The sequence below is a fragment of the Pinus tabuliformis genome, chromosome 1_1 (assembly GCF_031772625.1).
Source record: "Pinus tabuliformis cultivar Carrire ecotype Pingquan chromosome 1_1, CPIR1, whole genome shotgun sequence".
Classification (NCBI taxonomy): Eukaryota; Viridiplantae; Streptophyta; class Pinopsida; order Pinales; family Pinaceae; genus Pinus; species Pinus tabuliformis.
This window is the reverse complement of record NC_142297.1, coordinates 587018785-587307142: the sequence shown is the minus strand read 5'-3', so window position 1 is coordinate 587307142 and position 288358 is coordinate 587018785. Positions and strand designations below refer to the sequence as shown.

General features: G+C 39.0%; 1 protein-coding gene and 1 long non-coding RNA gene across 2 annotated transcripts; one reads left to right on the top strand and one right to left on the bottom strand.

The window, feature by feature from the left end:
• The first annotated feature begins 116506 nt into the window (after positions 1 to 116506).
• LOC149214617 (uncharacterized) lies at positions 116507 to 243889 on the top strand. Its single transcript, XR_016250404.1, has 3 exons — positions 116507 to 116775; positions 117154 to 117245; positions 243737 to 243889. It is a non-coding gene; the product is annotated as an uncharacterized LOC149214617 (long non-coding RNA).
• Positions 243890 to 279656: 35767 nt separating this feature from the next.
• Positions 279657 to 283604, bottom strand: LOC149214616 (uncharacterized). Its single transcript, XM_089389448.1, has 2 exons — positions 283119 to 283604; positions 279657 to 282947 (listed from the first exon to the last, which is right to left on the bottom strand). The coding sequence occupies exons 1-2, from the start codon at positions 283602 to 283604 to the stop codon at positions 279657 to 279659; spliced, it is 3777 nt and encodes a 1258-aa protein (XP_089245574.1).
• Positions 283605 to 288358: the final 4754 nt, after the last annotated feature.

The window sequence follows — 288358 nt, the reverse complement described above, 5'->3', positions numbered from 1 at the left end:
TATCCAGAAAAACCCCAAATCTAGTAAAACCCAACCCAATAAGATCTCATTAGCATTGGCCAAAACCCAATTCGGTCAAGTGAGCCTTCAACACTCACCTCCAGGCCTACATTAAAATGAAGTATTCCCAGCGTTTTATAGGATCCATTACATGCAATACTACGATCCATAATACAATGGGTACACTATACCATGTACCCAAAACTACTACTATTTAACTAGGTCAACCTTGACTCAAACCCCTAGTCAATTTTACCTAATAATTTCTCCCTTAAATTTGACTTGGGTTAAATCCATCCAACCTGCTAAGTGAGACAATCCCACTCACTCTAGCTCTTAACCCCTTCGAATTTTTTACCCGGGATTTGTTAACCCGACATCCCCCTATTACCTAGGTCTAACCCATAATTTACCAGTAATTACCTTACCACGTCTTACAACAGTGTTCCCATTTACATGCAAATTAAAAATTTCACTCCATTATAATAATTTATATTTTTGTTTAACCTTGTTGTTTTATTTGTACATATGACATCGATGTCCATATAAAAAGAACCCATCTACCGAATTACATGGGTCACCAACCGTTGTAATCTCTAGTTATCTAGGCGTTCTTTTCAGGTACATGGTTCACCAAGTAATTAATCCACGTGCACATATCCTCCTCATCCACTGAATCTCTCATGACCCTCTGCAACTTTGCTTCACAATCTATGGCTTTTGATCCAAATCTGCAAGAAAAACTTAATTATCTCTCTATCTACTAGGCCAATACAAATCCTTGGCAAAAAAAACCTCTTTCTGAAGTCAACTTAGCTCTGATACCAGTTGTTAAGAAATATATGGCAGAGAGATAAATTATTACTAAGATTACCGACATTTACATAGAGGAATAATAAAATAACCAGCAACAATACACATAAATATTATACACATAATATTTATCTAGGAAAACCCCAAATCCAGGGAAAAACCCAACCCAATGAGATCTCATTATCATTGGCCAAAACTCTAGCCAATCTGGCCAAATGAGCCTTCAACACTCACCTCCATCACATAGGCTCCATTACATGAAATACCATGGTCCATAATACCATGGGTACACTATACCATGTGATCAAAACCACTACTATTTAACCAGGTCAACCTTGACTCAAACCTTGAGTCAATTTTACCTAACACTTGCACTAGTTTTGATACCAATTGTGGAAACTAGACTAAACTAAGAAGGTGGGGTAAATCAATATAGTAAATTCATAGAAATAAATTACTTTTCATTACAATGGTTAACTGAACTATTAAATGAGAAACTTAACACACTGTGAACAACATATTTAATATGTGACCAACAAGTAATATGTAAACCAAAACATTACAGAAATACATAACAACAACACCTATGGACACCATATATAAGTGGAAAATCATAAAGGTTTAAAACCACAATTTATTAATGTTGTGATGAAAAGGCAAGATCCTACTCCCTTATTACATATGATTTTCTATAGGCTCCAACCTACAGAAGGCTACTACGTTAATTTCTTCTGCAAGCTACAACATGCACAAAAGCTCCAAATCCCATAAGTTTTTTTTGCATGTTATAATCCATAGGAGGCTCCTACCTCAACATGCTATAACCTGTTCTTTATCAAGACACAACTTGAAAGGAGACTACAATCCCCTTTCAAGAAACCCCTTTAACAAAATCCTATAGAGACGTTCTTGGGCTAAGATTGTGAGAGGAAAGAAAATTAGAGGTGATTATGAAAGATTGTTATTTCAGAAAATTAGGGGTAATAATTTTATTTTATTTTTTTTGGTGGGAATTTTTTTTTATAAATGATAAAATAAATAAATTTATTTAGAAAATAATTTTATAGCTATGAAATTTATTAAAAACAAAGATCGATTCTTATTTAATATTTTTGTGTGAATTAATTTTTTAATATAAAATTTCCTCAAATTGAGTATGAAAACTTTAAAGAACAAATATTTTAATCTATTTTAATTGACATTATTTTTTGTTACAGTTTGGCAAAGAGATAAGTTTCATATTAAAAAGGGGCATGTACTTGATGTCTAATTATTTTGACTAATACTAGCTAGGGTTTTTTTAGAGTTTTTTGTATAATAGACATTGTTAAGTCTCATATAAGTCCAATGTTAACCCTAAAACCCTTTATTAAACCCTATATATTGAGTGATTACATTTCTATTATCATATTGTTATGGAGACTAGAAACTCTCATGGTACTATTTTATTATAATTGTATCCTTTGTCTCCTATATACATATACCAAGGAGACATAATCTTAGAATCATCAAATATTGTCTTGTAAGTTGTATTCATTGTAAACGGAGGTCTCTCCCTTAAAAGAAAATTATAATTATGAGTTTCTCATCATTTTTATGGTGCAAAGTTCATAACAAATATCCTATATCCATTTTATATATGGATTTCATTGTAAATGGAGGTCTCTCCCTTAAAAAAAGATTATAATTATGAGTTTCTCATCATTTTTATGGTGCAAGGTTCATAACAAATATCCTATATCGATTTTATATATAGAAATAGATGATCGTTGAATTATACTAACTTTTAGAGAAATGATAATAAACCTTAAAGCTAGAGACAAAAACACCATCATTAGCTTGCACACGTTGCTTAGAAAGATGATGATGATGGTGCATCTATAACGCTATGACATTATTGTTTGGGTGAAGTTCTACCATGCAAACAAACTATGAGGTGTTACTATGCAAACAAACTATATTCAAACCAAGCCCTTGTGTATGAGGGAGGACGTTTGACCTTTCCTTTCATAAATAATGAGATTTCTCAGATTTCTCACATGTTTAATGGACCAAATTAGTTCAAATAAATACTAATAAGATATTTTGAATTCACCTTCCCTTTGTTTATAAAAATTTAATGACATCTAAAATTACTTAAATGTTAAACACATTTAAAATTAAACAAAATGTGTAATAAAAAAAAAAAACATTATTTCACCATACACACAATATTAAATTAGGAAAAAAAAAAAAAACATTATTTCACTATACACACAATATTAAATTAGGATGAAATTCTACTCACGCTTATAATTTTATAGAAATTCTTATGAACTTTATGATATAAATATATATATATATATATATATATATATATATATTTAATTATAAAATTGATTTATTTTAAACCATTTAACTTTTTACCACAATTATTATTTTTTTATAATTTCACTTCTAATTAATATCCCACATCTATATATAGATATAATTTTATTAATAAAATCTAATAGAAAATTACATCTATTTTGTAATTTGCTAAGGATTTGTTTTTAAGGTGAATGAATCATGTGTGAATTTTTATATCTTATGGCAAATACCATATGTAGGGTTTATGTTACAAGTTTAACGAATATTTTGATTCTACTCTAGAAAAGGGATTTGTTTTAAAGGTGAATAAAACATGTGTGAATTTTTACATCTCATGGGGAACACCATATGTAGGGTTTATGTTACAGGTTTTAATGGATATTTTGATTCTATTCTACAGAATTGACTACTAGTGAGGAGGAAGGCTCTCTCTCCTCCACTGTCCATTGCCTATGTCCTAGGTATCGCAAAGTATGCCGAGATTAGCAAACTAGACAGAGGAGCTTGCCATGCGACTAGAGGAATTTTCGATACATGTCTGGTTAGTTGTCCTCTTCTAGTCTTAATGGGAGCCTGAGGCTTGAAGAGGTTCAATCTAGAGTGTCATATGTGCTTCCAAGTGCACCTAGACTAATCAAGCGTATAGGCATGATGGTTTCTTGCAATATGTTTGTCAAAATTTGTGGAAGGGATTCTTATTGCGGAGTATGGATAAAGTGCAACGTTTTTGGAATATTGCTTCTGTCAGTCATTAACAAATTACTTCTTAGACCATTTATGGATGGATTGTTGTGTAAATATTTTGATTATGGGAAGGAGAAAGTGTTTTTCGAATCTTCAAATAAACGAGTCAATTTGGGGTTTGGTTAGGGTTGCAATATGTTTGATGAAAACCTCCAACTAGAGAGTCTGCCAAGGGGTGTGAGGGTCGAGGATCTCCAAACATTCTCCATCTTTGTTAGATCCATGACTGGATATTATATGTGTTTTAAGATAAAAGCAAAGCATTTGATAGCTTATGTTGTCGCCTACATTCAACAATGTACATGCATACTTGTGGGAGCATTTAAACTCCTCTTCAAAGGGAGGATGATGAAGTTGGAAATTGATTTAAAAGCCTTTGGTATTAAACAAGACGTGACTATCTCCCTTGTTGCAAGTTTGCGAGAAGGTTCCATGTCCTTCAAAGAAGCCCTAAAGCTAGACCCAAATCCTCGTATTGCAATGGAACTTTCTACCTGACTTTTGTGGTGGAACATTTGTTGAATATCCCAAAATTAGAGGTGAACGAGAGCATTAGTAAGAAAAAAATCAGCAAATTTTTAAAGTCAGATCATTATATGTTGTTTTAATGGCTTTTGGCCTTCATCATCCTCCCTCAGAGAATGAGTTTACCATAATTGGACTCATAACATAAATCTACTCTTTTCTCGAAGGGTTACTTCGTTGTTTACTTTAAAGATTTGGAGGATCGGAAGAAGGTCTTTGATTTGGCGCCTTGGTTTCAGGGTCAGGTAGGTCTTTCAATTCAACCATGGTTCCTAAATTTTAATCCTATGACTATGAAGTCTATGCATGTTCCAATTTGGGTTAGGCTCCCAAACTTGCCTCTTCAATGGATCATGCTAGAGATCCTAGAGGACATTGGTGACTCTATTGGTAGCTATATCTAAGTGGATAATGATGGATTCGCAAAGGGTTTTGTAAGTTATGTCCATATATGTGTGGAAGTGTACCTTAGCGAGGGTTTACCAAACAAAATTTTCCTAAAGTGGGAGGGAAAGGAGTATATCCATCCATTGGATTACAAAAATATTGCCTTCAGATGCAGAATTTGCCAAAATCCTAGCCACCTCCAGAACGCATGCCCCTCCTCTAAAGGGGTTTTCTGTAATAAGGTACCATAGTGAAGCTACAATGGCTAGAGAGATTTGAAGGTAGCAGTAGAGTCTAAAATTCCTGCAGGTCAAAAGATGAACAACTCTCAGAGTCAATAACAAGCTCCCAACCCCTTAGCCTCTGAGGACAATCGGTAGTCCCTAGCTACATTGACGCAACCCTCAATAGTGAATGTTCCCCAGCAAAGGATAGCGAGAAAACATTTTCCATAATTGTTCCAACTATCGGTGGGAAAAAGCGTAATCATGAATCTGGTCACTCTGATAGCAAAAAAGACATTTTGGGTTCAATTGAACTAGATGCAATAGTGCTCTCTCAACAATTTGAAAAAGTACCATCAAAGACATTTTGGGTTCAATTGAACCAGATGCAATAGTGCTCTCTCTACAATTTGAAAAAGCACCATCAATCTTCGTTGTGCTGGATGGCTCAAGTGGGTAGATTAATATTCATAAAAGGAAAAGTAAAATATAAAAACCTATAATTTTTAAATCCAAATCTATAAAAGATGTAATTTGAAATAACGGATATCACAATATAATCTGATTCTCTAAAATTAATAAATTTAAATTTACAAAATAAAAATAATATCTATTAATAAAAATTAAAAATAAAAACTATTTTAATAATACTCAATATTGAACCAATCCACTTTTATTTATATATATATATATATATATATAACGATTCTAACTTTCATGCTAGATATGAAATATAACGATTCTAACTTTCCTGCTAGACACCTGAAACCTAAATGGCCTTTCTAAGTTCCAGGGACAAGAAGCTCATGCGATAATTGTGGTGAATCCATAGCCATTAAAAAAACCCACATCCAAATCATAAAGGTTCCACCTTAGCTAATGGTCGTCCGTAACTATTGCACGCACAGTCAAATGTTGTGTCCGCAGACGCCACCTGCAAAGTTTTAAAGTCAAGCACAAGGCTACACAGTCCATCATCCGGAACAACATTCTTGTGGTATTGACAGAGCCAGCATCTTTCAATAGTCTGAAACCCCAGCCCCAATTTTTTTTCCATTGCTTACATCTGCAAATTACCTTCCCTAAACAATTTATTTTCTACTTTTCTTAGTATATTGATTTAGAATTCCAACTTTAGGAAAATTAATTATACACCATTTAATTTATATATATATATATATATTTTTTTTTGTTTTATGGTCTCAGTAATAACATAAGAGACTATAGATTTTCTAAGTTAGTTTTAAATTTCGGCAAAAACCACCTAAGGCTCAAACGAGATTGGTATAAAGACACCAGGGTCTGATTAAACCATTGGGAGAACTACTAGAATGTTGCATTGCAAAACATATGTGGTGTGAGAAAGATTTAGTAGTTAAAAGAAAATTAAAATATTATAAGGAGGTCATCAACCCCACCCTAGAATATCAAAAGTATCTCTTTGTTTTAACTAGCGCAAAGAAGAAAATTAATATAGCCAAGATTAGAACGCACTCTTATGAGCTCCATATTAATATAGCCAAGATTAGAACGAACTTTTATGAGCTCCATAGTGAAACGGGTCGTTGGGCAGTTCCTAAAACCCCATGGATGGAAAGGAGCTGCCATCTTTATGAGAATATGAACATATGAACATCGAGGATGAAAATCACTTCCTCTTAGAGCCCGGCACGTACAACCACATTAGATCAGTTTCATAATCTTTGTTGCAACACTGACCTTCCTAGCCTTTTAAGATGTCAAAATTATAGTGAACTCGGGAGGTTTCTCTCCAAGCATTTTGAACATAAGAATAAAATCTTCAATCAAACTAAATAGTTTGTTTCTTTAGGTGATAGAGTAAAGTTGGGTCTCAGTGGACGTTAACCATCATCATCATTATCATCATATAAAGAAAAACAAAAATATAAATAATGGTTTATGAATAAATTATTTATTTTATTTTACTTCTAGATGTATGACATGTTGAGAGATTAAATTTGAAATGTAATTTTTTTAAGCAAAAAAAGATTTAATTTTAATACGTGATAAATTCAAAATTAAAATACATATAAATAAGTTTAATTATTAATTATTATTATTATTTATAATTTTACTAAATCAAAATGTTTTAATTAAGGATTATAATTATTAATTTATTTTATTTTACTTTTATTTTTATATTATTGGACTAAATCAAAATATTTGAAACATCTCATATTAAAATAATATATTTTCAAACCATTATAATATATAATTATATATATTTTTTACAAAATTATTTTTTACGTATAGAAGAAATAAAAACCGCAAAACCCTATATATATATATAGGGTTTCATGACACTTTTTTCAATGTGACAGATACTTATCTTCGCATTTTAATTAAAATGTCTTTGAACTTCTAAGGATAATAATGACTTTAATTGCATAGGAAGTGATCTTTATATTTTTTGTTTATTTAATTAATATTTTTTTAATTGTCAAAAAAAAGGTTTATATGAATAGTGTTATGATTAAGTCGACAAAACCATTTTGTTTAAAATTATTTAATTATTTTAATTTTATAAAATATTTATTTTTGTTATATTTTATATTTTTATAAGTAAATACTAAATTTCAATTAACATTATAAAATATTTTAAAATACAAAACTGATTTTTTTTTTCCATTTAAAAATATAACCTTTTATAACATGCAAAAACATACACCTACTATAATGAAATTGTAACAACATTATATTAAATATAATAATATCATTACAACCAAACATCTCATAGAATATTAAAAAAAACTCCGAATACACGAATATTAATAATAGAAATATTAATTTTTTTTAATAAATTCTCTCCAAAATCGAATACACGAATATTAATAATAGAAATATTAATTTTTTTTTAATAAATTCTCTCCAAAATCAATTTTTTTTTATTAAATTCTCTCCAAAATCGAATACACGAATATTAATAATAAAAATATTAATTTTTTTTTAATAAATTCTCTCCAAAATCAATTGAACTTTTATAATTTTCTTCTTTCTCATTGTTCGGTAATTTTCCAATACCTCTCTTTTTTCCATCGAATATTAATTCCTTATTTAACTATCTAACCTCCTAACAAAATCCTATACAAACGTTCTAGGGTTAAGATTGTGAGATGAAGGAAAAATAGAGGTTATCAAGGGTTTTTTTAATTGAAAATTATTGGGAAAAAATAAAAATTCTTCCATGGTTTTTTAATTGAAAATCAATGGAAAATCAAATAAAAAAATTTATTTAGAATATATTTTAGAGTTATAAAATTCGTTAAATATTAATATTTTTTGCATATAAATTTATTTTTAAACATTAAAATCTGAAGTGAAATTGAAAATTTTCAAAAAAATGTTATTGAGTTTTGAATGTTACATTTGATAAGTAAAGAAAGAGATGTAATATAATTAAGTATGAAAAGTTTAAATAACAAATATTTTAATCTATTAAGATTGAAGTCAATTTTTTCTCTACATATTGGTAAGGAGAAGAGTTTTAAGTCAAAATATTATTTTCGTCAATACTAACTATGATTTATAATATGTTTTATATAATAGATATTTCATGTTGATTTTATGTTCAAATCTTCAGTGTAGAGTTGTTGAGGTGAAATACTACCATGCAAACAGATTATGTTCAAATCCTCAGTGTGGAAACCTTGTGCGAGGTAGTTGTTGGGGTGAAATACTACCATGAAAACATATTATGTTCAACTCTTCAGTGTAAAGTTATTGAGGTGAAATACTACCATGCAAACAGATTATGTTCAAATCCTCAGTGTGGAAACCTTGTGTGCATGAGGAAAGTTGTTTAACCTCAACCAAATTAATTCAATAGATGCTTATAAGATACTTTAAGATTCATTTAATATTATAACAACTTTCCCTATAATTTTTAGAATCTAATGACATGGAATCGCTTTTAAAGATTTGAACACATTTAAAATTAAACAGGATATTTGAAACTAACATTTCACTATATACATAATTTTGAATCATAATGAAAATTTTTGAGTCATATATATAATTTATTTATTTATTTTAAATAATTTAAGTTTTCATAATAATTATATATTTTTTATAATTTCACTTTTAATCAATAGAACATTTATTTTTATTTTTCTGAGTAAATAAATCAACCTCTCTCATAGTACAAGGGTCGGCCCAATTTATTCACTTAAGAGTTTAGGTTCAAAACCAATAAACAAAAATTCATAGTCATAAAAGTCATTACAACAATAGTTATCAAAGCATTATAGCTCATCATATCACTAACAATAATTTGAACTTGGGTGAGAAAGATAATAACCATCCTACTCACCCAAAATAACCTAAATTGATAATAACACCTCTCTCTCTCTCTCTCTCTCTCTCTCTCTCTCTCTATATATATATATATATAAACTAACAATAATTTGAACTTACTTGAGAAAGATAATAACCATCTCACCCACCCAAAATAACCTCAATTGATAATATCACTTCTAGCTTGCTATACATATAAAACAAAAATTTGAATTTGGGTGAGAAAAATAATAACCATCCCTCTCACCCAAAATAACCTCAATTGATAATAACACCTCTAACTATATTTTAAATTAAAATTTCATTAAAAAATTAAACATAAACCCATGTGTAAAAGTTTCAGTTTTAATAATATATCCTACTATTGAACATATCCAATTTACATTCAATTCTACATATAAACAAATGCTACATAGTAGCTAGTCTTTTTGCCTGGATTAAATATAGCTAAATTAAAGTAAAAATAAGAAGTAAGTTAAGTTTGTTCAAGTTTAAAGAGCAATCTGTTAAGACAATATTTATTGTTTAATAAATTTATATATAATTTACAATAAATATATAGTTGGTGAATTAATTTGGTTGAATAAGTTTATGATTTACAAAAAGATTAAATTATTATTTTAATTATTTGATGCACTCCATCAACGATACTCTTATCAAAAATAATATTGTAAATCATTCGTCTTGCATTATACTCTTATCAAAAATAATATTGTAAATCATTCGTCTTGCATTACACTGACCTTGATATAAAATTGATTATATATTTTTAGTGAAATTCTAATTTGCATGAATATTACTCATTTAATTTTAAATAAATATATATGAAATGGAACTAGTAGTTTTAAATAAAATAAAAAATAAATAAATTATAATGAAATTAAAAATATATATATAAATACAAAATTAGAATATCAAAAATATTAAAAAAAACATTTCTAAAAATAATTAATATTACTAAAAATAGTTTTAATGAAAAAAATTATTTACTTCATCATTATAAATATTTTAAAATATTATATATAAATTAACCCCAAGAAAAAAATCACAATCAATGTTCAAGATAACTATATTACGTATAATTTCAAAATTATATTTTATGTTTATATATTTTTATTGTTATTATTATAATACATTAATAATTAAATAAATTCAAAGCCAACAACTCGATGCCTGCCTTAAACTATTTGTTAAATTGATTTCATAGGAATTGTTTAAAGGGAGGTAGGCATGAGAATTGATTATTGTACGTATTCAAAGTAAACAGGTTAGATATATATGAGATGGTAATATTGGGCAACATGGTGTTATGAACTCCTATGACCTTATGGAGGGTGTGTCAATCCACATATGAACTTGTGACTTTTTAGTGTTGCAAGTCAATTGAGATATGAACCTATGACTTTTTATTGTTGCATAGGGGACAATAAGAGGGTGTGTCAAATGAGATATATGTTAATAAAAATGAACATTTAAATAAATTTAAATAAAATAATTAACAAAAAAAAAATATATATATATATATTAAAATTATATCTTGATTCATTGAAAAATATTTGATAATTTGATTAAATTAATATACAATGAACCTCATACCAATTGCCTCATACTTATTTAGTGACAAAAATGATAAATAATAAATATTATAATAATTTCCATACCATTATACTATTAAATATAATAATTCTAACTTTTATATTAAATTATTCTTTTATATATTTGTATACTCACCATTTAATACAATCATACTAACTTAATCATTCTAATCCAACTTACACTCAATTCCACATATAAATAAATAATAAATGTTATCAATTTCCATACTATTATATTTAAGGTATACTAATAATTTTAATTTTCAAGTTAGATATTTAAAATGATCCTTTTATATATTTATATATTTGCTATTTAATACAATTAGCATAGATTCATTTTAAATACGAATCTAACATGAGTCAATAGGGGTCCAATTTCTTCACGTGCAAATTTTTTTATGAGTAAACACTATTTAAATATTTTGTATAGTTATTTAATCTTTTAATTTTTAAATTTTTTAAATTTTTATTTTGAGAGACATGACCAAATTTTCATTTCAATTTTAATAATGAACTAATAAAATTACACATCAAACTAAACTGTAAAATAAATCTCTGAACTCAATAATACTACTTTAATCATTCCAACTTTCATATTAAATACCTAAAAAAACTTTCTAACTTCTAAATCAATAAAAAAACAACAAACCCATGAGATAATTGTGAAGTCCCTAACCATTAAAAAAAACCACACATCCCATAAAAGTTCCAGATTTTCTAACTCCGATCATCATAAAATCCAAATAGTCCTCATAAGTATTGCATGCACTTTTCTAGCTCCGATCATCATAAAATCCAAATAGTCCTCATAATTATTGCATGCACACTCAAATGTTGTGTCCGTAGTGGCCACTACCAAATTTTAAAGTCAAGCACGAAGATGCACAAACAATTTGTTTCCATTTTCCTGGTATATTGATCCAGAATTCCAGAGAGCAACGGGTCTCCAGATCCCCGCAGCTGATAGCAGTTAAGTAAAACTAAGCAAAAATTATTTTGAAGTTCAAAAATATTGGAGAATCTCACTATTCCATAAATTATAAAATAGAAATATTTTTTATAAAAAATAAAAATTAATTTCTTTTAAACAATTATAGAGATTTGAACTTTGTTTCTACATGACCCGGTTACTATCTATCTATTCTTTTCTTTGTTCAATTGTTTGACAACATGAAACTATGAAACCAAAAGCTCTGCCCTCCCTCTCCGTTGGATAGATAAAAGGGCAGAGGAGGGTTCTCTACCTGGCCTTAATCCTTTTCAGAACTGGGCCTCACAATCATTAGCCAATATGCCTTTCTCACATTTATGCCATTCCCGATTCATGGTTTGAAATTCTGGTATCCCAAGAGTAGAGGAACTACACCAACCCATCCCGAACTTGGTGGTTAAACTCCACTGCAGTGACGATACTGTAGGGGAAGCCGGGAAAATAGTCACTTACCAATATTAAACATTTAAGATTTTCCATAAAATCTTCTCACCAATGTCTCTTAACCACAATGACCTAATAACTCTCATCGCTCCTGGGAAACCATCACCTTCCCCAATTATGGCAGAGCGTGAAGTCACTTGCAGCTTGTTTAGCCAGCCTTCGCATCAGAAAATCCGATATTGCACTCCTCCTCTTGCCAAATTCAATCCATTTCCCCATAATCTGCATGGCTATCTTGTCCATTGGAGCCATCCTCTTTTTTCAGCACAACCATTGGAGCCATCCTTACGACCACCAATCCCCTAAATACCGCTGAGGTAGTGAACCAAACCAGAGACTCAGCAACCGTGTTGGCCTTGGCGGTCAAATTGGCGGCCACCAAATTGCCCATTATGCTCATCTCATCTTCTTCATCTGAATTAGTCCCATAATGGCCAAAAATACCTTACTCTACACAAGCGCCTGACTTCGAATCCTGCTGATGCCCTCAAACCATTTTAAAAAACAAAAAATTTTAATTTATATAAATATATTTGCATTTATGCTTTAAAGGTAATATTACATTTGAGTAATTTTTTGACCGATTGAAATTTTATTTTTAATTTTTTTAAAAAATTGGTTTTTTGGAAAATACTGGAATTTTATATTAAAATTTATCACATAAAATTGATCTGATATAAACTAAAAGCACTTTGATTTAAAGTTGAATTAGAAGTTAGACTTAGTTTTTTTACATATATATAGTTATTTTTATTTAATCTAAGTTTTACAGTTTTTTTAATCTATCTTTAATTTTTGTCAATGTGCTTTCTTAAACACTAGGCAGATCGAAGGATTAAAAAAAAAAAAACATAAGTAATTGATCTGATATAAACTAAAAGCACTTTGATTTAAAGTTGAATTAGAAGTTAGACTTAGTTTTTTTACATATATATAGTTATTTTTATTTAATCTAAGTTTTACAGTTTTTTTAATCTATCTTTAATTTTTGTCAATGTGCTTTCTTAAACACTAGGCAGATCGAAGGATTAAAAAAAAAAAAAACATAAGTAATTGATTGTCAAAAAATTATTATAAAAAAAATTATATAACTAATGGTTTGTCAATAAATTATTATAATAATCTATATATATTTAATTTTGGATTTATCATATATACGAGCATTAAAAAAACATAAGTAATGGTTTGTCAACAAATTATTATATTGCGACGATCTGCGATAATACTGCGGTGATTTCTTAAATTGGGTTTTTACTGTGGCGATCTGCGGTAATACTGCGGTGATCTGCGGTTGTGGCTCCTTTTTCCTTTACTGTGGCTATGGCTCCTACTCAAAACAGGTCTTCTCACGCTGTCTATCATCAAGTCTCTTTTCTTACTGCGGCGATCTGCGGTAATACTGTGGCGATCTGCGGCTGCGGCTCCTTTTTCCTTTACTGCGGCTGCAGCTCCTGCTCAAAACGGGTCTGCTCACGTTGTCTCAGCACTGCTCTCAGCTCTCACGCTGTCTCGGCACTGCTCTGGGCTTTAATTCCCATTCATTTCAAGCGATGATGATCTCGGCACTGCTCTGCTCTTGCTCGCGTGAATGAATCTGCTCACGTTGTCTCAGCACTGGAATGAATCCTTTCTGTTTTTTCCCTTATCTGTCAGAGAGCAGGTTTGATGTCTTGTATTTCTTCTGGTAAAACCCACTCATTTGATACGATATCCGTGAGCATACTTTTCTTCGCGTGCTTAAAGCCATCGACTAGATCGATGCTTTGTACTGGTCACAGCTAGCATGCTTTTCTGCCCACGTGCTTTGCCTTAAGCGGTAGAGTGCCAACCACGGCAATACCCTATTATATACTATATAATACTGTGGCGATCAAGAGTCTCTTTTGCGGCCAGTCTTACTGCAACCCTTCTATTTCATCTGTGGCCAGTGTGACTGCAGACCTTCTGTTTCATATGCGGCCAGCTTATTACTGCGATGATCTAGGGTTCTTTTTTCTTTCTTCTGTGGCCTTCTGGCAGGACCTACGGAGAGTGCATTGCATATTCCAGATTTGCAGATCTGAGACATAGATTTGAACGACGTGTGTGGCTCCCTTTTGTAAAAAAATTCAGAAACATTTTTATACTCAGTAGGAGAGCATTCTCCAGATGGCTCTCAGCTTCGCGAAAATAGTTGTTGGCTCAGATCCGTCCTCCTCTAGGATGCAAGCTCCTACCCATATCGTCAGTGAAGCCCCAGCTCCCACTGTCCAGGTGGACCAGGGCTCACTCGATGAGGCTTTGAAGTTCTCTGAAAGTGCCATAATCTGCCGATCCAATGGTTTTTGGCCGCGACTGACAGTGCTCCGCAGTTGGATCTTGGAGGTATGGAAACCTGTCATTTCTGATGCAATTAATATCTACCCCTGTGCTAGGGTTTGCTTTATAGTAGATTTTGAAAACCCTGAAAGCAGACAATGTATTCTAAATTCTAGCCCTTGGTTTTGGGAAAACTTAGGCCTATTCATGAAGACATAGAACCCATCATTTGATCCCTCAACAATAGTCATAACCTCAGCACCAGTGTGGGTGAGATTGCTAAACCTACCCTTACATCTCTGGAATTTCTCCTCACTCAAAGCCATTGGAAATGAAATTGGGAAATTTCACTGCAGGTGCCCAAAAACAGAGGAATATGTCAGAACCACCTATGCACGCATCTGTGTAGAAATGGACTTCAGCGCCAGATTCCTAGTTGAAATACACCTAACAAGTAAAGACTGTGTGGAACCAAAAACTCGATTATGAAAGTGTCATCTTCAGATGTAGATCCTACTTTGAGATAGACCATCTAGCCAAAAATTGCCCAAAATCCTCCCAGAAAAATTCTGCTAGAAAAAATCAACACAGATCTACATGGTGGAAAGGAGCACAAAAAAAACACTACATTGTCATCAAAGAAGAATACTCTCGAGAAAACTTTGAATCACAAGAATTCGGGCAAGAAAGAAACAACTCTCAAGACAAGCAGGGGGAAAGCCCCACCCAACAAAAATCTTCATTTAATAGCAAAGCAGATCTCCTAGACCAAACTCCTTCTCTGACTATCTTCAAAAGGACGAACACAATAGATTGCGAAGCTAAGACACCAATGTCCCAAGAACCAGAAGAGATGAAGGAGATGCAAGATAAAAGAAGTTGGAAGACCATAGAGAAAAAAAAGAAAGCTGCAACACCAATCTCGCCAAGAAAGATGAGGAGCTAGACAATTAAAAACTAAGAAAATTATAGGTCTGATAGACCAATTTGGTCTCAGTGGACATTAACCACCATCATCATCATAAAAAAAGACATAAGTAATTGTTTGTAACAAATTATTATAATAATCTACATCTATTTTAATTTTGGATCTCTCAAAGTAGAAAAAGATCAAATATAGGATAAAGGAGAAATAAATCTAATCTTAATTATTAATTATATTATAATTATAATTATTAAATTTGTTTTGATATTTTATAGTTGTAATGTCCCCAGAAAAAACTGTAAATACTTTTTATTTACCACAGTAAGAACAAACTCGATAATTATTGTTATTATTTGTTTGAATTGAATAATATTATTAATTATTGAAGATAGGAAATGATTCGAGTATTAGCGGATTTTGTAACTTCTTTCCATACTTCTCATGGAAAGAAGTTGGAACAGGCAGTGGCCGGAAAAACCCTAACTACCTCCCCTAACAATGTAATGCTCCAAAGAAAAGGGAGTGAGGGGAGGAAAAATCGTGTTGAAATGTCAGGTGGTAAGGGGGGAAAGTTGCTAAGTTTGGTGATGACCAAATAGCATAAGCATTGTGTGCGACAAAACTTGCAAAAGACAGAGGTCTTGCAAGCAAGCTTGGGGGGAGATTTGATCCTAAAGGACGAATCTCACGGTTGGGTGGGTGAAGGGCAACAGATAACGAAGGTGATCTTTATCCCTGGTGTTTTTCTTTATTGGAAAAAGTCAAGTAAGTAGCACCCTCCTGGAACTAATCTGCTAAGCGAACTCGTTTATGTGTTTATATTTGTATATGGAAAGATAGAGGTGAAGATCTTAACTTCGAATGGATAGTTGGAAATGATAACAATAGTGTTACTCTGTTATTGACAAAACATTAAACGTAGGTTCTTTACTGTACAGAACTAGAGTTATTACTCGTTTCTTGAAAGTATTAAGTGGTAAGGTTATTAACTGAACGATACTGGTTAAAATTATGATCTGGAAAATACCAACTGTGGAATTATTATCTTAATTGTGCTGGCTATTATTGCTAAACCAATGATTTATAGTGGAAATACTGTCTGCGTTGTGTTGGTTGAATTGTGTAAATATTAGGAACTGAAAAAAAAAAAAAAAAAAAAAAAAAAAGCGAGAAGAACAATGCTAAGCCAAATAATTGATATAACATTTAACAGAGAATTTATGTGCATCTATACAAGTCAAACTAAGCTAGCAAAAATAAGAGGAAGATCTTTTAGACAAGACTAAAATCACCATAGAAACCTTTCCGTAACTCTAAGCCAAGATAAAACCCCATTGTGTTAAACACTAACAAGGTTAATTCCTGAGTTAGTTGGTTTAAGCATTACACAATACAAACGGGAGAAAGAAAGGAACATATACTTTATCCGTAGATGTAAACCCCGCCTTACAACTAACTTAGAGCCGCATAGTTTAAAAGGCCTAAAGTGTTAAATAAGTGAAACCCCGCAATGATATACGCACAATCCTTTAACCACATATAAATACCAGAGCTACCGAAGCAAAGACATGCCGATAGTTTTCTAACCAGGAAAAGACGAGCATAAGCATTCATACAATAATCAAAAACCTAAAATTATGTTCCAAACAAATAGTAAAGAACCATATTCATAATCCAAGACAACCATTAATGAACCATAAACTTATTCCAAGATAAACAGAAGCGAACCACATTCAAGTTCCAAGCTAACAATGATGAAAAAGAGTACCAGAAAAGCTTATATGGCCTCGGCCCAATTTAGTGTAACAATACAATTTTAATAATATCAATCCAGAGGGCTGAGAAACCCTCACAGAACCAAAAACAAGAAGAAATTACCCCAGTGCAGCCTGAGGCTTAGGTCCGCAGGGAGCTCTTGGCTAGCTATGCAAAAATGAAAGTACACTACTCTAGAACAACAAAAGGCTAATGCCTATAGAGAGATTTAACATGTAAATTAACAATAGAGCTTCTTTAGTTTCAAAACTGGAGGCAAAACATTTAGCAAAACTCCTGTGAATTGAGTTATGGAACACTAGGCGGACCCAAATTTCCCATACATCCGGGCTAGCACCAAGGCCGCTGGAAGCTTACCCGGGAACCCTCGCGTGAAGGAGACAGCCAGGGAAATCATGAGCTCCTCCTGTCAATTGCTGGAAGCCCTCAAACCCACATCCATCATCCCTGAAAACAAATTGCGTGACAAACTATTCGAGAACAGAGTTCAGATAGTGAAGAACAGTCAAAACACTATGGAAAAATCAACCCAAACAAATACTTACATGAATAAATACTGAGAAATATACATTCAACAGAGGGAAAACCCATAGCTCCACACCTAAAGACCATCACCCGAAACAAAACTATAGATCTGCAGGCCAAGCTAGCCAGCGTGAGGAGCAGGAAAGCAGCAACAGGTGCCAAGGAGCGAAGGAGCAGAATGAAGCGTATCTCTAGCAAATGAGGTTGAGTAACCCTTCGGAAGAAGCCCAACCATCGGATCGAAAACCCGAATCCTCAACTATTGATGTGTTGAGAGACCCAAGGTGTATAGCTGCAGAAGGACCGTCTACCCATGCCACGTTAACATGACAAAGCATGAGCAAATTCCAACAACAAGTGTAAAGACCAAGAGTATTACGTAGCTGGAGTGTGCACTTGGGTGAGACTGTAATGGATTTAACGCAGAATAAATGTAGTTGACATTGATCAGGGAAAAAGGACTCCATATCGCACAGACTCATGATGTGGTCCTTTACCATTACCTATAACCGCTAACATGAGGATAGATATTCCGAGAGTCTTATCAATGTTTCAATATGACACATGCCTTTCAAATCTTATGTAATTATTACTATGGTGAAAACAGATAATACCATGTTGAAAGATTTAATTATTTTATTTTTATGAGTTTCAATGTGTATGTTTAGAGTTATGACAAGTGGTATCAAAGCCAAGGTTATCAAAACAGAGGCCTCTGGCAAATATTTTAAGCGAGAACAATCAGTGATCTTGTTCCTTTTGTTTTCGACCTATTGTTTGTAGGTTTTAACCCTGTACAGAAATTACCAGCATACGAATTCTTAAACAAAGAAAATAAACAATGCGAGAGCATAACACATAAAACACATATCACAAAGATTTTCCCCTGGATCCCAAAACCGGGACTACCAGGTTGATTTTTCATTATATTCCTTTCAATGTTACAATACATATTTATACATGCCGAAGCATACAATACCATGGACCGAAAAACCATCACGTCCAAAACCATGGACCGAAAAACCATCGCGTCCAAAACCATGGACCGAAAACCATAGGTAAGTTCGCCCAACCTAATATAGGGTCCAAAAAAAATTTTCCCAGGGCGCTGCCCCGGACCCCGTAGAGGGGGGCTACCCGCCCCCCTCAAACCCCCCAGATAGGGGGGGCTGTGACCCCCCTGCTGCGCAGTCAGCGCGACGAAGGGGGGGCTCCACCCCCCCTCTAACCCCCCAGTTCACTACGTAGGTTAGTCGTGGAAAGAATATAACACAACCCAACAATCTCCCACTTGTTGTTTTCTTTCCATAGGGGGCCACAGGAGAGCTTAGTCACTTTTCCAGCCCTGAGATGCCCATTGCTTCTCTACACCAAGAGAACTTCTCAGAGCTCACAGATTTTGTCAATGCATCTGCAGTGTTCTTCAAAGTGTCCACCTTTACCAGCAACACCTTTTTGTCTTCTATCATATCCCTCACAAAGTGATGCTGAACATCAATGTGCTTTGTCTTTGAATGATAAGCAGGGTTCTTTGCCAAGAAAATTGCACTTTGGCTATCACAGTCTATTCTTATAGCTCCCTGTGCTAACCCCATACTTGAACACAATCTCTGCAACCAAACTGCTTCCTTGCTTGCATGAGTGGTTGCCATGTATTTTGCCTCTGTAGTTGATAGTTCCACTACAGATTGTTTCTTACTCATCCAACTAACTGCACCTCCGAATAGGTTAAACACATACCCACTTGTAGATCTTCTCTGATCTAGATCTCTAGCCCAGTCTGCATCAACAAAGCCATGAATATCCAACACTCTATCCAATCCTGGTCTTCCTTGGTAGCACAAACCATAATCACTAGTGCCACGCAAATACCTGAAAACCCGCTTCACTGCTGTCCAGTGCTCCTCCCAAGGTTTTGACATAAACCTGCTCAATACTCCCACTGCATGTGCAATGTCTGGTCTAGTACAGACCATTGCATACATCAGGCTACCAACTGCACTTGCATATGGAACATGGGACATATCCTCTTCCTCTTCTTGTGTCTTGGGACACTGTTCAACAAATAACCTCACACCTACAGGAATAGGAACCTTCACCCGTTTACTATCCTACATATTAAACCTCTGCAATATTGTCTCGACATACTTCCTCTGGTTTAACCAGAGCTTCCTCTTTGCCCGTTCTCTTTTAATTTCCATGCCCAAAATATAGTTTGCAGCACCAAGATATTTCATGTCGAATTTGGAGGACAATTGGGTCTTCAAATCTTGGATAATTTCTTTGTCATTTCCAACTAGCAACATATCATCCATATACAAGACCAAATAAATAACACAGTCACCAATTAATTTAAAATACACACAATGATCTGTTTTTCTTCTGGTGAAGCCAAGTCCCCGTATAAATGTATCAAATTTCTGATACCACATCCTTGGTGACTATTTTAACCCATACAGAGACTTCTTTAACTTGCATACCAGTTCTTTCTTACCCTTCACCACAAAGCCTTCAGGTTGCTTCATGTAGGTTTCCTCTTCCAAATCCCCATGAAGAAATGTTGTCTTCACATCCATCTGTTCTACCTCAAAATCTAAAGCAGCAGCAACAGATAAAAGTAATCTAATAGAAGTTACCTTGGCAACAGGAGAAAAAATATCACCAAAATCAATTCCCGGCACCTTGGAATAACCTTTTGCTACCAACCGAGCTTTGTATTTCTCCACCTTTCCTTCTGCATTTGTCTTCTTCTTGAACACCCATTTGCTGCCAATGGGTTTCCTTCCAACCGACAACTCCACCAGATCCCAAGCCTCATTTTTGTGCAAAGATGCCATTTCATCAACCATGGCCTCTTTCCAGAGTTTTCCATCCTCTGAATCCACTGCTTCCTTCACAGTTCTGGGATCATCATCAGTGACAGACAAAGCAAAATTTGAACAGAAAGCAGATGGACTATACCTTTCTGGCTGCCTTCTTTCTTGAACTGATCTTCTCACAGCCAGAGTTTGTGGCTCTTCATCTTCTGATTCCTCCTCTGCTACAAAGTCTTATTCTTCCTCCTTTAGTTCAAACTCTATCTTCACAGGTTCCTTTGGTTGGATTTCATGTTTAATAACATCTTTCACCTCTCTGAACACCACATCTCGACTGTACACAACCTTCCGTGTGACTGGGTTCCAAAGCTTATAACCCTTTAAACCATCTTTATACCCAATAAAGATGCACTTTTCAATTTTACTATCCAACTTGGTTCGTTTCTCCTTTGGAACATGTACATATGCATCACATCCAAAGACCCTCAGATGTGAAAGAGAGGGTTTCTTACCAGTCCATACTTCTTGTGGAGTCTTATCCTCCAACATTGATGAAGGTGACCTGTTGACCAGGTAACATGCAGTATCCACCGCCTCTGCCCAGAATTCATGTCCTAACCCGGCACCACTGAGCATGATTCTTGCCCTTTCCGTCAACATCTTGTTCATTCTTTCTGCGACTCCATTTTGCTGAGGTGTATATGGAGTAGTGTTATGTCGTGCTATACCACACTTCTTACAAAATTCTTCAAATTCCTTGCTACAAAACTCTCCACCATTATCTGTCCTCAGCACCTTTATCTTCTTCTCTGTCTGATTTTCCACCAAAGCCTTAAATTCTTTAAACCTGTCAAAGACTTCAGATTTCTTCTTAAGGAAATATATCCATGTATTCCTTGAGAAGTCATCTATAAATGATACATAGTACACAGACTTACCCAGTGATGGAACCTTCACAGGTCCAAACACATCACTGTGCACAAGCTCTAATATATGTTTCGTCCTCTTACCACTAGAGGGGAAACTCACCCGATTCTGCTTCCCATATACACAATTTTCACAGAAATCAAAATCCAGAGAGCTATTATTCATACCTTCTACCATACCTTTACCATGAAGTATTCGAAGGCCCTTCTCTCCAATATGTCCAAGCCTTTGATGCCATAACATGGTCTTCTCTCCAGAGACCACTAGATTTTCTACTCCATTTTCAGGAACCATAGAACTATTGCACCCATCAACAACAGTGCTACCTTGTAGCTTGTACAAAGTTCCAATCTGAACTCCCTGCATCAATATCAGTGCTCCTCGAACCATCTTGCAGGTATCTTTCTCGAACATTGTCTTTACACCTGCATCATCCAACTTGCTTACAAAAATCAGATTTCTGGCCAATGCAGGAATATGCAAAACACCCAGAAGTGTTCTAACCCTTCCACCTTGCAACTTCAACTTTAATTTTCCGCGACGAATGATTCTAGCCTTCCTATCATCTCCTAAGAAGACATCACCACCATCGTATTTCTCATACTCGCAGAACCACTCTCTATGGGGAGTGAAGTGAAAGGATGCACCTGAGTCAATCAACCATGCCTCATGATCTACATGTGTACTTGAAGAAGCCAAGTACACATCCCCACCTTCATCTAAGGTGGTTTTCGCCTCTGCAGAAGGAGCATCATTAGATCACTTTCCTTTATCAGGAACTTTAGATTTACAATCCCTTCTGAAGTGCCCTTCCTTTCCGCATTTCCAACACACCACCTTTGTAGGTTTTCCTGGAGATTCAGATCTCCTTCTAGATTTAGATCTCCCACTCATTGACTTATTTTTGTTTCTATTCAGGGACTGTCCTCGTACAGACAAGGAATCACCATTCTGGCTCTCCATATTTTTCTGTCTCATCTCCTCCGTCAGCAAGGCTGAGACTATTTCATCAAACTGCAAAGCAGTTGCATTGCTACCTATTGCAATAACCATACTATCCCATGAATCTGGTAGAGAACACAACAAACTGATGCACTTATCTTCATCTGAAATTTTAATCTCAACAGATGATAACTGACTTACCACAGTATTAAACACATTCAGATGCTCTGTCACAGAGTCTCCATCTTTCATCCTCAGGTTATACAGCTTTTTCCACAGGAACAGTTTATTCACCAGAGACTTAGATTGGTACAAAGTCCCTAACTTGTCCCACAAAGCCTTCGCCGTAGCTTCCCCTGATACATTCAGCAATACTGAATCTGAGACGCACAATCGTATTGTGCTCTTTGCCTTCCGATCCAACTTCTTCCATTCTTCATCGGTCACTCCTGTTGGTTTAGTACCCGGATCTACCGAGATCCACTGATCTTTATCCACCAACAGATCCTCCATCTTGAGTTTCCACAACTCAAAACGCTGACCATTGAACTTCTCAATCTCTATCTTTCCACTGCTCGCCATCTTCTTTCACCACCAGAATCGATCTCGCAGATCTCCCACTGAACAGGGTCTACCATAGGCTCGAGCAAAAAACCCCTCAGCAACAAAGGCGTCCCCTTGAAGCCAAAACAGCTCCGATACCAAATGTAGGTTTTAACCTTGTACAGAAATTACGTGCATACGAATTCTTAAACAAATAAAATAAACAATGCGAGAGCATAACACATAAAACACATATGCACAGAGATTTTCCCCTGGATCCCAAAACTGGGACTACCAGCTTGATTTTTCATTATATTCCTTTCAATGTTACAATACATATTTATACATGCCGAAGCATCCAATACCATGGACCGAAAAACCATCGCGTCCAAAAACATGGATCGAAAACCATAGGTAGGTTCGCCCAACCTAATATAGGGTCCAAAAAAAATTTCCCAGGGCGCTACCCCGGACCCTGTAGAGGGGGGCTACTCGCCCCCCTCAAACCCCTCGGTTCACTACGTAGGTTAGTCGTGGAAAGAATATAACACAACCCAACATTGTTTCCCACTAACTTGTTAAATTCAGGTATTCAGGACAACAACAGATTATGAGGAGGACAAACAGTGTTCCACCTAGGAATGTGGCTGACCTAGGACCTGCAACATTTCCTGAAATATGGGTGCAGTTAGGGGAGAAGGCTCACAACACCAATCTTACAATATTGGAAACGGTTTAGGAATTGATGAATGAGATGGCTCACCTACGGGAGGACAATGCAAGATTAACAATGGAACAGGAAAAAATTATGAAAATCCTGTCAAACAAGTAGAATCAGCGCCAGCCGATCCCCAGTCCTGAACAAAAACGAATGTCTGATGAACAGGGTTACCACATGGAACATGAAGGGACAGAAGGAGGGAAAGAGAATCGAGAGGAGAAGTCGGATAATGCCTTTGAGCATCCAACATCAAAAAGGCAGCAAGTGGAATTACAAGGGGAATTTCGAAAGATTAAACCGCCACTCTTCAATGGAGAGCTGGAGGAGGTAGCTGAAGCCTGCTTATTAACATGAATAAATATTTCCAACTGTATGAATATGATCACAACCTAAAAGCTCGGCTGGCTATCTTTCGACCGTAATGGAAGGCCACTTTATGGTCGGAGGAGGTCAAGATTGTACGAGGGGTAAGTGAACAAAATATAACTTGGGAAAAGTTCCAAAAATATTTCAAGGAAAGATATTTGACTAAATGATTCTACGACGAGAAAGCAAAAGAATTTCACGACCTGTGGTTGGGACAACAAACAATGGATGAGTTTATCACCCGATTTACCTCTTTACTCCGATATGTACCTTACATACGAGAGGAAAAGGCTAAGGTATATCGGTTTATCAACAGTTTACCCTTGGCAATGAGAGAAGGAATTGAGTTTGATAATCCAAAAACGATGGATGAGGTTATACGAAAGGCCAGGATATGCTATCAACAAAGCAAGCAGAAGGGAGAAATTTTGGGAAAGAAGTGGGATGACAAGAAAGGTAATAAGATTTCTGCGGGTAATAAGGGAAATCATGGCAGTGTTAGCAAAGGATTTCCCAAAGGGAAAAACAACAGAAATCTGCATAAAAACCAGCTCAGATTTAAGCCACCCTCTGAAACCAGATTCAGTGAGAAATCTGGTAAAATTGACAACGAAGGAGCGAGGCCTCCAATACAATTCTCGGGATGTGGAGGCCCACATTACGTGAAAAACTATCCTCATCGAAAGGGAACTGAACAAGTTTCACAGATCCACGAAACATCTACGGTAGGTGACGTGGCTTGGAGTATACCTAAAATTAATGCGCTCTCGAAGACCATCAAGCAGAATACCAGCCGACTATGGTGGAGTTTGAAGGTAAGATTTTTGATCATATTGTATCTGTTTTAATTGATCCTGGAGCTACACTAAGCTATGTTAGTCCTAAGGTTGTGGAACAATGTAAATTACAGACTGTCAAGTTTAAAAACCCTTGGCTAGTACAGCTGGAAGCAGGGGCAAAAAGACGTGTGTCGACCAAGGTCAATAATTTCCTTTTGAAAATAGCTGGTCAGCCTTTGATGGAAGATCTAAATATACTTCCCCATGGATCGTATGACTTGCTGATAGGCATGGACTGGTTAGAAAAATGTTTGTTCATTATAAACTATAAAACAAAAACTATCTGCTACAAGAATGAACTAGGAGAAAAGTAGGAGATGCAAGGTATTCTAAGGCCAGTATAGATTCGGCCAATAACCGCCTCCCAACTGGCGAAGTGTATCAGAAAAAATGTCAGGTCTATGCTATTCAGGTTGGTTATACCAACTCAAAATACAAGACTACGACCTTGGAAAGTATTCCAGTGGTTCAAGAATTTGCAGATGTGTTCCCTGAGGAGATACTAGGACTGCCACCCAAGAGAGACATAGACTTCACTATTGAGTTGGTGCCAGGAGCAGCGCTGGTGTCCCGCTCTCCTTATCGTATGAGCATACCAGAATTGACAGGATTAAAAATGCAATTACGTGAGCTGTTGGATAAAAATTACATCCGCTCCAGTGTGTCGCCCTGGGGAGCCCCCGTGCTATTCCTCAAAAAGAAGGATGGAACCCTTCGTATGTGCATGGACTACTGTCAGCTGAATAAATTGACAATAAAAAATAAGTACCCTTTACCCCATATTGATGAACGTTTTGACCAAGTAAAAGGGGCAACCGTATTTTCAAAAATTGATTTACAATCGGGATACCATCAGATCAGGATCAAAGAAGAGGATATAGCCAAAAATGCCTTTAGGACTCGCTATGGACATTACGAGTTCGTGGTATTACCCTTTGGGTTAACCAACGCCCCCGCAACCTTTATGTGTTTAATGAACAACATATTTCATTAGTACTTAGACAAATTTGTGTTAATTTTTATTGATAATATACTAATATATTCCTGGAATATTGAGGAACACCTCAAGTTGGTCTTGCAAACTCACCAGGAACATCAATTGTACGCCAAATATAGCAAGTGCAATTTCTTTAAGGAACAAATTCAATACTTAGGACATATTATTACTAAAGATGGAATTGTTGTGGATCCCGAGAAGATAAGGACCATAATAAAATGGCCAGTGCCGAAGGACGTAGTCGATATAAGATCCTTCATGGGATTAGCTAGCTACTATAGACGATTTGTGGAAGGATTTTCGAGAATGGCCTATCCTATCACCTCCCTGTAAAAGAAGGGGAAACCCTTTAAATGGACCACAAAATGCCAAAAAAGTTTTGAGCAGCTCAAGCATCTGCTCACCACAACACCTATATTAATTATAGCAGATCCAGGCAAGGACTATGTGGTGTGCACAGATGCAAGTAAGGAAGGGGTAGGAGGAATATTAATGCAAGAAGGTAAAGTAATCGCCTATGAGTCTAGGAAACTAAAGAATACGAGCAGAAATATTTCGCTTACAACTTGGAGTTGGCAACTGTCATTCACGCTTTAAAGATGTGGCATCACTATCTAATCGGTAAAAAGTTTCTGTTGATGATGGACTATCACAGCATGACTAGTTACTTCAATCAGCCTACCTTAAACGCTAGGCAGGCTCAGTGCGTAGATTTTCTGAGTGGATTTGATTTCAAGATTAAGCATCTAAAGGAAAAACAGAACTGGGTGGCGGACGCATTGAGTCAAAAGGTACATTGCCTCTACAAAATTTCTTGCAGTGAGGGGCGGACTACTTTCAATGAAATGAATAAAAAAGCAGTAGAACAAGATCAGAATTATCAGCAAATAGGACAGCAAATTCAAGATCGAACCAGTTACAATTATTGGCAAGGATATGCGATGGATGCTACCAGTATGCTGAGTTATAAAAAGAGACTATATGTACCCAACCAAAGTAACATTAAAAGTTTGAGTTTAGATGAATTCCATAAAAGTCCCTATGCAGGACACTCGGGGTACCAAATGTTGATCACTGCACTCCGGAAGGAGTACTTCTAGCCTGGCATGAAAAAGGATGTAGCAGAATATTTAACACGATGCCTGGAATGCCAACAAATCAAAACAAAGCATCAACACCCCATTGGGTTATTACATCCACTACCAATTCCGGAGTGGAAGTGGGAGACCATTTCTATGGATTTTGTAACAGGTTTATCCAAATCCAAAAGAAATAACGATTCTATCATGGTGGTGGTAGACAAATTAAGCAAATCAGCCCAATTTATACCAATACAGTCCACTTTCAGAGCAGTGCAGATTGCCAATATTTTTATGCAAAACATTTTCAGGTTGCATGGGTTACCAAAAACTATAATTTCTAATCGGGATGTAAAGTTTACATCAGCTTTCTAGAGAACTCTGTTTGAGGGGTTAGGGACTCAATTAAATTTTAGTACCGCCTATCACCCTCAAACAGACAGACAAATAGAACAGGTGAATCAGGTTGTAAAATATATGCTAAGATCTTATGTAATGCAGCAACCATCTAAATGGGAATACTATCTGCACTTGGTCGAATTTGCGTACAACAACAGCTATCATACCTCTTTGCAGATGAGCCCGTTTGAAGTGTTGTACGGACGAAAATGTTGCACACCCTCCAGTTGGGTAGGATCGGAAAATAAGCTAACGTTGGGACCTGAAATGTTAAGAGAGATGGAAGAACTGGTCAAGAAGGTACGAACCAACTTAAAGGCATCCCAAGATAGGCAAAAAAAATTTCGTTGATCGAAAGATAAACTTTAGAGAATACCAAGTAGGAGATCATGTGTATGTGAGGATTAGAGCAAAAAGGAGTACGTTACAATGAAGTGAGTGCACCAAGCTGGCACCCCGGTTTTGTGGACCATTTAAAATCTTAGCGAGAGTTGGGTCGGTGACATACTAGCTTGCCCTACCAAGTCATATTTGGGTCCACAATGTATTCCATGTGTCAGTTTTAAAAAGATACATTTATGATCCTAAGTACATAGTCAGTTGGCATGACATACAGGTAAGAAAGTATCTTAGGTAGGGAAATTAATTTCGATGAAAAAGGAAAAACTAACTTAAGTATTGTGTGTTTCAGGTGGAGACAGAAGGAGAATTCTTGGTCAAGCTGCTGAATATACTCGATCGGAGAGAAGTAATGTTGCAGAAACAAGCCATCACCCTGGTTAAAGTTCAATGGCAACACTTTGGGTCGGATGAGGCCACCTGGGAGGATGAACAACTCATGAAAGAAGCTTATCCAAGGTTGTTTATGGCCAGAAAACATTGGGACGATGTTTGATTTCAAGGGGGGAAATGTAATGTCCCCGGAAAAAACTGTAAATACTTTTTATTTACCACAGTAAGAACAAACTGGATAATTATTGTTATTATTTGTTTGAGTTGAATAATATTATTAACTATTGAAGATAGGAAATGATTTGAGTATTATCAGATTTTATAACTTCTCATGGAAAGAAGTTGGAACAGGCAGTTGCCAAAAAAACCCTAACTACCTCCCCTAACTATGTAATGCTCCAAAGAAAAGGGAGTGAGGGGAGAAAAAATCGTGCTGAAATGTCAGGCAGTAAGGGGGAGAAGTTGCTAACTCTGGTGATGACCAAATAGCATAAGCACCGTGTGCGACAAAACTTGCAGAAGACAGAGGTCTTGCAAGCAAGCTTGGGGGGAGATTTGGTCTTGAAGGATGAATCTCATGGTTGGGTGGATGAAAGGCAACAGATAACGAAGGTGATCTCTACCACTGGTGTTTTTCTTTCTTGGAAAAATTCAGGTAAGTAGCACCCTCCTAGAACTAATCTGTTGAGCAAACTTGTTTATGTGTTTATATTTGTATATGGAAAGATAGAGTTGAAGCACTTAACTTCGAACGGATAGTTGGAAATGATAACAATAGTGTTACTCTGTTATAGACAAAACATGAAACGTGGGTTCTTTACCGTACAGAACTAGAGTTATTACTCGTTTCTTGAAAGTATTTAGTGGTAAGGTTATTAAACGAGCAGTGCTGGTTAAAATTATGATTTGGAAATACCAACTGTGGAATTATTATCTTAATTGTGTTGGCTATTTTATTGCTAAAAGAATTATTTATAGTGGAATCATTGTCTGCGTTGTGCTGGTTGAATTGTGTAAAAATTATGAAGTAGAAAACAAACAAAAAAGCGTGAAGAACAATCCTAATCCAAAGAACTGATATAACATTTAACAGAGAATTTATGTGCATCTATACAAGTCGAACTGGGCTAGCAAAAATAAGAGGAAAAACTTTTAGACAAGACTAAAATCACCGTAGAAACCTTTCTGTAACTCTAACTCGAGATAAAACCCCATAGTGTTAAACACTGACAGGGTTAATTCCTGAGTTAGTTGGTTTAAGCATTACACAATACAAACGGAAGAAGGAAAGGAACATATACTCTGTATGTAGATGTAAACCTAACCTTATAACTAACTCAGAGCTGCATAGTTGAAAAGGCCTAAAACGTTAAATAAGTGAAACCCCGCAATGATATACGCACAGTCCTTTAACCACATATAAATACCAGAGATAGCGAAGCAAAGAGGTGCTGATAGTTTTCTAACCAAGAAAAGACGAGCATAATCATTCATACAGTAATCAAAAACCTAAAATTATATTCTAGACAAATAATAAAGAATCATATTCATAATCCAAGACAACCAGTAATGAACCATAAAATTATTCTAAGATAAACAGAAGCGAACCACATTCAAGTTCCAAGCTAACAGTAACAAAAAAGAGTACCAGAAAAGATTACATGGCCTCGGCCCAATTTAGTGTAATAATACAATATTAATAATATCAGTCCAGAGGGCTGAGAAACCCTTGCAAAACCAAAAACAATAGGAAATTACCCCGGTGTGGCCTGAGGCTTAGGTCCGCAAGGAGCCCTTGGCTTGCTGTGCAAAAACGAAAATACACTACTCTAGAACAACAGAAGGCTAATGGCTGTAGAGAGATTTAACATGTAAATTAACAATAGAGCTTCTTTAGTTTCAGAACTGGAGGCAAAACATTTAGCAAAACTCCTGTGAACTGAGTTATGCAACGCTAGGCGAACCCAAATTTCCCATACATCCAGACTAAATGCCAACAACAAGTGTAAAGACCAAGAGTATTACATAGCTGGAGTGTGCACTTGGGTGAGACCGTAATGGATTTAACGCAAAATAAATGTAGTTGACAGCGATCAAGGAAAAAGGACTCCCTATCGCACGGACTCATGATGTGGTCATTTACCATTACCTATAACCGCTAACATGAGGATAGATATTCCGAGAGTCTTATCAATGTTTCAATATGACACATGCCTTTCAAATCTTATGTAATTATTACTATGGTGAAAACATATATTACCATGTTGAAAGATTTAATTTTTTTATTTTTATGAGTTTCAATGTTGATGTTTAGAATTATGACAATAATTATATTTACTTTGTTTTTATGTAATTTCAAGTAAAAATGTTTTAATTAATAATTATAATTAATAATTTTATTTTATTTTTATATTATTTAACTAAAACAAAATGGTTATAGAAAAGATAGGACAACATCTCTTTAATATTAAGTTGGAGAAAACCTTTATACATGATGAAAATTAATATATTTTCAAACAATTATGTCATACAATTACATAATTTCTAAAAATAAAAATAAAAAATTGCATTAAAAAAATATAAAAATATAAAAACTATTAAAAATATAAAATATAAAACATTAAAAAAAAAAAAAAAAATTTACGGGATTTTTGCAACGATACTTTAAACTTCTAAGATAATAATGAATTTGATGGCCTATAAAAGCAATTTTTATAATTGTTGGTTTATTAAAAGTAATATTTCTATTTTCTTAATTATGAAAGGATGATTATTGTTATGATTAAGTAGACAAGAAAACATTTTATTTAAAATTATTTAATTATCTTTATTTTATAAAATATTTCTTATTTTTATATATATTTTTATAGGTAAATATTCAAAATCAATTAACAATGCAAAATAATTAAAAAATTTAATAGGAGAAAAACCTATAATATTGATTTTTTTTTCATTTAAATATTTAACTTTTTATAACATGCAAAAATATATACATATTATAATGAAGTTGAAACAATATTATATTGAAGATGATAATATCATTAATATTAAACATCTTAAAGTATTTGAATTCAAGCTTTTGTGATTTGTATTATGAATGTTGAGAAATTTTTCCGTAAAAATCACATAAATAAACTTTTTATTGTCTATTAATTAATGATAACTCTTTAGCCAAAACTAATTTAATTAATAAACAATTTTTTTATTAAAAAAATTGTTTATTAATTAATGATAACTCTTTAGTAAAACTAGTTGTTATATTCTAACAACTAGAAAACATATTTCTTCATCTATTTAATCTAATGCCGTGATTTGGTTCTTCATCTTGTCCTAAAGATGGACCACAGTACATAGATGGTTCGTTTATTTGATTTTTAGGAAAGATCTTTCAACATCTTAAAGTATGTTAACAAAAAAAAATCTCTATTTACATAAATATTGATGACCCAAACATTAAATTTTCTTTTCATAATTTATCTTCAAAATAAATTGATTTTTTATAATTTTCTTCTTTCTCATTGTTCTTAATTTTCATGCTCACACTCTCTTTTATATCCAATATCAATTCCTTTTTAACTATCTTTCAGTTCCTTGTTTAACTTTCTTTCAATTCCATAAATAATACAATATCAATGTGATTTGTATGATCATCATCTTTTTGATTTTCTATATTTTTTCTTTCAGATGAAAAAAAACACTTGTTTATATAATGTACTAGTACATATTCCAAAATGTAAACCATAAAACATGTCATCTATATGCCTTTATACATAGTGGATTCGTACCATTTGAATCTACAAATACTATATACCCTAGTAAATTTCAAAAAACATCCAAAATAATATTTTATCACAACAAATATGCATCATCATGAAAGTTCTGCCAACATTTAGAAAGCCAGAAAAAGCTAGATACTAAGGCAGTTTAATGTCACCTTCCTCTTTGATTTGATTATCTTCCATATATATGTAAGACATGTTACTTGAAGCATCTGATAGTCCCTTCTTCAATAGAGCATTCACAACAGTATTGGCTTCCCTAAAAATGTGTTGGAAGGTGATTTGATGGAATGCCTGTCTGACATCGTTGATATGAGAAATCTAGCCACTTAAAAAAGGAGGCATGAATGAGATGTTGGCTACAATCACATCAATAAGTGATTTTGAATCTCCATATATATGTATGTTAGCAATGACCATTCTTCTTGAGAACCAAAGTAACCCCCAAAGAGCCAATACATATGTCTGCATATTCATGCCAGCACCTGTATACCATGAAATTTTATAATGTAATATGTGATCCATCCTTAGCTATGCTCCGCAACTGCAATGTCCTTGTTGTGTCGGTCCATCAAAGTAGCCTACAAGAAAAATAATCCAAGGAGGAGTGTTTTGGATTAAAAGATACTTAACTCTCAGTGTGCCAACTCCAAGTGTGTCCAGCCATGTACCAACCTTGTAAATAACTCAATCTCGTAATTCTAAAAAATAATACCATTCAAGGCCTTCCATATTTCCCAAAAGATGAAAAGTGGCGTGGCTTGTAGTCAACCACCTCGTTCCATCCACCAAATGAGGTGTTTTTCCATGGAGTTGAAGAGTCCGAACGGTATATTTCATTGTAACATAGTGAACCTCTAGACCTGCAAATAAATGGGGCATTCCAAAAGGAGGTGTGTGTTTGTCTCCAGTGAATATTTACACAGTGCACATCTACCAGGATCGTGCATGCCTCTTTTTCGAAATTCCGCCATGTCAAAGCTTTATTGTGCCAAACCAACCAAGTGTACAGAATAATTTTGAAGGGAACATTATACTTCCAAGTTTTAAAAAACCAGCAAGTTTGTGTGAAAGAGTGTATGGAAGTCACGATGAACCTAATTTTTCAATTTCTATATATGCACTCTCTCTTTCTTTTCCTATTTACTCTCTCCTTTATATCCAATATCTAAAGTAATTCTTTATTTTAATTTTTTTTTTTAATTTCATTCATATAATGAAATATAACTTTTCTATGATACTTTCCAAATAATGTAATAGAAAATTTCTGCATAAGACTTTCTAAACAAGTTGACGCAATAACCAAATTTTAAATGTCATTCTTGATATAAGGGATTAAAATAAGCTCAAAAATCAAAATTCTAAAAATCTCCTAAAATCAGTACCAAATCATAGATCTCGTCATTCTGATTCTAACGATGCTTGAATCGCCTCAATCTGACACCTTATGTGAAAGTTATCGCATTATGAAGTTTTTGACAAACAGATAAAAAGTCAAGTTGCAGGGTTGACTGGGCTATTGACTGAGCAAGATGTACAAGTGACGTGGTGCTAATGTCAGCAGGTGGCTATGTAGATACAGTGTGTAGCACAAGCCAATACCATGATGCCACATGGCAACGCCATATAGGTTGAGGTGTCAAATTTTTATTGGTTGGTTTTGTTGATGTGGACCAATGATGAGGCATCATGTGGCCCAATGGGAGGGCACCACCTGGCTCTTGATTTACGTGCCAAAAATTTGTTTGGTCGCTTGACCAACCCAGCAAGGTTTGACCCCATGACCTTTGTTTAATTTACTATCGGTCCTATTTTTATGCAATTCCATTAAAACTTAATTGTATGGGGTTGTCGGTCATATTATCGTTACAGCGATTTGGGGGATGGGAAGGGCATGTGGCCCCAACCCCTGATCACATGGTCGACGCATAACCAATGGCAAAGGCAGAGTGGGGCAGGGCGGTTAATCCCTTGCCTCGGGTTCATTATAGTCCACACAACCACAATGAAGGCGGAGTTAGCGGGGGCGACCGGTTAGCCAAGCCTCCAGTCCCATCCAGCCACGTGACCAAGGACGGAGGCAAAGGTGGAGATGAACATATGTCCATAATGTGACCGAGAACAAGGTTGAAAATTTACTGCTTAAGGGTCATTAGCGCATTTGAAGAGGTGGCAATTTACACCTTTTTCGGCAGGATTTCCTCCATTCCTATGTCAATTTTTCACTCGATGGTCTTCCAAAAGGCGCGATTCATTGCTTAGTTAGCCATTTTTTCCATTTTGTAGGATAGATAGTAGTGAAATGTTCCAGAGTGCCTAACTTGGTCAATTTTCAGTCTTTTTGGGCCCAAGAAGAGCCTACACAAGGGTTTTTGGGTGTTCTAAACTCAATGAAAGTATTATTTTTGTGATTTGAGCATCATATATTAGAAAATTTGCAAAGCTAAGTCTTTTTGTGTTGTAGACAGTGACTGTTTTAAGGTCATTTCGAGACCTTTTTGGGCATGAGCGAACCTAAACAAGGATTTTCAAGTCTTCTGAACACAACTGTAGCATCCGTTTCTTCATTAGAGCAACCATTTTCAGTCTATTCTCAGTATGATTATGGGAAAATACCATTTGAAATACTTCATTATAAAGCAGTTGAATTTGTGTTTTTTTTATCTCAGATTGAGTGCAAGGACCTGTTTCCACATCCAGTGAGAGAGTTTTTGGGTGTTCTGAACTCAATGAAAGTATTATTTTTGTGATTTGAGCACTATATATTAGACAATTTGCAGAGCCAAGTCTTCTAGAGTTGTACACAATGATTGTTTTAAGGTCATTTGGAGACCTTTTTAGGCATGGAGAGAGCCTAAACAAGGGTTTTCAAGCCTTCCAGACACAACTGCAGCATTTGTTTCTTCATTAGAGCATCAATTTTAAGTCTATTCTCAGTATGATTGTGGGAAAAGACCATTTGAACACTTCATTATAAAGTAGTTGAATTTGTGCTTTTTGATCTCAAAATTAGTACAGGGACATGTTGCCACATTTAGTGAGAGTGTCCTTTTTCTTTTGACACAATCATTTTCTATGTTATTGAGTCAACTTGAGAGAGATTTATTTGCAAGAGAATGTTTTTTTGTAGGAGAAACAAGTGTCGCTCTAGAAGGAGGTTTACTCTATGAGATAAAGATTTTTAATGTACTCTTTTTGTTGTTGAGATCAATAAAGTGGCCTAGCCATTGGAGCAGGGCTCGGAGATGTAGCCCGAGAAAGGTGAACTTTGTTATCACCTGGTTGTCCTCTTCTTGATTTTTACCATTTTGGATTGCATATGCTTTTGTTTCATCGTTAAGTTTGTTTGAAAAAAATCATTCGTGGTTAAACAAGTTATGAACTAAGTTAAGTTTTGAAGACCCAAATTTATCAAAACTTGCAAAGTGTCAGAGGACGATCCATTTTTAGATTATTGGTATCAAAGCAGGTTCTGACCAGATTTCATTCATGGGCGAAAGTTTGCAACATGCAAGACTTCTATAACTAGAAGAAATTAATTCTTCTCTCCAAGTGGAGAACATGGAATTAAGAAGATTTCTCGAAGCAATAGAGGATGAAAAGAAGAAGTTGTGCCTGATGTTGTAGAATGTCATTGAAGAGAAAACTGGGGAATGTTCAACTAACGAAGCTTCCCCCAAGACTCGACAAGTTTTTGGTCATCGAATGACTAAATTTTATACCCTTTGTCAAATGAAGAACACTTCTTATATATTAAATCACAAGATTGGTTTTCTTGAATCTTCATCTACCACTTCATCTACAAAAAAGAAGAAGGAGGAGATGGCTAAACTTTAGGAAGAGGACCAAGAGTCACAAGAAGATGGCTATACTAATTACCTTACCTTATTGTGCCAAGCAAGTTGCCTTGTAACTAAAAATTTACATATATCATTTCTTAAGGGACTCCAATTCCCTTGACGAATCCAACTATAACTAGACACCAATTATATAAATGTCAAATACCTATCCATGAATACAGCACATATCCACATAATGTCAAAATAAATCAAGGTTAAGAAGACTTCATGTGTTCATGCAAAGCGCTCGTTCATTTGGAATTAAGATTTCCAAAAATAGCCAAAGGAATTCTCACCCAATTCCTTTCTTTTACCTTTTACATTTTACTTTTGTACAATTGAGCCTTACTATGTAATGTCACATCACCCATCTATTAGTTATATAAACAAATCAATTGTTAACTTGTCACACGAGTACCAAACATGTTTCCCTACAACTATTCACACATGTAAGTCACACGTTCCTAAGATCAAGGCATTATATTTATTAATTTTAAATCAACCTTTACCAAAACTAACAACCATTTCATAACCAACAGTCAGCTCACAGTCGTTAATCACAATACTACAACTAGCACCCACTTACACTCATTGAGTACATATCAATCATCTCAGCATATATTGTGTTAGTACAACCATATTAAAACAAAATCATTCCTTCATGCGATATTGCAGAAACATACTCATATCATGCAATTAATCAAACATTCAGACAACAGATAGATGACATAATAAACACCAAACACTCAGACACCTGATAAACGACATGATCAAACATTCAAGCATTAAGTAGACGACATAAGCATACTCATATCTTAATGTACCTCAGGGGGGCTATCTTGTCTGCACAATCAATCTAGATTGGCACTATATAACTTCACAACATATCGATTCAAACATAAATAAGGTCATGATATCCATAATAGTAACTAGCTACATGTTCACATCATAAACTAATAACAATTGTCATTCATGAATAACAATCACGTATGCACAACCAGTCTAGATAAGTATGACATAATATCACAATATATTAACTCATACATGAATGTCACAACCATAATCATCTGCATATGTCAATCTAAATTAACACAAAACATAATAATATCAAAACCTCAGCTGCAATGACTATATTTTATATTTATATTTATTTTATTCAATTTTTATTTTTATGAAACTTTGTCAAGTGAAAATGTTTTAATTATTAATTATATTAAATTTTATTTTATTTTTATATTATTCAATTGAGTCAAAATGTTTATAAAACAAAATAAGACAACATTTCTTTTATATTAGATTGGGGAGAGCCTTTATAAACCATGAAAATTAATATATTTTCAAGCAATTATATCATACAATTATGTAATTTTCAACAAAAATATTTTTTGTTTCATGGAAAAAATAAAAAACTATTAAAAATATAAAATACAAAAACATTAAGAAAGCACAATTTCATGGGACTTTTTGCACCCTAAGATACTTACCTTAGCATTTTAAATTTGAAGGTTTTTAAACCTCTAAGATAATAATGAATTTGATGGCCTATGAAGCAATTTTTATCATTTTTGGTTTATTATAAGTAATTATTTATTTATTTTTTAATTATGAAAGGATGATTAGTGTTATGATTAAGTACACAAAAACGTTTTATTTAAAATTATTTAGTTATCTTAATTTTATAAAATAATTATTTTTTATATATTATTTTTTATTTAAAATTATTTAATTATCTTAATTTTATAAAATAAATTTTATTTATATATTATTCTTTTTATAGGTAAATATTCAAAATCAATTAACAATGTAAAATAATTTTAAAAAATTAAAAAAGAAAACCTATAATATTGATTTTTTTCATTTAAATATTAACTTTTTATAACATGCAAAAACATATACATATTATAATGAAGTTGAAACAACATTATATTGAAGATGATAATATCATTAATATCAAACATCTTAAAGTATTTGAATTTAGACTTTTGTGATTCGTATTATTTGAATTTAGACTTTTGTGATTCATATTATGAATGTGGAATAATATAACAACTAGTTTTGACTAAAGAGTTATCATTAATTCATAAATAATTTTTTTATTAATAAAAAAATTGTTTATTAATTAAGCTAATTTTGACTAAAGAGTTCTCAATAATTAAGAAACAAATTTTTTTATTAATAAAAAAATTGTTTATTAATTAATGATAACTCTTTAGTCAAAACTAGTTGTTATATTCTAATGGCTAGAAAATATGTCTCTTCATTTATTTAATCTAATTCCATGATCTGGTTCTTCGTCATCATGTCGTGAAGATGAACCACACTAGATTGTTCAAAATGCCTAGACCAAAAGTTTATTAATGTGATTTTTACCAAAAGATATTTCAACATCTTAAAGTATAGCAACAAAAAAAAAAACTCTATTTACATGAATATTGATGTAACAAATATTAAATTTTGTTTTCATAATTTATCTTCAAATAAATTGATTTTTTATAATTTTCTTCTTTCTCATTGTTCTTACTTTCCCGCTTACACTCTCTTTTATATCCAATGTCAAATCCTTTTTTAACTATCTTTCAATTCCTTGTTTAACTTTCTTTCAATTCCATAAATAATACAACATCAATGTGATTTTTATGATCATTTTCTTTTACATTTTCTATATTTTATTTTAGATGAAAAAACTGGTTTATATAATGTACCAGTACATATTCCAAATTGTAAACCATAAAACATGTCATCTATATGCCTTTGTACATAATGGATTCATACCATTTGGATCTACAAAGACTGTATGCCCCAGCAAAGTTCAAAGAACATCCAAAATAATATTTTATCACAACAAATATGCATAATCATGAAAGTTCGGCTAATGCTGAAAAAGCCAAAAAAACCTATATAATAAGGCAATTTAATGTGACCTTCTTCTCTGATTTGGTTATCTTCCATATATATGTAAAACATGTTACCTGAAGCATCTGATAATCCCTTCTTCGATAAAGCATCCACAATAGTATTGACTTCCCTAAAAATGTGTTGAAAGGTGATATGACAGAAGGTTTGTCTGAAATCGTTGATATGAGCAATCCAACCACTTAGATAAGGAGGCGTGAATGAGGTGTTGGCTATAATCCCATCAATAAGTGATTTTGAATCTCCATATATATATATATATATATATATATATATATATATATATGTTATCAATGGTCATTCTTCTAGAGAACCAAAGTAGCCCCCAAAGAGCCAATACCTTTGCCCACATATTCGTGCAAGCACCAGCATACCATGAAATTTTATAATGTAATATGCAATCCATCCTTAGCCATGCTCCGCAACCACAACATCCTCATTGTGTTGATCCATCAAAGTAACCTACAAGAAAAATAATCAGAGGAGGAGAGTTTCAGATTGAAAGATCCTTAACTCTTAGCGTGTCAGCTCCAAGTGTGTCCAACCATGTACCAACCTTGTAAATAATTTTGAAGATTTCAGTGTCATAATTCTAAAAAATAAGACCATTCACGACCTTCCATATTTCCCAAAATATGAAAAGTGACGTGGCTTGTAGCTAGCCACCCCATTCCATCCACAAAATGAGGCATTGTTCTATGGATTCGAAGAGTCTGAATGGTATATTTCGTTGTAGCATAGTGAATCTCCAAACTTGCAAAGAAATGGAGCATTCCAAAAGGAGGTGTGTGTTTGTCTTCAATGAAGATCTACATAGTACACAGCTAATAGGACCATGCATGCCTCTTTTTCGAAGGTTCTCAAAGTTTTATTATGCCAAACCAATCAAGTGTACAGGATAATTTTGAAGGGAACATTATACTTTGAAGTTTTAAAAAACCAACAAGTATGTGTGGAAGAGTGTATGGAAGTCACGATGAACCTAATTTTTCATTTTCTATATATGCACTCACTCTTTCTTTTCCTATTTTACTCTCTCCTTTATATCCAATATCCAATGTAATTCCTTATTTTAAAATTGTTTTTAAATTTTATAGATAATGCAATATAACTTTTCTATGATACTTTTCAAATAAGGTAACAAAAAATTTCCTCGTAAGACTTTCTAAATAGGCTGATGCACTAACCGCATTTCTATCCTCATTATTGATCCAATGTATCAAAATATGCTAAAAAATCAAAATACTCGGAATCACCTGAAACTAGTAACAAATTGTAGATATTGTCGTTTTGATTCCAGCGATGCTTGAATCGCCTCAATCTGACACTGTATGTGAAAGTTATTGCATTATAGATTTTTTGGCAAACAAATAAAAAGTCAACATGCATGGTTGACTGGGCTACTGACTGGGTAGGCTGTGCAAGTGACATGGTGCTAACGTCGGCAGGTGACTGTGTAGATATAGTGTGCATTATAGGCCAATCCTGTGATTCCACTTGGCAATGCCGTACAGGTTGAGGTGTCAGGTTTTTATTGGTTGGTTGTGTTGACGTGGGCCAATGATGAGGCGCCATGTAGCCCAATGGGATGGAACCACATGGCTCTCGATTTGCGTGCCAAAAAATTATTTGGTCAGTTGACTGACCCAGCAAGGTTTGACTTCATGACCTTTGTGTAATTAACTATCAATCTTGTTATGTAATGCCATTGAAACTTATCTGTATGGGGTGTCGGTCATATTTAACATTGGCCATTAGAGTGATTTGGGGGAGGGGAAGAGCACGTGCCCCCAACCCCTAATCACATGGCAGATGCATAACAAATGATGAAGGCAGAGTAGGGCGGGGAAGTTAAACCCTAGCCTCAGGGTTCATTATAGTGCAGCGAAGGCAAAGCCTAACCGCCCACCCCTAGTCCCATGCAGCCACGTGGCCAAGGACGAAGGCAAAGGCAGAGACGACCATATGGCCATAATGTGATCGAGAATAGGGCTGAAAATTCAACGCTTAAGGGTCATTAACGCATTTAAAGATGCGACAATTTGAACCTTTTTCATTAGGATTTCCTCCATCCCTACGTCAATTTGTTGCTCAATGGTCTGCTAAAAGGTGCGATTCATTGCTCAATTAGCTAGTTTTTCCAGTTTGCGGGACAGATAAAAGTGAAATGTTCCAAGGTGCCTAACAATTATTTTTTCAGTTTTTTTGAGCCCAAGAAGAGCCTACACAAGGGTTTTTGGGTGTTATGAACTCAATGGAAGTATTGTTGTTTTGATTTTAGTAATGTATATTAGACAATTTGTCTTTTTGTGTTGCATACAAATATTGTTTTAAGGTCATTTGGAGACTTTTTTGGTCATGGAAAGAGCCTAAACAAGGGTTTTCAAGCCTTCTGGATGCAGCTACAACATCTGTTACTTCATTAGAGCAGCCATTTTTAGTCTATTCTTAGTATGATTGTGGGAAAAGGCCATTTCAACACTTCATTATAAAGAAGTTGAATTTGTGTTTTTTGATCTCAGAATGAGTACAAAGACATGTTGCCACATTCAGTGAGAGAGTCCTTTTTCTTTTGACACCATCATTTTCTTTCTTGTTGAGTCAACTTGTGAGTGAGATTTCTATGAAGGAGAACATTTTTTGTAGTAGAAACAAGTGTCACTCTAAAAAAAGGTTTACTCTATGAGTTAAAGATTTGTAATGTACTATTTTTGTTGTTGATACCAATAAAGCGGCCTAGCAATTGGAGCACGGCCCGGAGACATAGCCCAAGGGGTGAACTTCGTTATCACATGGTTATTCTCTTCTTCATTTTTACAATGTTGGATTGCATATGCTTTTGTTTCATCTTTAAGTTCGTTTGAAAATAACCATTCGTGGTTGAACAAGTTATGAAATAAGCTAACTTTTGAAGACCCAAATTTATCAAAACTTGTAATGTCAGAGGATGATCCATTTTCAGATCATATGTATCAGAGAAGGTTCTGACCAGATATCACATGCATGGCGAAATTTTACAGCATACAAAACTCCTATAACTGGAAGAAATGAATTCTTCTCTCCAAGTGGAGAACATGGATTTAAGAAGATTGCTCGAAGCAACAGAGGATGAAAATAAGAAGTTGCACCTAATGTTGTAGAATGACATTGAAGAGAAAATTGGGGAATGTTCATCTAACGAAGCTTCCCCCAAGACTCAAAGTTTTTGGTCATGGGATGACTAATGTTTGTACATGGGATGACCTTAGAATAGTCCCTCAAGGCGGAGGTGTAACAACATGAAATAAAATTTAGAAAACAACTGAAATCAACCAATTCTGCTATCATGCACTGTTATTCTTAAAATAAAAATAAAAAAGTATAAAGAGCGTAAAATTATAATTACTCCACAGATCTTGACTTCACATACAACCTATTACCTTGATAAGAGATCTCGTTCTACCCTTATTAATCATACGAGTTACTATTAACAGCATTGCTTATGAATTGCAAGGAAAAAGAAGTGGTGTTCATCAATAAGCTAATTGTAAAGATGCGGAAAGGAAATAATGTCCTTAAACATGAAATAAACAATCTTAACTGCAGAAGAATTATGGCTGCATATATAATGCCTACCTATAGAAGAAAATGGGTGGTTTGGAAACTCTGCTCCGTGACCTGGAGTATCAAGAAAACCCATTAAAAATTCATGTGACCAAGGCGGTCCTCAATCCATGGCAGATGAAAAACATTATGGAAAATAACAGTGTTACCTTCCATGAGAAAGGACAGACCTTGCCAGCCGAGAGACGACAAGAAGGAAAACTCCAAATCAAAACCCTTTCCACAAGTCTGCAAAATCCTGGACAAAATATCCAGCACTGTAAGCAACGACTTAACCATAAAGAATAGGAAAATTGTGGCAATACTGTAACTAAAAGTAAGAAGATAAATAATCTAGCTTATCATTTCCACCTTGAAGAAAAAGGCGAGTGGGTTCGGCCTAGTTTCTCTCCAAAATGGTCGCTAGATGCCATGGTTTGCAACGATCCAAACCCTGAGGTCTCAAACATTATTGTCGGAGGTGGTGACACCAAAACCAAAAGGTACAAATGATGTCGAGATGCGAGGGGTTGAGCCAGGTTAGTTTTTCGTTCACCTGTCCTGCTAACTCCTAGCCGTTCGATCAGATGATCAGTTGTGCTCTATCGAAGGGAACGCAGATCCCAAGCTTTGGTTGTCAAGTGGACGGAGCTGGTGTGGCTTCCAGATGCCTCTATGGTGGCATACTTATCCAATACAGTAAATGAGTAAGGGTGTAATCAACTAACATCCTAATTGTAACGACCTATGATTCTAGGCGCGCGGGAGGACGTGTGTGCACACAGTTGAAGTCTGAACGGGCAGCGGTTACACGACGTGCGAACTCCGACGTGAAGTGCGACGGTGGAAAGTGCGAGCTCTCCAAACATGCGATGACACTTATGCACATTTGTGAGGAGGAGACTTGTTTATATGGCGTGGAGAAGGCATGGAGGCCGACTTGGTGACTTAGGGGCTTTTGCGATAGAGCAAGGGCATGGGTGAGGTCGGCTGGGCAAGCAATGACCTCCCCTCCAACGCATATATATTTGTGTTGCATAGGCTCATTTGGACAGCAATCAACCAATGCTTGAACATCTTCACTAAACAGAGTTGAGCGCAGATCTAAGTGCGCAGATTCAAGGAGGAAAGGCACAGTTCACATGCACCCATTCTTGGGCTAGTCGCACGGAAGAAGAGCGTTGAACTTGGTATTGGGTGAAGGTGCGGGCAGGTGCGCCCGGCAGTTGGGTGAGGCGTGCACGGTGGATGTGTGGTGCCCGGTTTGTGCGAAGGCTTGGCGTGGGTGTCTTGGCGACTCGGGTGAGCACCCACCCATCGTGCAAGTATGCACAAAGGTGAACAAAGGTTGGAACCGAATGTCGTAGAGTTGGGCAGGCAGTACTACGTGTTGTTCATACGATTTGGGCGTTTGCCAAGAATTGGCAAGCGGGACTGCGTACGAGCAGGTATACACGGTTTGGGCGTTTGCGACCAAACGAAGAGCGAACCAGCGAAGACGTGCAATGAGGTGAACGACGGGTTGGAGAGTCGTGTGGCGACCGTGCGGAGGTGCCAAAGTTGGAAATTTGGCTAAGTATAATTTGGGGTTTCCCAAGGACTTAGTCTGTACTTTGTAAAAGTGGAAAAATTATACATATTGATATTCGGGCAGACTCATATTGCAGGGAGTTGCCCCTCCCTTTATACTGTTGTGCATTTCTCTTGTTAATGCTGTTGATAATGAATGTGTATGGGTATTCATTGGTATAAAGGAACACATAATAATACTTGGTAACAAAAATAAAACTAAGTATGGAATGTTAAGGCGTAGTCCACGAACATAAGTACTAGTGAAAAGAAAGTGTTCGGTGGTGCCGCACCTCGCTAAGAGCGGTTGAAAGACTACCGTCAGCTTGGGGGCATGACAGTTGGTATCAGAGCTGGCTGATGACCGGATTGACGATGAAGTGCTGATCCCATTGCACTATCGTGACAGTTGGTATCAGAGCTCGGTTGGAGCTGGTAAGCAAGGTTGCTCGTGACGAAGTGACAGTGGAAGAAGGTACTTGCAAGTGAAGGAAGCTGGTTTCACACACAAGTGGAACAAGGGCCAGTTCATGATTGCAGGGAGCTTGGTGAAGCTGGTGAATAGTAAAACAGGTTTAGCAGAGGTGAAGCTCAGTGCTTGGACCAAGTTGAACAACAAGGCATGGCAGGTTTGGAAGAATGTGAAGGGAAGCTCTTGCTTACCTTATAAAGGTTGAAGCGGATGAAAGAAGAGAACCCCCGGATTCGAAAGGAACTTGAAGTCTTGGAAAGGAATGTTGAAGATGAACTTCTTCAACTTGGTTGGACAATGGAGCAAGATGAATTTGTAGATTGTGCTATCAAGGAAGAGGAAGCCATGATAGTTGAGGATGTTGCAGACATGACCATGATGGAGGATGAACTTGAGATTGATCAAGTTGGACCAGGATCGTGCAGTTTGCAGACATGGATGGATGAGGATACTCATATGGAGGAACCTCATGATGATAATGATGTAGGTACCGTTGATACTTGTGTTTCACTTGAGCATTTGGTAGATGGACCGTATGCAGGGAAGGGAAAAGTCAGTTTGTCGATGCTAGGGAGCATCTTACCATGGATGTCTATGATGAGACCTTGTATGGAGAAGCAAGGATTATTGACTGTTGCAGGACTTGTCGGGGTTGTTTGTGACCTTGTGGTAGAAGGTGCAAGGGCCCATGACAAGGGAGGAACATGATGATCGTTGTGGAGGATTGGGTCATGCTTTAGCCACTTTGGCTAAGTGCCCGGCATGACTCATGGACAGATTGAAGGGCACACATTTGATGATACTTGGGTGGACTTCTCATGGCCGAGACCAAGAGATAGTCTTGGTGGAACCTTCAGTGGGGGAGCTATGATGGAAGGGACTCATGATGATGATGATATGGTTGGGTGACCGAGTTCACTAGACCGAAGATTGCAGACTTGGATGAGGATGACCGATTGTTGTGATGGGTCTACTTGGTTGGACTACATGGGCAACTTAGTCATGGACATCAGGTTGGAAACATGAAGCATGGCAGTCTTATGCAGGGACATGATGCAGGAGCACTTGTAGAGGTGTCACTTATGGGCATCCAATGAGGAGTGCCGAGGCAGGGATGTTGTGCAGGTAGATTTGTTGATGTGACATGGAGATGTTTTATGAGTCGATGGAGAGGTTGTGCACTTATGTACAACAAGGCCATGGACTTGGATGGAGTTGTGAGCAGACTATGGAGCATTCCTACTACATGGGGAGCTGAGGCATCTTGCAGAGACCTTTGGGCCGAGACTTGTATGCTTGCTGAGGTGTTGGTTGGGGATGGTTTATGGAGCTCATGATGACATGAGATTGTTGTGACTTCTAGGGAGACTTCATATATGGTGGACTTGGAGGATTTGATGCATTGAGGAGTTGAGGTCAAGGACTTTGATGCAGGTGCATACTTTCAAGTACATGCATGGGTGTGGCTTGGAAGAGTGACTTGATGTGGAGGATCAATATGAGACACTTTGGAGTGATGGAGTTGCGATGATGATGGTGCTTTGGTGACTACACTTGGGCATGGGTTGAGCTGAGACTCAACTACTTTTGACACATGGGAGCTGATTGATCTATGATCATGGGCAGCACATGGATAGATGAGACAGGTGTATACTTGTTTCTATGGCAGACTTGAGGGATGGCACATTGCAGATATGATGGAGGTTGCTTCATGGACCTGGATGTGGCATACCGAGAGTTGGAAATTGATGAGATGATCTCTTCATATGGAGGAGATACACATATGGATGATGTTGGAATAGATGTGGCTGATTTCATGCAGCACATTGGTACCAAACATCATGGACAACATGTTGTAGATGAGATGAGGGCTACTTCATGGACCTGAGCATGGCTTACACTTGTATGGAGATGGATTCTTGATCGAGTTGAGGATGGGATGGGATGTTCTGATAAACGACTGATGGTGGCATGAGAATGTGCATTCTCATGGTTTGAGTGTGATAGTTGGACTGATCACCCGACTAGTTCATTGGGGGAGCTCAATGTGCAGAGATGTGTTAGCATTTGTTGGAGTATCATGGCAGCAGTGCACATGAGGACAACACATGATGAGGTCGACACGAGATGTTGCAGTGGGCATATAGCTTGGATGGAAGGACCAGCCTTCCTTGATGGGGAGCAGCATGTGGAGATTGTGATAGGGTGATCGATGATCATGGATTGAGATGATTTCCAATGTATGACATACCGATAAGGTGTATACCTTGGTATGGCGATCTTGGTGATAGATGGTTGCTGGGACGAGACATGGTGGAGACGGTGGTTCTACATATGTTGCAGGGATGTTTGCAGTATGTGGAGGAGTTGACACCATGGACATTGTTGATCTTGGTGGGTGGCTACCAGGATGGTATGTTGTCGAGGACGACAACGACTTCAGGTGGAGGAGGATGTAACGACCTGCGGTTCTAGGCGCGCGGGCGGACGTGCGTGCACGCGGTTGAAGTCTGAACGGGCAGCGGTTACACGATGTGCGAACTCCAACTTGAAGTGCGACGGTGGAAAGTGCGAGCTCTCCAAACATGCAATGACACTTATGTGCCTTTGTGAGGAGGAGACTTGTTTATATGGCGTGGAGAAGGCATGGAGGTCGACTTTGTGACTTAGGGGCTTTTGCGATAGAGCAAGGGTGTGGGTGAGGTCGGCTGGGCAAGCCATGACCTCCCCTCCAACGCATATATATTTGTGTTGCGTTGGCTCATTTGGACAACAATCAACCAACGCTTGAACATCTTCGCTAAAGGGAGTTGAGCGCAGATCTAAGTGCGCAGATTCAAGGAGGAAAGGCACAGTTCACATGCGCCCATTCTTGGGCTAGTCGCACGGAAGAAGAGCGTTGAACTTGGTATTGGGTGAAGGTGCGGCCAGGTGCGCCCGACAGTTGGGTGAGGCGTGCATGGTGGATGTGTGGCGCCCGGTTTGTGTGAAGGCTTGGCATGGGTGTCTTGGCGACTCGGGTGAGCGCCCGCCCATCGTGCAAGTGTGCATGAAGGTGAACGAAGGTTGGAACCAAATGTCGTAGAGTTGGGCAGGTGGTACTACGTGCTGTTCATACGATTTGGGCGTTTGCCAAGAGTTGGCAAGTAGGACTGCGTACGAGCAGGTGTACACGGTTTGGGCGTTTGCGACCAAACGAAGAGCGAACCGGCGACCGTGCGGAGGTGCTGACGAGTTGGGCAACCGAGTTTGCCGAGGTTGGAAATTTGGCTAAGTATAATTTGGGGTTTCCCAAGGACTTAGTCTGTACTTTGTAAAAGTGGAAAAATTATATATATTGATATTCGGGCAGACTCATATTGCAGGGAGTTGCCCCTCCCTTTATATTGCTGTGCATTTCTCTTGTTAATGCTATTGATAATGAATGTGTATGGGTATTCATTGGTATAAAGGAACACATAATAATACTTGGTAACAAAAATAAAACTAAGTATGGAATGTTAAGGCGTAGTCCACGAACATAAGTATTGGTGAAAAGAAAGTGTTCGGTGGTGCCGCACCTCGCTAAAAGCGGTTGAAAGACTACCGCCGGCTTGGGGGCGTGACACTAATGGTCGAAATACTAAGTTTTTCATTGTATAGTTGTATTAATAACCTAGATTTGTAATATGGAAATGTTGTAAGTTATGTACTCAGGAAAGAATATAAAATGAAATACCATGGTAATTTTATCATATACTAATTCTATTACTTATCGCTTGATGTGTATATATCTATATATATATATATATATCTCATGTGGTAAAAGCTCTATTAGTTCTATGGGTACATTATATATATATATAAAAAGATAATAACCATCCCTCCCACCCAAAATAACTTCAATTAATATTAACACCTCTAGCCATATATGTGTGTGTGAGATTTTTAAATTTTAAACTCACAAAAAAATTAAACATAAACCCACGTGTAAAAGTTCTACTTCAAATAATATATCCCTCTATTGAACAAATCCAACTTACATTCAATTCTACCTATAAACAAGTGCTACATAGTAGCTAATCCTTGCCGCCTAATTTAAATGTAGCTAAATCAAAGTAAAAATAAGAAGTAATATAGCTAAATTAAAGTAAAAATAAGAAGTAAGTTGAGTTTGTTCGAGGTTAAAGAGAAATTTGTTATAGACAATATGTATTTTTTAATAAATATATATTTGGTGAATTAATTTGATTGAATAAGTTTATGATTTACAAAGAGATTAAATTATTTTTTTAATTATTTTATAAAATTCACAATTTTTTTTGCATTCCATCAAATATACTATTGTATGCTGCAATAAGAAACACATATTTTTATGCGCTCCATCAACAATATTCTTGTAAAAAATGATGTTGTAAATCATTGTTCTTGCATTAAACTGACCTTAGTATAGGATTGATTATATATTTTTCGTAAAATTCTAATTTACATGAATGTTACTCATTTAATTTTAAATAAGTATATATGAGATGGAATTAGTAACTTTAAATAAAATAAAAAATAAATTATGATGAAATAAAAATTAAAAAAAAAAAAAGTTTATATATTAAAAATATATATATAAATACAAAATTATTTATAAAAAAAAAATTCTAAAACACAGTTATCTACTTCATCATTACGAATATTTAAAATATTTAATTCATATATATATAAATAAATAAAAATCACAATAAATTTTCAAAATAACTATATTACATATAATTTCAAAATTATATTTTATATTTATATATTTTTATCGTTATTATTATAATACATTAATAATTAAATAAATTCAAAGCCAACAACTCGGTGCTTCCCTTCACGTCAACATATAAACTATTTTTTAAATTGATCCGATAGGAATTGTTTAAATGGAGGTAGGTATGAGAATTGATTATTGTACGTATTAAAAGTAAACAAGTTAGATATATATGAGAGGATTCGTCTAAAAAGGCGGAGGTGGAAGAATTGTTTGGATGGTCAAAAGTGGCTGGAATTTAGGTTAAAAAAATTCAAAAAATCTGATAGAGCCAATGTTTGAATCATGGTTTTTATGGTGGAAATGGATTCATTACCATCAAAAACATTTAAGACACCTAAAATTATGGAATTTGACAACTTTTACTTGGATTTACAAAAATCCTTGCGAGATTTTTTCAAAATGTAACTAGAATTTTCATAACTTTAGACTATGACTATAATCGTTAGACTACAGCTATATGAGATGGTAGTATTGGGCGACATGGTAATAGCATAATCGTTAGACTACGACTATATTAGATGGTAGTATTGGGCGACATGGTGATATGAACTCCTATGACTCTGTAATACTGCAAAGGGTGTGTCAAAGGGTGTCGGTGTGTTAGAGGGTGTGTCAATCAAGATATGAACGTATGAGCTCTTATTGCTTCACACGATGTGTCAAATGAGGCATTTACCAATAAAACGAACAAACAATTGTATGATAAAAAATTCAAATAAAATAGTTAGAAAAAAATAAAAATTTAATTGGTTAAAGTTATACTTTGATTCATTGAAAAATATTTGATAATTTAACTAAATTAATATACAATGAACCTCATACCAATTGCCTAATACTTACCTAACAAAAAAATAAAAAATAATAAATATTATAACAACTTCCATACCATTATACTATTATATATAATGATTCTAACTTTCATACTAAATTATCCTTTTATATATTTGTATACTCACCATTTAATACAATCATACTAACTTAATCATTCTAATCCAACTATTGAACAAATCCAACTTACTAGTGAAAAATATATATTTTCTATTTTACTAGTTAGACAATGACCCAAATTCATTTTTTTCAAAATAATATATATATATATATATATAATACTTTACTAGCTATACAATGATACAATTTCATACATATCAAAGAATTAAAACAAAAAAGACATAAATAATTGTTTGCCAACAAATTATTATAAAAAAGGACAAATAATTATTTTTTAGCAAATTATTATAATAATATACATCTATTTTAATTTTGGATTTATTAAGGGTGGAAAAATATCAAATTTGAGATGCATGAAAAATACATCTAAGTTTAATTATTAATTATAATTAATTATATTATAATTATAATTATTAAATTTATTAAATTTTATTTTATTTTTATCTCAAAATGTTTATAGAATAAGATATGACAACATTTCTTTCATATTAGATTAGAGAGGGCCTTTATACAAAATGAAAATTAATATATATTCAAACAATTATACCATATAATTTACATAATTTTCTATAATTAAAAAATAAAACAACATCTCTTTCATATTACATTAAAGAAAGCATTTATACATAATGAAAATTAATATATTTGCAAACCATTATACCATATAATTTATATAATTTTCTACAAAATTATTTTTTGCATGGAAAAAATAAAAAACTATTAAAAATATATAAAATAAAAAAACATTAAAAAGGCACAATTTCATGGGACTTTTTGCAACATGAGATACTTATCTTAGCATTTTAAATTTGAAGGTCTTTAATAATAATGAGTTTGATGGCCAACAAGAATTTTTATCATTTTTGGTTTATTATAAGTAATTTTTTAGTTTTCTTTAATTGTGAGAAGATGATCAGTGTTATGGTTAAGTAGAAAAAATATATATATTTTAGTAGAAAAAATATATATATTTTATTTAAAAGTATTAATTATTTTAATTTTATAAAATAATTTGTATTTAGATATTTTTTATAAGTAAATATTCAAAATCAATTAACAATGTAAAATAATTAAAATTTTTAAAAAAGAAAAACTTATAGTATTGATTTTTTTTCATTTAAATATTTAATTTTTTATAACATGTAAAAATATATACATATTATAATGAAGTTGAAACAATATTATATTGAAGATGATAATATCATTAATATCAAACATTTTAAAATATCTGAATTCAGGTTTTTATGATCTATATATTATGAATGTTGAGAGATCTTTTTGTAAAAATTACATAAATAAATTTTTAGTCTACGTGTTTGGAACCATCTAGTATGGTTCATCTTTAGGATAAGATGAAGAGCCAGATCATGACATTATATTAAATAGATGAAAAGAGATGTTTTCTAGTCATTAGAATATAACAACTAGTTTTACTAATATTGTGGTCTTGAAAGCTGACAAAGGTGGAGCGATTGTCATAATGAACACTGATGATTATAATGAGAAAATGTTGGATCACCTGACCAATAGTGGTTGTTACATTAAATTAAAAAAGAATCCCATAAGAAAGATCTCTAGGATTGTAAATAACTTGATAAAATCTAGCAAAGAACACAACAATAAAACCTAATTGAAACCAATCCCTACACACCCAGGATTTATGGAGCCCCTAAAATTCACAAAGAAGGCATCCCCATAAGACCCATTGTCAACACCATTGGAGGTCCTACTTACCATCTCGCGAAATATTTGGCTAAAAAACTCAAACCCATGGCAGGGAACACCAGTTCCTTTGTCAAAGATTCCAATCACTTCATTAATGAGATCAAACAAATAAAGCTAGACCAGCACGACATATTAGTTAGCTTTGATGTAAAATCTCTATATACTAACATTCCCATAGATGAAGCCATGGAAGTCATCCATAAAATCATTGATCCTGACACAGCTAAATTGGTATAAATCTGTCTGAAATCTATCTTTTTCAGTTTTAAAGATGACATATATGAACATACTTGTGGTGTAGCTATGGGATCACCTTTATCTCCCATCATCGTCAATTTGTTCATAGAAGACTTTGAAGCCAAAGCCATTGAATCCTCCCCATTAAAAACTAAACTTTGGAAAAGATTTGTCGATGACACTTACATTATTTGGCCTCATGGAAAAGAAAATTTAGATAATTTCCTGAAGCATCTCAACAATCAATCACATTCTATCAAGTTTATAATGGAAGTGGAAGAGAATGGAAGCCTTCCCTTTCTTGACATCCTTATCAAGAGAAACCAAGATGGCTCCATATCTCACCAGGTCTATCGTAAGAAGGCCCACATGGAACATTACCTTCATGTCAGCTCTCACCATCATCTTGCTCAAAAACTTGGGGTTCTCAGAACGCTAGCAACCAGGGTTGTTCGCATTTCAGATGATGATCATTTTGAACAAGAGAAGGAACATCTCATGAGTATTTTCAAAAATAATGGATATAGACAACATCAAGGGATCAAAGCTTTCAAGAAGGCGGAGAATCCTAAAAACAAACAACCAAGGGATGATTATGCGGGTAAAGTCCACCTCCCCTACATATTGGGCACCACTAATAAAATTACGAACATTCTAAAGAAAAATAATATAAAAACCACCTTCAAGCCTATGAACACCATTAGTCGCTGCCTAAAATCGGTAAAAGATCTGATTGATCCTAAATGCCATAAAGGGGTTTATTTGGTTCCTTGCTCTTGTGGCAAAACCTACATTGGTAAGACAGGTCAATCAATCTTAACTAGGATTCAAGAGCATGCCATTGACATTAAATATAACCGGTCCAAGACCTCAGCTTTGGCTGAGCACTCCCGCAAAACCAATCATCATATTTATATTAAGAACTCCTATGTGGTGGCCAAGATTGATCATTGTCACCATAGAAAATTTAGAGAAGCTATCAAAATAGGAAAACATCCTAATAACCTTAACCACGATGAAGGTTGGAAAATTAGTGATAATTGGATTCCACTCTAACCTGTGATTCCAGCTTCTCCTAACTGCTACCTGCCCTCTTATCGATGAATTTGACCTTTCTAGGTTTTCCTCATAATTCACCATCCCTAAAAATTATTAAAAATATTTTTAATAAACAAAATCATTAATATTATTATAATATTAAAAAAATCAAAAATTAAAATTAATTCAATTTAATTTTAAAATTGGAGCTATAACTTTAATTCAATTTAAATGTCAATTCTAAAATTGATAATATTTAATAATGAAATAATTTAAAGTTTATAAACATTAATACTTTATAAACTTTAGAAAATTTTCAAATTAAAATTAATTTAATTTAATTTTAAATTGCAACTAAAAACTGTAATCCAATTTAACCTCATTTCCAAAATTAATAATTAAATAATATTATTTAATAATGAATTAAATAAAGTGTATATAACATTAATAATTTGAGAAGGAAAGAGGAAAAAATCAAACATTAAATTTAGTTTCCATCTCATAATTGAATTAATTTATTTAGAAATAGATTAGTTCAATTTATAATGATTAATAAACATTAGGTATTCTTATCATTCATTAAATTAATAGATTCAAACATCCTACTAAATATAAGTGACATTAAATAAAATTAGTAACAATTAATTTATGAATTAACTATCAATAATTTTTAATTATTAACAATCCTATAAAAGAAGAAAAGACTAGATACAAATTAAAACTATAACTATATCCATTAATAAAAATTAAAACTAAAACTAAATCTGAATTAAGTACCATTTGTCAATTCATTGTCCTTAAAAAAATTGGTCGGTTGCCATTCATTTCCATCTAAACCTTCACCTTTATTTATTTACACTATTGAGTCCTGACTTCTTCACTCATGGATCTATCCTCATGATGAACCACGGAGGATGGTTCGAAACTTCGATTCCAAAAATTTGTATGTGATGACTCCAGAAGAAGACAACACCGCACATAATATAGATCGCAAAAGCCTCAAATCAATAGTTATCATTAATTAAGAAATAATTTTTTTATAAATAAAAATGTGTTTATTAGTTAAGATAGTTTTGATTAAAGAGTTATCATTAATTAATAAACAATTTGGTTATCATTAATTAATAAACAACTTTTTTATTAAAAAAATTTGTTTATTAATTAATGATAACTCTTTACTGGATGAATAATTTTATACCCAAGGAGGTCTGGAGGAGCTCTGCAACTTGTGTGAGGTTTGACACTAGCGACAGAGTTTTGCAGTAGGGTTCCATGGCAGGACGCGCAGGGGGGAGCGCCGCTCCCTCCTACAGTCAAGCAATCATAGAGGGAGGCAAGGAAACAGGAGGAAAGCATTTCAAAAAACCGTTGGAAAAGACTTTAGAAGCAAGAGGCAAGGAGACAGTTGGAAGAAATGAATTCCAGGATCAGGAAGGGAATCAACAGAACACAAGTAAAGAAAAGGAGAAGGGAGGTAGCAGCAGGAAAACGACTCCTACGAAAACTACGGGAGTCTGCAAACCAAAATCGAGCATCATTCCCCGGGTCATATTGAGTGATCCAACGATTCAAGCACACAGGGACCATATGAAACAACATGAAATCATTTGCAAGTTCATGGGGTTATGGCCAACGGAGAGGGCATTACTTATCTGGATTAGGAGCCATTGGAAGCCAAAGGGATAAATACATTTACATCTGGGTTCCAAGGGCTTTTTCACGGTGGTGTTCGCAAGCTTAGAGGACAAAGACAAAGTGTTTGAAGGGGGGCCTTACTTCTATGTTGCGGCAGGACTCTATATGCGGCCATGGATAATGAATTTTGTTTCGGAACATGAAACATTTACATCCGTACCGGTTTGGATTAGACTATACTCATTACCTCTGGATTACTGGCAACCAGAATCTTTGAAAACCATAGGCAACAAACGGGGGCATTGTTTGAAGATATCAGAGGCAACACTAAAAGGTAAATATACCTCCTTTGCCCGAATATGTGTGGAAATGGATCTATCTAGAGCTCTTCCAGAAGCAATAATTTTAGAGGTATATGATGAAGAATGGGTGCAAACGGTGGACTATGAGCACATACCATTCAGATGCCGCAAATGTCATGAACATGGCCATCTGTTCAAAGACTGCGCAACAAACAATATGGAAGGCAATGGGAAAACCTCTTTGGATAGAGATCACGAGGGTTTCACCAAGGTTGGGGGCAAACGGTCACACAAAAAGAATAGTGAAGACAGACAAAAAAGAAACAACAGTTTCAAAATCCTAGAGGAAGTAGAGGAGGGCGTGGAGACAGTCCAGGACAGGGAGAACGCATTTAAGGAGCAGGATACGGAAGCTGAAATGGAGGACATCCTAGTAAACAAAAAACAAGAGGAGAAGCTACAAAGCTGCATGGAGATCAGAAAGGACCATGAGATGACTCCAAGTGAGGCAGGAATGGAGGACCGTGAACTACAGGAGATTCTAGAGAGGGAAAATCTAGATCTAGAACTATTTCTGGAACAAGGAAAGAATAAAGGAGTGGACTCCTTGCCAAAAGAAGATTATGATCCAGTTCAACAACTCTTCCTATGGAGGGCACAATCGAAGGGAACTGGTGTCAAAAGAAACCATGAAAGCTAAGAGCAAAGTGGGGTCAAATTGATGGAGAACTCAGGAAGGAAAAGACAAAATGAACTGCTAAATGAATGTGGAAAACTACTGATTAACTCAGGTAAGATGAAAGATCTTACCAGCTATTCCTTTACTAACCTTTCTTAATGAAGCTTACAACCTGGAATATTAGAGGTATAGGTAGTAGAAGGAAACAAAGGAATCTAAGTAACAGAATAAAAGAATAAAAACCAGACATGGTCTTTATTCAGGAAACCAAATGTTCAATGGAGAAAATAAGAGAATTCATAGTAAATGGTTAATCAAGTATGAGTATTTAGAGGTTAAGGCAAATAACTCAGCAGGTGGGATTATTACGCTGTGGGATCCACAAAAATTTCCAATCCTGGATGCTGAGGCATCCAGGAACTATCTATCTTTGGTGTGTAGTCATGTAGGTAATAAGGAGACATACATGATAACAAATGTTTATGGCCCTCAAAAGCAAGCAGATAAATTCAAGCTTCTTACCTCCCCAGAAGGTCTAAGAGCACGACATCCCAATTTTCCTTTGATAGTTGCAGGTAATTTCAATATGATAAGATCTCTTTCAGAGAAAAAAAATGAGGCACTAGACAGCTAGGCAGAGACTTTGAGGCCTTCGAAGATTTCATCATGAACATGGGACTAGTGGACACCAAGACAATAAATGGAACCTTCACTTGGAACAACAAAAGGGGAGGGGCTTCTCAAGTGGCTTCAAAACTTGATAGATTTATCGTCTCTGAGGATCTCCTCCTCACAAGACCAGCCATTACAGCATTTATTCTACCCTTTGGAGGTTCTGATCATTGGCTAGTTCATCTAGAAGCTACCTTTATGGGCACTCCAAGAAACAGGCCATTCAGATTCGAAAATGCCTGGCTCACACACCCCAAATTCACCAATAACATCGACAAATGGTGGAAAGAGGATCTGAATATTCAGGGTACTAAAATGTACGTGCTCCAGCAAAGACTGAAATATATTAAATCCAAACTTAAAGCTTGGAACAAAAAGGAATTTGGTGATATAATCAAGGCTAGAATTGATACTGAGCAAAAACTCTAGGAAATCAATCAAATTAATATCACAGAGGGCTCCAACGAAGAGAGGAAAAAACTAACTAACTCTTTGCAGGAAGAATGGGAGGATCGATGCTTACAAAGAAGGAGAAAGAAACACTAAGTTCTTCCACAAATCCATTATGGCTCACAGGGCACATAATAGAATCACAAATTTTAAGGATTCTCAGGGTATTGAGCTTGTCTCTCACAAGGACATGGAATCGAATATAATACAACACTTCTTTAATATTGCAAAGGAGCCAATGGAGGATAGATCTAGGTTCATTAATCAGTCCACCCAGTATATTCCCAAGTTGGTCATGTTGGGTTGTGTTATATTCTTTCCACGACTAGCCCACGTAGTTAATCGGGGGGTTAGAGGGGGGGTGGAGCTCCCCTTCGTTGCGCCGATTGTGTAGCAAGGGGGGGTCACAGGGGGTTTCAAGTGTACCTGTAACCCCACTTTATGGGTTCTGGAGCAGTGCCTTGGAAAATTTTGGTTTTGGACCATATGTTAGGTTGGGTGGACCCACCTATGGTTTTTTGCATGATTTTCACACATTTTTCTTGGGCGCGATGGTTTTCGGTCCATGGTATTGGATGCTTCGGCATGTATAAATATGTATTGTAACATTGAAAGGAACATAATGAAAAATCAAGCTGGTAGCCCCGGTTTTGGGATCCAGGGGAAAATCTCTGTGTATATGTGTTTTATGTGTTATGCTCTTGCATTGTTTATTTTATGTGTTTTAGAATTCGTATGCAAGTAATTTCTGTATGGGGTTAAAGCTACATTTGGTATCAGAGCAGTTTTGGCTTCAAGGGGACGCCTTTGTTGCTGAGGGGTTTTGCTCGGGCCTGTGGTAGACCCTGTTCAGTGGGAGATATGCGAGATCGATTATGGTGGTGAAAGAAGATGGCGAGTAGGGGAAAGATAGAGATCGAGAAATTTAATGGTCAGAGTTTTGAGTTGTGGAAACTCAAGATGGAAGATTTGTTGGTGGATAAAGATCAAAGGATCACGGTAGATCTAGATACTAAACCAACGAGAGTGTCCAATGAAGAATGGAAGAAGTTTGATCGGAAGGCAAAGAGCACAATACGATTATGTGTCTCAGATTTAGTATTGTTGAATGTATCAGGGGAAGCTACGACAAAGGCTTTGTGGGACAAGTTAGGGACTTTGTACCAATCTAAGTCTCTCATGAATAAATTGTTCCTGCAGAAAAAGTTGTATAACCTGAGGATGAAAGATGGAGACTCGGTGATAGAGCATCTGAATGCATTTAATATTATGGTAAGTCAATTAGCATCTGTTGATATTAAAATTTCAGATGAAGATAAGTGTATTAGTTTGTTGTGTTCTCTACCAGATTCGTGGGATAGTCTGGTTATTGCAATAGGTAGCAATGCAACTGCCTTACAGTTTGATGAAATAGTCTCAGCCTTGCTGACGGAGGACATGAGACGAAAAAATATGGAGAGCCAGAATGGTGATGCCTTGTCTGTATGAGGACGGTCCGTCATCAAGTGGGAGATCTAAATCTAGAGGGAGATCTAAATCTCCAGGAAAACCTGTAAAGGTGGTGTGCTGGAAATGCGGAAAGGAAGGGCGCTACAAAAGGGACTGTAAATCTAAAGCTCCTGACAAAGGAAAGGTATCTGATGATGCTCCTTCTGCAGAGGCAAAAACCACCTCAGATGAAGGTGGAGATGTGTACTTGGCTTCTTCAAGTACACATGTAGATCATGAGGCATGGTTGATTAACTCAAGTGCATCCTTTCACTTCACTCCCCATTGAGAGTGGTTCTGCGACTATGAGAAATACGATGGTGGTGATGTCTTCTTAGGGGATGATAGGAAGGCTAGAATCGTTGGTCGCGGAAAAGTAAAGTTGAAGTTGCAAGGTGGAAGGGTTAGAACACTTCCGAGTGTTCTACATATTCCTTCATTAACCAGAAATCTGATTTATGTAAGCAAGTTGGATGATGCAGGTGTAAAAATAGTGTTCGAGAAGGATACCTGCAAGATGGTTCGGGGAGCACTGATATTGATGCGGGGAGTTCGGATTGGAACTCTGTACAAGTTGCAAGATATCACTATTGTTGATGGGTGCAATAGTTTTGTGGTTCCTGAAAGTGGAGCAGAAAATCTAATGGTCTCTGGAGAAAAGACCATGCTGTGGCATCAAAGGCTTGGACATATTGGAGAGAAGGGCCTTTGAATACTTCATGGTAAAGGTATGGTAGAAGGTATGAGTAACAACTCTCTGGATTTTGATTTCTGTGAAAACTGTGTATATGGGAAGCAGAATCGGGTGAGTTTCTGCTCTGGTAGTAAGAGGGTGAAATAGATATTAGAGCTTGTGCACAGTGATGTGTTTGGACTTGTGAAGGTTCAATCACTGGGTAAGTCTGTGTACTATGTATCATTTATAGATGACTTCTCAAGGAATACATGGATATATTTCCTTAAGAAGAAATCTGAAGTCTTTGACAGGTTTAAAGAATGTAAGGCTCTCGTGGAAAATCAGACAGAGAAGAAGATAAAGGTGTTGAGGACAGATAATGGTGGAGAGTTTTGCAGCACAGAATTTGAAGAATTCTATAAGAAGTGTGGTATAGCACAGCAGAAGACTGCTCCATATACACCTTAGCAAAATGGAGTTGCAGAAAGAATGAACAAGACATTGATGGAAAGGGTAAGAGGCATGCTTAGTGGTGTCGGGTTAGGATATGAATTCTAGGCAGAGGCAGTGTAGACAACATGTTACCTGGTCAACAGATCACCTTCATTAGCGTTGGAGGATAAGACTCCACAAGAGGTATGGACTGGTAAGAAACCCTCTCTTTCACATATGAGGGTATTTCGATGTGATGCATATGTACATGTTCCAAAGGAGAAACGAACCAAGTTGGATAATAAATATGAAAAGTGCATCTTTATTGGGTATAAGGATGGTAGTAAGGGTTATAAGCTTTGGAACCCAGTAACAAGTAAGGTTGTGTACAACCGAGATGTGGTGTTTAAAGAGGTGAAAGATCTTATTACACATGAAGTTCGACCAAAGGAACCTAAGAAGATAGAGTTTGAGCTAAAGGAGGAAGAATCTGACTCTACAGTAGAGGAGGACTCAGAAGATGAAGAGCCACAAACTCCGGGTATGAGAAGATCAGTTCGAGAAAGAAGGCCACCAGAAAGGTATAGTCCATCTTCTTTCTGTTCCAATTTTGCATTATCTATTACTGATGATGATCCCAGAACTGTGAAGGAAGCAGTAGATTCAGAGGATGGAAAACTTTGGAAAGAGTCCATGGTTGATGAAATGGCATCTTTGCACAAAAATGAGGCTTGGGATCTGGTGGAGTTTCCGGCTGGAAGGAAACCCATTGGCAACAAATGGGTGTTCAAAAAGAAGACAAATGTAGAAGGAAAAGTGGAGAAATACAAAGCTCGGTTGGTAGCAAAGGGTTATTCCCAGGTGCCAGGAATTGATTTTGGTGATATTTTTTCTCCTGTTGCCAAGGTAATTTCTATTAGATTACTTTTATCTGTTGTTGCTGCTTTTGATTTTCAGGTAGAACAGATGGATGTGAAGACAAAATTTATTCACGAGGATCTGGAAGAGGAGATCTACATGAAGCAACCTAAAGGCTTTGCGGTGAAGGGTAAGAAAGAACTGGTATGCAAGTTAAATAAGTCTCTGTATGAGTTAAAATAGTCAACAAGGATGCGGTATCAGAAATTTGATACATTTATACGGGTACTTGGCTTCACCAGAAGCAAAGCAGATCATTGTGTGTATTTTAAATTAATTGGTGACTGTGTTATTTATCTGGTCTTGTATGTGGATGATATGTTGCTGGTTGGAAATGACAAAGAAATTATCCAGGATTTGAAGACCCAATTGTCCTCCAAATTTTACATGAAAGATCTTGGTGCTGCAAACTATATTTTGGGCATGGAAATTAAAAGAGATCGGGCAAAGAGGAAGCTCTGGTTAAACTAGAGGAAGTATGTCAAGACAATATTGTAGAGGTTTAATATGCAGGATAGTAAACCGGTGAAGGTTCCTATTCATGTAGGTGTGAGGTTATCTACTGAACAGTGTCCCAAGACACAAGAAGAGGAAGAGGACATGTCCCGTGTTCCATATGCAAGTGCAGTCGGTGCCCTGATGTATGCAATGGTCTGTACTAGACCATACATTGCACATGAAGTGGGAGTATTGAGCAGGGTTATGTCAAAACCAGGGAAGGAGCACTAGACAGCAGTAAAGCGGGTTTTCAGGTATTTGCGTGCCACTAGTGATTATGGTTTTTGCTACCAAGGAAGATGATTGGACAAAATGTTGGATATTCATGGCTTTGTTGATGCAAACTGGGCTGGAGATTTGGATCAGAGAAGATCTACAAGTGGGTATGCGTTTAACCTATTTGGAGGTGCAGTTAGTTGGATGAGTAAGAAATAATCTGTAGTGGCACTATCAACTATAGAGGCAGAATACATGGCAGCCACTCATGCAAGCAAGGAAGCAGTTTGGTTGCAGAGATTGTGTTCAAGTATGGTGTTAGTACAGGGAGCTATAACGATAGACTATGATAGCCAAAATGCAATTTTCTTGGCAAAGAACCCCGCATATCATTCAAAGACAAAGCACATTGATGTTCAATATCACTTTGTGAGGGATATGATAGAAGACAAAAAGGTGTTGCTGGTAAAGGTGGACACTTTGAAGAATACTATAGATGCATTAAAAAAATCTGTGAGCTCTGAGAAGTTCTCTTGGTGTAGAGAGACAATGGGCGTTTCAAGGCTGGAAAAATGACTAAGCTCTCTTGTGGCCCCCTGCGGAAAAAAAAACAACAAGTGGGATAATGTTGGGTTGTGTTATATTATTTCCATGACTACCCCACGTAGTTAACCGTGGGGTTAGAAGGGGGGCGGAGCCCCCCTTCGTTGCACCGATTGTGTAGCAGTGGGGGTCACAGGGGGTTTCAGGCATACCCGTAACCCCACTTTACAGCGCCCCAGAAAATTTTGGTTTTGGACCCTATGTTAGGTTGGGAAGACCCACCTATGGTTTTGTGCATTATTTTCACACATGTTTTTTGGACGCGATGGTTTTCGGTTCATGGTTTTGGATGCGATCGTTTTCGGTCCATGGTATTGGATGCTTCAACATGTATAAATATGTATTGTAACATTGAAAGGAACATAATGAAAAATCAAGCTGGTAGTCATGGTTTTGGGATCCAAGGGAAAATCTTTGTGTATATGTGTTTTATGTGTTATGCTCTCACATTGTTTATTTTCTGTGTTTTAGAATTCGTATGCTGGTAATTTCTATATGGGGTTAAAACCTACTGGTCACTAGAGAGGATAACCACAATCTCAACAGGCCAGTCTTGGAAGAGGAGGTCAGTGAGGTGATGAAGGAAATGCAAAGTGGAAAAGCACCAGGCCCAGATGGATTCAATGTTGATTTCTTCAAAGCCTATTGGGATATAGTCAAATAGGACATCCTTGAGGTTGTGGAAGATTCAAGAAAATACAAAAAGGTTCTGAAAGCACTGAATGCTTTCTTCATATCTTTAATCCCAAAAGATGAAAATGCTACGACTCCGGATGGATTTAGACCCATAGCCTTATGTAATGTGGTGTATAAAATCATCTCCAAAGTGATAGCCAATAGACTCAAGCCCCTGCTACCTTCCCTCATCTCGGAAGAGCAAACAGGTTGTGTGGAAGGAAGACAAATTCTCAACAACATCATCGAAGCACATGAGGTGGTACACTCTCTAAAAAGTAACAAGCAAGAAGGTATGATCATTCAGTTGGACCTTGCGAAAGCCTATGAAAAACTCAACTGGTCTTATATTAGAGCTATTCTAAAATCCTATGGCTTTGACCAAAACTGGATAAGATGGGTTATGGCACTAGTCACCACGACTAGTTTTTCCATTCTGCTCAATGGAGCACCTTCAAATACCTTCACACCTTCCAGAGGGCTCAGACAAGGTGATCCGCTCTCACCTTTCCTCTTTGTCCTCATGATGGAAGGGCTAGGCCGGACAATCAAAATGAAAAATATTGAAGGTCAAATTCAGGGGATCAAGCTCACCCAGGATGGAGAGGCTAACACTCATCAACAATTTGTGGATGATACTATGCTGCAGGGCATACCCACAGTTAGGGAAGCAAGGGAAATCAAAGATATATTAAACGACTTTGCTATGGCAGCAGGTACAGAGGTAAGTCAAAACAAGTCCAAAGTTTTTTTCTTTAACACTAATATTGCTATACAGAGAAACATTACCAGGATTCTTGGTTTTCAAAGGGAACGGTTGCCTTCCAAATATCTTGGCATTCCTCTTACTAATAAACCTCTAAGAAAGAAAATATGGGAACCAATTTTAAATAAAATTTGGGACAAAATTAGAAAATGGACTTGCAGATCTTTAAACTTAACAGGGAAATTGGGGCTCACACAGGCGATCTTGCAGGCTATCCCCATTTTCATGTTTGCAACTATCCCTGGTCCTCAAGGTATTAAGTAGCAGATAAGGAGCATTCAAAGGGACTTTATGCGGGGTAGAGGGGAAGAGAAGAAAAAGTGGGCTTTAGTTGCCTGGGACAAGCTCTGCAAGCCCAAAATCCATTGTGGCTTGGGGCTGCATGATCCGGAGACTCTCAGTAAAGTTTCAGGAGCTAAGCTTTGGTGGAAATGGATCAAGGAGCTGAATGCCCCCTGGGCCAAGCTTTGGAAACAAAAGTACACCAAGCACTGGCAAGAAAAGGATCATTTTAGAATGTCAGGACAAATTAGGGGCTCACACATTTGGAACCTTGCTTGGGAAAACAAAAACATTGTTTAGCAACACTGTTTTTGGGAAATCTGAGTAGGGGATTGTGCTCGATTTTGGGAGGATAGCTGGCAACAGGAACCCATCCTGAACAGGACTGACCTGATAGCTCTCAAGAGAGGCATAGATAGCAAAGGTCTATTGTTGGTTAAAGATTTCTGGGACCAAGGAAGGAATAATGAAAAATGGAGGAAATGGAAGGATCTAAGTTACAGTGTTGAGAGTCCTTTGAAGGCCATGGCTGATGCTCTTACCATGGACTTAGAGCATAAATGGATTTTGGTTTCCTCCTCACCTGACCAATTAAGATTGGGGAAGAATAATGAAGGTAAATTTAACCTCAAAGAGGCAAAACAGGCAATCACAGGATTTAACTTTGTAAATATTGATAAATTTTGGAAGGAGCTTTGGCAAACTCCTCACTGGATGAAAATAAAGTTATTCATCTGGCTTGTGCATCAAAGAAAGATCCTAACTTGGGAAAACCTCCTAAAGAAAGGCTTCATTGGCCCTTCCAAATGTCACCTCTATGGCTCACATGAGGAAACAATTGAACACCTTCTCAACCTCTGCCATTTTTCTGCTACAGTGTAGAACTGGGTAGCCTCAAGCTTCAGACAAATAGACAGGGACAGTCTAAGCATATCCAACACTTTGAAAAACTGGAGGAAGAACGTCTCAGAGAATGAGATCATCAACAAAGTGTGGGTGCTAGTACCAAGCTTTGTCATTTGGAATGTTTGGAAAGAATGCAATAGGTGGATCTTCAAAAATAAAGCTAGCGAGCCTCAGCACATAATCAATCAAATTCTAAAATAGCTTAAAGAAACAGTTAAAATCCTTTTGAGGTCCATGCCCACGGATCCTCCTCTGCCTCACGAGGAGATTATTATTCTTAATTTGAGTCTACAATCCATCAATCCTCAAGGAATAAGGAAGGAAGTGAGAACAATAAACACAGGGGCCAGTAGATGGCAACCCCCTCCATAGGGCTTCTTCAAAGTAAACATTGATGGAGCTTCTAAGGGCAATCCGGGGGAAGTTGGCTTTGGGGGTGCCATAAGAGATCCTCAGGGGCATACAAAATACATCTTCCATGGTCACTTGGAAAAGGGTACCAATAATTTGGCTGAACTTCTAGCATTAGATCAATGCTTGGAGATTCTACTGGAGGAAAATTTATAGAATGTTATCATTAAAGCAGATTCGGAATTGATTATTAGAGCAGCCAAGAAGATTCACAATGGAACTTTGCCAGATAAAGTGTCGAAGCACTGGAAGCTACGGTAGGTTTTTCACCATATCCACTTTCACTTGTAGACCCTTAAAACAATCATCTTTGTTCATGTTATAAGGAAGGCAAATATGCTTGCGGATTAGTTGGCCAACGAAGGAGTGGCCAATAAGGACAGGGATTCTCAGAATGCATGGGAGTTGTTACATGCCAGGAAACTGCGAGAGGATTGTTCCATCGTGGCAACCAAAGATTGGGAATTGTGGATGAACAGAACTAATCGAAGGGATTCAGGAGACAGAAGTGAGGAGGACATCACCTAACTAGTCTATGATTTTGGGATCTGGCTGCTCTCCACAACTTTGTTCACTTTTGGATGAATGATGGAGGTCACGAGTCGGGCAATGACACAGAACGGGTTGCCTGTGTGCAGTTGGTTCAATAGGTTCTTGTTGGAAACTTTGAGCGGAAGGATCAAATAGGTCTGTGAGATTGGTCGTATGTTCTTCTCTTAGCGAAAGAGCGTTCTGGTTTTGCCGCGAAACCACAGACTCAAAACCACAAATGGTATATCGCGCGGGACTTGAATGGTATCTGGTATTTTGGAAGTTGCATGCGATTCCACTCTGTGGGTAACACGTGGCAATGGGAGGTGAGAGAAAACTTCCCTCATCGCATGGTTAACCTCCACACTTCTCGCCCGCGCGATATCCACATTGTTCGTTGGATCAAGGCTATGGATTCAATGGTGGGGATTGGTTCGAGCTTGTTTCCTAATGGCTCCGGACCTGAAGATTTTTAGTGGCCCCTTTCTTTTGTTGTGGTCAAATCCGTTTGCTGGGGGAATGGGACCCTTTATGGACTCAAAACCATAAATGGTATATTGTGTGGGTCTTTAGTGGTTTCTGGTTTTTAGCTAGTTACCTCTAATTCCACTCGGTGTGTAACACGTGGCATCGTGAGGTGAGAGAAAACCGCCCTCCTCACGCAGTTAACCCCCGCACTTCTTGCACGCGCGATATCTACACTGGTCGTTGGATTGAGGTTGTGGAATCAACGGCGTAGATTGATTCATGCTCATTGCCTGAGAACTCCGAACTTGATTTTGCTTAGGGGTCCTTTTCTTTTGTTGCCACAAGGTCCGTCTATTGGGCGCAGTGTGGCCCACTCTGGGTCCCGTTGTGGACCACTAGTGTGATGTACGTAAGGCTTCTGTGGGCCTCGGGCCCTGGTTTTCTTGATGTCCCTGCTGTCTCAACACTCTATAAAATATGTAATTTGGTTTGATTAATAGAAGGTTCGTCTCTTACTTATCAAAAAAAGAAATAATGATAACTCTTTACTCAAAACTAGTTGTTATATTGTAAGGGCTAGAAAACATCTCTCTTCATCTATTTAATCTAATGCCATGATTTGGTTCTTCATAAGCTTATCCTGAAGATGAAACACGCTAGATGGTGCATCGACTAAAAGTTTATTTATTTGATTTTTACCGAAAGATCTTTCAACATCTTAAAGTATATTAACAAAAAAAACTCTATTTACATGAATATTGATGACACAAATATTAAATTTTCTTTTCATAATTTATCTTCAAAATAAATTGATTTTTTATAATTTTCTTCTTTCTCATTGTTCTTACTTTTCGTGCTCACACTCTCTTTTATATCCAATGTCAATTCCTTTTTTAACTATCTTTCAATTCCTTGTTTAACTTTCTTTTAATTCCATAAATAATAAAATATCAATGTAACTTTTATGATCATCATCTTTTTCATTATATATATATATATATCTATATATCTATATATATATATATATATATATATATATATATATATATATTTTTTTTTTTTTTTTTTTTTTTTTTTTTCAAATGCAAAAACACTTGTTTATATAATTTACTAGTACATATTCCAAAATGTAAACCATAAAACATGCCATCTAGATGCCTTTGTACAGAGTGGATTCATACCATTTTGATCTACAAAGACCGTATACCCAGCAAAGTTCAAAAAACATCCAAAATAATATTTTATCACAATAAATATGAATCGTCATGAAAGTTCTGCAAACACTGAGAAAGCCAAAAAAAGCTAGATACTAAGGCAGTTTAATGTGATCTTCTCTGATTTGATTACCTTCCATATATATCTAAAACATGTTACATGAATCATCTGATAGTCCCTTCTTCGATATAGCATCTGCAACAGTATAGGCTTCCCTAAAAATGTGTTGGAAGGTGATCTGATGGAAGGTCTGTCTGAGATCGTTGATATGAGAAAACAAGCCACTTAGATAAGGAGGGGTGAATGAGGTGTTGGCTATAATCCCATCAATAAGTGATTTTGAATTTCCATATATATGTATGTTATTAATGGCCATTCTTTCGGAGAACCAAAGTAGCCCCCAAAGATCTAATACCTCTGCCTACATATTCGTGCTAGCACCTGCATACCATGAAATTTTATAATGTAATATGTGATCCATCCTTAGCCATGCTCCGCAACCACAACGCCCTCATTGTGTTGCTCCATCAAAGTAACCTATTGGAAAAATAATGAGAGGAGAGTTTCAGATTGAAATATCCTTAACTCTTAGTGTGTCCAGCCATGTGCCAACCTTCTAAATAATTTTGAAGATGTCAATCTCATAATTCTAAAAAATAAGACCATTCCTGGCCTTCCATATTTCCTAGAAGATTAAAAATGGTGTGGCTTGTAACAGATCACCCCGTTCCATCCACAAAATGAGGCATGGTTCTATGAAGTTGAAGAGTCTTAATGGTATACTCCATTGTAGCATAGTGAATCTCCAAACCTACAAAGAAATGGGGCATTCCAAAATGAGGTGTGTGTTTCTCTCCAATGAAGATTTACATAGTGCACATTTACCATGACCATGCATGCCTCTTTTTCGAAGGTTCTCCCATGTCAAAGTTTTATTCTGCCAAATGAACCAAGTGTACAAAATAATTTTGAAGAGAAGATTATTCTTCCAAGTTTTAAAAAACCAGTAGGTATGTGTGAAAGAGTGTATGGAAGTCACGATGAACCTAATTTTTCATTTTCTATATATGTACTCTCTTTATTTTCCTATTTACTCTCTCCTTTATATCCAATATCCAAAGTAATTATTTATTTTAAAACTAATTTTAAATTTTATAGATAATGAAATATAACTTTTCTATGATACTTTCCAAATAATGAGACAGAAAATTTCTTCAGAAGACTTTCTAAACAGGTTGATGCACTAACCAAATTTCAATCTTCATTCTTAATCCAAGGGATAAAAATATGCTCAAAAATTAACAATGATCAGAATCACCTGAAACCAATACCAAATTGTAGATCTCATCATTCTGATTCCAACGATGCTTGAATTTCCTCAATCTGACATCGTATGTGAAAGTTATCATATTATGAAGTTTTTGGCAAACAAATAAAAAGTCAACTTGCAGGGTTGACAGGGCTACTGACTGGGTAGGTTGTACAAGTTACGTGGTGCTAACATCAGTAGGTGACCGTGTAGATACAGTGTGTAGTACAGGCCAATCTCGTGATGCCACGTGGCAATGACTTACAGGTTGAGGTGTCAGGATTTTATTAGTTGGTTGTGTTGATGAGGTGTCATGTGGCCCAATGGGAAGGAACCACATGGCTCTCAATTTGCATGCCAAAAATTTGTTTGGTCATTTGAGTGACCCATCAGGTTTCAAACCCACAGCCTTCATGTAATTAACTATTAGTCCTATCATTATGCAATGCCATTGAGACCTAACTGTATTGGGTGTCGGCCATATTTAACATTGACCGTTAGAGTGATTTGGTGGAGAGGAAGGGCACGTGGACCTAGCCCCTAATCACATGGTGGATGCATAACCAATGGCGAAGGCAGAGTAGGGCGGGGCAGTTAAGCCCTAGCCCCGAGTTTCATTATAGCCCACATGACCATAGCGAAGGTGGAGCTAGCGGGGACAAGTGGTTAGCTCAGCCCCCAGTCCCATGCAACCACGTGACCAAGGACGAAGGCAAAGGCGGAGACCACCATATGGCCATAATGTGACCGAGAACAGGGTTTAAAATTTAATGCTTAAGGGTCATTAGCGTATTTAAAGAGGCAACAATTTGAACCTTTTTCGGTAGGATTTCCTCCATTCTTGCGTTAATTTGTCACTCGAAAATCTGCCAAAAGGCGCGATTCGTTGCTCAATTAGCTAGTTTTTCCATTTTGTAAACCAATAACAGTCAAATGTTCCAAGGTGCCTAATTGAGGCAAAGAGGAAGCTCAAGAAGAGCCTACACAAAGGTTTTTGGGTGTTTTGAACTCAATGGGGGTATTATTTTTGTGATTTCAGCACTATATATTAGACAATTTGCATAGCCAAGTCTTTTTGTGTTGTAGACAGAGACTATTTTAAGGTCATTTGGAGACCTCTTTGGGCATGGAGAGAGCCTAAACAGGGGTTTTCAAGCCTTCTGGATGCAGCTACAACATTTGTTTCTTCATTAGAGCAGCCATTTTCATTCTATTCTCAGTGTGATTGTGGGAAAAGACCATTTCAACACTTCATTATAAAGCAGTTGAATTGGTGCTTTTTGATCTCAGAATGAGTACAAGGAAATGTTGCCACATTCAGTGAGAGAGTCCTTTTTCTTTTGACACCATCATTTTTTTTTAGTCATCTTGTGAGTGAGAGTTCTCTGAAGGAGAACATTTTTTTGTAGGAAAAACAAGTGTCATTCTAGAAGGAGGTTTACTCTATGAGTTAAATATTTGTATTGTACTCTTTTTGTTGTTGATATCAATAAAGTGTCCTAGCCATTGGAGCAGGGCCTGGAGATGTAGCCTAGGAGGGGTGAACTTCGTTATCACGTGGTTGTTCTCTTCTTCATTTCTACTATGTTGGATTGCATATGCTTTTGTTTCATATTTAAGTTCGATTGAAAATAACCATTCGCAGTTGAACAAGTTATGAACTGAGTTAACTTTTGAAGACCCAAATTTATCAAAACTTCCAATGTCAAAGGACAATCCATTTTCATATCATTGGTATCAGAGCAGGTTCTGACCAAATTACATGCATGAGAGAAAGTTTGCATCATGCAAGACTCCTATAACTGGAAGAAATTAATTCTTCTCTCCAAGTGGAGAACATGGAATTAAGAAGATTTCTCCAAGCAACAAAGGATGAAAAGAAAAAGTTGCACCTATTGTTGCAGAATTTCATTGAAGAGAAAATCGAGAAATGTTCATCTAACGAATATTCCCCCAAGACTCAACAAGTTTGTGGCCATGGGATGACTAATTTATACCCTTTGTCAAATGAAGAACATTGCTTATATATTAAATCAACACAGTGGTTTTCTTGAATCTTCATTTACCACTTCATCTACAAAAGAGAAGGAGGAGGAGATGGCTAAACTTCAGGAAGAGGACCAAGAGTCACAAGCTAGAAAATGAGGTAAAAGATACTTCTTGTTCAATTCACTCTCTTAACAACGATAATTCTTCTTTTGGATTATTTGAGAAACATACCAAGGCTAGGGTACTGGTATGAAATTGTTGACCAAAATGGGGTACAATGTTAAGGATCTTGGAATTACTAGTCACAAAATCATTAATCCTATTGAGGTGAGACCACAACCTTGGCATGAAGGTTTGGGCTATGTGCAGGAAGAAGTTGGAGAATGCTCCAAAATATAAAGTAAATGAATTCTTGAAGTGTGAAATTCGTGAAGAATGAACTCTTGGAGTTTGAAGGAGTATCACATCATGATGATGACGTTGATGGAAAAACATCTCCAAATAGATATGGCACTTCAAAGGAATAACTAAGTCAATTTCTCCTCGTCAATTAAGTTCTCCTCACCAGACTCATAATCCAAAGGACAAGCATAAGAGGTATAAATGTCCTGATTATTCAAAGAACTTCTATGACTATGAACAACATGATGAATTGAATAAAATGTCGTGAAATGTGTTTCCTTGTACTTTTTGTCATGCACCTAATCATTGTGTAGCTAAGTGCCAAAAAAGGAAATCATTAGTGAAGAAAATGAATATTTCGATTGGAAGTGAGACTAGGAAGGAAAATCCTCTTCCAAGTTCAAAGATATTTTTGCCAAGAAATGCTCACAAAAACTTTTTTACTCATTGCAACATAAGTGGGCATTTGATCGAGAAATGTTGGAAGTTGCATCCACATATTCATCCAAAGAAGGAAAAATAGGGCATGGAATCACCTGAGAAAGATAAGGTAGAAGAATGTGCGAGGCACACCATAACCATCCCCGAAGCAACTCCAGAGGAAAGCGAAATGTAGAAAGAAAACCCCCTAGCCTGGTTGGGTAAGAAATGGTTGGACCATTTTTCTAATTAAATGCTACATTTATTTTGTATTCCACATGTTGCATGTCCTCATAGCTGGGTATTTTTTAAAAGTGACATTGTGAATAAATCACTTATATGCAACAATGTTTTATTTGGCATTTTATGTTATTCTAACTTGTTGATGAGTCAATTTGTATGGGAATTTGAGCGTCGAAATTATTAATATTGTAAAAATATATATCTCATTTGGGGATATTGTGGTAAGGATCCTAAACTTTGGGATGAGTAGTTGCATCACTAATCAGCTGCTCAAAATTCAAAGTTGTCAGATTGGTGTAGAACCTAGACGACATCAAAGTGCTCATCATCCTGAATCCGGCACAACTCGTTTTGCATAAAATGAACTCTGTATGACTCTAGAAATGAGTTCTGTTTACTTTCCCAAACAGACGAATTTTCAAAAAAATGGACAAACCAGTCAGCAGTTTGTATTGCTGATGTGGCACTAACTGGGCAGGGTATGTGGACATTGACTTGGTCAACGGGCTCCTCAGCAAAATCACCAGGTGACAAGTGACATTCATCTATTGGTTCAAATTATGCAGTTTTTATTGGTTGGTGGTATGGCCAGCCACGAGCTAACACATGGCCTAACTAGAGGCTGCCACATGGCAGCCCGGGAGGCCACTAAAAAATTGTGTATAGTCCGAGCGGAGGCAGCAGGGGTCGAACCCGTGACCTCCCAACTCTAATCCAAATCTGATACTATTGCACCATAACCATTGTTTCTTAACCATATATGACTTCAGGTTTTATTTAAAGAGTGATGGCATGCTCTTTGGGGGAGAGGGTCAGCCCGTGTGGGGCCAACCTGCAGTTACATAATTGCTCATGTGACCATTGCAGCGGAGGTGTGGGGGACCAATCGGTAGGGGTGGGACGTTAGCCTTACCCAGGGCACGTGGCCCCCCACGTGGCCTCATTTTTCATACCTTAAGCATTAGCAGACATTTTAACTGTCTGACAATTTCACCCAGTTTTCGGCAAAATTGTCGCCCCGTTAGCATGCTTTGCAGACGAAATTGTAGGATGATGCCGGACTTTTGGGCATTCTAGAGCCATTGGAACATGTTTCAAAGAATTTTGAGCATTGTAAACTGATGTATTCACATTTTTTTATCATAATAGAGAGGGTCAAGCAATTGGAAGCTGGACTAAGGAGACATAGCCTAGGAGGGGTGAACTCTTTCATAATATGTTGTTGCTATACCTTTTATGGTGATGTTTATGTATGTCATTTGTTCTTGTTCAGTCATTTGTTTATGTTAATTTGCACATAAAAAATACATAAAGACACTAAAAAACCAATGTTTTAACTTGCATACAATCTCACAAATCCTCAAGCATATTTAATATAATCTGAAAAGAAATTTTAGCATAGAAAAACTAATCTTCTTAATCAGATCAAGTTTGGAATTAGATCTCTTGGTTTTATTTGTGCAAGAAGGATTTAACTATTTGCAATTTTATGTCATGCTTACAACGTTAAAACTCAAAAGAGGAGAAGGGAAGCTGGTTGAAAGCCCTAAAGTTGGGTCAAGGGGAAGGAGGGAAAGGTTTCCACAATCTCCACCATCAGTTCTTCCTCAAGTTGCATTTGAGACTTTAGTGAGCATGTCTCATGAAGGAGAGCCTACAAACATGACAGAAGATGAGAAGGTCTTCAATAAGGCTCTCTTTGATATGACAGAGATGGTGAAGGTCCTCTATGAAGAGAGGAATACCAGGCTGTAGGATGAAAGCTCCAAACCTCCCAAAGGAGAAGGTTCTTCAAGGGGAGGAGGTGAAGGAAATGGAGGTAAACCTCCACCCTCTCCACCATCTTCTTCATCTTCTTCTTCATAGGAATATTCACCCTCTTCCACTAACACAACCCTTACTCATACTCATCAACATACCTCACAAGGACCTGGTAAACCACCCTTATTAAAACTTGATTTTAAATTTGAGTTTCCCGTGTATAATGGTGAAGTGAATACAGAGAAGCTTGATAATTGTATTCGTCAGTTGGAGATCTATTGCAAAATTCAAAACCTTCAAGAGGATGACATAAAGATTCAATTAGATTCCTTGAGGATGGAGGGTGCAACATTAGTATGGTGGGAATCAAAGACACGAGAGGAGATAAAAAAACATGGTAAGATCTCAATTTCTTGGTCTGATTTTATTGATGCAATTAAAAGAAAATTCTACCCTCTAGCTTATATACAGAAAGCCATCATGAATTGGCATAGCTTTAGACAACTTAAAGGTAAAATGTGGAATATTACACCCAAGAATTCAAAAAAAGGTCTTTAATGTTAGGTGTAGATTTGCAATCACAAGACACATTGCTAAAGTACATAGGGGGTTTACATAGTTACCTTGGGCATACTATCTTAATGTTTAATCCCAATAATCTAGATGATGTGTGTGTACAAGCCACTCATCCTGAGGCAAGAGGGAAAAACACTCCAGAAGAGGGTAGTAAAAATCCATTTAAGGGTAAAGAAAAAGAAAAGTGTTTCAGGGGAAAGAAAAATGCATCCATTAAAAAGGAAGGAGAGAAAACAATATGTAAACATTGTTCCAAAGAGGGTCACGATGAAGCTAATTGTTGGAAGCTTCATCCGGAGATGAGGCCTAAGAAATTCAACAATAAAGGAAAGGAAAAGATAGTTGTTATCATTCAAGAGGATTTGGGATCCAATTCAGGTGATGAAACTAAAATTACAACCATGGGTATAAAAGGAAAATAATTCATTGCTAGCACTAGTATATCAAATTGTCACACTAGTACTCCAAATGAAGAAACAAGGATTGAATTATTTCATGTGAGGGTAATCTCAAAACATAAAAAAATCGACACACTTTTTGATAGTGGTTTGAAGCAAAATTGATATTTGATGACTTAGTCAAGAAACTTAATATTGAAACCATTTTACATCCAAAGCCATATCCATTGGGTTGGATATGTAAGGACACAAACTTACAGGTGACAAGAAAATGTATTCTTCGGTTTGCAATCACAACAAACTTCATTGATGAAGTTGAATTATATTTTATACCACCTTATATATCAGGAATTGTTTTGGGTAGTCCTTACCTCTATGATAGAAAAGAAATCTTCTATCGTCATGAAAACAAGTACCACTTGTTCAAGGATGGTGTGGAGTATATTGTGAGAACTCATCACAAGAAGCTAAATATTTCATTAGTTAATGCAGGGCAAATGAAAATAATAGTTAATTCAAGCAAGAATTTAGTGCTTCTTATGATCAAACCTAATGTTGATGTTGATTATGTTAGAATATTATATATTACATAGCAATGGAACACATAAAATATATTGCATAAATATAAACACAGAAAATGCATAAAATAAGAGAGACACAAATATACGTGGTTCACCCAATTTGGGCTACATCCACGGAGAAAAAGCCAGATCTTCCTTTTATATTATCCAGCAAACTAAAGAGATACAACCTACAGCAGAGCCACTGTAATTCCCTCTTTTCTCTCATACAATCTCCTCTCTCTTTCTCACTCAGAATACAGATCTAAACAGACACAATACAATTCCCTCATATATAGCAAGGGGTTGCCTTCTAGGGAAAAAAAACCCTAAATTAAACATAACATCTACCATCAGATCTCCGCCTAATGAACGGCCCAGATTGACTATGAAATTACAAAATTTTACAAGGAAATTTTACATCTATTTTTAGCTTCGGTGGCACTGCCCCCGATCCCCCGCCAGGGGGAGCTCCAAATAATCATCATCGCCCCACCAGCAGAAAACATTTTACGAGTGGTGTTGTCGCCACATTAGGAACTGGGGTCCAATCCAGTGATACCTCTGAATAAAGAAGATAATCAGGCTCCACACCCAACAGATTATGAAGAATTCGATGGTTGTAATTCAAAATTGAAAATTGGTTAGGTTGATGTTGTTAACCATGATGATGAGGTGTTTCAGAAAGCAAAGGGATTTCCTTTCAAGAGGAGAATCCAACATGAAATGCCATCGCAGCAAAAGTGTCTTCTTCCTAACATTGACATGCACCGAATGTCAGGAAGGGAACGTGCAGAAATAATAAAGCAAATCCATGGGTTGCTGAACAAAAGGATCATCCAACCATCTCCTTCACCATGTGGAGCACCTATTGTTTTGGTGTCCAAGAATAATGGAGAGAATTTCATTAAATGGGATTCAAGAAGTGGTTATCATCAAAGTAGAGTTGTTGAAGGAGACATGGGGAAGTCGACATTCAAAACCAAGCAAGGAATGTTTGATTGGCTTGTTATGTTTTTTGGTATTTTCCATGCTCCTACTACTTTCAGGCATGTGATGAATGATGTAATGAAGCCATTTCTAGACATGATAGTCTACTTGGATGACATTTTCATTTTTAGAAAATTTCATTATGAAAATGTCATTTGTGAGAAAAAAATACTTGATGTCATACGTCACGAACATTTGTTATTGAAGATGTCAAAGTATATGTTGGATAAAACTTCTTTGATGTACTTGGGCCATAACACTGGAGAAGGTGTTGTATCATCTTGGTAAGAAAGATGTTGCTACTGATAGTAACATGGAAAAATCCAAAGAGTTCATTGAACGACTCCAAATGGTACATCAAACAGTGTAAGATCAGCTTGAAAAGAGAAAAGGCAAGTACAAAGAAAGGCACGACAAGCATCATTTAGATCACAATTTCCAAGTCAATGATGAATGGATAAATATTCCAAAGGTGAGGGAATTGTACCCTCACCTATTGGACAACTGAAAGTGATCTTTTGGGGTCTAAAAGGCTTCCATTGGGGAGGAATGATTAGGTGCTAAAAAAAATAGCTCAAAATTAGAAGTTGTCAAATTGGTGGGGAACCTGTATTACCGCACAGTGTTTATCATCTTTAATCGGTCACAAGTCATTTCACACAAAATGGACTCCGTATGACTCCAGAAACCAGTTCTATGCACTTTCCCAAACAGGTGAATTTTCAAAAAAATGGACAGCCCAATTAGTAATTTGTAGCGCTAACTAGGTAGGTTATGTGTACATTGACTTGGTCAACGGGCCCCTCGGTGAATCACCAGGTATTGGTTGAAATTATGCAGTTTTGATTGGTTGGTGGGATGGACAACCACAAGTTGACACGTGGCCTAGTCAAAGGCCGCCACATGGTAGCCCGAGAGGCCACAAAAAACTTGTGTATAGTCTGGGTGGAGGTAGTAGGGGTCAAACCCGCAACCTCCCAACTCTAATCCAAATTCGATACCATTGCACCATAACCGTTGTCACTTAACCATATATGACTTCGGGTTTTATTTAAAGAGTGTTGGCTTGTACTTCGTGTGAGAGGGTCAACCTGTGTGGGACCAGCCTGTGGTTACATAAATGCTCATGTGACCACCACAGTGGAGGAGTGGGGGCCCGACCGACAGGTGCAGGTCACTGGCCTCAGCCCCAGGCACGTGGCCCCCCACATGGCCTCAATTTTTGGACCTTAAGTATTAGTGGGCATTTTAACTGTCCAACAATTTTGCCCAGTTTTCAGTGAAATTTTTGCTCTGTTAGCACGCTTTGCAGGTGAACTTCTAGGATGATGCCAAATTTTGGGGAATTTGTGGTGCGATTAGCAAAATATTGGAAATGGCCATAACTTCTTCAGTTTTTGACCAGATCATGAGAAGAAAGAGGCTAGACAAGCATTTTTGGGCATTCTAAAGTCATTAGAATAGGTTTCAGAGCATTCTAAGCATTTTAAAATGGTGTATTCATTTTTTTGAGCATAATAGAGGGGGTCAAGCATTGGAAGTTGGACCAAGGAGACGTAGCCCAGGACAGGTGAACTCCTTCATCATGTGTTGTTATGATAATGTTTATGGTGATGTTTATGTCTATCATTTGTTGTTGTTCAATCATTTGTTTATGTTAATTTGCACATTAAAATTACATAAGGACACTTAAAACCCCATTTTTTAACTTGTAAACAATCTCACAAATCCTCAAGCATATTTAATATAATCTGTAAAGGAATTTTAACACAACAAAACTAATCTTCTCAATCAGATCAATTACATTCAGCATGCTACAATTGTTCGAACTATTCATCCACGCAATTATTTCCATTTGAATCTTCTTTGGATTATCTTTGCTAAATATTTTGCAGTAGATTGTAACACCCTCCTCCCACATTTACACAAGTTAACCAATCTGATGGGATAAACATGTGATGAGAGGCTACTATGATGTGATTCAACTCCCTATGTATGGTTAAGGAAGTGGAACTGAAGGAAACAAACCAAACTGACCTTCCACACATGCTACAGAACCTTCAAGAGCCAACCAATCCTTCTAGGTGACCATCCCCTGAGAAAACTTGACAATTTGCTTATATGGACCCTCAATCACTTCCATGACAAGCCATGCATGTGATTGATACCTTCCAGTCGCTCCCACAACAAGGTGTACCGATGACTGTAGACTGGAAACTCGGTACCTACTAGCAAAACCCACTGTAGCTACTAATCTTGATGACCTCTTGCGCTTTCTTTCTTTTCCTTTTCCTTCTTGCTCCAAATCCCAAATATGTCACACTCCTCCAAGAGCGATCTAAGAAAACTATGTGTCCAAGATTATGAGAGAATGATAGAATAAGAGAATAAGTGAGATCTCCAAAACTAAACTGACAAAAATGTTACACTGACAAAAGGTACCAACTAATCCTCAAAAGCATTTTTATTAATAAGGCCTATAATTTCTTAAGTTTTATAATATTTTCCTTCATTTTCCTCCTCACAAGCAACCTATGATCTTTCACCTTCCTTTTCTTCTATTTTCCATAATTTCTTAAATAAAAGCCAATAAATTCCTCTTTGTATTTCCCATGCCTTTTCCATTGCCTTTTCCAATTTCCTTACCCATAATAATCGAAATGAACACCCACTACGATGTTTTTCCCACCATTCATCTTGGAATACGTGTCTCATGACATTGATCTTATATCTTTTTTACATGGATTTTTAACCATGGTTGTTACAAAACCCTCCCCCTTGGGGGAACATTGTCCTCGGTGTTCAATGGCAACTACAACAAGCAAGACTGTTGAAAAGAAAAACATAATGCCCATGGAGCTTTATAACATAACCCGTTGAAGTATTTACAATGACCACTATTGAAAAACATGACAAACATACCATTTACTGGAGCTTTATAACACAACCCATTACAGTATTTACAATAACAATCACATTTACACATGCACATTTTCTTCAACCAACAAATAATCATACTGTCTATGGAGCTTTATAAACTAGCTCGATACAATATTTATAATAATATACACATATGCACATTTTCTCAACCAACAAATCAAAGGATATGATGCTTGTATCAACAACAAGGGAATCCAGAGGCTCACACCTCCACCCTCAAATTAATATTAGGATTCACCTCCTTCCCAGGAAGTCCAGAATCCACTGCCAACTTCAAACCCACATCCGTTGTCTAGCGCTACAATCATGCGCTATTTGTTTCCTTAGTGAATAGTTACCAGCTCATTGTTCCAGGGAACATTGCCGATGTGCATCTGATTCCATATGGTAATGCTAATGACCAAAACAAATCCATCCCTGACATTCCCTTCCTTACTACACAGTCCCTCGGTAAATCTGGTCACCCCCCTTCTGTGTAGTCACAAACCTTCCAAGTTCCGTGGGCATCCCCTTCACTGCTACATAGTCCCTCGGATGACCCCTCCCTTGGTAAGGTTTCCTCACATTGGAATGTCTAAAAACCAAGGCATATCCCTGCCTCAAAACCATCATACCAGTCATAGCATGCTCATGGAAATCAATGGACACTATTGAGTACCAGTGTCCCATAATGGCCTTGCTCCTGAAGTGTTTTACTAGCATATTGTTGTTTGTTCCAATTCCTTTCATTGCTGCTAATTCTTGTAGTCAGTTTCAATCACCCAATCGAGAATTTTCATGCTCTCCCATACCAAGCACATCACTTCCATTAGATTAAAAACAAATTGAAATAAACATAAATCATACCTCATCAGTTGCCCGTCAATAAGGAAAACTTGAAAATTTGTTTACTTCCTATCACAACAAGTCAAACTAACATCTTTGACCAAATCATCATGTATAAACATATCACATCCTGTTAGCTCAAAACACAACCATCATAAATTTAAATCATAGATCACACTTAACCATCATAAATCACACATAATCATCACGAGTCAAAATCTCAGATCACATGCATAATAAAACTGAGAGAAAATACTAATACTTATCCTTTAATCAATCCTTAGCTTCTCCATTTATCTTTTTTTCCTTTCCATGCACACTGGATTGGTTGCCACACCCAACAAACACCTAGTGTCTTCTCTTCAGCCACATACAAATACACATAGTGTGCATCACACACATACAACCACACACAACGTAAAACACCATACAATACATGCACCTACACCTGAAATAAAACACATACACCTACACTTGACATACAACACAACACATACACCTACATCCAGTGTATGCCACAACATATACACCTACACCCGAATTACAACACAACACAATACATACAACTACATCTGGTGTACAACACAATCCATACACCTACACCCAGTGTACAACACAACCCATACACCTACACCCGATGTACAACACAATACATATACGTACATTGAGTATAACACAACGAATACACATGTCATGATACCATGACTACGCAATGCACATACACAATACCACATGTACACAAAACAACATGTACAACATGCACACGATGCCACATGTGCACAACACAACATGTATGACATGCACACAATACCACATGTACACAGTACCACTTGTACAAAGCACCACCCAAACAATGTGTACACAACACCACATGTACACAAGACCACCTGCACAATGTGTACACAACACCACATGCATGACATGTACACAACACCACTTGCACATAGCACACCATGTAAAACATGTACATGACACCACAAGCACACATCACCACATGTACAATCATACACACAACACAAAATGTACATAGCACCATATGTACAACATGCACACCACACCATATGTACACAACATCGCATATGCAACATGCACAAAGCACCATATGTGCACAACATTGCATATCCAACATGTGCACAACATCATATGTACAGAACACAACATATCCCACATGCGCACAACACCATCTCTACACAAAACTTCATAACCAACATGTACACAACACCATCTATACAGAGCATTGCATAAACAACATGTACACAACACCATTTGTACATAGCACTACATAAAAAAACATGTACACAACACCATATATACACAACACCGCATGCACACAACATCACAGACACAACATGTACAAGATATATACAACAATAGTACGACACATCCAAAGACCACACACTGACTTTACCAAGCAACCTCGCTTCTAGTGTCTTTCCACTATTCACACATGTTACAACATGTCATCGATCACCCTGCCTCCATTCCGCTGATGTATCCCTCAACATTACCTGTCCATAAAATAAACATAGACATAGTATAATCTCATAATATCAATTCACATCCACACGATACTAACCTCATAATTCTATTAGGGCTTCTCTTCCCACTTGATTCCTCATAAGACCAAGAACCTCTTCATTCCATCCACCTGCATAAGTAATCATTCCTCCACAAGAATGATCCTTGACATCCTTGTCAGACAATGACATACATACATACATATATATAATTATTATCATAAAGAAATCATGATGTTGTTTAGACAATGACACACACACACACACACACACACACATATGTAAGCATATATAGACATCACCATAATCATAATCACAACATAATTGCAAGATATCGTAAGGTTTAGATTAAGAGAACTTCCTTTATCCATTCACAACATTGAGGACAACATTTCCCAACATAGCCAAGGCATCTAATGCCTCAAATCCATTTACTCTACCTTTCCTATTACCTTTCTCACGATTTCTCCACCATCATCCATTTGTCCCAATGGACCCAACCATCACAACCAGTTGTCATACTCTTGCCTTCAGTTTCCCTTTACTCATGCACTTAGATTCATCTGGGTCTTACATTACTTGTTGGGTTTTATCCAACTATTCTCGAACTCCATTAAATTTCTCTTTCCCAACCGATCCCCAAAACCCTCAAAACACAAAGAGGAAATAACAGAAGAAAACAAGAAGAAAACCATGAAAAACAAACAACAATATGACACCACAAACAAAGTGGCATGATCATGCACTAGATGAAATCAAGACCACAAATCAAGCGCAACAAATCACAAAATATTGAAAGAAAAAGACTAGCAACAAATATTACAACTCAATCCCCATGGGTTCCTAATGCCTCCAAGAGAAAGCTAACCCGAGACTTCTTCAAGATTTCATGGCAATCTCTTTCCATGCAATCCCCTGCATCATACTTCCATAAACACATAAATGTCAGCGCATAAATAAATATACAATATATTGATTACCTTACCTTGTTGTGCCAAGCACGTTGCACACGTATATATATCATCTCTCAAGACTCCAATTCGCTTGACGGATCCAGCTAGAACTAGACACCAATAGTTATACATGTCCATGAGTATATCACATATCCACATAATGTCATAAGAAATCAAGGTTAAGAAGAATTCCTCTATTCATGCAAAGCACTTGTTCATTTGGAATTACACTTTCCAAACATATCCAAAGGAATTCTCACCCAATTCCTTTATTTTACCTTTTACCTTGCTACAATTGAGTCTTACAATGTACTGTCACACCACCCATTTATTAGTTATATAAACAAATCAATCGTTACTTTGTCACGCTAGTACCAAACATGTTTCCCTGCAACTGTTCACACATGTAAGTCACACATTCCAAAGATCAAGACATTATATTTAGTAATTTTAAATCAACCTTTACCAAGACTAATAGCCATGTCATAACCAACAATCAACTCGAAATCATTAATCACAATGCTACAACTAGCACCCACTTACACTCAAGTACATATCAACTATCGCAACACATATTGTGTTAGTACAACCATCTTAAAACAAAATCATTCATTCATGTAATATTATAGGCACATACTCATATCATGCAATTAATCAAACATTCAAACAACAGATAGACGACGTAATAAACACCAAACACGTAGACACTAGATAGACGACATAATGAAACATTCAAGCATTAAGTAGATGACAAAATAAAACTCATACCTTAATGTACCTTAGGGGGATATATTGTATGCATAATCAATCTAGATTGGCACTATATAACTTCAGAACATATCAATTCAAACATAAATAAGGTCATGATATCCATAAAAATAACTAGCTACATGTTCACATCATAAACACATAAACAATTATCATTCATGCATAACAATCACATATGCACAGTCAGTCTAGATTAGTATGACATAATATCACAATATATTAACTCATACTTGAATGTCATAACCATAATCATCTAAAGAGGTCAATAGCACAAAACATAATAACATCAAGACCTCAGCTACAGTGACCATAATCATCGGGCATATGACCATAATGCATACAACAACAAGTTACTATCCTTCGTGAATAACAGACACATGTACATATGATCACACTAATTAACTAACATATATCATACATGTAAGTGCAATAGCCAAATACTGATATAGATGTACATAACCCTAATCCTTATAACAACCATTAACCAACATACTTGCATGCTAAACATACAAACCTATATGGCGATCTTCTCTCACCTCAAAGTCTAGTGTCGCAATCTCAGTCTAATAGTCTACATCTCCTGCTCTATCTCGGCCAACATATCAACATCATAACATACTAGGAGCATCATGATGACATAACTACATACAATTACCTCATGGACAACAACCTTAACCATCATAATGCATGCCTAACCATATATAGACACTAACATTCATAACAAATGCATATATAACCGACATGCATTCATGAGAAACGCATCTCAACACCAACATCATCAACTCCTAAATGAAAACACAATTGTAACAATGACCACCACCATGCATACACAATAAGCACATAGACCCCAAAAATAAGTACACCTATGCAACTAATATGTATGCATGACAACACATTCATTGAGGGAGAATGGAAACCAGACATCACCGTAGGAGAACGTAACCATGCTCTGATACCACTCTATAACACCCTCCTCCCACATTTACACAAGTTAACCAGTTTGATGGGGTAAACATGTGATGAGAGGCTACTATGATGTGATTCAACTCCCCATGTATAGTTAAGGAAGTGGAACCGACGGAAACAAACCAAAATAACCTTCCACACATGTTACAGAACCTTCAGGAGCCAACCAACCCTTCCAGGTGACCAACCCCTGAGACAACTTGACAATTTGTTGATATGTACCCTCAGTCACTCCCATGACAAGCCATTCATGCGACTAAGGCCTTCAAGTCACTCCCACAACAAGGCATGCCAAATGTTGTGAACTTTTCTTAGCAAGTTTGAGCCAGCGACATCATATTCTAAGCCACTTTTTTAGGGCTAGGTCTCCGGCCACTACCTAGAAATTCATAAACCTTCAAAAATTATTAATAACATTCAAATAATGGTACTAATATAAACATTGGTACAAGTACTTGATTTGACCCCTGCTAGCCATGACATGAATTTCGTCAAACATGTCACAAATGTGAAATCTACAAGTCATAACAACATATCTGAGCATAGGGGCATCATATTTGTCTGAGAATCGTTAAGAAGCATTCATTCCTTATGAAAATAGTTTCAATATCATCGATTAGGTCATATATTCATTGTTCGTTCATTTTCTAATCAAAACATGACAAGAGGCATACATAGAGTCTGTCATAAAACATACTCATAACTAGCGTATAACCAATAGAAATAAAAAAGGATATAACAACCATAAAAACCACATATGAACAAGTATATTTACCCATAAAATACAAGAGGAAAGGAGCTCTTATTAACATGTACAAAATACAACTGGGTCTGGGACTTCCACGTACCTCTTGACCATAAATTAGGATGAACCAATTATCACTTTCATCCAATCACCCTTGCGCCATATTCTAAGAATGAATGTGAGATCCCATGGAACAAATCAAACAAAACCAAACCAGGGCTTCCAGAGGCCAAACCTCCTGAACCCTCAACTAGTGATTCCACCTCATGGTCGGACATCACTAACCATCACCATATTGGTCTCCACCCAAGCTATCTAGGGCTCTAGAGCGTTTGTTCCAACCAGGTCTTCCAATACTAGTAATTCCACCCATAACTACCATCGGGCTTATAGAGTGTTTGTCCAACCAGGGCTTCAAAGACTAGTAAATCAACCCACCAAGGGCTTCCAGAGTGTTTATCCAACCAAGGCTTCCAGGACTAGTAACTCAACCTAAGTTGTTACAAGGCTTCTAGAGCGTTTTTCCAACCAAGGCTTCCAAGAACTAATAACTCAACCTGTAGCCAGAGGAACACAAGAAAGAACCAGAAAATAAAAGTAACCAACAACACCATGGTTATCTAGGAAATGGCAAGGCTAGGTAAAAAACCATTGTCAATCCAGGAAATCCTCCATTCCAATGACAGATCATAACCGAGAAACCATATGCATATGCCATGCATGCGAAAACTAGCAAGGAAATCATACATGCAACTCGGTACCTGCAAGTAAAACCTTGTAGATGTTGATCTTGATGTCCTCTTGCACTTTCTTGCTTTTCCTTTACCTTCTTACTCCAAATCCCAAGTATGTCACACTCCCTACAAGAGTGCTCCAAGGAAACTCTAAGTGTCCAAGAGTATAATATAATGAGAGAATAAGAGAGAGCTCCAAAACTAAACTAACAAAAAGGTTACACTAACAAAAGGTCCCAACTAATCCTCAGAAGCCTTTTTATTAATGAGGCCTCTAATTTCTTCAATTTTCCAATATTTTCTTTCATTTTCCTCCTCACATGCAACTTGTGAACTTCACCTTCATTTTCTCCTATTTTCCATTATTTCATAAATAAAAGCCAATAAATGCCTCTTTTCCTTTCCCATGCCTTTGTCATTTCCTTTGTCAATTTCCTTAGCCATAATAAACTGAAATGAACACCCACTACAATGTTTTTCCCATGATTCATCTTGGAATACATGTCCCATGACCTTGGTCTTATATTTTTTACATGGATTTTTAACCAGGGTTGTTACATAACCCTCCCCCTTGGGGGAACACCATCCTTGATGTTCAATAACACGTACAACCATTAAGACGGATGAAAAGAAAAACATACTTCCCATGGAGCTTTATAACACAGCTCGTTGCAATATTTAGAATGATCACAGCTAAAAACATGACAAACATATCCATTACTAGAGCTTTATAACACATTTCATAACATTATTTACAATAACAACCACATATACACATTCACATTTGCTTCAACTAGAAAATAACCATATTGTCTATGGAGCATTATAAACTAGATCGATACAGTGTTTACAATAATATACACATATGCACATTTTTTCAACCAACAAATAAAAGGATGTGATGTTTGTATCAGAAACAAGGGAATCCATAGGCTCACACCTGCACTCTCAAAGTAGTACCACGATTCACCTCCTTCTCAGGAAGCCCAGAATCCACTATTGAAGTCAAACTTGGATCCAATGTCCAACGCTACAATCGTGCGCTACTTGTTTCCTCAATGAAAATTTACTGACTCATTGTTCCAGGGCACACTCCCAATGTGCATCTGATTCCATCTGGCAATGCTAATGACCAAAACAAATCCAACCCCAACCTTCCCTTTTCTGGTACACAATACCTTGGACAATCCAGTCACCCCCTTCCATGTAGTCACACACCTTCAAAGTTTCGCGACCATCCCCTTCTCTGCTACATAGTCCCTCGAGAGACCTCTCCCTTGGAGAGGTTTCCTCACATTGGAAGGTCTAAAAACCAAGGCATATCCCTGCCTCAAAACCATCATATCGGTCATAGCATGCTCATAGAAATCGATGGAAACTATTGGGTACCAATGTCCCACAATGGCCCTTCTCCTGAAGTGTTTTACCAACATACTATTGCTTGTTCCAATTCCTTTCTTTGCTGCTAATTCTTGTAGTCTGTTTCAACCACCCAACCAGTCATTTTCATGCTCTACTATACCAATCACATAACTTCCATTATATTATAAACAAATTGAAATAAACTCAAATCATACCTCATCGGTTGCCCGTTAATAAGGTACACTTGCAATTCTGTTTACTTCATGTCACAACAAGTTAAAATAGCATCTTTGAGCAAATCATTATGTATAAACATATCACATCTAGTTAGCTCAAAACACAACTATCATAAATCGAAATCATAGATCCCATGTAACCATCATTAATTAGATTCATAGATCACACATAATCATCATGAGTTATAATATGAGATCAAATGCATAATAAAACTAAGATAAAATATTGATACTTATCCTTTAATCAATCCTTAGCTTCTCCCTTTGTCCTTTACAATTTTCGTATGCACACACGCATTTGTTGCCACACCCGACAAACACCTAGTGCCTTCTCTTTAGCCATATACAAATACACAGAGTGTTCACCACACACATACAACCACACACAACATACAACACCATAAAATTCATGCACCTACACCCGACATAAAACACATACACCTACACCCAGTGTACAACACAATACATATATGTACACAAAGTACAACATAACGAATACACATGTCACAATACCACGGTTATGCAATGCACATACATAGTACCAAACATACACTAAATAACAATTAACAACATGCACACAATACCATATCTGCAAAACACAACATGTACGACATGCACAGAATACCACATGTACAACATGTACACAGTACCACTTGTACACAACACCACCTACACAATGTGTACACAACACCACATGCATGACATGTACACAACACCACATGAATAACATGTACACAACACTACTTGCACACAACACCCCATGTACAACATGTACACGACACCACATTCACACAAAACCATATGTTCAATTATACATACAACACCAAATGTACATAGCACCATATGTAAAACATGCACACCAAACCATATGTACAAAACACCGCATATGAAACATGCACAAGGCACCATATGTACACGGAAACACATATCCAACATGCACACAACACCGCATATCCCACATGCACACAACACCATCTATACACAACACTACATAAAAAACATCTACATAACACCATCTATAATGGCAGTCCAGAATGAATTCCAAGTGGGTGTAGCTAAAAATAGTAAGCCCACACTTTCATCCTTCTGCTCGCAATAGGTTTCCCAGCAATCCTTGACGTGGGGCGCTGCTTTGAGAAGAGCGAAAAATAATCTTTTCCCGACTTGAAAAATCATGAATAAAAAAGTACCCTTCTAGCATATTTAACCATTTCTCTATGGTATCTGCATCTATTCGACTCTCGAAGATGGGGATTTCAAAATTAACTTGTACCTCAAAGGGTGTGGTGTTTCCATCATCGCGTTCCTTTGCCGCCCAAGGGCTTCTTCGAGCAAGATTTTGATAGGATCTCCTGCCCCTTCATCTTTCTTTTCATCCACCATGGGAAGCCGTCGGGATTTGTGAGGCTGGTCTTGCAAATGTTCGACCAATTCAAGACCTAGGTCCTTATATCCCGACCTTGTTGGGGATATGTAAAGAAAAACAGAGAAAAAGAAAACCGCTCTAATACTACTGATCCAGATTTAAACAGGAATGTGACAAATTACAAAGATAACCATAAATACAGAGATGGAACGGAAATAGTACTTCATTTCATTACTGTAAGATACTGAAATATGCTTACAAACAGAAATGGAAATAAACGAGCTAGGGTGATGGTAGCTTATCTCTGAGAAGAGATGTGGTGGCTACATGCCTATGAACTATCTTACAATGAGGCTCGAAGGCCTATTTATTATTGAGAAGCAATGGAAAACCCTAAACATCCAAAAACCTAACCCTAGAAGATGAAACGCCAAACTGTGGGCCCCGTTTGGGTAAATTGGTACATCAACTTCCCGCGGTCGTAACTTTGGCATACAATCTTCGTTTGACGCGCACAATATCTCATTAGAAATATCTATCTGAGAACTACAACTTTGGGAAGAACAACATCGGTCCATGGACCCATGTTGCTCCCAGTTTTCCCAAAAAACGTCGTTTAGGGCCAAAAAACGGCTCCATAAGTTCAGGACCTGAAAAGCTGCTTAAAATAGTAAACTATGCTACAATTAAGGAAACTGAAAAGTTGAAAGAAATAATGGTGGGGGTCCAAGTGGACTTTGTGGGTGGCCACAAATATCCACCTGGACCTATTTCATGAGTAAATGTGTTTGTCATTATGTGGCTCTAATGATTGTTTCATCATTAATATATCTATAGATATTTGTTGGTTATAAGCATGTTTTATGACAATCTTGATGTATGCCTCTCATCATGTTTTGGTTAGTAGATGAAATTTTAATGAATGAATGACCTAATAGATAATAATAAAAATAGCTAATGGGAGGAGACATCGATCCTCCTTGATGATTCTCAGATAAGTATGTTTGACGAAATCCTTGTCATGGCTAGTAGGGGTCAGGTCAAGTCCTTGTTCAATTGTTTGCATTAGTAGGCTTATTTCATTGTTATTTATAAATTCTAGAAGTTTCGTGAAGTTCTGGGCAGAGAACTGAGTCCTAGCACTTAAAAAGTGGCTTAGAATTTAGGGTCATTGGCACAAAACTACTTGAAAAAGGTTGTAGTTGCATGGATGCCTTGTTGTGGGAGTAATTAGAGGGTCTTAGTCACTTGGATTGCTTGTCAAGGAGCGATTACGGGTCTATTTCAGAAAAACGTCAAGTTGTCTCAGGGGTTGGGTGCCTGGAAGGGTTGGTTGTCTCCTAAAGGTTTTGTAGCTCCTGAGGAAGGTTATATTGTTCTTGTCTTGTCAGTTTGAGTTCCTTAACTGTGCATGGAGAGTTGTATCATATCATAATAACTCTTCATCATATGTTTACCTCGGTTGGCTCGTTAGCTTGGGTAAATGTGGGAGGAGGGTGTTACACTTTGGCTACATCACCCTCCATTGGAAGAGGAATATTTTCACACACTACAATCCCATCCGTCTATTGGAAACAAAAAGTGAAATCTCTGATAGATCAATTAGTAATTCCAGCGAGATAGCTAGTAGTACTTAGCAAATGCCAAAGGTGGCACCGACATTGAAGGGTATTGTAACAATAAATGGATCTTGATTCTTTTGATTACTTTCATTTTTGAATTCCTAATGGCTTTAGAATTCCCTTGTATCTCTTCCTCTCCTCTTAGGGTTGTTGAGTTGTGGTCTTTTTAGTCTTGTTTTGGTTTGTGTATTTGGAGCTCCATGTTATGTTTGTATGAGTCGGTTCTGGTCTAGTTTATGTTGTTCAGTTTATATTTGTCTACTTGTATATATCATTTGTTTGGTGTGCATGTGTGCTAGGAGAGGTGGAGTTATGAATTCTTGTAGATACTCAGTTTGGTATGCATGTGCACTCTAAGAGGTTGTGTGCATGTGTGCACTTCAATTTTCAAATTAGTAGAGGAGCGCAAGGACTCAAATGCATTTAAATGAGGTACATGCTTTCTGTGTCAAGTTTTGATTTTAAGGGCATGTTTATGTTGTTCCTCGAAATTTGGATCCGTATGCACATTATATGGTTTAAGCCCCTAAGAATGATAAATATAGCATTATCCTTTATTTAGTGAATCTTAATCTGAACATTACTCATATCCATTCATGCAATTGTATATCCCACCTAAAGTAGCAATAAAGTAAGCCCATAAATATTGACACATTTGAGCCTCTATAGTAGAGTGTCTCTATCTTGCCGTAGATGAGAGTGTTCCTTCGAAGTCTAATGGTTTTCCATTTTTTGATGGTTTAGATTATGATCTTCATGGTCATGGGAAAACATTTCTCTTAACCTTGCATTTGATTCGACTAACATGGGGAAATACCATGTGGTACATCTTGAAACCAAGAGGATGGATCCATTGGCCTTTTCTCATTTATTTCGCTAACCTACTCTTATTAACAGTATTTATGCCATTAATATATTGGACTTAGACTCATGGCATGATACCACTCCTTTTTATCTAAATTATCATTCTTTCAGGGCTTCCATGTTAATATCCTCTATTTTATGGCCTTTGCGCATTTCATATATTCTATGGGCTTTTTATGCCAATGGGTATCTAAGCATTAATGTTTCATAAAGATACTCACATGAATAAATATCCTTTTGTTTATTATTGAGGACAAGGTATTATTTATTTCGGAGAAGTACAGATACCCCACGAGCCTTATTTTTTTGTTTAGTTCAACTTTCTTTTCTTTTTTTCTATGTAAAGCAATGTCTAATCCTTCTTTTTTCTGTTTAATTTGGATTTTCTTTCTTTTCATTATATGTAAATCAAAGTTATTTATGGTGAACCTAACTTGAATGATGTTGTTTATTCATGGTAGCTCTTACTTGCTTGAAGTGATTTTAGCAAACAATAGCTCCTGATTATGGTTTCGTTAACGGGACTGCGACTAGTGTTGTTTATTCACTATACTTTGACGAAAGAAATAACTAGAGCTTTGGTCGTGGGACAAATATTTAATCAACAAGATGTAGAGGAAGACACATGAGTAAACCTATGCTCCTAAATCAAACCTCATCAATCACCTACTACTCTTTCAATTCGAAATTATTCCTAGTCTAGTATAAACATAGCAAACTAGGTTGTTTATACCTCGCCTTCACTTTTTATAAGACTTGGTTTTCCATAGGGTTAAATAAAGATAAAGGAGCATCGATGATTCATCACAGGTGCATAGTAGTTATTGGCACGAGCATATGTTGCTCCTTCCCTACTTTTACCATGCTTATGGTACCTATACCCTGTAGCCAACTAATTACAGATTCTTTATGGGGCAACAAATGACCTTTTGAGCTTTGGCATGGGGTTGGTCGATGATGTAGTGTGGCTCCATGCATAACGGACTAAAAGGTTACATTTCAAGGTTGTTCGTCTTGTAGCCAGTTATGCTTTCCCCTTTGAGTTACCTTAATTTAACTGGAAATACTTATCAAATGCCAAATGTGGCATTGGCATTGAAGGGTATTGGAAGGTCAAGGGATTTTGCTTGTTTGATTACTTTCATTTTGTATTCCCAATGGAATTGGAATTCCCTTCCTCTCCTTTCATCATAGTATGCAATTTAATATACAAGTAATAGTAAAACTATTATTAAATATAATGAAAGAAAGAATGACTTTTAGAATATATTGCATTCTCACTTATGTAATTTTATGGCTATACTTACCTCTAAATGAATAACTTATTTTAAATTATATTACATTAAATAAATCTATAATAATAAATTACATTAAAATATTATTGTGAATTCATTACATTTTTTTCCTAAAAAAACCATAATTTTATTCATTCAAAATAAAATTACATTCAACATATACACTATCAAGTGCATATTCGTGAGGATATACCCATATAGGCTATAACATCAGAAGAAAAACATATCTGTCTTTTCCAATAAGTGCTAAGTACATGTCTGATTTTTTACATAAATTATTTGAGGTAAATAGCTCCCAAAAAAAACCATAAAAGAAACAGCCTTGGGATATTTTGAATATCCAAAACAACCTATCATTCTTACAAAAAAATTATGTAGTAGAGTTCCAAAAAATTAGAAACAGGTTTTAAACAAAAATTTCAGGAACATCCTCATCCATAAAGTGACGATGATAAAACTAAAAGTGTTCCTCCATTATCAACTCAATGATGTGCCAGGGCCCCCAAACCATGTCCAAACATTCTCTAGATAGATATCTGCCACAACATTCCACTCCCTAAAGATGTGGTTGCAAATGAAATAGGAAAAAGAGTTTTTGATCCTCAAAATATCATTTAAAATAGGAATAAGATGTAAGTTTTGACACAAATGTTGTTCTTTGACCCATTTGATGACTAACAAAGAATCCTTAAAGACTTGAATCTAGTCACGGCCCTTATCTTTTGCAAAAACCAGCAATTCTTTGAGTGTCAAGAGATCTGCATAATTGTTGGTTCCCCTACGAAAACCCATCTTGGCATGAAAGAAGTGGGTTAGGGAAGAAAAAGGACAAAACCCCCTCCACTTTTAAGAGTGTCCCCTTGGGATGCCCCATCGAAATATGCCCAAGGAAAAGATTGATCGGGATTCTCAACAACTTAAAGAGGTTGTTTTTAAATTTGTGGTCATGGGAAAATAGAGAGTATTGATAAAACTTCTACAACAACTTTTTTCCAAAGGAGGGAGGACATCTTTAAAGATGCATTTGTTACAGATCAACCAAATACCCCAATAAAAAATCAAAGGTAAAGCTTTAATGAAATAGTATCAGGATTTTGAAACCAATACCTCCAACACTCTTCCAGATTTGCGCCTTCCCAAGAACAAGCAGTCCCCAAAGAATTTTTATAGATATTCCATACATGTACCGTATATGCACATTCCATAAAAGAAGTTGAATGTTTTCCTCATTATATCTACATAAATAACACCAAACATGTCCAATCTTAAATCCCTTTTGCATTGTGTCCTATATGGGTACCTTGTTACGCATAATACACCACATAAACATTCTTGCCTTTAAAGGAAATTTTATTTTCCATATGCTTTTCCAAGACCAAGCAGGTTCATGTTGTTGGATCTCTAAGCTAAGATGAAGGTAACCAAGCTTTTGCATGCAAGTTCCAAAGAGAGAATGTAAGAATACTAATTCATCATCAACTTTAGTTATATGAACATGAGATAGCCAAAGTGTTATCAAGAATCTTTTCCATTCTACTTTCTATTCACCTTCCAGCCCCAAGGCCCTTATTGACATCTAGCCCTACTGCCATAAAGTTGTAGTGTGGGGGTGGGAAATTTGGTTGAGCCTAGAGAAACCTATATACCGGAGCAAGTTAACGTGTGACTGAGATAGTCTGAATGAATCTTTGTAGCGAGTCCAAGGGTCTACACCAATTCAAACTTTCTGCCCATCTCCCACTTTCCAAGCCAAAATTGAGTTAATGAGCTCAGAACAATTTAAAACAACACTCCACACTATAGAAATATTCAGTCAAGGTTTCACCTTAAGGCATATCCATTCCTCTAGAGTAAAAGGGGCTATGTATTTTTGAATGACCACTTGAGTCCATAAATTGTCTGAGGAGATTAAACGCCAATCGCAGTTGTGTAACAACCCCAGGTCAAAAGTTCATGTAATAAAGTTAATAAAGGCAAAATAAGACCAAGGTCATGGGACACATATTCCAAGTTGAATGTTGGTCAAAACATCCTAGTGGGTGTTCATTTGGTTTATTATGGCTAAGGAAATTGGCAAAGGCAATGGCAAAGGCTTTGAAAAGGCAAAGAGGCATTAATTGGCAATTTATTTATGAAAATAATGGAAAATAGGATAAAAGGAAGGTGAAAGGTCACATGTTGCATGTGAGGAGGAAATTGAAGGAAAATAGAGGAAAGTGAAGAAAATAAAGGCCTCAATAATAAAAAGGCTTATGAGGATCAATTCACAACTTTTGTCAATTTAAGCTTTTGTCAGTTCATTTTTGGAGCCCTCTCTTTCTCTCTCATCCTCTTGCACACTTATAGCATTCTTGGAGCACTCTAGTATTGGAGAAAGGAAGGCAAAGGAAGGAAAATAAAGCAAAGGGAAGCAAGGAAAAGTTGGATCAAGTGGCTACAACGAGATTGCTTGCAGGTATTAAGTTGCATGTATTATTTCCTTCCTAGTTTTAGCATGCATGTTACATGCATGTGTGTATTTAGTTTTCTTGTTGTCATTGGCATGGGTTTTTCTAGGTGTGAAAATCAGGTTTCAAATTTGCCTCGTCATTTCCAGATAGCCATGGTGTGATGGGGTTCTTTCATGTGGTTGAGCTTTGGATTGTTGGATGGTTTTGGAACTGGGTGAGGTGGTCTCAGGAAAATTCCTAATGGCCTAGGAATCCCTTGACCAGGAATGGCGGGATTGTGGTAAAGCCCGAGGGTGGAGACGAGCAAAATTCCTCAAGGTATTGGTGAAGAAACCTGAAGACATCCAAGCTTGTTTAGGGCCTAGTAATCCCTTGACTAGTTTTGGTGGGATTGCAGTAAAGCCTGGTAGTGTATGTTTTCCTTGTTTGGGCCTAGGAATCCCTTGACCAGTAATGGTAGGATTGTGGTAAAGCCTGGTTGTATAGGTGAGGGTTTCAGGCCTAGGAGTTCCTTGATTGGTTTTGGCGGGATTGTAGTAAAGCCCGAGGAAGCCCTGGTTGTTTTGTTGTGAGTCCCACATTCGTGTTTGGCATATGGTAAGGGGGTGATTGCGTGAAAGAAATATTTGGTTTAACCCATTCTATGGTTGGGTAATACATAGAAGTCCTTGACTTCGTTGTCTTTTGCATATGTTAATAAAAGCTCTTTTCCTCTTGTATTTCATGAGTAAATGTACTAGTTATTATGTGGCTTTAGTGGTTGTTATATCATTGTTATTATTCTGGTTATATGTTGGTTATAAGCATGGTTTCACGGCAGAGTCTAGTTATGGCTCTTATCATGTTTTGATTGGTAAATGAATGGTTATAAAATGCGTGACCTAATAGATGTTATTGAAACTATTATGAGAGGGCATCAAACCTTCTTGATGATTATCATATAAGTATGAGACCTCTATGTTTAGATATGCATTTATAACCTATGGATTATATGTTCACAATGTGTTTTATAAAATGTTTGTCATGGTTAGGCTTGGTTAGGTCAAGTTATTAACTAAGTTTTGCGTTAATGGCCTTGTCCTTGTGTCATTCATCATTGTAGAAAGTTCTATAAAGTTTTGGGTAAAGGTTTGGATCCTCGCCCTAAAAAATTGGCTCAGATTTTGGGGTTGCATGCTCAAAACTAGGAAATCTAGACTGCAGTCATTGGGAGACAAGGTTATCCATGCAACTAGAGGGTTATAGTCACTGACTTGCCTTGTTATGAAGTGACTGGGAGTCTAGATCACTAAAATGGCAAGTTAACTCGGGTTTATGGCATATGGAGTGGTTTTTTGGCTCCTGGGGGTCCTGTAGCTCTTAAGGAAGGTCAATAAAGTTTCAGATTGTCGATTCCACTTCCTTAAGTGTACTTAAGGAGTTGAGTCATGTCATAGTAGCCCTCAACTCATGTTTACTCTAGCAACCTAGAGAAAGTGGGTAAATATGGGAGGGGTGGTTACAAGCTTGCTGCCAAAGCTGATGAGAAAGAGAAAATAATTTTCAGTCCCTAACCACTTAGAAACTTTGGCCAAGAAATACACTTCCATTTGACCCACAAAACCTCAAAATGATCCTTTTGGCTAGCCCACAAAAAATAGAAACAAATTCTTCTTGATTTTTCTAAGGTACCCTTAGAAATCCATGCTAGAGACATCCAATATACTAGAATTGTCTGCATCACAGATTTCAGAAGGAATAAATGCTCTACCCTAGAAAGCCATGTGAAGATCCAAATTTTAAGCCTTTTGTCTAGTTTCACAAATATCTAGATCCAATCTACATTTGTGTAATCATTGGGCTTCAAATGTAAACTCAAGAATTTTAGGCCTTGTTTAAACCCTCTCATTTCAAAAGGGAATGATCTTCTAAGATGCATAGTCTCCTCATACCCTAAATTTTGGTTGGAAATGGTACATTTTTTGTCATTGATTTTCATGCCACTTGCTTTAAATTCCCAAAAATTGCTAAAACTTCAAACAAATTGTCAGCATCCAGAAGAGACCCATCATGAAAGATGAATATATCATCAACAAAAAGTAAGTGAGTTTTTGCAATACCTTGAAAGATGCTTACTCCAAGGAACTCACCTCGATCTTTGGCAACAAATAGTAATTGACTAAGGCCTTCTACAACGAGAAGAAATAATAGTGGAGATAAGGGACAACCATGTCTCACTCCCCTCCGGGCATGAAAAAATGGTGATGTTGAACTATTGATCAACACTACGAAAGAAGCAGATTGAGTGCATGCCATGATCCAATTGAAAAAAGTGGGCAGAATCCCAATCTCAGTGATAATAAGTCTAAGATAAAACCAGTTGACCATGTCAAATTCTTTATAAAGGTAAATTTTAAGAACTTCCGCTTTCAATTTGTGAATTTTTATACTGTGAAATTATTTTTGAGCTATCCTAATAGCTTCATGTATCTACCTCCCTTCCAAAAAACCAAATTGTTCCTTTGAGATAGACCTTGGAAGGAATGGCTTGATTCTTCAGGCAATAACTTTTGCTACAACCTTATAAATGTTGTTACGCAAAGAAATGGGTTGAAAATATTCAAAATATGGAGGATTATCTGCCTTAGGGATAAGTGTAATAAAAGTGGAGTTGAAGGTGACCAAAATTCTTCCATTTTCTTTGGACTCATTTACCACTCGGAGAATATCATCCCCTATCAACTCAAATAGAGCTGTAAAAACTTCGACCACCCACCCATCTGGACCGAGACTTTTTTCCTTTTGAAAAGTGGTAAGAACCTCTTTTAGTTCATCCAAAGAGACCTCAACTAATAAAGAATCTTGATCCTCCTCATTTACATATCCAAGGAATAACTTAACTACTTGCAACATTTCCATTATTGGATTTTCATCAACCTCCCTAAACAAGCTTTGAAAATGTGTCTTCCCCATATATGAAAATCCTTCAAATGAGGAGATCTCTCTACCTTCTTGATCCTTCATGCTTGAAATGGAATTTTCCAATTTTCACCCTTTGGCATAGGCATGAAAAAAATTTGTGTTTTCATCCTTGCATTCCAACCATATTGCTCTACTTTTAAGTCACTAAGTTTATTTCCTAGACTCCAATATCCCTCCTCCTTTTCTTAAGAGAGAAAAAATATTCCTTTGAATCATTTGTGTTAAAACCCTCCTCCCCCTCCTTAGATAGAACTCAGAGTTCATGTTCCACTTTCAGAATATATTCTGCCTCTTTCTCCCTCTTATGATGAGCCCAAACCTTAAGGTGTTCTTTCATGTTCCTTAAATTCTATTCAAATTGAGAAGCCATAGAAAGACCGGCTGAAGGATCAAAGGATTCCTAGTGTTCTTTTACTAGAGAGAAAAAATCCTCTTCCTTCAGCTAGGATGAGTTCAATTGAAAAGACTTATGGGCTTCTTGACTCTTCCTTTTATGTCCATAAGTATAGCTAAGTGATATGATTCACCTCTGTCTCTAATCCATTGATGAACTAGATTGAGCCTATCCACCAGAGAGTTTTCCATATGGAACCAATCTAGTCTTTTGGCCACTCGTTTTAATCTAATCCAACGATTTCTCTAAGTAGGTTTGATCTTTGTAGGTTCAATATCAAGCGACTTCTTTGCAGTCAAGCTATAAATAGAATAGCTAGAAAAGTGGTCAGGCATAACCCTAGGTCCCCACGACTCTAACTCTCCCAAAGAAAAATTTAAATCCCCCCCAATAATCAAAGAATCTCTGAAGATGAAGGGATTTGCAAAGAAAGAGTCCCATAATAGCTTATGATCAAATTTTGTGCATACACATTTACTACAAAGAAAGAAATATCTAGCTGAGAGGAAAATAACTTCAGCCCTGGATCAAGCGAATACTCCAGCAATTAAGAGATTTTAATTGATGTGAATGCCACCCAATAACCAAGCCACCTGAACGCCGATGAGCATTTAGGACTTGAATAAATATTTTAGTAGATAGACAACATCTATATATTCACCCAACATTTCTTGCAATATTATAATTTATGGATTGTAATTGAGATGTGGTCTCTCAATGACAAGTTTTTTAGAGGAACTTGTCAATTCTTTGTACTTAAAAGAAAGAAATTTCACTAGAAAACTCTTCCCTAGGTAGCCACTACTCTAAGCACCCCATTAAGAGATTGTTGTCTCCCAACTACCAGTCAAACTAAGCCTTATCTTTGCCCTTAGAGAGGTGATATTTTCAGCCTCTACCATTTTGAACCTCGTAATTTAAATCAACCTTCCTAGGATCCCCCAAAAATCCCCTTGGTTGAGTTAAGATTTGTTTGTTGTGGAGATTATGAAGGATAAGACTTTAAGATAAATTCTCATAGAGGGCTCTAGAAACTAAGACTAAAGGAGAAGAGGGACTGCCAACTTGCACAGGAAATACACAGGAAACTGGAGGCAAAGTAAGGGATGTGATCAAAGAATAAGATTCTAGTGACAGGCCACATGAACAAGAAAGTGAAACCCAATCTTTTCCAAGTTTAGAAAAAGAATCGACAAGAGAAGAAATAGGGGGGACAAGAGAAAGACATACCAAGGAAAGAGAACACAATATTTCCTAGAGCATCTACTTGAAGTGGGTTATTCTCTTCATTCCCACGCACAATTCCCTTTACGTGCTTATATGGACCTTGATGAGAGCCTATCGCTCTAGTAAGATGGTCCTTAGGAAGATGGGGAGGAGCGGATTTTAGCTAAGAAAACTGAGGAACAAAAGGATGTTGAGTAGCTAAAGATTGATTATGAGAGGGGTCTTTTAAGGCATTCTTCTTCTTAAGAGGAAAATTGCAAAATTTTGTAGTATGCCCATATTTGCGACACCTTCGACAACAAAAAGTAACCCTATCATATTCCAATGGTTGAAGACTAATTTTTCCTTCTTCCATATCAACATATTCAGATAACCCTTCCCTTAATTCAATATTTACCAACACCTTATCTATTGATTTGTCTTTTGTCTGTGTTGACATTGCTGGACCCGCCAACATGTCAAGGGGATCTCCCTAGTAAGAAGTCCCAATTAGACCTCAGATCGTTTGGTGTATGAGTTCCAGCAGTGGGTCGTAAGGTAATGCCTTGACCATGATGTCGCACAGAGGCAAGGAAGATAACTCTATCAGTAGCAAGGGCATGACCGCTGCAGTGAGTAAAGGAAGGTGAACAAGAGGTTCTAACACATGGGGGGTGAGATGAGTGCGCCCCTTGGCAACCTATAGTAGTACTCGGCTGAGAATGGAACACACAAGCGAAGATGTATCACAAGATGGAAAGAAAATCAGTTGGAAATCTAAAGTGATGGTTAAACCAAAAGCACATTTGCAACAATATTCATATAATCGCACATGAAGTAGTTCATACACAACTACATAAGTTAAACAACATACATTGCTAAGCAATCAGAATAGACAAACTATAATAACAACATATGCATGAAAATGTGTTGGCTCTTATTATATAAAGAAGTGTAAGTCCCAATCATATAATACATCCATGTAAACTTGCTAGACCTAACATTAGAACGTTATAGCGACATTCGCTTGCTCCTCCAAAGAGATGAACTAGCTCCGTGCAGTGGAGAAGCAAGGCGTGTTACAATATTGTCCAAGCTTTCTCTAAGATAGTCTTATCAAAAGCTTGGTTGACCAAAAGCCTATACAATGAGTTATGAGGGACTATTTATAGCAAGGGTGGGGTGACCCATGGCATTCCCCTTTGTGACAGTTCATCTACCCTCATGACTCTTCATCTACTCTATGACCGTTACATCCAACTATTGACAGTTGACTTACACTTGACATGACATTACATTACAATGCATATGTACTCATGTTTGACAACATGGCTTGAGCCAGCCATGCGAGACATCACTAACACTTGGTCTGTTGTGATGAGACCAACTCTTTGGCATGCTTGCGATGGTGCAGGTGGTGAGCTGATGCCAAGCTTGGTCATCCATTATGGTGTGCATGCACCTCATGGTGACATCTTGCTGAAGCAAACTCTTGCCTCCGTTGCAACTGGTGCATTGGTTCGACGCCTTGATCCAACTCATTTGATAACATGCGCATGGTCTTCTTGGATGTGGCTAAACTAGAAACACACTGATGCGTAGTATTTGTGCTGATCTTCAAGTGTGTATTGGTGGTCATGCACATCAACTTGCCAAAGTACATGTTCAACTCCAGTTGGACTTGTTTATTGTCTTTTCCTTGGTGAGTGTACTGAAAGGGTTGGATTGCATGCATGCGCACAATGACATGCATGATGTTGAATCCCTTGCATGCGATCAACAACACTAATCACCATGTCTGCTCTAGGTCAGTTGTTGGGATGGATCTTTAACTTGTATGGGTGTAGTTTCATCCGTGATTGCATGTTGCGCTCACTATTGTTCGTGTTCCTGCTGCAACTCATTCGTCTATCTATACAGCTTCATGTTCTTCATTGAGTTGCTACTTCATCACATGCAACTCCTTCTTTGTTCCATTCTCTGTCTTCGAGCAATCTTCATGTCGTGTCGTCACCTCATATCCTGAGTCTGCAAAGTTGCTTTCATCATTAGTGGATCTGCTTGAGCTTGCAACTTTGTCCTACCTCTGTGTTGTCAACAACCTTCCTCTTACATTTGTTGCATTCATTGCATTCGGTATGTTGCCTTCAGCTGCTGTTCATGATGTTATTTGTTGTGATGTTGTTGTTGTCATATATTGATGTACTTGTCTTTGAACAACTTGAAATTTTTGTGACTAGGCAAGCTCATAGACATTTGATTGACTACATCTCCAGGTGTGCTCTGAACAATGTCTTCGACTATGCTCTATTGGAAACCATTATACCTCCACTGTTGAGAGGCAGATGAACACCTACAATACCTAGAGACATGGCAGCACTCATGGCAAGTAATTTGTCAGTCGAAAACCAAAATGAACTTGAGAACTGACTTGCAACATACCTGTATGACTGATCATGAAGGTTGTGAAATTTCAGTCGGAAGGTCAAGGGACTGACTGCCAAGACTACACAAGGCACAGTTTAGGCTGTTGGGAGACTGGCTGACTGCTGGAACTGTGCAATGCACAGTCCATTCTCGTTGTTAATTGCTGGAATTGCACAATGTGTAAGCTCAGCTGGCAATGGCTACAGGCTCAATGACTGCATTGCACAATTTTCTGGGCCAACAGTCATTGTCCCTCAGAAATGCACAAAAAAGTCTTAGAGGATAGTGCCTGGGAAGAAATGCATATTTCTAGAGAGGAAGGTAGAGCCTTCCCTCTCGGGATTGTGTAATGTTGTCTAGTGAGGGAGAGTCTAGGCCAAGGTTGGCCAGACTCGTCAACGAGCAATTGAAAGTGAATGTGATTGTGAATGCATGGTGATACTAAGTGTAAGCATAAGTGAATGATCATGCATGCAAACGACGAATGACAGATTCATAAAATGGAACAACATGCATTTGGGTGAGGCAAATCGTTGAATCGACAATTGTTTGTGCAAAACAGTTTCATGCATGCGACAGAAGTGAGATAGCAACGAAAACTGAAACAGTGCTAGGACAAGCTAGTATACATGTAAATGACAACAAGCGCTCACTGAAATGAGGAAAAAAATACTCACACAAGCGAAAACATAAAAAGCGATAGAAATTCAACAGAAAGCATGGGAAGCAGGCTTACCCCAAAACAATTGAGTTGAATGTGTTGACTACTCCTAGATGTGATGTGGGATGTCAAATATGCGAGGTTGATGTGAGGAATGAGCTCTGCAATGCCCAGTTGATGAGTTGTGATAACATCAAGGTTGTGGCGTGCATGCCACAAATCTAGGGAAGGCAACACTTGGTGGGAGGTTTCTAAAATGATCCTTGCATGTAACCTCCAACTGCTAAACACAGACCCCTAAAACAATGGATTCCTTTGCATGGTTCCTTGGGAGAAGAATCCCATGCTTGCAAATATGTTTTGATCTATCCCAGAGGGAGCCGTTCAACTCAGCTACACATGCAAGAGGGTATTCGACTGCTTGAAGGAAATGCACATTTCTGGTTGGGAGCTAGGCTGATTGCCTAGGAGATTTGACAATTTTTGGGTAGAGCAGTTGACTGTTGCCCAGATTTGCGCAAATTCTAGGCTGAGCAGTCCTGCTGGGAAAAATTGTACAATTTTCACTGTGAGTGTTGACTGTCAAAATTGTACAATTATGGAGCCCAGCAAGCTGCCAGTCAGGATTGCGCAATTTCTGGAGGGAAGGCGAGTTGCCCTCTAGAATTGCACAATTTCTTGGGATAGCTGCTCAGCCTGCAACTGGACTAAGTCCGGGTGATCAACCTATGAGGGGAATGCATCGAGCTATGATCGATAGGTTGCTTTTGTGCAAGCAAAACACTGAAGCTTGTGAACTTGATGAAGCAAGGCAAGCTGCTATGAAAATTTGGAAGGGAGGCTCCAAAACAAAGTTAAGGCAACATTTTGGAGGGTGGTTGTAGTGGGTACAACACTTGGCGACACACTGGTAGAACTTTAGCTCTCTGAATGGACCTTGTTCATGAAAATCAAGTCTAACACCTCCGGAAGTATTGTTCAGTTCTCAACTCCTCTTGGTTTCCATACTAGCTTGATTGTAAGATGTAGCATTTGCCAAGGTCTTGGTCGATTAACACACATTCTAAGCCAAGGCTACTAAGTTGTTTCGATTGGGGTTGAGGGGTATATTGGTGTACAAGCAGTATAATCATCAGAGTCTTAGTTTCATCTCTAATGTTGCTCTGCTGCGAATAGGCCTGTACAATACCTTGACAGAGTCACATAGGAGCACCAGCATGGCTCCGCTGCTAGCGAGCCTGGTCAGTACCTCGGCGGAGTTACTTGCATTACCTCTCTGCGCAGGAAGCCTTTCTCTTCTTTCGCCTTACTCATTTTTTGTTGGGTGTGGAGCCTGATTATCTTCTATATTCAAAAGTACCGCCACATTGGACTCCAGTTCAAAATGGGGGCGACAACGCCGCCCGTAAAATATTCGCTGCAAGGGGGGTCCAGGGGGGGCGACAGCGACTTTTGGGAGCCCCCCATTGGCCGGGGGTCCAGGGGGCAGTGCCCCCGAAGCTAAAAGCAGCTGTAAAATTGCCTTGTAAAAGTATAGTAATTTCTAGTCAATCTTGGACGTTCATTAGGCGGATGATCTGACGGTAGAAGTTTAGAACTTATGTTTAGTTTAGGGTTTTTTGCCCTAGAAGACAACCCCTCTCTTTGTATGAGGGCATTCTATTTGAGGCTGTGAAAATAGATGTGTATTCTGTGAGCGAGAAACAGAGAGGTGAGACTGTGAGAGAAAAAAGAGGATATTACAGCGGATTTGTTGTAGGTTGTGTCTCTTCATTTTGCTGGATAATAGAAAGGAAGGACTGGTTGTTTGGGGTGGACGTAGCCCAAACTGGGTGAACCACGTATATTTGTGTCTCTCTTGTTGTGTGTGTTTTCTATGTTTATATTTCTGCAATATTTTATGTGTTCCATTGCTCCGTAATATATAATATTCTAACATTTTTCATTTGAGTTTTTCACTTTTCATTTTTTCATTTTTTCAACCATGCATAACACTTATTCATTTTATAGGCAGAAGAGGGATCCCAACTTATTGGGAGCAGAAGTGGTTGTTCCAGCAGAGGAGTAGTTTATTATATCTCTAATGTGCCTATTAAGGTTTTCCCCCTCACCTTACTCTACTTGACTGAGTTAACAAGGGTTAACCCAAAAACATCCGACTATAGTAGGTGACACTAATTAGTGCGCAAGCATTGCGTTTTCACCAAGGTTCACATCGAACAATACGTCTTTTCCATCGACGTATCATGGAATAAAAGTAACAAGTTATTCATACAGAGGCAGGATGACAGATAACCAAGTACTGATAGTTGCACAAGGCCTCTTGTACATTACCCAACTTGTTTCAAGAGCCATACATGGTTTCATGCAAACTATCCTACAAAACTAAACAAGTGAACTAACAAACAACGAAGTAAAGCAAGTAAGAAATCAAGAAAGCAGACAAACAAACAAACAAAGCAAGTAAGCAAACACACATGCAAGCAAACAACTCAAAATCAAACACTACTCCTACTCATAGGCTAACAGTGCATGGGTCATCTCACGTGAAGTGATACTTCCAATGCAGCCACCGGCGCATTGGTTGACCCATGTTGGTGAAGGCATGGTTTGCGAACAAGATAGTTGTGAGAACCAGCAAGCAAGAAAGATGTAACAGTGAAGACAAACACACTCTGAGCTTACAAGTGACCACAGAACAAAGATGAGTGAACATGCATGACATGCATTTTGTGGTGTTACCATGATGTTGTGCTACACTGCATGCATATGTTGAGTGTATGCATTCTCTTGACTATGACATACAAGCAAACATGAGAAAGGAAGACCACTTGTGTTGTGCATGTGTGCTTGCTGTGTAAGATTCCTCCAACACATGAGCGATGGGATCTTGTAGTTCGAGTGGAGGAAGTGAAATCTGGGTGTTTGTTTGATCTTCAATGCAAAGCAGAGTGTGATGAAGAGCCTTGAGTGTTTCAACAATTTCCTTATCAGAAGTGAAACCAACCTCAGGACAGAACCTTAGGACAATAAGGCCCTGACATAACCATCAGCTTGGGCTGAAGTGCCTTGAAAATCTGTGGGGTTTTGACTTTGTTAACAGATAGATCATTGTAGACCAATGTCTTGGATAGATTAATAACGGTTGAATCTGTAGAAATTTCACCATAGATTAAATTGATTATGCAATGTACTAAAGCAAAATACTTAATCTACTTCTACAATCAAACTTGCAGAAGCTTAATCGATTTTGAGCAAGATCAAATAGAACACATATAACTGAGAAGAAGATTCAATCACACATGAAACACATAAAAGTACTATGGGGAAAGCCTCAACTAAAAACCCAGCTATCTGTATTATCATACAAGTGGAAATATCTCAGGATTACACAAAGCTTTAGCTCTCAAGCTATCCAGCTCTCAGTACAATCCCTCACTGCTGCTCATAGACAGAATAGACAACATATATGCCTTCCTTTAGTCCTCCAAGCCTCCTATTTCCTTGCGCAGTTTCTCCTGGGTCCTCTAGCTGCAACTTGTGTGATTCTCACCTCACACACAACATTGACCTCTGAAATAACTGTGCAATCCTGAAGGAGTGAATTCCTTCTACATGGATGAGTTTCCTTTATAGGAAAATTCCTCCAACTGATAGTACATTGTCCCTTCCTTTAATCTCAACTGAGTCTTTCCCTGAAATGACATGCATGAGTTATTTATGAGAGAATATTCAGTTATCTAGAGAACACTAGTTGCATGCATGCATGCATTAACTGTCTGAACTCACAATTAGTTCCTCCAACTGTTTGGAACTAATTTAACTGGAGTTAACTTAGTTAACTGAGCTAACTAATTACAACTCATCCTTATCTCCTTAATTAAGGGATAACTTCCTCAATCAAAGGGATAATTGTTGCATGTCTTCACAAAGACTTTGTGTTTGATTTTCTCCAACTAATTAACTTAAGATTAATTAACAAATTATTTTTCAAACAACTACTGAGACCAAATTCGAATTTTAATTCTCAATTTTAATTCAGGGACTAATTAAAATTGGAATCTATCCCGAAATGTTATTTATAACAATGCTATTTAGCATTTCTATTTTTGCTATTTCCAACAAAGTTGGAGTATATCCTGAAATGCTATTTATAGCAATGCTATTTTTAGCATTTCTTGTTGCTATTTTCAACAGTCCCTCTCAACAAGAAAGACATTCTACTCAAACCTGATCCTGAACCTTTGGAATGTTCTGCATGCAACACTTCTCTCAAGTGTTGTTGCTCCAACAACTCCAGAAACACAAAAAATATCCAACCTGAATCAGAATGATGCCTCTGTCATCAAAGTCTCCGACTGTTATTGCCTTTGTCAACTGAAAACTCTGCGCTTCTACTGACTTTGCCTAGTCAATCCTTCTTTGCGCTCTTCAGTATCTGAGTGCTCTAGCCTCTGTCACTTTGATCTCTGACTGCATCAATCACACTGATTCCTCTGGCTGCATCCGTGCTGCTGCTGGTCCTATCTCCCAGCACTGCATCCGCACTACATCTCCTCTCATCATGTTGCATCGTGCTGCCCATTGCTACACTGCAACTCAGTTACTGAGAAGTAAGTAACTGATCTCCCAACTGACCTCCCTGTTGGGCTAGAAACACCCTTTGATGTTGAAGCTCCCTCTACCACTCCATTTGCATCTATCTCTACCCACTTAGCTAGTCCTGCTACTCCTCGTCGGGGCTCTCGTAGCAAGGTCTAATCAAAGAGGTTGGGTACCTCAAGGATCTTGCCCCTATTTCAGCCTTCTTGGGACTATCATTTCACATCGCCCCACCTCACACTTGGATTGTATGGCTGCATGTGATCCCTCTACCCACTTGGCTTGAAAATTCCCCCTACTAGAGGTCTCTGCATGAGTGGATGTCTCCACTCGGTCTCCTCTCAACATCTCCAATTGTGGCTCCTCCACAATTTTCTGAGACTTCTTCTCAGACCACATGTTGAGAGGTAATTTACTCTCCCTCTCAACCACCAAGTCTCTAACCTTTACCTTGCTCCTCAAGGCTTTGCATGCATCTTGAACCTCAAGAGCATACAGGTTCTGGCTAGCACACCAATCTATTTCATCTTTCCTGCTGTCACGAAATTTTCTGGAAAAAGATTTAATTTTAAATCAGCGATATCTACTTCATCCGAACTCTGATTCAACCAATTTTTTTTTTTGAATTTGGGTCTTTTTCCGCAAGGAATCCAGATCTACTTTTTGTTTTTGAAAATTTGCACAAAAATTTCATATCTTCTCTGAAAACTTGCGGCCCAATTTTTTTTATTTTATTTTTTTACTTCAAATTTTCTTCTTCATATATTATTCTCCACTTTGATCACCTTTTCTCTGATACCATGTAGAAATTTCACCGCAGATTAAACTGATTATGCAATGTACTAAAGCAAAATACTTAATCTACTTCTACAATCAAACTTGCGGAAGCTTAATTGATTTTGAGCAAGATCAAATAGAACACATGTAACAAAGAAGAAGAAATCATACACATGAAACACAGAAGAATACTCTGGGGAAAGCCTTAGCTAAAAATGGAAATTTCAACAAATTATTGTGGGAAATACATATTCTCAGGAAATTTCCCACTATAGATCAACAGATTATGTAATATACTAAAGCGAAATACAAGATTACTTCTACAACAAACTTGCAGAAGCTTAATCGATTTTATGCAAGATCAAATAGAACACATATAACTGAGAACGAGAAAGCAATCACACATGAACACAGAATAATACTCTGGGGAAAGCCTCAACTAAAAACCTCGATCTCTATAATATCATACAAGTGGAAATATGTTTGAATTACACAAAGCTTTAGCTCACAAGCTATCCAGCTCTCAATATAATCCTACAATGTTGCTCATAGACTGAATAGACACAACATATGCCATCCTCATCCTCCAGTCCTCCAAGCCTCCTATTTCCTTGCACAGTATCTCTTGGGGTCCAATGCTTCCACCTGTGTGAATTGGCCTCATCACACATTCATCAAACTCAAAAGTAACTATGCAATCTCCAAGGAATGAATTCCTTCTGCATGCAAGAGATATCGTCGATGGAATATTCCTGCAACTGATAGTACACTGTCCCATCATCTGAACTCAACTAGGTCACTGACTGAACTGACATGCATGAGTTATTTATGAGAGAATATTCAGTTATCTGAAGTGTAGCAGTTACATGCATGCATGCATTAACTAACTGAACTCACAATCAGTTCCACGAATTGTTGGAACTAATCTAACTGGACTTAACTCAGATAATTGAGCTAACTAATTACAACTCAAAGTACAACTCATCCTGATCTCCTTAATCAAGGGTTAACTTCCTCAACCAATGGAGAAATTGTTGCATGTCTTCACATAGACTTCATGTTTGATTTTCTACAACTAATTAAGTTAAGATGAATTAATTAATTATTTTAAGCTGCTAAGATCAAATTCGAATTTTAATTCTCAATTTTAGTTCAGGGACTAACTAAAATTGGAATCTATCCCGAAATGCTATTTATAAGAGTGCTATTTTTAGCACTTTTATTTTTAGCATTTCTTGTTGCTATTTTCAACACTCCCTCTCAACAAGAAAGGGATTATCAGTCACCCCAATCCTGTCTCTGTGGAACTCGAACTTGCATTTTGACAATGCCTTAGTCAAAATATCTTCATCCTATTCCTTGGTCAAAACATACAACAATGACATGATCCTCTTCACCACATAGTCTCGAAGATGATGGTACCGGATATCGATGTGCTTGGACCTATCATGAAAAACTAGATTCTCAGAGAGTTTGATACAATTCTGATTATTGCAGTAGATCACAGTTGGATCCATCCTTTGACCAAACAATCCCACTATAATCTTCCGCATCGAAATGGCCTTGCATGCTGCCTGACTGGCAACCATGTATTATGCCTTTGCTGAGCTAAGTGCAACTGACCTCTGTTTCTTGCTGTACCAAGAAACTGCAGCTGAACCAAGGTTGAAGATTCCTTCATAAGTGCTCTTCCAATCTGATGGACTTCCTGCCCAATCTGCATCTGTGAAGCCTTGAAGCTTCACTCCCTCTGTACCACAATCCATACTGAGATGTACCTCAGAGGTATCTCAGGACATGCTTCGCTGCCTTCCAAAATAGCTTGGTAGGCTGAACCATAGCTTGACTCTGCTGGTTCACCGCAAAGCATAAATCTGGTCATGTGTTCACTAGATACATCAATGAACCCACGAGCTTTGATACTATGTAGAATTTCCCACTATAGATCAACATATTATGCAATATACTAAAGAAAAATACAAGATCTAATTCTACAACAAACTTGCAGAAGCTTAATCGATTTTGAGCAAGGGAAATCATCCATGCAGAAGGAATTCACTCCTTTAGGATTGGAAAGTTATTTTAGAGGTCAATGTTGTGTGTGAGGTGAGAATCACACAGGTTGCAGCTGGAGGACCTAGGAGAAACTGCGCAAGGAAATAGGAGGCTTGGAGGAGTGAAGGAAGGCATATTTGTTGTCTATTCTATCTATGAGTAGCAGTGAGGGATTGAAAAAGTACTGAGAGCTTGATAGCTTGAGAGCTAAAGCTTTGTGTAATCCTGAGATATTTCCACTTGTATGATAATACAGATAGCAGGGTTTTTAGTTGAGGTTTTCCCCAGAGTATTTTTCTGTGTTTCATGTGTGATTGACTCTTCTTCTCTATTATATGTGTTCTATTTGATCTTTCTCAAAATCGATTAAGCTTCTGCAAGTTTGATTGTAGAAGTAGATTAAGTATTTTGCTTTAGTACATTGCATAATCAGTTTAATCTACGGTGAAATTTCTACAAAATCAACATCGTGATTGGATGAGGAAGTGAATAGATCATGACAAGCAAGATCAGAAAATTCAGGATGTTCGCCGACATCCCCACGATTTGATGAATCAGGTAGAGGGGTAGATGAGAAGCAAAGATGTTCACCCTCTGAGATTTCAAGAAATATAAATGACAGATTGGATGGATTTTCCGAGGAATATGTGTCCTCTCCACACTGTAATGACATAATGACATCTGACGTGTCCTGTGAATGATCGGAAGTAGAAACATTCAGAAATGGGTTTTCACATGGCAAATCAGCAGTGACAGACTCACAGGGGATGTCAAGATGAAGTAAATGAGGCGCGGCTGAAAAGGAGTCACCCTTCACCGCAAGTTCTTCTTTAGATTCCTGCACACACTCATCATGAATGATGGCGCAGGTTGGCTGCATAACACCAACTTCGTTGACAACTTGATCCTCATTCACAACAGGTGAGAAGTCTAGAATGGGAGAACACAAGACAATATAATCCGGAGGATCAACAAAATGTGAGGACAAAGGTCGAGGGAACGAGTCCACGTGACAACCAACATGCTTGCAAGCCAAATCTGTGCAAATCTCAAGAGCGGGTGGGGTAGGAGAGTGTGACAGTTAAACATAGGCTTGTGCATGATCTCCTACATCACTCCACAGTGGTGGAGCTGTTTGATGAGGTGAAGGCAGTTAGTCACTTGTGACAATGACTGTGCCTGCCTGTGATTATGCAGCTCCATCACCGAAGTGTGCTCAGCAGGGTTCGAATATGTAAAGAAGATACTCAAATCTTCCATCAAGAAATTCCCAATCAATATCGTCTTCGGGGAATCGGTATGCAAAATTAGAAAAGCATGTGTGAAATTGCTCAACGGATTCATCGGGTGCTTTTCGTAATTCCATAATTTCTTTGTTGAGTGCTTTATAGTTAAAGTGATTGAAAGCACAGTCTATCTTTGCAACCAGACGAGCAAGAGAATGAATAGATTTTTCGGGCAGTGTGGCACACTAGTGCATTGGGTGCCCTCGAAGCGTGTAGATGAACAACGTGTAGCTGATGTATTCTTCAAAGAATCCATGTCTTTCGCATGAGCCTACAACGCCGACCGCGTGCCTTATCAAGGATACGTAGCCTCAACCATCAAATGTTTTATGAGACAAGTTATCTGAAAGCTTTTTCGAGATGATGGAATCGTTTCCATAAGACATACATTGCGGAAGAGTAGCTCAGTAGTGAGACATGATAGATGTGTAGAGATTCAAAGCAGATGTGAGGACCCAACTTGTCATATGACCCTCCTTCTAGCGCCAAAATGTTGACGGTACTAGACCTATTGACGGTGCTAGACCCGCCAACATGTCAAGGGGGTCTCCCCAATAAGAAGTCCCAATTAGACCTCAAACTGGTGTAAGAGTCCCAACAGTGGGTCGTAAGGTAATGCCTTGACTGCGATGTCGCACAGAGGCGAGTAAGATAACTCTGTCAGTAGCAAGGGTGTGACCGCTGCATTGAGTCAAGGAAGGTGAATGAGAGGTTCTAACACATGGGGGGTGAGATGAGTGCGCCCCTTGGAAAACCGTAGCAGTACTCAGCTAGGAAGGGAACACACGAGCGAATATGCATCACAAGTTGGAAAGTAGATTAGTCAGCAATCCAAAGTGATGGTTAAACCAACAGACCATCTGCAACAAGATTCATATAATCGCATATGAAGCAGTTCATACACAACTACATAAGTTAAACAACATACATTGCTGAGCAACCAGAACAGTCCAACTACAATAACAACATATGAATGAAAATGTGTTGGCTCTTATTATATAAAGAAGTGTAAGTCCCAATCATGCAATACATCCACGTAAACCTGCTAGCCCCAATAGTGGAACGTTACAATCACATACGCCTGCTCCTCCAAAGAGATGAACTAGCTCCGTGTAGTGGAGAAGCCAAGGTGCATTACAATACTGTCCAAGCTTTCTCCAAGATAGTCTTATCAAAAGCTTGGCTCACCAAAAGCCTATACAATGAGTTATGAGGGACAATTTATAGGAAAGGGTGGGGTGACCCTTGACATTCCCCTTTGTGACAGTTCATCTACCCTCATGACTCTTCATCTACTCTATGACCATTACATCCAACTATTGACACTTGACTTATACTTGACATGACGATACATTACAATGCACATGTACTCATGTTTGACAACATGGCTTGACATGCAAGACATCACTGACACTTGGTCCATTGTGATGAGACCAACTTTTTGGCATGCTTGTGATGGTGAAGGTGGTGAGCTAATGCCAAGCTTGGTCGTCTGCAATGGTGTGCATGCACCTCATGGTGACATCTTGTTGAAGCGAACTCTTGCCTCCGTTGCAACTAGTGCATTGCTTCGGCTCCTTCATCCAACTTGTCTGATAACATGTGCATGGTCTTCTTGTGTGCGACTAAACCAACAACACATTGATGCATAGTGTACATGCTGATCTTCAAGTGTTTCTACTAGTGGTCATGTGCATCAACTTGTCGAAGTACATGTTCAACTCCAGTTGGAATTGCTTCTTGTCTTCGCCTTGGTGAGTGTGCTGAAAGGGTTGGATCACATGCGTGCACACAATGACATGCATGCTGCTGAATCCCTTGCATGTGATCAACAACATTGCTCACCATGTCTGCTCCGAGCCAACTACTGGGATGGATCTTTAACTTATACGGGTGCAATTTCGTCCATGAGTGCATGTTGCGCCTACTGTTGTTCTTGTTCTTGCTGCAACTCATTCGTCTGTTTGTGCAGCTTCCTGTTCTTCATTGGGTTGTTGCTTCAACACATGCAACTCCTTCTTTGTTCCATTCTCTGTCTTTGTGTGATCTTCATGTCGCGCTGTCACCTCATATCCTGAGTCTCCAAAGTTGCTTTCATCATTAGTGGACCTGCTTGAGCTTGCAACTTTATTCTACCTCTGTGTTGTCAACAACCTTCCTCTTGCATTCATTGCATTCATTGTATTCGTTGCATTTGGTATGCTGCCTTCTGCTGCTATTCATGATGTTGCTTGCTATGATGTTGCTGCTGTCATATCTTGATGTCCTTTTCTACGAACAACTTGATATCTTCGTGAGTAGGCAAGCTCATAGACATTTGATTGACTACATCTCCAAGTGTGCTCTGAACGGTGTCTTCGACTCTGCTCTCTTGGAAACCATTGTACCTGCACTGTTGAGAGGAAGATGAACACTTACAATACTTGGAGACATGGCAACACTCATGGCAAGCAATCTGTTAGTCAAAAACCAAAATGAACTTGAGAACTAACTTGCAACATACCTGTGTGATTGATCATGAAGGTTGCGTAATTTTGGCCGGGAGGTTGGGAGACTGACTGCCAAGACTGTGCAAGGCACAGTCTGGGCTGCTGGGAGACTGGCTGACTGCTGGAACTATGTAATGCACAGTCCAGTCTGGCTACTGGCTGCTGAAATTGCGTAATTCACAATCTACGCTGGCAATGGCTGCAGGCTCAATGACTACATTGCACAATTTTCTGGGCCAGCAGTCACTATCCCTCAGAAATGCGCAAAATAATCCTAGAGAACATTGCCTGGGCAGAAATGTGCATTTTTGGAGAGGGAGGCAAAGCCTTCCCTCTCAGGATTGGGCAATGTTGTCTAGTGAGGCAGAGTCCGGGCCAAGGTTGGCCGGAATCGCCGACGGGCAACTGAAAGTGAATGTGAGTGTGAATGCATGATGATACCGAGTGTAAGCATAAGTGAATGATCATGCATGCAAACGACGAATGGCAAATTCAGAAAACGGAACAACATGCATGTGGGTGAGGTGAATTGCCAAATCAACGATGTTCGTGCAAAACAATTTCATGCATGCAACAATAGTGAGACAACAACGAAAATTGAAACTATGCTAGGACAACCTAGTATACAAGTAAATGACAACAAGCGCTCACTAAAATCAAGCAAACAATACTCACTCAAGCGAAAACACAAAAATCGATAGAAATGCAACATAAGGCTTACCCCAAAACAGCTGCGCTGAATGTGCTGATTGCTCCTAGATGTGATGTGGGATGTCAGAGTTGCAAGGTTGATGTGAGGAATGAGCTCTGCAATGTCTGGTTGATGAGTTTTGATAACATCAAGGTTGTGACGTGCATGCCACAAATCTAGGGAAGGCGACACTTGGTGGGAGGTTTATGAAATGATCCTTGCATGTAACCTCCAACTGCTAAACATAGACCCTTGAAACAAGGGATGCCTTTGCATGCTGCTTTCAGAGAAGCGTCCCATGCATGCATGTTTGTTTTGCTCTGTCCCGGAGGGAACTGGTCAACTCAGCTGCACATGCAAGACGCTGTTTGACTGCTTGAAGGAAATGGGAGCTAGGCTAACTGCCCAAGAGATTTGTACAATTTCTGGGAAGAGCAGCTGGCTGTTGCCCAGATTTACGCAAATTCTGGGCTGAGCAGTTCCGCTGGGGAAAATTGCGCAATTTTTACTATGAGTGTTGACTGTGAGAATTGCACAATTCTGGAGCCCAGTAGGCTGCCAGTCAAGATTGCACAATTTCTGGAGGGAAGGTTGGTTTCCCTCCAAAATTGTGCAATTTCTTGGGGGAGTTGCTTAGCCTGTAGCTGGACTAAGTCCGAGTGATCAAACTATGAGGGGAATGCATCGAGGTGTGATTGATAGGCTGCCTTTGTGTGAGCAAAACACTGAAGCTTGAGAATTGACGAAGCAAGGAAAGCTGCTGTGAAAATTTGGAAGGGAGGCTCCAAAACAAAGTTAAGGAAAAATTTTGGAGGGTGGTTGTAGCCGCTATAACAATTTGCAAATAAGAAAAATCTGCATCCAAATATGAGCCCAGATTGTTGCCCACATCCTGGAAAATCTCTGGCTTCCACGAGTTTGGGGGAAAACAAAGTAGATGAACCCATATAGGGACCACATCTCGCTGTTCCTAATTCACATCGAAAAGAGGGGACCAAAACATAAAAATAACTTGTGTGAAGTTTAGATAGCTTCCTCATGGGAGTGAAAATCATTTTGGATCCAACCCTTTGAAAGAAGGAAAATGTTAAGTGAATTTGAAACTAGGGGACTTACTTCCATAGCCATCGAGTCCTCAAATGTCTTTATGTTGAATTTCCTACCTCGTGTCCTTCTAACGAGAGTCCTGTATGCCATTGTCGCTACCTGGTGCATCCTCACATCCACCCCTAAACCCAACTTTAACTTTGCATAGGGTTCTTTCCTTTTTATAACCCTATCCTTCTTTTTTCATGCCCCCCAATTTGGATCCCCAGTCTGTGGGGTGTTTGAATCCTCAACAATTGGTTCTTCTTGTCCTTGGCCTCCGACTCTTGAACCTCCAACTTCTTGTGCTTTGATACTAGTAGCATTTTGGGAGAGGGTTAGGAAAGGGACTTAAAACCTATTGAAAACCACTAGACTCCACCTGACTAGAACCAATTTGATAAGGCACAAAATGTGAGGGTAGAAAAAGTTCTCCAATAAACCTGAAGACCCAACTCTAGTTAAGTCGTTATTCAGGAAAGGAACATTTACCTTGGGTAAATCAAGCTGACTCGACCCTAGAGAAGTTTTCAAGTCAATAGAAAGCGGTGAAGTAATAGGGGAAAACCCCCAAAGACTATCTGGAAAATCTCCATCACTTACCTAACAAGGTGGAGGACCAAAAACGACTTCCAAAGGTTGTGATAAAGGGGAAACTAACTCGACTGACTGCAAACCCATGGACCATGCCTCCACTGTGGCAACGTCTTTAGAAGATACAAAGTGCCAATACAATCCCCCATGAGTTTGATCCCTACCAGCCTTAGAATCTATGAGTGCAAGAATATTGCCGAAAATATGGCTGCCTTCAATGATACTGTATCATAGTCAACCTCTTCTTCCTCATCCATGATAAGTCCTTTATGAACACTATTAGATCAATCGCTGGTAGACCCACATCGCCTAACTGCTTCAAGGAAAAAAATGTACTGTTTGAAGAAAATCTTTGCTTCAAACCCTAGCCATCACTCCATTGTGAATTCATTACACACAATAACATATCATTATATTCATTAATACATTATACAAAATGCTATTATCAATTCATTACATACTAAAACAACTACAATCCTCACATCCATTATATGCACTTGTTATCACACACTTGCCTTAAAAGTGACTTTTAGCCATTATAAATCCTACCAATGTCTATATTTCTCTATCAAAACAATGATACCATAAACTCAAAATATTAATATTACTTAGAAAATTAGATTGAAATATTAATCTTTGCTTAAAAGATCAAATTAAAATATTCATCTTTACTTAAAAGATCAGATTAAAATACTCATCTTTACTTAAAAGATCAGATTAAAAGAGTACTATTTTCTTAAAAATTAGATTAATTTTTACTTTGAAAATTAGATTACAATATTATTTCTTAAATTTGATTAATCTTTACTTTAAAGATGAGATTATAATATTAATCCTTACTTAACAGATTTATTAATGATTACTGAAACGTATGGAATTAAATTTGAATTTTCTAACAGTGTAATCTGGCACATTTGTGACAAGTGGCGCTTTTGTTTTCCAGTTATAAAATGCAAGGGATGTTGCAGAGACACGCGCGGGAATAGAACCTCGGTCAGAACAGATGTTTAACTAGGCAAATCAGATACTCAGAATCACGGTTTCCCCATCACAACTTGCAGCTCCAGATGTATTTATAACCGCATTGTTGTTATAAATGGTACCCATCATGTATGTTATGTTGAAGTTTTCCACTTGTTTGGAATTGCAGTACGAGGATGATTTGGGGATGGCAGAGCTTAACACAATTAAGAGTATGCTAAGACGATTTGGGGTGGCAGAGCTTAACACAATTAAGAGTATGCTAAGACGATTTGGGGTGGCAGAGCTTAACACAGTTAAGAGTATTCAGAAGTTCAACTATTAGATTCTAGCAGAGAATGCTACCAGAGAAGCTCTCTCTTTCTCTACTCTGTCATTGTGATGTGTTTGTGGAGCGCGCTCTGTGATGTATTTGTGTTTGTTAATGTGATGTGTTTGTGTAGCGCAGTGTGTCAATGTGATGTGTTTGTGAATGTGATTGTGATGTTCATGTCTGTGAGTCTGAGAGAGAGAGCAGACTGTGGCAGAGGAGAATATGGAGTGACTGTTGATGGTTAAATGATGCCTCTTCACAGAGTGAGTGTGAAACACCAAAAGGAGTCATGTCTTCCATTATTTTTTAATTCATCCCCTTTTTGTAATATTTTTTGATGGTTTAAATTTTTATAAACAGGAAGGAACTGACAACTCTACCGCCCCGGGAGCTATCATCCAATGAATTTCAGGGCTGCAGCAGCAAGGACTTTCCATACGTTCGGCAGCAAGGTATATACATACTGATTTCCTTTTTGGTCTTCTACTATAAGGAAGTTAGATTGAATGAAAAACAAACTTCTTTGTATTTAGAGTTTTATAGGAAATTCGACTTCAATTTAGATATTTAAGACCTAAATTCTGAAATATTCTGTTTACTCTAATTTCAAAATCTTTTCAGTCCACTTCCATAACTACATTCCATCTAGAAATAGAGACCCAACTTGTACATAGAACAGATGACCAGATGACCTAGTTGTTTGTTTTCCAGCCACAGGATAGTGTTCAGATGACCCAACGGTTTGTTTTCCGGGCCTGGGTTAGTGGTTTGCCTGTGAGAAGTGCCCTATTGAATTTGTCCAGCAAAGTGAGTTTGGCGGTAAGACATCCAATCTCAATATCTCTGCTGCGGTAAAAGATCCAGACAGTGTAGCCCGGTCCGGTTCTGATAACACTGCTTTATTCCCATCATATATGTGGGAATTGTTGCCCATCATCTTCCCAAGAGACCCTGCACTCTTTTTCATTATTGCATTCTAGGTTTGTATCGTATTTTCCATGCCAATTCTTTAAAAATTCATTACATATATTGCATTCTAGGTTTGTATCGTATTTTCCATGCCAATTCCTTGAAAATTCATTACATATATTGCATTCTAGGTTTGTATCGTATTTTCCATGCCAATTCTTTGAGAATTCATTACATATATATTGCTTTCTAGGTTTGTATCGTATTTGCCATGCCAATTCTTTGAAAATTCATTACATATCTGTTCACAGTGATTAAACCTACTCTACAGTGTAGAGTCATGAACGCTAAGAAGCTTTTCACATTCTAGCTTGTTTTTAGCATCAACAGAATTTGGCATGATATCTATAAAGCCTTGAAACTCTTCATCCCTTTTTAGATCTGGAACATGTCCTTCCCATTCGTCCTTGGATACCTGTTCTCAACTTTCATCATAGTGCAGTTCTTCATCATCAAATTTTGGTGGCCCATCAAAGTACATTATATAAGATCTTCTAGAGCATAAATCCAGATCAAGGTGGAAATCAGGGTTGTTGTATTTTTTTGGTACCTTCTTTGTGTTTGTAATACAAGTGTGTCCCTCAACCGGGGAAGCAATGTTATCTCCATGTTGTAAATAAAATCCAATGAGGAAGACAACATTTGTTTGCCTTTTCAGTTATTGGTTTCGTGCATAGTAGTTTATATTTGCATTATTTTATTAAACAAAACGAGCAGCAAAACTGTCATCAAAATGATGCCCTTCCATCGCAAAAGCAATGGTATTCTTGTCATCATGAACAATAACAATTTTGTCTCTTTCACCTTTGTGATCATCATTGTCACAGGTAGGGCTCCCCTCAAAACTCACAACATATGATTTTGGATTCAACTGCATAAAGGTTTTTCATTCTTCAACTTATTTATCCATATTTTAGTCCCCTTCCTAAATAGTGCTTCATCAATGATACTGCCCTCTTCAAATTTTGGTCACAAATCCTATTTGGAAATACATCTTCACTCCTTAAAGGACTGGTATGAAAACTGTCAAATCTATCCCTTTGCTTTGAAATTTTACCTTCAACAGTATTTCCATTTTCCTTCTTAACAAACACTTGATCAAGATTATGATCCAACTTGACTTCTAGATCATTATCTTCAAGGGAAAGGTCAGGACTTCCCATTAATGCTTCGTTTTTATTATAACAAGATTTTTGAGGCAAATGAGGAGGTTGCTCTTGTTGCAGGTCTGTGGTACTTTCTTCTTCATCAATACCCTTCTTATCTTCAACAAGACCAAGAAGGCCATCCTCTTGTAGGGTTTCCAATAAGGACTGATAGGTGTCTTCTAAAAATTTACGATGTAGGTCTTAATCCACATGTACGATAATCGAGGGGAAAAGGCCTTCAAAGTTGAAACACATCATCCATACAAAAAGGGTTTTCCACTCATAGCATCCAACCTCCAAAGCTCCTTCAATGAATGGTGGCTTTTTTCAATGGTGACAATATGGAATCCAAGTCAGTGCTGAGTTCCGAAAATCCACATCCTTTGCAATCATGCCAATAGAACTGCAAATTTTCCCTTTCACAATGGATACGAGGGCTCCAAATGGTTGCTTATGCTTTTCAAATGATAATGTCACCCCACATGCAACAAGAAAACTCAGCAATGACAATATGTCCCTTGCAAATTAAGTGAACTATCTCAACAAGGGTCAGCTTTAGTCCTCAATATAGGTTAACTCCATGCTTTCCAACACCCCTATCTAGTGCAAGGCCAACTACAAGTCGATTTTAGCACCTTTAACACAAGTCAGGCCACCATCCATTCTTATTTAAATATGAGTTTTTGTAAGGTCAACTTAGTATTTGGATTAGACATCTAAGGTCAACGTAGAAGTGCTAGGTCCGGCCTTCCTGAGTTATCACTTTCTGATTGCAGTCCTATTTTATTGATGATACATAAACACACCCAGTCATATGGACAGATGTGTTTGGGTGTTCTTAGAGTTCTACCCGTAGTACTATCTTTTCGGTTCCACACCTTTCCTACAAAAGTTATTTCTCAGCTTATATGACTGCCCTTGAGAATTATTTCTCTCTTTAACAAAAATGCATAAAGAAGCCAAACCAACAAATCTTGGCAGTGTTTCACATGCAGGCTGAATATTAGTTTTGTGACTAGTTCCTCACATGGATTTTGTCACACACACAACATTTTACATGACATCGTCTAGGCTTTACAAAAGCATAATACTGACAGCCATGTCTCAACTGTAGGAGCAACCCCATCACATATCATCCCTCATACCTCATTAGCATCAATTCAACTCCAATAGAACAAACATGAAATTCATTATACATGTCAATGTAGGGCTAAGGATGCCATATGTAGTGACTGCAACTTGGATAAATCTCTAAACCTCCTTTACATCTCTTTATTCAGTTTGTAATCTGTAATTTATCATTGGTGACTCAGACCACAATGATTATTCACCTAATTGTATTCTATGTTTCTCCATCTCTGAGAGTTGGTCAAAGATGGCCATTCTCTTGATTCTAGGGTTACACTTTTAGTTGTCATTCCTTTCGCAATAGAGCCCATTAGATCCAAGTGTTGAACTGGGGAGCTCTGGTACCACTTGTAACATACCCCCTTGATATGTACCATGTAACATACCTGGGAGCTCTGATACCACTTGTAACATACATCCTTGAGGTGTAACATGCCTCCTTGAAATTTTTTTGTTTTTTCGTTCTAATTTTTTTGGTATATATATATATATATATATATTTTATTTTTATTTTCTTAGTGCATTAAATGGCTTAATTCCCTCTGTCGGTTAGGTGCCTTTCTATAGTTTGGGTGCTCATCTGGTATCACCATTCCTTGAGGGACTAGGTATGTTACCCATTTTAGGTCTGTGGAGACGAAGCTAATGGGTCAATTTCATGGTATTGATAGACCATGTTGATAAGGGAAGATTGTTTTGATATGAGAAGGTTCTAGTCATTATACCTGCATTTCGTTTTATAAGATCTCATCGAGACTGCCCCCATTTTGTGGTGATGGCTCTATTTTCTAAGAGCATAATCCTTTTTGTGGCAGCTTGGCTTTAGAAACTCAGTTAGGGCGGTAGTGGAGTTAGTTAGTTTGTAAGTTTCTAACATCCACATTGTGTCTTGACTAATGATCAACCCACTTCCTTTATCTAAAGAGAGTATGCTTCAGATTTTACTTTAAATAAATTACTGATATAAGCTCTGGATTGATGTAGACATCATTAGTCAACTGCCTTACCTCGTTCTTAGAAACTACATACACAATATTAGTGCACCAGATTTTGGATTTCACAAGATTTTTGTGGTCTTTACATTGTTGAATGTAATATCCAATTGTCTCCTTTGGGCTCCAATGCACCCTGTGCAAATTCCTCCCGTCATAATTAATTTGCTAGGCTAATTTTACCTTTAACTGTATCCAAAATCTAGAATCTCATGCACCCAAGGGATTGCAGACAACTCACACATATATCAGTTTCATTTCAAGATGTAGTTACAACCTTCATAATTGGACTAGGACTGTAACAAGGTCTGAAATTCATATAACCAAACAAGAGTCGTAGGCAGTCCATATGTACTTCAGATTCACTGATTACGATTGTGTAAATATAATGCATCCCACAGATAGGAAAATATAAACATTTAAATGTAATTGAGGGCATAGATAAGTAGAACTTAACTGGAGGCTAGGATTGGTGGTGCAATACATGTTAAATTATTTGATTTCTACCCAACTAAGCCTCTCGTATGTCCATTCTAGACATACAATGAACATAATACTACTATTAAGCTTAATGTGTTCAGATTAGCATTACAAGGACCCATGAGCATTAATCATAACTCGTAACGATCAATTCCTCATGTACACATTGTTTCACGGGAAGTGTTTCTTGATCCATTCCCCACGAAAATTAGCCATAATGATCAATTTCTCGCTCATTGCAACAAGGGAATTGTCTAGAATATAAAGGTATTGAATGTGACTCATCTCTCATGAGCATTGGTCATGATATCACTCAGAAATTCCCCTGGCTATGGAAGGAAATAACTAAGGTAACCTTAAACCTCCTTTAGGTTGAAGTTGGCCCTTCAACCCGGAGAGGGATCTCTCCGTAAAATTCAACTACCCTATGGTCACTGTAGTAGAAGGTTTTGTGCAATTGAGTTTAGGTGGCCAGATTTAGATCTATGGATAAATTGGTTGGATGATCTTCAAAACCACTGGGCATGGAGTCCAGCTGTTAAACAAATGAGATCATAGCTCCAATGAGCAGGTTGTACAAACCATGAAAGTTACAAGTCCTTTGATTGTTTGGGAGATTTGGAAGAAAGGAGGACTGAAAGAAAACAAAGTTTATAGATGACCAGAAGAACAAATATTAATGATTGATAATTTAAGAGAGGAGCATCAGTGAAATCCAATCTCATAAACTAACTTCTCATTAAATACCGTGAATACATTTAAGATTGCTCAAATATATTTGGACTACAGGTGTTTCTCAAATAAAAGCCAATATTCATAAACTGTTTATATGGTGCTTTACACAACAATTTTACAAAATAATAGTCCTCACATAATTAGAGAAACAAAGATATTTTAAATATCTTTCGAATTCATGTATGCAAAAGATAAACTTAAAAATATCCTGTATGTTCTAAAATAACTATAGGAAAATATGCTCACATTCAGGCGAAAGAAATATCTCTCAATTGCCTCCCATGAAGGTCCCAAAACTGTAGTTTTAGCTTTTCTGCTAACATAATAGGTCGCTCTGCAAAATCCATCAAAACTGCTTCTTCGTTGTTCTTTTTCAACTTTGGTAGAAAATCTTTAGCCTTCAAATCTGAAAATTTGTTTATTAATGCTAATCCTTTGCCTTTTAAATCTGGAGTGGCTGTAGTTGTTTGTTGAAATTTGGTACCGGAGGACAGGTGGTTCCCTAAGGTTTTGATCTTTGGCCTAGGGAAAAGTGTCCAAAAGAATTTAATTTTTCTCCTAAAGTGACTTTATAATTTTTATAAAGTTAAATCTAATTTAAAAGTGACTTTAAGTGATAAAGTTACTAAAGTCTAATTTTAAAGTGACTTTAATAAAGTCAATGTAAAATTAGAAAGGAAAAGTGACTTTGGAAATAAATGACTAAGTGGGTTTTTATTAAAGTGGGGTGAATTAAAAAATAAAAAGTGAGATTTAAATGAGCATTTAATCTCAGCCGTAGATCTCAATCTATTTCAGCCATTGGATTTAGGGATCACCCAAAAGTCACTTGGGGTTTAATCACTTGGGGTTAGATTAAAGGAAGAAAAGGAGGAAAAGGTCATTCATTCTTTCATGAGCAGATTGGGAGAAGGAGAGCAAGAGAGCAAGAGAGATTTCTGAGCAGGGAGGAGAAGGAGACAGCAGCTTGGCACACATTCTAAGGCAGCAGTTGAGCAGATTTGTACAGCTGATTCAGCACACAATGAAAGGCATATTTTGGCACGATTTTCGAGGAGTGGTTTGCACAAAAATCGAGGAGCAGTTTGCTGGTTTTTCTGCATGCAAAATGAGGGCTGTACAACACATTTAGTGTAGTCCGTACAACGCATTTAATGCTGGCCGTACAACATCATTTAATGCTGAAAGTGGGCACAAAAATCGAGGAGGCCGTACAACATTTATTGCTGTCCTGTTAGCTGTAATTTCCAATTTGCTGTGAGGCACGAAAAAGAGATAAGTTGTAAATTTGCTTGCTGATTTTTTTGCTGAATATTTCTCACTGTAAAAAGGCAATTTTCAGAAATAAAAAAGAGCGCTCAAACTGGTTTTCCCCAAGAGTTGTAGGGGGTTTTTCCAGGGTCACATTGACCAAAAATCACTGTGTTCAAATGTGTTAAATGACTGTTTGTACCTGTTGATTTTTTTATTTCTGCATTTTCCAGAATTTGTGTTTTCAGCAAAATGTATTTTTCCAGTTTGTTGAATGTATGGATATGGGAAAGGGTATTTAACTATATGGGAGAAATAAGGTGAAACTGAAAACTGGGGTGGGAAATGAGAAATTTCTACATGGTATCAGAGCTTGAGTGCTGAAGTGCAGTTTGGGACAGCAAGGAGGAAAATTACAGCTTGCTGATTTTTCACTCGGAAAATTCCAGCAAGCTGATTTTTCACAAACATCAGTTTTATCTTTACTACAACAGTGCTATTTTTTCAGTTTTAGGACAGCAGGATGTCATTGGGATTGAGGGTGGAGGATAGGTTGGATGGGCATACAAACTACAACGTTTGGAAGGAGAGAATGCAGAGTATCTTTGAGGAGGCAGAAGTCTGGGATATCATGGTGCATACCACACAGAAACCCTGTTGTTGTGCCTACTGATGCTACTCAGTTGGCTGAGTATAATAAAAAGAACAAGGGTAAGAGGCTGATTCTAGACGGAGTCAAAGACCATTGCATTCCTCATGTGAGAGGTAAGAGAAATGCCCATGAGATGTGGACAACATTGTCCAATCTCTACCAGAGTACCAATGAGAACCGGAAAATGGTCCTGAAGGAGAAGCTGAAGAACATTAAGATGGGTAATGATAGTGCAGCTGGATATCTCACAAAGATTACTAATGTGAGAGATGAGTTGGCAGCAGTTGGAGAGGACATTCCACCCACTGAGTTGGTGCGGATTGCAGTGAATGGCCTCCCTCGTTCATGGGTGAACTTTGCTGATGGGGTTTGTGCACGTGAGACCCTTCCCACATGGGAGAGGTTTTGGGATGATTGCATTCAGATAGAGATCATGAAAGGTTAGCTTGGGGTAGCCAAGCCAGTTGAACAGGATGAGGATGTAGCACTGTCAGCAGGAGACAAGAAAGGCAAAGGGAAGAAGCAAGCTTCCACAAGCAATGGTGGGGGCAAAGGTAAAGGTAAAGGTAAACAGGGTAACACATAGAAGGACTATTTCAAGGTGAAGTGTTAGAATTGTCAAAAGATGGGACACTATGTAGTTGTGTGTCCGGAGAAGAAGAAAAAGAAGGGAAAGAACCAGAGCGTGGCAGCTTCAGCAGAGGTTGAGGACTTTGCAGTTCGTTTTGACTGGGAGTTTGGGTTCACCGCGTATGAGTCCTCTAGTGCAAGATCCCCTGCCACACAGGTTCAAAGGGAGCATGCTTTTCCCTCGATTAGCTGAGCATCTTCAAGTATCTGGTATGTGGACAGTGGGGCTTCACGTCACATGACAAGAGTCCGGGAGTACTTCTCAGAGCTTTCAGAGAGTGGCACTGATATAGAGGTAGTACTCGGTGATAATAGAGTTGTTAGAGCAGTTGGTGTGGGGACTCTGACATTTCAGAGGGAGTCCAAACCTCCCTTGAAGGTGTCAGATGTTCTTTATGTGCTAGGGATGAGGAAGAACCTCATATCCGTCTCAGCTTTGGAGGACAGAGGATATGAGATACTGTTTAGGGGAGGACAAGTGTTGATGTATCCCAGGGGCACTCCAGCTGATTCAACTAGAGTGATAGGTGTACAACATGCAAAGGTGTACAAGTTTTCATTCTAGTCCCTTGTGGCATTGAGCAGTAGTACCGACAGCAGAGCTAGCAGTTCTGAGCTGTGTGAGATTTGGCACCGCAGGATGGGACATATGTATCATGGAGCCTTGAGGACCTTGCGGGAGATCACTACTGGTGTGCCAGATTTTAGTACGGATCACTTTGATACTTGCAGAGGATGTGCGATGGGCAAGTTTGCCAAATCCCCTTTTCCCAACAGTGACAACAGAGCGACTGGGATACTTGATTTGATTCATTCTGATGTGAGCGGTCGGATGTCTCATGTTTCCTTGAGTGGATATGAGTACTATGTTTTATTCATTGATGATCACTCCAAGAGGACCTGGATTTATTTCTTCAAGACCAAGAGTGAGGTCTTCAAGCGGTTTCAGGAGTTTAGAGCTCTTGTGGAGACACAGACAGGTCGGAAGATCAAGTCCCTGAGGTCGGACAATGGAGGAGAGTACACCCTTGGAGAGTTTGTTGACTATTGTGCGGAGGCAGGCATTAGGAGGGAGTTCACTGTTCCTTACAACCCCCTGCAGAACGGGGTTGCAGAGAGGAAGAACAGATGTATCGTCGGGGCTGCCAAAGCCATGTTACATGATCAGGGGTTGCCATTGTTCTTGTGGGCAGAGGCCTGCAACACAGCTGTTTACTTGCAGAATAGGAGTCCGCATCGTGCCTTGGGGCACATGACTCCAGAGGAGGCTTTCTCTGGGAAGAAGCCTGATATTGGTCACCTTCGTATCTTTGGATGCATTACATACTCCTACATACCCAAGGAGAAGAGGACCAAACTAGAGCCCACCGCAGAGAAGGGTATCTTTGTGGGCTACAGTGAGACCTCAAAGGCCTTTTGGATTTACATTCCTGCACAGAGGAGAGTTGTTGTTAGGCGGGATGTGAAGTTCGAGGAGGACAGGGCCTTTAGGAGGTCAAAGGAGTTAGAGTATCTGGATCGGCCAGACTCTCAGCAGCAGTTGAGTCAGTCGCAGGATCCAGTGGGCAGGGATCAGGAGGATCAGGAGGTACATCTATGAGGATGTCAGGTCCGTCAGTGAGCAGTGGCTCACCGAGCCAGAGGGGTGGTGCTCCGGGGAGCATGCAGAGCAGTTCACTAGGGAGTCCACTGATGGACAGTTCACACGGTACCTCAGCGTCTACAGGTTCAGGTGCAGGCAGGAGGACAACAGACAGACAGTCAAGAGTTCAGGCCCCTGATGATGATGATGAGGAGGAGTTTCGTTCTCTAGTGGGAGAAGTGCGCTCAGGGAAGAGGAAGCCCAAGTGGCTTCAGGACACCTTGAGAGATGCCACATCTGTTGCTGAGCTGAAGAGGCCGGTCAGAGAGAGTAGACCACCTGAGAGGTTTTGTAGCTATATGGCAATGGTTACTAGCATCCTTGACTCTGAGCCTTCTAGCTATGAGGAGGCAGTGAGCCAGCAGGTCTGGAGAGAGGCCATGCAGGAGGAGTATTCTTCTATCATGAAGAATGATGTTTGGGAGGTGGTGCCGAGGCCTGAGGGCAAATCTGTGGTTACTTCCAAATGGCTTTACAAGGTAAAGCATGTTGCAGATGGCAGCATTGAGAAATTCAAAGCGAGGTTTGTGGCTAGAGGGTTCTCCCAGGTAGAGGGAGTTGATTATGAGGAGACCTTCGCTCCCGTGGCTCGATATACTTCGATGCGCTCCATTATATCGATAGCAGCAGAGATGGGTTGGAAGATCCACCAGATGCATGTGAAGACTGCATTTCTCAATGGCTTCATACAGGAGGAGGTGTACATTGAGCATCCACAGGGCTTTGAGGTGCATGGGAAGGAGTCCCATGTGTGCAAACTGAAGAAGGCCCTTTATGGCCTGAAGCAAGCTCCCAGAGCTTGGTACTCTAGGATAGATACATACTTGTAGTGGATGGGTTTCACAAAGAATGAGGCAGATCCGAACCTTTACTATATTGTGATAGGTGAGGAGCCTCTCATTTTGGTGCTGTATGTGGATGACTTGATCATTACAGGTGCAGAGAGACTCATAGAGCACTGCAAGAGAGATCTTGTGGCGGAGTTTGAGATGAAGGACATCGGCTTGATGCATTACTTTTTGGGTTTGGAGGTGTGGTAGGAGGAGGGGAATTTCTTCCTGGGGCAGGGGAAGTATATTGTGGACATCTTTGGCAGATTCCACATGGAGGATTGTAGACCCATGTCGACACCGATGATTACCAACTGGAAGAAGCTTCATGCTTTGGATTCCGAGTTGGTGGGTCCCACATTGTACAGGCAGCTGATTGGTTCCTTGATGTATTTGGTCAACACTAGACCAGATATTTGTTTTGCAGTCAACACGATGAGTCAGTTTATGTGTGACCCTAGGAAGGTTCACTGGGTGGCTGCAAAACACATTTTGCGGTACTTGCAGGGGACAGTGGATTATGGTCTGGTCGGCAGGGGGATGGAGTGAGGTTGGCAGGTTATATTGATTCTGATTGGGCAGGTTGTGCTTCTGATAGGAAGAGCACTTCAGGATGCTGTTTTGGGTTGGGTTCAGCAGTAGTGTCATGGTTCAGCCGGAAGCAGCAGTCAGTAGCATTGAGTTCAGCGGAAGCAGAGTATATGGCAGCCAGTCTAGCTAGTTGTGAGGCCATCTGGCTTCGCAAGATGTTGTTTGGCTTATTTGGTCAGCCGTTGAGACCTTCAGTGATTTACTGTGATAATCAGAGTTGCATTAAATTCACGGAGAATCCAGTATTTCATGACAGGTCAAAGCATATCGGGATCAAATATCATTTCATCAGAGACTGTTCAGAAGGGCGCTGTGAAGCTTGAGTATATTCCCACTGATGAGCAGGTTGCAGATATTCTTACCAAAGCCTTGCCACGGGGCAAGCATGTCTACTTCAGAGACAAGATGGGTGTGGTGAGGAACACCTTCTTCGGTAAGAGGGAGTGTTGAAATTTGGTACCGGAGGACAGGTGGTTCCCTAAGGTTTTGATCTTTGGCCTAGGGAAAAGTGTCCAAAAGAATTTAATTTTTCTTCTAAAGTGACTTTATAATTTTTATAAAGTGAAATCTAATTTAAAAGTGACTTTAAGTGATAAAGTTACTAAAGTCTAATTTTAAAGTGACTTTAATAAAGTCAATGTAAAACTAGAAAGGAAAAGTGACTTTGGAAATAATTGAGTAAGTGGGTCTTTATTAAAGTGGGGTGAATTAAAAAATAAAAAGTGAGATTTAAATGAGCATATAATCTCAGCCTTAGATCTCAATCTATTTCAGCCATTGGATTTAGGGATCACCCAAAAGTCACTTGGATCACCCAAAGTCACTTGGGGTTAGATTAAAGGAGGAAAAGGTCATTCATTCTTTCATGAGCAGATTGAGAGAAGGAGAGCAAGAGAGTAAGAGAGATTTCTGAGCAGGGAGGAGAAGAAGACAGCAGCTTGGCACACATTCCAAGGTAGCAGTTGAGTAGATTTGTACAACTGATTCAACACACAGTGAAAGACAGATTTTGGCACGCTTTTCGAGGAGTGGTTTGCACAAAAATCGAGTAGTTTGCTGGTTTTTCTGCACGCAAAATGAGGGTCGTACAATGCATTTATTCTAGTTCGTACAACACATTTAATGCTGGCAGTACAACAACATTTAATGCTGAAAGTGGGCACGAAAATCGAGGAGGCCATACAACATTTATTGCTGTCCTGTTTGCTGTAATTTCCAATTTGCTGTGAGGCACAGAAAAAGAGATAAGTTGTAAATTTGCTTGCTGATTTTTTTGCTGAATATTTCTCACTGTAAAAAGACAATTTTCAGAAATAAAGAAGAGCTCTCAAACTGGTTTTCCCCAAGAGTTGTAGGGGGTTTTTCCAGGGTCACGTTGACCAAAAATCACTGTGTTCAAATGTGTTAAATGACTGTTTGTACCTGTTGATTTTTTTATTTTTGCATTTTCTAGCATTCTGTAAAATTTTCAAAATTTGTGTTTTCAGCAAAATTTATTTTTCCAGCTTGTTGAATGTATGGATATGGGAAAGGGCATTTAACTATATGGGAGAAATAAGGTGAAACTGAAAATCGGGGTGGGAAATGAGAAATTTCTACATTGTTTTCGTACAAGCTTGTTGACTGTCCATTCCAAACTGCCATTCCTCTTTTCCTACGATTCAATAGTTGCCGACTCATACGCCTTCAATTCTCTATATTGCCTTATCGGGAAAGTCTCTGCTTTATTGTTTCACCAATATTCCTCAGCCCTTTATTCTTTGCTCCTAGCAGCTGCCGACCCATTCATCTCTTAACACTTCCATGTTATACTATCAGAGCTTTTATGCCCTGTAATATAGTGGTTTAACACTATTGATGCTTTTCTCCGCAGTTTAACACTCGACTCTTTTTATATCCCAACTTTGCATATTGCACTTTTTAAATGTGGTCACATTCTTTGAGTCACTGATTATCGATATACGATATGCCTTGGACCTCGCCGATTGGCATAGTCCTCCGTTGTTGCGATTGCTGATGTGCAAGACCTGCCGACATGCTATTGCGATATCTCTCGGACCTCTGATCACCGATCACCAATGTGCCTCGGACTACCGATCGCCGATCGCTGATATGCTCCTTGTGTCCTTTCAAAGACTTCAAACCCTTAAACTTTAACAAGCCATTTTTTTTCTAGAAATCCATTTTTGGACTTCCACATATCATTCGAAAACTTGTTCAGGGCACTTTCCAATGGAGAGGGTCTGATGTAGGCTTTGAGTCCTTCTGATGCTTGGAAAATGACTGCAAACTTCTCTACTTATTTACTCAGATTTCCAAAAAATGTTGACAAACCTGATATCAAGAAATTTTCCCTGTTTATCAATTTGAAAAACTCACACTATAACAGTCAGCATTTTCCAAAGAAGATTTTAAAATGCGAAAAGTTTATTGTGATAACAGGTCATAATGACCAACTACTTATGTGCTCATGGCATGAGGTGAGAGGTGAAGAAGTGGCATTGTATATAGTGAAATAAAATCACATGGTATCAATTGTCACCTACGAGACTTATACCTAGTAACCAGGATTTCACAGGAGACCAACTACTTATGTGCTCATTGCATGAGGTGAAAGGTGAAGAAGTGGCATTTTATATCGTGAAATAAAATCACATGGTATCAATTGTCACCTATGAGACTTATACCTAGTAACCAGGATTTCACAGTAGGGTCACGCTACCCTTTCAAGGCTTCTTAGATCAAGTCACACTTAACCATGCAGTTTTTTTCCATAGTTAAGCATACTTGGTATTCTGTCCCAATCCCACTTGCAAAAATGGTAGCAAGTGTTGTGCATCAGGAACTATTCATTCAAAGCTCCCTCTTTATTTAAGTTAATATTTGTTTATTGCTCAACATTGATAGGTGGCAATAACAACAATATCCTTTAGGTATTGGCAAGTGTATTCAATTTGAAAGTGAAGTTGGAATTCCATCAATTAGTTCTACATTGAATGTTATTGTGTACATGCTAAGAGTGGTGGAAAGTTGGTCCAGATCTAAGATAGAAGGGTTGGTTCTTAAAGGTCTTACACAATCTATGTAACAACAATTCAACCCCCATATTACATCATACCCAACCAGCCTTAAACATTGTGTCTTGTCCAAGGTTAAAGTAACTATAATGCCCAAGTCATGCGATGTCAACATATGGTGTATTATACTATTAGTTTGCAACAGTATTCCGTGACAAACAACTGGCCCCAATTATTGTAGAGGGACAACATCTGTTAGAATTTTGGGCCCTCATACCTAGAACAAGGCCATCCAATTTGATAATGACAGGAATTGTGCAATGTCTTTCTTATCCTTGTAAGAAGGTTAGGTATAGTTACCATCCACCCCTACTCGGAACTAGCTTCTTTATTCATATGTAGACCCACAAATGTAGTTGCACAAGGGAGGCTTGGTAATGCAAGGAACCTCCAGAAACAAATTTTAAATTTATGTGAAGTTGCAGACATATCATATGAAAACATAGCTAATACATGGAAATACCAGGAACTGGACTATAATAGACCACAATTGTTACTAATTAGTATATATCAATTTGTGCATAAAGCAAGCAATGTCAATTTAGATGGCTCGGAAGCAATAAGTTATGTCTGAAGCAACTAGGGAAGCTTCACCTTGACATTGTGAGGTCTTTCAAAGTGCTAGACACTTGGAGATCCAGTCTTAAGGAGGCCTGTCTGTTGTTTGTTAAGGCATGTACGCCATCCAACATTTATAACATACCACATCCGGTTTGATCAGACATTTCTGATTAACAGGAGTGCCTATACAACAATGTAATCTTGTGTCCTGGAACAATTAGGTATATTAGGAACAACATAAGAGCACTTGGGGCAACCTAATTAATAAAAACACTCAGCAAGGTGTGATTTGGATTGGGCATTGGGATCAGGTTCATGATTTTCCTCCCAACCATTGACAAACTGTTAATAACGCAGTTGCCACCCCCTAGCATGTGAAACTTGTCCCCATGTCCAAACCTCAAGGGGTTTCAGAGGTCTAATTCGACCTCCCCCTTCTGGAAAAAGGTACTCTTGTTATGAAACCAGCTCACAAAAAGATAGAAAAGATAGATCAACGCCTTAAAATTCAGCCTCTTTGAAGGGGCAACCTCCTTTACATTACACAAATGAATGATTCTTTGATGATTCAAATGACAAAACCTCCTTTCTATATATAGGAGTCTAAGGAGTCACAATATAACCCAGCCGATCTAACAATAATAATATAAAGGCACAAAAATAATAATAGAGGGATTCTATGGGGCACAGTAATAACAATATGGGGACAGTAGGGGCACCACAATATTAATAAGGGATACAACTACAATAGTAATGGGGCAATCACTAGTATTATAGGGATCTAACATGCCCCTCTCCTTTAAAGAAGTGTTGTCCTCAACGATTGAGTAGTTCTGGATGCTTCAGTATAAAATTCTCATCCTCCCATGTGGAATCTTCAGCGGATAAGTTCTTCCACTTGATGAGATACTCCGAAATTGATTGATTTCGTAGCTGTTGAGTTCTTGTTTCTATGATTGCTTCCGATTCCAATATAAATTTTCCTTCCTCGTCAAGTTCTAGCAATGTTGTTTGAACTGGGAGCTTGTCGCCTATAACCTTCTTTAAACATGAAACATGGAAAACTGGGTGCACTCGAGAAGCTGCAGGAAGCTCCAATTTGTATGCCATAGTACCAATCTTTTGCAACACCTTGTACAGACCATAATACTTTGGTGATAATTTATTATCCTTCTTAGCTTGCTTGAGGGACATTTGTTTATATGGTTGTAGCCGTAGGAATACCCAATCACCTACATCAAAACTTCTTTCACTGTGATGTTGATCTGCCTGTTGTTTCATTCTATTCTGTGCCAACATGAGGTTATCCTTTAAGAGTTGAAAGACTTGTTGTTGATGCTCGATGTGATGTTCCACTGCTTGAACTTTAGAATTTTCTCTTAAATATGATGTGATGGATGGTGGCTGATATCCATAAAGTGCCATAAATGGGGTCATTTTTGTTGCTGTATGGAAGGAAGTGTTATACCACCATTCAGCCAGAGGCAACCATTTGACCCATTGTGTCTGTTTATCAGATACAAAGCAACGAAGATATCCTTCCAAACATTTGTTTACTATCTTAGTTTGCCCATCAGATTGAGGATGATAAGATGAGCTATGAGCTAATTGAGTATCGAGACAAGAAAATAGTTCTGTCCAAAAATTTCCAGTGAAAATGGGATCTTTGTCATTTACAATAATCTTTGGGTTTCCATGTAGCTTTTGAATTGTTTCCATAAATGCAGTAGAAACTGTACTGGATTTAAATGGATGTGATAATGCACAAAAGTGTGCATACTTGGTAAGTCTGTCAACTACCACCATGATGACACTCTTTCCCTCAGACTTGGGTAAACCTGTGATAAAATCCATTGAAACCTCCTCCCAACGTTGGCTTGGAATGGATAAAGGTTGTAATAGACCCGAGGTCTTAATTGTTTCAACTTTTTTTTGTTGGCAAACCAAACATTCCACCACAAACTTTTGAATATCCGATTTAAGGCCATCCCAAAAAAATTCCTTCTTAACCCTGTGGTAAGTTTTTAAAAATCCTGAGTGCCCTCCTAAGGGAGAAGTGTGCAATTCCATAAGAATCTTTTGTTTGAGTTGGGAATTCTTACAGAGGTATAAGTGATCTTTGTACTATAACGAATCACTTTGCCAGCGAAATGTATCAGATATACTGGAATCTTGTTGTAACTTTCGAATAAGTGCCCACACTTCTTCATCATTCTTCCATTCCTCCCTTGCTTCGTTTATCCAATCTGGTTGGATAACAGAAATGGCACACAACAATGCTTCCACATCCTCATCCTTTCTTGAGAGTGCATTTGCCACCACATTTTGCTTCCCTTTTTTGTAGATGATTTCAAAGTCATAACCCAACATCTTTGTGACCCACTTTTGTTGCTTTTCAGAGGATAATCTTTTCTAAAAAGTATTTAAGGCTATCATGATCCGTTTTTACCTTGAAGTGTCTTCCCATTAGGTAGGGTTGCCATTTCTTAAGTGCATGTAGTATTGCCAACATTTCCTTCTCATAAATAGCTTTTTGTAAAAACTTTCCCTTGATTGGACGACTTCCAAAAGCAATGGGTCTTTCATCTTGCATTAATACAACACCAATTCCATTTCCTGAAGCATCACATTCCACAATAAAGGTTTTTGTGAAGTCCGGTGTAGCTAAGACCAGTGCTTGGCACATTGCCTCTTTAAGCTGTTCGAAGGCCTTTGTTGCTTCTGGAGTCCATGAAAATGCATATTTCTTCAATAATGTTGTTAGAGGTGCTGCTATTCTCCCATAATTCTTAACAAACTTGCGATAATACACTGTCAACCCGAGAAATCCTCGCAGATACTTTATGGATGTGGGGATTTTCCATTCCTTAATGGCTTTAATTTTGCTAGGGTCTACCTTAACTCCTTCATGAGATACAATATGACTCAGAGATTCCACCTCTTGTACTCCAAAGAAACATTTGGATTCTTTTGCATATAATTGTTTCTCTTCCAATAGTTGTAGCACCCTGTCAACATGTTCAACATGATCCTTCCAAGACTTGCTGTAGATTAGTATATCATCAAAAAATACTAACACAAATTTTCTAAGAAAGGGTTTGAAAATAGAATTCATCAAACCTTGAAATGTAGAAGGTGCATTGGTAAGGCCAAAAGGCATGGCCAAAAATTCATAATGACCCTCATGAGTTCTAAATGCTGTTTTCAGAATGTCTTCAGTCTTCATTTTGATTTGATGATATCCTGAATGAAGATCCAACTTGGTGAAGTAAATTGATACATGCAATTCATCCAGTATTTCATCAATGACAGGAATGGGAAACTTATCTTTAATAGTGAGCTTGTTGAGCTCCCTATAATCCAGATACATGCGCCATGATCCATCCTTCTTGTGCACCAATACTACTGGAGCAGAGAAAGAACTTTGACTAGGTTGAATTGTACCAGCCTCTAGCATTTCTGCAACCATACGTTCAATTTCACTCTTTTGGGCATAGGGATATCTGTACGGCCTGATGTTTGGAGGAACACTTCTTGGAATCAGATGAATAGCATGATCATGATCACGAATAGGTGGGAGACCTTTGGGAGTCTCAAATACTTTGGAGTGATTGTCCAAGACTTTTTGGAGATCTGGAGAAATAGATGATTTCAATGTGGAAACATCTAGCGAACATAATTGTGCAATTACACTTCTTTGTTCATTTTTTAGAAGCTTTGTCATACTGTTAGAGTTGATTATCTTTCCCGGTTTCCCTGCAATACCCCTTAATTCAACTTTCTTTTATTCCGCGTAAAATTTCATGAAAAGTTATTGAAAATTAAAAGCTATTGTACCCAAGGATTGTAGCCATTGGACTCCTAGTACAACATCAGCACCTCCCATTAGAATGGAAAGCATTGGGCTAGTCAATACATATTCTCCCATGGATAGCTTGATATTATGGCACTTTCCAGAGCAATTTATTGTTCCTCCATTTGCAACCATCACTTGACACTCTGGTGCTGGATATAGGAAGCAATTCAATTTTTTTGCTATCTTACAATGAATAAAATTGTGGGTACTTCCTGAATCAATCAACACTATTACCTTTTTCTTCTTGATTTGTCCTTCTATCTTGATGGTTTGAGGAGTGATAATTCCAGCCAATGCATTACAAGATATGGTCGGATTCATTTCTTCTTTATCTAGGCTTTGTTCCTGGAGTATATCCTCTTCTTTTGACCTTTCTTTCTCCTTTTTTTCTTCCTCTTCACAATTTATGTAGAATAATTTCTTCTCAGCACACTTATGACCTTTAGTGTATTTTCTATCACAACTGTAACAAAGCCCTTTTGCTCTTTTTTCTTCCAATTGTTGTGGTGTCAACCTTATAGGTTGTGGAAGATTAGGGGCTACAACACTTCCGTCTTCATAGTTGTGAGTGGTTGCTATCTTACAATGAATAAAATTGTGGGTACTTCCTGAATCAATCAACACTATTACCTTTTTCTTCTTGATTTGTCCTTCTATCTTGATGGTTTGAGGAGTGATAATTCCAGCCAATGCATTACAAGATATGGTCGGATTCATTTCTTCTTTATCTAGGCTTTGTTCCTGGAGTATATCCTCTTCTTTTGACCTTTCTTTCTCCTTTTTTTCTTCCTCTTCACAATTTATGTAGAATAATTTCTTCTCAGCACACTTATGACCTTTAGTGTATTTTCTATCACAACTGTAACAAAGCCCTTTTGCTCTTTTTTCTTCCAATTGTTGTGGTGTCAACCTTATAGGTTGTGGAAGATTAGGGGCTACAACACTTCCGTCTTCATAGTTGTGAGTGGTATGCTTCCTGGTTGCCATAATTTTGCTTTCCATTTTTCTTGTTAACCTGAATGCTTTCTCTAATGAATCAGGTTCCCAAAGGCGAACATCATGTTGGATATTATCCTTTAAAGTCCCTATGAACACATCAATCCTATGTTCCTCTGGAATATTTTTTACCCTTATGTTCAATTTTTGAACTCCTCAATGTGCTCCATTATTGAACCCTTTTGTTTGAGACTTATCAATTGGCTAAAAAAAGTGTTGCTTTTTGTGTCCTCATAATGTGCTGTCAATTCTTTTGTAAAAATTGCCCAAGTGATAATTTGTTTACAAGAGCAAAACCATTGATACCATACAAACTGATTTGGTTCCAAATATAAAGTTGCAATACGTACCTTTTGTGTGTTTTGCACATTTTGAGAACGAAAAATTGCTTCATTTGTAATATCCATGTTGCGGGATCCTTGCCATCAAATTTCCTCATATCAATTTTTGGAATATGGTGGGTCTTTGATCCAACATTAGAGTCTATGAAATCATGATTAACATTTTTTTTGTTCACATCATGAGTTCCGTTTACTACCCTTTTACCATTAGTAAGTATTTCTTGTAGAAAATTTGTCAAATCTGTCTTCAAATTTGCCATGCCTGTCTTCAAATATGTCTTCAAATCTATCTTCAAATAGTCCATCTTAGCTTCCACGCCATTCATCTTAGCTTCCACGCCCTTTATCTTAGATTCCACGCCATTTATCTTAGCTTCTGTTGGCTTTTGTGAGAGTGACATTTGTTGCACTTGGTCTTGTAATTTTGATATATCATGTAGCATTTCTTCCTCTTCTTCATGAGTCATGCTAGAGCTTTCAGGTTGCTTACTAGGTGCTTGTATTTTCTTTCCTCGGGGCATCAGTTACTGATAATAATGCTTTACTATGCCCTTTGAATTCCTTCAAAATAATTTTTCAAACCAAGCTTAAGCAAAAATCTAAAAAAATCTACACACCTTTTTTCACTTTGTAGGAACTCTATATTGCCTCTCATGTATCTCTGTAATTTTTGATCATCCAGTTCTGAAATTGTGACCTGCAGTAGCCTTATGTGACCTCTTTCCAATGCCAAGAGTTATGCCAAATCTCCCACAATGACCTGATTATAGACTAGTTCAGTAGAGTGAATTTGTACGACGTGCTACATGTCTCTGTTTCGACCTTTGGCTCTGAAAAATATATACAAGAAACTACAGTTCGTCCTCTTTCTGTATCTTCTTACGAAATTTCAATCCGATGCTCAGAGAGAAAGTTATGACGATTTTCCCCAAGTCAACTGTTTGGAATGTAATTCAGGAGTCTGCAAAAAGACCAACTTCCTCAGATCATATCTCCGCAAATATAGCGCAAAAAGCTCTGAAATTCAGACCCGAGGTTCAGTGCGATTTCATCTCAAATGGTTTGTTTTTTTTTTTTGTTTTTGTTTTTTTTAATTTTTCGCTTTTGAAACGTCGCAGAAAAAAGTTATAGCGAAAATACCACGATGACCTATTTGGAGTAGCGAAACCCTAGAATCCAAAGCTCTGATACCAAATGTTATGAAACCAACTCACAAAAAGATAGAAAAGATAGATCAACGCCTTAGAATTCAGCCTCTTCGAGGGGGCAACCTTCTTTACATTACACAATGATTATTTGATGATTCAAATGGCAAAACCTCCTTTCTATATAAAGGAGTCTAAGGAGTCACAATATAACCCAGTTGACCTAACAATAATAATATGAAGGCACAAAAATAACAATAGAGGGATTCTATGGGGCATAGTAATAACAATATGGGGACAATAGGGGCACCAAAATATTAATAAGGGATACAACTACAATAGTAATGGGGCAATCACTAGTATTATAGGGATCTAACAACTCTATTGTAGGCTGGTTGAGGGACTCCATAGGTAAACACCTCCACCCACCAACCAATGAGGGGTTCCAGAGGTGAGAATCTCCGGCCTCACTCAATTTAGGGACTCCAAAAGTAATTCACCTCCACCCAACAGCTAGTGAGGGGATCCAAAGGTGAGAACTTACACCCTCACCCAGTTTTGGGATTCCAGAGGCTTACCTCCACCCCGTATTTGCAGCTTCAGTAGCTCCACCCTGTGCTTAGTTCTTAAACAGCTCCACCCAACTGTAGTTTGAGTACCCATTGAGGAGACTAGTCTAGAGTAGCCAAAGGTTCGCAATCTCCACCCACTAGTCATTAAGGGATTTTAAAGGCAAAAGCCTCCACTCACTTCTGCAACAATGACCAACAATTACTTTCTAATTCCCTTTAAGTAATGCTCTTACAATTATGCATCTACACCTATTGTGATTAGAGACCAAATATTCCATGAGGTTTAAGTCTCATCCCTGGTTTGAAGTCTCTTGCAACTTTCACAATCGTTTTCAGAATACTATTAAAGTCTTAGGCATTCTATATGTTTGTAATAAGTCCAGATATTACACAAGTTTAGAAGTACACGGAGCATCATATAAATTAGGGCATAGGCATTCCTAATGGTTTTAATAAATCCAGGTATTAAGAAGTTCAATTGTTTTAGCTCAACCAACTATCAATTCAATGAAATTCTTATCTCGTTAGCAATAGGAACTAAACATTCCACAAGAATCGTGCAAAACAACAAGCTAAGAGAAACGAGTCATACCCTTTTTAGTATCACAACATTTCAATAAGAGGTTAGAGGAATAGCATGATGAAGCTAGGCGACCACTATCTAGGAATCGAGAGCATACAATGGTTGCAGTAAGGATGGAGTGGCATCTAGAGTATAAACCATGGCCGCAACTATTCGGCGGAATGGTGAGATGGTTGCACAATTAAGTAGCCTGTGCATTTAACCTTTTGTTGCAAATTGCACATTCCATCGCATGCCTTCTGTTGTAGCACAATTTACCTTTTGCTGCGAACCCCTTCCCCTTCTCTATTGCCTTCTACCTCGCTCACTGCCCACCTTTGCTTTTGGTTATTCATGTCTCCTCCTCCTGATTCCCTCCTTTTCTACTATTCAACTCCTACTCCTGTTGGTTAGGGCCCAACCCTGCTGGACCAGCTAGAGGTTTCCCCCTGCCCCCGCTTAGCCTTGTCACTGTTGATGGGTTTGCAGGCCAGTAAATTTTATGCCATTTGGCCTCCCTCCCTTTCCTTGGTTTCCATTTTCCCTTTTCTCCAGGCTCATTCTCGGCTCGGCAATATGTGAAGGAAAATCTCCTCCACCAGTTGCTAAAAATCCTGTAATATCTACCAGTGGTTGGAGAATCCTTAATTGCACAGTGGACCTCATGCCTTCGAGCGTATCAAAGTTTATTCGGTCTTGCTTGTTGAATTATGGTTGGAGAATCCTTAATTGCACAGTGGACCTCATGCCTTCGAGCGTATCAAAGTTTATTCGGTCTCGCTTATTGAATTATATGCACTATATCCTGTTGGTATTCAATCATATGTGCTATATCCAGTCCTAATAATAATATTAGGCTTATGACCTTAATGTGCACCTCATACAAAGAATTGTTTATTCATAAATAGTGTCAGGCTTATAACCTTAATGTGCACCTCATACAAAGAGTTGTTTATTCATAAATAGTGTCATACTCTACTGTTGTTCCTTTTCCCTAATTGGTGTCTTGAATTGGGTTAGTTTAGTTGTTAAGAATATTTTTCAGGGTCATGTATACCAAGATAACTAATAAGGTGTTCACAATAGCCATACAAATGTAACCTTCCACGTATATATCTGGAAAATAAAGGTATTTATAATATCCATACAAATACAAGGTGACCAAGACCTCATTCACACTATACATGCATGTACCAAAAATCAGGATCATTAGCACAATGTCTACCTATTTGGCAAGATAATTGGGGTCTTTACAACCCCTCCCCCTTAGGGGAACACCGTCCTCGGTGTTCTATGACCATAAACAAAATATGATAAAAACAAACCTCACCATTAGATTCATCTTGTCGAGATGATTCTGGTAATATAAAAATTCGCCTCAAGCAGGTTCCATAACCATATGATATGGCATTACACTTAGTTAAAATGCACTCATTATTGGGCTTGTCAAGAAGGCAACGTTTAAATTGGTCTTCAAGACACAAGGTGAGATGATCATGCATGGTTATTGTGACCTGCGTAGACTGTAAAAGACTGGACCATAACAGGCATATTTGAATTGGAAGGGAATGCTTAGAGCTTCTTGACATCACCATATACTGTTAGATGGAAACTTGCAATGTATCTCCAATTGGGCAAGCGTCACACATTTTCTATGTTTGGTCATTTGACTCCAGTTGTCTGTAGGTATAGACAAATATGTCTAGTATCTGTCCAGTTTGCCCTGCGAGCTATGAATCCATGAAAGTATACCTTTGCATATGTTCTACTGATGGATGGAGACACTCAATTACACCATCTGATGTCAGTCCCTTTGATTGAACTTTATGTATTAATTTGACTGTTGGATATCAAGCCTGCCTATTGAAAAGGCAGTAGCTCGTAGCAACTTTTGATTAATGTTATGAGTGGTTCATGACAGTCATACCCGGCTCAGGATCTATTATGCGCATATCCTATGGTAATATTAAAGCACAACAGCACCTACATCACCCTTGAGGAAAGGGAAGCTTCTAAAGCATTGACCATTTTAAAATCAGGTTAATTGAGCTGTCATATTAATCTGTCCTAATCAACGAGAAAACAATATTGGTACAGATTGATATTAACTTCACAGCCTTGCACTTACCATCATATATTTGCGGGCTTAAGAAAGTTGGGGAAACTATGCTAGGGTTGGTACTTCGCCATCTTAAAGTGAAGGAAGAAGTACCTGAGCAGCAGTGGTGATTCTTCCTAATTCCACTTGGCATTTTACCTAGTGGAGAACTTGCACTCACTGTGAGAGATCCAGTGGCTATACTTCCAACCTGTTGTTTCCTGCAAATCTGAGTCAAAGCCTCTAACCGTTCTGGGTGCTCGTACCTACACTCTCACACTCCAAAAACTGGTGCAACGTGGAGTATTACCGTGAGATCTTCATGGTCCAAACTGTCTCTGTTTCATAAGGGTTCTTTGATCTTGGAGTCTAGGACTGCTTCCTCCTCTAATGTCTAACCTTTTGAGGGTTACTTGACATTCTCCAGCGTCACCTCACCAGTTTCTATCCACCCAAACCATAATCCATGTAACGTCCATAGGGACATATTTGGAGATCATTTGTAGGTCTCTAAGGTAGACCCTACTTCTGTTGTTGAGGTGTACTAGACCCTTTTGGTCTTTGATGTCGAAGTCACATTCCAGATTTGAGAGAAGATGGCTGAACCTCAGAAGCCAGTGTGGTCATCTAATTACTCCAATGATTTTACCTTTATGTTTGGACGGTTATTTGAGTTTCCAGAGAGCTGCAATGGGGTAGCACTCTTCACATTAACTCAACTTTGTGGTCTTCTGGTAAGAAGGTTTATTACCTTTATGGATGAACTCTACAACCACTATTGTTGCCTCATATGTATTGCAGCTTCATCTATTAATGATCTATTTCTGGGAGCAGATGAAGGAACACTATAACTTGGAGAACTTTTAGTTTTCAAAGGAGACATCCCACATTTAGAGGCTTTCTTCAACATGAAGAAGCATGGCAGCCAGCACATATTTCAAGAGCCTTTTTTGTTGGAGATATTTAAGGATGTCAGAGGGTCACTAGTCCAACACGAGGACTCCCAATTTTCATTGATTTAATCCTTCCTCAAATTTTGGATTTTTAAATTGCCAGGCATATTTTATTATTATTAATTGGAGGAGAAAGTGCATCAAAATCTACTTTTGGCTGTTTCTGGGAAAATTAGTTGAGGAGATTGAGGAGTGATATATTTTATTGTTTTACCTTGGTGCAAATTGTGGATCTGGAAGTCAACGTGAAGAAGCATAGTAGTTAGCACAAGCTCAGACAGAAAGCTTGCTCAAATAACAATTAATGCCACCATAATGTACATGTTGTCTTTCAAGAAGCTATGAATATTGAGTATTTACCAGTGTTCCACGGGGACTCGCCCCCCCCCCTAGGGGTCTAGTTTCCTCGCTCCCCCGCGCTCCGGGGACTTGGGGACTAGAAGGGGACGTTTCCCCACGCTCCCAAAAATGAGGAAACTCAGGGGGACGTGCCAGGGGGGCGTTTCCCTTCCCTGAGGGGGCGTTTCCTTGCTGTACAAGATGTTTGTACTGGAACTGAGATTTTACTGGGATATCCCATGACTGCTGTGTATAACACAGTCCCTTCGTCCGAGATTTTCATCTTCTAATCACTGTTATATTATGCTGTCCAACATGCTTAAATTGCTACAGAAGAACCACCGAGATCAGATGTCAAGACTGTTATAGACAGCCTTGGATTTACCACGCTGTCATCTACAGCTACGTGCCATTAATGTGGGACCTTGTACCTGAGTTTATAACTTTGACTGCGGCTGCCACACCTGTCATTTTTCAGCGTGAACAGTTCTTCTTTTGGCTGTAAGTTACATGTCTCTTAGACTGCGTAGAAGTTTCCCTGATCTGCGTGTAATTTCCCTTCATGACTGTGTTTTAAATTTCTTTCCTTACTGTGGCTATATGACAATGGATCTGCGTGGCTGCCATCTATGCCTGCGGCTGTATCATGTCAATGGATCTATTGCGTGGCTCATCCTCATCAGCAGCGTGGATATCCTCATGACTGTGTATGACTGCGTGGTGTATTATATGAATGCCCAGCATATATATTCAATGTATATATTTCCAGCGTATATGCCATGTATGGACTCCATATTGCATTAACGTGGTTCCATATTCATATGACATGAACAGCATTTGACATGTGAATAGCGTCTAATATATGAACATCGTTTGTATACATATCACACCATGAACAGCCTCATGAACATCGTTTAATATATGAACAGCGTTTGATATATGAACAGCGTCTAATACATATCTCACCATGAACAGCCATGAACAGTTTAATGCATATCTCACCATGAACAGGCCTACGCTATGCTTTGCAGCTTTTCAATTCAAACCAAATTGGCAAATTGTCATAGTGGACTCAATTAATAAATTATATTTTATATTTATAAATTTTTAAGACCCTGACCCACGTTTCCTAAAAAATGGTAGGGAGCTTTTGCATAGGCCGCTCCCGCGCCCCCTCGCTCCCTCGCCCCCTCGTCCCGGAACCTTGGTGGAACACTGGTATTTACAGAAGATGCCACATGATTTTGTGTCCATGAAACAATATGAACATTCAGTTTAGATTAACTTAATTCAAACAACTCTTTAAGGTGAAGTCATTGCAGAGTGTAATGACATTGGAAATTTTTGTGTTTCCTTAATGAGTCTATTTTAAACACGTACTAGGTTCTCAAGATTCATGGAGATAAGGGACTTTACCCTTATTTCTGACTCAACCTACAACTGCTATTTGCATATGCAATATTTTGATAACGCATTGGACCTATTTCTCCATAGCTTGTCAAAACTGGAATAAGATGTATCTTGGTATTGGCATTGCATGCTACCAACCAGGGAAAATTGTAATGATCAAGCTGCACTATCCAAAGGCAATGGTATGGATCCTTTGAAATACAAGGTTGTGGCTTCTTATACACTGGTTGGTTTAGCCACCAAGAGGACATGTGAAGTCTGTATTGCATTCCAGCGTGCATTGAAGACTTATGCCAGCTAGTCCTTAAAGGATTTACAATTCCTCTGCACCAAAGGGTTGATATATGTCTCCCTCTCATTTCCTGCCATCCTGAGTTATCACTTTCTGATTGCAGTCCTATTTTATTGATGATACATAAACACACCCAGTCATATGGACAGATGTGTTTGGGTGTTCCTAGAGTTCTACCCGTAGTACTATCTTTCCTTTCGGTTCCACACCTTTTCTACAGAAGTTATTTCTCAGCTTATATCACTGCCGTTGAGAAATATTTCTCTCATTAACAGAAACGCATAAAGAATCCAAACCAACAAATCTTGGCAGTGTTTCACATGCAGGGCTGAATGTTAGTTTTGTGACTAGTTCCTCACATGGATTTTGTCACACACATAATTTTACATGACATCATCTAGGCATTACAAAAGCATAATACTGATGGCCATGTCTCAACTGTAGGAGCAATCCCGTCACATATCATACCTCATACCTCATTAGCACCAATTCAACTGCAATAGAACAAACATGAAATTCATTATACATGTCAATGTAGGGCTAAGGATGTCATACGTAGTGACTGCAACTTGGATACATCCCTGAACTTCCTTTACATATCTTTATTCAGTTTGTAATTTGTAATTTATTGTTGGTGACTCAGACCACGATGGTTATTCACCTAATTGTATTCCATGTTTCTCCATCTCTGAGAGTTGTTCAAAGATGGTAATTCTCTTAATTCTAGGGTTACACCTTTAGTTGTCATTTCTTTTGCAATAGAGCCCATTAGGTCCAAGTTTTGAACTTGGGAGCTATGATACCACTTGTAACATACCCCCTTGAGGTGTAACATGCCTCCTTGGAAAATTTTCATTTTTCGTTCTAATTTTTTTGGTGTATATATATATATATTGTTTTTGTTCTTTCTCTCATTCTGAGTGTATTAAATGGCTTAATTCCCTCCTTCAGGTAGGTTCCCTTCTATACCTGGGGTGCTCATCTGGTACCACCATTCCTTGAGGGATTAGGTACGTTACCAATTCTAGGTCTGTGGAGACCGAGCTAATGGGTCAATTCCATGGTACTGACAGACCATGTTGATAAGAGGAGATTGTTTTGATATGAGAAGGTTCTAGTCATTATACTTGCAATTCATTTTATAAGATCTCATCGAGACTACCCCCATTCTGTGGTGATGGCTCTATTTGCTAAGAGCAGAATCCTTCTTGTGGTAGCCTGGCTTTAGAAGATCGATTAGGATGGTAGTGGGGTTAGTTTGTTCGTAAGTTTCTAACAACCATATTGTGGCTTGACTAATGATCAACCCACTTCCTTTATCTGAAGATTGTACGCTTCAGATTTTACTTTAAATACATTACTGATATAAGCTCCGGATAGATGCAGACATCATTAGTCAATTGCCTTACCTCGTTCTTAGGAACTGCATACACAATATTAGTGCACCAGATTCTGGACTTCACGAGATATCTGTGGTCTTTAGACTGTTGAATGTAATAGCCAATCGTCTCCTTTGGGCTCCAGTGCACCACGTGAAAATTCCTCCCGTCATAATTAATTTGCTGGGCTAATTCTACCTTTAACCGTATCCAAAATCTAGAATCTCCAAAATCTAGAATCTCATGCACCCAAGGCCTTGCAGACAACTCACACATAGCCTTCATTATTGTACTAGGACTGTAACGAGGTCTGAAATTCATATAACCAAACAAGTGTTGCAGGCAGTCCATATGTACTTCAGATTCACTCATTATTGTTATGTAAACATAATGCATCCCACGGATAGTCAAAAATAAACATTTAAATGTAACTGAGGGCATAGAGAAGTAGAACTTAACTGGAGGCCAGGATCGGTGGTTCAATACATGTTACATTATTTGATTTCTACCCAACTAAGCCTCTCATATGTCCATTCCAGACATACAATGCACAATATTCAGATACCACTATTAAGCTTAATGTGTTCAGATTAGGGTTACAAGGACCCATGAGTATTAATCATGACTCGTAATGACCAATTCCTCATGTACTCGTTGTATCACGGAAAGTGTCTCTTGATCCATTCCCCACAAAAATTAGCCATAATAATCAATTTCTCGCTCATTGCAACAAGGAAATTGTCTAGAATATAAAGCTATTGAATGTGACTCCTCTCTCATGAGCATTGGTCATAATGACCAACTGCTTATGTGCTCATTGCATGAGGCGAGAGGTGAAGAAGTGGCATTGCATACAGTGAAATAAAATCACATGGTATCAACTGTCACCTATGAGACTTATACCTAGTAACCCTTTTAAGGTTCTTGGCTCAAGGCACACTTAACCATGCAGGTTTTTATTTTTTTATTTTGTTTTAATCCATGTTCAAGCCTACTTGGTATTCTGTCCCAATCCCACTTGCAAAAATGGTAGCAAGTGTTGTGCATTAGGAATTATTCGTTTAGAGTTCACTACTCTTTATTTAAGTTAATATTTGTTTATTGTTCAGCATCGGTAGGTGTCAATATCAACAGTATACAGTTGGTACTGGCAAGTGTATTCAGTTTGAAAGTGAAGTTGGATTTCCATCAATATTCTACATTGAATGGTATTGTGTAAATGCTAATAGTGGTGGAAAGCTAGTCCTTATCTAAGATAGAAGGGTTGGTTCTTAAAGGTCTTACACAATCTATGTAACAACAATTCAGCCCCCATATGCAATCATACCCAACCAGCCTTAAACACCGTGTCCTGTCCAAGGTTAAAGTAACTATAAAGCCCAAGTCATGCAATGTCAACGTATGGAGTATTATACTCTTAGATTGCAGCAGTATTCCATGACAAACAACTAGCCCCAAATATTATAGAGGGACAACATCTGTTAGAATTTTGGGCCATCATACCTAGGACAGGGCCATGCAATTTGATAATTACGGGAATTGTGCAATGTCTCTCTTATCCTTGTAAGAAGGTTAGGTATAGTTACCATCCACCCCCTACTCAGAACTAGCTTCTTTATTCATATGTAGACCCACAAATGACAGTTGCACAAGGGGGGCTTGGTAATGCAAGGAATCTCCAGGAACAAATTTATGCTAAGTCGCAGACATATCATATGACAACATAGCTAATATAGGGAGATGCCAGGAACTGGGCTATAACAGACCACAGTTATTAATATATATCAATTTGTGCATAAAACAAGCGATGTCACTTTAGATGGCTTGGACACAATAAGTTATGTTTGAAGCAACTAGGGAAGCTTCACCCTCACATTGTTAGGTCTTTCAAAGTGCTAGATACGTGGAGATCCAGTCTTAAGGAGTCTGCATGTTATTTGTTAAGGCATGTATGCCCTCCAACATTTATAACATACCACATTTGGTTTGAAGCAACTAGGGAAGCTTCACCCTGACATTGTGAGGTCTTTCAAAGTGCTAGACACCTGGAGATCCAGTCTTAAGGAGGTCTGCATGTTATTTTTTAAGGTATGTATGCCCCCCAAAATTTATAACATACCACATCTGGTTTGATCAGACATTCTTGATTAACATGAGTGTCTATACAACAATGTAATCTTGTGTCCTGGAACAATTAGGTATATTAGGAATACATAGGAGCACTTGGGGCAACCCAAAAAATAAAAACACTTAGCAAGGTGTGACTTGGACTGGGCATTGGGATCAGATTCATGATTTTCCTCCCAACCATTGGCAGGCTGCTAATAATGCATCTACCACCCCCTAGCATGTGAAACTTGCCCCCATGTCTAGACCTCTAGGGGTTTCATAGGTCTAATTCGACCTCCCCCCTTATGGCAAAATGTACTCTATTGCAGGCTGGTCCAGGGACTCCACAAGCAACCACCTCCACTCACCAACCAGTGAGGGGTTCCAGAGGTGAAAATCTCCACCCTCACTTAGATTCAACTTCAAGGAATCTCGAAGTAATACACCTCCACCCAACAGCTAGTGAGGGGCTCCAGAGGTGAGAAACTCCATCCTCAGTTTTGGGATTCCAGAGGCTTACCTCCACCCTGTGTTTGCTACTTCAGTAGCTCCACCCAATGTAGGGAATCCATAGTCTACTGCAGTTTGAGTACCCATCGAGGAGACTAGTCCAGTGTAGCTAGAGGTCTGCAATCTCCACCCACTAGTCATTAAGGGATTTCAAAGGAAAAATCCTCCACCCACTTCTGCAACAATGACTAACAACTGCTTTCTAATGCCCTTCAAGAAATGCTCTTCCAATGATGCATCTATACCTATTGCAATCGAAGACCAAGTATTCCATGAGGTTTAAGTCTCATCTCTGGTTTGAAGTCTCTTGCAACTTTCACAATCGTTTCCATAATACTGTTAAAGTCTCAGGCATTCTATGTGTTTGTAATAAGTCCATATATTACACAAGTTCAAAAGTACACAAAGCATTGTATAAATTAGGGAATAGGCATTTCTGATGGTTTTAATAAATCCAGGTATTAAGTTCAGTTGTTTTAGCTCGACCAGCTATCAATTCAATGAACCCTTTACTTGTTAGTAGCATGAACTGAACATTCCACAAGAATTGCGCAAAAGAAGCAGCTAAGAGAAATGAGTCACACCCTTTTCAGTATGACAACATTTCAATAAGAAGACAGAGGAATAACACGATGAAGCTAGGCGACCACAATCTAGGAATCGAGAGCATACCGTGGTTGCAGTAAGGATGGAGTGACATCTAGAGTACAAACCCTGGTTGCAACTATTGGGCAGAAGGGTGAGATGACTGCACAATTAATTAGCTTGTGCGTTTAACCTTTTGTTGTAAACTGCACATTCCATCGCATGCCTTTTGTTGTAGCATGTTTTACCTTATGTTGTGAACCCCTTCCCCTCCTTCTCTACTGCCTTTTACCTCTTTTTCATTGCCCACCTTTGCTTCTGGTTATTCGTTCCTCCTCCTCCTGATTCCCTCCTTTTCTACTATTCAACTCCTACTCCCGGTAGTTAGGACCCAGCCTTGTTGGACCAGGCAGAGGTTTCCCCTTGCCCCCGCTTAGCCCTGTCACTATTGACGAGTTTGCAGGCCAGTAAATTTTCTGCCATTTGGCCTCCCTCCCTTTCCTTGCTTGCCATTTTCCCTTTTCTCCAGGCTCATTCTCAGCTCGGCAATATGTGAAGGAAAATCTCCTCCTCCAGTTGCTAACAATCCTGTAATATTTGTCGGTGATTGGAGAATCATCTTTAACTGCATAGTGAACCTCATGCTTGCGAGCGTATCAAAATTTATTTAGTCTCGCTTGTTGAATTATATGCACTATATCTGGTTGGTGTTGAACCATATGTGCTATATCCAATCCTAATAATAAAATTAGGCTTATAACCTTAATGTGCAACTCATACAAAGAATCGTTTATTTATAAATGGTGTCACACTCTGTTAAAATTGGCAACCAGGGCAAAACTTCATGTGGGTCCTCTTATTCATGGCTGATAATATTTTTATTAGATTCCTCTCATCGAGAGGTGTAGGATTGATATAAAGATCATCCGATTCCGATAAGTATTCATGGAGATATGAATTTATTTTGATTATGGAATTATTATAATGTTCCACGGGGACGCGTCTCCGAGGGTGGGGTGCGCGCACCCCTCGCACCCCACGCACCCGGGATGGGGAGACTCTCGGGGGTGCGTTTCCCCACGTCCCCCTTTTGGGGAGACTCGGGGAGACGCAAGGGGGTGCGTTTCCCCAGGGTGGGAGACTCGACTCCCCGAAAGGGGTACTTCTGGGCGTCTCCCCCGAAAATGGGGTTCTTCTGGGCGTCCCCCTGAAAATGGGGTTCTTCTAGGCGTACCCCCTTCATTTTTGTCTAATTACCCTTCATATAAAAAAAATAAATAAATAAAAATGAAAATTAATTTATTAAAAAAATTAAAAATAAAAATAAACTAAACTAACAATTACAAATAAAAAATTACATGAAAAGTTAGGTTTAACTCTACTTTTCATTCTGCTGCCATTCCTTATTCTCTTACCTTTGTTAAAAGTTAAAACAACTGAACACATTTTTTTCTTTCATAGATGATGAGGATGGACCAGATGAGTCGCAACATGGTTTGGCTGGAGTTCCATTGGTTACTCAAGAGAGTGACTCTGACTCAGATAATGACATTCCCATTGATGTTCTTGATGACTTCATGCAGCAGATGGATGTAGAGGACCAATCATTGAGATTGAGTCCTTGAAGTTGATTTTATTTTCAGTGTTCATTTTCCATTTTTACTTTTCAGTTTTACTTTTAAGTTTTAACATTTGAGTTGTGACACGAGATATTGATGACCGACTCTTCACTCTTAACTATTTTTGAGTTTGAAACTTTGAGTTATATAAATTGAAAATTTTAATTTAGTGTTCAATTTAGAATCTAGAAGACTAGAATGATGAATGATGAATTCAGAATTTTCAATTTTCAATTTAATTTTTAAATCAATGATTCAATGTAAATTATAGAATGATGATTGATGAATGATATGGATCAATGTACATTGTATTTGAATATTTCATATTGAATTTTATTATTGAATCTTATGGTATTGAATCTTGATGAATTAGCATTTAGAGCATTATAATGAGTATGTCATATGAATGATGTATGTATCAAAATGAATGATGAGGACGGACCAAGATTCAATTACAATATGTTATTATTTGATTCAATTATGAATTTAAATTTTATGTATGGATCAAATTTGAAATTTCAATGTATTGGTATTACTATTACTAATTAGTCTATTTAATATGCTTTCATTATTGAACAATGAATATGAACATGAAAATTTCAAAATTATATACATATATAATATATATATAATTAAAAATTATATTATATATACCTCGACGTTCCCCCGTCTCCCCTAAATTTCCCTAAAATTTGAGGGTACTCCCACACGTCCCCTTTGTGCGTCTCCCCGCACCCGCGTCTCCCCGTCCCGGAGACTTGGTGGAACATTGAATTATTATCAAGCCGACCTACAACTCATGTAGGCTCAGAAGCCCAACAGTCGCATCTATTCACCCACCAACGTTGTGTATAAATATAAGAGGACTTTTCCTCATTTGGACTCACTCATCTCATCACATCTCTCTCTCTCTACTGCGCAGATATGAGTCTCTTCTCTACTGCGCTGAAATGGGTCTCTCTCTCTCACACGTTTGAAGCCGGAAACTACTGAAACTGAAGCTGCAACTGCAGAAGTAAAGATTGACTTGCGTGGCCTAGAAGATCTCCTCTTTGGAACTGCACTGTAGGTTCATCTGAACGTCCTCTGAAAGCTGCAACTTTTGGTGGTGGAATGAAGTCAATCCTATGAACGGTTTGTAAGATATCGACTGCCCTAGTTTGAAGCCGGAAACTGCTGAAACTGAAGCTGCAACTGCAGAAGTAAAGATTGACCTGCATGGCCTAGAAGATCTCCTCATCTGAACTGCGCTGTAGGTTCATCTGAACCTCCTCGGAAAGCCGCAACTTTTGGTGGTGGAATGAAGTCAATCCGACGGTCGGTTTGTGAGATATGGTCTGCCCTAGTTTGATAATGAAGCCGCTAATGCTGATGCTGCTGATCTAGGGTTTGCTACTGCTGATATGAATCAGATTTATTGTACTATTTTTCTTCGCTGAATTATTGAAGATAAAAGAAGATTTGATCAAAGGTTTTCCCCACACATTGTGGGGTTTGTCCCTGGCTAACCGCCACATCTTGTGTCTCTTGTCTTGGCTTGTTTTCTGTCGATCGTTTAATGTTCTATGTGCACTTTACTTTATGTATATGTGATTGCTAATATGTGGAATATAATAAGAAAAAGAAGTAAATTGTCATAAGCATAGAACATACCATAACTTAACATGGTATCAGAGCTGAGGTGAAGACAAAGCTCGAGCAAGAGCAAGAGCAATCATCAAAGAGAAGATTGGCAAGGCTATCATAAAAGAACTATGGGGTCCTCAACACTCTTTCTTGCTGAAGACAAGCTCTTGAGAAAGCTGACTATCACAGATGGAAGATGTCTATCGATCTAACCCTTGAGAATCAAGGAGTGTTGGATCATGTGAGAGGCAATATTGTTGAGCCTCCATCAAATGCATCCGCTGCTGCCTGGAACAAATGGAAAAATGGAGAAGTCAAAACAATAGAAAGGACTCACACCGAGACGATGATCAAAATCCCTTTGATGGCAAATCAAAGGAATGACAAATTCAACAGCAAAGATAAGAGGAGAGCTAGGGATCGAGGGAGAGGACAACCATTCAAGAAGGCTAGAAATTCCAGATGTATTAAATGCACTTGACCTAAAAAATAACCTAGTGTCCGTCTCGGCAACGGAAGACAAAGGCTACAAGGTAACCTTCAGCGATGGCAAGGTACGTATATGGAAAAATAATGTTAAAGATGCCTTTACTCTTGGGTTTGGTGTTGATTCATTATATCAGGTCAATGGAAGTCTGCTAGGTGTCATGTCTTATGACACATCTCTTCAGTCCGAACTTTGGCATTAAGAGGTTTGCCCCCCTTCATTATAAAGCTATACTCGGTGTAAGACAAATGGTGACAGGGATGCCCGAATTCTAAGTAGAGAAAGAAGGTGTATGTCCAGGATGTGCCGAAGGAAAGCTCAAAGGGGACCATTCCCCTCAAGCCAAAGCAAGACCTCCGATATATTACAATTGGTTCACTCAGGTATACCTGAGGTTGGCATTAAGAGGGAGACTACTACACCACATGCTCCTAAGCAGAATGGTGTGGTGGGAAGGAAGAATTGCACGATTATGGAAGCTATCTGGGCCATGCTACATGATCAAAGACTTCCGAAGTTTCTAAGGGCTGAAGCTGCAAACACTGCCGTATATGTACAAAATCGATGCTCTCATCAAGCATTGGGTTCCAAGACTCCTGAAGAAAAATTCACCGGTAAGAGATCTGATGTTTCTCATTTTAAAATTTTTGGAAGCCCTGTATACTTTCATGTGCCGAAAGAGAAAAGAAATAAATTGGGAGCATCTGGAAAGAAGGGAATTTTCGTGGGCTATGGTGAAAATACTAAAGGCTATAGAATCTATGTAGCCGGTCAAAGGGAAGTCGTAATTACTCATGATGTCACCTTTGACGAAGATATGGCTCTCAGCAAGGTGAACAATCTGCCGACTTTGAGGAGCTCTCCAGAAGCCAATAGCAGGGAACCGAAAGAAAAGGATGATGAATCAATGCCTGATGTAGAAGAACCCATGGATCCGATTGATCCTCATCCACATGAGCCTTCCTCTTCTAGGAAGAGGCCTTCATGGCTTAGGGGGATACTTGATGATGCTGAAGGACATGCTGCACCCTGAGGAACCTTCCATCAAAGTAAGAAACTTAATAGGTATCAGGGATACCTGACCATCATGAGCACGATCATACAAAATGAACCTTCATCATTCTCAGATGTCGTCAAGCATTAACTATGGAAGGGTGCTATGACCATAGAATATGAGTCTATTATGGAGAATGATGTCTGGGAAGTAGTTCCCAGACCTTGGACAAGACAATTGTTACTTCAAAATGGCTTTACAAGATAAAGCATGCAGCAGATGGAAGTACGGAAAAGTATAAGGCTCGTGTTGTTTCTTGTGGTTTCTCCCAGAAGGAAGGTATAGACTATGATGAGATATTTGCACTTGTTGCCAGATATACGACCATCCGCTCCATCATAGTCCTTGTGGCTTCACAAGAATGGAACCTACATCAGATGGATGTCAAGATCGCGTTCTTGCATGGTTCTATCAAAGAAGAGGTCTATGTGGAGCAACCTGAAGGATTTGAGATTTATGATTGAAAATCTCATGTATGCAGGTTGAAGAAGGCTCTCTATGTGCTGAAGCAAGCACCCCGAGCATGGTATGAGAGGATCGATAGCTACTTGATGAAGCTGGGATTCACTAGGAGTGAAGCTGATCCTAACCTTTACTTTAAGGTTGAAGATGACAAGCCTCTCATACTGGTGTTGTATGTGGATGACCTCTTTCTAACAGGTGCAAACCCTCTCATTCACAAATGTAAGAGGGAGATGGCTTCTGAATTTGAAATGAAGGACCTAGGATTTGAAGTGTGGCAGAAGCCAAGGGAAATTTTCCTATCTCAGGGAAAATATGTGGTAAATATATTGGAAAGATTCGGTATGATGGACTGCAAGCCTGTGACTACCTTGAGGATCTTAACTTCTAGAAGTTATATGGTAGTGATGTCGGACCCGACTTGGGAAATGCCTTTGAGTTTCAAAAACTCATTCGCATTGATGTTCTTGGTGAACTTCCGTCCGAACATATGTTTTGCAGTTAGCATTGTGAGCTCATATTTGGTTGAGCCTCATTGGATTGATGCCAGGAATCTTCTGAGATGTCTTCAGGACACAATCTCTCATGGATTAAGATACACTGCCGGAGATGTGAGAATACTTGGATATACTGATGTTGATTGGGCAAGCAGTGTGGTGGACCGTAAGAGCACTTCCAGGTACTGTTTCACCTTGGGATCTGCTTCGATATCCTGGATGAGCAGGAAGCAGAAGTCGGTGGCTTTGAGCACCACCGAAGCAGGATATATTGTTGCTAGCATAACCTCGTGTGAGGCAGTCTGGTTGCGAAAGCTCTTCAGTGAGCTGTTTGGATTTACATTGGATACCACTGTGATTCTCTGTAACAACCAGAGGTGGGATTCGATTATTGAGGAATCCCGTATTCGTTAATTGCTCCAACAGATAAACATCATCTGGGATATGGTAAGTTGATGAGCAAGGAGGCTCCATCGCATTAAGATGATGTACAGGTTGATACACCTTGTCAAAACCCCGAGGAAAGATCTAATCTGTGATTTTCCCAAACGACTTGGAGTCGGTAAGAAACCCTTGTACAAGGGTCCTGCATGTTGCATACATTGAGCTCTGGGAGCTCTGAGGGCTTGCGGTTATTACTGGAGCAACATACGACCACAGGGTGACTCACCCTCCCCTGGTGGTGCACACTGGAACAAGATGATTCGCTCTCTTGTGGAACAGGATGATTCGCTCTCCTGTGTAGCAGGATGATTAGTTCTCCTATGAGGCCTGGATTGATGTGTTCTCCATGGCGATTGTAGCAGGATTGATGTGTTCTCCTGTGAGGCCTGGATTGATGTGTTCTCCATGGCGGCCTGGATTGATGTGTTCTCCATGGCGGCCTGGATTGATGTGTTCTCCATGGCGATTGTAGCAGGATTGATGTGTTCTCCTGTGAGGACAGGATTGATTAGTTCTCCTGTCGAGGCATCCTACCCATGCAGTCTGGGACTCATGGGAAGTACCTCTCATCTGATCAATGAGTAGGGAAATGAAGTTAGGGACCATAGTAGTACCGATGGACGCATCGTTGTATCTACCGTACTCCCTACTCTAGGATGACCTCCATTGATCTGGGATCAATGATACTGGTCCGGGACCAGTGGTAGGAGTTGTACCATACTATGACGCTGACTTCGGGTCGGTTGAGACTGGTCTGGGACCAGTGGTACATACTCTGAGACTGACTTTGAGTCAGTGGAGGATGATATTGGTCTGGGACCATTGGAGTTGTACTCACTATGACGCTGACTTTGGGTTGGTTGAGACTGGTCTGGGACCAGTGGTACATACTTTGAGACTGACTTTTGAGTTAGTATGATACATCCTCGATCATTTCTTCTTCTTCATAATTCGGACAAAAGCAGAGCAGAACAGAACAATGCAAGAGCAGAGCATAACAAAGCAAATCAGTACAGATCAGTGCAGGGTAGAACAAGACAAAGAAGGATAGGCAGAATTGAGTAGAGCAGGGCAAGGGTCAGACTATATAGGGCAGTGCATTTGATGGATGAATAGTAACGACCAATAGATAGAGTGCAGATGAAGTTCTCCATGGTTGAGAGGGAGTGTTAAAATTGGCAACCAGGGCAAAACTTCATGTGGGTCATCTTATTCATGGCTGATAATATTTTTATTAGATTTCTCTCATCGAGAGGTGTAGGATTGATATAAAGATCATCCGATTCCGATAAGTATTCCTGAAGATATGAATTTATTTTGATTATGGAATTATTATCAAGCCGACCTACAACTCATGTAGGCTCAGAAGCCCAACAGTCGCATCTATTCACCCACCAATGTTGTGTATAAATATAAGAGGACTTTTCCTCATTTGGACTCACTCATCTCATCACATCTCTCTCTCTCTACTGCGCAGATATGAGTCTCTTCTCTATAAGTATGGGGGATTTACGCAGTGCATTATATTAGATATCATTTTTGGGATTCAACTGCGTTAAGTAAGTCATTCAAACGTATGACCATTTCCATGAGAGGTAGTCGTAACTGACTAATTTCTCATGATTTTTGAATAGTTCACTTAGCACTCATTGCATCGGGTGATGCTCACAGGGGTGAAGAAGTGGGATTGAAACTAGTGAAATGTGGAGAACGAATCACATAGCATCAATCATCACTTCCGGGGCTTGCACCCGGTAACCAGGACTTCCCAGGAGGTCACCCATCCCAGAACTCCTCTGGCTCAAGCGCGCTTAACTGTGGAGTTTTTCCCACAATCAAGCCCACTTAGCTTGCTACCCCATTTGCAAAATGGGTCTCTTCTCTACTGCGCTGAAATGGGTCTCTCTCTCTCACACGTTTGAAGCCGGAAACTGTTGAAACTGAAGCTGCAACTGTAGAAGTAAAGATTGACTTGCGTGGCCTAGAAGATCTCCTCTTTGGAACTGCACTGTAGGTTCATCTGAACCTCCTCAGAAAGCTGCAACTTTTGGTGGTGGAATGAAGTCAATCCTATGAACGGTTTGTAAGATATCGACTGCCCTAGTTTGAAGCCGGAAACTGCTGAAACTGAAGCTGCAACTGCAGAAGTAAAGATTGACCTGCGTGGCCTAGAAGATCTCCTCATCTGAACTGCGCTGTAGGTTCATCTGAACCTCCTCGGAAAGCCGCAACTTTTGGTGGTGGAATGAAGTCAATCCGACGGTCGGTTTGTGAGATATGGTCTGCCCTAGTTTGATAATGAAGCCGCTAATGCTGATGCTGCTGATCTAGGGTTTGCTACTGCTGATATGAATCAGATTTATTGTATTATTTCTCTCTGCTAAATTATTGAAGATAAAATAAGATTTGATCAAAGGGTTTCCCCACACATTGTGGGGTTTGTCCCTGGCTAGCCGCCACATCTTGTGTCTCTTGTCTTGGCTTGTTTTCTGTCGATCGTTTAATGTTCTATCTGCACTTTACTTTATGTATATGTGATTGCTAATATGTGGAATATAATAAGAAAAAGAAGTAAATTGTCATAAGCATAGAACATACCATAACTTAATAAAATTAGGCTTATAACCTTAATGTGCAACTCATACAAAGAATCGTTTATTGATAAATGGTGTCACACTCTGCCATTGTTCCTTTCGTTAATTGGTGTCTTGAATTGGGTTAGTTTAGTTCTAAGTTGCAGGAAACGTTGTAGAAGGGTCCGTTTCTGGTTGGAAACGAAACATAAACGAGGAAACTCATACTGTACGGCTTGAAAATGCATTTCTGGCTATACTAGTCCATTTCTCGAGGAGGAAACATGGCCACTACGACCGGAAATGAGTTTTAAGGCCATATGGAGTTTCCTCTTCTAACTTGACTTTTTCTTGTATTTTTGTTTTATTTTTTCGCTTCTAATTTTTTATTGGGCGACTAAAATATCTTTTGGATGCTTCTAGATGCCTCTCAAGTTATAAAAAAGAGGATTTTTTTGAGTGGGGCAGCCTAATGTTCAAGCGGATGGCCCTAGTGTTGATATGCAATTCATGGTAACTTTAAATTCTTAAAGTAAAAGTTGCATTCTCCTTTTATTTTTCATTTTCATCCTTTTACTTAAATTTTTAACATTACCTTGAAATGACTCCGGATGTTTGAGAGTGGTTTTGCCCTCATTGGATTTCATATGGAGAAAGTAGAATTTTAGATCTCACTCAAAATCCAGCAGACTTATCTGTTTTTCAGGATTTCAGGATTAGGGGGATTGCAATGTTTCCATTGGATTTTGTCATGTACTAGGGTATGGAACTTGTATTTAATCAAGAGAACCAAGCCCTCTATGCAGGGGAGACTCCCAATAATCAAGAGCACGTAGGGTACTAGGGTATGGAACTTGTATTTAATCAAGAGCACTAAGGTCGTTCGACTATGTAGGAGGAAACTCCCAATCAAGCATGAGACAAGAAATTAGAAATTTATCGTGGCTGATTTTGGATATTGTTATTTTCATTATGTGATCATTCACGAGTAAATGTGATGTAAATTTAGAGACTTATAGTTTATGCATTGAAAATTGACAATTTAATCATAATGTAATAAATTAGAATGTGTCATATATCCTTTATGATTGCACACATTTCTTAAATGTCCTAATATATATATATATATTGTGTTTCCCTATTTCCAAAATTTGGGGGGGTCACGTTTCGTATCTGTGCCCATTTTGGAAACTCGTACCCGTTTCCCTGTTTCGTGCAACTTAGGTTTAGTTGTTAAGAATATTTTTCAGCGTCATGTATACCATGACAACTAATAAGGTGTTCATAATAACCATACGAATGTAACCTTCCACGTGTATACTACGATAATAAAGGTATTTATAATATCTATACAAATACAAAGTGACCAAGACCTCATTGGGTACCCGTTTCCCCATTTCGTGCAACTTAGGTTTAGTTGTTAAGAATATTTTTCAGGGTCATGTATACCATGACAACTAATAAGGTGTTCACAATAACCGTACAAATGTAACTTTCCACGTGTATACTAGGGTAATAAAGGTATTTATAATATCCATACAAATACAAGGTGACCAAGACCTCATTCACACTATATACATGCATGTACCAAAACCGAGATCATTAGCACAATGTCTACCTACTTGGGAAGACAATCGAGGTCATTACATGTGTGTTGAGGTGCAAAAATGAGGATCTATGTTATATTTATAGTGGTTGACGTGGGGTGAAAATACATGTTTGTTCATCACAGGGCCGACTTGAAGAGGGGTACACTTGATAACCGGGGTCATTACATGTGTGTTGAGGTACTGTAAAGACTGTGATATTAGCTTTCAACAAGATTGACAGATTCCTTTTGTAAAATTCTTATCAAGTTAATTCTATCAAATTAATTGCATTTGCGTACCTGATTCTCCCATCTGGTGTTGGTCCACGTTGCTCCTAGTTTCTGATTCCTTTACCAAACCAACCGATTCCTCCCTGCCAATCTGGGATCAACCTCTGCGGTTCCCAGATCCAGAGAACTTCGAAATGGAAGTCCACTGGCCCCCGTGCCCAAAACTCCAAGAACAGCTCAAAATTTCCTGGTTCTCAGTTTAAAATCGAGCCCTTGGCTCATCCCTCAAATAGTTTGATTTTCTATCACCCTTCTCTCTATTTCCCCCCCCTTGAAATCCTCCTTCCTCCCTTTAAATAGTAGAGGTCCCTTCATCTCTACGTATCTGTTCACCGCCTTTATGAAAGAATATTATTTTTGTTAAGCGGTGGTTGCTTTGTCATGCTTCTTGCCTTTAATTGAATCAGATCCTCTTACAACATCGAATGGTATCACCTTTGATTATGACGGTTGGTATTTTAATGTATTAAATAGTGTATGGCCATAATGATTTTAAATGTTATTTTATGTTTATAACATATCAGGTTTAATAATAAGGTTTATGGGTTTAATATACATTTTGGGTTATATATGAGCTGGTAAACCTATGAATAAACTCAACAATATTTCTTACTAAATGTATATTCCTTCTATTTACGAGAATTAGGTATTTAATTAACACTTTTGATAATTAATTCATTTATCTTATATTTAGACATTCTCCATGAATAGTCGATACATATATACTAATGCAATGTATATGATGCATACATATGTAGCTATCATATGCATGCCTCACATGCATGCTAATATTACTATGCTATTCGTGATTTGAGATGGGTTGTTACGGGCACCAAAATGAGGACATATGTTATATTTATAGTGGTTGACGTGGGGTGAAAATACATGTTTATTCATCACAGAGTCGACTTGAAGAGGGGCACACTTGGACCAACTTGAAAATGAGGCACTTATAGGTGAACAAAAATTCTAAATTTTGAGGTGAAGAAGAATGCCATCAAGGGTGATCCAATGGAGGGATGATCCATTAAAGGAGGGGCTTTAGGATGTGGAATTAGCCCCTAGTTGCACTCTTTAACACCTTGTGAGAGGCCTCACAACGCAAGAGTCAGACTAGGACACAACAATGAGGTGGATGCCACTGTGACTTTAGCACTTCATCTCTTGCTCTTTTGTGGAATTTCACCACATGAGAGGCTTCCCAGTATAGATCAGTGAAGGGTATTCTAGGTTGATATGATCATATAGATCAGCGAAGGGTATTCTAGGTTGATATGATCATATATATCAACGAAGGGTATTCTAGGTTGATACGATCATAGGAGGCTTATCAACATACTTCTCACTTGGAACAAGGCACACTTCCTTATAATAAGGAACAATGTACCTATGAAGAAGCCTAGGAGGTCTTGTAGCGTAGGGTTTCATGATGTAGCTAAAAAATGGTACATTTAAGGACACATGATCAACCAATGGAGTGTCAAACCTTCAAATCGCCCTAAGTTGAAGCCTTTGTGTAGGATTTGGGTTTTATAAGGCCTTAAATAACTTAGGGTTGATGATGTAAGTCATATATTTACCATGCAATATGTTGGATTTTGAGTTTGTTAGGTATAACAAGGTAGGAAAGTGCTAAATCAACTCCAACATTTCAATACTTCAAACCCTAGTTGAATTCGTCTTAAACCCTAGCCCTAGAGGCTTGCATTCAAGGTCCAAAAATTGAGAAAAAGAGGGAAAAGATAAGATTTTAGAGTTTTTGATCATCAACAGGGTTGCAAGTGCCTTATCCCTACTTGTGCGATGGAGTCTTAGGGACTTTAACCATGATATCAAATTTTTGAAGGGAGTAAGGGAGAAAACCCTAGTTTTCACTTCCTAACCCTAGCTATCATTTTATGATGGGAGAAATTCACTAGAAAAAGGCTCTCTAGTAGGGTTTCGAGGGAGCTCAATGATACAAGATTAAGCTTGCAATAATTACCAAGAATTTCTTGTAAACATATACATTTAGAGAAGGAAAATAGAAACCCCAGCAATATTCCATTACATGCATAACCATAAAATATATTCAAGAAAAATACTCACAAGATATCCAAAGAATACTATTTATTTTTTGTAAATTGAAAATGTTTTAATTATGGCAAAAAGTTCCGTTGTGGTTTACAGCTTCTCAAAATTTGGCTAGCCTCCTACTGGATTTATTGGCTGGCAGTTGAGTTGCCAGGATTTTTAGAGTAGCCAAAAAAGACTAAGAAAGCCAAAACAAGCGAGTACCAAGGAACCAGAAAACCATCAAAATATTCACACAACGTCTAACCATTAGGAATCAAAAGAAGTGACCAGCGCAAGGTTTGTCGGACTAGAACCTGGGGGTGGTAGCTTCAGAAATTTACATTGAATGTGCCTCTCCATGTGTTCCAAGTGGGTGTCTAGACGGGTTAGACGAGCCTCCAATCGTGCCAAGTTGTCGTGCATCCTCCACTGGTTCCCTTGTAAATCATTGAGGAAGGAACATCTTGTTGTGATCATCTTATTTTTCCTTGACGACATCCCCCAACAATGTTTTAACTTGCCAATGTAGGGTAACTGAATGGATATATTGTTGATTTGTGTAGCTTGGGAGGTACTCCAAGTCCCAGGGTTCATGGTTTGGAGGAAAAAGCGCCACAAGGGCAGCTTGTGGGCTTGAAACCCAAGTATGGGGTTTTGGCACCCATCATGTTTTGGGGCAAAACCATGATGGGTTCACGACATGTGACAGATGAGGATGATAGTGCTCAGAAAGTCGATTCCAATGCATTGAAAATTGTCGGAATTCGAGTTGTTGTTAGAGAGATATGGATTTTTGAAGTTGACATAGTTAATATCGGATTTTCAAATAGGTCGACTTGAAGAAAATTCCAAGTAGATGTGTCTCTTCATGTGATTCGTTGGAGGCCTTAAAGGCTATATATTGAGGACGGATTGGAGTCATTATATCATCCAAGATTGGGCAATATACCTTTGAAATTATAGGAAGTCTAAGCCGTAGCAAGGAGAGCCTAAGGACAACATGGAAGAGGGCAAAAAGAACAACTTATTTATGTGATTGGGCCGTAGTAGCTATAGGGACAACGTGGCACATTTGAAGGGCCCTTTGGCATATGTTAAAGGCTGGAAGCTGGGCATATTAAGCCGCAACACTAAGGGTAAAGAACAATGAAGTTGGTCACTGTGTTAGGGCACAAACAAGCCGTAGTGGAGGCCGAAGTGCAGAAAAGAACACTGTTGCAGACAAGGATTGCGGATGGTTTAGGGTGGTCTATAGGTCGTTTCAAGGAGGAGAAAAAGGCTGTGTGGTAGGCTGCAGACCATACCACAACAACAAATTGCGTGGAATCCTTCTAAGGGCTGGTCTTAAGCCCTTTCTCACAACATGAAGGAGGAGAGTCTCCCCAGCCTAGACCACATTTATTTGGAGGTTGCTTGCTGATTTGCGTAAAGGGTTGAGGGCTGGAAAGTTTGCACTAACTAGTGCAACATGGTGTAGTAGCAACATTTGTGAGGTGTATTGGGTCACAGTTTGGTGACCAGAATTGGATCAGACTTGTTATATCATGTTGGATCCAATTTTATGACATTGTGAGGTGAGGAAAAGTCATATTAGATGCAGATCTGGCAGTGATGAGATTGGGTGCCATAGGACTGTTGGAGGGCCGCGTGTTGGCTACCCAAAGTAGCCCTAGACGAGCTTTTTTGAAGGATGAAGAGAAACTGAAGGTTGGGTGAAGGACTGTGCCAAAGTGCAACACTTTGATGGACTAAAGTTGTTGCTAGCGTGGCAGATTGGAGCTCGGGAATTAGGCCTACCTAGAGAGCAGTTGATGAGTCCTTGTTCATTGTAGCAGACATGACTTGTAGCAGTGATAAAAGGCAACCCTCTTGGAGTCTCAATGTGTAGATGCCTTGATGGACTAAGGCACTACTGGTGAGTAGTATGGGAGCAAAGGACCGAAAAGACAAGATATGACATAGAAGTTGCCCAACGAAGTTTGTCATTGTATCTTGTAAACCATAGACTGTTGTATTACTCAATTTGTTTAATATAACGAAGATTGGGATTGTACATATTGTACAATTTTGTTTAAAACTGTGTATATTATGCATATGTGATTTACTGCTTTATATTTCTGTTGTGCAAAGTAGTTTATGGTTGAGATTCTTGGTTTGGTAGCGTCAGTGATTTTAAGACTCTAACCTAGACCCAAGGTCATGGAAATTCAACATATATTGGATTCTCCTCCCCTTGGTGTTTTCTAGATTAGGGAGCTATTGAGAGACTTCTTCGATAAGATCATAATTTGAAAAATACTGGCGCTCCTGGTGCACATTCCTCTCCAACTTTCTAATGTAAAATTGAGTGCTCAGTGAGGTTATGTTCCTATATGCAGTCGCGACCTCCTGGGCTTGAATCTAAATTCATGACTTTTGGGCTGAATGTGGCTGAATTTCCCATATTCCCCCCCTCCCTTGGTGACTATGGCCTCGTTGCCTAGACATTTTGAGCCATGTAGTTGACCCAACTTGATAATTATCTGGGAGGTCCTCGCGCTACTACCCTAGACTGTCCCACCACTTGAGCTCCATAGGAGCTACCAAAGGATTGTTGGAAAATTGATTAGGGCCACATTTAATTCATTTTTCCATACATGACATTTACTTGTGATGTTAAGTTCTTCTTCTTCTTTAATATGCTTATGTTCTTATCATCAAATAAATGCCAAAACAAGATCACAACCACACAATGAACACAAGATATAGGCTCCAAGCTAGGGCAAAACCTCTCCAAGGGGAAAACCCAAAAAGGACTTCTGTTCTTATAGGATCAACTTCAAAGGAGACTTCCAAGACCAAACCCTAGACCAAGGCTGCCACCAAGAACCAAGCCAACCAACCAATCTTCCAAGACAAGATCTCCAAGCAAATTAGGGCTCTTCTAGGCTTTCGTCCTCCCCAAGATATCCTGTAGCACTTGCTGCAATTTCAGACCTGAGGTAACCCTAGACTTCTTAGGGTACTCGCATGTGTGAGCAGCAGATAACAAGATTTCAGACCTTCACATTCCTTCTAGGGATTCCTTCTCCTTTTCTAGCCTTCTCTCTTGTCTTTTAGGACCCTCGCATTCCTTCTCCATTACAGATCGAACCCAAGAAGATACTTGATTGATGTGTGTCAATAGGTCAAATGTCTCCTTTATATAGCCTTTCCTATGGCTTGAATAGCCCTCACAAGGATGACTTGGTTCTTAGGAGCCTTCTAGACATTTGCATATAAAAATAGTTTTTCTTTCTTTGATACAAGTGCCTAAAATAGTCTTTTACAATATAATAATGACTCGTTGACTCATGTAAAACCTAGGGTACCTAATGAACAATAACTTGAGCATGGAACCCATGCTCCAAAATATTTTTCTTTCATTCTTTACATCATTTTCTTTCTCTAAATAAGATCTACATCAATACATGAGTCAAATGACAATTATGCAAAATAAAACTAGTTACACTCTTCAACACTCCCTCTTAATTAGGGAGGCATTCATAATTGTCCAATCAGTACAAGGACAATACTCCCTTTGAAAAGTTCTCATAAGAAGAGTTAGATTGATAAGCCAATGGTAAGCATCAACATTATGATCAACCAACACTGTCTTTGAGGCCCAACTAGACAAACTCTACTTCATTCTAGAGCATTATGTTGGGAGGCTTTACGTGTGATATTGCACTACGTCTACAAGGCACACACCCCATCCAGATGTTCAAAAAGTATGTCCTTTTAAGACTATTCTTATCTTGGATTATTGGCCCCGAATCCTCAAAGAATATCGGTCCTCTTCACCCACTCTTATCTTGGAAACATGTACGTCCTCAAAGAGTGTTGATCCCTTTCCTTTCTTGGATGTTCAATCCTCAAAGAAACCACATATGCTTATCCAATCCTCTGCCATTCGTTTGTTGAAGTTTCTAATTTTCCTTAGTTAGAAACCCTTCATGCACTTTTTATGATTTATTCGTACCTACTTGTTATTTTTCTTTAACAAGTTATTTACAAAGTAAATATTGAAAATAAACACCAGTGCATGCTCAACATATTACATATCAGAAACTAAAAGAAACAAGAACAAACACACCACATGACACCATTATTTTTGGACCAATTTCCCCGGAAAAACCCAATGCAGGAAAACCGGTGCAACTATCTGAGGGTTTTCTTATTAAGCAATATCAGAGTACAATCTGGGTGCTGAAACTGGCCTACCCAACAGAGAATTTCCTTAGCAGATATACCTCATACTTTAAGAGAAATCTCCTGGTTGAAACCTCGGAAAATCCTTCCGATATTTCCTTAGCACAAAATTGCTCTGCAACCCCAATGTCTGCCCAATTTGGACTGCGTCAGCCTCTCCTAGCCCAGTGCTGGCCCCGTGCCAGCCTTCCTTGGCCTGCATCAGCCCCAGGAGGCCCTGCGTCAGCTATGCTGGCCCCTCTAGTGCTCTGCGCAACACTTGGCTGCCTTTGCGTGGCTTTGCGTGAGCCCTTGCTGGCTTTGCGTCACTGTCCTTTGCTGCTGCGCTGCTCTCCCGACACACTCTATGCCTTCTGTATTTCTTTGTACTCAATGCCCCTCAACTGCTTTCCCGATCATTGATTCTACCTCTCTTAGCAAACCCGGCTCTAGAGAATATAACGACTGGTCACTCTGGTCACTGGTGCACTCTCCAAGTGACCCTCAAGCCTCCTCTTATACTTTTCCCGTTGAAATCTCAATGATCGAGATTAAGTTCGTAATGAACGGCTAAGATTAGATCTGGCTTGATCCATGTCTTTTGGACCATTCTAACACAAATTCATATTAATACACATTAATATTTTATTTTCCCTTAGTCTAAAAATATTAATTATTTTAATATCTCCTGATCTGTTTAGAATCTGCCCAAACCCATTCTGGGTATTGGAGATCTCATGTGCCCCTACCTCTCCACCAAATTTCGTGGCTAGAGCACATCCAATGCTACCCCAAATCAACATCTCTCTCCAAGGCCTTCACTTAGACTTACGATTGATAGTCTTGGTCAAGTGCTTGACACATGAAGTAGAATGCACATGTGATGTCCAACATCACTCCCTCTCAACCAAAGAGGATATCCCTATTCTCCTTTTAACTTGAGAATAGATCCTTGCTCCTATTCAAGGAGACTCCTTTACCCCCCTCAAATCTAGAGGTGATTCCTGACTTCCTTTCTAATTGGGAAGTCATATCCACAAGCTTTCTAGCTTGTCTTCATAAGAGTATCAATTGCCAGTTCTTCATAGTTGCCTGGCTCCCTCTTTTCTCTGCATCTCATCGTATTGAGCTTGCTTCCTTTCGAGGTATCATGGAGCCATCTTCTTCAATCTTGTGACAGGTTCTAGGTCATTAATCTTGCACATCACTTTCAACTTGTCAATTTCAATGAAGGCATTATATTGAGCTTTTCCAAGTTTCCAACAGATCATAGCTTCATCAAGAAAGTGTTCTCCTTTGACCTTCAGGTTATCTTCTCGCACTGCTACCTTTCAATCCCAAGATGAGCACATCTTGACTTTACAGTTGCCAGGTACCGGATATTGATTTTTCTTCAACATTCTTCATACATTCCATACAGTTGAACTTGCCTCAACTGTCATCTTGCAACATTCTTCCAGGTAGCAAAACAATATGTTAACCAGATAATTGACAATAAATATTAACATTAGGCTTACCTCATTGCGACAACTTTCTCATCATCAACATCTTCAAGGTCCATTCCATATGGTTCTTCCTTCATGCATCAAAGTGTCCAAGGATCTAACTTGATTACCATGTCACTTTTCTCTTCTAGAGATTATACTAGATGTTGATCACTAATATATATGCATATATTCTACTGAGGAAGTCTTTAATATTCTTATCATTTAGAGTAAGTCAAATTCATCTTCTTATGCATCATATAACCAAATGAAAGATTCACTATGCATAGCTTAACTTTTCTTCTAGGATTATATGAATCCTACCCAAAATTACTTCAAACATGCATTCTTAATCTTTCACACAATCATCTAGCTAAATGTATTCAACAATGAGCCTGCAACTTGACCAACTGCATTCCTTCATCCCTTTTAGAGTATTGTTTCCGTGCAATATGAAATATATAGTAATCTTGTCATAATGCTTCTTTCATGAGCCTTCCAAGATGACGATTCTTACAGGATCATGATGATCCACCTTAGCAAAATGACTTCCTCTAACATAATGTTAGACAATGTATGGTTGAACACTTATGTAGAATGGTCCTCAAGCTTTTCATTCTTGAAAGAGTAGATGATTTCAAGCAATTCAAACAAGTAGACTTTAACTATGATACTATCACATGCTTCTATCTATGATGCCATACTAAATCAAGATTCTTGTAAAAAATACAATGATACGTGCTTACTCAATCCACCTTAGCGAAATTACTTCCTCTAACATAATTTTAGACAGTGTATGGTTGAACACTTATGCATAATGGTCCTCAATCTTTTCATTCTTGAAAGAGTAGATGATTTCAAGCAATTCAAACAAGTAGACTTTAACTATGCTACTATCACATGCTTCTATCTATGATGCCATACTAAATCAAGATTCTTCTATAAAATACAATGATACATGCTTACTCTAATGACCTTGTTAGCATTAGGGTCCTTATAGTTCCCTCCTTTCATCATGCTTATTATTAACAAGTCCAAGGACTCCTTCCATCATGCTCATTATTAACAAGTCCAAGGACTGCATTGCCTTCTCATTTTAAAATCTCCACTCAAAGCATGCCGTGCACTCATTATATCAGCTATTAAAACTTTTCACACTCTGATATTCATCATAAAAGGGGCATGTTAAATCCTTATTCATTTAATTACTCTATTGTCTATTAGGATTAGATCTACATCTTCCTAATTGAGATTGGCTTAGGATTCCTTTTATTTTACTTGCATTTAGATTAAACACTGTATTCTTAGAAGTCCTCTTACGTAGGGGCAAACTTTAGGTGAGGCTTAGTTGAGCCCGCAATTCAATGTGAGGATTTCTTTCTTGCAGTGCACTGCAAGAGAGTTAATCTGATTTCTCTCTTCTTGTTGAGCCTCAATTTGAGACATCATAAGTCAACGAGGAGAGGGGGGGTAAGTGAACAAAATAGAACTAGTCAAAGCGATCATTTAAACAGATAAGAGTCTGATTTGTGACTCTTACTAGATGGCCTTCCCATATGTTGATGAGGTCATTTTAGGTCATCAACATTTGCAACCAAGAAAAATATACAAATACAAGAGCATGAAGTCAATTTTGTCAATCTAGGGTTTCCATGGTTTTCTTAGAGGGTGAATTCCAAGGATTCTAAGTACAAACCCTAAACTATTTGATTTTTCCTTTGGAAATATCAGCCCTAGGGTTTGGAAGTCAAACTCTAGATATCATCCAATTCCACCCTCGCTAGGGTTTTCCATGTCCCAGATTTTTTTAGAAACCCTAGATAACAAAAAAACTAGGGCTTCTACGAGGGAACAAACCAAATTAGGGTTAGGATTTGTTACTAGGGTTTTCTATGCAAGTTTCCTCTAGGGTTTACAATCCCTAGATACCAAAAGTGTTCAACAAGATGAGGTCTACAAACCCTAGATGCAACCAAACCCTAATGCGTACCTTATATAGACCCTTAAGCAAGAACAATGTAAATGCATATTTATTGCCTTGAGATCACACATACCTTCTTGCAGCCTTACCTCATCCTTTCCTGTCAACGATTTGTCTTCGGTTTATTTGAAGGGGACTACTTCCTAAGGATTCGATCTCATAGTTGAAGTTGTTTTTCCTTTAGAATTACTTCAAGAGAGGTTTTCAAAGATGTCAAGACAGGATGCTCTTCTCTAACCTCCTGCTTCTCTCGACTTTTGGTAATGGCATGTTGTAGATGTTGCTACAGATCCTCAAATTGGATGCCTACCATAGTTCCTTGCTTTAAAGTTTAAACGAAATGTTGAATGACATTCATCAATCCTTTCTTTCTTCAATGCCCTTGTTGATGGAATCAAGCTCACACTATCATAGTGCAACATCGACCCTCTGGTTAGGGCTTATTACAGTCCAGGTCAGCCCTTATTATAGGTTCCAAATAGGCCTCATATAGCTGCACTTATTACAGTCCACGTCAACGCTTATTATAGGTTCCAAATGGGCCTCCTATAGCTGCAACTTTCCTTCCTTAGCCTCCCGCTCCATATGCTGCTGCACCATGCAAAGACAGTCCCAAAATTCATCCAGACTTGTCTTTCAATTCTTAGTCGTTCCATAAATTAGCTCGACCCTCAAAAGATACTCCAATCAGTTCTTTGTGCTCCCCCAATTCGCTGGCTTATTTGCTCAAACTAGTCCTAACCAAACCTACGATTATCCTTTCTTTAGGTAGCCAACCCTTGTTTGATATAGTGTGTGAATGTAGCCTAAAGGGGACTCCTTTGAGGCTTTCTAGGCCCTCCTAGGCAGAGAGCCATTCACCTGTAACCCTTACAAGAATTTTTGGCCCTACCAATAGAGAAACTCATCATGAATTATGCCTCAGACAAATCTCTCTTCCACATTGGTTTCTTCTGTTCTAATTCTGCTTAGACATTTATGAGAAACTGTCCCAAAAAGACTACTCTTCTCTCCTTTTCTAGACCTCTAGGAGCTGCAGTTGCCTTAGAGGAGTTTTAATGATTTCTTGCACTTCAGATTAGGCCTCCTTGTAGCCCTATTAGGCCTTCAAGGAGATTACAGAAATTTCGATCTTATGCACAAAACTTCGATCTGATTTGAGAGGTCTGTACTATCACTAGTATGCATAGAAAGTTGCCTTTCTTGGATTAGCTTCACTTCTAATCAGTTCGGTCTTTGGGATTATGCAAACAGTTTGTTTTCTTTTGGCTTTTGGAGCAATGTAAGACTTCTTCCATTGGTCTTTTAGCTGCTTGTACTCTTGTCCTTAGCTCTGATATCATGTTGGAATATTGGAAAATCGATGAGGGCAACATTTAATTCTCTTTTCCATACATGACATTTACCTGTGATGTTAAGTTCTTTTTCTTCTTTAATATGCTTATGTTTTTATCTTCAAATAAATGCTAAAACAAGATCACAACCACACATAATGTGCCAAAACAAGAAGATCACAACCACACATAATGAACACAAGATATAGGCTCCAAGCCAGGGAAAAACCCTTCCAAGTGGATAACCCATAAATAAATTCTCTTCTTATAGAGTCAACTTCAAAGGAGACTTCCATGACCAAACCCTAGACCAAGGTTGCCACCAAGAACCAGGCCAACCAGCCAATCTTCCAAGACAAGATCTCCAAGCGAGTTAGGGCTCTTCTAGCCTTTCGTCCTCCCCAAGACATCTTGTAGCACTTACTGCAATTGTGGACCTGAGATAACCCTATACTCTTAGGGTACTCGCACGTGTGAGCAACCAATAGCAAGGTTTCAAAGCTTCACATTCCCTCTAGGGCTTCCTTCTCCTTTGCTAGCCTTCTCTCTTGTCTTCTAGGACTCTCACATTCCTTCTCCATTACAAATCGAACCCAAGAAGATACTTGATTGATGTGTGTGTCAATAGGTCGAATGCCTTCCTTTATATAGCCTTTCCTAGGGCTCGAATAACCCTTCGATTTGTTCTTAGCTGGCTGACTTGGTTCTTAGGAGCCTTCTAGACATTTCCATATAAAAATAATTTTTCTTTCTTTTATACAAGTGCCCGAAAGGGTCTTTTACAATATAATAATGAATCTTTGGCTCATGTAAACCCTTGGAGACCTAATGACAAATAATTTGAGCATGAAACTGATGCTCCAAAAATAATTTTCTTTTATTGTTTACATCATTTTCTTTCTCGAAATAAGATTTACATCATTACATGAGTCAAATGACAATTATGAAGACTGAAACTAGTTACATTCTCCAACAAGGATGACTACCCTCAACTAGAATTATTCGCCCTGGACAATTGAAGAGGTGAGGCAGAGCCTCGTTACCCACTAGAGTCCCTACCCTGAAAGAACTAAGGTTGAGGAAGGGATATTAACAGAAATTCAGGGCAAGAAAAGAACTGATACTTAGAAATCTGGAGTTACATAGAGTGGATCAGCTAGGGAAGCCCTGGAATTATAGCAAACACAACTGGAGAAGACAACAAAATCCTTACACAAGGATGAAGCATTTGAACTGAATTGGATAAGCCAAGCACTTGAGATTACCTCAAAGCTTAATACATGTCGCTGTAAGCCCTACACTATCACAATCGATTTTTTCTGTTGTGGTTTACCCTTTGGAAATTTAGATTGGACATATTTCGACCTTTTTATAACAAGATGTAAACAATCTAGATCAACTTCATCAATCCCTGTTCTCTTTCCTTGGATTTCCTTGTACACATAAACAAGATTGTTGTTTCTAGTTCCGCAATTTGGAGCTTCCTCGAAGTACATTAAATTTGGTTTATGACTTTAGTGGGCTGATTGTGAGTTGCTACTTTCATAATTGAATATATGAGCATCCACCCCCTTTAATTTTAGAAAAAAACATGGAACTTGTTTCATCAACATTAATCTGCTTTAAATTAATCAAGGCAAATCCATCAACTGCATTTTCCTCAGATAATCTCTTTATTCGCACCATATATGTGGGAATTGTTGCCCATCATCTTGCCAAGAGACCTTGTGCTATTTTTCATTATTGCATTCTAGGTTTGTATCATATTTTACATGCCAATTCTCTGCAAATTCATGACATATCTGTTCATAGTGATTGAACCTACTGTAGAGTCATAAAGGATAATAAGCTTTTTACATTCTAGCTTGTTTTTAGCATGAAGTTTGAACATAATTTGGAGTAATATCTATAAAGCCTTGAAACTCTTCATCCCTTTTTAGATTTGGAACATGTCCTTCTCTTTCATCCTTGAAAATATGTTTTCAACTTTCATCATAGTGCAGTTCTTCATCATCAAATTTTGGTGGCCCATCAAAGTACATTATATAAGATCTTCTAGAGCATAAATCCAGATCAAGGTGGAATTCAGGGTTGTTGTATTAATTTGTTACCTTCTCTATTTTTGGAATTCAAGTGACCCTCAACCAGGGAAGCAATGTTATCTCCATATTGTAAATCAAATCCAATGAAGGCGGCATTTGTTTTCCCTTTAAGGCCATCAAAATGTTTATGTGTACAATAGTTTATATTTGCATTATTTCCTTCAACAAAACAAGTAACAAAATTGTCATAAAAAATGATGCCCTTTTGTTGCCAAAGCAGTGGTATTCTTGTCATCATGAATGACAACAATTCTGTCCTTTCACCTTTGTAATCATCACTGTCATAGGTAGGGCTTCCCTCAAAGCTCACAGCATATGATTTTGGATTCAGCTGCATAAAAAATTTTCATTCTTCAAAATGTTTATCCATATTTTAGTCCCCTTCCTCAATGGTGCTTCATCAATGATGCCGCCATCTTCAAATTGTGGTCACAAATCTGATTTGGAAATACATCTTCAGTCCTTAAATCACTGGGGGCAGCAAATTTTGGTCACAAATCTGATTTGGAAATACATCTTCAGTCCTTAAATCACTGGTATGAAAATTGTCAAATCTATCCTTTTGCTTTGAAATATATTACCTTCAACAGTTTTCCCATTGTCCTTCTTAACAAACACTTGATCAAGAGTGTGTGATTCCAGACTTCTAGATCATTATCTTCAAGGGCAAGGCTAGGACCTTCCATTAATGCTTTATTTTTACTATAACAAGATATTTGAGGCAGAGACTTCTAGATCATTATCTTCCAGGGCAAGGCTAGGACCTTCCATTAATGCTTTATTTTTACTATAACAAGATATTTGAGGCAGATGAGGAGGTTTCTCTTGTCGTAGGGCTGTAGTACATTCTTCTTCATCAATACCCTTCTTATCTTCAACACAACCAAGAAGGCCCTCCTCTTGTAGGGTTGCCAATAAGGATTGATAGGTATCTTCTAAAATTATAAATTGTAGGGGCATTCAAGCCACATGTACAAAAGCCCTCAAAGTTGAAACACATCATCCAAAAAGGGTTTTCTACTCGTAGCATCCAACCTCGAATGGTCCTCCAATGCATGGTGGCATTCTTCTATGGTGACAACATGGCATCCAAGTCAGTGCTCAATTCCCAAAATCCCCTTCCTTTGCAATCATTCCAATAGAACTATAAAATTTTCCTTTAGCATTTGATGGGAGGGCTCCAAGTGGGTGCCTTTAAAATTATAATGTCACCCCACATGCAACAAGAAAAATCAACAATGACAATACTAAATTTTCCTTTAGCATTTGATGGGAGGGCTCCAAGTGGGTGCCTTTAAAATTATAATGTCACCCCACACACAACAAGAAAAATCAACAATGACAATACTTCCCTTGCAAATTAAGAAAACTTAGTAATGACAATATCTTCCTTGCAAATTAAGTAAATGATCTCAATAGGGGTCACCTTGATCCTTAGTATAGATTAACTCCATGCTTGCCAATTGCCAATTTTAGGTATGTTCTATGCTTAGAGCAATTTATTTCAATTTTCATAGTTAGCTCAATACCTTTTCTAGATTAGGCATCACATCAGCATTAAAGTAAATTGCAAATAGAACATAAACATAAATCGTAGAAGACAAGCCAAGACAAGAGGACACAAGATGTGGCGTCAACCAAGGACAAACAATGTGGGGAAACCCTTGATCAATTCTTCTTATATGTTCCTCAATAGTTCAACAGAGAGAGAGAGAGAGATAGTACATTTACAACAGAAGTCAACACTTTGACTAATCTACATAGGAGCATAAATCATCTCTAAGAAGATGATACATGAGATCAGTTGAAGACATGTTGCTTCAACTGATTCTCCAAGGTGATTCCTTCACCTATCATTGTGCTGCATCTCGTCATTATGCTGCACCTCACCGTGTTGGACCATGCTGCACCCATCATCACAATGCTGGACCTCATGACTGCTGCACCTTATGCTGCACTGCTGTCCCATGTGCCATTTTTGAACCATGTTGTCATACAGCATGTCTCATGTGCTTGCAACACCATGCTTGCCACTGCTATCCATGTTGTCCATGCTTGCCATGCTTGCTGCTGTCCATGCTTTCTGCTGTCATGTTACAGCTGTTATCCCACTTTGCTTTAGCATCCCTTTGTTGTCCCATTTACTAGCACACTGTACCTTGCTGCTGTCTAATGAGTTTGCAACACCATACTTGGCTGCTGTCCCATTTTCAGCCTTGCTGTACCATGCTAGCTGCCCATTGCTGCTCCTATGAGTGCTTGCTGTCCCACTATTTGCTGCACCAAGCATCATGCCTAGCTGTCCCATTTATCTTAGCATATCTTGCTGTCCCATTTATTATGCAGCTGTCCCTTGCCACTGCTGCCTAGATATATGTTGTAGCTGCTGTCCCTAACAGTCATACTATACCTTGCTGTTGTCCCCTTTGACTTGCCATCCCTTGCTGTTGTCCCATGTGTCTTAGCAGCACCATGTAGCCCAACTGTCCCATTTATTAGCATTGCTGTCCTGGGCATGTTTGAGTCCTCAAACTCTCATGCTGCCCCTGTTTTGAGAGTCACCTACAACCCACCTTTTCAACCGTATTAGGCCTGCATCTAGGGCACCATAGGTTAGCGTTAGGGCTCCCTATAGACTGCGTTTAGGGCTGCCTTTAGACAGTGTTTAGGGCTGCCCTTAGACTGTGTTTAGGGCTGTTTGGACAGCGTTTAGGGTTGCTCTTGGACAACGTTTAGGGATGCCTCTTGGACAACGTTTAGGGCTGCCCTTAGACTGCATTTAGGGCTTCCTTTAGACAACGTTTAGGGTTGCCCTTAGACTGCGTTTAGGGCTGCCTTTTGGACAACGTTAGGGCCTCTCTTAGCTTTGATAAGATTCCTTCAAGACTGCGGCTAGGGCATGCTTCCTTGACAACGTCTTAGAATTCTCTTTGCCAACGTCTAGGGCTAGGGCATCTCCTCTAGGGCAGCTCCCTTAGTCTTCTTTCCTCCAATGTCTAGGGCTTCCACTCTTAGATTTCTCTTCAACTAAAATCCAAGACAAGTGGAGATAAATCAAGATAGAAGTGTGTGTGAGAAATGACTCTCAAGTCGTCTCCTTTTATACTAAAACATTGAGCACATGTGGGGTTTATTTGGTTGTTGGCTGACCTTGACAAATTGTCTTATAACACAGATAAATTTATAACTCCATGAATACTTATCGGAATTGGATGATCTTTAGATCAATCCTACACCTCTCAATGAGAGGGATCCAAGAAAAATATCAACTGCCATAAATAAGATGACCCAAGTGGAGTTTGGCCCTAGTTGCCAATTTTAACACTCCCTCTCAACTAGGGAGAACTGCAGATCCATATGTCCGACTGTACTATCTCTACCATCAGTGCCTTGCACTGCTCTGCTGAGCTCTGCTTTGCTCTGTTATGCTGAACCATGAAGAAGAAGAATTGATCGAGAATGTCTCATACCATCCCCTACTGACCCAAAGTCAATTTTATTGATCCTAGATCAATATCACAAGAGAGTGTCTCAAACCACTCATACTGATCCCAGATTAGTTTCATTGATCCCAGATTAATGGAGGTCATTCTAGCATAGGGAGTATTGGTAGATACAACGATGCGTCCATCGATAGTACTACTATGGTCCCTAACCCCATTTCCCTGCTCATTGGCCAGATGAGAGGTACTTCCCATGAGTCCTAGACTGCATGGGTAGAATGCCTGGACAGGAGAACCATTCATCCTGTCCCTAAGTCGCCTTAGGGTATCACAGGGGAAGACTGAGCCATTCACCTTGTACACAGTGCACCATTAGGGGAGGGTGAGTCGCCCTATGGTCGCTTGTTGCTCCTGTAAGTACTCCAAGCCCCTCGGAGCTCCTAGAGCTCAATGCATGCAACATGCAGGACCCTCATAAGAGGGTCTCTCAATGACTCCAAGTCGCTCAGGAAAGTCACAAATTCGACCTTTCCCTGTGGCTTTGACAGAATGTCTGCGACTTGTACATCAGTCTCAATGCTATGGAGCCTCCTTGCTCATCGATGTAACATATCCTTGATAAGGTAGTATCTGATGTCTATCTGCTGGAGCAATCATAGAATACAGGATTCCTCAAGAATCGAATCCCCCCTGGTTGATACAGAGGATCATGGTGGTATCCATCATGTGTACATATAGCTCGCTGAAGAGCTTCCACAACCAGGCAGCTTCACACGAGATCATTCTTGTAGCTATGTATTAGGTTTCAACAGTGCTCAAAGCAACCGTCTTCTGCTTCTTGCTTATCCTGGATATGGAAGCAGAACCCAAAGAGAACCAGCACTCAGAAGTGCTCTTGTGATCCTCCACAGTGCATACCTAGTCAACATTCGAATAATCATGCAGCTTCACATTTCCGACAATTTATCTCAATTCATGAGAGATTGTGCCCTGAAGATATATCAGAAGATTCTTGGCACCAATCCAATGAGGCTCAACCATATATGAGCTCATCATACTAACTGTAAATCATATATCCGGATGGAAGTTCACCAAGAACATTAATGCGAATGAGTTTATGAAGATCAGAGGCATTTCCCAAATCTGGTCTAGCATCACTACCTATAACTTTTGAATGTTAAGATCCTCGAGGTAGGCATGGGCTCGTAGTTTACCATTCCATATTCGGAATCCAACTCCCTCTTACTTCTACAAATGAGAGGATCTGCACCTGTTAGAAATAGGTCGTCCTCAAAAGGTGCCGGTATGAGAGGTCTATCATCCACAACCTTCAAGTAATGGCTTGGATCGACTTCACTCCTAGTGAATCACAACTTCATCAGAAAACTATCAATCCTCTCATATTAAGCATGGGGTGTTTTGCTTCAAGCCATAAAGGGCTTTCTTCCACTTGTATACATGAGATTCCTGATCATGAATCTCAAACTCCTCGGGTTGTTCTAAACCTGTGGACTTGTTATATGAGGGGAATGGTCCCCTTGTAAGATTTTACTTCGGTACATCTTAGACATGTACCTTCATGGTCTTCTTGAATTTAGGCATCCCTTTCACCATTTGACTCATATCGGATAGGGCCCCATAATAAGTAGACCTCCAATGCTATAGATGAGATGTGATAACTGACATGGTCCCCAATGGACCATCCTGCTTTCCAACCCTGAACCCATGAGTAAAATTATTTTAGAAAATTCTATTTTCAAACACGTACCTTTCCATCGAAGAATGCTACCCTGAAAACTTTGACTTCCATTGCCGAAATGGAAACCAGGTTTTTCTTGTGATTAGGTACATAAAAGAGATTCTTTAAATGAATCGAGTTACCCTCATTCAATTGAGTTGTAATATTCCCTACACCCTTTCTGGGATAGGTGGCATCGGCTCCAAGTATAATCCCACCATTGTTTCCATCTCTACTAAATTAGAGAGATCACCCTTCTATCCGATGAAGTGCCTTGAAGCACTATAATCAATAAGCCAGATTCCCATAGACTCTGAAGGAGAGGGCCAATACAAGATAACGCTTCTTTATCTTTTAAGAAACAACATTTGATTTTTCATACCTAGGGTTCCTTGCTTTCTTTGAAGAGTCGACCATTTCCTTGATGTCCTGCATTACTTGTCATTCCTCTGATCATTGAAGATGTCCTTGAAATGATTGTTATCATCATCAAGTGATGTGTCCGTGCCATTCAGACACTTGCTTCACATAATGGACGGATTTATTGCAACCAAGGCATCTGCCTTTCCATCCACCTTTAGATCCGGACTTCTCATTGAAGTGATCTTTAGGTAGGCCATCAAAAACTTCCACTGTGCCATTCTGATAATATTCTCTGCTTCGACTTCACCCTCGGTGAATTAAAAGAGGGATGAGGAATCCATTGATCCTTTTTTTCTTTTCCAACTGTCTTTGGTGATTGCTCTTTCACTCTTGCTTGGGCTTTGTCTTCACCTCACCTATGATACCATGTCAATTTTAGGTATGTTCTATGCTTAGAGCAATTTATTTCAATTTTCACAGTTAGCTCAATATCTTTTCCAAATTAGCAATCACATTAGCATTAAAGTAAACTGCAGATAGAACATAAACATAAATCGTAGAATACAAGCCAAGACAAGAGGACAGAAGATTTGGCGCTAGCCAGGGACAAACCCAATGTGGGGAAGCCCTTGATCAATTCTTCTTATATGTTCTTCAATAGTTCAGCAGAGAGAGAGAGTGATAGTACATTTACAACAGAAGTCAACACTTTGACTTATCTAGATAAGAGTATAGATCATCTCTAAGAAGATGATACATGAGATCAGATGAAGACATGATGCTTCAACTGATTCTCCAAGGTGCCTTCTTCACCTATCATTGTGCTGCATCTCGTCATCATGCTGCACCTCACCGTGCTGCACCATGCTGCACCCATCATCACAATGTTGGACCTCATGATTGCTACACCTTATGTTGCACTGTTGTCCCATGTGCCATTGTTGAACCATGTTTTCATACAACATGTCTCATGTGCTTACAACACCATGCTTGCCATTGCTATCCATGCTGTCCACGCTTGTCATGCTTGCTGTTGTCCATGCTTGTTGCTGTCATGTCACAGTTGCTATCCCACTTTGCTTTAATATCCCTTTGTTGTCCCATTTACTAGCACACTGTACCTTGTTGCTGTCTAATGAGTTTGCAGCACCATACTTGGTTGCTGTCCCATTTGCAGCCTTGCTGTACCATGCTAGCCATCCATTGCTGCTCCTATGAGTGCTTGCTGTCCCACTGTTTGCTGCACCAAGCATCATCCCTAGCTGTCCCATTTATCTTAGCATATCTTGCTGTCCCATTTATTATGCAGCTGTCCCTATCCACTGTTGCCTAGATATATGCTGTAGCTGTTGTCCCTAACAGTCATACTATACCTTGTTGCTGTCCCCTTTGCCTTGCCATTCCTTGTTGCTGTCCCATGTGTCTTAGCAGCACCATGTAGCCTAGCTGTCCCATTTATTAGCATTGCTGTCCTGGGCATGTTTGAGTCCTCAAACTCTCATGTTGCCCTTGTTTTGAGGGTCACCTACAACCCACTTTTTTAACCGTATTAGGCATGCATCTAGGGCACCGTAGGTTAGCGTTAGGGCTCCCTTTAGACTACGTTTAGGGCTGCCTTTAGACAGCGTTTAGGCTGCCCTTAGACTGCATTTAGGGCTGCCTTTTGGATAGCATTTAGGACTGCTCTTGGACAGTGTTTAGGGCTGCCTCTTGGACAACGTTTAGGCTGCCCTTAGACTGCATTTAGTGTTGCCTTTCGACAACGTTTAGGGCTGCCTTTTGGATAGCGTTAGGGCCTCTCTTAGCTTTGATAAGATTCCTCCAAGACTGCGGCTAGGGCATGTTTCCTTGACAATGTTTTAGACTTCTTCTTTGATAGCGTCTAGGGCTAGGGCATCTCTTTTAGGGCAGCTCCCTTACTCTTCTTTCCTCCAACATCTAGGGCTTCCACTCCTAGATTTCTCTTCCACTAAAACCCAAGACAAGTGGAGAGAAATCAAGATAGAAGTGTGTGTGAGAAATGACTCTCAAGTCATCTCCTTTTATACTAACACATTGAGCACATGTGGGGTTTATTTGGTTGCTGGCCAACCTTGACAAATTGTCTTATAACACAAATAAATTCGTAACTCCATGAATACTTATCGGAATCGGATGATCTTTAGATCAATCCTACACCTCTCGATGACCAAGAAAAATATCAGCTGCCATAAATAAGATGACCAACGTGGAGTTTGGCCCTAGTTGCCAATTTTAACACCAACACCCCTATTCATTGCAAACCCAACAATAAGTCGACTTTTTCCCCTTCAACACAAGTCAGCCCACCATCCATTCTTATTAAAATACGAGTTTTTGTAAGGTTAACTTAATATTTGGATTAGACATCTAAGGTCAGCTTGGATGTGCTAGGTTAGGTCAGCCCTACAAATTTTGTCTCAACTTTTTATACCCTGATATATATATATATATTCAAATGACAACTTTCTTCTTTAGTTGTTGTGCCTTTTATTTTCTTTGTTGTTTAATACATTGGGGCTTGGTTTAAGTTTTTATATACAATATCTCCAACACAAGTTATGTATTCCAGTAGCATGATTTGGTACAAATGAGTCCATTTGATTAGTAACCCTATGTCCAAAACAGAGTGTCTAGTGTAGGTTTGTATGTGATAGGTGAGAGAACCATTGTATATAACTCCTTCCCTTAAATCTTGCAACTTCTAAATCATGGTAACTTTCGTATTGTTGTTGTCTCTTGTTACTTTCATTTTTCACATCTCCATTGCTTTAGGTTGCTGGATTAACCCACTTTTGATAACATTGCCCTTGTTTTATAAGGGTTTATCTACCTAAATTCTCCGTTAAACAGCATGACAATTCACCGGAAGAAAATGGATGAAACTTGAATCTTAGACTTCAAGATGCTCAAAGAAAATCATAAGATCCTTCCGACTCCAAGTGAGAGAGAAACCAAGTACAAATGAATAGGTAAGAGAGAGCAGTCTCCAACAAATATTTTCTCCCATGTATAACGTCAATGTTCCACCAAGACTCCGGGACGAGGAGACACACAAAGGGAACATGTGGGAGTATGCTCAAATTTTAGGGAAATTTAGGGGGGACAGGGGGATGTCGGGGTATATAATTTTTGTTCCTTTAATATATATATATATATATATATATATATCAAATTCATATTCTATAATGAAAGCATAAATACAATAATACATACATATTGGAATTAAATAATGAAATACATTGATCCATACTCATCATTCTCACTAATACATACATGATTCATCCATAGACCACGAGATTCAATAATGAAATAATATGATCCATATTCATTATTCATTGTTCACCATTCTAGAATCTACATTGGTTTAAAAATTAAATTCATCATTCTAGATTTTAAATTGATTTAAAATTTAAATCCATCATTTATCATTCTAGAATCTAATTAGTACTAAAAAAAATAGACTATAATAGATACTGAAATCTAAAGTCTGGAATAGTAAATTGATATAATAGCTAAAACTCAAAAACAGTGGAGTGATGAGTCTAAAAGTCACTCTAAAATACATAGAGGGCCTGGTGCTCTTGATTAAATACTAATTCCATACCCTTGTACATCACAAAATGCAATGGAACATTGCAATCCCTTGAATCCTAAATTCCTGAAAAACTGTTAAGTCTGCTGGATTTTGAGTGAGATCTAAAATTCTAATTTCTCCATATGAAATCCAATTTAAAAATTTAAGTAGAATGATGAAAATGAAAAATAAAGGAGAATGTCACTTTTACTTTAAGAATATAACATCACCATGAATTGCATAGCATTAGTAGGGAAATATGGTAAAATACTAGGTTTTCCCTGTCATAAATCATTGTTTACAAGCAAATTTAAGGGGGGACGCATAACCCATTTTGAGGTGGGCGTCTTGGGGAGTCACGTCCCCCACACTGGTGAAACGTCCCCCCTTGCGTCTCCCCAAAAGGGGGATGTGGGGAAAAGTTTCCCCAGACATCCCCTCGTCCCAAGTGCGTGGGGTGCAAGGGGTGCGTGCACTCGACCTTGGGGATGCGTCCCCATGGAACACTGTATAACTTGTCTTAGGGTTTCCTTGTGAACCCTAGCAAACCACTCCAAGAAGTCAAGTACAAATAGAAGAGTATGATAATGATGTTAAGAGACTCTCTCCTTCCTCTCTCTCTCTATATATATAGGAGTAATGGAGACCATCAATAATATTTGGGCCCAAGCCCTTACAAACACCCTATAATAAATGCTTTGTAGTCCAACACAAGTAAAGTGCTCCACTCCAAGAGTACATATGTGATGCTCCAAGGTGATGTGCACAATAAGGGCCCCAAGACGTATGTGGTGTGTCTACATGTCTCCATACAAGCCGAAACAGATCCATTACTCCCCCTAAGCCATGTACTCCTTTGGGACCACTACTTGTAGGAGCATTGTCGTAACTTATAATCCTTGAAGCCTCCATCCACAGATCCAAACTACTCCTTGCTATTTAGGCCCTAATGCTTGTTGAGAAATCTAGGGCATTAGCATTAGGTGATTTCTCTTCTATTAGTGACTTCTTGTGAATTCTTTTTTCTTGTTTAGATTAGGATCTTCTTCATGTTAGATTATTAATGTTATTCTTCATCAAACAATAACTAATGCATGAACGTAAATACACAAGAGACGCAACATGTAGGCTATTATGAGCTAGGGCTAAAACCTCTCACTCTTCGAGAGGAAAACCCACACAAATTCTTTCTATAGAGATTCCAATTAACGAATAACAAGACCAAGACCCTTGATCTAGTAGTCTCTCCAAGATCAAGACACAAGTTCTCTTCCACCTTATTGATTACTTTCTCTCGGTTTGTTCTGCTTTGCATTATATGAGATCACTATAGTCACTGTGATCACTGTAATAATAAGGATCTCTTCTTCAACAGTAGCACTGAATCCTGAAGTAATACCATGGTCACTAATATTTGAGACCTTCTTCAAACAATGGTACTGAATGCTCCTTTCACTTTGTTGTGAGATTGAATCACTGTGGTGTAATGTCAAACTGTAGGTCCTTTATGATGCGACCCTGTGACTATTTTAGAGCATCGAACTATGAACTATATTCTCTTGTTCGAACTGTAGCACAAAGATCATTCATTCAGAGATCGAGCTTCTATTTTTGTAGTTAGCCATAAAAATATCTTTGCTATCTCTCTAACACTTCATTCTAAAGTTGCCATTGTAATTGACTACCCGAAATTCAGAGTCCAATCCTAACTGTAATCTCTGTCTCACCCATCCGGAACTACAAAGAGAGAGATATATTTGAACTATTGTTACCCATTCGAGACTATAGAGATATGTGCACAATTTTGTCTCCAAAAACCAGACATCCGAACTTACTGTTGCCACCAAAAATCTCAGATATCCGAGCTTTTGAATTATGTCTTTTGCGATGACCCTAGCCTTGTATATATAGTCATTCGTCCATATAATGAGCCGACGTTAGCATCAGAATGGGTGTGTTACTTTGGGTGAGTCGACATGAGTTATTACTTCATTTTGTAGGCCAACATCAAGAGAAGAGGACAACGCTAGTCTTTGGAGGGCTTTCTAGACACTTAATTGACTCATATACATTTTACACATGCTCAAGAAGAGCTCTTCATACATGACCGTAATTCCTTGACCTTAATGACAAATTCTAAGGCTCTTATTGGGAGCCATCTAAAATAAAATGACTTTCTCATGAAACCCATGAAGCAAGGCTTACACTAATAATTTTATTTTCTTCATTACATCATTTACAAAAGTCACAATTACATATCATTATGAAGACTGAACCTAGTTACACTTTTCAACACTCCCTCTTAACTAGGGAGGTATTCATAATGGTACTTGGTCATTTTCAATATGAAGAATTTCTCATAAGAAAATTTTTGGATTGGTAACTCATTTGTATGGCATCATATCAACGAACATTGTTACATAGCAAGGCCTTGACTAACAAATCCATCTCTCCACAAGATTTGAGCTCAATGCTGGCAAGCCCAATGATTTATAGACTCTCTCATCATTATCTCTCTCGGAACATCCCCTACCCAGGTACTTAGGGTGTGTTCCATGAGGATGATTCTTATCTTGGACTCCCTAGCCCTCAAAGAATATCGGTCCTCCATGACTACTCTTCTGTTGGATTCCCTATCTCGTCCTCAAAGAGTATCGGATGCCAAATAATTACCAAATCCTCCATTTTGTCTTCCCAGGTGAAGACCAGAATGATGTGTCTATATCTCCCTCTCAGATAGGGAGGATATGTTTCAATAAAGGAATGTAAATATTCCTACAAATGGAATGTACCTAAGCTCCCTCTTGGCTTAAGAATTTCCAAGTTTCTTCCAAGTAAGAAACTTCTTTTCATGCTCCCTCTTAACTAGGGACCTACAACAACTCCTCATGTGGATATCATGGAACAACCAACTGCTTGAAGAGCTCCTTCCTTTGATGTCATGAATTTATTCTTCGTCATGAAGTCTTCATCTTTTGGGACTTCTTCATAGGGCACAGACCATCCATCACTTTCGTTCATGAGTCATTCATGTCCTCATTCCTTTCATCAGAAAGTGATTCATCAGTTTTTCCATCTGGCTTTGCTTCATGTCATGCTGCTTTCTTCATGCCATATTTTCCAGAAGGATCTTACATCCTTCTATATGGTTTTCCTGGAAGTCATCCACAGATCTTCCCTTTGGCAGTCCTACATAAGCCCATCCAGATATTAGTTCAAAAATACGAAATGAATACTTAAATCAGAATTACCTTTGTGATGGTCTTTCATCATGACATCTTCCTGTAGGTATCAATATCCTGCATACATGTTGACACATCTCCCAAAGAAATCCATTGTCAAGGGTCTCCATCTTTTTCAGACTTCTATCAGAGTCTTCATATCTTTCTAGGAGATTTCCTAGTCAAATCATCTTGGTTTTTTGGATGTTGATTTCCTTTATCATGGTTGCATATTTCACGATCTCTTCCTTCCTTTCTTCACACATTCCATTCCCAGGAGCTTCTAATCAGAGTTCCTTAATTGTAGTCAACCGCCTCATGCTTCATATGAGGACATATTATGTTGATTTCATCTAGTGTGGTCTATGTCTTCTTGCATCCTTGAGGAGGAGATCCTTTTCCCTTGATCATGCTTCTCAAGATAGAAGTAGTGATCCATATTACCTGCAACCATACGATATGACATTTTAATATTAAATACAAGCATACATACTTCATTTACCTTTAGGTCATCTAGGCTTCTTTCAACAACTTCCTTGATTGAAAAGATCTTCAACCCCTTTATCTACTACATCTCTTATGTCATCATATCATCATCCCATGAACTCCACAAGTTGGAGTCCTTGATGAAACACTTGCTTCCTCTCTAGATCCATGAACCCTCCGATGAGGATTTTATCAGAGAGTCTTGAGGATCTTGCATATCCCCATTTGGCAGATGTTTTGTTTTTGACTTGATGTATGATGAGTCTTGTCCTGGATGACTTCATTCGTTCCTTAAGTTTGCAATGATGTTCCCAAGAGCTATATCCTTCATATTTGACTGCCATGGATTTTGTTCTAGACATCCTTCATGTTTCCTATGGTGATATCTTGTTTCTAATGCTTCCATGATGCCACGCTGCATCTTTTTATTTATTATAGCCATATCCTATAACATAATATTTAGAATTTATGTCAAGACCTTTTGTGAGGGAGACTATCTCGGCATAGTAGAGATCTCTTACTTCCTCTTTTCTTGGACTTCTTCTCTTCGACTTCCTCCACTTCTTTGGTGATATGGGCTTCTCTTCCTCTTAATATTGTCCCTTTAAGACAATCTTTCTTGTAATGTCCATCATTTTTACATCCATAGCATTGAATCTCAGCTATGATCTTCTTTCTTTTCTGAGGACCAAATTTTCCAAACTTCCCTTTCCTTCCTGCAAATGTTAGAGTCCTTTTATTCGCGTGTTCAATTACTATGTCTACCCTTCTTTTTCCATGTAAGGAATTTTGATGACCCAACCAACTTATAGATCTCCTTGCAAATATGAAGTCATTTTACCAAATTTGATTAAAGAATGAAAGATACTTACTTGACAAGTGAAGATGAAATCTTCAACTTGATCGCTTTGATGATGGTTGAAGAAGATGTATTAGTGCTCCCTTTTGGATGATATTCTTCCAAATGAAAAAGCCTTTCTTCAATAAAGGAGATTGCTCCTTTTATGATGTCAACACCTTTAGATCTAGCTTAAATCTCCTTTTATGATGTCAACACCTTTAGATCTAGCTTTCTTTGTTGATGGTGATTTTTGCTGCTTCCTTGGATGAACTTCTTCAAGGATAAGAGGATCCTAGCTTCAATGAGAGGGAACTTGCTTTGTAACTTCTGAAGATGATGGCAATGCCTCCTAGCCTTATTTGTCTTCAAAATAATTCACCTTCTTTGGTAGTGAATGAGTGCAGATCAAAAATGCTTCTAGGGTTTCAACTTTCTTCAAGATAATGCGATCTTTGTCTTCAAAGTATTTCGAGCTATCTTTCTATGTAGATAACTTGATGAGGGTCTTTGTGGTCTTTTGATGATGACTAGAGGATCTAAAACTTTTTCTGTTGTAGACTGCTTCTTCGATGTAGATCTTGATCTTTTGCTTTGATAACCTTTGACTTGCTCAGATGCCTTTCTTGAAACTCGATCCTTGAGTGTCTCTTTGATTAGATGCCCTTCATTTGACTTCAACAACTTAGCTCTGAAACCATGTTGAAAAATCTAGGATATTAGCATTAGTTGATTTCTCTTCTATTAGTGATTGCTTGTGAATGCTTTTTTTCTTGTTTATATTAGGATCTTCTTCATGTTAGATTATTAGTGTTATTCATCAAACAATAACCAATGCATGAACATAAATACACAAGAGACACAACATGTAGGCTATGAGCCAGGGCCAAAACCTGTCTCTTTGAGAGGAAAACCCATAGAAATTCTTCTTATAGAGATTCCAATTGTCGAATACCAAGACCAAGACCCTTGACCTAGTAGCCTCTCCAAGATCTGGACACAAGTCCTCTTCCACCTTATCGATTACTTTCTCTCAGTTTCTTCTACTTTTCATTATATGATATCACTGTAATGATAAGAACCTCTTCTTCAACAGTAGCACTAAATCTTGAAGTAATACCATGGTCACTAATCTCTGAGACCTTCAAACAATGGCACTGAATGCTCCTTTGCTGTGAGACCGAATCACTGTGGTATAATGTCAAACTATAGGTCCTTTATGATGCGGAACTGTGACTATTTTAGAGCATCGAACTGTGAACTATATTCTCTTGTCTGAATTGTAGCACAAATATCAATCATTCAGAGATTGAGCTTCTATTTCTGTAGTTAGCCATAAAAGGATCTTCGTTGTCTCTTTAACACTTCATTCTGAACTTGCCACTATAATTGACTACCCGAAATTCAGAGTGTGATCCGAAATGTAATCTTTGTCCCATCCATCCGAAACTACAAAGCGAGAGATACATCCGAACTGCTGTTACCCATCCGAGACTACAGAGAGATGTGCGCAATTCTGTCTTCGAAAATCAAACATCCGAACTTACTGTTGCCATCGAAAATCTTAGATATCCGAGCTTCTGATATGTGTCTTCTACAATGACCCTAACCTTGTATATATAGTCATTCGTCCATATAATGAGTTGACGTTAGCATCTGAATGGGTGTGTCACTTTGGGTGAGCCGACATGAGTTATTACTTCATTTTGCAGGCCGACATCAAGAGAAGAGGACTGTGCTAGTCTTTGGAGGGCTTTCTAGACACTTAATTGACTCATATACATTTTACACATGCTCAAGAAGAGCTTTTCATACATGACATTAATTCTTTGACCTTAATGACAAATCCTAAGGCTCTCAATGGGAGCCATCTAAAATAAAATCAATTGCTCATGAAACCCATGAAGCAAGGCTTACAATAATAATTTTATTTTCTTCATTACATAATTTACAAAAGTCACAATTACATGTCATTATGAAGACCGAACCTAGTTACACTTTTCAATAAGAATTTTATTTTCTTCATTACATAATTTGCAAAAGTCACAATTACATGTCATTATGAAGACCGAACCTAGATACACTTTTCAACAATTCCCTCCTCCAAGATGCGCAACACTCCTAGATAGGGCATCCTACGAGAAAGTAGATTGTTCCATGAGGCCATGCCCCCTAAGTTGTTAAGAAAAATTCAACAAAGAATGCCAAGAAAGCTCCCAATTAAGGTCGAGAAACTACTGAGCAATCACTTCATGCCCCTGAAGTTGCTAAGAAAACTTCAACGCCCTAGGGAAGAATGCCAAGCAAGCACCTAATTAAGGTCAAGCAACTATTGAGAAATCTACTTCAAATGTGCATCAAAGACCATCTCCCATGTGTTATTTCACCTTTGACCATTTGATGATTGAATCTCATTAAGAACCCCCAAACATGTTGGAAACACTTTTGGAGTAACCTGAAAGCTAACAATTACCTTTCCATATTCTTGTTGAGTCTACAAAAAAAGGTCCAATTTGTTAAATAATATGACGACATAGCCTTTGCTTTGGAGTCCTTACACATGGGATTCAGGCTCATTATTACATTTGGTTTATAAATGACAAACAATATTTTGAAGGCTAGCTTCTTATGGGCACTTCCTACCCCTTTCACATTCAAGGAGAGACTTTTCATGGATGAACCCTCTTTGAGCTCCCTACTCTAAGGCCCCATTTAATATTCATTTGTTTCCCCTAATGTCTTTTTAGCCTTCTTTTTAGCTAATGATCGATAAAACCTCGCCCCACTTAATAGTCATTTGTTTCCCCTAATGTCTTTTTAGCCTTCTTTTTTAGCTAATGATCGATAAAACCTCTCTGTATCCTTGAATCCTACTTATGAGAGTTTTTTGTTTGGGTCTTAATTTTTAACAAACATATTTCCTCCCAACCACTTTTGGTTCAGTTCCTTGCACCTTAGAAGATGAACTACTCGCCACAACCAAAACTTTGTAATCCAATCTCCTACGGGGTTTGTAGATCAAGTAAAATTTTCCAAATCCTTATTGATGATTTTTTTTTTCTTCTTTTTTTCTTATGGAGTTTGAATCCTTAGCCATAAGGGAAATTGGGTGTGGGAGGTCCTTTGAAAGGTTTTCTACTAAACTATCTAGCTTTACTAATGACTTGGAGTAGGGATTAGGATAATTTTTAAGCATGCCTTCATCTATATTGACCCACTTAATGCTTTTCTCATTGAACTTCCTTTTGCACTTAACTTCTTTGATGTCATGTTCTTACTATTTTCTAGGATTTGGGCTCAAAAGTTTTTGTGGGTCAATCTAAAGGCTATATAAACCAATTGAGCCTCAATTGGGTCCCCGAACACATAGTTGAGTCAATATATGTGTGTGTGTGTGAGGAGGGGGGGCATATGGAGTCAAGGAATTAAACAATTTTAGGGTTTTGTTGGAGTCATAATTAGATCCAAACAAACTATTGCAAATAAACTAACTTAACCTAGGGTTTGAATTTTTTTGGATGATTAAGGGAAAGTAAACGATGTTGGAGTCATAATTAGATCCAAACAAACTATTGCAAATAAATTAACTTAACCTATGGTTTGAGCTTTAGGGTCTAATTTTTTTTTGGATGATTAAGGGAAAGTAAAAGCTATCTCTATTGCTCTGTCTATTTCTCTATTAAGGGTGTAATTCAACCAGCTATCATGAAGCAAATAGCAAATAAAGTAACTTAACACAGGAGCAATTATCCCATGTAACATATAATTCAACAAGGGATAATGAAGCAAATACCAAATAAAGTAACTTAATACATAAACAATTATTCCATGTAACATGATACCAGGAAAAATCAAATAAAATTACTTCAACACGCATCATCCAAGATCCACCATAAGCATGCATGAGAAGAGAATTACATCACAATTCTAACCAAGAAAAGTAAGTCAACTTATCCATCCATAGCCAAATTATAAGAGAGAAAATGATATTTTTTCGATTTGCCAAGGGGTTTCTCCCCGAAATCCAACCATGAGAAAATGAGAGGAAGTTCAACTCTATTTATAGATGAGGTTCTCAACTTCCATCACACTAAATTATTAATTTCCTAGGCTAAAATTCCTTGTACTAGCCTATGGAGGGGCAACTCGCCTTTTTCTTCAATTAATTAACCTGGAAACAAAATTTTAGGGGCAATCACACCACATATACAAAAAAAGCTAAAGTGGCATATACAAAAAAGCTAAAGTGGCAAAGCGCTCAACAATGTCCCATCTTTGCAAATAAAGGGGAAAGGGTGCTATGGTGCAGTGTCTAGTCGCCCTTCAATGCACAAGGGATCTTCAATTAGTTTTCAAAATCTGCCATGAAACCCTCCAAGTGGGCACATAAGCCCCCAGTGGGAATGACCTCTTTTACAAGTGTGTAAAAATGTAAAAATGAATTCAAACTATCGAAGGGCTTGTCTTTCTTCCTTTCACAAGTGGACACATGGTCTCCCAAATGATCATTCAACCATTCCCACCCTAGCAATGGGTTTCCTAGAAAGTGTGTAAAAATGACTTCAAAACTGCCAAGGACTCACCTCTCTTCCTTTCACAAGTGAACACACGGGCTCCCAAATGATCATTCAACCATTCCCACCCTATCAATGGGTTTCCAAGAAGCCACATGCTTAGCCTTGAAAGGCTCTTTAAATGTGCAATCACACCAATTGAGCAAGGTGAAATATATAACCAGGTTCGGTCTTCATAATGACATATGTAGTCATGTTGTTATGTAAAGAGAAAAATAAATTTATTATTGTCATTCTTGAGGCATGGGTTTTATGTTCAAGGAAATTTTTTTATAGGTCAAGCACCCATTGAGTGCTTCTAGGGCTTATCATTGAGTCTACAAGCCGATTGAGTTATTGTCATGTATGGAAGACCCTTTTGGGCATGTTACATGTTACATATTGTAAAAAAAGTTTATATTGAGTTATTGTCATGTATGGAAGACCCTTTTGGGCATGTTACATGTTACATATCGTAAAAAAAAGTTTATATAGAGTCAAAGACCGTCCAAGACCTTGTCATAATGCTCCAAGTCAAGTCGGCCTTTGCAAGTATCAAGTCAGCCTAGAGACATTGACAAGTCACCCTGCAAGCTAGAACAAGAAGCCTAAAAATAAGGGTACTCAACCTCATTCAAAGTACATCCAATCACATCATAGAAGTTCGATCTAAAGACAAGGAGAAGTCTCATATCAAGTGAAGAAGGAAGAAGACAAGAGGAAAGATAAATCAAAGTCTTTCATGTTGAAATTTGGTACCGGAGGACAGGTGGTTCCCTTAGGCTTTGATCTTTGGCCTAGGGAAAAGTGTCCAAAAGAATTTAATTTTTCTCCTAAAGTGACTTTATAATTTTATAAAGTTAAATCTAATTTAAAAGTGACTTTAAGTGATAAAGTTATTAAGTCTAATTTTAAAGTGACTTTTATAAAGTCAATGAAAAATTAGAAAGGAAAAGTGACTTTGGAAATAAATGACTAAGTGGGTCTTTATTAAAGTGGGGTGAATTAAAAAATAGAAAGTGAGATTTAAATGAGCATTTAATCTCAACCATTGATCTAAATCTATTTCAGCCATTGGATTTAGAGATCACCCAAAAGTCACTTGGATCACCCAAAAGTCACTTGGAGTTATATTAAAGGAGGAAAATGAGGAAAAGGTCATTCATTCTTTCATGAGCAGATTGGGAGAAGGAGAGCAAGAGAGCAAGAGAGATTTATGAGCAGATTGGGAGAAGGAGAGCAAGAGAGCAAGAGAGATTTCTGAGCAGGAAGGAGAAGGAGACAGCAGCTTGGCACACATTCCAAGGCAGCAGTTGAGCAGATTTGTACAGCTAATTCAGCACATAGTGAAAGGCAGATTTTTGCACAAAAATCGAAGAGCAGTTTGCTGATTTTTCTGCACACAAAACGGAGGTCGTACAGCATTTATTGCTGTCCTGTTTGCTGTAATTTCCAGATTGCTGTGAGGCACGGGAAAGGAGATAAGTTGTAAATTTGCTTGCTGATTTTTGCTGAATAATTCTCACTGTAAAAAGACAAATTTCAGAAATAAAGAAGAGCTCTCAAACTGGTTTTCCCCAAGAGTTGTAGGGGGTTTTTCCAGGGTCAAGTTGACCAAAAATATCAGTGTTTTAATGTGTTTTAATGGCTGTTTTTAATTGCTGATTTTTAATTCTGCAATTTCCAGCATTCTGAAAAATTTCCAGAATTTGTGTTTTCAGCAATATTTATTTTTTTCAGTCTGTTGAATGTATGGTTATGGGAATGGGCATTTAACTACATGGGAGAAATAAGGAGAAACTGAAAACCGGGGTGGGAAAACAGAAATTTTTACATGGTATCAGAGCTTGAGTGCTGAAGGGCAGTTTGGGACAGCAAAAGGAAAAATTGCAGTTGCTGATTTTTCACTCAGAAAATTCCAGCAAGCTGATTTTTTCATAAACAACAGTTTTATCTTTACTACAACAGTGCTATTTTTCAGTTTTAGGACAGCAGGATGTCATTGGGATTGAGGGTGGAGGATAGGTTGGATGGGCATACAAATTACAGCGTTTGGAAGGAGAGAATGCAGAGTATCTTTGAGGAGGCAGAAGTCTGGGATATCATGGTGCATACCGCACAGAACCCTGTTGTTGTGCCCACTGATGTTACTCAGTTGGCTGAGTATAAAAAGAAGAACAATAAGGGTAAGAGGCTGATTCTAGACGGAATCAAAGACCATTGCATTCCTCATGTGAGAGGAAAGAGCAATGCCCATGAGATGTGGACAGCATTGTCCAATCTCTACCAGAGTACCAATGAGAACCGGAAGATGGTCCTGAAGGAGAAGCTAAAGAACATTAAGATGGGTAATGATAGTGCAGCTGGATATCTCACAAAGATTACTAATGTGAGAGATGAGTTGGCAGCGATTGGAGAGGCCATTCCACCCACTGAGTTGGTGCGGATTGCAGTGAATGGCCTCCCCCGTTCATGGTTGAACTTTGCTGATGGGATTTGTGCACGTGAGACCCTTCCCACATGGGAGAGGTTTTGGGATGATTGTATTCAGACAGAGATCAGGAAAGGGCAACTTGGGGCAGCCAAGCCAGTTGAGCAGGATGAGGACGTAGCACTGGTGGCAGGAGGCAAGAAAGGCAAAGGGAAGAAGCAGGCTTCCACAAGCGGTGGTGGAGGCAAAGGCAAAGGTAAAGGTAAACAGGGGAACACACAGAAGGACTATTCCAAGGTGAAGTGTTGGAATTGTCAAAAGATGGGACACTATGCAGTTGTGTGTCCGGAGAAGAAGAAGAAGAAGGGGAAGAACCAGGACGTGGCAGCTTCAGCAGAGATTGAGGACTTTGCTGGTCGTTTTGACCGAGAGTTTGCGTTCACTACATGTGAGTCCTCTAGTGCAGGATCACCTGCCAAACAGGTTCAGAGGGAGCATGCTTTTCCCTCGATTAGCGGAGCATCTACAGGTATCTGGTATGTGGACAGTGGGGCTTCACGTCACATGACAGGAGTCCGTGAGTACTTCTCAGAGCTTTCAGAGAGTGGTATTGATATTGAGGTAGTACTCGGTGATGACAGAGTTGTTAGAGCAGTCGGGGTGGGGACAGTGACATTTCAGAGGGAGTCCAAACCTCCCTTGAAAGTGTCAGAGGTTCTTTATGTGCCAGGGATGAGGAAGAACCTCATATCCGTCTCAGCTTTGGAGGACAGAGGATATGAGGTACTGTTCAGGGGAGGACAAGTGTTGATGTATCCCAGGGGCGCTCCAGCTGATTCAGCTAGAGTGATAGGTGTACGCCATGCAAAGGTGTACAAGTTTGCATTTCAGCCCCTTTTGGCATTGAGCAGTAGTACCGACAGCAGAGCTAGCAATTCTGAGCTGTGTGAGATTTGGCACCGCAGGATGGGACATATGTATCATGGAGCCTTGAGGACATTGCGGGAGATCACTACAGGTGTGCCAGATTTCAGTACTGATCACTTTGATACTTGCAGAGGTTGTGCGATGGGCAAGTTTGCCAAATCCCCTTTTCCCAGCAGTGACAGCAGAGCGACGAGGATACTTGATTTGATTCATTCCGATGTGAGCGGTCGGATGTCTCATGTTTCCTTGAGTGGATATGAGTACTATGTTTTATTCATTGATGATCACTCCAGGAGGACCTGGATTTATTTTTTGAAGACCAAGAGTGAGGTCTTCAAGCGGTTTCAGGAGTTCAGAGCTCTTGTGGAGACTCAGACAGGTCGAAAGATCAAGTCCTTGAGGTCGGACAATGGAGGAGAGTACACCCTTGGAGAGTTTGTTGACTATTGTGCGGAGGCAGGCATTAGGAGGGAGTTCACTGTTCCTTACAACCCCCAGCAGAACGGGGTTGCGGAGAGGAAGAACAGATCCATCATAGAGGCTGCCAAAGCCAAGATACATGATCAGGGGTTGCCATTGTTCTTGTGGGCAGAGGCCTGCAACACAGCTGTTTACTTGCAGAACAGGAGTCCGCATCGTGCTTTGGGGCACATGACTCCGGAGGAGGCTTTCTCTGGGAAGAAGCCTGATATTGGTCATCTTCACATCTTTGGATGCATTACATACTCCTATATACCCAAAGAGAAGAGGACCAAACTAGAGCCCACCGCAGAGAAGGGTATCTTTGTGGGCTACAGTGAGACCTCAAAGGCCTTTCGGATTTACATTCCTGCACAGAGGAGAGTTGTTGTCAGACGGGATGTGAAGTTCGAGGAGGACAGGGCCTTTAGGAGGTCACGGGAGTTAGAGTATCTGGATCAGCCAGACCCTCAGCAGCAGTTGAGTCAGTCGCAAGGATCCAGTGGGCAGGGATCAGGAGGATCCGGAGGTACATCTATGAGGATGTCAGGTCCATCAGTGAGCAGTGGCTCATCGAGCCAGAGGGGTGGTGCTCCGGGCAGCATGCAGAGCAGTTCACAGAGCAGTTCACTAGGGAGTCCACTGATGGACAGTTCACACGGTACCTCAGCTTCTACAGGTTCAGGTGCAGGCAGGAGGACAGCAGACAGACAATCAGGAGTTCAGGCTACTGATGATGATGAGGAGGAGGAGTTTCATTCTCCGGTGGAAGAAGTGCGCTCAGGGAAGAGGAAGCCCAAGTGGCTTCAGGACACCTTGAGAGATGCCACATCTGTTGCTGAGCCGAAGAGGCCGGTCAGAGAGAGTAGACCACCTGAGAGGTTTTGTAGTTATATGGCGATGGTTACCAGCATCCTTGACTCTGAGCCTTCTAGCTATGAGGAGGCAGCTAGCCAGCAGGTCTGGAGAGAGGCCATGCAGGAGGAGTATTCTTCTATCATGAAGAATGATGTTTGGGAGGTGGTGCCGAGGCCTGAGGGCAAATCCGTGGTTACTTCCAGATGGCTTTACAAGGTAAAGCATGCTGCAGATGGCAGCATTGAGAAATTCAAAGCGAGGTTTGTGGCTAGAGGGTTCTCCCAGGTAGAGGGAGTTGATTATGAGGAGACCTTCGCTCCCGTGGCTCGATATACTTCGATCCGCTCCATTATATCGATAGCAGCAGAGATGGGTTGGAAGATCCACCAGATGGATGTGAAGACCGCATTTCTCAATGGCTTCATACAGGAAGAGGTGTACATTGAGCAGCCACAGGGCTTTGAGGTGCATGGGAAGGAGTCCCATGTGTGCAGATTGAAGAAGGCCCTTTATGGCCTGAAGCAAGCTCCCAGAGCTTGGTACTCCAGGATAGATGCATACTTGCAGGGGATGGGTTTCACAAAGAGTGAGGCAGATCCGAACCTTTACTTTATTGTGATTGGTGAGGAGCCTCTCATTCTGGTGCTGTATGTGGATGACTTGATCATTACAGGTGCAGAGAGACTCATAGAGCACTGCAAGAGAGATCTTGCGGCGGAGTTTGAGATGAAGGACATCGGCTTGATGCATTACTTTTTGGGTTTGGAGGTGTGGCAGGAGGAGGGGCATTTCTTCCTGGGGCAGGGGAAGTATATTGTGGACATCCTTAGCAGATTCCACATGGAGGATTGTAGACCCATGTCGACACCGATGATCACCAACTGGAAGAAGCTTCATGCTTCGGATTCCGAGTTGGTGGATCCCACATTGTACAGGCAGCTGATTGGTTCCTTGATGTATTTGGTCAACACTAGACCAGATATCTGTTTTGCAGTCAACACGATGAGTCAGTTTATGTGTGAGCCTAGGAAGGTTCACTGGGTGGCTGCAAAACACATTTTGCGGTACTTGCAGGGGACAGTGGATTATGGTCTGGACTACAGGCAGGGAGATGGAGTGAGATTGGCAGGATACACTGATTCTGATTGGGCAGGTTGTGCTTCTGATAGGAAGAGCACTTCAGGGTGTTGTTTTGGGTTGGGTTCAGCAGTAGTGTCATGGTTCAGCCGGAAGCAGCAGTCAGTAGCACTGAGTTCAGCGGAAGCAGAGTATATGGCAGCCAGTCTAGCTAGTTGTGAGGCTATCTGGCTTCGCAAGATGTTGTTTGGCTTATTTGGTCAGCCGTTGAGACCTTCAGTGATTTACTGTGATAATCAGAGTTGCATTAAACTCACGGAGAATCCAGTATTTCATGACAGGTCAAAGCATATCGGGATCAGATATCATTTCATCAGAGACTATGTTCAGAAGGGAGCTGTGAAGCTTGAGTATATTTCCACTGATGAGCAGGTTGCAGATATCCTTACCAAAGCCTTACCACGGGGCAAGCATGTCTACTTCAGAGACAAGATGGGTGTGGTGAGGAACACCTTCCTCGGTAAGAGGGAGTGTTGAAATTTGGTACCGGAGGACAGGTGGTTCCCTTAGGCTTTGATCTTTGGCCTAGGGAAAAGTGTCCAAAAGAATTTAATTTTTCTCCTAAAGTGACTTTATAATTTTATAAAGTTAAATCTAATTTAAAAGTGACTTTAAGTGATAAAGTTATTAAGTCTAATTTTAAAGTGACTTTTATAAAGTCAATGAAAAATTAGAAAGGAAAAGTGACTTTGGAAATAAATGACTAAGTGGGTCTTTATTAAAGTGGGGTGAATTAAAAAATAGAAAGTGAGATTTAAATGAGCATTTAATCTCAACCATTGATCTAAATCTATTTCAGCCATTGGATTTAGAGATCACCCAAAAGTCACTTGGATCACCCAAAAGTCACTTGGAGTTATATTAAAGGAGGAAAAGGAGGAAAAGGTCATTCATTCTTTCATGAGCAGATTGGGAGAAGGAGAGCAAGAGAGCAAGAGAGATTTATGAGCAGATTGGGAGAAGGAGAGCAAGAGAGCAAGAGAGATTTCTGAGCAGGAAGGAGAAGGAGACAGCAGCTTGGCACACATTCCAAGGCAGCAGTTGAGCAGATTTGTACAGCTAATTCAGCACATAGTGAAAGGCAGATTTTTGCACAAAAATCGAAGAGCAGTTTGCTGATTTTTCTGCACACAAAACGGAGGTCGTACAACATTTATTGCTGTCCTGTTTGCTGTAATTTCCAGATTGCTGTGAGGCACGGGAAAGGAGATAAGTTGTAAATTTGCTTGCTGATTTTTGCTGAATAATTCTCACTGTAAAAAGACAAATTTCAGAAATAAAGAAGAGCTCTCAAACTGGTTTTCCCCAAGAGTTGTAGGGGGTTTTTCCAGGGTCAAGTTGACCAAAAATATCAGTGTTTTAATGTGTTTTAATGGCTGTTTTTAATTGCTGATTTTTAATTCTGCAATTTCCAGCATTCTGAAAAATTTCCAGAATTTGTGTTTTCAGCAATATTTATTTTTTTCAGTCTGTTGAATGTATGGTTATGGGAATGGGCATTTAACTACATGGGAGAAATAAGGAGAAACTGAAAACCGGGGTGGGAAAACAGAAATTTTTACATTTCAAGGTCTATTTTGGGATAATATCTTACACGTTCGGACTGTAATTAGGGCACATTCTCAGCTACAAAAAGACTGAATTATAGTCAAGTCAAGAAGCTAGATCAAGGGTCAAAGAAGTATGAAAGTACAAGCCGAGTAGTCAAAGAAAATAAGCCTATGCAAGCGAAGGTAAGAAGCAATCTAAACTACCTCAAATATGTCACATGTGCGAATTGAAGGAGGCCAAAAGTTGCAGGTAAGAGAGGTTGAAGTTGTAGTCAATATTGCAGGTCAAAATTCTTGGTCGAAGGAGAAGTGGAGGCTACTATAACGCAAGTTTGGCTCAAGTTGAGAAAGTGCTTCAAGGAGAAGTTTGACTTGGTCTTGGAGGGGTCTTGGGCAAGGGTCATAGGTCTTGGAATTCGTCATTTGAAGTTCTATAAGAAGAGAAGAGTTATTGTGGGTTTTGTTGATTTTCCACGACCTTGGTGCTAGGATAGTCTTAAAATCTCTGACGCTACCAAACCAAGAATCACAATGATACTACTTTGCACAATGGAATATAAATAATTGTAAATCTACTAGTGCATAAAATATATGCAACTTTTTACAATTTTGAACCCAACTTCGTTAATCAACATATAATGCAACAGTCTAGGGCTCTCGTACCAGGGATAATGGCCCTCATACATCCACTAGTAAAAGATACAAAATTGGGGCTTGGTGTCAATCCATTGACAACCAATCTTCCCTCAACAAGATCCTCTGACCATCTGGATGTCGCATGCTCTCTCAACTCCTCTCGGTCGTACCCTGTACTTGCCCGGTCCTTCGACTCCCAATCTGCAACACTGCCTCTATCAACGATCCAAGTCCATTCGGTCACTGAACCTCGGCTATCCAATTTGCTCACTAGTTGGTCGTTCATCCATCAATGCATCAACACATCGAGACTTCTGTTGAGTTGTTCACAACTCCGTTTGTGAACAACTCTTAATCTGCCCACTGCTTCTCAGCTACTAAGGGACTTTAGCCCCCTATGGTCTTCATGCGTTGCTCTAATGAAGACCAACATAGGGCACGGAGGGCTACCACCTATCACTGCAAGATGTCCATCTCCCACAATGAACATGAGCTAGGAGGACTACCCATCATCTGCTGTAGAAGTCCTTCTCCACACACAAGTCTAGGGCTGCTCAATCTGCTCCTGGTTAATCAGACCCTTGAGCTCTTCTTCTGCCACTCTAGCAACCATCTAAGTCCATGAAAATGGTGCACATCGGGCTCCAACTTGGACACTATCACGCTGTTCTCCAGTAGACCATAAATGCCCAATCTAATGTCCACACTTGGTCCACTCTCACGTTGCCCTCCAACAGTCCACAAGTGACCAATACTTGTTGTAGCATCTACCTCTGGCTAAGGCATCCTCATACTTACGAAACCCTCCTCTTGGCTGCCAACAGACTTCTCAAACTGTCCAACCCTTGGACACCCATCCAACTTGCATCAAGTCAACTCAAAAACACCAACAAACCTACATACCTTATGTCATCAAGGGCTGGTGTACACTGTAAACTACTGTAGGTTTGAACTCTGGTTAGGGTTTGTTAGCATGCTTCTACAACCCTATTTTTATGCCTTCCGGACCTCCCTTTGATTGTGGCCTCCCTCCATAAGGTCCCTTCAACAACTTGCTACCTCCTAGCCTTCTTCTAGGCCTCAAAACCCAACCTTCTAGCCACATGTTCACCCAAAATAGATATGCGGCTCTGGTTGAAGCTTCTTGGTCCCTTGAACAAGACAAATAAGGCTTGCAGCCTAGTTGTAGGTGTTCCTCATCAATGCGGCCTACTGTATGAAAGAGTATACTACCACAACAACCCTAAAATACCATCCAATCTGCCCTTAATGCATGCAACAACCTCTTGTAACTTCACGACCCTGAAAGAGACACACAACAAGACAAAAACAATCCTCCTCTTCCATGTCTAGCCTTTTCCTCTAGCTCGGCTGCCTCAAGAGTGTTTTGTCTGTTAATTGATACTCATTGGATGTCTCTATGAAGTCTCACACGGACTTCTATTTATATGTTTCATGTGGGGATCGAATAACCCTCCCAAGGGCACCTCTAACACAAGGCCAACTTGCCTTTATGTCCCTTCCTTCCCACCATAAAAGATAAAAATTATTATCTTCACTTGTAGACTTGGGAATTCGATGATTTTTGTTGCATTGGATTCATCTCAATGAGTACTATCATCCTCATCCATCACATGTCGAAGTGTCTCCATAGTTTTGTTCCCAACATTGATGGGTGCAAAACCCCAAGCTTGGGTTTCAAGCCCACAAGGCCACTTGTGGAGCTCATTCCTCCAAACCCTCGATCCTCAAGGCTTTGAGTACCTCCCACGCTAAAAAAATCAACACTCCCTCTTAGCGAGGGAAGTACTTCCAAGACTAGGAAGTAATCATCATCATCTCCAATATCCATGACAAGTCATGGGAAGTCCACGACCAACAACTTGTACTACAACAAACTGTTGTTCACCAGGCTCACCACCAATCCACCAGAACTACTAGCCCATCTCACCATGTAGTCTATCGAGACCACGTTTCCATGTCGGCATCAGGTTATTTTAGGCTTAAGACAATTGGACAACCCCTAGGATGATGTTTTGGAGCCTTTGTTTATGTGTATATATGTAAGGTGATATGGATGACTAATCCTCATCCATTTTGTGCAACACATAAACGCAATAAGAGCTCAAATTTCTCTCCCATAGACGCAACAAGTGAACAAGAGGTCAAAGTCTGTTTTTAGGGCACCTTTTGAGGAGGCCGAAGTGCAGGAACGAGGCCGAGGGATTGATCTTGGAGGCCGCAACAAAGGAGGGTAAATCTGGAGTGTTTCAGGGTTGTTTGATGGGTGGGTGACCCTTGTGAGAGGCAGTCGCGGCCTCTAAGGGCTGATGTGGGTAGGCTGCAAGCCCTACTAGCTGTTTGGAGGGCAGCGTAGGGACATTTGGTAGTTGTTCATGCCTAGAACAACAACAAGAAGTGAGGGGACTTCTACAAGGATATGTCGCAGCCAGGAGAGACAATTTTGGGTAGAATAAAGTGCTGTTAGGGACTATGCTTGGGTGCCCTAGCCAGTCCAGAATTGCAGCAGTCAAAGAGACCACAAACAGTGAGCTGGAGCATGCATTGTGGTGTATCTTGTGTGTGTTGGGTCATAGTTTGTGACCTGTTTTGGATCGGTTGACAAGCAGCCTGTGGGTGCCACGTGTTGGGGTCAACATGGAGTGTTGAATACTCCAACTAGGAGAAGATCTCATGGTGAATGGATGTCATGTTGATGAATACTGTAGCAGCCAAGTGATTGGGTTGACATGGATTGTCAGATGCCCTAATCAGTGGGCAAATGTTGCAAGAGTACATTGGAGCTTAGATTTGTGCAATAACTCCTCTATTGCAGAGTAAAGGGCGGATGTGGAGAAGTTTGTTGGTAGCCCATAGAAGGGTCTCTTAGGTGTAAGGATGCCCTAGCTAGGTGCAGATGCTACAACGTGGAATGGCCACTTGTGGACTGTTCGAGGGTAGCGTGAGAGTGGACTAAGTGTGGACGTGATTGGGCACTTATGGTTTGCTGGAGGAAAACATGTTAGTGTCCAAGTTGGAGCCCGGTGAGCAGCACCTTAGTGGACAAAGGTAGTTGCGAGAAAGGCAGTGGTTGAGCTCAAGAGTCTGATCAACGAGGAGCAGCTTGTGGAGCCCGAGACTTGTGTGTGGAGAACGACTTCTACAGTAGATGATGGGTAGTCCTCCTAGCCCGTGTTCATTATGGGAGATGGACATCTTGCAGTGATAGGTGGCAGCCCTCCGTGCCCTATGTTGGTCTTCATCGGAGTAGCGCAGGAAGACCATAGTGGGTTGAAGTCCCTAAGTAGTTGAGGAGCAGCAGTGGGTAGATTGAGAGTTGTTCACAAGTGGAGTTGTGAACAACTCGACATGAGTCTAGATGTGTTGATGCGTTGATGGACAAACAATCAACTAGTGAGCAGATTGATAGCCGAGGTTTAGTGACTACATGGACTTGGAGCATTGATAGAGGCAGGAGCTACAGATCGAGAGTTGAAGGATTGGGCAGGTATAGGGTACGACCGAGAGAGCTGAGAGAGTCTACTTCATCAGCCAGATGGCCAAAGTATTTTGTTGAGGGCAGATTGGTCGTCGATACCAAGCCCCAATTTTGTATCTTGTACTAGTGGATATATGAGGGCCATTATGCCTGGTACAAGAGTGCTAGATTGTTGGATTATATGTTGTTTAATATAACGAAGTTGGGTTGAAAATTGTGAAAAGTTGCCCATATTTTGTGCATGTGCGATTTACTGTTGTTTATATTCCACTATGCAAAGTAGTGTCGTTGAGATTCATGGTTTGGGAGCGTCGGAGATTTTAAGATTCTATCCTAGATCCAAGATTGTGGAAATTCAACATGGTATCAAAGCATATTTGAGCTACTTTGAGGGACAGGGAATCAGAGTGTGCATAACGAAACAACTCATAGGGAGTTGTGGGTGTCCAGATCATGGAGCAAAGGGTTTAGTTGAGGACATGGAGATGTGGTCTTGACAGGTTACATGGCGAGATGGGCTGGGAGTTTTGGTGGATTGGTGGTGAGCCTGGTGAACTATTGGAATTTCTAAGTCTAACTGTTAGAAATCCTTCCTGTACTTTCTGATTTATTTCTTCCTACTTGTTCTGTTAATTAACAAATTATTTACCATGTAAATACTAAAAATAAATACAAGTATAATCTCAACACATACAAATCATCAATTGAAGGAAAAACAAGCACACAAGTGACACCGTTATTTTTGGACTAATGTCCCTGGAAAAACCCAATGTGGGAAAAACCCAACAGAGAATGCCCTCGGCAGTAGTACCTCTCAGTCGAAGATAGATATTAGCCCCAATTTGCCCCACGAAATCTCCTAGTGTCAACCTCTAGGGTCTGCGTCAGCCTCTTTGGCCCAACGTTTGCCTCTCTGGCCCAGCGTCAGCCTCTCAGGGCTCTGCGTCAGCCTTTGCGTCTCCCACGTTGGCCCTCCTCAAGATATGCACAGCTCCTGGTTGCCTCTGCGTGGCCTCTGGTTGCTTCTGCATGGCCTCTAGCTGGATTTGCATTACCCCTCTCTTGGCTTTTGCGCTAATGCTCCCGGTACCCTCTCTGCCTCTATGCTTCTGTATTCATTGGCCCTCAGCTGCAACTCAGTTCACTCTTTCGATTTCCTCAGCAAGCCCTACCCTAGAAAATCAAATTCTTGATCAATTCAATGTGTTCTCCAAGTGACCCTCAAGCCTCCTCTTATACTTTTCTCGTTGACAACTCAACGATTGAGATTAAGTCCCTAATCAACAATGAAGATTAGATCTGGCTTGATCCATGACTTTTGGATCATTCTAACTCAGTTTTACGTTAATTCACATTAATATTTTATTTTCCCTAAGTTTAGACTTAGGGACTTCATTAAAAATATTAATTAATTTAATATCTCCCAAACTGGTTAGATTCTTCCCAAACCATTTCTGGGTATTGGAGATCTCATGTGCTTTAGCCTTTCCACCAATTTTCATGGCTAGATCACATCCGATGCCACCCCAAATCAACACTCCCTCTCAACGAGGACTGTGCTTTAGTAATACTCCTCATTGAGCATCACCCTGATCATCCGGCATTGGTCCCTATGCTGATGCTTGGCCTATTGCCCAACATCCTCTGCCTTGCTACATCATGTACTGCTACCCATGGCCTTGCCACTGCCACTGCTGCATCCATACGACAAATCCCTCTGCATTTGTGCTGCATCGTGCTGCTCATAGCACTGCCACTGCTAATTGCTGCACTGCAACTCAGTTACTGAGAATTAAGTAACTGATCTCCCAACTCTAACATCTCCGTCAAGCTAGAAACACTCTCGATGCTGAAGCTCCCTCTGTCACTGACAAGTGATCCCTCTCTGACCTCTGCGATGTCGCAACAACTTTGTGCATCTCGCACTGCTCCTTCACGTTGTCCTAGGACTCCTGCACTGTAGCTCCCTTTGTCACTCCATCCGCATCTGTCTCTACTGACATCCACCAGTCGTGCAGGACTCCTCTTTGGGGCTCCCGTAGCAAAGTATAATCCAAGAGGTTGGATACCTCGAGGATCTTGCCCCTGCATCACCTGTAGTCCGTCTGACTACAGCTTGATGTCACCCCACTTCCTCTCAAGTGGCGCATGGGCACTCATGGCACAGTGATCATCTGTCTCCACTTCTTTCTCCGCCCTTGCTGGCGCAACCTTGGTCTTAGAAGCCTCTCCCTTGCTCTTCTTCCTCGGACATTGGCTCGAATAGTGACCTAGTTCCCCACAGTGGAAGCATTTGACCTTGGAGAGGTCCTTCTTCTTCCGTTTCTCTTGCTTTCCCTTAGATGCTAGGGAAACATCCTCCTCTTCCTCCTTGATTCTGACCCCCTTGCCGCTGCTTCCTTCCTTGGTTAGCCTTCTAATCTCTTCTTGACGAAGAGCCGTCCACAGTTCCTCCCAATCTGGAAGGGTCGACTTATCGAGTATGCTCTGGAAAAATACCTCCCAATCCTCTGAGGCTGCATTCATTGCGGTCCTCAACAACATCTCTCCATTCGGCGTGGCCCCTATGGAAGTCAGTTGATTCCAGATCTCCTTCAATCGATAGAGGAAGGTGTCTATCTGTTCTCCCTTATTCATTTGGTATGACTGCAGTTGATTTTCTAGTAGCGTCTTCCTTTGCACGAAAGCATGCTGATACAATTTCATCAGAGCCTCCCACATCGTATTTGCCGTTTCCTTTTTAGCAATATGTGGTACTACATGGTCCTTGACCCTGTCAAGGATGATGCTCTTGGCCCTTGCCATTGTCTCCTCATACTTTTTGTTCTCAGCCGGGTCAACTGGGATTGCTATCGTGTTCAAGGCGAAGTGCTTGAGACGATTCTTGTATAGAATGGACAAGATCCTGGCCTTCCAGACTACGAAGTTTGAGGCTCCGTCCAGTTTGTCCTGATCTCTTACCCCATCCACTGCCATGTTGTTGCTCCTCTTTTGACTCTTTCGAGTCTCTCTACTTCCCTCCTGGAAGTTCTCGGTGTGACTCCCTTTGAGCCTCAATTTCCCTCCTGGAAACCTCTCTGCCAATGTGAGATGCCCCCACTCCGATTGTTAGTGCAGCTGCACCACTGATCCAAATTTCTTGGCTAGAAATCCTCGGCAACAACTCCCTCCTCCTTGGTCTTGCCCTGTGAGGTACTGTTTTGACCACAGTACCCTACCAACTTCACTTCGCAACTTACCCACAACCTCATATGCCCCAGAACGCTGAATGTTAGAGCCTTTAGGCTTTGCACAATCCCGACACCAGCAAAATCCGCACCTCCTGGCCATGGGCATCAATCCTTCTTGACTGAGAAAGGTGATCGGCCATTGTGTAGGTCAGGTCTGCTCCTCTCTTCCACTACGCTGATCCTCTTCTTGGCTCGAACTGATGATGCAAGCACTGCGTCACCCCTTCCTTGCTGCCTTTCCGCTAGGAACAACTTCTGTCACTCGGGATAGTTATTTTTGTTGCTGTTGCTTTGCTCGGCTGATGCCCTCAGTTATCCTGTGATCTGCAACCACGCTCTGATACCATGTTGGAATTTCTAAGTCTAACTGTTAGAAATCCTTCCTGTACTTTCTAATTTATTTCTTCCTACTTGTTCTGTTAATTAACAAGTTATTTACCATGTAAATACTGGAAATAAATACAGGTACAGTCTCAATACATACAGATCATCAACTGAAGGAAAAACAAGCACATAAGTGACACCGTTATTTTTGGACTAATGTCCCTGGAAAAACCCAATGTGGGAAAACCATTGCAGCTATTTGAGGTTTTGTATTATTAAGTAGTTTCAGAATACATTCTGGGTGCCAGGAATGGCTCACCCAACAGAGAATGCCCTCGGTAGTAGTACCTCTCAGTCGGAGACAGATATCAGCCCCAATCTACCCCACGAAATCTCCCAGCGTCAACCTCTAGGGTCTGTGTTAGCCTCTCTGGTTGAGCGTTAGCCTCTTTGGCCTAGCGTTAGCCTCTGGGGGCTCTGCGTCAGCCTCTGGAGCCTCTGTGTCTCTCACGCTGGCCCTCCTCTGTATCTGCGCAGCTCCTGGCTGCCTCTGCGTGGCCTTTGGCTGCTTCTGCGTGGCCTCTCGCTGGCTTTGTGTCAACCCTCTCTCAGCTTTTGCACTGATGCTCCTGGTACCCTCTCTTCCTCTCTGCTTCTGTATTCACTTCCCCTCAGTTGCAACTTAGATCACTCCTTCGATTTCCTCAGCAAGCCCTACCCCAGAAATCAAATTCTTGATCAACTCGGTGTGTTCTCTAAGTGACCGTCAAGCCTCCTCTTATACTTTTCTTGTTGACAACTCAACGGTCGAGATTAAGTCCCTAATCAACGGATAAGATTAGATCTGGCTTGATCCATGACTTTTGGACCATTCTAACTCAGTTTTATATTATTTCACATTAATATTTCATTTTCCCTAAGTTTAGACTTAGGGACTTCATAAAAAATATTAATTATTTTAATATCTCTCAAACTAGTTAGATTCTACCCAAATAATTTATGGGCATTGGAGATTTCATGTGCTTTAGCTCCTCCACTAATTTTCGTGGCTAGAGAACATCTGATGCTTTAGTTGAGGACATGGATATGTGGTCTTGACAGGTTACATGGCGAGATGGCCTGGGAGTTCTTGTGGATTGGTGGTGAGCTTGGTGAACAACAATTTGTTGTAGGGAAGATTGCTAATCATGGATTTTCATTGATTTGTCATGGATGGTTGGGACAACTTGAGGGTTTCTTTGGCTTGGACGAGATCAGGTTGATTGAGATGACTTCATGTGATGGACTACAGTTTGGCAGGATAGAGTCCTCATTGGATCATGATGTTGCATATCCGAGATTGGTGGGATTTGCACAAGTAGTATTTGATACAAAAGGATGATTGCTTGTAGGACTGAGCCAGTGGAGATCGTGTAGGCTCAGAGGGAGTCTATCCTTAGAGGGAGCAACCCTATGGAGGTTTGAGATCTTCAAGTTAAGATGTGATGAGGTAGAGACACTACAGAGATGCAAGGTTCATTCTACAGAGTATGCTGTAGTGGTGGATGTCAGATTGGCTAGTGTCGTCGCTGATGATGATGGTTACTTCCTAGTCTTGGAAGTACCTCCCTCTCTAAGAGGGAGTGTTGATTTTTGTGTAGCCTGGGAGATACTTCAAGCCCTAGGGTTTGGGGTTTGGAGGGAAAAGTGCCACAAGAGTCACTTGTGGGCTTGAAACCCAAGCTTGGGGTTTTTCACCCATCGTGATTTGGGGCAATTCCATGGAGCACTTTGGACATGTGATGGCATGAGATGATAGAGGGTGAAAAGGAGAATCCAACACTTCAAGAATCATCGAATTCCGAGTTGTCCTTAGTGAGATATGAGTTTATGAAGTTAATTTTGGGGTTCACACCATAAGAGTCAAGGTCAACCTAGGGTTATTTTAGGTTTATGTCTTATGATAGTTGGACAACCCTTGGCGTTTTGGAGCCCTTGTTTGTGTGTATATATACAAGGTGATATGGAGGACTAATCTTCATCCATTTTGTGTAACACATAAACACAAGAAAATCTTGGATTTCTCTCCCTTAGACGGAACAAGTGAATAGGAGGCCGAAGTCTGTTTTTAGGGCACTTTTTAAGGAGGCCGAGGGATTGATCTTGTAGGCTGCAGCAAAGGCAGGTAAATCTAGAGTTTTTTTAGGGTTGTTTGATGGGTGGAGGACCCTTGTGAGAGGCAGTTGCAACCTCTAAGGGCTCCTGTGGGTAGGCCGCAAGCCCTACCAGTTGTTTGGAGGGCAGCGTAGGGACATTGGGATTTGTTCACGACCAAAACAACAACAACAAGTGAGGGGACTTCTCCAAGGGTATGCTATAGGTAGGAGAGGCAATTTTAGGCAGAATAAAGTGTTGCTAGGGACTGTGCTTGGGTGCCCTAACCAGTCCAGAATTGTAGCAGTTAAAGAGACCACAAACAGTGAGCTGGAGCATGAATTGTGGTGCATCTTGTGTGTGTTGGGTCATAGTTTGTGACCTGTTTTGGATCGGTTGACAAGCTTCTTGTGGGTGCCACGTGCTGGGGTCAACATGGAGTGTTGAATACCCCAACAAGGAGCAGATCTTACAGTGAATGGATGTCATGTTGATGAACACTATAGCAGCCAAGTGATTGGGTTGACATGGACTGTCTGATGCCCTAATCAATGGGCAGATGTTGCAACAATACATTGGAGCCTAGATTTGTGCAATAGCTCCTCTATTGCAGAGCAAAGGGCAGATGTGGAGAAGTCTGTTGGCAGCCAATAAAAGGGTCTCCTAGGTGTAAGGATGCCCTAGCTAGGTGCATATGCTACAACATGGATTGGCCACTTGTGGACTGTTGGAGGGCAACGTGAGAGTGGACCAAGTGTGGACGTGATTGGGCACTTATGGTTTGCTGGAGGACAATGTTTTAGTGTCCAAGTTGGAGCCTGGTGAGCAACACCTTGATTGACAAAGGTAGTTGCGAGAGAGGTTGTTGTTGAGCTCAAGGGTTTGATCAACCAGGAGCAGTTTGTGGAATTCAAGACTTGTGTGTGGAGGACTTCTACAATAGATTATGGGTAGTCCTCCTAGCCTGTGTTCATTTTGGGAGATGGACATCTTGCAGTGATAGGTGGCAGCCTTCTGTGCCCTATGTTGGTCTTCATCAAAGCAACGCAGGAAGACCATAGCAGGCTGAAGTCCCTAAGTAGTTGAGGAGCAACAATAGGCAGATTGAGAGTTGTTCATAAGTGGAACTGTGAACAACTCGATAGGAGTATTGATGTGTTGATGGACGAATGATCAACTAGTGAGCAGATTGGTAGCCGAGGATCAATGGCCAGATGGACTTGGAGCATTGATAGAGGTAGGAGCTGCTGATAAGGAGCCGAAGGATCGGGCAGGTACTGGGTATGACCGAGGGAGTTGAGAGTCGACTAGGGAGTTGAAAGAGTCGACTTCATTAGCCAGATGACCAAAGTATCTTGTTGAGGTCGGATTGGTCGTCGATGTACTGACACCAAGCCCTAGTGTTGTATCTTGTACTAGTGGATGTATGAGGGCCATTATTGCTAGTACGGTAGCCCTAGATTGTTGTATTATATGTTGTTTAATATAATGAAGTTGGGTTGAAAATTGTAAAAAGTTGTCCATATTAAGTGCATGTGTGATTTACTTTTGTTTATATTCCAATGTGCAATGTAGTATCGTTGAGATTCTTGGTTTGCTAGCGTCAGAGTTTTTAAGATTCTATCCTAGACCCAAGATTGTGGAAATTCAACACTCCTAACAAAAATAAGGGCAAGGGTAAGACTGCTATGACAACTATTTTGCAGATGTAGGAAATGGTGGAGAAGTTCGATAAAAACTTTGCCCTAGTATCTTGCCTTTTTGGGACCGTAACAAGAGCTATCTAGTTCATGGACTGTGGAGCATCTCTTCATATGACGAGATCACGAGACTTCTTCACCAACATGACTAAGGGGCCCAAAGATGTAAATGTGGAGCTTGGTGACAAGGGCAAGTATGTAGTTGAGGGCACTGGGAGTATCGAGTTCCAGATGGACTCAAGTGGCATCATGGAGGTGAACAAAGTGTTATAGGTACTAGGTTTGGAGAAGAATCTCCTTTCAGTTTCGACCATGAAAGACAGAGGACTGGAGGTCAACTTTATCGGAGATGAAGTGGCTGTTGGGCCAAAAGGGACCGACCTCAGCAAGAAGTGAGTGATCGGTAGGAGGGAGAGAGATCTCTATTTGTTTCCAGGACAACTAATGAAGGCTCTAATCCATGAGAGTGACAACCAGGGCGAGATTTGGCATAGGAGGATGGGACACCTACACTGCGAAGTTCTTCTGATGGTGTAGAGGATGGTTACTGGTTTTCCAAAGATTCAGGTGGAGCAGGATGGAGTGTGTAAAGGGTATGTGTTTGGCAAGCAAGCCAAGAATGCATATCCTCATAGTGAGACTAGGTCTAAGGGTGTGCTAGACTTGGTGCATTTTGATATTTGTGGTCCTATGTTTGTGACATCAATCACAAGATCTTTATATTTTGTAATGTTCATAGATGATTATTCTAGGAAGACTTGGATCTACTTCCATAAGACCAAGGATGAGGTCTTTAATTGGTTTCAGGAGTTCAAGGCTTTTTGGAGAACCAAATAGGAAGGAAGATTAAGGTGATGAGATCAAATATTGCGGGCGAGTACACTTCCATCGAGTTCTTGGACTTTTGTAGGCAAGTAGGAATAAAGAAGGAGCTCACAACACCTTACAACCCTTAGCGTAATGGGTTCACCGAGAAGAAAAATAGGACCATAATGGAGGCAATGAGGGCAATGATCTATGATTAGGAGTTGTCTTTGTTTTATGGGAGAAAAGACACTGTTAGACATATGTGAGTAGCTTTGACCAATCTTTATTAGTGTACAACTAGAACAAAAAAATGGTATAGTGGGAAAAGCTAAACAAATAAAATGGGAAGATTTGAAATCTTGACCTCCAATCTCACGAGGGTCCAACAAGCTCGTGATGAGTTTGCAGCTGTGGGGGAAACTATGCATGATTTAGCGCTCATGAAAGTCGCTTTGAAGTGGTGCGTGAAGCAGTGGTCCACTTTTGTGGACTGGATTCTTACTCAAATAACTTCCTAATTGAAGCCTGTTGACCACTACGTGTCAACTACCCATAGCAGTACACCCCCTTTTTCACAAAAGGGATAGCGCTTGATCGATATGTCCGTGACATTCGACTATCATCATCAGCCCAATCATGTTATGTTGTAAACCCAGTCTGCATGTGTAAATTGTAAATAATCTTAGCAGATCTGAGTCATGTATGTAAATTGCCTAGGCAAACCTAATTTTCTAGTGATAATCTATGTTTCAGAAGGTTTTTTGTCTCATCGATCCATGATCGACAGAGTTTTCCTTCAACCTAACCCCAAAGTCGGAATGGATTGTCACTAGAATCTTAGGGGAATCCTTGTGTGCTTCGAGTCTATGTAAAAGTAATTTGGAAATAATCCTAACTATTTGGTTAGGTTATTACAAATTGCTTGATCTGCTAGATTATATTTGTGTCGCAGAATTGGGTGGTTTATGAGGGTCTATGTCAAATGGGTTTTCCCTCTTGAGATGTAAAATTGTAAAAGTCATGATGTAAAGTGTCTTGAGGGTTAGAAAATGTTTTATGCTCTCATAAGTCCTAGGTCCTAGATGATTTTTTCCAAAGGCTAAGTTCGAGGGTCCAATAAAAATAATAAAAATTAAAAATTAAAAAATATATAAATAATAGAAGATATAAATAATAATAAAAAACTAAAAAACAATAATAATTTTTTTTATTAAAATTAAAATTAAAAAATAAAATAAAATAAAATAATAAAATAAGTCAAAATTTTGAGAAAATAAATGTAAAATTTTAATTTTTAATATATTAAAATGCATTTAAAATTTCGACGGATGAGATTGAAAGGGATTTTGATCCTCATCGACGATCCAAATTAGTTTGACATGGATTATTCGAACTAGCCGTTGGGATTTTTTCCTTTAAATAGGGTGTTAAAGGTCATTTGAGATCATTCGATCTGTGAGTTTTGTGCTGAAGAAAGCTCTCTTGTAATCTTTTTCTTGTGCAATAAAGAAAGACTTTGGGGTTGAAATCTTGCTAGTGTTAGTCTTCTGAAATGCTGTAAGCTGTTTCATTTTTCTGCATAAATTTATTTTCAGCCATTGGTAATAGCTTGATGAAGAGTGATGTTGAACACAGGTATCTTGTTTACTCACTAGGGTTTGAATGGTAATAGAATTTCTGAAAATAATGGCAGGTATCTCCATTGGATTTGGATTTTAGTATTGTTTTTTCCCTCTTTATTGATAGTTGAAGTGAGTTGTGTAGGAAATCTAGATTGTAAAGATCAACGGGCGTTTGGGGAAGTTCTCGGCTGAACCAGCCAACTCCCGAAAAGCATTTTCTTGAAGAGCCTAGCCAATTTTGATCCTGGGTTTATCATTTAAGTTTATCTTTTGAATGCATGAGAAGTTTTCTGAAGTATCTAATAGTAAATTTAAAATTGTGAAAATATTTCTGTGGATTATTGACAAATTTGGCTGTTTAGAGTCGTAAATATGTAAATATTGTAATTGATCTGTAGGGTTTTAGTTTTAATCCTTGCATATATTATTTCTGGGTATTTCTTGCTGTGACAGGTTTTGGAGCTGAAGATATAATCTTGTCCTGAAGCCAGATCTAGGCTCTGGAGGGTAAGATCTGTCCTTAGCATCATTTTGCAGGGATAATCTTCAACGAGTTTTCAATTTTTTTGAAGAAAGTCTAGGGCCTGTCCAAGCTATCTGTTTGCTGGGATTTCACAAGATTTTTTTTCGAAATTTTTTTAGGGAGGCTGAGTGAAGCTCCTGGATTGCTGTCGTCTTTCAGCTGTCTCCCTTATTTCTGTCAAGCTTATCTACACATAGGTTTCTGCTTGCACGTTATCATCCGCAAATTTTTCTTGCAGCTGCCCACTCGCTGGCTTTTCTCTCCCTCACGCAACTCTGCTCTCCACACTTCTCAGCATTCACACTGCTCATTTCCCTGCTCCTCACGCATACGCAGCCAAATCCGTAACCCTTCTACGCATTTCTCTGCTAAGCATTTTTCCCTTTCATGCTATTCCATTTTCACGCTTCTACCAGCGTCCATCCTCCATATCCTTCATCCCTTGCTACTTGCGTCCCTCTCTGTGGCTTTCCCATTGAATCACGAGGCTTTCCCTCTTCAACGCATATTCAAAACCGCTGCAACTACACCCCTTTCCACGTATCCCTGCAACAAACTCATTCCACGCAACTATCTCATCCCTGTTCACGCTGCTGCCTGCATTACACCTTTCCATCGCTGTCAAAACGCTGTAGATCCATTTCTCCTTCTCTGCTCCTCATTCACGCTGCTCTTCCCACTTCGCAGCCCCTCCATTCAGCTACTAGCTCCATCAAACCTCTGTGCATAGACCTTTTCCTTCCTCTGCTGCCGCCGTCCAAGTGTTCGTCAAGCCTGCACACAACTAAGCACATTTTTCTTTTCATTTGACGTTTTGCTGTGCGTGAGTAAGGGTTATCAAACCTTATTTTTTTATGTGTGTACACTGGTTAGTATAGGTTTAGTGTAGATATTTTTATTATGATATATGCGTATGTTGTTTTAGTTTTAGGCTAGATTAAATTCTTTTATTTTGATTTAGATTTGAGTTTTTTAGAATTTAGTTTTTTTATAAATTTTAAATTTAGAATTTTAAAATCATAAAAAAATTAAAAATTAAAAAATCATAAAAAGTCTTAAATTTTAGATTTTAATGGGTTCATATTTTGCTTTGATCTTTTTTTAGATTTATTTGATTTTAGAATTTAGTTTTAACAATTTTAAGTTTAGTTTAGTTTAGTTTTTTAATTATTTTAAGTTTCATTTACTTTAGTTTTGTTTAAAAATATAAAAATATATAAAAATTTAAAATTTTGAAAAGCTTAATTGAAAATTGGAAATTCATTTTTGGTGTCTTTTGTGGTATCTATGTTCCATTTATCTATAGTTAAATGTACTCAAACATTTATTTAAAGTTAGCTATATGAAAGTGGTAACTGATCAACATTTAAATTTTATGGCCATTTGATTTTTGAAGTTTAATTGTTGGAGCATTGTTAAAGCATTGTGCATTTATCGAATATCTTACATTGCTTGGGTTATTTGATGATAAATGATTGTTTTACAGGGTTCATATTTCTGCAGCATTTAATATATAATCATTTAATCATTAACTCCATAAGGCACTGGTACATTAATTTTTAAAATCAATCAGGTGCTAAGTTGCCTTGCTGTGTCTCCCAACCCAACTAGTCCACAATTGGTCTTCTTTTATCCCATAGGGTCTACCCCCCTTAGCCTTAGGAGACGGCTTAAACGGAGAGATCAGGGATCAGGGTGACAGCCCCCAGTTTGAGCGTTGTTGCGCTGCCCAGACAATCTGTGCGACAACATTTTTTGGCGCTGCTGCCAGGGATAGAGTTTTTTTTGCCCTTGGTTCCTTCGACATTCGTCTCGTTTCTTTCCTCTCGTCCTTAGCTCTTTCCTTTCGAGCTTTTCTGTGTTTCACTTCCTGTCCGGGTGGCGACTCCACTTCATATATCATCTGCAAGAGTGTATACTAGAAGACATCCAAGCAGTTTGTGCAATCTTGCTCCTGATCCTGAAAGGGCTCTCAGGGTATGATTACACAAACTCTCTTCTCGTACACTTCTTGTTAACCTCGGACAAGAAGCCCTCTCTGATATCCACTTGCTTTTTACTAGCCCAGTTGGGCACGACATCATGGATATGTATGCCCCTTGCGATTTTTCTAACATTCAAGGTTATCCCAATGATCTTCCAACACTTGGGATAGATAAGTTGCCTAGCTTTCATGGAGATAACGCGATTAGTGCTAATTCACATCTAAAAGCTTTTAGTATATGGATGGCTAAGTACGCAAGGTCTACTGATTTCGATCATGAAGATGTTAGAATGACTCTTTTTATTCTAACCTTGGAGGGCGATGCTCATGACTGGTTTTCAGAAAAGCCTCGGAATTCATTTAATTCCTTACAATCGATCATTAATGCCTTTAAGGAAAAGTATGGAGATAAGAGAGAAGGAAGACACCTCGTGAAAGCTATTAGCATAATAAAAAAGAGAGAGAATGAAACCGTTGAAGAATTTAACAAAAGGTTTAATGATATTATTAAAGAGTTATCTTAAGATTATAAACCTATCGACAAATCTCTTAGAGATTTTTACATTGAGGCCTTTAGCCCTGAGCCCTCTTATGAATTAAGGCGTGCTAAACTTAATGATTATAGGGATTGCCAAGCCTTAGTAATAGAGCTTGAAAAGGACAAGGCGACATCTGGGAAGTCTGAGATCCCAGGTTTCGATAGGGCTGCTATAAATCTAAAAGAACCTTAAAGGAAAAATGGTTCAAGAGCCTGATAGTGAGCTTGTTCAGAATTGCTCCAAAAGATCGAAAGCATGGAAATTAATCATAATAAGGAGATAGCTACTTTGCAGAATAGGTTGGTCCAAATGGAAAGAGCACAAACACGGAATCACCAACCTAGAAATAATAATAACAAAAACAATAGTTGGCAAAAGAAGGGTCAATTTAGTGAGCAGAGACCTCCTAATCCGCTTACTAATTTGGTCGATAATGCTTCGCCTTACTGTTCGGTTTGTGATGCTCTCCATGAAGAGACTACTTGTCCCATCGTTAGAAGAATTTTAGATAATGGAATGTTTGGGGCAGGTGATCAATAAATGTAGTGGGTAACAAGTTTCCTTTGTCTATGGATGATTGGATGGAGGTCAAGGAGAATAGTTGTGACCTTATGAATCCCTTGTTAGCTTTTTTAGTATAAATAACCTTGAAAATGAAGATGACATTTTCGCTAAGTTATATGGTGAAAAACCCTCTCTAGAGCAAATCATGGAAATTGCTAGAGATAAAGGTTTAACCTATCAGGGAAGGGATAAAGATCAGAGCGGGAATCAAATTCCCCCTCAAACTTTTAACCCTGGTTTAAACTCTGGATTAGATGTCGATTTGGGAAGTTGGTTTAACAATGTGAAAATTTGGGTTCCTGTTTTCGAGATTTCCAAAATCCCTTCCCAAAGGGATAAGTTACTAAAAGTTATTCAAGGTCCTCAATTAAATATTTCTCAACAAAATACCCAGGAAGTTGACTATCACGATGCTCCAATATATTTGCAACGCTTAGATGTGGATAACAAAGATCACCCGCCTTTCTTTATCACCTTGTTGGTTAATGGATATAAATTTAATAATTGCATGTTGGATTCTTGTGCATTAGCTTGTGTCATGACTAAAAGGGTCATGGAACAGCGTAACTTAAGAGTTTCTAGACCCTACTATAATATATGTGCCATGGATTCTAAGAAGATTAAAGTACATGATTTGATCAAAGATTTACAAGTTCATCTATCAGTTTACCCAGACATCATGATTGTTATGGATATTGTTGTTGTTGATGTGCTTGATGCCTGGGGTATGCTTTTATCCAGAAAGTGGGCCTCTGATCTAGGAGGAAGTATCCAAATGTATTGGTCATATGCTATGATTCCTTCTCCTAGAGGTGATGGTTTTGTAAGACTTAATAGAGAGCCCGAAAGAAAATTCCATGTTGAAGATCCAAAGAGACCTCACAACAAGATAATTAAAGAACAATCTGACATTGGGAATTACGCTATCATGTCTAATTTCATAATTCCTCCTAATGATAAGATTAAGGATCTCAATGATAAAGTTTGGTACATGTATTTTGATGGTGCATCGTCTAGGCATGGTAAAGGTGCGGGAATAGTGCTTAGATCTCCCCTTGGTCACAATTTTAAGTTTGCCTATCGATTAGAATTTGAAGCAACCAACAATGTCGTTGAATATGAGGCTTTATTGTTGGGTCTTGAATTGGCAAAATCTTTGAGAATTAAGTTGCTTAGCATTAAGGGGGATTCTGATTTTTTTTTTTTGTGTAAGTAAGCTTTGTATTAACAAAAATATGGTACAAAAATTCTGCAGAAGCAGATTACAGGCCGCTTAACTGAAGGCCTTGCCTCATGAAGACAGAAGTATCTAAACTGACAGAACATTGAAAAAAACTGCAAGACAAGAGAACATGCTCACCACGCAGGGCGGCAATAAGCACTAGTAGACAGTAGACACAAACAGAAGGAACCTGGAACAAAGACATAAATCCCGCAGAGAAGAGAAGAGCAGGGGAGGCCGGGAGGACTGCTGAATCAAAGTCGTTTAAACATTTCCAGAGTCGGGTTGGGTTTTGCCATATGGCTTTGCCCTGGCCTGGAAGAGGCACCCTGCTGGTCACCTGGAGATTCAGTCTTCTGTTCGTCAGCAGGCTTGTTGTCTTTCCCCATGAATTGCTGCAGGATCTTAATCAGCACTGCGAGCTTCTTCGTTATGGTGTCGACCTGCTGTTGGATGGCACTCAGCTTAAACTCGCTGCTTTCCACCACTGCCATATGATCATGCGCAATGGTTTCAGCAAACTTCTTGAGTTTACGCAGCTGGTCCGCTTGCTCCCCCTGGACGTCCATGGCTTTGGCAAGGAGGGTCTTCATTCGCCATGCTTCTGCCTGAGTTCTTACGAACTGAGTGGCTCTGGTGCTGGGAGTTCCCGGGTCCTGAATCCAGTCGACCTCGTTTTCGATTTGTTGATCAGAAAGTTTGATTTCCTCATCCTTGACCTCGGCTTCTAAATCAATAATTCTGCGTTTGTTGCGCTGCGATGTTCGCCTCTCGAACATTTCCTTGGCCTGCTGCAAATCTCTGTTGGCAGATTTATTGCGGCTAGTCTCCCCAGCCATAGTGCTGCTTGCTTGCCTAGCCGAATCTCGCTCGTTAATTGCTGAAGGAGGAGAAACGAGAGTGCTTTCTACCGAAACAATGAATTTCGATGGGAGACTGAGAGTGATTTTATAATTCAAATTGGTGAGGTCTCCGGCGTGTGATCGGAAAAAATTGTGCAACTTGCACGTCTGCTCAACATTATTGCGACGTGAAGGAAATTTGTTTGGGATTTGGGATAATTGAGCCCGCCTACGGTCGCCGCGCCCTGCATGCGCCAAAATGCGCCATCTGTCCCTGTTCGTTGAAATGATTCGGCGGCTCATATCATTCCAGATTATGGCTCTGCCCAAATCTTTGTCATCTGCTGCGTTCATGCTTGCCCTCATCCTATATGTCCTTCGCATGCTGCTTGGAATTAATGTTATACGCCTAGTCAGCCTGTTCATGCCATTATGGAGAATGTCTATTCGACCCTCCGGACGGGCGCCACTGTCGTCACCATATCCAATTGTGAGAGCTGGATGCACTTGCTCTTTAACTGCGGGTTGTCGACCTGCTGCCAACAGCTGTCCCAAATTTCGTTGGGGTGTTCAATCCCATGATTAGCCAAGTGGTCAGCGATTGCATTGGCATTACGCCTTACAGCTTGAAAGATGAGTCCTTTCATTTCCCCGATCATTTTGGCAATGTTATCTGTGACTTTGGACAGTCGCCAATGTTTAGTTACCTTGCTAGCCGGCGTTCCTCCCTGGATTCTCCTGGCGACGTTAATGGCCACCTCTGAGTCTCCTTCAATTACTGCCTTGCCTGTTTGAATAGTTTGGAGGATCCTCAACCCTTTTTCCAGCGCTGCAAACTCCATTTCGTTATTGGTGCCTTCCCCCAGAGCTTTGCTGTAGATGTAGAGTATGTTTCCCTCATGATTTCTGATGACTCCTCCGATCCCTGCTTGGCCGGGGTTGCCTCTTGAGGCACCGTCAAAGTTTAGTTTTAAAAACCCTTCCGGTGGTGGCCTCCAGCTCTTTGGTTCTGTGTTGAAGTGTTGCTGTTGACCAGAAGAGCCCTGTTGAGGAGCATTGAGCAGGTTGAAGGCTTCCAGTATTCGTTGGTCCTCGGCCGAAGGATGATTGTCAGGTTCTACCTTGCATTTCACGAGGATTAGTTGGCGCATGTTTTGGATTAAGATGCTGTGCAGGTAATCCATGCTTCTGTGCTCATCCTGAAAAATTCTGCGGTTTCTTTCTTTCCAGAGGGTCCAAGTGATGAAGCCTGGTAGAATTTTCCATATGCTGTTGATTCTTGTGTTGTTGGAGTAATTGGTAGGCCAGTGCATGATGGTATTGTGTATGGATTCCCTGTCTCTGTTTGTTTGCTTCAATGTAGTTTCCATTTTTTGCCATAATTGATCGGCCCAGTTACAGGAGTTGAAAAGGTGATTCATGGTTTCTTCTGCCTGTTTGCACATGGGGCAAATGGAGGGGCCTTCGAAACCTTTTCTGCGCAAGTTCTCCCACGTTAGGGTTTTTCTGTTCATGAGAAGCCATAAGAATGTTTTTATTTTAGGCCAAAATGTGGCGTCCCAAACCTTGCTGCTCCACTGAGGCGCTTCCAGTTGCTCCGAGAGTTCAAGTTGCTCTCTGGCTTCTTTGAGGGTGAAGTTCCCGCTACCCTTCATACCCCATCTCAGGATATCGTTTTCTGTGGTTTTCCTGATAGTGCGGTTATTTAGGACTTTCAGAAGATTTTTTGTGCTGTTATTTTCTTCAATTGGGTTCCCCTCATCCTGGACAGCCCACTCCCTCCATTCCTGGTCGCAGCTGTTAGGGTTCCAGTAGTGGTGGACTGTGAATTTTCCCCTGTTCTGGCAATCTGTTTTGAACTCTTCTAGCTCTGGTTGTTCTAGTTTTGGGAGCTGCTGCCATGCATCTTCCCAAAAGAGGGCAGTTTCTCCGTTGCGGATCTCCCAAAAGCTATGGTCCTGGATTAAGTTGTGGTTTCTTCTGGCTAAGTTCCATATTGGAGAGCCCTCCGGAGTTTCTTGTATCCTGATTAGGTCCTGATTGTTGTAGTGGGGAGTGTATTTCTCCTTCCAGTGTCTGGCCCATGGTAGGTTGGTTTCCTTCAGCCAACGCCACCATAACTTGGCTCCACATGTCTTGTTGACTATATGGGGGTCAATTAAGTTTAAACCTCCAACTGCTTTCGAGGTGCAAAGCTTGCTCCAGGCCACTAGTGCCCATTTTCTTTTTTCCGCATTACCACTCCATAGAAAGGAACGTTGGATGTTTCTAATCTTCTGCATGATGCCGCTAGGGGCTGGCATTATGGACATCAAATACTGCGGGATGGCCTGCAAAACAGCTTTGGTTAGGACCAGTCTCCCTGCTAGGTTAAGCGCCCTATGAGTCCAATGCTTGCATTTTTTCTCCAGTTTTGCTAAGATGCTTTCCCAGTGAACTTTTTGCCAAGGCTTGGTGGTGAGAGGGGCTCCCAGATACTTAGAAGGGAGAGAGCTTTTTCGAAACCCCAGGATATTGGAAAGATGAATCTGGATGGCAGGATGAGTGTTGAAGAAGAAAATGGTCGATTTGGCCTGGTTTATCTCCATACCTGAAGCTTTACTAAAGAGATGGAGGATACTTTTGAAGGCCGTGGCCTCTTTGACAGTAGGGGAGCCATGTAACATTGTATCGTCAACAAATTGCTGGTGCGTAGTGGCAGGAATGGAGGGGAAAGGTCGTAGGCCAGAAAGCTTTCTCTCCTCTCTTGCTTTGTGAATGAGCCTACTGAGTCCTTCCATGAGGATTACAAAGAGGAAAGGGGAGAGAGGGTCTCCTTGACGAATACCACGGGATGGGGAGAAAGGAGCAGAGGGGGATCCGTTTACTAGGATGGAAAAGTTGGAAGACTTGATTAGAGCGAGGATCCATTTGATCCATTGCGAGTCAAAACCGAAGGCCTTTAAAATGGCCTCCAAGTAATTCCAGTTTACTTTGTCGAATGCTTTTGAGAGGTCTAGTTGCATTAGCATACCTGGAAGTTTCCTTGTCTGCAGGGTGTGGATCATCTCCTGAGCTAAGAGGATATTGTCTAGAATCTGCCTGCCTTCCACATACCCTGATTGTTCTTCTGAAATGAGGTTAGGAAGAACAGGTTTGAGTCTGTTTGCAATGACTTTAGAGATGATTTTGTAGATCACATTGCAGAGGGCTATAGGCCGAAACTTGTTAGGGGAATTGGCTTCTTCTTCCTTGGGGATAAGCGCTATGAAGGTGGTGTTCAGGGATTTGAGAATAGAGCCTGAGCGTCTTGAGTCTTCGACAATTTCCCAAACCTCTGTTTTGATGGTTGACCAGCAAGCTTTGTAGAAGTTGATTGTAAAGCCATCCGGTCCCGGTGCTTTATCCATTGGCATGCTTTTGACAGCTTCCTCCACTTCCTCCATTGAAACTTTTCTGAGCAGAGCAGAGTTTTGTTCTGAGGTTATGGTGCGCGGTATTGCTTTAGTTAGTTCCTCAATGGCCTCGGATCTATCTTCTTGCGTTTCCTTAGCTATGTGCTGAAAGTGCCTGGTGAGTAGCGTTGATATGTCCTTGTGGTTTTGAAGGATTTCCCCTGTTTCATTTTTGAGTCTAAGGATTTTGTTTGCTCCCCTGTAGTCCATAGTTGATCTGTGGAAGAATTTTGTATTTTGCTCTCCCTCCTTCAGCCAATGGATCCTTGATTTTTGTTTCCACAAGGTTTCTTCCTGTTGGCAGCGAAGTTGCCATTGCTGCATCAGAACCTTCTCCTGTTCTTTTGAGTCTTCTTTGTAGGTCCCGGAAGCCCATTCTGTATGAATTTGATTTAACTTTCCTTCAATAATGTTCTTTTCCTGGAAGATGTTTCCAAACTTTTCAGTGTTCCATTCCTTGATTCTGTGCTTGATGTGTTTTAACTTGCTTTGGAACTTGAACATTTTGGTACCTGTTAGATTCAATGGTTCGTGCCACCATTCCTTCAGCAGATTTGGGAAGTCGGGATGAGTTAACCAAAACTTTTCAAATCGGAATGGCTTGTTTCTGGGGGTGCCAAGAATGGCTGCTTCCAAAGCTATGGGCCAGTGATCCGATCCTCCACTGGGGAGGATATCAGAATCCACAGTAGCTCCTCCGAGTAGGATGCTTTCCGAGATCAGAAATCGATCTAGCCGGGAGGCAATCCTATTGTCTCCTCCTCTTCTATTGTTCCATGTGTAGGAACCATTTTTGGGGAGGATATCTACGAGCTTTGCAGCTTCTATAAAATCAACAAATAGCTCTGAATCTTTGTTGAGCTTTCTGAGACCTCCCTTCTTCTCCAGCAGGGATGTTATCATGTTAAAGTCTCCCCCCATGATGATCTTAGAGGTGGGGTATCTTAACTTTAAATTCATAAGAGAGTTAAGAAAAGAAAATTTGTCCTCTATTTTTTGCGGGCTATAGACATTAATGCATAGGTAGGTATCAGAGTTACCTGTTATTTGAACTTCAGTGGCAATAAATGAGCGTGCAGCCTCCATTGAGATGATGTTTATTGCTCGGGTGTCCCAAAATGTAGCTATGCCTCCTTCCCATCCGTGACTGGCTACCTCTATATATTTGATTGGTTTGCCAAGTCTCTTGCTGATGATCTCTATTTGGTTGGTGGCGCATTTGGTCTCCTGGATGAACATGATATCTGGCTTTTCCTGTTGGAACTTTCGCTTGAGTAGTCTCTGCTTAGCTTGGCTATTTAGCCCTCTTGCATTCCATGAGATGACCTTCATTGGTAACTAAAGACTTATTGGTAGGTCTGGAAGGCATGAAGAGCCTTCATTTTCCCAGAGTTAATCATTAGAATCCCTAGGTCATGCAATACCTCTCCGCTGGTTCTTCTGCCTCTTCTTTTATTTGGCTTTCGGCCTGTAGGGTTGAGAGCTATGAGTTTTGATTGCTTACTTGTACCTTTTGCGATGCCTAATCTTCTGTTTTGCCTTTCGATTTCCACTTTTTGTCTTTCTATGAAGAGATCACTGATTTTCCTGATTTCTTCTTCAGGTATGTTGTCTAGCCCTTGGGATTTCCAGCTTTTTTCCAGGGCTGGGAGGTTGACTCCTTCTTTTTCTAGGATTGCATTGAGCTCTAGGTCCTCGCTTCCTCCATCGCTGGTTAACATATCAGTGTCTTCATCATGTACCTCGTCGTGCTCTTGCATTTGCTCTTCTGTTCTGGGTGTATTTTCCTCCCCATCCTGAATAGTATGTTCTGTCTGGTTGTCTGGTGCTTCAATGCGTTTTGTGTCTCTGTTAGTGCCTTCTGAGTCTGTGTCCGTTTCCAGGATGCTGAAGCTGTTAGTGATGATGCCATGTCCTGTCTCTGCTCTGTGTGTTCGTTTCCTGTTGGCTCTCTGTCGTAGTTTTGGCCTTGTGAAAGCCTCTTTATTCTTTGTTGCTTGTTCCGGTTTGTGTTCATCCCCTGCTTTGTTGAGAGGGCATTCTCTGACTAGGTGTCCGTGCTCATGGCACTTCCTGCAACGGAAGGGGATCTGTTCGTAGTCGATGGCCTGATAGTAGTCTTCATCTCTGAATTCCAGCCACAGCCCTTCATGCAGGGCCCCCGAGACGTCCATCTCAACACAAATGCGCGCACAGGAGGTATATCTTCGTTGCACTGTGGCTTCAGATGCCTTGATGAAGGTTCCGAGCCGGTCTCCAATCTGCTTGAGCATTGCCAGTCCCCAATAGTCTATGGGTAGTGAAAATAGCCTGATCCACACTGGAACTTGTGTGAATGTCTCTTGTTCAGGTACAAAGTTTGCCTTCCATGGCCTCATGTAGAGTCCAGCGGAGGCAAAGAAGTAAGGGCCGCCATCGAAGATTCTATCCTTGTCTTCTAGGTTTGTGAAGACAACCGTGAAGAAGCCTTTAGCTCCAAGGTGGAGTTTAACATCCCCTTTTGGCTTCCAGTGCTGTTTTATCCATTGGCAGAGAGTGCGTTCTGTTGGCCATAGTCCCATAAATTTGCAGATAACTGCGTGCTCCATCATGTGGTCTCTGTAGGCCTGAATATCTGGATCTGAGAAAACAACACGGAGGGTTTCCTTTTTCTTAGGTTTGCAAGCCCCTTGAGTTGGCTGTTTTGAGCCGGGGTTGTCTGTTTTTGCTTGCTCCTTTTCCGCTTGTGATTGCGGCTCTTTATCATTTTCTTTCCCGCCTTCATTGTGGGCTGTTATTGGTACTGTGTTCCTTTGCTCTGCTTCCGGTCTTTTACCCTCTGTCTCCTGTTCATTATTGACTTTGCCCTTCATCGAGGGGTTTTTTCCTGTTTCTTTCTGCAGCGGCTGTGTCCTTTCTCCTCTGCTGCCACTGCCATCCTTACGGTCTCCAGAGCCATTGATTTTGAACCCTTCTAACGTTTTCTGCTTGTGCATGACGACCTGCTTGAAGGTTGGGGTCCCAGTGGACCCCTCGTTTACCATTTGTCGGGTCAGTCCTCGACCTCTGTGGAGTAGATCAGCTAATCTGTCCCTTTGTGCTGCCAGAACTGTTGCTGAGGTTACAGGTTGCAGCTGCAAACCCTAGGTTGCTCCCGCCATTAAGGGGGATTCTGATTTAATTATCATGCAGCTTAAAAATAAATTTACATGTAAAAATCAAAGATTAAGGAATTATCGAAATGCTATGTGGGATACTTTGGAAGACTTTGATGCCCTTGACCTTGAAGCTATCCCAAGAGAGCATAATAGTTTGGCGGATGAACTTGCCGTAGCTGCTACTACCTTCCAGTTATTTGATGAGCTAATTAAGGATAAGATCAAAATGGAAGTAATATTTAGACCGTCTGTTCCAGATAACTCTGAGCATTGGCAAATCTTTAATGATGAAAAGCAAGTGATTCGTTTTCTTGATAGTCTGGACGAGTTTGAAGGATTTCGGATAGATTCTGAGGAGGATGGATCTGTTGATCATGAGCATATCATAAATCCTACTCCTAGGAATGTGGTTGCCTTAGAGCAACACTTTGATCATCATGATGCCATGAAGTTGAGAGAGGAAAATAAAATGGACCCAGGTGAATACCTCGAGATAAACATTGGTACTCCCGCAAACCCAAAAATTGTTAAAATTGGTAAAGGTACTAGTGTGGAGGAAAGAAAAAAGTTAACTAATTTACTTCGCGAATATCGAGATGTTTTAGCATTTTCTTATGATGAATTAGAAGGCTATAGGGAAGATGTCATGGAACATACTATCCCCTTAAAAGATGAAAATGCTAAACCCTTTTGCCAAAAGCTTAGGCAAATTAATCCTAAGTTAGCCCCTTTGGTTCAGAAAGAGCTTTCAAAAATGCTTGCGGCAGGAATTATCGCTCAAACAAGGCATTCAACATGGTGTTCCAATTTGGTGATTGTTAGGAAAAAGAATGGTACGATAAGGCTTTGTGTCGATTTTCGAAATCTTAATCTAGCATGCAAGAAAGATAATTACCCTTTGCCAAACATGGAGACTTTGTTGCAAAGAGTAACCGGTTCTGGAATGATGTCATTGCTAGATGGTTTTTCTGGGTATAATCAGGTATGGGTTAAAAAGGAAGATCATCACAAAACCACATTCACCACACCATGGGGTACTTTTGAATACATTAGAATGCCGTTTGGATTAACCAACACTGGGGCTACATTTCAAAGGGCTATGGATTATGCCTTCAAGGGGTTAATCGGGAAATTTATTGAAATTTACCAAGATGATCTTACTGTATTTTCTAAAGATGGTATCAGTCATATAAATCATCTTAGGCAGGTTTTCAATAGATGTAGAGAATACGGGATTTCTTTGAATCCAACTAAGTCTGTTTTTGGAGTAACCGAAGGGAAATTACTTGGCCATATCATTTCTAAAGATGGAATCAAGATTGATCCTGAAAAAATTGAAGCAATCCAAAAGATTCCTCTTCCTCATAATCTTAAATCCCTTCAGTCCTTCCTTGGAAAGACAAATTTTCTTAGAAGGTTTATTCCAAATTACGCAGAAGTAGCTAAGCCTATTCAAAGTCTTCTAAAGAAAGATGTAAAATTTGTTTGGCAAGAAGATGACAAAAAGGCTTTTCAGGAAATCAAATGCGCTATTGCAAGAGCCCCTGTCTTAGTTAGTCTCGATTATTCCAAGGATTTCATGATTTTTTCTTTCGCTTCTGAAGATACCATTGTTGGTATCCTGTTACAAAAGAATAAAGATGGTCATGAGCAGCCTATTGCTTTCATGAGTAGAGTGCTTCAAAATTCTGAATTAAAGTACAATACCATGGAAAAGCAAGCTTATGCCCTGGTCAAGTCTCTTAAGCATTTCAAAACTTATGTGGGTTATTCTAAAATCATTGCTTTCGTCCCACATTCTGCTGTTAAAGATATATTAACTCAAACCGATTGCTTAGGGACTCGCACTAGGTGGGTTACTAAAATACAAGAATATGATTTGGAGATCAGACCCACCAAGCTAGTCAAAGGCCAAGGTTTGGCTCAAATGTTGACCGAAGGTAACGAAAAAACTCTTGGTTTGTTTTGTCTTAGCGATCTATCTTCACCTGAGTTGCAAAGATTAGGAGAGCATGAGTGGTACAAGGACATTGTTTATTACTTGATGAATCTTACATGTCCTAACCATTTAGTTGCTCATAAGAGAAGGGCTCTTAGAATAAAAGCCACTAAGTATTGCCTTATGAAGGATGGCCTTGGATGGAGAAATCCTGAGGGGATAGTACTTAGGTGTGTTGATGAAATTGAGTCCAAGAAATTAATCTCTGAGTTTCATTCAGGATTTTGTGGTGGTCACTATGCTGCTAGAACTATCGCCCACAAAATTCTAAGAGTTGGTTATTATTGGCCTTCAATTTTTTCTGATGTGCATAAGTTTGTAGAACTTGTCAAGCTTGTCAGCTGTTCATTGGGAAACAAAAGCTTGCTGCTTTGCCCCTACAACCTGTCATTGTAGAGGCACCTTTTCAGCATTGGAGTCTGGACTTCATCGGGAAGTTCCATGAAAATTCTAGCAATGGCTACTCATGGATTTTGACTGCTCATGGATTTTGACTGCTACTGATTATTTCACTAAATGGGTTGAAGACATTCTTGCTAAGAATGCCACAAAAGGTTATTATGGATTTCATTGACAATAATATCATTACTAGATTTGGTGTCCCTGCTAAGATCACTACTGACAATGCCAAAGCTTTTAGTTCCTCGGAGTTTTTGTCTTTCTGTTTCAAATATGGCATTGTCTTATCTCATTCATCAAATTACTATCCTCAGGGTAATGGTCTGGCTGAATCAAGTAACAAGAATCTCATAACCATTATCAAGAAGATAGTAGGAGATAATAAGAGATCATGGGATAGCAAAATCAAGTATGCTTTATGGGCAGATAGGATCACTAAAAAGAAATCTACTGGTAAATCTCCCTTTGAATTAGTTTATAGCTTAGATGTAACCTTACCTGTGCACCTCAAATTGCCAGCTTATCAGCCCCTTCAGCATTTTTCTACTAATAAAGATGTTGTTCAAAATAGAATAAATTAAATTGTGGAGTTAAGTGAAGCTTGTAGGAGAGCTTTTGATGCTATATGTAAAAATCAATCTAACATTAAGAAAAGCTTTGATAAATCCTCTCAATCTAGATCTTTGCAGGTTGGAGATATGGTACTTCTTTGGGATTGCAAGAATGAAAAACCGGGAAAACATAAGAAGTTCGACAGTTTGTGGCTGGGACAGTTTGTGGCTAGTACATCATTTGAGACATTGCTGGACCAAACTCATTCCACTTGAGCAGATTGGATGGCGAACCACTTGATTTACCTGCAAATGGCCAAATGCTCAAGCTGTTCTTCAAAGATGATATCTGATGCCATGGGGCATCCTCTGTATTGTATTTCTAACCTTACTCCTTGTCATTTCAGCATTTTATTTCTGTTTTAGGATTATACTTACTTTTCATGTTACTAGATAGATAATAAATGAAGAGCTTATATCTTTCATGTGCTTAATGTTATATGATGATTTTTTTGGATGGACACTACTTATGTTTTGTTGTGTGTTGCGTGGATACAAATTCTGGATTCTCACATTCCTACAGTGCAGCAACATGTCCCCAAGTAGAGCCAGATGTTGACCACTACGTGTCAACTACCCAGAGCAGTACACCCCATTTTTCGCAAAAGGGATAGCGCTTGATTGATATGTCTGTGCCATTCGACTATCATCATCAACCCGATCATGTTATGTTGTAAACCTAGGCTGTATGTGTAAATTGTAAATAATCTTAGCAGATTTGAGTGATGTATGTAAATTGCTTAGGCAAACCTAATTTTCTAGTGATAATCTACGTTCCGGAAGGTTTTTGTCTTATCGATCCATGATCGGTAGAGTTTTCCTTCAGCCTAACCCCAAGGCCGGAATGGATTTTGTTATTAGAATCTTAGGGGAATCCTAGTGTGCTTCGAGTCTATGTAAAAGTAATTTGGAAATAATCCTAACTATTTGGTTAGGTTATTACAAATTGCTTGATCTACTAGATTATATTTGTGTCGCAGAACTGGGTGGTCTATGACGGTCTATGTCAAATGGGTTTCCCCCTTGAGATGTAAAATTGTAAAAGTCATGATGTAAAGTGTCTTGAGGGTTAGAAAATGTTTTATCCCCTCGTAAGTCCTAGGTCCTAGATGATTTTTTCCAAAGGCTAAGTGCGAGGGTCCAATAAAAATAATAAAAATTAAAAATTAAAAAATATATAAATAATAGAAGATATAAATAATAATAAAAAATTAAAAAAATTAAAAAATTAAAATATAATAATAATAAAATTATTAAAATTAAAATAAAAAAATAAGTCAAATTTTTGAGAAAATAAATGCAAAATTTTAATTTTTAATATATTAAAATGCATTTAAAATTTCGAGGGATGAGATTGAAAGGGATTTTGATCCTCATCGGCGGTCGAGATTAGTTTGACATGGATCACTCGAACTAGCCGTTGGGATTTTTTCCTTTAAATAGGGTTTTAGGGGTCATTTGAGATCATTTGATTTGTGAGTTTTGTGCTGAAGAAAGCTCTCTTGTAATATTTTTCTTGTACATAAAGAAAGACTTTGGGGTTGAAATCTTGCTGGTGTTAGTCTTCTGAAATGCTGTACGCTGTTTCATTTTTCTGCATAAATTTATTTTCAGCCATTGGTAATAGCTTGATGAAGAGTGATGTTGAACACAGGTATCTTGTTTGCTCACTAAGGTTTGAATGGTACTAGAAATCTGAAAATAATGGCAGGTATCTCCATTGGATTTGGATTTTAGTACTGTTTTTTTCCCTCTTTATTGATAGTTGAAGTGAGCTGTGCAGGAAATCTAGATTGAAAAGATCAATGGGCATTGGGGAAGTTCTCGGCTGAACCAGCCAACTCCCGAAAAGCATTTTCTTGAAAAGCCCAGCCAGTTTTGATCCTGGGTTTATCATTTAAGTTTATCTTTTGAATGCATGAGAAGTTTTCTGAAGTATCTCATAGTAAATCTAAAATTCTGAAAATATTTTTGTGGATTATTGACAAATCTGGTTGTTTAGAGTCGTAAATCTGTAAATATTGTAATTGATTTGTAGGGTTTTAGTTTTAATCCTTGCATATATTATTTCTGGGTATTTTTTGCTGTGACAGGTTTTGGAGCTGAAGATATAATCTTGTCCTGAAGCCAGATCTAGGCCCTGGAGGGTAAGATCTGGCCTCAGCATCATTTTGCAGGGATAATCTTCAACGAGTTTTCAATTTTTCTAAAGAAAGTCGAGGGTCTGTCCAAGCTATCTGTTTGCTGGGGTTTCATTTCCAGGGAAATTTTTCGAAATTTTTTTAGGGAGGCTGAGTGAAGCTCCTGGATTGCTGCCATCTTTCAGCTGTCTCCCTTATTTCTGTCAAGCTTATCTACGCACAGGTTTCTGCTTGCACGTTATCATCCGCAAATTTTCCTTGTAGTTGCCCACTCGCTAGCTTTTCTCTCCCTCACGCAGCTCTGCTCTCCACACTTCTCAGCATTCATGCTGCTCATTTCCATGCTCCTCATGCATACGCAGCCAAATCCATAACCCTTCTATGCATTTCTCTGCCAAGCGTTTTTCCCTTTCACGTTGTTCCATTATCACGCTTCTGCCAGCATCCATTATCCTTCATCCCTTGCTACTTGCGGCCCTCTCTGTGGCTTTCCCATTGAACCACGAGGCTTTCCCTCTTCACCGCGTATTCAAAACCGCTGCAGCTACGCCCCTTTCCACGTATCCTTGCAGCAAACTCATTCCATGCAGCTCTCTCATCCCTATTCGCGCTGCTACCTGCGTGCCACCTTTCCGTCGCTGCCAAAACGCTACAGATCCGTTTCTCCTTCTGCTTCTCATTCACGCTACTCTTCCCACTTTGTAGTCACTCCATTAAGCTACCAGCTCCATCAAACCTCCGTGCCTAGACCTTTTCCTTCCTTCGCTGATTCCGTCCAAGCGTTCCTCAAGCCTGCACACAACTAAGCATGTTTTTCTTTTCATTTGACGTTTTGCTGTGCGTGAGTAAGGGTTATTGGACCTTATTTTTTTTTATGTGTGTATGCTGGTTAGTATAGGTTTAGCATAGATATTTTTATTATGATATATGTGTATGTTGTTTTAGTTTTAGGCTAGATCAATTTTTTTTATTTTGATTTAGATTTGAGTTTTTTTAGAATTTAGTTTTTTTTATAAATTTTAAATTTAGAATTTTAAAATCATAAAAAAATAAAAAAATGAAAAAAACCATAAAAAGTTTTAAATTTTAGATTTTAATGGGTTCATATTTTGCTTTGATCTTTTTTTAGATTTATTTGATTTTAGAATTTAGTTTTAACAATTTTAAATTTCATTTAGTTTAGTTTAGTTTTTTAATAATTTTATGTTTCATTTACTTTAGTTTTTTTTTAAAATATAAAACTATATAAAATTTTAAAATTTTGAAAAGCTTAACTAAAAATTGGAAATTCATTTTTGGTGTCTTTTGTGGTATCTATGTTCCATTTCTCTATAGTTAAATGCACTCAAATGTTTATTTAAAGTTAGCTATATGAAAGTGGTAACTGATCAGCATTTAAATTTTATGGCCATTTGATTTTTGAAGTTTAATTGCTGGAGCATTGTTAAAGCATTGTGCATTTATCGAATATCTTGCATTGTTTGGATTATTTGATGATAAATGAGTGTTTTATAGGGTTCATATTTTTGCAACATTTAATAAATAAGCATTTAATCATTAACCCCATAAGGCACTGGTACAATAATTTCTAAAATCAATCAGGGGCTAAGTTGCCTTGCTGTGTCTCCCAACCCAACTAGTCCACAGTTGGTCTTCTTTTATCCCATAGGGTCTACCCCCCTTAGCCTCGGGAGATGGCTTAAACGGAGAGATCGGGGATCAGAGTGACAGCCCGCGGTCTGAGCGTTGTCGCGCTGCCCAGACAATCTGTGCGACAACAGAGCCAACTATGGGACAATTTCATCTAGATGGAGATTTGGGAAATTCATTGGCCGGAGGACAATGAGAGGGCGGTGAGGAGAAGGACGAAGTTGTTCTTGTTGCACAAGCGAAAAAGGGCAAAGCAAAGGCCAAGCAGAAATAGTGTGGAGGATCATCTTCACAGATCAAGAAGGAAAAGGACATGAGCAAAGTTAAATGCTTTGCTTGTTATGAGTTCGGGCATTTTTCCAGTCCGTCTCTTAACAAAAAGAAGGGAAAGTGTAAGATTGCTACTACAACTATTGTGTAGATGGAGGAAATGGCGGAGAAGTTCAATAAAAACTTTTTCCTAGTATCTTGCCTTTCTGGGATCGTCACAAGAGTTGTCTGGTTCGTGGATAGTGGAGCATCTCGTCATATGACGGGAGCACTGGACTTCTTCACCAACATGATTAGTGGGCCCAGAGATGTAAATGTGGAGCTTGATGACAAGAGAAAGTATGTAGTTGAGGGCACTGGGAGTAATAGAGTATTGAGTTGCAGATGGACTTAGGTGGCATCATGGAGGTGAACGAAGTGCTATTTGTATCGGGTTTGGAGAAGAATCTCCTTTTAGTTTCGACCATGGAAGACAAAGGACTGGAGTTCAACTTTACAAGAGATGAAGTGGTTGTTGGGCAGAAAGGGACCGATCTCAGCAAGAAGTGAGTGATCGGTAGGAGGGAGAGAGATCTCTATTTGTTGCTAGGACAACTGATGAAGGCTCCCATCTATGAGAGTGACAACAAGGGCGAGATTTGGCATAGGAAGAAGAGACACCTACACTACAAAGCTCTTCTGATGGTGCAGATGATGGTTATGTTTTCCAAAGATTCGAGTGGAGGGGCATGGATTGTGTAAAGGGTGTGTGCTTTGAAAGAAAGACAAGAATGCGTATCCTCATAGTTAGACTATGTCTAAGGGTGTTCTAGACTTGTGCATTTTGATATTTGTGGTCCTATGTCTGTGACATTGATCACAGGATCTTTATACTTTGTGATGTTCATATGTGATTATTCTAGGAAGACTTGGATCTACTTTTAGAAGACCAAGAATGAGGTCTTTAATTGGTTTAAGGAGTTCAAAGCTCTTTTGGAGAACCAAATATGAAGAAAGATTAAGGTGATGAGATCAGATAATGCGGGCCAGTACACCTCCAATGAGTTACACCTCTAATGAGTTATTGGACTCTTATAGGCAAGCAGGAACCAAGAAGGAGCTCACAGTGCCTTACAATCCCAACATAATGGGTTTGCTGAGAGGAAAAATAGGGCCATCATGGAGGCAACAAGGGCAATGATCTATGATCAAGAGTTGTTTATGTTTTTATGGGTAGGGGGCCTGCAATACAATTGTGTGTGTGTAGAATAAGAGTCCATAAGGTGTTGGAGGATGTGACTCTTGAGGTGTTGTTTACAAGAGTGAAACCCGATACGAGTCATTTTCCCATATTCGGTAGCCTAGTTTATGTCTATCTTCTTATAGAGAAGAGGACTAAGTTGGAGCCTTTGTCTAAGAGGGGCGTGTTTATTGGTTATAATGAGGTCTCGAAGGCCTACAACGTCTACATTCGTGGATATAGAAAGGTGATCTTGAGTCGGGATGTCAGATTTGATGAGGATAGGACCCTCAAGAGATCTCATGAGCGAGAGCCAACAGTGGTAGAGGAGAAGGAGCAAGTGGATCCTAAGACTGAGCAGGGACCAACAACACCAACAGGAACACAACCAACAGATTCCTTTGAGTACCAGGAGGAGGCCTAGATGGGCCGAACAAAGATTGAGATGCAAAGCAGCATGTGCAGGCCCCTAGCAACACTTTCAGGCAGAGTAGACCACCAACCAGATATTTTGGTTATTTGTCACTATCAAGTAGCGTCTATGGAGTAGACAAGCTCCATGATAAATTTGACTATCATGGATGGAAGATGTCTCTTGATTTGACCTTTGGAAGAACAAGAAGTGATGGATTATGTGCAGGGTAAAATCCCTGAGCCTCCTTCAAATGCACTGGCTGTTGCGAAGACCAAGCAAAGAAGATTATCAAGGATTCCATTGACAAGTGTTTGGTGGCCTACATCTCCGAATTCAAGACCTCCAAGGAGAGCTATGATAGGTTGATCAACATGTTCAAGGTTAGTCATGCTAATCAAATTCTAATTCTCAAGAATAAGTTGAAAGATATTAAGAAGGGCAAGGGCGAGGATATTCGATCCTACTTCTTAAGGATCACTGAGATCAAGAATGATATACTTTCGATTAGAGAAGTCATTCCTGATAGGGAACTTACTCTCACTACCCTTGGAGGACTCATCAATAATCGAATTCCAAGGTTTGAAGAATTGATGTTGAGATGCATTCAAGAAGAAACAAGAATGGTGGAGCAAGAAATTCCTTTTATTAGAAGCAACCCCACTGTATTCTCCACTCGTGCCAAAAGGAGAAATAATGCAGGGTCTAAAGGTCATTTCCATGGAAAGCCTAGACCTAGGGGAGGAAGGAAGGGTAGGTGCTTTGTTTGCAATAAGTTTGGCCACTATGTAAAGGAGTGTCCAAATAGAAGGGACACATCACATGATGATGATCACAATCATTCCAGGGGCAACTTCAACAACAACGATCAAAGGAACGACAGGTCCAATGGCAAGGGAAAAAAGGAACGGTGACAGGTATGCCCGAATTCAAAGTAGAGCATGAAGGTTTATTTCCAAGATATGCCGAAGGAAAACTTACAAGGGGACTATTCCCCTCAAGTAATAACTAGACCACGAACATATTGCAATTGATCCACTCTGACATATTTGGTATGATGCCCGTAAACTCTTTGGGAGGATACTTATATTATCTAACCTTTACGAATGATTATTCTCGTAAGACCTAGATCTACTTCTTGAAGAAGATGAAGTGTTCACCTGGTTCTGACACTTCAAAGCCTTGATCAAAAACCAATCTGAGAAGAAAATCAAGATATTGAGGACTGATAATGGGACCGACTACGAATCCAATGAATTCCAAGATTATTGCAGAGAAGTTGGCATTAAGAGGGAGACTACAACGCCATACCTCCTGAGAAGAATGGTGTGGCTGAAAGGAAGAATCGCTATATTGTAGAAGCAGTTCGTGCCATGCTTCATGATCAAGGCCTTCTGAAGTTTCTATGGGATGAAGTTGCAAATACTGTCGTGTATGTTCAAAACCAATGCCCTCATCAAGCATTGGACTTCAAGACTCCCGAAGAAATGTTCACTGGTAAGAAACCCAATGTCTCTCGTTTTAGAATTTTTGGAAGTCTTGTATATTTTCATGTGCCGAAAGAGAAAAGAAGCCAATTGGGTGCATCTGGGAAGAAAGGAATCTTTGTGCGCTATAGTGAAAATTCTAAGGGATATAGAATTTATGTGGCTGGTCAAAGGGAAGTTGAGATAAGTCATGATGTCACCTTCAACAAAGATATGGCCCTCAGGAAGATCAACAACCTTCCTATCCCAATGAAGGAAAAATAAGCTGACACTAGAAAACAGGGTGCAAAAGAAGATGAAACAATGCTAGATGTTGATGAACCTATGGATCCTATCGATCCTCCTCCTCAAGAGCCCTCCCCCTCCAAGAGGAGACCCTCATGGCTTAGGGAGACTCTCAAAGATGACGAGAGACATATTGCACCAAGGGGGACCTTTCATGAAAGCAAGAAGCCGAACACGTATCAAGGATACTTGACTGTCATGAGCACTATCATTCAAAATGAGCCTTCATCATTTGAAGAAGCCGTGAAACAATGAGTATGGAAGGATGCTATGAATGAAGAGTAAGAGTAAATTATGAAGAATGATGTTTGCGATGTGGTCCCTAGACCCCAGGACAAAGTGGTTGTCACCTCTAAGTGGCTCTACAAAATCAAGCATGGTGCTGATGGAAGTGCAAAAAAGTTCAAGGGTCACTTTGTTGCTTGCGGCTTCTCTCAAAAGGAAGGTGTAGATTACGATGAGATATTTGCACCTATTGCCTGATACACCACCATCCACTCTATCATAGCCCTTGCTTCCTTGCAAGGATGGAACCTACATCAGATGGATGTCAAGATTGCTTCTTGCATGGTTTGATCAAAGAGGAAGTCTATGTGGAACAACCCAAGGGGTTTGAGGTTCATGGCTAGGAATCTCATGTTTGCAGGTTGAAGAAAGCTCTCTATGGATTGAAGCAAGCACCCCGGGCTTGGTATGAGAGGATCGATAGTTATTTGATGAAGCTAAGATTCACTAAAAGTGAAGCCGATCCAAACATTTACTTTAAGGTTGAAAATGATAAACCTCTCTTTTTGGTGCTTTATGTGGACGACCTCCTTTTGACATGTGCAAACCCTCTTATTCACAAATGTAAGAGGGAGTTGGCTTTTGAATTTGAGATGAAGGACCTAAGATCGATGCACTACTTCCTAGGGTTGGAGGTCTGGCAAAAGCCAGTTGAAATTTTCCTATCTCAAGGAAAATATATTGTGAAGATTTTGGAAAGATTTGGGATGGTTGACTGCAAGCCTGTGACTACTCTGATGGAACTTAAATTTAAGAAGTTTTGTGGTAGTGCTGTTGGACTTGAATTGGTAAATGCTTCTGAGTATTGTCAACTCATAGGAGCACTTATTCTCTTGGTGAACTCTCGTCCGGACATATGTTTTGCAGTTAACACATTGAGCCAATATATGGTTGAGCCTCATCATATACATTGGATTGCTGCCAAGAATCTTCTGAGATATCTTCGGGGCACAATCACTTATGGACTGAGATACATTGCCAGAAATGTGAGGCTGCATGGTTATTCTGATGCTGACTGGGTTGGCAGTGTGGTGGATTGTAAGAGCACTTCTGAATGTTGTTTTTCTTTGGGTTCTGCTTCGATATCTTGGATGAGTAGGAAGCAAAAATCGGTTGCCTTAAGCACCACCGAGACCGAATACATAACTACTAGTATGGCCTCCTGTGAAGTTGTCTGGTTGAGTAAGCTCTTCAGTGAACTGTTTGGACATTTGCTGGATACCACCATGATCCTCTGTAACAACCAGAGTGGGATTTGATTATCATAAAATCTCGTGTTTCATGATTGCTCCAAGCATATAGATATCAGGTACCACTTTATCCGGGATATGGTACAACAAGGAGAAATAAGGCTCCATCACATTGGGACCGATGAGCAAGTCACCAATATTCTGATAAAGCCCCTGAGGAAGGTCAAGTTCTTGGCCTTCCAAGAATGACTTGGAGTCGTGGAGACATTGAGCTTTGGGACCTTTGGGGGGCTTGGGGTACTTCTTGGAGCGATGAGCAACCATAGGGTGAGTGGTTCAGCCTTCCCCTAGTGGTTTGCTGTGTACAGGGTGAGTGGTTCAGCTTTCCCCTGTGATACCCCATGGCAATATGTAGGCAGGATGAGTGGTTCATCCTTCTCTCGCTGAGACATCCTACCCATGCAGTCTGGGACTCATCGGAAGTACCTCTCATCTGGCCAATGAGAAGGGAAATTAGGATAGGGACCATAGGGCAGGATAGGGACAAGAAGGATAGCTGACACAGAGGGCAGGGTGCCGTTGGTTGGCCATGTACACTTTAAAGTCTATTTCTTATTTGTCTTTTTATTTTGATTCTTTTGTTATTTTTGCATTTTTGTATTGTTGGCTACATTTTTTCTATTCTCGTTTTATTTGTTATTTTTCATGTTGTGGCTGTTATATCTTTGTTTTTGTGAGAATGGCCATGCTAATTTATGGTTTCATATTTTATCTTGTGTGTTTTTTTATCTAAATTTTTTTGGTTCGCATTTTCTTTTCGGTTCAATAGTGTGGATTTAGGGATGATTCAGAGTCCACAAGTTTAACGGGCAAAGGCGAAAGAGGTATGTATGGGGAATTTGCTTGTTTATGCATACATACAATGAAGGTATGTATGGGGACTTTACTTGTTTGTTACTACATAATTATATGGTTCAACGTCCATTTTTATTTAACTCATTTGTTTCTTCATCCTTATATCATGTGTATTTATCGAAATGTAGATGCAGTGTAGATTAAGAAACGTGAAGAAGGTGAAGAAACATTGATGAAATTACTATTTTCTTTGGGTGAGAGAGATGTGAGGCACCATATCAAAAGTATAAGCAAAGATAGGGGGTGAGTTATATTTTGTTGCAAGACTCATGTTTAAATATACGCATATTATATTATTTGAGATTTATTTATATAGTGTGTGGTTTGCAAATGTGGGTACATTAACGTGGTGGAGTATTGAGAAAACTACATAAATGTTTTTGTATGGGAGAGACTTGGTAATGTGTAGGAGAACAAGGGAAAAAATGTGTTTTCTTTTGGTTTTGACATGGATATCTTCCTGTTTCAATGTGAAAATTCCTAGACTCTAGGAACCCCTACTGCAGCAAATCTGAATCTACTTCACCTACTTGATTTTTAAATTACTTTTATCAAATTATTCTTTTGAATATTGAAGCAAATTACTTTTGCAGTCTACACTAATTAAATATTTGATCTCATGAAATAGAAAACAACACAGAATAAATTACATAGGACACTTATTTTTGGACACAATAGTCCCTGGAAAAATCCAATGCGGAAAAACCGGTGCAACAGTTCTGAGGGTTTATTATTATGCAGGAGAAATATCTGAATACAAATCTAGGATGCTCATCTAGCAATCCTTTACAGAGAAAACACTGGTGGAAAATCTAAGTGAGTTTTATCTCACTTCACCAAGTAGGTCATTGTGGAATTGTCGCTATAACGTTTTCGCTATGAAGTTTCAGAAGCAAAAAAAACACCCATTTGAGAGGAAATCAGTCTGCACCTCGGGTACGAATTTCAGATCTTGGTTCGCTATATTTTCGGATATATGATCCGAGGAAGTTAGGGTTTTTGCAGACTCTTGAATTACATCCTAAACAGGTGACCTTGGGAAAATCGTCATAACTTTCTCTCTGAGCATCAGATTGAAATTTTGTAAGAAGTTATAGAAAGAGGACGGACTGTATTTTGTTTGGGTATAATTTTAAGAACCTAAGGTTGAAACAATGACATGTGGAACATCGTACAAGTTCACTCTACTGAACTAGTCTATAATTAGGTCATCGCGGGAGATTGAGAATAAATCTTTATTCGAGAATTCAATTACGATTAGACTTGTGGAGTTAGAAAGAGGACTCAGAGGGCTATTACAAGTCGAAATTTCAGAACTTAAAGATTCGAAATTACAAAGTTACAGTCATTTCAAGATCAAGCTCCTAAAATAAGAAAAAGTGAGATGAGGAAGTTTGATGGCAAGGATCCGGTAAATTGGATACTACAGATGGATAAATATTTTGATCTACATGGTGTACCATTGTTACAAAAGGTACGTATTGCATCTAATTATTTAGAACCAGATCAATTTTATGGTATAAAGGGCTTTGTTCTCATAAACCACTTGTCACGTGGTCAATTTTCATGGAGGAAATGATAGCACATTATGAGCATACCAAGAGCAACACCTTCTTTAGCCAATTGATAAATCTCAAACAAAAGGGTTCAATGGAAGAGCACAATGAGGACTTTCAAAAATTGAATATAAGGGTAAACGATATTCTAGAGAACCAAAAGATAAATAGTTTTATGTATGCCATAGAAGCTGATATCAATGGTATGAAAGCATATTGGAAGAAAGGCATGGAAGATTTGAAGAAAGACATGGAAGGTTTGAAGGAAGGTGGGACAAAGCTGCTACAAGAAAGGCCTCCTAATGAGAAAAGGATCAAGAAATGTCAAAAGAAGAGGATATACACTGGGGACCAACCCTAGAGAAAGAACAAATGAATCCGACCATATCTTGTATTGCAATGGCGAGAATTACCACTCCTCAAACTCTCAGGATAGGACATATCAAGAAGAACAAGGTTCAAGCAATGAAATATCAGGAAGAAAAGTATTAAGAAACATCAAAAGAAAAGGATACTCACTAGGAACCAACCCCAGAGAAAGAAGAAATGAATCCAAAAATATCTTGTAATGCATTTGCTGGAATTACCACTCCTCAAACCATCAAGATAGAAGGACATATCAAGAAGAAAAAGGTAATAGTGTTGATTGATTCGGGCAGTACCCATAATTTTATTCATTGTAAGATAGCCAAGGAATTGAATTGCTTCCTATATCCACCAGAGTGTCAAGTAATGTTTGCAAATGGAGGAACCATAAATTGCTCTGGAAAGTGCCATAATATCAAGCTATCCATGGGAGAATATGTATTGAATAGCCCAATGGTTTCCATTTCAATGGGTGGTGCTGATGTTGTACTAGGAGTCCAAAGGCTACAATCCTTAGGTACAATAGCTTTTAATTTTCAAGAACTTTTCATGAAATTGCCTTAAGAAGGAAATGAAGTTGAATTAAGGGGTGTCACAAGGAAATCGAGAAAGATAATCATCTCTAACGGAATGACAAAGCTTCTAAAGAAAGAACAAAGAGGCGTAATTGCACAATTATGTTCGCTAGAGGTTCCCACATCGAAATCATCTATTTCTCTATATCTCCAAAAAGTCTTCGATAATCATTCCAAGGTATTTGAGACTCCCAAAGGCCTCCCACCTATTCGTGATCATGATCATGCTATTCATTTGATTCCATGAAGTGTTCCTCCAAACATCAGGCCTTACAGATATCCATATGCCCAAAGGAGTAAAATTGAACGTATGGTTGCTGAAATGCTAGAGGTTGGTATAATTATCCAACCAAATTCGATAAACAAAGCAAGGGATGAATGGAAGAATGATGAAGCAGGGTGGGAACTCATTCAAAAGTTGCAAAAGATCCCAGTTCAAACAATATTGCCAGAACTTGACAAGGAAGGAAAAATCATATTGGAACCTGAAGCAGTAATAGAACCAAGAAATTGACAGCTACGGAATAGATCAATTTCAGAGTATCTCATCAAGTGGAAGAACTTATGGAAGAACTTACCCGCTGAAGATTCCACATGGGAGGACAATAATTTTATACAAAAACATCCAAAACTACTCAAGCGTTGAGGACAACACTTTTTGAAGGAGAGGGGCATGTTAGGTCCCTATACTACTAGTTTAACCCCTTATTATTATTAGTACAACCTCCTTATTATATTGTTGTGCCCATGTAGTTCCCATATTGTTATTATTCTGCCCCATAAAAGCCCACTATTGTTATTATTATGCCCTTACATTATTATTGTTATGTCGACTCTGATTATATTATGTCCCCTTAGACTCCTATATATAGAAAGGAGGTCTTGTATTTGTATCATCCAAGAATTGTTCATTTGTGTAATGTAAAGGAGGTTGCCCCCTCGAAGAGGCTGAATTCTAAGGCGTTGATCTTTCTTTTCTATCTTTTTGTGAGCTAGTTTCATCGCAATCCGCCTTCTAGATCATTCTCACCCATATTTTGATTAATACCCATGAATATTTTAATTTCCCTCAGTTTAGACTTAGGAACACCATTAAAAATATTATTTATTTTAATAAAATACAATCCGGGTGGAATTTCACCAAGCAATTTCTGAATTCTTTAGAACTCATGTGCCTTTGCCTCTCCACCAAGTTTCAAGGCTAGAACACATCCGATGCTACCAAAAACTAACATTCAATACAATGGTTCTCCTTCAAAAAATGCATTTTCTTTTGGTTTTGACACGAATATCTTCGTGTTTCATTACAATGGTTTTCCTTCCCCCTTCTCGAGGAATTATGATTTTTGGTCATTACATAAGATGCACTTTTGCATAATATTACTCATAAGACATTTTGTTTTGGTTTATGATTTGTCATAATATATCTATGTGTCTACTTGGTACACTGTGTGGGAAATTACAGTAGGTCATAACAACCATGCTTATATAAGCATAGTGGGTGAAGGCAAAGATTGAGGTGATATGAATGGTTCCATCTGTGTGTATTTAAATTCAAGGCATCTTGCATTATTTGTCATCTATGTAATCATTAAGCACATTGTAATATGGGTAATGTAATATGGAGAATAACTAACTAAATTGTTGAAATGTATAAGATGTACTTTTGCGTAATATTACTCATAAGACATTTAATTTTGGTTTATGATTTCTCATATATATCTTCAATTGTGCCCCTCTACAAGAGTTATTCAATCGAAATAGACAAGAAATATGTCGACAACTCACTCCATGAGACGATGTGCAAGTCAACCCTCCTTCACATGCATGGATATGTCAGTCACTCAACCCCCCAAATGGACACTCTTCAAGTGAATGCAATGGATCATGTACAAATAATCCTTCTCTAGTGAAAAGCATACAATATATGATGGACCATATCATTTTGTAACTAAATACAATGTGCCAAATGCAAATGCTAAAATAGGCGCCCTTAATTAGCTTAAATAATGTGTATAAACGTTGTACCATGAACCCATTTGCCCCCAAAATAGCTGCTGGTTTTCAAATCGGTGGGTAAGGTAGGTTAGACATTTTTCTTTTAAACACCTTTAATCTCCTCAAATAGGTTGATCTTCTTCTTTCTATGAAGAAGTACTGCCTAGACTATCACTTATTATGGTTGTTCCTATTGGAAGATTAAAGTAATGCTGCAGGTGCTTAATTTAGATCAGATTTATTAGTGTTTTACATCCTCCATACAAGATCTGTAACCTCCCTTTCAAGTGCTAATGCATGTAGGGTTAACCTGGAATAAGTAGATTTGAAACTGGTCTCATAAGAAGACCAATTCAAGGGCTAACTATAGCATAAATAATACCGTTGTAGGGTGTTATGACTATGGTTTCCTTTATATAGTGCAATTCATGGGCTAACTATAACATAAATAAAATTATTGTAGAGCGTTACAACTATGGATTCCTTTATATAGTGTTGCATCCTCTAGCAGCCTTAAATGTTTGATATCAAGAGGAAGTCCATTTTGAAATAATCTCTTGCACTATGACTATAATAGGCTCATGGGCGCTTCTAGTGTCCAAAATCCCTGAACATAAGTTTACCACAAATAAGCTCCTTATGAGTCATAACCTTTCATTTATTCTTACACCCCAAAATAGATTAGGGTTGACCAACAGGGCCAACATAAATTCATGGACATTTTTTTGCCGGGAATGGATTACTTTTTGGCAATGTCTTGTTGAATTTTTCTTTTGTTTTGCAATATTTCTTTGTTCTTGCCTCAATTTTTTTTGCATTTGAGATGATGTCGCATTTGGTGTAACACCTTTAGAATTTTTGAATGTTCCTTACAACATTTGCTCTTTGTCTTTTAACTGTGACATATCTCACCTATACAGAACTGTCTTATGGTTTCTCCTTTTTATTTTTTTTTATTTTTGTAAATTCCAATCCCATAATGACCCAAAACTTGCACTATGGTGATGCATCAACAAAATATTTCTTTTGTATCTTTTTAGAAAACAAGGCTGAATTTTAGACCTAGAGAAATATTCTAGACCCACAAAGATAGGTGTACAACCCTATAATAGTGGCAAATTGGTGTTGAAAAGAATTCCAAATTATTACCTTGGCTACTAAAACCAACTCCCTTGAAATCTTTGTAATTAGGGACATGCTTTCATCCTTTCCATTTGCTGTTGAAGGTGAGACAACATGCAAGTTTGTGCACGGTAAGTATGACACCCAAAATAACACTAAAATTTAAACTAGGAATGATAGAAAAGGCCTCTATCATGGAGAATAATAATGCCATCAGGTTGTCTGGTATAAATGATTTACTAATCCAGTGGCCCTTTCTAACTCAGAGCCAGGCAAACCTACATGAATACATCTATAAATGAACCCTTCCTCCTTTTATATTATTTTTGCTAACGTCACTTTAGGGCCAACCGACTAAAATTATGACTATATAAATAGGGTTGATTTGCTTAGACATATATTTTTCCTACATAGGTTAGCAATTTGCTTAGACATATATTTCTCCTACATAGGTTAGCTTTCCTGAACTCATTTTTCTTTTCTTTTTCTTCAGTCTTGTTTTTAATCAAAGTTCAATCTTGAATTAACCTTTCAAATAAGTTGCCATGCCTATTGTCCCATTCATAGAACAAGCATTGGTATCAAATTTTTCTTGGAAATGTTCTCATAATATTGTTGGTCTCTATGTAAGATTGTTCATAAAATGTTTTGATATTTGTTTCATATTTCTTAGAACATTTTGTATGTATTTAATATTACTCGGAATATTTTTTTTTGGTGTGTAGGGTGTCCGTGGTTGGCCATCAATGCATTTTGAGGTTGCACATCAGTGTCTCTATCTATTGTTTCTCTTGTTTTATTTTTGTTAGTTTTGTTGTTTTTTTACCATTGTTAGTTCCTATTTGGTGTAAAACCCATGCTTCCTTTGGTAAGGTTCCTATTTGGTGTAAAACCCATGTTTCCTTTGGTAAGGAAACCTATGTTGCACTAGTATATATGTAGGGTCCCCATATGTCTTTTTGTTTAAATTTGAGCCATCTTACTTTATTGATCATTTTTTTTTTAATTATTGAATGCAATGCAATGTAGGTAAAGAAATGTGGAGGATTTGTGATGAAACTACTGAAATATTTTCATGAGAGGGACATTGTAGTAGAGGGCAAAGGGAAAGGTTGAGGTCAGCATTCTTTTGATGCAAAATCCATGTATGATCTGCCACGTGATCTTTCTTATTGCAAATACTCTAGGTCTGCTATCTCCTTACTTATTTAATGTTTATGATTTTTGGTGTTTCCATAAGAAGTATTTCTAGTGAATAAGATTACTCATAAGATTTTCAGTCTCCGTTAAGATTTCTCATAAGATATTTTGATCTCTGTTTCATATTTCTCACAATATTAGATGTGTATTTAGTATTTCTCATAATATTTTCTAGTCTCTATTTTTTTTGTTATTTTTGCATCCTCAAATGTGCACCTTTAGAAAAGTTTTTTAATCAAATTAGACAAGAGATATGTGGACAACTTAACCCCATGAGAAGATCTGCAAGTCAACCGTCCTTCACATGCATGGATATGTAAGTCACTCAACCCCCCAAATTGACAATCTTCAGGTGAATGCTTGGGATCATTTGCAAATAATAACTTTCTAATGTGCCCCTTTAGAATATTTTTTAATAAAATTAGAGAAGAGATATGTGGACAACTCAACCCCATGAAAAGTGTGCAAGTCAACCCTCCTTCACATGCTTGGATATGTAATTCACTCAACCCCCCAAAAGGACAATCTTGAGGTGAATGCTTTGGATCATTTGCAAATAATCCTTTTCTAGTGAACAATATTATGTACTAAATACAATGTGCCATCTGCAAATGCAAAAATAGACACCTTTAATCATCATAAACAATGTGCATATACTTTGTACCATGAACCGATCTGCCCCAAATTAGCTGTTGGTTTTCAAATATGTGGTAAGGTATGCTAGATTTTTGTCTTTTTAACACCTTTAATCTCTTCAAATAGGTTGATCTTCTTCTTTCTATGAAGAAGTATTGCCTAGGCTAAAACTTATTATGCAGGTTACTACTAGAAGATTAAATTAATGCTACAAGCACCTAGTCTAGCCTAATGTAGATTATATTTATTATTGTAGCACGATAAGAAACATTTTACATTCTTCATACAAGATCTCTAACCTTTCTTTCAAGTGCTAATGCGTGTAGGGCTAACCATAGCATAAATAATACTATTTCAGGATGACAATTGTGGATTAGTGTTGCATCCTCTAGCAGCCTTAGATGTTTGATATCAAGAGGAAGGCCATTTTGAAATAATCTCTTGCACTAAGACTATAATAGGCTTGTGGGTGCTTCCACTATCCAAAAGCCCTCAACATAAGCTTACCACAAATATGCCCCTCAACCTTTCATTTATTCTTAGACCTCAAAATAGATTAGGGTTGACCTTTTAAAGTTATGAATACAAGTAGCGCCAATATAAACTTGTGGGCGTCTTTTTACTGCGAATGACTTGCTTTTTGGGAATGTCTTATTGAATTTTTCTTTTGTTTTGCAATAGTTCTTTGTTCTTGCCTTGAATTTTTTGCATTTGAGATGGTGTAGGATTTGGGGGTAACACCTTTAGAATTTTTGAAAGTTCTTTACAACATTGCTCCTCGATTATCAATTGTGACATATCTCAAGATCTTGACGTTTGTGGTATTGCAACCCTCTTATGGTTTCTTTTTTATGTTATTTTTGTAGATTCCAATTCCATAACGACCCATAGCTTGCATTGAGGTGATGCATGAACAATATATATATATATATATATATATATATATATATATATATATATTTATATTTATTTTTTATGCTAGAAAACAAACAAGGTTGAATTTCAGACCTAGAGAAATATTCCAAACTCACAATGATAGGTCTACAACCCTAAAATGGTGGTAGATTAGCGTTACCTTGGCTACTTCACCAACTCTCTCGAGTTTTGTTTGTAATTAGGGACATGCTTTCATCCTTTCCATTTGTTGTTTGAAGGTGAGACAACTTGCAAGTTTGTGAACAATAAGTATGACACCCAAAGCAACACTAAAATTTGAACTAGGAACCACAAAAAATGCCTCTATCAAGAAGAATAATAATGCCATCAGATTGATTTTCCTATATAAATGATTTACCAATCTAGTGCCCCTTTCCAACTTTGATTCAATCGAACCTACATGAATGGATTTATAAATGAATTGTTCCTCCTTTTTATACTATTTTTGCTAACATTACTTTAGGTCTAACCCCTAAAATTATGACTATAAATAGGGTCGATTTGGTTAGACATGTAGGTTAGCTTTATTAACCTTGTTTTGTTTTTTTTCCCTTCAGTCTTGTTTTTAATCAAGTTCAGTTTTGAATTAACCTTTCAAATAAGCTACCATGACTATTGTCCCATTCATAATTAACCTTTCTAATAAGCTACCATGATTATTGTCCCATTCATAATTGTCATTGGTGGTATCAAATTTTGGTTGGAAATGTTTTTATGGAAAAGGATTTGCCTCAATGCCTTTAGAAAAAAAGAATACCAGAGTTGATTCACATCTCTCATGGTAAGAAAACTTCTCTTATAGTGTTCGACATGCGACTATCCCAAAATTATGTGATTTCTAGTGGTTCAGGAACAATTCTCTGGGTAGAGTCAGTATGAGGGAACAAAGGTGGAGCATCTCCTTCATGAATGCACCATGATGTCTAACATAGAGTGAACTCCAGCTTGATATTTGTAGTTTAGGCAGGTACTTCTTCATAGGCCTAAGTTTGGGCATGCAAAAGCCAACTAATACATCCTCAGACCTTAGCAATTACTTTGGTAATTAAAGTAATTTTTTTTCATAAGATAAAAGTGTTTTTAATATAATGAAATGCAAAGGTTCTTTGCAATAGTGGAAATAGATATATCTTAATGATCAATCTCAAGTGAGGTGAGATCAAATTTCAATTGTCAATCACTTTGGAGATTAGGGTTATGAATTCAATCAACAACTCGAGCTTATAAAAGAAGAGCTAAGGAGAGGAGAAGAGACACAACAATAGTGAACACAAGGCTTGATAGGAGATTTCAATAATTGAGTGGAGAAAGTGTGCCAGGTCCGAGGAAGGTGCAAGGGAGATCCAAATCAACCAAGACAAATTGAGGACAGATCTAGGGTTTGATCAGGTGGATCATATTTAGGTTATTGTTGTATTTGTAGTTTCCTTAGTGCACCATTATCTTAGTAAGAGGTTGATTTGATCAGGAAAAAAACTTGCGTAATGTGTGATTGATATTGGTTGTGCTTCTGTTGAATATGTATATATATATATATATATTTTGTTTACGCTAAGAATGGATTTGTGATTTTATTCAATAGATATATGATAAATTTCTAAGAACTAATTTTTAGGGTTCTGAAATTAACAAGGCATGAAAGCTAAAACTTCGAGAAATCGATCTGAGAATCACTAGGCGCTAGGTGCATTTAGTGATTGAAAGGGTCTACGTTCGGCCAACGACCATTGAAGGGATAGTTCTTAGTTTTCATGTTGAGAATTCAATGCATAAGAAAAAATAATTTCTGCAATGTGCGGGGTCAATGGCTCGACAATTATGTGAAGATTTTTTTAAGAAGGTGGTTGATAAGGCGACCATGACCTAGCTACTGACAGAGATATCAGGCACCGCAGAGAATGGTGTGATTTGACACCATAGGGGATGTGCTAATCATAGAGTTTGAATTGGCAGTCGAAGAGGTAGAGGTCGAATGGGATGCAAATGTAGCATACTAATCAAGTCGACAACCAAAATAATAGTTGGAAGTTGTAAGGTAGGCCAACTCTAACATGCTATGTATGCGAGGAAGCGAAGGGTTGTCGAAGAAGCATGTAGCCATCGTTGAGTTAGTGTTAGGGATGTATGGGGCAAGGAAAAGCAACTGTCGAAGACAACAATTGGCGGGCTAAGAGGAAAAATCCAACTGACATCAGATCTAGCAAGGTCAACGAAAGAACTGTTAGCTGGAAAGAGAGTTGCGATCGTAAAGCCCATATGGTGCTGGAGAGTCGTGTTGTAGAGGAATATAGTAGTCAACCATAGATTGACTGATGTCCTAGAGGTGTTGCCGAGAACAACGCAAATATTATACAAGGGGCATATAAGGTTGGAGAGTTGCATAAGCGTGGTGCTAGATTGTAGTACAATGAGCAGTGATGGGTAATCACCTCTAAGAGGATGTGCTAATCATAGAGGTTGAATGGGGATGTGCTAATCATAGAGGTTGAATTGGCAGTCGAAGAGGTAGAGGTCGAATGGGATGCAAATGTAGCATATTAATCAAGTCGACAACCAAAATAGTAGTTGGAAGTTGTAAGATAGGCCAACTCTAACATGCTATGTATGCGAGGAAGCAAAGGGTTGTCGAAGAAGCATGTAGCCATTGTTGAGTTAGTGTCAGGGATGTATGGGGCAAGGAAAACCAACTATCGAAGACAACAATTGGCAGGCTAAGAGGAAAAATCCAACTGACATCAGATCTAGCAAGGTCAACGATAGAACTGTTAGCTGGAAAGAGAGTTGCGATCATAAAGCCCATATGGTGCCGGAGAGTTGTGTTGTAGAGGAATATAGTAGTCAACCATAGATTGACTGATGTCCTAGAGGTGCTGCCAAGAACAAAGCAAATATTATACAAGGGGCATACAAGGTTGGAGAGTTGCATAAGTGTGGTGCTAGATTGTAGTACAATGAGCAGTGATGGGTGGTCACCTCTAAGAGGGAGACCATACCAGTTGACGGGTTGGAGCAATGGTGACAACAATGAAGTCGACAGAGTAGTCGTAGTTGTATAGTTCATATGGGAGCCACATATCAACCATAGTGTACAAAGGGTTGAGGGTGCATCTAACTTCACTCCCCGGAAGGTGACGGTTTCATTGATTCTCATGGAGAATGGCATATGGGAGTTGAACTCCAAACTCTCGATGCCTATAGATGCTACAAAATTGGCCATCTATAACTAAAATGATGTGAAAGTTAGGAGAATTATCTTGGACATTGTGAAGGATCATGTGATTCCTCACCTATCCGAGAAGAAGACAACAAGGGAGATGTGGGAGGCTCTGATGACGCTTTATTAGAGGGATAACACAAACAAAAAAATGGTGTTGAGAGAGAAACTCAAGAACACCAAGATGACCAGAGCAAATACCACGACTAATTATTCAACAAAGATCACATAGGTATGTGATGAATTGGCAACAGTTGGGGCGACCATGACAGGGGATGAATTGGTAAGGACGATCTTGAATGGATTCACTAAGCTATGGGCTTCTTTCATGAAGGGCATCTTTGCATGAGAGCATCATCCTAATTGGGAAAGATTATGGGATGATTTTTTCCAGGAGGGGATTCACGAGGAATCTCTAGGAGGCCAACAAAAGGGTGATGATGAGAACCATTTCCATACTTGTTAAGCAAGGCAAGGAAAGAGGAAGAAAAATATAGGTGGAGAGGCTACTTCACAAACTAGAAAGAAGAAGGCTTTGAGTAAAGTGAAATTATTTGCATGCCACAGGAATGGGAACTATGCATCACAATGTTCAAAGAGGAAGAAGAAGGGGAAGTTGTAAAAAACATCAGTGTCAACAATGGTTCATGAGTTTGCATTGAAGTTTAAGAAGGGCTTGTCATTTGTCTCTTGTTTATCAACCAACACCATCAGAAGGATTGACTTGTACTTGGATAGTGGTGCATCATACCATGTGACAAGAGGCATAGGAGCTATTTAACAGTTTGATGGATAGTGGGTTTGACTTGTTTGTGAGGTATTGATGCCAAGTATGCAGTGAAGGGTGTTGGAATCGTTAAGTTCCAATTCGAGTTAGGAGGTTTGTTGGAAGTAAAGGACATGTTATATGTACCAACACTAAAAAAACCACTGATGTATCCTCCATCCCATCTTTGAGGCAATAGACATAAGAGCCCTAACATAAGTGTATCCAACGTTTGGAGTGAATGTCTCCTCGTAATCCATTCTGTCCTTTTGGGAAAAACCTCTAGCCATGAACCTAGCCATGTACTTTTAGATGCTGCCATTTGTAGCATGTTTGATCTTGAAAATCCATCTTGAATTCACCATTGATTTCCTCTTTTGTCGTGATAGAATTTCCTAGACATCATCCTTCATGATAAAAGCATACTCTTTTACCATGGCATCTCTCCAAACTTGTTGGCCTGCTGCCTCGTCATAATTGCTAGGCTCATAGTCAATGGTGTCCCTCATGAGTGCCATTTAATGAGGAAACTGTCTCAGTGGCCTGCTCTCCTTAAAAGTAGTATTAAGAGCCTCCACATGCTCTTGAGCATCTTTTAGTGTCTACTCTAGCCATTTCAGCCTCCTCTTGATGGAGCTAGAAGGTGCTTCTTGCTCCTCCTCTTGAAATGAAGACTAAGTAGCTGTTGCTAGTGTTGTTGGCCTCTACTCTGTTGATTTTTACATGGTCTTCATTAATGATAATTATTTTGATGATTTTTTCTGTTCTCATTCTTTTTCATTAATTCCAGCATTCAATAATTACACATAAGACATCAACCATATAACAAATAACATAGAAGGATCATAAAGAGACATCCATACACGAACACAAGATATTTACCCTTAGAAAACCCACAATGGGGAAAAACCCAACAATCCTTTTCAATAGAGAATTCTTCAATTCAACAGAAACACATCTAGGTCAATAACTAGGTCAAACCTCGTCCAAGGTCCACCTCTACTAGACTGCTTCAAATATTAGTCTTTGCTCCTCTTAGCTGCCTCCGACTTGTACTAAATGATGCCTCAAAGATGCGAGTTTCTTTGCTTAAGAATTGTGACCTTCTCTGCCTCAAAGTTGCGAGATTTTCTGCCTAAAAAATGTGAGCTTTTTTGTCTTAGAGAAGATGAACGAGATACCTCAGAACTACCATACGAACTACCTCAGAGTTGCCTCAAAACATATGAAAAAGCTTGTCTCAAACCATCCGAAATTTCCATAGAAGATGTGAGCTCCTTCTTAGCTTGATGGAAGAACGAATTGGCCCTTTATATAGTTTTTCTTTAGGCTGAATGGGTGCATCCCTTGTTGGAGCCGCTGTAACTATTTGAGGAGGACTTGACTAGGAGGAGGTTGACATAACCATTTGGATCCAAAAACTTTTAATTTTGAATTTCTTTCTTTTGAAAGTTCAAATGGGACTTGCCACAAAATAATTTTCTTTAGCATTTAAAAGTATGCTTTACAAATTCATAATGACTCAAGCATACATTATGAATGTTGGAGAATCTAGTAGGTCAATTATTTAAACAATTTTCCTTATATGAATGTTGGAGAATCTGGTAGGTCAACTATTTAAACAATTTTCCTTATCCTTAATAATTGCTTGTGAACTTTAGTTATTTTCTTATTGTTCTTTATTAGATTTTCTTCATCAAACCATTATCAAGAGCATGAACCATAAAGATCATAAAAGACAATGGACACAAAATATAGGCTCCAACCAAGGGCAAAACCCCAAGGGGAAAACCTAGAAGGAACTTCTTCTCTTCTTATAGAATCAATTCAAATGAGAAATCCAAGACCCAAAGACCAAAGTTAAAAGCTCCTGCAAGCACCAAGTCAACCCTCCAAGAAATCCTTCCTTAAGCAAGTCAAAGTCTTCAAAGTCAACAAAATTCAAGCTTCTTTGAATTTGCTCCAAATCTCAATTTTGACCCTCTACTTCAGACCTCCAGTTCAGGCCTGCAATTCTTGGCCTCCTAGTAGCTACAAAAATCCTAATTTTCGCACGTGTGAGAGAATACAAGCCAAAAATCAGATTTTTCTTCTTTCTCTTTGACTTTCTTTTGTCTTCTTGCCCTTCGCTCTTCTTGTCTCCCTTTTCTTGCTTGAGATTGAACTCGAAATGTTCTCAAATTATTTGAACTCGAAGTGTTCTCAAATGATTCGAACTCTCTTTTGTTATATACCCTTCACATTAGGTCGAATAGGCCTCTCCTCGGCCGACTTTTCATTGGCAGGGCTGACTTGGCCTTGGAGGTCAAATTTATCTTTCTAGACACAAAAATAATCTTTTACATGTTACAAATTGCCCAAATGGGTTTTGTATAAATGATAATGACACTTTTGACTCAAGACAAATATTTTTATGACTTTGACAAACCCTAGGAGCATGAAATGCATGCTTGACCTAGTTGATCAATCAAATAAAGCATGAAACCCATGCTTGAAAATAATATTTTTCTTTCTTCTTTTGCTCATTACATTAAGATATACATAATGACAATTATGAAGACCGAAACTAGTTACTTTTTCCAACAATGAAGATCGACCATAGTTACAAAAATCAACATCCTTAACCTTTAAAGCCTCTTGCTCCCAATCATATACCACTAATGGTATGGTATCATGTGACTTCCTCAAGGATTTGTGCTCCTTAAATCTCACATTCTTGCTCAACATTGTCTTTCCTTGTGATGGAATGTACACCTTATATGCCTTCGAAGTCTCATTGTACCCAATAGAAAATATCCTTTTGTCTTGAGGGCTCCAACTTTGTCCTCTTCTCTAATGGTACATGGATATACACTAGACACTCGAAGATATGAAAATGCCCAACCTTTGGTTTCACTCTTGTTAGCACCTCCTCAAAAGTTTTATCCCCTAAGATCTTGTGAGGACTCTTGTTTTGAATATAGATTGCTATATTGCATCCTTTTGCCCATAGGAACACGGGAAGATATTGATTATGGATCATGGCTTTAACAACCTCGATGATGGCCTTATTCTTCCTCTTAACAAACCCCATTTTGTTGCAGGTTGTAAGGAACTGTCAACTCTTTCTTGATGCTTGCCTCTTTGCAAAATTCCTTGAACTCATTTGAGGTATACTCACCCTCATTGTCCAACCTAAGGACTCTGATCTTCCTCCTAGTCCGGTTTTCTATGAGAGCTTTGAACGCTCGAAACCTATCATGTCCCTTCTCAAACACATTAGTAATAGGGTGTTGCTACACAATTTTGCACAATTTTGACTAAGGAAGAGGGCCCCACACTTTCGACTTAGGGACTTAGGGGCCAAATCGACTTTATTTAGCTGCTAGTGGAATGTGGGGGCCACCCACATAGGAGTTCGAATTAGCCATTCGATATGCGTGGAGGGAAAATCGAATGGGTGGATGGAGGGGCCCACATGAGGCTAAGGGGGCCCAAGGAGTTATAAAGAGAGATTAACTCTCATTTTGTATTTCATCTTTGACATTTGCAAACAAACACACATTTGTTCACTCTGCTGTTTAGCGAGTCTACCGGCTGTTTAGCCACGAGTCTCTCACGCGGGAGATTCAACCTCTACTTTGGGGGACCATCTGTGCCTGCCCTAGGGAGGCTGTTCTATAGGAGTTTTCAGGAGTTCCGGGGCAGTGACACACATCAACAACAACGTAGAGGAAGCGAGTGCGTATTTCTGGGCAGTTAGAATTCACGTAGAGGGAGTTTGAGACTAGCAGGGATCACACAACTTGCCGAGAGGTGAGGGAGCTGAGGTAGCAACATTGGACATGCATTTTCACTGGAGCTTTCAGCCAGCTGAGCCAACATTCCAGCAATTCACATTTCTGGGCTGAGAGACAATGCAAAGGCCACACATCGGACTTTCATGGTGCTTGGGGAGTAGTTTGCTCAGGCCAAGAGTTCATTCGGGGAGTTAGGAGTTGGATAGCAAGGGTGAACCCAACATTTTGGAGGAGTTTGCAGGTGGATTTGCAGCTAGTTTCTAGCAGGTCAAATTTGGCAGCGATAACTGGGGTGAGTCTCCAAGGGAGTTGAAAAACCAAAGTCAAAACCAACTAAAATCCCTTTTGGGTTTTGGCCAAGGAGTTTGAGGTTAAAAGGATATAGTTTTCTGGGTGGTTTTAGTACCCATTCTAGCCACTCGAACTTTAGTAGAGTAGCAATTTTTTGGGCAGTGTAGTGTAGAGTGGTGCAGTAGTTGGGCAGCCTTCAGCTCAGCCCTTTTCCTACTTGGTCTTGGTCCTGCTTGTCCATTGAGACAAGCTCAGGTTCACCATTCCATCATCTATTGTATTTGGCTTGCAGAAAATTAATAAAATGGCTCAAAAGTTCTCCATTTACAGTTTTTATATTGATGTCTGCTTAACATTTCGTTTTGTATTTTGCTGCATAGAATATTTGTTGTTATTACTCCTATTCTCTATTTAGGATCATTACAATGGTATCAGAGCATGATCTTGGCCCAGTTGTGGGTAACCAGTAAGATCATGGGAGATTTGGGCATGTATGCACAGTGACGAGCTATATGGTACACTACCCATGGCTCAAGGGAGATTCAGTATGTAGGAATTCTGTGGTGGAATCCGTTGGAGCGATGAGAGGTTGGCTCAGTTGAGGAAGGTGCCAGACCAGATCCATCCTTGTCCTTACAACATAAACACTAAAGGTGCACAATCTGTGGGAGTACAACCATCTACACTATGTGGGGAAAGCCGACAAAATCAGGGCACCAAATCTCCTAAAAAGGAGCAGGTAGGCCAGAGACAGTTAGAGGATGAGTCAAGGAGACGATTTTGCTGGTGGACACTTGGTCATAGACATCAGGGGCATGAGGAGGAGATTGAACATGAGGCAGAGGACATGCGGGAGTGTGAGGATCACATTGGTATACCCAGTGTGGCACAAGAGTCACCATTATTGGAGGCCTCTTTGATAGCACCAGTTGACACCTTGGGGGAGAAAGTAGAGCATACACCCATAGGACCATCCATTGATGAGGTGCTAGGAGACACAGACATGTCCACTATTGAGAAGGTGACATCTGTTGTTGAGATATCCGGGGTCATGACCGAGTTTTCAGGTGATAGCAACGCATGATAGGATGATGAGGTGCCGAGAGACATCACCACCCTTGATGAGGAGCCGATAGGTATAGAGGCACCCATATCTACGATAGAGTTGCGGGATGACAACCACCTACAACATGGAGAACACATAAAGGGGCATGAGCTAGTCATGGAGGGGCAGTTCGTGACTCATGTTGAGCCCATGGTAGAGGAGGACGAGCAGTCTTCTTTGGGTTCCACCACTGACTTAGAGTTGTTAGATGCATAGACCGTCAATCGAGTTGCAGTATTTCCAGATAACAACCTTCTCTGGGCTTATATAGATCGGGCTTGCAACATTGCTAGACTACCTTTGCACCAGAGAGAGAGAGAGATGCAGAGATTCCTCGACAAATTTTATGTGTTGACCAGGATGGTGAGTTGAGGCGACATGAGTTGCGCAGGGTGCAACACTCACAGGATGGGGGGCTTGTTCTATGTGCTAGAGTTTGTGCATTCGATCCCTCTCTTGGGGTTGGATGGCGAGAGATTCTGAGTTGGTACCTAGTGGAATGGGCTATACTCATGGAGATGGTCGTAGTCCGGAGTAAATTTCAGTGGGAGCTCTCATACATTGAGGGTGATGGAGGCTCAGGTTGGCATTGGGATCCAGGCAGGGCTTCCTATCTGATATCAAACATGCGGGATGGTTATGGCATTGATGAGGTAGTCAACCCTGTGCTTGAGCGCATGCATTCCTTAGGGGAGTTCCAGTTGATGCTAGTGGCCAGGTGGTTTGTGAGAAGACTCCACTGCTTGTTTTGGCATGTTGGTTGCACATGGGGGTGCATGATGATTAGCATTCTCTGGCAGGAGCTGGTTGGAAGAGGTGGCATGGGTATGTCACCAGATCGGATATTGTATGGAGACGATGTTTTCTTATTGAGGTTTGGGACTCAAGGGTCACAGAGGATCGGCACAGCAGAGATATCCCCCCTAGCAGGAGTGGAGTTAGGGTGCTCAGATCTACCAGGATGGATGAGGGGACATAACGCGTGTCATGGTGGAGTCACTATTAGAGCGGCAGACACTTTGGCACATGCGGGATACAATATGTTACAGGGTGGTATGATAGTAGGCAATAGTACACAAGACTGCACAGATTCAGGTCGTAGCGTCTAGTTTTATATAGAGGGATGTGGCCTGATGCATACAAACCCAATTCTGGGCCATAGCACCCATTGGTGTGCAGTACAGTGAGGAGCAGTGGCCTGCAGAGGAGCATGGAGATACATGGTGCTATACCACAGCATGCCAGTTGACACTATGGGGTAGGAGGAGGGACTCACACTACATTGAGGACGTGACAGGAGTGACAGGTGCAGTGACACAAGCAGGACATAGGACAATACAGGATGGTATGGCTATAGCTGGGGGTATTCAATGGTGTACAGAGACAGGTTGCGATATACAATGGCATGTCGATGAGTGCGGTGATACTGGGTGGTATGCAGTGGCAGATGATGTAATGCAGTGGGCGCTTGGAGTGTTACCTCCAAGGAGATTTATGGATAGGGGCAGTAGGTGTACCATTGGATGCATCTCACCTAGGATCAATGAGGACATGGTTGAGCATCTAGTGACACCATGTTTAGCGGAGATAGGGCCTAGAGGGGAGAGTCAGCAGATCCAAGGCAGAGACAGGGACATCCATAGGATTACTCTTGAGCACTTTGGCAGACTCTTGATCATACCCTTCAGGACATACCCACCCATCCTCCTCTGGTGTTGCTTACAGTCACATAGTGTTTGGTTGTTGCCCCTTGACACTCTCCATTTAGGCAGCAAGGCATGGGAGGCTCACCCTAGGCAGTTGGATGAGACACTGCATGTCATGGGCTGCGAGGGGACTCTCCAGTTGAGACACTTGGTAGGTGCACGAGTTGATAACATGGTTGATTGTTGAGGTATCATATGTTCCACCCCTAGGCTCACTCTTGGGGGGTGACCGAGAGGAAGTTGTATGGTGCTTTTCCATCTCGACAACTTGAGACAATAGGTGAGCATGAGGTGCGAGGGATGGTGGCTGTTATCACCCCAAGAAACTCTCCTAGGTTGTAGCTCGGAGATACTCGGGAACATTACAAACTCAACTAAATGTTGGAAATGGATGAATGGAAGGAATGATGCTTGTTCAAGCCAGATAACCACTTCTACTATGCTTAACTCCAGACATGCGTGAACACCCCCAGACTACAAGGCTTTAGACCACCAATCACTCACAGTTTAAGGATTAGGTGAATATGGAGAATACTGATCACACCAGCATATGCACAAGACCATGTGATGGCCGACTGCAACCAGTGAAGAGGTCTGCAAATCTATTTCCTAATGCACAGACAGGATGACAACTCTCTGGCACAAAGTAAATAAAAACCTGAATAACACGTTCATTGATACATACAAGATTTTAACATAGCGGTAGGATGACAACTCTTCTACTGCTAAAGATTAAGAGCACATGAAAATGCATAACAGGGACAACCTAGAACAGAGAAGAAGTGGAAAGTGAGCAATTAAGAGCAAAAGAAGCTTGTATTAGCTGAAAATGAAGACAAGACGCTGCAAGTATCAAAGTAGTTACAGTCTCCAATAGTTGAAACTTACATCAAAACAACAACCATCAACCTTGATTACATCTGTGTTCTCGGTATATATAGAGTTTGATTACAAAGATATTCTACTGTTCTATGCGTGGAGGGGTCATAATTGACCACCAATCGCTTTAACTACCTGATAGGGTCGCTGGAGCAATCTGCTTGCTTTAATGAATGAAATTGATCTTTTTTGATGCTCTATTGTCCTTCTTGAACAGGTGGAGTGTTGTATGGAAGAAGCTCCATAACTGATAAATGCTATGATTTGCTCGAGGCACGTCCTTCTCGTTCTCGATCTTCCTGCTCTTGAATGCAGTTGTTGAGGAGTAACTGCACAGAGTACCGAACACTGGCCACCTTCGTCCTTCGGATGCATGGTATAGGTCAAGGACACGAAAACTGCATGGGGGTGAATGGAGGAGGAAGATCAGCTGTGGGATTGAGTGGATCAACAGTGGAGATCTCTTGGCGGGAGACATCGGGAAGAAGCGGGAGCAAACAAACATGAGCCATCAAATCTCCAGCGGATAGATCCGACGGCCATCGGGCGGAAAAGATACACGGGAGATAACGAGCGGGGATGGGCGAATGGTTGGTAAGCGGTAATGCTCGCACCACTATCAGAGGTTGGGCGGTAATCGTACACAGGTGCGCGATTCCACTTATCGCGCGACGCGTGGTGGACGGGACGCGACGGAAACCACTTTATCGCGAGTTAACGAGTGGTTAGGTTATGGCAACGGGGGAAGCAGATGCCGTCGGATTGCACAGCAAATGCGATCGACGACTTTGAATAAAAGGCAACAAAGGGTTACGGAAGCGCGGGGTCACGTGGTTATGGTGATATGGGATCTTAAACTTAGCGCTTGGGGCTTTAAGAACAGCAGTTTATGCTAGGTTTTAGCGGTAGAATAGAGGTAGCGGGGTTTACGAGAGTGTAAGCAGAGTGAAAGAGAATAAGCAGGATAGCTAATGCGAATCCTCTTTGAGCATGAACAACTCGATCAGGCTTGCATTTGACCCTCAAATGTTGAATTAAATAACAGAGCTAACAGTAGCCCTTGTTGGCAGGATGATGCCTAGGCTTCCAACAAGACCAGGGTACATCATTAGGAGTTGGGATAGTAGATCTTGCTGTGTGATTTGGTAAGCGTGGAGCAATTGGTTATTCGCAACACATGTTCTTGATGCTCGGTGCCTACCTAATGGATACCTACAAGAGTCAAAGACATGGAATGAAGGAGTCCCAACAGCTAGCAGCATATCACAGTGACAGGCATTGAGGATTGGGGGTTGTGGACCTCTAGTATGGTTATGGGATCCAGGGATCTAGTGGATTGGTGGGATACTCCACTCCTTAGTGAGCATGGGTAGGATAACAGGCGAATTGATTCATTCACAGGCAGACACATGGGGAATCACCGAAGCCGTCACCATAGGGCGAGGTAGATTGTTGTTCAAGATTGGGGCCAACCATGGAGGGATAGGTGCTGACATTATTGGGTCAATTTGGCAGGTTGGGCCTAACCTCGATCATCGCATAGATTGTGGCCGAGACCTATGCGAGAGGAGGCTCTGGTATGAGTATGTTAGACAGTTAGTGATGATTGGAGTGTCGCGGGGTCAACAAGACAGTTTCTTGCTATGTTGGCCATGGGACCCTAACGTCATAGTACTTAGCAGTTTAGATACCCATAGGGGTGAGTTGGTTTCTATAGGGGAGGGTCATCGAATCGGGTTTCAGTGATTCACTAAGGGCATGGGAGACTTCATCAACATTGCAGAATGACCAGCAAGAGGATTTCAAGAGGAGCTCATGCAGGAGAGGCTTCATTCACATAGGGATTGAGTTGTATCTTCAAGGGCCCACAACCAGAGTGCATGGGGTGGACTATTCGGTAGAGCAACTTCATGAGGATTTGGGTAGAGTTTTACATCGTCAGGACACTCTACTTATTGGTGATAGACACAGTGGTTCTAATGCCCATATCTGGCAGGATAGTGAGTGGAGCAAGGGGGGCTTCACATTGATCAGGTTGGCTTGGGATCCTAGTATCAAGGGACTCCTTCACTATAGGATAGTACAACAATCAGGGACGATCCATTGGCACATTTGGGACCCTGGTGAAGTTGTAGTGATAGAGGGGGTCCACAGTCAGAGAGGGTGTTTTTTCAGGCATTGCTTGAGGACAATCAATGTTTGGTGCATTGGAAGAACTTACTAGATGAGGATGCCACCTAGGAGGGTGAGCATATTTTGGAGCACCCAGCTTTGAGGTTGCTTGAGGGCAAGCAACATTTGGGAGGGGAGGACTATCATGTCCCTTCTCAAACAGATTAGTAACAGGGTGCTGCTACACAATTTTGCACAATTTTCATACAGAGATACATATTACCAAGTCCGATGGCAGATATAAATATATGTCACAAACCTATATATCAAAGACTATGGTATGTGGGTTTAATGCAGGTTCAACGAATAACGAAGTTTGTTGATGCCACATGTATGCGCCATGACACTTGCCATCGAACCTTCGGGAGTAGGTAATGAGCAGGTAAACATGTCACAGGTCAAGATGTTGGAGTTAATGTGGTTGCACAACACAGTTGGATTACTGCTCAGTCAACGGGCAGTTATGGATGGCAAGGGACACCTATGGTCCAGTCAGCTTGCCAACGAGCTGTCGGAGGAGGAGTGCAGTTGCGGATGGCATGAGGTGGATGCCAACGAGCCGTCGGAGGAGGTATGCTGCAGGGGTTGTATGCCACCATGCCACGGAGAGATGACAACGCACCATGCACAACTGATGTGCTAAGCCATAGGGGAATGCCAGCCGAGCAACGGATGACCACCAGACTGGACCGTAGTTAGCCTAATCGTCGGAAGTCTTTATCACATGGCAACAGGTTCAAGTGCCAAAGGTTTAGGCGTAACCGTCGGGGTGATGCTTCGAAACTTTGGTAAAATGAATATGCGGAGGTTAAAAACTATATACCAACCATTGTTGCGCGAATAATTCAAGTGCTAGGTATAACATAATGTTTATGGTTGTTGAAGAGTTGAGAGTCGAGACCTCATTTGATGTTAACGCTAATGACCAATGAAACTATAGGAGTTAGTTTTAAAGTCAATTCATCATGTGCTAATAAAAGAATTAGTGATATAGATTTGAAACTATATACATTATGTATCAATCACCGAGCCATTTCATTTGGCCACCACTTAATTTGGTAAAACAAATCATGCTAAACTTAGCATTAGTCCACCTTATAAATGCTTCGAGTGAATAAGCATAGGGGGAGAAGAAAGTTCCAGCCTTGGCAAGGAGAAGAAGAGAGGCATTCCAGAGCCCATCAATGTCTTTTCTATTTTAGAGGTGAAACCTTTTAGGAAGGAGACAAGCATATCCAGGGCGGAAGTTGCGCTTCAATTTTGAGTGACAGCTCAACTTTAGAGTCAGAGTTTCAATATCTGCATGCAGATGCTCTTTTGAGGGTTTCTTGGCCATCCTTGGGCCTTTTCAGGAACGGAGATATGTGTTGGAAAGCTGCGACAGAAGGCTTTCTTTCTATAGTAACCAGCAGTGCCTGCGAGCCTAGTTCAGTTGGTGAAATCTTTTGTAAAGAAACTCTTTGAAGCATTCCTAATAAAAACGGTCACCCATTCAAAGAGGACCTGAAGACGTAGTCCAGGAGGGACAAACTCCGTCACCAATGTTTGCTATTGTTTGCATCTTTGATTGCTGTTGTTAATTATTCATTTTCAGTTCCTTAAGTTTGATGATTAAGGCATAAACATCACTTAATTATCCGTATTCACTCACACATGTGTAACTTTAGTTAATTGGTGCAATTGCTCAAATAATCAATCCTATAGATCCTCTCTCATCCTCTCCCATGCTACCAAATTACTCCTACAATCCCGTCATATGATGAGATGCTCCACTGTCCACGAACCATGCATATTTATTAGTAGTGCCAGAAAAACACGTCACTGCCTTGAACTCCTTCTCGAACTTGTTGGTAAACTTGCTCACTTTTGAGTCTATTGATGTTGCAACTTGTGACTTCCCTTTGCCATTCTTTTTGTTTGGATAATAACTTGCATAGAGGCCAAAAATTACTCCTACAATCCCGTCATATGATGAGATGCTCAACTGTCCATGAACCATGCATATTTATCAGTGGTGCTAGAAAGACATGTCACTACCTTGAACTCCTCGAACTTGTTGGAAAACTTGCTCACTTTTGAGTCTACTAATGTTGCAACTTGTGACTTCCCTTTGCCATTCTTTATGTTTGGATAACGACTTGCATAGAGGCCAAATTTGTGACATTCAAAGCATTTCACTTTGTTCATGTCCTCCTTTTCTCCTGCTTTTAAGGTATTCTTTCCTCTTGTGTTGTTCTTCCCCTTTCCCTCCCTTGCCTGATTAGCAAGAGCAAGGTTTTCATGATCATCTTTGGACTAGCTCCCATGAAAAGACTCCTTGAATCTCCTCCTAAATGAAATAATCCCATAACCTTCATGATCATCTTTGGAATAGCTCCCATGGAAAGACTCCTTGAATCTCCTCCTAAATGAAATAGTCCCATAACCTCTCCTAGTTAGATATTTTCTCTCTTGCTATGATCCCTTTGCTAAAGAATACCCATGGCTTTGAAAATCCATTTAAGGTTGTCTTGACCAACTCATGAACTCTTGATTTGATATTGTCTCCCCATATATAGCCCACTCATAACTCATGAAATCCTGATTTGATATTGTCTCCCCATCTCTAGCCAACTCATCTTGGACCTGTGTGATCTTGGTGAGATATGTAGAAACTATATTTAACTTGGACATTATTTTCTTTTTTGAATTATCACTCTAATGTAACTAAAAGCCTCCCACATTAGAACTTAGTCAGAGCCTCCCACATTTTTCTAGCCAACTCATCTTGGACCTATGTGATCTTGGTGAGATATGTAGAAACTATATTTAACTTGGACATCTTGGTGTTCCACAACTTCTTCAACACCATTTTCATTTTTGAATTATCACTCTAATGTAACTAAAAGCCTCCCACATTCTTCTTCAACACCATTTTCTTTTTTGAATTATCACTCTAATGTAACTAAAAGCCTCCCACATTCTTCTTCACCACCATTTTCTTTTTTGAATTATCACTCTAATGTAACTAAAAGCCTCCCACACTAGAACTTAGTCAGAGCCTCCCACATTTCCCTGGCATATTTCTTCCTATAAAGATGAAGGATCACATGATCTTTCACCCTATCCAGGATGATTCTCTTGTCCTTCACATCCTTTTGGTTATGGGCATACAGTTGTGCTGTGCAACATCAGTAGGAGGGGTGAGCACCCTCCAACAGGTCTTCAAACCTCAACCCATTTGCAACCATCCTCACAACTTCCAAATCAAATACTCAAACCCCATAAAATATAATTGCTGAAAAATAAATTATTTTGTTGGTGTAACCCTTTTGACAAATTGATATTCATTCTCCTCAAAGTCTAAAACTTTGATACCATGTTAATTTTTATACCATAACTAATTAAATTTTCCTAACAATTTATTTTATACCCAAAAAGTATTTCACCTAAAATTGTTGAAAATTGGTATTTAACTTCACAATTTGCAGTGGAATTAAAATAGAAAATCAGTCACAATAACAACAATTTGTCCAACAAATTCTCATGAAAATTAGCGCTCCTTTACCAAGGAAAATAACCCTCAGAGAATACATAGAAAATACATCATTTAAAAAATTGGAAATAGCAACTCCTAGAAATTTCGGTCTGCTAGAAAATTCGATTTTTGGCCCTTAAAAACTCAACTCTTTCTCTTGCAATTCAACCTTTTCTTTTCCATCTATACGGTCCTCTACGCATTAGAGAAATCAACCTCTCTCTTTTAGGTCATGCTCAATCCTCCATTGGAACATGGCCTCCTCACAAAATTCGCCCTCCTCTCTCTCCAAGATCTTGGCTCCTGAATTCTTCTTGTTGAAATTTCCTTGCTGCACCCTTTTCTTTTTCTCTTCAATTTTGAGTCTTTCACTTTCTAGAAAATTGATCTTCCAAGAATAATGTGTCTTTCACCTCTCCCTTAGACTTATTTAATAATTTCATTAAACCAAATCCCTAACCCTAATCTCCTAGGTGCTGATGAGTGGCTAGGATTAGATCATAAGCCTTACTTGAGATCAATGGTAGAGATTCGATCTAATTCCATAAATTGCAAACATTAATCAAGTCAATTAATTAATGTACTTTTCCTAAGTTAGACTTGGGAAAGAAATCATATTAATCACTTACTCCTCATGGGTCGTAATGTGTCTTTCACCTCTCCCTTAGACTTATTTAATAATTTCATTAAACTAAATCCCTAACCCTAATCTCCTAGGTGCTGATGAGTGGCTAGGATTAGATCATAAGCCTCACTTGAGATCTACGGTAGAGATTCGATCTAATTCCATAAATTGCAAACATTAATCAAGTAAATTAATTAATGTATTTTCCTAAGTTAGACTTGGGAAAGAAATCATATTAATCACTTACTCCGCATGAGCCGTCTTCTGCATGCTTGACTCTTAACTGTCTTCTGCATGCTTGACTTGCAGCCTATGTAGAGGCAACTGTCCGAGCTATAATCGTCAACAATCATGTTGGTTTGAGGTGGAGGTCGCACACATGTTTGCCAACCTGTACCCATGGTAGGTGTGGCCACTAGTGGAGGTCCCACACATGTTTGCCATCCCCTACCCATGGTATGTGTGAGAACTTTTGGTGGTCACTTGTCCAAGCCTCCCTGCTTTATAATTTGCTCATTACCCCTGGCATTAACATTGATATATCTGAGCAATACCCTTAGAACAACAACTAAAACAGATTTTGTTTTTTAGCTAGACAACAAGGAGATAAAAAGCAAGCAACAAAAGTGACAAATGCATACGAAGATTGAATCCATTGCTATATCTCTATCTCCATTTTTACTTGCTATGATTCTTCCATTTTGCCGCCTCACAATTAATGTGAATTTTAGCCATTGATACTGGTAGAGGGGAAAGAACCTATTTGTGATCCTTTTCTTGTGGTTAATATGCATAGTAATTATATCATGAGGGTGAATGGTCCTTCTCCTTGCTTAATTGTAAGATGCATAACCATTATATCATGAGGGTGAATGGTCTTTCTCCTTGCTTAATTGTGCTGGTTTAATTTAGAGTGACTACATTTATATGTCCCTTGCACTTGTGACAGTTGTTACCCCTAGCATCAACAGTTTGATATTTGGGTATTTAGGCAAATTAGTTACATAAAAATTATTTGGGTATTTGAGCAAATTAGCTATACGTAAAAACCACCCACCACAAATGCAATGGAGAGGAGGAAACTGCTTGACATAATCAATTGCATGTTTGATGCTAGCATTCAACTTGTGTTTGAAAAGATGGGCCAGTTCATTAATCTCTGAAAAACCACCTTGACCATTATACCACCTCAGCGATGCCACTATACTTGGTCAGTTGTAAAGTTATTTTACAGGCCCCAAAAAGAGATATACCAATATGGAAATCATAAGAAATAGAGAGAGTACTGCCTTGAGCTTAAATACACCATCTCAATGCCCTTGAACTTAAATATGAGGGTCAGTTGTAAATTTATTTTACAGACCCCAAAAAGAGATATACTAATATGAAAATCATAAGAAATAGAAATTACTACCTTGAGCTTAAATACACCATCTCGATGCCCTTGAGCTTAAATATGAACCTAGAGGCAGTTGTCAGGAGTCAGAGGAGGCAGAGATCAAAGAACACGCTCCATAAGAAATAGAGAGAGTACTATCTTGAGCTTAAATACACCATCGATGCCCTTGAGCTTAAATATGAACCTAGAGGCAGTTGGCAGGAGTCAGAGGAGGCAGAGATCAAAGAATACGCTCCAATATCTTAGACCAATCAAACATCCAAACTGAATAGGACCAATGTAAATTTGGATGACCAGCAGATGGTGAATAAATAATTTTTAGGACCTGAAAATGTGCAGAGTTAATATATTTGTTTATGTTCTACTTCCAAAGACATTAAATCTAAACACAACCAATTTTGAATTATTAGCTGCTGCTCACTATAAACAGAAAGTTTCAATTGGATCTCTCTGGAAATCGAATTATTAAAAGCTGCTCACTATAAACAGAAAGTTTCAAGTGGATCTCTCTGGATTTCTAATTGGTCGATTTTTACCTGGTATGTAGTGTGGCAATAGAAAATAGGGTTTGTTTAGCAGAGATATATTCATAACACTGCATTTTCCACATTGAAAGCTTTCAAGAGGGCCAAGAGACTAGCCAGCAATCACTTTTCCTGAAGATAGATCTTGGCAAAGCTTATGATCAAACTAATTGGTCTTTAATTTGAAAGATGTTGATTAATTTGGGTGTTGGTCTGAGGTGTGTAGCAATGAACACTCTATTCATTAATGCATCGACCTCTCTGTCTGTTAGTAATGCCCTATCTCTATTCCCCTCATCTATCCATGCGACATGGATGCCTCTTGATAACTTGGGAGATTGTTTGCTGGTGAGACTGAAAATTTCCTCACCGGTGGAGTATTTACAATGAATTTTAAGCCATGGGAGGAGTCTCACCCATATTTAACCATAACTGAGGTAATCCAATAGCTGCACCCAAAAGCTATGTCCATATTAGCAGAGCCAGAGCCTTTGGTGCAAGTAATGTCTTATGAACCATCTCTGAAACCATTGTATGCATGGGGATTATTCACAATACATCCAAAGGTAATGAAACACACACAATTTAGCAAATATTTTTGCAGGGCACAACAATGGGGAAATGTCAATGACAAGTGGCAAAGCACGGTCAGTTTCTGTATCATCTTGTATCTCATTGTCGTTATATAGAATGCCTTTTTATAAAAATAAAAAAAATTATTTCGTTTATGAGCTTTCCTAATTGCAGTCCTGCTTGAGGATCTATTGCATGTTTCGGAACGAGGACAGGGAGGACTGAAAATTCAACGGTCTGTAACAATAATGGGAACATGAAGCCTTGGTTAGAGATAGCAATGAACAAATATAGGTCTATATAACAATAATGGGAACATGAAGCCTTGGTTAGAGATAGAAATGAACAAATATAGGTCTATAAAATTTGATCAAATATGATCAAATATAGGCCTTACTGGACAAAATATGTAAAATTTGATCATCCATATCTACAACAATTCAATAAAAAATTAATTAATCGGTTCTCAATTGTCGCAGGAAGTGCATTTATATTCCTATTCATTTTGGTTTGTTATCTGTTTCTGTTCATTTGTCCATTAAGTTCAGGACATCTGCATCTATTCATTTGTCCATTGAATTCAGGACATCTGTATCTATCCATCTGTTCGAGAGTCTAGGACCAGATTAGGTGATGATAAAATTGAAGCCATTTTTATTTATTCTGGAAGGTCTCAATTGTCATGCCAGTACTTGTCGCAGGAAGTGCATTTATATTCCTATTCATTTTGGTCCGTTATCTGTTTCTATCCATTCGTTTCCATTGAGTTCAGGACTTCTGTATTATCTGTTTCTATTCATTTGTCCGTTGAGTTCAGGAGTTCTGTATCTATTCATTTGTTCATGGAGTATAGGGCACGTTAGGTGATGGCAAACTTGAAGCTATTTTTTTTTATTCTAGAAGGCAATTACAATCTGCTGCCTCTGAAGCTGCTTATCTCAGTAATATTTTCCAAGACTTGATCTCAAATGTCTTTTATGGCCAACATTATTCTGCCAAGGATGTTGAAGATATTGGAGTAGCCATTAGCAGTTGTTTTATAGCTAGCTTTCTTATTCTGCCAAGACTTGATCTCAAATGTCTTTTATGGCCAACATTATTCTGCCAAGGATGTTGAAGATATTGTAGTCATTCACAGTTTATTTTATAGCTAGCTTTCTTATTCTGCCAAGCAGGATAAGGATATTGGAGCATTTTTAGCAGTGGTATCTCTGGAGTTGGCTCTTTGGCGACATTCCAGAACAGCTGCTTCAGTGATAAGGTTATCGGAGATGACAACTTGGAGATGCCTTTATGGGCTGCCTTTACGAGTATTGGAGCATTTTTAGCAGTGGTATCTCTGGAGTTGGTTCTTGGGCGACATTGCAGAACAGCTGCTTCGGTGATAAGGTTGTCGGAGATGACAACTTCGAGATGCCTTTATGGGCTGCCTTTACGAGTATTGATCCTTCTCTGCCAAAATTCTGAACTGCCTGTTGGTGATGTCCAGATTCATGACTGTTATGAGGCTCTTCAGCGCTCGGTTACTGCTTAGTTATGATCTCTTTGGCAGTACTCTTAATGCATGGCCTAAATACTTGAATGATTAAACATTTAACTACCGGATGCTTCACTTGCACAGTCACACTTCCGTTTATTGTTGAGAACAGTTAGAGGATTCAATTTCATTCTTTGCTGCGCTCATCTCTGATTTGTAGATGGTGATCATCTACCCTAAATACATGGTATATGTGCTTTGAGGACTGTTATACTTGTGGATCAAACAACTGTTTATTAGCGTAGTTCATATGGATCTACTTTGAGAACACTGGCATCATGCTATCAATATTGTTATATGATCACTGCCCTTGTTGGTTATAATTCACTTTGAATATATGATGGAAGATGCAAAAATGCATCTTGAAGATCTCCAAAATTGTTTATGCGAAGAGTTATTTTATGGCAACTGCTTAAAGTTTTGGCTTGGGAGAGATTTTCCTTTAGTTTATGAATTACTTTTTTCATCCTTGGGAGGCAACGGTTTCTCATTTTCTTATGGAATTTGGTACTGTTTTTTCATAGTATGTTGATAAATAAACAATTTTGACCAAAAGAAAATTGCTTGCTTGTGATGATTTACAGGTATATCTGACAGTTATATTCCAGTTTCATCTTTGTCAAAACTCTTATTAAGACCATAACTCAGATGTCAAAAGATAAGATCCAGGCCAAATAATGGATTCGCTCATTTTCTTATGGAATTTGGTACTGTTTTTCATAATATGTTGATAAATAAACAATTTTGACCAAAAGAAAATTGCTTGCTTGTGATGATTTACAGGTATATCTGATAGTTATATTCCAGTTTCATCTTTGTCAAAACTCTTAAGATCATAACTCAGATGTCAAAGGATAAGATCCAGGCCCAATAATGGATTCTCTCATTTTCTTATGGAATTTGGTACTGTTTTTTAATAAAATATTGATAAATAAACAATTTTGACCAAAAGAAAATTGCTTTCTTGTGATGATTTACAGGTATATCTGATAGTTATATTCCAGTTTCATCTTTGTCAAAACTCTTATTAAGACCATAACTCAGATGTCAAAAGATAAGATCCAGGCCAAACAATGGATTCGCTCCGACCGGCAGCGTCTGATCTTCGCGGGAAAGCATCTTGATGTCTGACAAACCCTTGCTTATTACAACAATCAGAAATCCTCCACCTTTTTCTCTGTTTGAAGGGCGGTATTGAGATCAAGCCTAAAAAAGGCAGACACTCTAAAATGAGTGCCAGAGCTTCTCCAAGATAGTTGAAAATTGAAGAAGCGTATTTTTCTTTTTACTGGTATTTGCATAATGCTAAGGGTTTATAGGATTTTCTCCCTTTATATATCATGTATCATTGTCTACCCTGGTTTATAGGATTTTCCCCTTTATCATATATCATTGTCTACCCGAATCCCTTCGGTGGCTCAGTAGACTGCGACACCACCACATCTATCCCCTGTAGGAGGTGCAGATCGATGCTCATATCCATTGGCTCCTCTGGGGCTTATACCAGGAATATTTTGGATAATGAAAATAGGACGTGGGTGCCTCACACCTGACTTAGAGCCCTCTGGATATCTGATGATTCCACTTCTCATTATATCCTTGAAAGAGTTGCAAAGATTTTCAAAATGAATCTTTTAGAAAGTCAGACAGCATTATCTGATGCAATAGAGAATGATAAAAGGGAGTGCATCAAGTCACACAAGTAGTCATTATCTTCTACCATATGGGAATGGCATTTCGACCACCAAATGTCATCAATTCCATGAGCCTTTCAGCCTTTCATCCAATAGTTAAGATGGGATTTGAACTATGACAGAAGAGGCATGGTGATTATCGATTTAAAATTAGACGAAGGTCAGTTGAAGATTCCACTGCAAATCCAGAGCATGTCATGTTAGTTTTTATCTAGTACTATTTTCCAAGACTTGATCTCAAATGTCTTTTATGGCCAGCCTTATTCTGCCAAGGAGGATGAAGATATTGGAGTAGTCTCAGTACTATTTTCCAAGACTTGATCTCAAGTCTTTTATGGCCAGTCTTATTCTGCCAAGGAGGATGAAGATATTGGAGTAGTCGTTAACAGTTGTTTTATAGCCAGCTTTCTTATTCTGCCAAGCAGGATGAAGATATTCGAGTATTTTTAGCATTTGTATCGTGGCTTCCTGTTCTCTGGAGTTGGCTCTTGGGCGATATTGCAGAACAACTGCTTCGGTGAGAAGGTCGTTGGATATGACAACTTGGAGTGGCCTTTATGGGTCGTACAGTATTGATCATTCTCAGCCAATATTCTGAACTGATTGTTGGCTGTGTCCAGATTCATGACTGTTCTGAGGTTCTTCAGCTCTCGGTTACTGCTTAGTTATGATCTCTTTGGCAGTACTCTTAATACATGGCCAGTTAAACATTCAACTATTTGTATGCTTCACTTGCAGTCACACTTCTGCAACAGTTTGCTGTCCCAATTTCATTCGTTGCTGCGCTCATCTCTGATTTGTAGATAGTGATAATCTACTCTAAATACGTGGTATATGTGCTTTGAGTACTGTTATACTTCCTTGTGGATCAAACAACTGTTTATTAGCATAGTTCATATGGATCTACTTTGAGAACACTGTTATCATGCTATGAATATAGTTATACGATCACTGCTCTGGTTGGTTATAATACTTCACTTTGAATATATGACGGCAAATGCATCTTGAAGGTTGGCTTCTTCATGGTATTTTTGAGCATTGTAGACTTTTTCATGGTATTTTTGAGTATTGTAGACTGTTAGTTATAGCTTCTTCATGGTATTTTTGAGCATTGTAGACTTTTTCATGGTATTTTTGAGTATTGTAGACTGTTAGTTATAATTTACTGCCCTTGTTGGTTGTAATTCACTTTGAATATATGACGGCAAATTCACCGTGAAGGTGGGCTTTTTCATGTTGGCTTCTTCATGGTATTTTTGAGCACCGTAGACTGTTGGTTATAATGTTTACTTTGAATATATGATTGTAGATGCATTTTGAACGCTGGTTTTTTTTAATGGTGTTTATGATTATTGTAGAGATTTGAATTTCACATCACTGGATTTAGAAAATACTATATTGGATGGCATTATTATTGGCACTATGGACAGTTGGTCGAGCAACCTAACATGACATAATTCAGTACTATAATACTTCACTTTGAATATATGACGGCAAAAACACATCTTGAAGGTTGGCTTCTTCATGGTATTTTGGTATTTTTGAGCCGTGTAGACTTCTTCATGGTATTTTTGAGTAGTCTACTATTTTTGAGTATTGTAGGCTATTGTAGTATTGTAGGCTATTGTAGACTGTTGGTTATAATTTATAACATGAGTTTTTGAGTATTGTAGACTGTTGGTTATAATTTACTGCCCTTATTGGTTGTAATTCACTTTGAATTTATTGCCTTTGTTCATTTTGAGTTTACTGCCCTTGTTGGTTGTAATTCACTTTGAATATATGACGGCGAAATCACCGTGAAGGTTGGCTTCTTCATGGTATTTTTGAGCATTGTAGACTGTTGGTTATAATGTTTACTTTGAATATATGATTGCAGATGCATTTTGAATGTTGGTGTTTTCATTGTGGGTTGTAATTCATTTTGAATATATAACGGCAAATTCACCGTGAAGGTTGGTTTCTTCATGGTATTTTTGAGCATTGTAGACTGTTGGTTATAATGTTTACTTTGAATTTTGATTGCAGATTCACCGTGAAGGCTGGCTTCTTCATGGTATTTTTGAGCATGGTAGACCGTTGGTTATAATGTTTATTTTGAATATATGATTGCAGATGCATTTTGAATGTTGGTTTTTTCAGTGTTTATGAGCATTGTAGACATGCTGGTTTTTTTATAATGTTTATGAGCATTGTAAAGAGTTGTAGAGATGCTGGCTTTTTTATGACGTTTATGAGCATCGTAGAGAGTTGAATTTCACATTACTGAAAATACTTTGACATATCGGATGACATTATTATTAGCACTATGGACAGTTGGTCGAGCAACCTAACGTGACATAATTTAGTATTATAATACTTCATTCGACCAACCTAACGTGACATAATTTAGTATTATAATACTTCATTCTGAATGTATGACGGCAAATGCATCTTGAAGGTTGGCTTCTTCATGGTATTTTTGAGTATTGTAGACTTCTTCATGGTATTTTTGAGTATTGTAGACTGCTAGTTATAATTTACTGTGCTAGTTATAATTTACTGCCCTTTTTGGTTGTAATTCGCTATGAATATATGACTGAAAATTGTTGATGCCTAATCTTCATGATTGGGTGAATTTTATGTAAATAATTAAATTAGGAATGTGAACAGTCATCGGGAGATGAACTGAACAGTCACTCCCTATTGTATATAACAATAACCTACTTATGGAATAACACGAATCAGTTTTACTGCCTATTGGAGTTACTACCTGGCCTGACATGGTATCAGAGCCAAGTTCTCAAAATAAGTTGTAACTCCCTTCATTTTTGCTACTGTGCGCTGTACGCTGGTCTGAGCACTGTCCTCAATGCCTCTGTCCTCTGAAGGATTAATTTGGTGAATGATTACTTGATGCGTCTGCGTTTTTTTGAAGAACGCCTCTGTCCAGAGCGGAAGGCAGACAAACGCTGTTGAATCGACATACCACCGTTAACACTGTTGAAACATGATAAGCCCAGCAGTGGAAGCGTGATGAGCGGAAGCGGTATCACCACTGTTTTAAATGCTGCCTGAAATACGTTTGCTGCGTTTGACAGACCTTTGTGTACCAAGAGCCCATACATGTTTAACGGTTGGTTCAATTCCTCTGTGATACAAAGAAGGGGTACACGCAATTTGAAGGGCTTCGGTATTTCATTGTTTCCTTTACGTTTTTAATATGGTATCGAATGCCTGTTTCAAATAAATGTTGCCTGTCCTGTCATATTGTATGAACATTGTCATATATCGAATGATATCGAATGGTAGTGAAAGCGTTGATGAGCCCAGGTCTCTTCCCTTGTTCGTGGTGCTTTCAAACAAATGCTGCTGTTTTCAAATAAGTGTTGCCGCTGTGGCTCAACGGTGTAGCACTGTACTGGTTTAAGGTTGGCGGAATGATGCTGTTGTTTTCAAATAAGTGCTGCCTGCGCGTTTTTAAATTACTGCTGCGAAACTCTCATAAGTTTTGAACGCGGTTTTGAATGCTGCTGACATATACTTTGAATATTTCAAATAAATACGCTTGCTGCCTGTTTCAAATAAGTTCGAATGGTATTTTTGACATGCCTGAATGGTATACGATCAAATGGTATGGTGAATGGTTTCAATACATTTTGAATAGTTCGAATTTCAAATAAGTTTTGAGCGCTGGCCTCCATAACTTGGTTCACCCATAACTTGGTTTAATGCTTTGCCGAGGTTGACCGTTGTAAATTACAGTTCAAAGAATGCGCATGACCATGATATTTATAGGTGAAGATTTATGAGATTTATATAAGATTTATAAGGTGGAGTTTTATGAGATTTATATAAGATTTATAAGGTGAAGTTTTATGAGAGTTATATGATGGACTTATATGAAACTTATATGAGGTTTATGTGAGATGAATTTATACAATGATGGATTTATATGTGTGGATTTGAAATATTTTGAGAATGCGTTTTTGAGTATATCAGCAGAAGTATTTTTTTATCAGCGGAAGTTTTTTTTTTATACAATGCATTCAATCATCTCCATGGTAGGACTAGTTCTCACTGGCAAGGAGAACTATCCTGAATGGTCCCGGATGATAAAACACACCCTCATCTTCAATGAGTTGTGGAATAAGAACAACAAAGCTTATGCATTAATCGCAGCATCTGTAAATGAAGAGGTGAGTCGCCATATTTCATCATATTCAACTGCCTTTGAAGCCCTACAAAAATTGAAAGAACTCTATGACTCACATTCTGCACTTGAAGTTGTCCAACTCATGATTAAACTCTTCACTCTTGAACTGCAAAATAATGATCCTCTTGCTCTTGCATCTGAAGTAAAGCTTATAATGCATGATATCAAATCTACTAAGGTTGAGCTGGATATCCCTCTTATTGTTTTTCTCAAGGCACTTTATCCTATTTACTCCAATTATCTTGAGTCTTTGCAAGCAAATGGAAATCTCAAAGATATAACCTTTGACTCTCTTGTGAAAAAGTTTGCTGAAAGAGAGAAAGCTTTTGAAAAGAAGACAACCCCTGAGTTTTCTGAAAAGACTGTGTGCCTTGCTCATAAAGAAAAGCATCCTACTCAAGATTCTACAAGAGGAAGAGGTGGACGAAGAGGAAGAGGAAGATATTTCAGAGGAAGGGGGGCAGACATTCTCAAGGAGAAAAGGCAGATCTGCATTGCATTTGCTGCAAAAGAAATGGATCACATGATGCCTCTACATGCAAGCTACCATGGGACAAAATTGAGCAGAAAAGAAACCAACAAAAAGGTAAAACTGATGATACAGACAAAGGTAAAGCACCTGAATCCACTCAGTATATTGAGGCACAATGTAACATTGGAGTAAATGAAGATTTGTTTAATGCTTCACTTGCTTCTTGGAAAAATGATTGGTTGCTTGATTCAAGAGCAACCTGTCACATGACTCATAGAAAATATTTTTTTGAAGATTTCACTGACAATGTTGATGGAGCAGTATACTTTCCAGATCAGTCAAAAATCAAGCCATTAGGGCTTGGCACAATCAGGCTTAAACTGCCTAGTCTTCCAGACTTTCTTCTGGATCATGTTCTATATCTCCCACAGCTCAAAAGAAACTTGTTGTCCTTGGTCCACATCCGCCAGCAAGGTCACTCCATTCATATGTTTGATGGCAAGCTTGAGGTAAGAAAAGCATCTGATCACTCACTTGTCATGAGGGGAATAGAAGAAGAAAGGCTTCTCAAACTGCAAGGAACCTCTGCTCATGCACAACATTTCTCATATATTTCTCATCATGAAGAAGGTACACTTCCATCAAGTTTATTATGACATGCTAGATTTGGACATTTAAACTATGATAATCTCCGCTTATTGAAGAAAAATGGTGTTGCTGGTTTGCCTACAATTCCTAGGAAACTTAAGCAATGCGATGCTTGCATTCTAGGAAAGCATAGCAAACAGTCTTTTCATGATTCACATTCAAGAGCACATAGGAAGCTTGAACTCATTCATTCAGACTTATGTGGTCCAATGCCTGTTCCTTCTGCAAATGGAAATAAATATATCATGACATTTATTGATGACTAACCAGAATGTGTTGGGTTTATTTATTGAAGAACAAATCTGATGCTTTTCAAACATTCAAGAATTTTCATAAATGGATTGAAAATGATGCACAATCTCATATTGAGTCTATTCGCACTGATAATGGAAAAGAATATACATCAAATGAATTTGAAAACTATCTTCGCGAACATGGGATCAAACATCAAACAACCGTGCCTTATAATCCTCAACATAATGGTGTAGCTGAAAGAATGAATAGAACAATCTTGAATATGGTACAATCCATGCTTTTCTTCAAAAATGTAAAGATAATGTTTTGGGCTGATGCTGTTCTATGTGCTGCATATATAAAGAATAGATGTCCATCTAATGCTATAAGAAACAAGACTCCTTATGAATTGTGGTATGGACATGTTCTTTCGGTAAAACATCTTAGGGTCTTTGGTTCCACCTGTTATGCTTTGATACCAAAGGTACATAGAAACAAACTTGGTGCTAGAAGTCGTAAGTGTATCTTCCTGGGGTATTCAAACACCTCTAAAGCATACCACCTCTATGATTAAGTAAATAAAAAGTTTGTTGTATCTAAAGATGTAATTTTTCTTCAATCATCCAAATTTGACAATGTTGTTGAGCGGCAACTTGATCACTTGGATAGATTTGCAAAAACAAAATCATTTCAAGAATTTGATAATCAGATTCCACATCTTGAAGGGGGGATTCCTATTCTAGATCAACACGTGGAATCTTCTTCTAAAGAACACTCTCCCCCGAATGAAACTCCAACAACGGATGATGCTTTAAGTGATGTAATTGATAGAATTGGGAGACTCAATCTTGATTCAGTCCCAACTCAATCAACAGAGCATCCTGTACCATCTCAGAAAGGTCCCCCAAAGTCGCTAACAAAGACACTTGAAAGTGTTCATCTTGATGAAATTGGAAAAACAGGGACCAGAAATTCAAACCAACAAAATGGAGGTGATGTAGATGACTCTAATTCACTTGTTGATATCGATGTTTCTTATGATTGTGAATTGAACTCGTCTACAGATTTTGAACCAACTTCCTTTAAAGAAGTTGCTTCTCATGAATGGAAAGAAGTGATGCAAAAGGAGTATGATGCCCTCATAAAGAACGACACTTGGAAGTTGGTTGATCCTCCATTTGGAACCAAACCAATTGGCTGCAAGTGGGTCTACAAGAACAAGTACAAAGCTGACGGCTCACTTGACAAGCACAAAGCTAGGCTTGTGGCAAAAGGTTTTGCACAGATGGAAGGGGTCGATTATGAGGAAACTTTTGCCCCCACAGCAAAATGGGCCACCATCCAGACACTCTTTGCACTAGCAGCTCAGAACGGTTGGAAAGTCCATCAAATGGATGTAAAAACTGCCTTCTTGAATGGAGATCTAAAAGAGAATGTTTTTATGTTCCAACCTGAAGGATTTGCTGTGAAAGGACATGAACATAAAGTATGCAAACTCATGAAGTCCTTGTATGGCCTCAAACAAGCACCGCAAGCCTGGTATGAAAAACTAACTGAGCATCTTCTGAAACTCAACTTCAATCATTTTGATCTTGGTGATGCAACTTTATTTGTCAAGAAAGTTGGCAAAACAGTTGTATATCTTGTGGTATATGTAGATGATCTTTTAATGACAGGGAACAATGAAAGCTACATTGCATCCATAAAGAAGGAATTGGGGAAAAGTTTTGAAATGACTGATTTGGGTTATGTTCATTACTATCTTGGCATTGAAGTAACCCAACATCCAAAGTCCATATTTCTTTCTCAAAAGAAATACATTGGAGATTTGTTAAATAGATTTGGCATGACAGAGTGCAATCCTCTTACTACTCCAATGGAACAAAACATAAAGCTCACATCTATTGAAAGAAACGAATTTGAGGATGCAACAAAGTATAGACAGCTTGTAGGAAGTCTCATCTACCTCACTACTACCAGACCAGACATCTCATTTGTTGTTGGAATCCTCTCCAGGTTTATGCAAAAGCCTTGTGAGGGACATTGGTCTGCTGCAAAAAGAGTTCTAAGGTACTTGAAGGGAACTCAAGACCTTGGGATCAAGTATACACAGGTGGACGACTTCAGCTTGATTGGATACTCTGATTCAGACTTCGATGGAGACAAAGAAACTGGGGTATCTACTTTAGGATATGCTATGAGTCTTGGATTAGGAGCTGTCTCCTGGAGATCACGCAAACAATCAATTCCAACGGATTCCACAACAGAAGTAGAATATGTGGCAGCAGCTGAAGCAACGAAAGAAATTGTGTGGCTCAGGAAAATTCTTGAAGATTTGCGGGTAAAACAAGTACAATCAACCCCACTCATGATTGACAATACCTCTACAATAAAGTTGGCCAAGAACCCAAAGTTCCATGATCGAATGAAGCACACAAATACTAAATATCATCTCATTCGACATTATGTTGAGGCCAAAACAATTCATCTCCATCATTGTTCCACAAATGAGTAAATTGCAGACATTTTCACCAAAGCATTTGGAAGGGAAAAGCTTGAACGATTCAGAATGATGCTTGGACTCACCAACATCCCTTCAGATTAAGGGCGGGAATGTTGACACCTAATCTTCATGACTGGGTGAATTTTATGTAAATAATTAAATTAGGAATGTGAACAGTCATCGGGAGATGAACTGAACAGTCACTCCCTATTGTATATAACAATAACCTATCTATGGAATAACACGAATCAGTTTTACTGCCTATTGGAGTTACTACCTGGCCTGACAAAAAATCACCGTGAAGGTTGGCTTCTTCATGGTATTTTTGAGCATTGTAGACAGTTGGTTATAATGTTTATTTGAATATATGATTGCAGATCCATTTTGAATGTTGATTTTTTCATCGTGTTTATGAGCATTGTAGACATGGTTTTTTTATGGTGTTTATGAGTATTGTAGAGAGTTGAATTTCACATCACTGGATTTCATGATTTAGAAAATACTTTGACATATTGGATGGCATTATTATTAGCACTATGGACAGTTGGTCGAGCAGCTTAACATGACATAATTCAGTACTATAATACTTCACTTTGAATAAGCATTGTAAACTTCTTCATGGTATTTTTGAGTATTGTAGATTGTTGGTTATAATTTACTGCCCTTGTTGGTTGTAATTCACTTTGAATGGAAAATGCATCTTGAAGGTTGGCTTCTTCGTGGTATTTTTGAGCATTGTAGACTTTTTCATGGTATTTTTGAGTATTGTAGATTGTTTGTTATAATTCACTGTCCTTGTTGTTTGTAATTCACTTTGAATATATGATGGCAAATTCACTGTGAAAGTTGGCTTCTTCATGGTATTTTTGAGCATTGTAGACTGTTGGTTATAATGTTTACTTTGAATGTATGATTGCAGATGCAGTTGGTTGTAATTCACTTTGAATATATGACGGCAAATTCACTGTGAAAGTTGGCTTCTTCATGGTATTTTTGAGCATTGTAGATTGTTTTTTTTTTTTCTCGGCAATACTAACTACTTTTATATTAATATGTACAGAAAACTTTACATCCAAAGAAGCTGGCTGCCCAGGGCCAACTGTGGCACCATGGGTGGCATTATCAGACTTGTATTTTTGCCTCGCAGGGCGATAGTTTCAGAAAGATCAAAATTCAAGACGCTAAGAGTTTCCAGAATAGCACCATAATGACCCACGCAGGGGCACTTCCAAAAAGACATGTAACCCAGACAAACTATAGAAACTGAAAGCATAACCATAAACATATAAAAACCGGGCAACATAATAAGACTTGTGCCCAACAGAAGACTCCGTCCCCACTGCGACGGTGGAGACCGCATGCAAGACTTAGCAACAAGAAGAACACAGACCACCATGTAGAACAGAAAATTGAAATTGTCCATACCCCAGAACCCGCCCTGAGAGAAGAAGGCAGAAGCAAAAGAGCGCCGCTGAGAGCTATTCCTCTGGCTCTTCTTCCATAGCCATAGGATTTTGCGCAGGTTCTGGCTGCTCGGGAGCTCGAAGATGGGAGGGGGGTTGAGAATGCTCTCTCCCCGAATTGCCCTCCGCACTTGCCGGCTCCTCCACTGGGAGCTTCCCTTTACCGCTCGCTGAGCTTTCCGCTGCAATTGACGGCTCCCCCATTGGGAGCTTCCCCTTACCGCGCGCAGTGCTATCCTCAGCCAGGACCAGAGACGATTCTTCTTCGTTCTCCTCTGGGATTTTGGTGAAAAGCACAGAGATATGTGCATTAATACCTGGATTATCCCCGGAGCTACCCAGTGTGAAGATGACTGAGCCAAATGCTGGGAGCTTGGGCTCCCCTCCACTAGAGCTACCAACTTCCATAACTTGACAGGCCGGGATAGGGGTGGCACCCATTCTTCTATAACAGTAACAACAACAACAATGATGATGAACGTCCGCTGCTGGGGGACGAGAGGATTCTCCGCGCCCGGGGCCTCTACGACAAGGCATCCTTTCACGCACCATGATAACCACCAGCACCTTAATCCGTTCCCGAGCAGAGGTGGTCCGGCAGTGGTTCCGAGCCTTCCCCACAGCTTGCGATCCCCAATTCGGGATAGAGCAGTAGTTAAATAAACGTATACACAGTCCAGGAAACGCAGGTATGAAGCGAACCTCGGCCCAACTCTCAACCACCAGCTCGCGGCATAGGCGCTCAACACTCTGTGAATTCCTCTCAACGCGATGAGCTCCCTTCCCCATCCAATCCTCATACTTAAGCCGCTTAACATTACCATTGAAATGACCTGCATTGAATGCCCCTTGCAGGTTTGCCATCCCCTCCATCGGCTCCATTAAGGATGCCCTGAAGCCTCTCCGGTTATGAAGTTTCGGCGGCTTGAGGCATTAAAGGCCCAAGCTCTATCACGTGGCAGCCCATGCCCAGCATGTGGCACGCCATTGTTTATCTCGATGACACCCGCATCCGGGGTGATAGCCTCTGCAAGGATCAGGCTTTGGCATTCCTGGAGCTGCTGCCTGTTAGAAATGATGTTTATGTCTCTCGATAAGAGAGAGTGATCAGACTTTGTCCCGATGTTAGCAAGGAGATCCGCAATTTTGTTGCCCTCCCGTTTAGTGTGTGTGAAGGAGATGGCACTAAAATTGCTGAGCTTCTGTGCTAAGTTGTTCAACCTTGCTTCAAGCCTCCAACTGGGAGCGACTTTCCTTGCGTTCGAGCCATTCTGAAGACGGGTGGCTATATTGATAAGAATTTGGGAGTCCCCTTCTACAATTAGGGGTTGTAGGTTGAGATTCCCTGCTAGCACCATGCCTTGCCATAGACCTTCCAACTCAGCTGAGTTGTTAGTGTCCCACCCTATGTTCCCAAAATAAATCCGTGTGGGTTTGCCCTCAGAGTCCCTTATTATGCCCCCATATCCTGCTGCGCCCAGATTTCCTTTGGAAGCCCCATCGAAATTTAGCTTGTATGAATTTTTGGGAGGGGCTTCCCATTGACAGTAGTTCTTGCTATGGTTATTAGGAGCACTGCTATTGAAAGAGTCAAGGGGTAGCTGCAGCTGCCAATTATTTAGAATGTTGTGCTCATTATCAGAGGAGGGGAGGTCATCCTTAGTCCCTACCTGAAGCGCCATTGTCTCTTGAATGTTCTTATGAATCCTGTTCCAGGTTTCCTCTAAAGGAGATTTCTTGTCTTTGAAAATGCGCTGATTACATTCCTTCCATATATTCCAGAGGACGATCCCCGGAATAATACTCCAGATATGGTTAAGGATCTTGCTGTTGTAGGGCTGCATTGGCCAGAGTCTTAAGGAGTTGATGATATCCCCTTCTCCCCTGCAACTTTTTTGACATCTGAAACTGACCTTGTCCCATAATTGATTGGCTAGAGGGCAGGTATCTAGAAGATGATGGAGAGTTTCTTCATTTTGAGAGCAATTAAGACAGATAGAGGGGCCGTGAAAGTTCCGTTTTCTGAGCTTGTCCCAGGTGAGTATTTTTTTATGACTCACCAGCCAAAGAAAGTAGGTGATTTTTGGCCATGGTCCTAGCTTCCATATTTTGCTCCACACAGGGTCTGGGGGAGAAGGGAAGCTGCATAACAACCTGTATGCTTCTGTAGTAGTGTAAGACCCCTTGGGTAGGTATCCCCATCTGAGAATATCCCCGCCATTATCCTGCCTGATGCTTCTTTTCTTGAGTTCGATCGTGAGCTCTTCTTGCTGCTGAGTGTCTGCATTGTGGAGAATTAGGTCGCTCCTCTTCCATTTCCTAAAGCTATGCTCCATCTCTGAAGACCAGAATTGGTGAACTGTTTCCTGCTGCTGGTCCAGGCCGTCAGGTATTAGCGCCGGGTGAAGAATATCTTGGAGTTTAGGCCGTTGGTTCCAGGCATCAGTCCAAAATCTTGCCGTGCATCCGTTCCTTATCTCCCAGAAGCTGTGCTTCTGAATTAGCTGGTGATGTTGCTTGGCCGCATTCCATATTGTGGATCCTTTTTCAGTGGGGATGAAACGGATGAGTTCTTCTTGAGGTCGACTACCGGCATACTTGGCCGTCCATATTTTTCCCCAAGGCTTATTTGGGCTAGTGATCCATTGCCACCAGATCTTGGCGTTCCTAATGGAATTGCTGTGTTCAGGATCCCTTAATCCAATGCCTCCCTTTTCTTTGGGCATGCAGACATTGGTCCACTTCACCAGGGCCCATTTGCGATTGGTAGCTGCGCTGCTCCACAGAAAATTGCGCTGTAGGTTTCTTATACTTTTTAAAACCCATTTAGGCACTGCGAGGATGGAAAACAAGTACAGAGGCATAGCCTGCAAAACCGATTTGATGAGGACGATTCGGCTGGCTAAATTAAGAGATCTGTAAGTCCAGAGATTGAGACGATTTTCTAATTTCTCAAGCAGGGAACGCCAAGCGGGTTGCTTGAGGGCTGAAGCCGAAAGGGGAGCACCAAGGTATTTAGAGGGCAAGGAGGCCGCGGGGAACCCCAGGATGCGAGAAACAACAGCTTTGACAGAGGGCGGAGTATGGAAGAAGAAGATTTGGGACTTAGAGCAATTGATGTGCATGCCTGAGGCCTCCGAGAAGTCTTGAAGGAGGGATTTTAGACGGTGGGCTTCACGGGCAGAGGGATACCCAAAAAGCATCGTGTCGTCGACGAACTGTTGGTGAGAGGTGGCAGGGGAATTATGCACGGAGATGCCATTGATCTGATGAGAAAGGAGAGCTTGCTTGATGTGCCTCCCTAGCCCTTCAGCCATAAGGACGAAGAGAAAGGGGGAGAGGGGATCCCCTTGACGGATACCTCTAGAAGGATTAAAGGGACGGGAGGGGATGCCATTGACGAGAATAGAGAAATGAGTGGAAGAAATCAGGTTCATGATCCATCGGATCCAAGGAGAGCAGAAACCAAAAGCTAAAAGCATGTTATGAATGTAATTCCAGCTTAGTTTGTCAAAAGCCTTGGAGAGGTCTAGTTTGAGAAGCATACCTGATTGCTTTGAGTGCTTGAGGGAATGAATAATTTCGTGAGAGAGCAGGATGCCATCCATTATGTGCCTCCCTTCCACGTACCCTGACTGTTCCGGGGAGATGAGCCCAGGTAGCAGAGGTTTGAGACGGTTTGCTATAACTTTTGATATTACTTTGTAGATGACATTGCATAACGCAATGGGCCTGAACTTGTCAGGGGTGATGGCGTCCTCCTCTTTGGGGATGAGAGTTATGAAGGTAGCGTTGAGAGAGGGCAAGAGCCAGCGCGTTGCCCTGGATTCTTCGACTATCTGCCAGACCTCCTCCTTTAGCATGTCCCAGAAGGAGTGAAAGAAGGTGGTAGAAAAACCATCTGGCCCCGGGGCCTTGCCTTCTTTGAGCTGCTTCATTGCTTCGTCCACTTCCTGAGGAAGAATGGGGCGCATTAAGAGTTCGTTTTGTTCCTCCGTAATGATTTTTGGAATGTTGCTCGTGATTTTGCGTATGGCCTGTCGCCGATCTTCTCTTTGTTCTTGATGGATCTGTTTGAAGTGGTTGAGGAGTTCCTCTTCAATCTCCTCATGGGTCTCTACTTTTGCCCCTGACTGTTTTTGGATGAAGGGAATGTGATTGTGCATTCTTCTCTGAACAGTAGTTCGATGGAAGAATTTTGTATTACGCTCACCCTCCTTCAGCCATCTGATCCTTGACTTTTGTTTCCAGTAGATTTCTTCCTGCTTCCTTCTGTTCTCCAGTTGGCTATGGATGAGGCGTTCCTGCTCCAAGGTGGCCTCCGAGTGTCCTGCCACAATGACTCTTTGGTGAAGAGTCTCCAGGTCCTGGGTGAGCTTTTGCTGCTCTTTAAAGATGTTTCCAAAGGTTTCCCTGTTCCACCTTTTCAAGTGATCTTTGAGAAATCTTAATTTTTGTTGGAATTGATACATATTTGATCCTTCTGGGGGAGTGAATGATGCCCACGTAGTCTTCACAAAATCCGTGAAAGTAGGATGCGTGAGCCAAAAACCTTCGAATCGGAATGGTCGTTTGATTGAGTTACCTGGCCTTTGCCATTGCAGTGCTATTGGCCAGTGGTCCGATCCCGAGTGAGCAAGAATGGCTGCTGTGATGTCCCCTCCTAAGTGGACTGCATTGTCAGAGAGGAGGAATCGATCCAGTTTTGAGGCGATCTGGTGTTTGCCCGACCTGCGATTGCTCCAAGTAAAGGTGCCATTACAAAACGGCATGTCTATGAGAGAGGTTGCTTGGATGAAGTCCTTGAAGTGGTTGTCTTCATGCTCCATTCTCGTCTGCCCCCCAGCTTTTCTTCAGTTTTAGTTATCATGTTGAAATCCCCGGCAACTATCCAGAGTGGGTACCTTCTGCTGTTGCTAAGAGCTTCAATTGTGTCTAGAAGCGCTATCTTACTTCCAGTGTCTTGTGGGAAGTAAACATTTGAGAGATTACCATAAATATTGGTGCCCAAGATATGAAAGGTCGCCTGAATGAGGTGGTGCGCCGCATGAAAATCCGAAAGGGATACCGACTGGGTATTCCATGCTATTGCCAGTCCCCCCGAGGCTCCGGAGGCGTCTACTGCTACCGATCTAGAACCAGGCTAGGCTTTTGAAAGAATGCTACCTAGCATAGTACTGTTACACTTAGTTTCTTGGAGAAAGCACATTTGTGGCTTTTCCTTTTTGATCATATGTTTTAACATCCTGAGTTTTCCGGGACTGTTAAGTCCTCTTATATTCCATGATACCAGTTTCATCATTAACCGTTGATAGAGGGTTTGTAGTACTTTGTTAACTGTGCGTATCTGCCTGAATCCACCAGGATTTTCCCGATCTCTATTGTCCTTTGCAGATCTGTCTTTCTGCCTCTTTTCTTTGTGTCTTTTGTGCGCGGACTTCCGTCCCATTGGCTGCCTGATTGTATGCCAAGTTGGCTTTGGTAATAAGCTCGAGAAATGACCATTTCGAGCTTGTTGAGTTGGAGTTCTGGTATTGCATCGTATGCTTTTTTTTTACAAGCTAGTTCCAGCTCTAGGATGTCTAAGCCGTGCAGATCGATACTCTCGGGCTCTACATCCATGATTTGCACTTGATCGGTTTCTTCAGTGCTGATCTCTGAGTCCTGGGGACGTTCCGATTTTCCGTCAACTTCCATTTCTTTGATGATCTCTGGAGTTCCTTCCTGGTCCCTTTTGAGAATAGAGGGGGAGAAAACAGGTGAGGGAGATTTGGGAGGGGGATGCAATGGAGGGGAAGGCGACGAGGAGGACGGTTGATCAAGATTGGCTTCAGCGATGTGAGGAGGATTTTCAGAGGCCTGGCCAAGAATGTCAAAGCTGTTCTTGGTTACTGGGCCATGAGACTTGGAGGGCTGGGGTTTGAACCCATGTTGGGGTTTTTTGTGAGAACGCTTCCTGCTGGTGACTTTGGTGAAGCCATCCTGGGCAGGTGAATCAGAAGAGTCGGGAAAGCTATTTTGGATGTTTTGAGGACAATCCCTGAAGAGATGACCAAGGGTGTGGCATTTTCGGCACCGAAAAGGAACATGCTCATAATCGAGAGGCTGGATCCATTCCTCATCCCAATGCGCAAGAGTGACCGATTCTGGAAGAGCTTCATTGAGGCGAATAAAAACACAAATTCGGGCATAGGAGATGTACTTACGAGACTTGGTTTCTTCCGCAGCTCTGATATATTCTCCCACCCCATTTCCTATCCTTTTAAGAGCTTCCTCCTCCCAATATTCATCCGGGAGAGAGTATAACCGAATCCAGACAGGCGCCCAGGTAAGATCTTCCTTGTCTGGGTTGAATTTGGGGATCCAGTCCCTCAGATACAGTCCGGCCGAGTTGAAAAAGTATGGCCCTCCCACTAATATTCTGTGTTTGTCCTCCAGGCAATAGAATATTGCTGTGAAGAAACCTTTCGGGCCAAGCTGTAGCGTGACATCCCCCTTTGGTTTCCATTTCGCCGCTATCCATCCCTTTAGGGCTTTCTCAGTAGGCCAGAACCCTATGAACTTCCCGATGAGGGCATGATCTCGCATGAACTCGATTCTTCTGTCTATTATGTCTCCTGGCAGCTCGATTCTCGGTCTTTCCTTGGCAACTGGTCTGCAGGTTGATGAAGTGACCTTCAGACCTTCTTCAGGCTGTTCAGTACCCTCCTGGGGATTACTGTCTTCATCCTTATGATTTCCAATTCCTTTGTTGCCGCTCTGGGGTATTTTTCCCCCGTTCAGGATCTCTCCGTCCACTGACCCGAAGACGACACTTTGCGCTGGATCTTGCTGCGACGGGGAGGGCCCTGACGCCCCCCCTGCGGCTGCGCCATTGAGAGGCCCTGGTGCGCTACAGATCTGAGTCGCTGCAGCGTTCTTTTTTCTTCAGAGATGAGCTTGACTGGGGCGCTGTCGGCGTTGTCGAAGGAACGTCCAGAGCCCTAGCAGAACCCTAGCAGAGCCCTAGACACCGTTTCCGTCGAAATGAGCATTGTAGACTGTTGGTTATAATGTTTCTTTTGAATATATGATTGCAGATGCATTTTGAATGTTGGTTTTTTCATTGCGTTTATGAGCATTGTAGACACGCTGGTCTTTTTTAATTGTGTTTATGAGCATTGTAGAGTTGAATTTCACATCACTAGATTTCATGATTTAGAAAATACTTTGACATATTGGATGGCATTATTATTAGCACTATGGACAGTTGGTCGAGTGGACATAAATCAGTACTATTTCCTTACAATTTGTCAATAATAATAATAAACTTGTGATATTGTTGAAATATTGATCATTATTTTCCGATGTTACCTCATTACCATTGTTACTATTTACCCTTTTATGCACTCCCCTCTAATCTAAGAGAGAATAGTATAAAGACCGTTGCTAGGATTGAGGGTACAATCTATTAGGATTTACATGATATTTTGTTTTTGTCCATGGGATTCCTTTGTGTAATGAATGAACTAATCATGAGGGAAGAGGGAGAGTCCATTGAACTAATAGATATAGTGTAGTGGTCAATGATAATAATAATAATAATAAACTTGTGATATTGTTGAAATATTTATGGTTGTAACTATTTACCCTTGGTCAATGATAATAATAATAAAATCTTGTGATATTGTTGAAATATTGATCACTATTAACTGTTATTACATCACTACTTTGTGGTTACTATTGACCCTTGTTACATCATTGCTCCTACTTAAAAAGTGTGTTGATATTCACTATTTGGCTGTTATTGTTACTATTTACCCTTGGTCAATGATAATAATAATAAAAAACTTGTGATATTGTCGAAATATTGATCACGATTTATTGTTATTACATCACTACTTTGTGGTTACTATTGACCCTTGTTACATCACTGTTTAAAAAATGTTTTGATATTTACTATTTCGATGTTACAATCTGTGATGAAGCACACAAATAATAAGTGTTTACTTTGTAGTTCAAATCCTTGTTTTGATAATGCGTGTTTATTGGTGTCTATTAAGCCTTTGATAATGAGTGTTTTGATATTAATGTCTATTAAGCCTTTGTTGATCGTTATTTACATGACATGGACATGCACATGAATTCTGGAGTGCTTAGAAATATTAAGCCTTTTGTTGATCACTATTGTATTTACATACATCATTAACACACATCATTAATATATGATATTAGAGATATAGTGGTATGTATGCATTTTAGAAAACAATTTTGATCATCATAATGAACATTGTCTCTTGTATGTAATTTCACATTCTAAAAATTCTAAAAATGCATGTTGAATCAATGTTTCATGTGGTTCAAATAAAATGCCCTGTTCAATATTTAATGTTACAATTGCTCTACCTTAATAGAGGTACACTAGCTCTATTGGTATACGTGACCTCTCATGATTGGATAGTTTTTGAAGATGGTAAATGAATAATCTATGATTGTCACTGTAAACATAATTGAATATCTATTCTCAAAGAGTTGTTTTGCCACCAGACATTGAAGATCTATTCTCAAAGAGTTGTTTTGCCACCAGAGACATGTTCCATTAACATCCCATTATGTATGTTGAATTAATGGTTAAGTTTCATGGGACATTTAAACATAATTTATAATTCATGGTTTATTGAGTAATAATTTTTTTCATTTTCTGAGAATAAACATATAATAAGCTCACCTATCTGAAGTTAATGTCATTTAAGCTTTCATTTTCCGAGAATAAACATATAATGAGCTTTTCTACCTAGAGTCAATGTCATGAGCTTTTCTATCTAGAGTTAATATCATTTATGCTTGTCCTTAATTGCAATTTTGATCTATTATTTGCAAACTTGAACTTAAAATTTTTATGTTGATGGCAAGCGATGTCTAATTGTCTATGTCCTCATCAAGCTAAATTGGAGAGCTTCCCCTTCTTAGCTTATAAGGATTCACAACCTCCTATCCCAAAAGGGACACTTGAGTGGGGCAACGTGAATGGTGGCTAGAATATGGAGTCGAGGGATATTTGAGTGGGGTAATCCCAAAATGGATACTTGAGTGGGGCAACACCAATGGTGGCTAGAATACATAGTTAAGGGATACTTGAATGGGGTAACACCAATGATGGCTAGAATACATAGTTAAGGGATACTTGATTGGGGCAATGCCAATGGTGGCTAGAATACATAGTTAAGGGATACTTGAGTGGGGCAACACCAATGGTGGCTAGAATATGGGCTTATCATCATGTAGATTGGGTTTGATCATGAAATTATATTGCAAAGGAAGCTAGATGAAAATCGTAGGCAATAACAAGATTTGTTGAATTATTAGATGATGAAGTTCTAACAAAGAAGAAATCCTATTTATCAAAGGAGGCACGGGAAAAAATTCCTCATCCTTTTTAGAAAAAAAAGTTTTAGTGGGACCAAAAATCTCCATTAAAAAGTGGAGGTTTAATTTTAAATTGGATCAAATAGGGATTGTAGGTGGGATCAATGAAGAGTGTTTAAGTGAAGGTTTAATCTTAAATTGGATCAAAAAGATCTCTAGGGATTGTAGGTGAAATCAA

Coding starts and splice junctions, on each gene's coding strand:
- LOC149214616 (XM_089389448.1), bottom strand. CDS start 283,604: ATGGAGCATGAAGACAACCACTTCAAGGACTTCATCCAAGCAACCTCT. Junction 282,948..283,118: donor TGGAGACTCTTCACCAAAGA/GTCATTGTGGCA, acceptor ACTACTGTTCAG/AGAAGAATGCACAATCACAT.